The 288358-nt window shown below is 47.4% G+C and overlaps 5 protein-coding genes and 1 long non-coding RNA gene across 7 annotated transcripts in view; 2 read left to right on the forward strand and 4 right to left on the reverse strand.

The window, feature by feature from the left end:
• The window catches only part of LOC149358169 (myophilin-like), a 47798-nt gene extending 41264 nt beyond the window's left edge, over positions 1-6534 (reverse strand). Inside the window, exon 1 of the mRNA XM_089585091.1 lies at positions 6356-6534. Coding sequence (XP_089441217.1) covers positions 6356-6421 — 66 coding nt within the window. The 5' untranslated portion in view covers positions 6422-6534. The remainder of the gene's footprint in view (positions 1-6355) is intronic.
• A 16159-nt stretch (positions 6535-22693) lies between these two features.
• LOC149358170 (polycystin-1-like) lies at positions 22694-103287 on the reverse strand. The gene is made up of 45 exons (XM_089585090.1): positions 101780-103287; positions 84282-84470; positions 82862-83175; positions 80818-81013; positions 78765-78940; positions 77746-77965; positions 76382-76612; positions 75217-75426; positions 73871-74050; positions 72461-72684; positions 71514-71661; positions 69834-69928; positions 69176-69307; positions 67130-67482; positions 65755-65975; positions 64619-64803; positions 63738-63948; positions 61579-61747; positions 59932-60116; positions 59109-59378; positions 58079-58230; positions 55943-56111; positions 54665-54834; positions 53492-53614; positions 51940-52048; positions 50582-50655; positions 50325-50455; positions 49606-49732; positions 48215-48394; positions 46776-46995; positions 45724-45959; positions 44535-44759; positions 43623-43724; positions 43411-43526; positions 42404-42569; positions 41299-41577; positions 40573-40702; positions 39232-39599; positions 37437-37557; positions 35928-36166; positions 34887-35058; positions 28723-29084; positions 26561-26917; positions 25266-25457; positions 22694-24004 (listed from the first exon to the last, which is right to left on the reverse strand). The coding sequence occupies exons 1-45, from the start codon at positions 101874-101876 to the stop codon at positions 23402-23404; spliced, it is 9129 nt and encodes a 3042-aa protein (XP_089441216.1). The 5' UTR covers positions 101877-103287; the 3' UTR covers positions 22694-23401.
• Positions 103288-107207: 3920 nt separating this feature from the next.
• Positions 107208-151909, reverse strand: LOC149358171 (uncharacterized). 2 transcript variants are annotated; one of them, XR_016291932.1, is made up of 2 exons: positions 151532-151571; positions 107208-107782 (listed from the first exon to the last, which is right to left on the reverse strand). XR_016291932.1 is itself a non-coding variant. In XM_089585093.1 (2 exons), the coding sequence occupies exons 1-2, from the start codon at positions 151739-151741 to the stop codon at positions 107592-107594; spliced, it is 312 nt and encodes a 103-aa protein (XP_089441219.1). In that variant the 5' UTR covers positions 151742-151909; the 3' UTR covers positions 107208-107591. The 2 variants fall into 2 exon arrangements, 1 of the variants encoding a protein (XP_089441219.1); XM_089585093.1 differs by lacking the exon at positions 151532-151571 and adding an exon at positions 151621-151909.
• Positions 151910-155566: 3657 nt separating this feature from the next.
• On the forward strand, positions 155567-185551 carry LOC149358172 (nuclear receptor subfamily 1 group I member 3-like). Its single transcript, XM_089578042.1, has 4 exons — positions 155567-156157; positions 172947-173997; positions 177284-177440; positions 185143-185551. Exons 2-4 carry the CDS (start codon positions 172949-172951, stop codon positions 185362-185364), a joined length of 1428 nt encoding a protein of 475 aa, XP_089434168.1. The 5' UTR covers positions 155567-156157; positions 172947-172948; the 3' UTR covers positions 185365-185551.
• Positions 185552-198343: 12792 nt separating this feature from the next.
• On the forward strand, positions 198344-202590 carry LOC149358173 (uncharacterized). The gene is made up of 4 exons (XR_016291933.1): positions 198344-198951; positions 199277-199345; positions 199860-199924; positions 202455-202590. It is a non-coding gene; the product is annotated as an uncharacterized LOC149358173 (long non-coding RNA).
• A 6982-nt stretch (positions 202591-209572) lies between these two features.
• On the reverse strand, positions 209573-245843 carry LOC149358174 (uncharacterized). The gene is made up of 15 exons (XM_089578043.1): positions 245739-245843; positions 243905-243974; positions 242506-242606; positions 239035-239234; positions 234161-234408; positions 226844-227018; positions 225791-225865; positions 220888-220998; positions 216961-217014; positions 216087-216158; positions 214830-214904; positions 213479-213547; positions 212501-212600; positions 211290-211483; positions 209573-210613 (listed from the first exon to the last, which is right to left on the reverse strand). The coding sequence occupies exons 2-15, from the start codon at positions 243928-243930 to the stop codon at positions 210542-210544; spliced, it is 1572 nt and encodes a 523-aa protein (XP_089434169.1). The 5' UTR covers positions 243931-243974; positions 245739-245843; the 3' UTR covers positions 209573-210541.
• Positions 245844-288358: the final 42515 nt, after the last annotated feature.

The raw sequence follows: 288358 nt of genomic DNA on the forward strand, positions 1-288358 counted from the left end.
TGGACTTCGCCCGTGTAAAGTTACATTGGACTGACGCTTTCATCCAGGGTGCAACGTCATTTTCATATCGAAACATATGTTCCGAAGAAAGATCAGATTCCCATGATTCTGCAATCCTGGCGGCAGACATCGTTCTACCATGGCTTTAGAAATTTCGGACGATTCCAAATGGAAATGGGGGTTTGATCTTGAAGCTGCATCGATGATTACCTTAGTGATTTTTCTTCATCTACAGTTGCATTTTGCAAATCTTCATGTACTATTATAGGTTTGGTTTGGTTTACGGGGTTTAACGACCCAAAGCAACTGAGGCTATGAGGGACGTCGTAGTGGAGGGCTCCGGAAATTTCGATCTCCTGGGGCTCTTTAACGCGCACTGACATCGCACAGTGCACGGGCCTCTAGAATTTCCCCTCCATCGAAATTCGGCCGCCGCGGCCGGGACCGAACCCGCGTCTTTCGGGTCAGTAGCCGAGCGCCGTAACCACTGAGCCACCGCGGCAGACTAAAAGTGGTCAAGGAATATCCTAGGTGACGTCACCGTGGTGTCAAAGAAAGTAAAATTTCTTCCAAAGATACGGGGATTGAACCCAGCACTTTCAGACTGCAAGGCCAGCACGAAACCCAACCCGTGGCGAACAAAGGGGAACCTATAGTGTTTGCGTTGCTTGACGTCTGTGTGCTAATCGCGGCGTCCCTCATGTACTATTATAGCATGCTCTTTAAAAAGGCACATTTGTCTTGCCCTAATTTCATCGAGGAGGTTGAGCACAAGGAGTTGGGCCTGGAGTTACAGCTTGCAGGAGGATCCGGAAATGATCACTTCCAAAAAGATATTGGTTTGGTTTGGTTTATGGGGTTTAACGTCCCAAAGCGACTAAGGCTATGAGAGACGCCGTAGTGGAGGGCTCCGGAAATTTCGACCACCTGGGGTTCTTTAACGTGCACTGACATCGCACAGTACACGGGCCTCTAGAATTTCTCCTCCAAAGAAATTCAACCGCCGCAGCCGGGATCGAACCCGCGTCTTTCGGGTCAGCATCCGAGCACAATAACCACTGAGCCACCGCGGCGGGCCCAAAAAGATATTGAATACATCCCATGAGTAATGTGATATAACCCAGGTTATGCAATAGAAATCTGTGCAGGAGTAAGTTATATCTACAGTGTTGAAATGAAACTTGCAAGGGTGGAAGAGCGGGCTAGTTGGTAGTTTCCTCCGGCGTCAACAACAAGGTGCATACGCTCGGGAATGTGGTGCTGCCGGACAGAGCGTCTCGCGTTCTGAGCCTAGGCCCGAAATACGCCGTCGAGCCCAAGAAGTCGCCTCCAGAACTACTTAGCATGGTGAGGCAATTGGCAAATCGTGCTCCAGAGTGAATTTTCTAAAAAAAAATAAACAGCGCTGTATCGTCTTGTCTTTCTTCGTACTTGTCTTAGGAGTGCGCTGTATTTTGATGCAACTCGCGAAACAAAATTGGGAACAACTCAGCGACTCACTTAGGGGAACTCTAGGCACGGCCAGAACCTGGAATCTCTTAAGAGCACTAATCGATCCGACCAAAATAAAATCAGAAAACAATAAAGCCATCCACCGGTTCATCCACTCCTTCGAGGGATCAGACATCGCCCTACTGGAGAAGGCACGAGAAAAATGTTTCGGCGATCACGACCCCCCGCGATACCAAGGAACGTATCGAGGAGCCGAAAACGAGAAACTCGACCGCCCCATAACTGTGGAAGAGGTTTACGCGGCCATAAGAAACACCACCAGAAACACGGCAGCCGGAGCGGACAGAATCGACAACGCCCTAATCCGCAACCTGAGCGACGACCTCATACAAGAGCTCGTCACCTTTCTTAACAAACATTGGGAGGTGGAGACGGTTGCCGAAGATTGGAAACACGCCGAAGTAATAATGATACCTAAACCTGGTAAAAAGCTACAAATTGAAAACCTCAGGCCTATATTACTCACGTCGTGCCTTGGCAAGCTTTACGAACGGGTTGTGACTTTCAGACTGCAAAATTATATGGAAGACAACGACTGTGTACCACATACCATGTTCGGCTTCAGAGCGAAGCTCTCGACGCAAGACGTTCTCCTCCAAATACAAGAAGATGTCCTGCGAAACGTACCTCGGACGGGAGAAAATGTCATAATGGCCCTGGACATCAAGGGGGCATTCGATAACGTCAGCCATGAAGCGATCCTTACGGGCCTAGACGACCTGGATTGCGGACGCAGAATCCACGGCTTCGTCAAAGCCTTCCTGTCCGATAGAACTGCCACCATCGGCATAGGAGACCTTCGATCGGAAAAAATTCGCACTCCAAACAAAGGAACACCCCAAGGGTCAGTTATCTCACCCCTACTCTTCAACATAGCTATGATAGGCCTAGCTCGAAAACTAGAGAACATCGAAGGCATCAGGCATGCAATGTATGCTGACGATATAACAGTCTGAACAAACACGGGCTGTCTCGGAGAGAAGGAAGAAAGGCTACAGCAAGCGGCCTCTTGTGTAGAGCAATACCTCGCAGAAAGAGGACTCTCATGCTCGACCGAGAAATCGGAACTGCTGAGAGTCTGGAGAGGCAAGCAAAACCGGACCGTCCCAACCAACGAGGACCTAAAACTCAACGTCTACATAGAAGGGACGCCCATACCCGAAAAGACAACAATAAGAATTTTGGGCATGTGGGTTCAATCCAACCAGCGCAGTACTCACACTTTTATTCTACTGAAAGCAACAACGCTACAAGTCGCACGCATGATCACCCGCATCACCAACAGGCGACATGGCATGCGTGAAGAAGACACACTAAAACTAGTCAGAAGCCTAGTAGTTAGTCGAATTACGTACAGCCTACCCTACCAGTGCCTCAACAAAAATGAAATACAACAAGCGGATGCCCTGCTACGCAAAGCGTATAAGACAGCGCTCCGACTACCACGCAACACGTCTACAGAAAAACTCATGGCCCTGGGATTACAAAACACCTTTGAGGAGCTACGAGAGGCGCAGCTTGAGTCGCAAAAACTCAGGCTGTTGCAAACAACGACAGGAAGAGCGCTCCTGCAGAGGCTCGGATACCGCGAGCAGATGCGTGAAATGTCGAGGACGGCAACGATCCCCGACGAGCTTCGCAAGACCCTCAAGGTAGCGCCAATACCAAAAAACATGGATCCCAACCTCCATCGAGGCAGAAGAGAAGCGAGGGCCGAATTCATCGAGGAAACATACGCTCCTCAAGCCACGACCGTGTATACAGACGCGTCTTGGAGAGGAGGAGATACCAAAATCGCTGTGGCGGCGGTGGTCGATTCGTCTTTACGCGAAATGACCAGCGCGTCTCTCCGAGGCTGCACAGCTGCAGAGTCCGAGGAAGTAGCCGTTGCTCTAGCGGTGGCGGAGGGCTATAGAACCGGGCGGTCACTAATAATACTTACGGACTCTCAAACAGCCTGCCGAAATTACATGAATGGCAGGATAGGTCGTCACGCGCTCCGTATACTCCTCGCAGCGAGTGACAGAATTAAAAACCGGGAATAACAAAACGACAAGATCCGACACAAAATTGTGTGGGTACCGGGGCACACGGGGGTGGCAGGGAACCGAGAGGCCGACAGGATAGCTCGAGGATACATTACTTTCCGAGCTTCCGACGAGACCGCGGAACTCGCGCCAGCACCCAGGGAATACTCGGCCATACTACAAAACTATAGAGGCAGAAGAATGCGATATCCCCCACCGCACAAATCTCTCAGCAGAGAGGAAGCTGTCACTTGGAGACAATTACAAACAGGCTCTTTCCCAAACCTACATATACTAAACAAAATGCACCCTACGATATACACGAACAAATGTCCCTGGTGCGACGAAAAACCTACACTATACCACATCACATGAGCCTGCCAAAACATAGACGTGGTCCCCAAAATACAAAACCCGAGTGCGGAGCAGTGGGAGACTCTGCTGTCCAGCGACCGCTGCGAAGACCAACAAGGTCTGGTACAGCGAGCTCAACGGGCGGCAGTGGCCAGCGGAGCCCTGGACTGAGGGCAACCGACCACTGATTAGAGGCGGATGACTTCGACAGAGAAGGCTCCTGGGGGTAGAAGCAAGACGTCTCTGAAGATGCCCCCAAACCGCAGGAAAAACCATTAGTGTAAATAAAGTTTTCCCTTCCCTTCCTTCCTTCCGCAAGTGTTGAAATGAGTCACGTCACCGTTGTTCAATACAACGATTTTCGTTGGGTTTAGAAGCTGTTTGATCATTTTCTATGTTTTATCGCTGCTCTACTGTGAGTGATAAGCATTCATGTCTCCAGGTACGAGGAGGGGTTCAGGTAGTTGACTCACCAAGCCTAGCAGGTCATTAACCAAAGTACAAATATTTGGTGGCAGATAAAGAGAAACCACTGTAGTTAGACTCTTGAGTTGAACCCTTACAGCGAGTCTTCTAAAGGTGTGTTGAAGCTGAGCTCCTAGACTATGGCGCCCGAGTTTGCGATGACGGCGACACCACCACCAGCACCGCCAACGCGGTCCTTATGAAAAGGTGTGTAAAGTTGGAGTATATTGTTATTAGTGTTGTTCAACAGTGTTTCCTGAAGACACAGCAAGTGTGGGCGGCGTTCCTCAATGCAAATATCGTCATAGTTATGTCTTGCGCCGCTATAGTTCCACTGCAATGATGAAACGGCCATATTTATAAAACAGGTTTTAATCGCAAGTCTATACAGGATTCAAAAACATACCATGCTGTAAGGATTTATCAACGTCCTTACCGGGCATAGTGATTAGATTTTTTTTTTGCGACCGATCCTTCAGCAGCAAAGAGTTTATTGTGGAGTGACGACGTGACCTAGAAAAAAGCACGCGTGTTACAGTAACCGCCTTAGAGCCTGCACGCGTTGCTGCTGTCTGACAGCTGACAGATCATCACACTAAAGAGCAGCTACAGGCACACCCATCAAAGCTGGGCACCGGACGCGAAATTCGGATGTCGTCGGTAGTTCGGATTCCACCAGCGACATGTCGTTTTTTCTTCTGCTTTTACTGATGAAAAACCACAAATAAAAAAAAAATAACATCACCCATGCTTCGTGGCTTGTGTGAATGTTGGCTTCCATCACGTAAAGCATTGAAGGTGTTTTCGACAAGGCAGAGGAGAGAAGAACGAACAGCGGGGCTTTATTACAAAGCTATCCCCCTGCCCGCACAGGTCGACAAAAGATGATTACCGTTTTGAACTACGCGGCAGAAGAATTGCACGCCTGAAGCGGCACTGAGATGACAGAATCACGTGTGCAGACGATAGGGAAATAAAACACATGAAACGTTGTAAAAATCATTGGGGCATAGGCATGTGTTACCGCCAATATTGTTCAGCTGAAAAAACAGACAAAATAAAAAAGGATACGCATAACTAGGGGCGCTCCCATCACTCGGCACCGTCCATGCAGCTGTTTGCTTATCTGCGCGTGCTTTTCGAAATAAACAACAGGTTTTGGATGGGGACTGAAATAAGGAACATAGGTGCTTTGCGAATCTTCAAGAAACTGGCCGGGCAGGCATATGGCTTACTACAAAAAATTATCGAGCAGAAATTTTACCTGTTCGAGCACTTACGCATGTCAAGCAGTTAACATGCCGTCAACTGGAAACTTGCTCACGTTAACGTGCTGGTTGGAAACAAGTTATTGGCGCAAATTTCTACGCTAATAAGAAAAAGCTTGAGGCTGAAAAATTTTGACGCTATGTTCGAAGAAAGATTCTGCGTATTTCAAGGAAAAGCTAGAAATACAAAACACAAAAAAGAGCACGCGGTGCTTGTAGCTTTTAGGACTCCGCTTAAATGGTGCCTCACGTCATGTTGAATTGAATCAGGACTTGCTTAAATGTGCTGATGAAGGATCGAACTCGCGCAGCACAGCGTATCCGTGGTCCCTGTTTCACCGCTACTCGGGAGTTCCAGGCATCAGTCTGTCTAATAAACGTGAGATTAACCAGTAATATTCTTCAACCAGCAACCACCTCAACCGTTAACCAGAAACTTCAACCAGTAATTTAAACCAGTAGACACTTCAAACTGTAATTATAGTCGATGTAGCGTCGTAAGCAGTTGCGGACTTAACTGTCAACGACCATCGACGACCACAACAGCGAACCTAAGATGGCTTTGGCTTCTGTGTCTCGCGCTCTTTCTTCATCATCCAAGCACGCCAGCCGGTTGGAACCCATGTTCCTGGCCGATCATGCCACGAGACGCGTCACGACACCAGCAAAAGCACCTGCGGCCACGCGAGTCAGCTCTGGGGTGTACGAGGAAAAAACGGCCCCGCTTACCTGGTGCGGTTGCAGATCATCTTCCCACTCCTTCTGCTCGACGTCGGCCTTTTTGAGCTGTCGCATGGTTGGGATTATGGGATGAGACACTCGCTAAGCCTAACACCGCCTGCGCTTCTGCCTATCCGAGGCAGATTATCGGACGAACGACGTTGTTTCTCGTCGAGCTGTGGGTGGTTTCGCCGCTAGAGGCGCTGGCGGCAGACGACGAAGGGGCGGCCGGCGACTTGGCTGGCCGGAAATAGAACTTAGCGCAGCAGTGAAGAGCGCGAAACGGAGATAAAGAAACAGAAACAAAAGCAAGCTGAAGGGCGGAGGAATAAGGCCGCTTATTTTAAAAGTAAAGCGAAGAACAACAAGGGGGGAGAGGAGTGGGAGTCTGGGGAGGGGGCCGAAGCACACAAATAGCGCCCGTGGATAAGCGGACGCGCGCTGTCCTGTGAAACATTCGGGGCACTTTTTGATGCTGTTTTGTTTTTTTCACGCTATTTTGCCTGGGTGGTTCGCTTCGAGTTTTGACGGCGGTGAAGTTCGTGAAACATGTATCACGTCCTGGTTGAGCTGCTGCTTAGGCATCTGTTTGGGTGTAGACTTGGCACGGCTCTTATGCAGTACCGAAGGGGTCACCATTAGACGCCCTGTTAACACAACTAGGCTTTCGAAAACTCGCGCGTGGTTCGGTGCCAAGGGTCAGGGCTGCTCGCGCGAAGAGTGCAGTTTGTTGTGCCCGCCACGCTAGAACGTGGCTTTCGCAGTGAATAGCAAACGGTGACGTCAACATGATGGCAATGTCGTTCTTGCTCATCGTTTAAGTGTACCATCGAAGTGCGCCCTTTATATGATAGGAGGATTGGTATGGTTCTAACTCAATCTATTTAGGCGGAATCCCCAAGTGGGGTCGATTTCAAGAGAATAATTGCTTACTAGAAACTCTGTCATTTAGCAATAACTATTTTATTGAAATCTTCTCAACAGGAGGCTTCCAAAATGCATTGGACTGGCACCCTTCCCATTCCTTGTTGCTGATGAATTCGGCTACGCCTTGTCATCTGCTTGCCGCCCCAGTTAGTATAGTTGATAGAGGGACTGCCCCGGACAGGCGATGGTCCCGGGTTCAACCCCGGACCAGGACGAACGTTTCTTCAACTGCGAAGCTTGTCAGAAAGCCGTATAAGGGCCGTTTCACATGCTGCGACTAGAACGAAAATAGTCGGCCTAGTCGGTGACGCCGCAGTGCGATTTTCGCACAGTGCTTTCACACATAGAGTTAATATAACCAACTCTAGAGGGAAAGCTGGCCATTGAGCCCATGCATACCAGTGGGCAACGCATGAACGCCGCCATGATCCAGCGGTTTGTGTATGTTGCCAGCTGTTTAGACACTCCCTAAATCTAGACAAAGAACGGAGTTGGAACCTGGCAACGTAGACCGTGGGAAGATGGCGGTATGCAGAGTAGCTATCGACTACGCTAAACTGCTGTAAACAACGGGAAAATCGCCGCGTTTAGACCATTTCCAATTGTATGCAGTGTCGCATACAGACTGCAGTTTCATGTAGGTGGCTTGTGTGTACTGAATTGTTATTTGAAGGCAAGTACCGCGATTGTGACGCGCTTGGAGTGTATTTCGTTCGTAGAGCGCGCGGGATTTTGCATGTCCTCTGTTGCCGAGTGCAAATACAGGTCGGAAATTTGCTTTGGCCCCAAAAGGACGAACACAATTCGCAAAGGAAATGTATGCCCAAGGTAAATGGAGCAACTGCTCTGCCTGGTTTTTTTTTTTAATGTTCAGCGTTTTGTTATATTAAATGTCGAAGGTTTGTTAAACTACCGCGGGCCTCTCGCATTTTTTTTTATCCTTCGCCTTCGCCGAGCAAGACTGCGCCGTGTCTTTACTCGCGCGGGACGAGCTCATAATGGGTTTTTTTCGTACGCAGCAACGCCCAGAGCTTCATCGCGAACGACTGAAACAAGGTGGAGGCAGAAATATATGAAACAGCATGTATCGCTCGAGAAACTTTCGTTCGATGTGTAGCATTGTGCACACTAAATTGTGGGTGCTTGGTTGGTTGTTGCGGTGCTTTTGTGTTTTGTGCTTTTGCTTCTAATGTATGACACAACTTTTTTGCTGAGATTTTTTTTTATTCCTCTGTTTGGTTTAAAAACCTATTTATGAGAAGCTAGTGCCGCTAGTGCTTTATACGCACGGGATACAAAAGTGTCCTGCGATTACATGTATGCTGTCTTGTTTTCACGCCGATTTCCTGTCACTGGCTCTGTTCGGAGCGATAATGAGCTGTGTCACATGCTTGAGCTGAAGATCATTAGTGTGCCTCTTTTCCGTCTAATAAACAGTTGGTAGAGTGCGTATGTGTTGTCCTTATTCTTGTGCCGTTGTCGTTGTGGGGCCGTTCATTTCAACAGTGTTACCTTTAATTACCGCATGCATTAGTGCTGAAAAACCTAATAAAAATGCATTTAAGCACGAACACCTACATCCTTTATAAGTAGCACCAATGTGTACTCCGTCAAGCAGATTGAGGCAATGGCGTTAAGAAAGCCGAATACCGTGAAAAAGTAAACGGCAGCATGGTTGATTCACTTCGTGTCATCGGCCTTTAAAGAGAAATTCCGAGAACGGGAGATTTTCGTTCACACCCTTTGCAGTACACAGTTGTCGCGAACTGTGCATATGTACCACTTCCCACGTTTACTCACAAAATGATGCGAAATGTCCGATTCTTTTGGAGCTTTTGACATGCATCAACGCACGAAGGTGGCATCGCGGTTCACGAGAGCGCGAGTGACTCCTTGTCGTATGCAGCTCCTTGCATTAAGTGCCTTGATCCCATAGCTTAAGCAACTTGAAATGAGATTCGAAAGCAGAAGTTTAAAACCGAAACACCGAGAGCGTTTTCTCAGTTTACTCGTGAACATGTTCACAATCGTCCGATATTAAAAGAAATGACCACAATCAGTATGCTAAAGATTACAAAACGTATTTAAAACATTGAAAATACGCGTATGAGTGACATAAAATTATTTTCTCTGCCGCAGTTTTCCGAATTCAAGTTCAAACTTCGCCCATCCTTGACTTCGCGAGAAAAAACAGTGCTGGCTACATTAATGTGCTGTAAGATGGCGTCCAAGATGGCGACTTACATGCGTGGACCGCTTTGCTGGCTCAGATTTACCCCCCTGCTTTCACATGCAACGCGCACCCAGCGAATTCGGTCGGAGGGACACGCAAGGTTGCTCGATGTTCGCATAGGCAACCCGTGATTAAACGCTACAGAAACGCTGCACGGAATGTGTTGATGATGTTATGACCAGCGTGTTTTTAGATGCAAGGCAATATTTCGTATGTTTTGATTAGAATAAACAGTTTTGCTTACGCCGCGGGAACAGCTCCCACGTGACCCCACGCCGAGACCGGAGTACCACAACTCCCAGAGTGCATCGCGGCGGCGGTGGCGTAGCGCAACTGCTTGTGAAATCGGTGAAACGGCCCTAACTTTTCTTATGGCAACGCACAAGTGGATGCTAATGAGCTATTACTGCCTAACTTGGCTGAAAATGACTTCGAAAATTATATTCCAAAATAAGGGTGTATAATTGCTATTTAGTGTCAACTCAAGCGCTGTCCTATAAGTACAAAAGAAATAAATGCAGTAGAAATAAAATCATAGAAGAAAAAAGAGCTGCGGTTTGCGAACACGCCGATGAAAAGAGTGCCAGGCTGTTCCCACCTACCTACTTTGAAGGAGTTTCAGAAGGCAGCCATAGCCTGCGAAGAATTTTCTTTTTTTTTGTTTCGTTGAAAGGCTTGCATATGAGTGCGACAAGACAAGCATGAAACAAGGCCTCCTTAATTATTTCGTTTGAATTTAATTTCTGTGAGAAAAAACTGGCCGCATTCACGCAATGGAAGGATGATTATAAACAAAGAGGAAATTTCGAAACAGTGGTTTTGTTCGGGTGCAGCCGAAGGCAGTCGAGCCAGGGAATAATAGCGGCGATTCGGGTTGTCTCGTCTGCGGTGTTGTGGTTATAAATGAGGCGTATTCCTTACTAATTTTCCTACGAATGTCGATATCGCTGTATACTCCGTCTCACAAGATGTTTGCAGCACTACGAAAGGTAGAGCTCGCTCGTCCAGTCAGGATGGCGCGCACTACGTTAGTGTGTTCCTACGCGCCTGTCTGTGGCTCGATCCACCTGATGTCCAGGTGGCTCGATCCATATGAAAGAAGGCGTACTTGTAGTTAGCTTCTTTCTGCCTCTAGCAGGTGGCGCTTGATGTCTTTTTATTCTTTCATCTGTTTGTTTTTGCACAGGCAGACGCCCGTTCCAGATGCACTGGCCCCACTTTTTCTTTTTTTTCTGTCGCCACCTGTTTGTATCAGTTCCTGTGTTGTCACGTCACAGTTATTTTCAATGTTCCTGTCATGTGTATATGAATTTATTTATTCCAGCATGGTCACTATACTATTAAGCTGGGTCGAATGCAGGCCGGGGCAGCCGAATGTCGATGTTGGCGAAATGCAAAAACCCCATGCGCTGCGTGAAAGTCAACGCACAAGCGGTCAAAATTAATCCGGAGCCGTCCGCTACGGCCTCTGTCATATCTCATGAGAGACGCCGCGACAGTGCTCCGACTTTCGCGCGCACGTTAGCACGTTAATGGGGCTCATCTCATCGTCCTCATCACAACTCCATTCAACTCTGCTGTTTGTGTCGTCCTCTAGGTTGACAACAATAGGCGGTCCTATGTCAACAACATCGTCGATGACATGGTCCAGTTTCCTCATCCCATCTTCCCCACTAACAACATGCTGCACGTAATTCTTCCATTTATCAGCAGTCACCTGCATGATGCTTTTACAAACCAGAGGCTCTACGTCTTAGAGCTCAAACGTCTTGTTTTGACTGGCGACGAAGCCCTTGACATCGCTCCAAACAAGCACTATCGGGTTCAGTTTATTTATTCAAATACCCTAAAGGCCCGAGCGGGCATTACATAGGGGGGAACAACAGAAAAAATTTCCGATGAGTACAAAATTCGTTGGCCGGGAACACATTGTTAAAAAGCATCAAACACTCAAAATATAAAGGCACATGACAAAGAACACTCAGGTTTCCTTCAAAAGCAGTGCTTCAACAAGAATGCAAAAATATGAAGGTTACAGCTCGAAGTGACGTTTTAGAGCGGTTACAAACGCTTCGTAATCATTGGCAGACGCAATGGTTCCAGGGAGTAGATTCCATTGACGGATGGCGATGAGGAGAGGCGAATGAAAGAAGAGATTAGTTCTAGCAAAAATGGGTTCTACTTTCAGTTGGTGATCAATGCGTGGGAATATCCGATGAGCCGGCTTGATATGATACGAAGCAAAGGAAGAATGACTGTGATATAATTTGTAGAAAAATGACAGTATGGAAACCATTCTCCGTTTTTCGAGAAGAGGTAAATTTAGAGCTTTTTTTATTTCAGTTACACTCGCTGATCGAGAGTAGTTCTTCGATATGAACCGGGCGGCTTTATTTTGCAGGGACTCCAATTTTGTTACTAGGTATGCTTGATGGGGGTTCCAGATCAAAGAGGCGTAATCCAATTTCGAGCGAACTAATGTAGTGTGTGCTAATAGCTTTGTGCCTGGATTAGCTAAACGCAGGTTACGTCTGAGGAAGCCGAGTGTTTTGGAAGCTTTGTTAATAACTGTATCGATGTGCCTGTTCCATGAGAGGTCTGCTGCTAAATGCAAACCTAAATATTTTATGATGGGTGCCGATTCTACTCGCACATTGTTCAAAGTGTAACGACAAGGTTCGGTGCTAGATATTGTGGTAAATATAACAACTTTTGTTTTTGAGGTGTTAATCTCCATTTGCCGTTGTGTGCACCAGTCATTAATTTTGTTAAGGTCTGATTGTAGACGAGTAGAGTCGGAAGGATCAGTAATCTGTCTGTATATCACGCAATCATCTGCAAATAATCTGACCGTGGAATTTAGGTTATTACTTATATCATTAATATAAACTAAGAACAAGATAGGTCCGAGTACAGACCCTTGCGGTACTCCAGATTTAACGGGGGAGAGGGACGATGAATGCCCATTAACAAAGACTGTTTGATACCGACTGGCCAAAAAACTCTTGATCCAAGAAATAATTTTAGGATTTAAGTTCAGATTCTCAAGTTTATTTATTAGACGTATGTGTGGGACTTTATCGAATGCTTTGGCGAAATCTACGAATACGGCGTCTATTATAGAGTGAGCATGAACAGCGTGATGAAGGTCAGTGATCAGTTCAAACAGCTGTGTTTCGCAAGATCGACCGTGTAAGAAGCCGTGCTGATTGACAAAAAAGAAGTTATGCTGTACCAGATAACCCATGATGGCAGATGAGAGTATGTGCTCGAGCAACTTGCAGCTGATGTTAGTTAACGAAATGGGCCTGTAATTTGAAGGGTTAGAAGCATCGCCAGATTTAAAAACGGGAATGACACGTGCAATTTTCCAGTCCTTTGGAACACAACCTGTGTCAATGGATTGCTGAAAGATAGCAGCTAAGATGGGGCATATTGCAGGTTTTGCTATTTTCAGTAATTTAGGACATATCCCATCGAGGCCGGGTGCGGAGTTAGCGGGTAGACGGTCTATGGCAGAGGATACGCCCTCTGACGTGACAGCTATGTCGGGCATAGTTGAATGCAGCTTTGTAAATGTCAGGTCAGAAGGTAAAGGGCTCTCATCTGTGAACACTGAGCAAAAAAATTGGTTAAATTCCTCTGCTACCTCAGGGGAGGTAAGGAGCTTGCCTTGTTTAGTTATTGACACTGAGGAGTTGGAACTGTAATTTGGATTAACAACTCGCCAAAACTTTTTAGGATTGTTCTTTAACAGATGCGAAATGTCATGGTTATAAAACTTGTCTTTCGCGTCTTCAATTTCAGTTTTGCACCGTTGCGCATGTGTGCGGTATTGATTCCAATCGAGCGCAGATCCTGACACTTTATATTTCGCGAACAACCTTTTCTTTTTGTTTATACATCTTTTGACGCTCCTTGTGAACCATGTGCTTTCTGTAGATGTGGTGATGGTGACTTTGGGCACGTACTTATCTTTTAACAAAGTTAGTTTATCGCGAATAAGAGACCAGTTTTCATTGGCATCCCGTTAACTGAAAGAATGAAAAACATCGGCAGAAAATGATGATAGTTCATTGAGCAGCATATCAACATTTGCCCTGGCATAGTCAAATATAACTTTCTTTGCCTTTTCTGGTTTATTCCTGGCTACTGTGAAATCGCACTGCAAAATACTGTGGTCACTGACACCATCGAGCACGCTTACAGTTGTCTTGTCGGGTTCCGTTGTCAGAACAAGATCTAAAAGTGAATCACCACGCGTAGGTATGGAAACTAGTTGATGCAGATCAAAAAGTGAGAGCACATCCAGAAAATTCTGGCATTCACGCTTTCTTATGCCGTGAAGGGGGCTGCATGTCTGCCAATCAATATGTGGATAATTGAAATCACCTGCCAGGAATATTGGAGAGCGTGGAAATTTGTCCTGCACGTAAGTTAGATATTCATTTAGGTTTTCAGGGAATTCCTCGTGCGAATCAGGTGGGCGATAGCAGACCCCAACGGCACAAGTTACTGATGGTGATAGACGCAATGCAACCCATAAAATTTCCAGACACGATCCTGTATCAACAACATAGGCTTGCAGGCTTTTCCTTACGGCGATCAACACCCCGCCACCGCGCGAGGTAATGCGATCTTTTCTAAATAATGAAAAATGGCTGGACAAAGATAGTTCAGAATCAGCAATATCGGGAGATAACCAGGTCTCTGTGCCCAGCACAAGGTCGGCTGAGCATGCTTCAACATAAGAACACACATTATCTTGTTTTGGAAGGAGGCTGCGGAAGTTTGACACTAAAATTGACAATGCTGAATTTATGGGTTTATTTTGTAGTCAGTGGTCCTCAGTGGTTGCGTCATGTTCAGGAGTGGTCATTTCACTAGTGCCGCTTTTGGGGACAGCAGCCACTTCTTTAGAGTCGCGCTTGGGGAGGGCAATCACTTCTTTAGTGGCGGAGTTAAATGAATACAGTGTGTTATTGAGAAGGAGCTTATCAAATAAGAGCTTATACTTTTCCCCAGGATTTCTAGTATTTCGGGCGAAGTCTCTGAGCTGTTTCCGAATAAACTGCATCCTAGGCGAGAAATCTTCCTCTATCCAAACGGAAGCGGAGTCGAGATCTTTTAATTTGGATGCATTTTTGAGAATGTTTGTTTTGTCTTTGAAATTTAAGAACTTCACAATTATTGGGCGGATGCTGTCCTGCCTTTGCTCTCCTATTCTGTGGGCACGTTCGATTTCGCCAACTGAAATGCCTAAGTTTTTGGTTACAAACTTAGTCACAACTTCTTCCGTATCTTTCCATGTTTCCGTTGTTTCCTCTTTAATACCTTTGAAGATCAAGTTATTTCTACGCATTCTGTTATTGAGGTCGTCAACAACTATGCTAGACTGACGCGTTTGTGTTGTTTCTATGCTTTGCAGCCTGTCTTGGGATTCTTTGATCATCGAGCCCAAGTTGTTGACTTCCTTAGAGACGTCGCTAACTACATCCGAGTTTTCTTCAAGTTTAGATAGGCGCCGTTTGATCTCTGTGACGCCCAACTGCAAGTCTTCGACCTTTCCAAGAATTTCTTTTTGGAACTTTTCACTGGATAATGTCATTTCTCTGATAGCAGCGAGAATTTGATCACATTTGTCAGGGCCAGGATTTGTCTCAATGTCCCCAGCACAGATCAGCAGGAGCCAAATACAAGAAATGGCTAAGGTCAGCCGACCAAGAACACATACGTTTGAAGTAGCTGACCCCGGGCAAAACCATACTGTTGAAAATGATACTGTTTCTCTGTCAAGCGGCACAAGACAACCAATTTGAACAAAACAACCAATTCGAACACGGTATGTGCAAAGGTCGACACCCATCACCACAGCATTGACAGCTCAGAAAAACTCAATTGGGATTTGCAGCCAAAACAAAGGTAGTAATCTACCGAGCCTATGTATTTTCGTCCCACTCACCTACAGGAGTGAAGAACAGAAGTAGTTTGATGCAATAATTCGGCCGCAAATCCCACTCGGCAGCTGATCGTCTGTATTTTTATAGCAGATCCAGGAGGGGCGCTGCCGCGGGCAGTGATGGCGCTTGCGCTGTGGGCTCTTTATGATGGGTGGTGAAGCGATGATCTGGCGGTGATTCAGTGAACACGTGGCGGCAGGTAGCTGCCACGAACGGTCGGTAGTCAGCAGATCCGTGCACTTTGCGCGTTCGCCGGACTCGTTCCGTCACTACAGGTGTGAAGAACAGAAGTGGTTAGATGCCATAATTCGGCCGCAAATCCCCTGGCAGTGGTAGGGTGGCAAGCGCACAACGAGACGGCCAGCAGCTTCGGCGATGCAGTCCACACGGTACCGGTCCCCACCTGTGTTCACGTTGTTGGCAAGCTTCATGCGCTCGGCCTTCACCATGTCGCTACTCCACGCGACACGTTTTCCGGGCAGCCAAGTCTGTATGTCCTTTTTTGAGGCTAGTCATCCGCCGCACTTTATCCTGCTTCACAGAATGATATGGCGCGTTGCCCATCACTGTAACGCTGCCAGCTTCTTGGGGCACAACAGTTGGCCCGCCTTCAACGTCTGCGTTGTCCACTGGTAAAGCGTTCGCTCGGTCACCTGAGTGAGTTTTGCCGTCCTCTTGATGAGCGCATCCGTACTTCAACTGCCCCCGTTCTCGACGCGAAGCACTTCAAGAAGCCAACTGCGATGGCTTGCTTGGAAAAACAGCGCACTGTCGGTGTAACGGCCCACTGGCGACACAGCCGACTCGACCGGCGCCATGTTAGAAAATGGCGGCGCATCACTACCTCGCAGCAAGCCTCCGCAGAGCTGTGTTCGTACGGGCTTTGTCTGTTAATTTCACCAGTGATTGAAGCACTCTACACCATCTAAATCTACCAGTCCAAACTATGTTTTCAATTGCTGTGCTTATTGTTTGATTAATAGTCCTACACTGCTCAAATATTCGAGGGACTATTTTTTGTGTTCCTGCAGCCCTGATTGGACGAGAGGGTTCTGCCTTCCGTAGTGCTGCAAACATCTTGCGAGATTGTACCGCGTGACGCTCACGACGACGGGGCCAGAAAGAAAGGCAATGTGCACGGTCACGCGCGGCCGGATGAACGCGGCACTCCGATGCTTGTGAAGCGGCGGCGCGCTTCACAAAGGTTGGTTCCTGCCGGCTTTCCCCAGCGTGGAGATATCGGACTTAACTGATACAGAAAACATGGAACATGCACAAAGCGGCAGACTGAAGAAGAGCGTACTTTCAATTGATCATTTTGCATCGGAGGTGGCGCTTTTATATAGAGCCAGAATGACAGGAAAGAGTGGAACATGATAGAACGAAATGATTCAGCACCCGAAAAGAACACCTTCACCCCACTATCTATAATTCAGGCAATGACCCCAATCATTCCATTTCGCTATCTTCGAGGGCTATACTGAGGGTGAGCTGATGGAATTTCCTGTTCCTGCGGTCCCGATCTCGAATGCTGCGATAATTTCTCTCTCGGTTTTTGTTTCTTGCGTGACCTGGGATTGTGGTCTCGTCTAGATGAGGTTGCATTCTTTGTAATGAAGACTCTGAAAGCGAAATTACCGGTGTGTGTTATCTGGTTACACGTGCTGGCATGTTCCCTCAATCCAGTGTTGAGCGATCGGGCTTAACCTGGTATCAGTTAAGGAGGGTATCGCCGCTATGAAGTACGAACTATCCCCCGCTTTTGCCTCCTTGGTTTTACCCCTGTCACAAACATGGCAAAGGGCTCGGCGGCGTCGTTATCAGCGCGTTCGCGAAGCACCGCGAATTGTGGTGCGATTTCGCTGCTCTGGCTTTGATCACTGTTTTTATTCAGCACTGTATGCGACGTTACTAGTAGCGTTGGTTTAGTTTAGTTTACGGGGGATTTAACGTCCCAAAGCGACTCAGGCTATGAGGGACACCGTAGCGGAGGGCTCCGGATAATTTGGACCAGCTGGAGTTCTTTAACGTGCACTGACATCGCACAGCACACGGACCTCTAGAATCTGGCCTCCATCGAAATTCGACCGCTGCGGCCGGGACCGAACCCGCGTCTTTCAGGTCAGCAGCAGAGCGCCGTAACCACTGGGCCACCGCGGCGGCCACTGGTAAAGTTGGTATGTACAGCCTTTGGTCAAAATTTAGAGCCCAGGAGGGTTGCTTCTGAGACGTGTAGTCGAGCTGTTGTAGCACCCTTGGAAGGCCTAACGTTTGAGGACGATAGTTCATTCCACCCTCAAAAGATCTCGAACGCCGGCGATGCACAACGAACTAGACGGCGTGGACTGGCGAACAAACCCCCTAGGCTGTGCATATCTCTGTTTATAACTCGTGCATGCTGCTGCAGGAGAAGTAATCTTGTAAAGGCGACAGCACACCATAATAACGTTAGGAGCAAGGATAATATTTTAAGGTGTTAAAGGTTATACGTAGGCGATTGGGTACAAAGCGAACCCGCAACCATTTTCTCAGTGCGCTGCAGTTAACTGTCGTATTTGTTTCAGGTACATTAAGCATGCTTCATGTCGCAAGTGGGGTAGTTTTTTTGATGCGATATAACGAGCGAATTATGCACAATATCGCAAAACAGCTGGTATGGTTACACGTAATTTGCATTTAGATAGATCTCACCTGGAATAACAACATATCTTTTCTGAATCTCAAGCGTCACGCGTTTCTTCGGGACAGAAAGTGATTCTATGATATATGAGAAATTCTGGTATATCGACGTTACAATCTTTACGCTATCTTTACGTTACAATCTTTACGCTTTACGCTATTTTTACGCTTTCTTTGGCCGTGTGCCATTGCGCTGAAAAACTATAAGTTTAAATTAAGTATACCAACTAGTCCAAGAACAAACTCTACTGCTCGCTTGCTTCACGGCAGTCGCTATGCTAATTCGCTTCTTACGCTATCTTATCTTCACTGCAAACACCGCTGATTGTATTGCATCATCCCAAGGCCAACTCGACGTCGACTCTGCTATGCTTTGTAGCGTGTTTTCGCATGAAACACAACCAAAATAATGTAAACGGTAAGAGGCTTTTTATGCATATGCAGTGCGATGTGTGTGTTGTGACGCGCTGTGCGCACAGTTGCCCGTATAGATAGCCTGCTATAGCCCACTGGCAGCTTTTACATGCTGTGAGGAAAATACATCCATCGTTTGCTAAACTGCGCAAGCTCAGCCCTTCGTTGCCTTCGTAGTGCAGCGAAAAAAAAAGAAACTTATGTGTAATGACCAACGCGTTAAACTAGTTCGACCGCACACACAACCGACTGCCATGCATATGCAGCCAGCCTACGCTGGCATATTATAACCACGAAAAAACAGTCGTGCCTTTCGTTATTGCCGTTTTCCGCGCTCAGGACGCGTTCATACGCAGCACGCGCTGATCTTACGATGATGCTGCGCAATACGCAACGTCGCAGCACAAATAGAGCAGCGAATAAACAATGCACGAATGCACGGCAATTCCTATGCAGAAGGCAGTGCGCGGGAAAAAATTGGAACCGGAAGTAGCTGGCAGACGATTTTTACATGGTTCTTTGCGTTCACTCCGGCAACGCACTTACCTATTTTCCGCTCTAATGACGTCACTTCCAACCAGCCAATGAGAATGACCCGCTGTAACATCGGACACAACTTAAAAACGAAGCGGCTTTGTCCCCATCAAGGGGGACCCCCTTCCAGCCAATGGCGTCGGCCAATTCTCATGACTGTTAGTGTGATAAAGCAGGGAGTGTTAGATGAAGGGAGATATATAGTCCGCGTGGAATGCGGCAGCGCGCAGCAAGAAGGACGAAAGAGAGACCCGAGAACACAGGACAAGCGCTCGTCCTGTGTTCTCGTGTCTCTCGTCCTTGTTGCTTCGTGCTGCCGCATTCCACGATGATTGACCAACTAGCCCGCACGAAGATATTAACCGATAGTCCCCTCCCTGCATGTTCGGGGGTAGTCACCTCACTGCTCTGTCGCGCTACCAGGTTCATGAGAATCGGCCGACGCCATTGGCTGGAAGGGGTCCTTTACGGGGAAAAAACGGTACGTTCTTAAGTTGTATCCGACTACAGTGACATTACTTTCCTCCAGCCAAGGGACGAATTGTATGACCAACGGCACATTTTTTTATCGCGAAAGCAATACTACGGTCTAACCAATACCAGTTCTAACCACTCGTCGCGTGGTCCGTGGATCCCCCTGCTCCTCGAGGAGCCGCCGCCGCGCCTAACAGATGGTGTGACGTCAGCCTCTCCGTTGCTATGGCGACGGGTGACGTCAGCTTGCTCTCTCCATCGCAGCCAGGAGGAGCCGGTCGTGCGGCGCTCCTCGAGGAGTCTCGCCATGGAAGTCACCGACGAAGAGTCTATATCTGAATCTAGTTGCTGTACTGCTTCTGAACAGTTTAACTCTAAGGCAACAGTCAAGCAAGCTAGGCTTTCTTGGCTTACCTGGCAACCGCTAGGCTTACTTGGTAACCGCTGATCCGAGTTACTCGGGTGAGCTCGGATAAGTTCGGAAGAGCGTCGCGCCAGCTGTGCGAGAGGTTTCTCGGGAAGAGCAACATGGGTCGCACAAAACCTACGGGTGGCTGTCATAGAGACAGCCACCTGCCAGTGCAGTGGAACATCTCTTAACCGCTGCGCCACTGCGCTAGTAGGGGTATTAGAGTTACTGTTGGTAGCATATACAGTAACTCTAAGTGGTATGAGGACTCAACGCCATCTATGAATGTTAAGTAGAGAATGAAAAATTCTGCATACATGTGCAGTCACCCTCTGCTCGTATTGCGTCGTGCTCTCAAGGCGGAGCTTAATTGCCTCCTCCAGTTGAAGAATGAACACCTGCTTTCGCACGTGTTCTCGGTTTAAGTGCGTTAAACCCCCACCAATTTTTTTTCCTGATTAACGAATGAATTGACTTTCTTGAGCCCTAGCTATACTGTATAGACAGGAAAATGTTACGCAGCGAAGTAGAGAGCTGTGCTTGAAAGGGTTAAATATAGTACAACCAACGTGGCGGGCGGGAGCGGCTATCTAGGGTTTCCAATCCTTCGCCAGAGCCATATATAGTCTTTCACAGATGGTGCATGCCACGGTGGATGCTGCGGAGTAAATTAGAATTAGAAGCTGCAACATGCGGAAAAGTGTGCCCGGCAGACCACTCAAGGGAGTCTCTGACGTGACGGAGTTGTTGCGTTCGGCGTTTCTTCGATTGCACTAGCCGAAGGTGAAATGTTTATTTGTTGGTTTATGGCCGTTTAACGCCCCAGAGCGACTCAGGGTATGAGGGACGCCGTAGTGAAGGGCTCCGGATAATTTGGAACACCTGGGGTTCTTTATAACGTGCACCGGCATCGCGCAGTACACGGGCCTCTATAATTTCGCCTCCATCGAAATACCACCGCCGCGAACGTGAAAGGGGAATAGCTATCAGCGCAGCTACTGTCATGGCAGGCAGTAGTACAGAGAGATTCATTGATAATGAGCTACAGATTCAAGACGCGTGCGAACGGGTCAAAAGCTTCTCCGATCGGTGTGAAGCCGACGGCGGCTTCTCAGGACGCATTTAAGGTAAACCATCTTCACGGCAAAGCTCAAGCGGTGCTTCGCATTCTGAGCCGGAGTTCCTGTGTTCATGCAAGTATTGCGCCACATTGTGCAGGCACGACTTGAAGAGGGACCACAATAACCTTGTGCTTTTGAACAATGAACTACACCATTTATTGACAGTATGTACAGATGCGTGCAAGGAAAAGAAAGCTGAAGCTGCTAATTTCGTATGCATGTCCGCCGTACAAGTCGTTATTGTTCGAATGTAGGACATGACCTCAGATGCGGTCGCTTTATAGGAACTGCAGTGCCAGGAAAACTTCTCGGGTGTTCTACACCCAAAAAGTTAATCATTTATTAACGACAAGAACTCTTATTTTTATATTCAGAAGAGAAAGCACGGTCACAAAACGAGCTCAACGTTTTTAGATCAAACATTAGTCGCAACATGTAAAAATATTAACATCAGTGGAGGCAATGCGACTGTAACTGGAAGCATCACACTTTGCTGTTCCTATACCACACACGTTCACCGTCAATTATGCGCAGAGCAGAAAAATCAAGTTTTTCACCCCATCTGACACACCAAAAGGGCTGAAAAGGCAGAGCATATGTTCTGCACATTGCATCACAAGCTTCCTGAAAGGCAGATTGATTTAGTGAAAACTGATAAAGAAAAGGTAAACGCGCGGCAAAAGTGATTTTCGACAATAGTTGCAGTATCTCTTTAAAGCCTTTGGGGTGTAATTAAAATAACTCCGGCTTACTGAGCTCGGCTGTTCTGGTGACAATTGTTATCTTCAAAGCAGAAAAGTCGGATGGATATTGGTTTTTTGCTTTCTTGGAGCAGTAAACCACATATACAGTTTTTGCGCCAAAGCAATTATCTCGTTTACGTAACTCAACTTTTCTCTCCAGTTATTTTCAGTTTTTCTTCTGTTTCTCTCGGTTTTCATTTTAATTAAACTCTTCGTTTTATAAGCTTTTACACAAAAAAATATTTCCATTCTTTCCGTGAAACTTTGGAAACGAGAAAAAAATTCAGTTAAAGTCAGGTGACATTAACTTGTTATGTCGAAACAAGGGAATTCCGCCGAACCCGCTCCGCTCGGGTATACATGTATCTTGAGCTGTGGTGGTTGTGCAGCAAGGTCATGTTCAGCTTTGTTCTACTTATGACTACACACTACGGGCAATGCGAGACGTATTGAAAAACTACGTCTCACTCTTTCCTTTCTTTGTGCACATAAAGACAGCGAGGCTGCCTTCGTGCTGAAAACACATTCTTATCGCCTGCCGTGCGCATGAGCTGAATGCGAAAGCACATACTTGGGAACACGGAGCGCATCGTAGAATCGTTTGTTTCTAGTTTTAGGCGTGATCGTGATCCAAGTAAGTGAAGCCGTGGGACTTCAATGCCGTCAAGCGTGTATTCTGTGTGGAATGTGTCCCTCATTCTTTGACGCCGACTATAGAGGCGTTCGTCAAACGTTAACACACTGTATACCTTCCAGCGACCTCACAAGGCGGAACAGCGCAAGCTACACAGGGACAAGAAAGTAGACGAGACACACACAGCGCTGTGTGTGTATCGTCTACTTTCTTGTCCGTGTGTAGCTTGCGCTGCTCCGCCTTGTGATGAACCAACTAGACCGCGATGTGCTATTCCAGCGGCCTAGGGAGTGCGGACTCTGCTACCGTTTTTTTTTTCTTCAGAAGATTAGGATATGATAATTTTGGTCCCGAGACATGACTGAAATACCCTATGCTGCACTTCGAACTTCTGGCTATGTGCAGGAAAATGCTCAATATTGAGAGAATTCTGAAATGTTCAGAGCACAGATAAAATTTAGACACCATCTTCGCTTCAATACGGGCTTATCGTAGTATATGTTGATTGCTCTGTTACGAGTGCTAATAAACGTTCAGAAGTGTTTAACGCCTGCTGGAATGCATGCGAACATTTAACTTCTGACCCCTGCTAAAACGTGCTCGCAGTGGCTCCCAACTTTTTGGAGAGCTCCTGAAGAAAAGGGAAAGGATACGACGCTGGTCATACTCGCTAGATGGCAGCACACGTTTTAGACATATAGTCTCTACGGCACAAGATCTTCCACGGCTGCTGCTTCTGCAATTCTGTTGTTCAATATAAAGAACAAATTTTCCATTGCTGGGTTTTGGGAGAATATGCCAGCTTGTCAGCATAGCGTTTCAGTGGCAGGCGGCGGGCGGCCTGGACCGCACAACCATCGGAGAGAATTTCCGACGGCTCCGTGTTCCCGAGTAGGACCTTCCGGTGTCGCCATCTTCCGGCGTCGCTCAGAACCGTTTCTTCTTCCTGCGCCTCGGCGCCGGCTCGGCCACTTCATCCATAGGCTCGTCCGACACCTCCATCCAGTCGAGCATAGCTCCCTGGACGGGTGCTGCCGCCGCTGCGGTCGGCTCCGGCGCCTTGTACAGGGCCCTGAGCGCCCGTTTACCCGACAGGTCAAGCCGGCCATCGAAGTACGTGTCGTTGATGTAGAACAGGAGCCGGTCCACTTTTTCCGGGAAGTTTGTGATCTGGGCCTCCAGCGTTGGTGGCTTGGAGGCCTCGTCGGGTTCCAGGTCGGCGGTGGCCATGCCCAGGAAACCCTTGAACTTCTTGCCCATGTAGCTGACCATCTCGAAGTCGTTGCACTGCTTTTCGACGTCCTCCTTCACGGACTGGAAGGAGCTGATGATGAGAGTGACGAATATGTTGAGCAGGATGACGGAGGTGACCAGGGCGAACACGAAGAAGACGAACGGTCCGACCACGGGGGACGCCATGGCGATGTCGTCGAACTTGAACTGTCCCCGCGCCATGTCGAACGCCGTCTCGGCAGCCGTGACGAAAGTGGAGAACTCCGCCATCTTGGTTCCCAACAGGATGTAGAATACCTGGGAGCAAAGAGTGGGTCGTTATTAGGAATTCAGGACAATGGTCCATTTCACTTGTTCGGCCACTGCATGCCATATGACCAGAAACGCATGTCCAACATTCCTGGACAAAAATTTTGAATATTGGAAAATTGTAAGATGCTGTTACGGAAATATTAAATATAATGGTCCATTTTCCCGATATGCAGCAAGATCATTTTCAAAAGCTTTTCCATCGCTCGCATCAAGCAGTTAATACTGCCATAGAAAACCAATATGGAAGGCTTTTGGCGATAGCAAGAACCTTGAATGCAAGAAAAGGCAAGCCTGCTGAGAGGACGTCTGCGGATATATTGATTGCAATAGGGAAATATTACGATATACGTATAAAAATTACGTTCATAAACTCTTTCCCATTCAAAAGTGCTCTTAATTTTCCAGGATTGTAGGGTATGAATGACTATTTTGCCTGAAGGTTCTAAGGCCCTCTTCATCCTTGCGGTACAACGTCAGACTCTTCAGCTACGGCGCGATGTTTTAACCCTAGAAGGTGAGATGAAGTAACTATGGTCTAGAAATGTCAATTTCACACGATTGTCCTTTTTGTTTCGTCAAAAATGATATTAATCGATCGAAACCTCACTCCTTGTACATTTTGCAGCCACCCAAAAGAAGAAAAAAAAAACGATCGGAGGTGTAGATTCTTCAGGAAGAATTGTTCCTAACCTAAACGGATCTAAATTTTGGCCGGTGTCCATAGGTACACATTTTTTAAACTTTGAATGGCTTTAGAGCAAACGTCAGTAGAGGCATAGAAACGCCGCTGCTTTTGACGTGCGCGGGAGATCACTCAGGACTTAAATACTGTGGCAGAAAGGTGAGTGACGCGTATAGGTGCTCTGTCACGAGCTCTTGGTGATAATTTTTAGACAGTCTATAGACTGTCTATAGGCTTCTGTTTATAAAGTCTATAGACTCTCTATAGACAAATCTTAGAGAACAATCTATCGGCAATACAGATGTTACAGACAGTCTACAAACAATCTGTACACCCACACACATTTAGTAGACTTCTGTCTACTAAGTCTACATTTGTCTACTTTTAGTAGACAGTCTACATCCAGACTATGAATAGACAAAAATAAATATCTATAGGAAGACAATAGAGTCTATAAAAAGTCTACAGACTCTCTATAGACCATTTTTATCAGTTAATGGTTTCTTCTCAACCAGCAGCGTGACCTGCATACGAAAGCACGTTGCGCCATCTTGAGACACCAACCTGCACAAAGGCGAAGAAGACGACCCAGAAGACAACGAAGAAAGAACTCAGGTCCCTGGAGCACTGGGCCAGCGTGCTGTAGAGGATGCCGATGCGCTTGTTGAAGCGCAGCAGCTTGGTGAATTTGAGGATGCAGATGAATATCAGGAAGGACATCAAGTAGCCGAACAGCTCGTCGATAGCCGCCACCACCTGCACACAGTCACGCGCTTTGTGGTGTCAACGCGTACGCGCACGGCGTGCTTCTGTGTCAGTTGTCTGCTATAGTAGGATAGAACTTAAGTGTGCAGTGCAGCTCCGCCCACATTTAGGACCGCAGCACTGAATTTCTCCACGACAAAAAGTAATCCGTTGTTAAAACTATTCTTGTTATTATAAACAAGAGACTAACCACCAGACTAGAGTACATAAGTTCTAGAATTTTGATGCCTCTGACTTGTTTAACACACCCGATTTTTTAAAAAGCCGATTCCGTTCACTGATTGGTCAGCCGAGTAACGTAGGCCCATTGTTACCAACTGCTGTTTTTTTCTTAAATTTGTATCGTACTACAGTAACGCATACACGAGAAAACAGTCTAACGACACTGACCCACAAGCTTAGTCGATTGATTATCATGGACAGTTAGTGCCATAAGTAACCAGGCTACTCTATATCGCTTCTCATGCCATCAGGACGCATCATAATCCAAAATATACTGGTGGCACAGGTTCAAGTCATGCAAGTTGACCTCGTAACCGTCAAGGGCTGGCGACCGCTGCCTAGGCGATTAGTGGCAAACTCGATTTTTCCGCGGCTGCTGCTGCCTTGTGCTTCTGGCAAAGACGGCACGTTCGTTAAAATTCACGTTAATTTTACTGTGGACTTTTTGTGATTGCACTTCTTTCGCACTGCGAATGCGAAGCTGCCATTGCTAATGTTTCGGGGAATGCGGCCTTGTCAAGTTGTCACTACGAGAGTCTTTTCTTCTGTGCTCCATCCTATGTACGCATTGGGTGTAAATAAGCATTATTATTGTTATTATGAACTTGTGCATCTACCGTACCATAAGCGTAGCTTTTTGGGCTTGTTGGTGCATGATCACAGCGAGAGAATATAGCGCAGAGTAGGACAGGGTACAAGACTACACGAACAACACGAGCGCTACACACGAGAGTTGTTCACGTCTTCTTGTGTCCTGTCCTACTCTGCGCTATATTCTCTCACTACTGTACCATACTTAATTTGCATCAATCGCAATTCACGTTCGCAGTAATGGTGGCACAAATAGAAGAAAGACGCAACGGCGGACAGACCTGCAGCTTGACGTAGCCGTTTCCGTGGCTGCGCTCGAAGGTCTTGAGTATCTTCCTGGTGACCACCATGCGCGATATGTAGAAGAACATGGCCGAGTAGGAGAGCCCCAGGGCGACCAGTTCGGCCAGGTTCCAGTAGCTGCGGAAGTAGTCGGCCCGCAGGTTCAGGAAGCTGCGGAACTCGTGCACCGTGAAGTAGATGACGAAGCCGACGAAGACCAGCTCGCAGAGGAGCACGAACAGCCCGAACCCCTGGTGGTAACGCATCAGCCGGATGGCGTCGATGCGCACGTTGGGGATGACGCCGCCGCCCGGGTGGAACTCGGCGACGATCGTCACCACGCCGAACAGGTTCACCTGCCCGGTTCAGAGAACGCGTAAACAGTGGTCAGGAGCCAGGAGAGCCATTACTACACGCTACATGCCCTTATAAAAATGGTCTATAGACTATGGGGGGTTAACGTCCTAAATACTTCTTAGAGACTTTATTGCCCGGCTATACGAGGGGGTACCCAAAAGAAACCGGACTTATTTTTGTTTGAACTTATTTGTTCACATTTTAAGCACTGACCTTCAATCTCCTTCAAAGTATTCCCCACTTGCAATGATACGGTTGTCGAATCTTTCATTCTATTTTTTAAATCATTGTTTAAATTCATCTTTTGTGATGCTTGACAGTGCCACCCTCGTTTTTTTCTTCACCTCAGCAACATCAGCGAAACTTTCCATTCACCTTGTTTTTCATTCTAGGAAACAAAGAAAGTAGCACGGGGCAAGGTCGGGAGAGTATGAGGGTTGAGGAATAGGGATCATGCCATTTTTGGTCCAAAATTGTCGTAGAGACAGGGCTGTGTGAGCAGGGGCATTGCCATGATGGAAAAACCAGTCACCCGACCGCCACAAATCTGGCCGCTTCCACCGCATACTGTTGCCCAATCTTTTCAAAACATCCAAGTAGAAAGCCTGGCTGTCTGACCCTGCGGAACAAATTCTCAATGGACGACTCCTCTCTCGTTGAAAAAACAAATCAGCATTGTTTTGAGGTTTGGTTTCACCTGACGAGCTTTCTTGAGGCGAGGCGAATTTGAAGTTTTCCATTGGCATGATTTTTGCTTTCATTCAGGGTTCGATTCAGGAACACTTGAGTTGTCCCCGTAGCATCGTCCTTGTACGTCTTTCTTAATATTTCAAGAGTTTCCATTCAACTTTTTCCGAGCAAAAATCAGAATTTCACCGGCGCACGCTGTTCACGAAAATCAGCCATTGCAAAAACGACATTCACACAAAACAGTCGTCACTCTAAAGTTCTGCCTAAACTAGTCTGACCTCCTTCAACGACGGCACTCGGCTTACTGACTCTGGAATGTTCGTTCTATGCGCTCCTAGTGGAAAAACGCGGCACCACAGAAGCTTTGCCGACCAAAAAATTTAGTCCGGTTTCTTTTGGGTACCACCTCGTATGTATTTTTTTTTGTCTGTTCATAGTATTTAGACAAAAGTTTGGTTTATGGGTGTTTAACGTCCCAAAGCGACTCAGAGCCGCCGCGGTGTCTCAGTGGTTATGGCACTCGGTTGCTGCCACGAACGACGCGGGTTCGATCCGGGTCTCAGCGGTCGAATTTCGATGGAGGCGATATTCTAGAGGCCCGTGTGCTGAGCGATGTCAGTGCCCGTTAGAGGTCTTCAGGAGGTCGAAATTTCCGGAGCCCTTCACTACGGCGTCCCTCATGGCCTGAGTGGCTCTGGGACATTAAACCCTCCATAAACCAGTGAAAGTAGCGTTTTTGTCGTCAGAATACGGTAGTGTGCAAGTACAGGCCAACTTCAATCTGTCCTTAGTACCCCTTAATGAATGAGCCTGCTCTCTAAAACTCTACCCCGCTGAAACCACCTACTGAGAGGTTGAGGTTGTTTCAAGCTACAGGTGGGATTCCTTGGGGATTCTTCTACCATTGGTCTGCCGTAGCGACACTCAGATGTTAAATAAGGTCCACTAATCAGGCACATACCTGAGAACTGGCTGATCTACATCGCAATACCCACAATCACTTCCAGTAGTCAATAGTCAACTCCTGCTGCCACCAAACAGAGTCCTATTCTCTTACGCATGTCCTCTGCCTGGCCTGTTCCGGATTCCGGCACTACAAGCCCATATGCCCCACCTGGGCGTTGTAGACGCTGAACTCGACGAAGACGGCCCTGGTGCCTCCGTCGATCCAGTCGGCCTTCTCCAGATAGCGTAGCTTGTCGATGATCTTCTCGTTGGTGCCCCGCAGCGGCACCAGGTATCCGCCGCCCCCGTACACGTCCAGCTTGCCCCAGAAGGGCAGCCCGTTGAGCTCCTTGGCTCGCCGGTGGTGCCACTCGTCCACCACGCGGTTGCCGCTGCGGTCCTTGGGGTTGTCGTCCGCAACCACCTCCCGCCAGCCGGGCCGGTAGCTCAGCTTGTCCTCGTTCAGCAGGTTCGATTGGCCGCGGCACTCGTCCACGAGGTTCCGCATCAGCTTCTCCACCCGGCACGAGTCTGCAAAAGCCAAGTGGCTTCGCTCAGTTCGTTGCTCAGTACAAAGCGCAATACGCTGCAGAGAGAGAGAAAGATGAACCGATAGGCATGGAGGTTAACTAGGCGACGCCCAGTATGCTACCTTACACGTGGAAAGGCGAACGGAGGGAGAGAATAAAAGGGGAGAGAGGAATAGGAGACAATTTTTTCACATGTCCGTAGACGATTACTAGCAGGGTACACAGGGTACACACTAAAAGTCGATAACCTTGAACTTCACTGCGCCTTCACTGCTGTCCTCAGATGAAGGTTTAATCCAAGGGCCTAGAATCTTGGCTTGTATAAGGGGACGAGGATCGAAGCGGCGGAGCGTTGCGGCCAGGCATATCTGCGCAGCCTAAACAGATGGAACGTGTCTCTGAATAGCGCCGCTAAAGCAGTGTTCCCTGGAGATCAACGAAATGAGAGAAACTCGGTAACAAGGTTACCTTTGGATGTTTTAGTGGACGCTGGCCTCCTATGGGTACTGGTAAACTGCGGCTTATTTATACTATGCGATAAAGACGGAACATTTGTTGACATTATGAATGAAAGAGTAACTCCGCCTGCTCCTTAACGGCACCACCGCCACCATCTAGTAGTACAGTCATTTTTTTGTAGAACCTGGCGGAGGTACTGCGTTTATTAATTTACTGAAGCCAATTAACACTTATAAACGGTGATTTCAGGGGTAGTGTTTCATGCGGGCGGGGAGTTCAAAAAAAGAGAGCGACCAAAATACACGCCATCTGTCCCTTGGTGGTACTAAAAATGCTATAGGCCGGAGGAAGAAAGGAATTATAGAAACAAACGTTCCAGCACGGGCCCCTGAGCGCTGTGGTGCCACAGTAAGCGGATTACAAAGTGTCGTGTCCGGTCGCTGTGTTGAATGCAGCGAAAGACGCACACGGTACTTTTAGACTTCGTTTATTTAAAGCCGATGAGGGTGCGACCAGCGTCGACCGAGGCAGGAGCCGAACTGGCCGCCCGAAGAAAGGAGGGAGCTGAGAAGCGTCCACGGGAGGGAGTGGCTTCCCAGAACAGGAGGAGGGTGCGGGGGCGCACCGTGGGGGGGCATCTGGTGACAGCGTGCGACGAGGGGCAACTGTCGTGGTCGTTAGGAGGAGGATTGAGTGGTCGTTAGGAGGGGAATGCGAGTGGTCGTTAGGAGGAGGACGCGGGGGCGCACACACACAAAAGCAATAAGGGGACACAACACTTCCTTCCCCCTTAGAAAGTTGCCTGGTATCGTGCAGGGGGTCGGCGCTCACGCGTGGAGGCGCGCTGGCTTTGTGCGCTCGGGGGAGAAACACTTGTAGGCTGGCTGTTGTTCGCTGTGTCTCCTAGGTCTGTCCTGGGCGAAGTCTCTTCTTCCGGGAAGAGGTGCCAGGCTATGTGGGAAAATGGTGCACGTGTTCTCTCCGCTGGCGGACAGCTCTCAGACGGCGTCGTAAATCTACGCAGCTGGTTGAGATGTCGGCGTGCTACTGTGCCATGTATGTTGACGAGCCAAGAGCGCAGGCCTATGCGTCTGACAATTGTAGCTTCCTCCCAGCGTGGCTTTTTCAGAAACTGTCGGGCGAGGACGCGCTGCCCCTCATTAAGCGTGCCGCAGCGCGGAATTGCTTTTTCTTCCCGGAACGTCTCTGCCTTTGGCTCGGGGAGGATGGCTGTGAGCTGGGTTCGCATTTCACGCTCGAACATCATTTTCGAGGGGGTCTCGCCTGTTGTGCTCTGAACCGTCGTGTGCTGCTTGAAGAGAAAGCGCGCAAGGCGGCGCTGCAGCGAGCCTGTCTGATCTCTTTCAAGGGCGCGTTTTAGCTCGGCTACGTAGCGCTCGGCTTGTCCGTTTGTCGCTGGGTGGTAGGGGGCCGATGTAACTGATGAGATCCCGTTGTCGCGATAAAACTTGAGGATCTCCGCAGACACAAACGGTGTTCCGTTGTCCGACACTACCTTGCGCGGCAGGCCGAACGTTGCAAATAGTGATCGGAGGTTGTCAATGACTGCTGCCGAAGTCGTCTGTCCCATTTGCCTTATCTCAAGCCACTTTGTGTAGGCATCTACGACCACAAGGAAAGTGCAGCCCTCAATTGGTCCTGCAAAATCAATGTGCAGTGTGTGCCATGGTGTGTCTGGCTTTTCCCATTCTGGGACAGGAGCTTTCGGCGGGGCGCTCCGGCTGCTCTGGCAAGGCTTGCATTCTCGCACCACTGTTTCGATGTCGTTGTCAATGCCAGGCCACCACATGTAGCTTCTGGCACACTTTTTCATTGCAACGATGCCCCGATGTCCGGCGTGGATGAGAGACATAGCTTGTGCGCGTAGTTCTCTCGGCATCACAACTCGGGACCCAAATATGATGCAGCCGCGATGGGTGCTCAACTCTGTAGCTCGCCTGCGGTAAGCGTCGAAGTTGTCCCCTTTGAGTTTATGCACGTTGCCTTGTTGAACAGCTGTGTAAACTAGCCGGAGAGCTGCGCACTTCTGCGTAGATGCTGCAACTGTGCCTGCTGTAAGCGGAGGTTCTGGCAGTGCTTCGAACATCAGAACGTCTCCTGGTGGAAATGGTTCGTCAACAGTTGCGTCTAGTGGCAGACGGCTTAGCGCATCGGCGTTTTGATGTTTACTCCCATTGCGGTAGACCAGAGCGTAGTCGTACGCTGAGACTTTGATGCACCAACGTGTCATTCGCGGAGACAAAGTTGGTGGCATAGGCCTTTGTGGTCCCAGAATGCCCAATAGCGGTCGGTGATCGGTTATAAAGGTCACCTTCCGGCCGGCAATGTACTGGTGAAAATGTGTCGCCGCGTAGACGATGGCTAGCCCTTCTTTGTCAAGTTGCGCGTAGTTGCGTTCTGCTTGCGACAACGTACGTGAGGCGAAGGCGATGGGAGCTTCCCTTCCTTGCTCGTCAGTTTGCGATAGAACCGCGCCGACTCCGTACGGTGATGCGTCGCAAGCCAAAAGCAGAGGCTTCCTTTCGTCGTAGTGGCGGAGGACTGTACATCTTCGAATCAGGTCTTTCAGGGCATCGAATGACTGCTGATGGCGTGGCGACCATGTCCATGTCACATCTTTCCGAAGGAGTTGGTATAAGTCGTTGGCCACGGTAGCTCTTTGTTCCAAGAACCGGTCGTAGAACGTCAAGAGTCCGAGAAAAGCCTGTAGCTCCTGCTTGTTTGTTGGAGCTCGTGCTTCTGTGATCGCTCGCACTTTGTCCTCGGTAGGGTGAATGCCTTCCGCATCAATTCGGTGTCCCAGAAATTGCACCTCTGGCACCGCAAAACAGCACTTCGATTTGCTTATGCACAAATTAGCGTTTGCTAGCCTTTCGAGAACGAGCTCTAGGCGCACTGCATGCTCTTCAGTGGAAGTGCCACTGATGATGACATCGTCAAGGTAGACACAAACTCCTGGGATGCCCTGAAGCACTGTCTCCATGAATTTTTGAAATATGGCCGGGGCTGCAGCTACGCCAAAAGGCAGTCGCTTGACTTTGTACAAGCCTTTCAGTGTGTTAATTGCCAATAATTCAGCAGTTGACTCGCTCACCTTCAGCTGCTGATACGCCTGGGTGAGGTCCAATGTGCTGAAGACTCTTGCGCCACGTAGTACACTGAATACTTCTTCAGGTGTCGGTAGCGGGTAAGAGGACGCTTTAGTCGCAAGATTGACGGTGCTCCGGTAGTCTCCGCAGAGGCGTATGGTTCCGTTCTTCTTGCGAACTACGACAAGTGGTGTGGCCCATTCTGAATGCTGCGTCGGCTCGATGACACCTTGCTGCTCCAGTTTGTCCAACTCTTTTTCAACTGAATCTCGGAGAGCAAACGGCACCGGCCTGGCCTTCAGAAATTTGGGTTGCGCGTTGTCCAACAACTCCAGTGTGACCGGGGGCCCTTCGTTTCCTGGAATCTCTTCCGAGAATACTCTTTTGTATTTCTCCTGCAGTTGCTCAACCATGTTCTGGCTCGGCGTCTGGTGTATGCCGCATATCATCACGCCTAGTGGAGAAAACCAGTTTCTCCCTAGAAGGCTTGATTCTGTGCCCTTCACAACAAGCAGAGGTAGCGTATGGGTCTGGCCGTTGTAGTTAACCTGCACGTTGGCAGAGCCCAATAGTGGCAGATTCTGTCCTGACCACGTTCGCAGGTGCGTGTCGTCTTGTTGCAGGGCGGGTGCGTCAGATGGCCATGAAGTTCGGAACGTGTCCTCACTGATCAGAGTACAGGCTGCGCCGGAGTCCACCTCGAACTTAATCAGCTGGTGATGTACGCTTACTTCTGTAAAAATCTTCGGTCGCGTGCCGAGATTCATGGTGTTCAGGTCGTACAACACAGATGGTGTTGCTGATGTTGTTCCATGGAGATCAGATAGCGGCGTATTCTCTGAGGCGTTGACGCTGTGATTAGGCTGGGAAGGTGACTTTATCTTGGCAAGTCTCCGTTTCGTAATGCATGCTCTTTCGATATGCCCTCGCTTGTGGCAAAAATTACACGTGGCTGACTGGAATCGACATCCCTGGGGGTTGTGTTGGTCGTCACACCGCCAGCAGCGTTGTGCCTTTTTGACCGATTTTACGACAACAGAAGGCTTGCGCACCTGGTTGCTTGTCTGGTGTACCGGCTCGGTGTTCCGGCGAATCCCTCTCTGCTGGTGACCGGCGCTCTCCGCTCGAACGGCGATGTCGTAAGCTTTGCTGAATGTGAGGTCCTTCTCAGCGAACAGGCGCTGCTGCAGTGACTCGTCACTCAGTCCGCACACAAATCTGTCGCGTAACATCACGTCCAAGGGAAGCATGGTGGTGTTAGCAGAAGAAGCTGCGTCTCCCTCCTGCCCGGTAGCTGTTGTCGACAGCGTTCCAAAATTGCAGTCGGCAGCAAGCTTCTTGAGCGCGGCTACGTAGGCGCTCACAGTTTCTCCTCCCAGTTGATCTCGTCGTTGGAAGCGAGCCCGGCTGTAGACCTCGGATGGCCTTGGGTCGTAGTGCTTTTGCAGCGCTTTTACGATGTCGTCGTAAGACACTGCCGCTGGTGTGCTTGGCTGAATAAGGGCGCAGACAGTATCGTAGGTCTGCTCCCCGCACAGCGTCAGCAGGTTGGCCCTCTTCAAGGCTGGGTCTGTGATGTTGTTAGCTTCAAAGTAGAACTGAAGGCGTCCAACCCACGATGACCACGATGAGCCGTTGAATTCTGGTATCTGATTGGGAAACCCTCGCGTAGCCATGGCTTGTCAATAGCGTTGCGTAGCGCGGGTCGAATCCACTTTCTCGTCGCCACTGTCGTGTCCGGTCGCTGTGTTGAATGCAGCGAAAGACGCACACGGTACTTTTAGACTTCGTTTATTTAAAGCCGATGAGGGTGCGACCAGCGTCGACCGAGGCAGGAGCCGAACTGGCCGCACGAAGAAAGGAGGGAGCTGAGAAGCGTCCACGGGAGGGAGTGGCTTCCCAGAACAGGAGGAGGGTGCGGGGGCGCACCGTGGGGGGGCATCTGGTGACAGCGTGCGACGAGGGGCAACTGTCGTGGTCGTTAGGAGGAGGATTGAGTGGTCGTTAGGAGGGGAATGCGAGTGGTCGTTAGGAGGAGGACGCGGGGGCGCACACACACAAAAGCAATAAGGGGACACAACACAAAGCTAATAGCCGGACTCAGAATCGTGTACACGGCGTCAGGACGGCTTTATGGTGGGCACTGCTTCAGGCGGGCTTATTAAAAATTAGGGCACACAAAACGCGAGTTTACGTAACTATCAAGGGGACCCACACTTGGCGCGAAAACTCACTTGGCCGTGCGCGTATCTGCCTCAGGGCGGCGAAGCCCATGATGCGGTTCACCCGGTCCCCGAGGAAGCCTCGCAGTCCGAAGGGTTGGCCTCCGTTGTACCAGGGGCCGGCCTTGAGGTTGGGCACCAGCGCCTCCCGCGACCACTTCCAGAACTGCTCGGCGCTGGAGATCTGCGCAGTCGTGCATGCCGCGTGAAGCACAGAAGGCGTCGGCAACAAGCAGTCAAGTGCATAATCAAATACAGGTGAGGATGCTGTTTTGCGCGTTCACCAAAAGGCGTCGCGTCTCGACGCCGCCGGACGCTCATTGCCTCATGAGCTGAACTCTGCATCGAGCGCTATGAAGGTCAGATTGAGCGGAACTGTGTGTGTGTGTGTGTGTGTGTGTGTGTGTGTGTGTGTGTGTGTGTATAATACATGATACTCTTCCTTTTTTATATTGAAAGCTCTGTTTCACGACCAAAGCTACACATGCCGTTTCATCGCGCTGAAGAATGACTTTGAATAAATAAATATAAAATAAATATATAAATAAAATAAATATAAAGTTGTGGCGTAGCGCTTGTGATGTTTCTTCCGTTTCCTGTCCTCGCATGTACCACCACCCACATCTCATCATTGGTTATTTTTGTGCACCCGTGCAGGCGTGCTGATGCAGCGGCCCATTCCCGGTGTCGTGACATCACGAAAGCCTTGATTCAGATATTTATCGCTCAAAATCAATCGCACAACTGCTGCCACGCCACCAGTTGTGCAGCGACCTCCCTTCTTGCTTGTAAAAGATGATGACACAAATCCGCGCTTAACAGTCAACTGAGATTCCGTAAAAGGCGAGGCCGTACACTCTAAACAGAAAGGAATGAAAAGGGAGTAAAGTGTCTTCTATAGAATTCCCATATTTAAAAGGGAGTGTGCTAGAGGACTCTTCTCTCCCTTTTTACTCCCATACAGGCCTATTCGTGCTTATAGTGTACTGTGTTTGAGAGGCGACGTGAGGAAACAAGCGTGCGGAAATCCTCTTGTGTTTACTCTAAACCCACCTCCATGAACTTTCCGTTGTCGATGAACTCGTGCCTGAGGCTCTGCTGGAGGTAGTAGGCGCTGGGGTCCCTGTTTCCGTACGAGAGTACGGTGAGGATCCAGAGGAAGAACAGGTAGCTGCCGATCTCACGCAAGATGGCCGCCATCTTGAGCTCCCGCAGGCGCTCCTCTCGGACCCGGTCCAGCTCCCGGGTGTTCTGCGGCTTGTACAGACGTCGCCGCCGGTGGTTAGGGGCGTCTGCAGCAGATAGGGTAGGGGAGACACAGCAGTATTCGTAACACTTAGACACTTGTCTGACACTGACAGCTTCATTTTAACTGCTAGGTTTCGGTTTGAGTTGTCGTGGCGAAAGGAAGGCAGCCATTGTTACGTAGTAGTTTGTATTAAGGCGAAACCCTTTAATGGCTCATACTATTGTCCGTCCGTTAACAAAGCGTGTCACACGCGTTTAACTCGGGAGGAACTAAAATAGATAAAAGAAACCCAATGGTTGCTCCAGATAGAGGAGGAAAAAATGAACTTAAAGTAATCAATGAACTGTAGAGTAATTAGTTAATTAATTATGGGCAAAAATGTCGAAACTGCGTCGAAATAGCGCGGACATCGATATAGCCACGGGAACGGTGTGACGTCACATCTACCGGAAGTCGTCACGTCATAGTGAAAATTGTCACAGAATGGTGGGGAAAACGTCAGATTTGTGCGAAATTAGATGGGAAAATGTGTAATTAGGCGTAATTAACCCCTAACATCCCCGAAAGATTTATAATTTGGGTATCGATATAGCCACGGGAACGGTGTGACGGCACATCCACCGGAAGTCGTCGCGGCATAGTGTCCTCGGCATTCGCCTCTGAACACTTTAGTTGTCGAAGTGTCCTCGCAATTTTGTCCTCAGAAGTGACAGGAGTCAATCCCACTATGGAAGGTTCGCCGAGAATCGGGCAATCGCGAATTCTTGTCAAAAAAGAAAAGCTGAACGCGTAAAAAGCACGGGCCGCGCTTTGTGACGATCCTTTTCTCGATTGTTTCTATTGCCCTGGTTTCTATTGGCTCAGACGTGTGACGTCAAGACTGAGGGCTAAGCAAGTGATGCTATTCGCTGGTTGCGGTATCGAAGGCGGGACTGACCAGTGGCAAGGAGGAAACAGAAGAACTGATCACAAACGAAATCGCTAGAAAACACGGCCCTGGAATTACTTTTTTTTGTGGGGGAGACAGGTAACGCACAAAAAAAAACCTTTACGCAGGAGTGCGCCCGTTGCCAGCGGTAATGAATTAACAGTATGCGCACATCTACACGGCAAAACACTAGAAAACAACAGCAACAACAACATTAAAGACGTTGCAAAAAATGCTGAATTTCCAGTGCGCTAATTGTGCGACCACTTGCACACCGCGGTAGTTGGCGCCAGCGCGCAGAGAACTCGCGGAAGAACCATGCAATCTCGTCGACCACGCGTGGAGCTACGTCGCCATTTTGCAACGCAGGAGGTGCGCGTCTCACCGTTTTGTAGCCACTCCTCGTGTTCGAGGAGCTCGGGGTCTTCTTCGTCTTCGTCCGCCTCGTCGTCATCCTTGTCGGGAGACTTGAAGAGACTCGAGAAGATGATGGCCAGCAGGAACACCTGGGGGGACGTGCGCAGATAAGGACGCTTGCTGAGCGTTTCTCAGTTAGGAGCGTACGAAGAGTCCAATCGAAAGACTCTTCTTTGAGGACAATGCGAACTAATCTCTGAGTCGCATGTGAATCGCTTAGCGCAAACGACACTTTGGTAAGTGTTTGTGTGTGGGTTTCACTATAAGGAGGCCTGAGAAGGAACGCCGTTGCAACTTATTTGAGCCAGACAGAAATGTGCGCAACTCTCAGATAACATGACTGCAGGAAAGATGTCTACCCTTATCCATTCAGTACACACACAACGTAGGAGTGTGTGCATATGAGGGCGCTATCATCAAACTTTACACTATACCTTCCTCAAAACTTGCAACTTAAACTTCTTGGAATAGCTAACTAGCTTCACCAAGAATACTCCAAACTGTCTTATTGCCGCTCCTAGCCCAAGACAACTTTTTGTACCCAGCGAGGTGGGGGGAGGGGGGGGGGGTGTGGAAGCCCCCACTCCTTTATCTAACAGGGGTAGACACTTCGCTAGAGCACCAGACTGGGCGTTTGAAATAAATTCTTTATCGCTAATTTTAACCACACATGACACTCGTCATGCGAAAGGAATGGCGGTCCACTTTCTTTTCTTCTTGAACAAGTTTTTCGTTCAATACACTCCAACCTGTTTATGTGTTTCGATGCAGTGTGCGAAGGAGATGGTCAGGGCCTTTTAAACATAGAAAGAAAATGGTGCATTTAAATGCAACGAAGGAAAGGCTCCGACGTTGGAGGACCTTACTTTTTCTTATGAAACGTCGTCATTCCTTGATTGCGTGCCTGGATAGGCGATGCATTTTAGGATAAAAATACGCCACACATAACGATAATTGTCACGAGGACTTTTTTAGAGGCCATGCCAGTTCTTGTACCCGGGCTAGCGCAGTACAAGAAATCACAAATATTTTGGTTTCTGTTTTCCAAGTGTCCTTCTCACGATTACTGTTTTGTTAACGATACCGCTATGTAACGCCACACGGATGTCTTTTCCATTCATAACTTCTCCTTACTGGCCTCTTCTCAGTCCAAGTCGAAATAGTGGACCACTTATTGATCGAGTAAACGTTTATTGAAGAAGATGGTAACTGGAGTGCTTGTGAGTGGGCCTTCAGACCAAGATTCCGAAGGCTCCTTTCGACTTTCTGGCGATGACAAGGAGCGCTGCCTGGTTGCTCAGGCGTGTGCCGGTCAGCTTCACTTCCCGCAGTTCCCTGGGCCGCATTACGCGGCTTTAAATGGTGGGGCTTATGGGGACATGACAATGTGATATCTGTTAGGCTTGGGGTATCGCCGCATGTACCATGGACATTTGTCTTCGTAAAGTGTTGGGTGTAGGCGATGTAGGTGGGGTAGGTTGGGATAGGTGTTTGTCTGAAGACGCTGTAGAAGGCAGGAGTCTTCAGGGGAGAGGGAGGGATGAGGGAGAGGGTAGAGGCGTCTATTAAGGAGTTGGGCTTCGAGCCGGGTGGCGAAGTGAGAGGATAGGGGTATACGGCAAGAGGGCCATCGGCACCTAGAAGATATGAGTGCCTACGGGCAGGTCTTGTCGCACGCGGCCGGAGACGAGGTGAGGAAAGGTGAAGGCGAAGAAAACACACATGTCATGGCTACAGAGGTCAACAACAACCACAACACTCACCTTGATGGGCTGCGTGATGAGGACGGACATGAAGAAGGAGACGAGGAGGGAGGTGATCCACTTGCGCGTCTTCTCGTCGCCGAACTGGACGCCGTAGGCCCAGATGAAGAACACCGACACGAAGATGGAGGCCAGGCAGAGGAACCAGGCCACGTAGCGACACCACCAGGGGAACATGAACTTGCCCTTGCGGCGCGCACGGCCCCGGCGACCCTGGCGCCTCTGGTGCGCAGCGGGACGCTCCTCGAACACGTCGTTCAGCTCCGTCTCCCGGAACTCGGTCAGCTGCATCGTGGACTCGGACTTGGGGCCGCGGGTCATCGGCTTGGCCGTGGCGGCCGACGATGCGCGGCTTACAACCAGGGAGTCTGCGCGAGGCCGGAACAATGCTTTTGCTGTTCGCAGTGGTTTTACCCGTCTGCCCTTAGCCCCACAAAAAAACAAAACAAAAACATTACGTCGTCAAGCACGCTGTCTGTCGTCTATAAACACTCTGCTCATTATCTGTATTACTGGCCCCATTCCTGCACTGCTTCAGTTACCGCAACGTACCCTCCTGGGGTTCATATTAAACGTAAGACTAGCGCATAAGACGTTGACAAAAGAAACAGGACGAGCGCTAACGTTTCTTTTTCTACGTCCACGTCTTATTAAGCGCTACTCTTACGTTTGATAAGAATCACAACCAACTAGCGCAGATTTCTGCTCTGTCTACTGGGGTGTAATACAACCCCCTTTCTCTCTTTGTTCCAATGGGTGGCACCAAGATTAATCTTTAAAACAAATGCTTGGGCGAGTTGGTAAGTCATTTTACGACCCAAGACTACGGCTCTGCTCATCAAGATCTGCTCTGCTCCAACATACGATATACTTTCCAGCCAGCCTGACCGGAATCTGGTCATCCATTCTTCCTTCCACGCATTTCTAACTGACCAATAAGCGGTAGGTCCCTCTCCCTCAACTACCTCTATATATCGATGGCGCATAATTGACTCAACGAAGTTTTTCTACGTCTTTACGAGGTTTCTATTACAGTTTGTCAAGTCACTAACATTTAACTTTTTCCATGCTTGCTTGCATGAACATTGCATTTAGTCTTACTTTTAATACTTCATTTTTTGTTTATTTGAGAACCCAGCCTTAAGTCAGTCACTGCGCCTCATCTGGCATGTGCTACATTAACTGCGGCGCCCTTCGGCACCTCCACCTCTTTGCTACTGGAAAGGTGTATGCTTAGCACCTCTCCATGGCATCTCATGACGCATGCAACTGCAGGAGAGCTCTAATGACAGTCTCCCTGTCTCTGTAGATACAAGTGCACAGCTAGGTGAGTAGGCGCACCTCTCTTTTGGCGCAGCGCTTCGGTGATGCGGTTGGGTCTCTTGCGTCGCAGGCGGGACCTCCGGAAGAGCGTGATCATCAGGAACGTCGGAGGGAACACGATCAGGTTGGCCAGCACGCCGACGCCCACCTGAAGGGAAGGCGACGAAAACAGCGCTGCAGCTATTGTCGGCCACTGCGCCAGACGCTGAGAGCTAGCATCACGCGGGGCGTTTGCGAGCCCTGGTTGGTGGGGAGAAGGCGTTAGAGGCGTTGGGGGATCACGCATCGAAGGTTTGTGGAGTGCAGCCAGCACTTTACTGAGCTTATGCAAATTAGCGACATAGGCGACATAGAATAATGCATGCTTTCCAGTATCAGCTAAAAGCAGATGCCAACGATGCAATCGGACAACACGTGATACCCTATCACTTCGCTGCCTTGTGCTGAGAGGACAGTGCACACAATTCATGCTGAGTCTGAACACTACATCAGTGTTGTGCAGTGCTCCAACTCAATGATGCCTAGCCTCTATGATATCAGTTACGCTGACCTGATCATGCCTGACTTGACCAAGTAAGTGCGCTGTCGCAAGCTGCAAAGCAGCGACCTCTCGTGGTTTCTTTTTTCGTGTGTGGTCAACCATTCCATTTCAAATGCTGTATATATACACAACGGTGAGTGACTATACTCGTCTCACGGGGCCAGACTGTTGCGGCCAACTGTATCGAGGGTGCAGTAGAATACCTGTTCGGGACTGAGCGAGAAGGGCCCCACGTTGACGGCTGACGCGGACGGCTTGGAGGGCACGCGGCCGTACCACATGGCGTTCACAAGCATGGAGAGGTATAGCAGCGCCACGCAGCACGAGACCCGCTGGACGCGCGTGAAGCGGCTCTTGGGCGGCCGCATGAACACGCTGAACCAGAGGTGGCCGTCGGCCAGGTTCTTCTGGGACTTGAGCTGGAACAGGTGGTTGAACTCGGTCGCCTCGTCCTTGCCGGCAACCGGAAGCAGTCGGTCCGTCTGCACGAGCCAGGGAGGTAAAGAGGTACGCTGACTGCGAAGACCGCAGCCCCCTCACTACAGCACTGCGTTGAGCTATAGGGTAGCGTCTTGCTGATTTCTGTGAGCATTTTAGCATTGTTCCGTTTTGTCGGGAAATCTGGCGCATAGACTTTGTGCGTTGTAGCTCGTTCGTTTTGGTGTAGCCGCGCATATAGCAGCTTTGTCTATTGTACCGTGCCTTGTTCAGGATATCGTAGTGTTAGAAAAGTCGCGGCATTTCCACCATTCTAATGTTGACAGGCTTGGACTCCAGCACATTGTTGCGTTAGAATGCGCGGTGAATTTTGTTTGAGGCGTCGTGCTGCTGCAATGGCCCATTGTATACACTTCAGCACTGTTTTCTTAGCCTGCAATAAAAGGGGCTGTGTCTGCTGTTAGTAGTGGGTTATTCGTCGGGCGATACCGTGGCTCGCGGGCCCTCATAACAGAGGAGGTTCCTCCAGAGTTAGCACGTCGTTAAGCATTGGTAGACCAGAAATTTTTCTTAGGACGTTGTGTTGCTTGAAGAGAGACATTAGGTGTCAGTAAATACCCTGTAACTGTGACCGACGTTGCCTTTAAAGGCTCAGTCCTCTAGCCAACTTTTCGACAACAGGAGTTATCATTGTCGGACATAGGTTCCCCATTTAAACTTGTTCACTTTGTTTTCTGTTCTCCATCCCATGTTCCTGCCTTCTCTCTGTATTAAATGCCACTTGGTCAGATATGTGGGTTCCGATATGCCAAGCGGGGGGGGCACCTCCTATCGCAGAAGCTGCGATGTGTGAGCAGAGTATATACGTACGAGGCCGTCCTCCTTTTCGACGGCGAACCAGCGGTTGGCGATGAAGTCGTACCGGGCGTTGGTCTGCACGTCGCGCACCGATATGAAGCGCAGGTGCCAGGAGCGCATCGAGCCCTTCCCGGCGTTGTCGTGCCAGATGCGCATGTAGTTGAGTCGTCCCAGCGACCTGCATCCGCCATCACCATATACTATATGGCCACCATTACAACGTACGAGCAATGTATGATGTACCATGACATATAGGGTGAGGCAGCGTCGATTCTCTGCTGTGCTCGTCAGCCAAAAGCACACACAGCACTGATTCACGCCGGTAAAACTTGGATGACCCAAGAAAAAGCATTGATTATTAGCTCTTTTAGCCCAAGCTGACCATTCGGGGAGCAGCCACTTATAAAAATGATCTATAGACAGTCTACAGACTTCTTATAGACTCTATTGCATTCCTATAGATATTTTCTTTTGTCTATTCATAGTCTATATACTGTATATCGACAAAATTCTACTAAAAGTGTATGTCCATAATTCTATAGATTGTCTATATACTGTCAATAGCATTTTTATTGCCTATTTTTATTGACTGTTCTCTCAGATTTATCTACAGAGAATCTATAAACTTATAGACAGATGTCTATGGACAGTATATAGGCTGCATAAAATTTTTTCGAAGGGGCGGGTGTGCCGAAAGCGTATAACGAAGCCAAGAAAAGTAACTGCGGATTTACTCACGTAATACGCCCGCTAGTTTGGTTGTCAAAGCATAAATTTTTGCTAACAGATATACCCCCTCCCCCCTTTAACTATTTTTCTTCTTTTTTTCTTTTTTTTTCTGGTTGGGGTGGGGGGGTATTCGCGGATCAACTCCAAAGCGATTAACTCAGCAATAGCCGGGGTGGGAGGTGCGGCAGTAAAGCCCCACCATCCTTGATGACCGACAACGGCAATGATGGTTCAGGCGAAAATAAAACGCAGCCAACAGCGATAGGTTTCACTTTTGAAGGAGAGCTTACCGAGGCACCGTCATGACGAACGTGTCGACGGCACCTTTGCGGAATATCTTGCGCTTCTGGTCGCCGAAGGTGCGTACCTCTGTTTCATCATCGTCACCGGAGAGGATGAAGAATACCTGAGGGAGGACGTGGCAAGGAAGTTGGTTCTTTTTTGTGAACTCAAGACTGTTGGGGGTCATAGGTAAAGTTTTGTTGGAAATGCTGTTGCTTACATTTGAATCCGTGGCCGCTCCTTTCTTGTCACCCGTGAAGACGATGATTTCATAGATGTACTTGTCCTTGACGTCGTTGTCTTGCAGAGGCAATGCTCCAAGCTTTCAATGAAACGAAAAAGAGAGAATGTTGCATCTTAAGCGCCAATTCGAGCGAGCTGCGTATGAGAAATGTTCCACAGTCGGAACGAACAAGACAGATGTCGCCGCTGAGTGAACTATTTCAGTAAAGAGAACCGCTGGGCCTATTGGTTCATGGCTGACGTTGAAGGAACACTGAAAGTGGAAGGAAGACACGGGACAAGACATACTAGGAGCACAGACACCATCGTTACCATGTCTTGTCCGAGTCGTCTTTGCGCCGCGGTTCCTTCAGTGTCAACTACTTCTGTTAGTTTTATTATTTATTTAACCCATGTCCTCGAGAGACGCTGTAATGCTGAAAAGTGAGGTGGCCGTTGGGACTGGGAGTTTTACTTCATAGTTTTGTCTACGGATAGGTCAGGTCAGGACCCTCAGGTCATCAAAGATATTTACCTACCATCCACATATACTACTGCGCATCTTCGCGCTTTCTTTCCCCGGACAGCCAAGGACTGGAATCGCCTCCCCGCCGACGCAGTTCACCACACTAATGCAGCTCGCTTGAAGGCGTTAATTGAAAAAATAATCGACATGCTGTGACAACCCACCTCTCATATAGTTCCCCAACAGGGGCATTTGAGGTATTAATGAATGAATGAACGAATAAATGAATGAATGAATGAACGAATGAATGAATGAATGAATGAATGAATGAATGAATGAATGAACGAATGAATGAATGAACGAATGAATGAATGAATGAATCGTCCTGCAGCAACTGCACTCTAAGCACAAACTGTCTGTCATTCCTGAGATCGGTGTGCCCACCTTCTCGACGTCCTTCTTGTCCTCGTAGCGGGCCCAGATGAGGAGCAGCACGTAGACGAGCATCGTGACCACCACCGTCATGTAGATGGTGACGTTGTCGGCGAAGCCCGCGTTGGCGAACACGTACGAGAAGTCGATTGTGTTGGGCATCACGAAGAAGCCGCTCCCGAACGAAGTCAGGTGATTGCACTTGCACTTGGTCAGCGCGTAGTTGGCATTGGCCACCTGCGTCGTCGCCATCGCAGAGACATAATGAGCTCGTGCAAAGTGGCAGTGAATATAAAGATGTAGCGCAGTAAGTGAAGAAGTATTAACAAATCCAACGTAGACCATAGCGCATTACTCTAATTGTCTTACGCTCTTTAGTGGAGGGTTTTATTGATTTACTGGACCTTAATGCACGAGGAATTATGGAAAGGGGGGCTAAATTGAACAAATATTGAATTAAAAGATGAAATACATGAGAATGAATGGCAGAAACGCAAATTCAGTAAAATATTTAAAGTAGAATGCATACAATAAAAACACGTAAAGACTAATTGAATAAAGTGCAGGTTTACAAATAAAAATAAATAAAGTAAAATCAACGTTAAACTAAAAGTGAGAAATTATGAATACAGGGTAAACATATGGATTGGACAGGTCCCCGACAACTTTTTTGGCAATGAAGTTTAAGGTACAGAGTCGGACCACACTCTCACTTCCTACGGAACGGGACTGGTATGGTAGTTTCGTCTTCAAACATAGCATATTGGTGGTGCTCTTTATTCAAGGTACACTTCAAGCATGCTTTAAACATTAAAGAGTCGCGGAAAAAGCTTTTTTTTTTTTGCAGATAGTTGCTTGGGGCACGTCCGGTTGCCGGAAGCACCCCTAGATGGTGCCAGCTACATCTTCCACGGAACTAAGTAGCCGCGCATCGAGCAAAGCACCAGTCGGCCGTCCTGCGGCCGAACTACGGGAATGACGCAGTTACAGACAATCTACCCCTGTAGCCTTTTTTTCATTGCCAAGAAAAGCTGTTGTCGAGTGTAGTCACGATGACTAATGCTGCAAGCAGGTGGTTCCATTGCTGGCGCGTTTTTGGTGTGAACGAACCAGATGAGGCTTCGATATCATTTGGTAGCACACGCTGCAATAACGCGCGGATCTCCTAACGAGCAGAAGTGATCAATTCTGCAGTGCTTACGAAGCAGCCTTCGGCCGACCACGTCTTGCTCTTGGAGTTGAAGAAGTAGCAGCCGGAGGTGTAGATGCGCACCGAGTAGTTTGTGCTGAACTCCCGGCTGACGTCAGACAGGGTCAGGTTGACCGGGTCGTCCATGCTGAACTCGGGAACGCTGCCGTTGGGCTGAACCAGGCCCAGGTAGAAGAAGCCCGTTCGGTTGCCGACCAGTGCGTTGTCCAGGAATATGTCGTACGTGCCTGTGTCATGGGCGGTGCAGTAAGTCACTCGGCGCGGGGCTGAGACTACAGCCGCCACTCATTTTCAATATTAATTTTATGATCAGTTCCTTTTCCTTAAATTCTGCTTTAGTTGCCTGGTCTTAGAAAGGTCTTACTTTATGTAATTTATTTCCCAGTTTTATGAGAGGAGGGCCAAGCAGGAAAGCTTGCCGTGCCTACCACCCCTGCAGTGAGAGGCGGCAGCAAGGGCATCTCATTTCGTGTTCTAAGCCGTGCTTCCGTTTTCCTGTCTTGCTGTATTTACAGGGTCCCGTACAGTTCGTACAGATCATGCGGCCGCCTCGAGTTGCGCTTTATCCCGGTGTGACTAAGCGGCTCTGGGATGCAGTTAAGCCAAAGCTCCCTGTTTCAGTTCCGCCTGTAGAGGTAACCGCTGGTCCTTAAGGGTAACGGATTGGATTCTAAGAGAAGGCAAGTGTAGCAGTGGGCGGCAGAAAGTTAGGCGGGCGGATGATGTTAGGAAGTTTGCGGGAATACGGTGGCCGCAGCTGGCAAATGACATGGTTAATTGGAGATACATGGGAGAGGTCTTTGCCCTGCAGTGAGCGTAGTCAAGCTGATGATGATGTCGGCGAACGCATATGAATACGTACGCAGTCTACAGCAACCTCAAAGGACTCTCAACTAGTATTAAGGACTCCCTAGTGTGTATTTCGGTGTCATTCACTCGGAACGGTCTCGGAAAATGTGAGATCAATGTCGGAAAGACCCCGTGCGTCGAGGTCAGGTTTCGCGGCTGTCAGTAAAGAGAGAGAGAGTCTGTTGTGTGCTGACCGTTGGTGGCGCGTATGGTGGACAGGTTGACCATGAGGTCGTACGCGTTGAGCTGCGGCTTGACCCTGTGGCGGATGTAGACGAGGAACTGGGCGTTCGGGTCGAGCGGCGTGATCTCGATGTTCACGGCCGAGTCCGGCTTGGGCACCACGAACTGGTGGTAAACCATCTCCTCGTTCCACTTCACCTGGGGCGAGAACACTGTCGGCTCCGGCAGGCCCTGCGTAACACGTCAGACGTTTCCTTTCAGAAGAAATCACTCAAATTGCGCTGTGCACAGAACACCTATTGGATATAGCCCTCTGCATGATATCGCAGACTATGTACATCACCCCCAAACAGGAAGGTAAGATCTCATTTGATATTTGTAGTTCGTGACCTTGTGGTTGATCGTACTAAGGTAAAGCTTGCAGCCCGGATTGCAGATCATACGACGCTTCCACTGGCTTTGGTGTTGGTCGGAACCAACTCTGTTCCCACTTCCATTTATTGATCAATTCGCTCTCGCCCTACCATATGCTATAGCCGTCCCGGCTAGCTCAGTTGGTAGCGGTGTTTCTCTGTCCGCTGTTTTATTAGCTTTAGCTAACATATCGTAGCCAGTGTACCAGCAACAACTAGCCCAACTTGTTTAATTGTTTAGTCGTTTGAGCATCCGCCTCGCATGCGGGAGGTCCGGGGTTCGATCTCCAGCGCCGCCAGGTACCCATCGCTAATGCAAGTGGTACAAACTTATCCTGCGTGGTGCTCGGCTTCGTTAGGGTGAAATGCTTGGGTAATGGGTCACTGACCCCACCTTGAGGAATACGAAAAAACCATGTGCCATGGCGCTCTTTGGCCACAGATGCTTTTGCGCCATAACAATTCATCATCATCATCATCATTTGGTAGAACGACTGCTCCGGCGATGCGGTATTCCCGGGTTAGAACCCTGCACCAGGACGAATTTTTCCTTTACTGACTGTAGAAGCTGTTAAGCTTTCCTTTGTAGCCGTATGACTGCGCTTTGGTGGATGGCAATGAGTATAATTACTCCCTTATTACTATGTAACGCGTTTTCATGACTGAGAACATGCACCAGCAATGACTACTATTCATTTGTTTGGAATTCCCTCCCCCCTCTTTCTCCTCCTTTATGTACAATGTGTGTTTCGGTAAATGTGACTCTCTGCAGAAAATTGATGCGAAGCTTGAAACTGCGCTACACTTGCTGTCCAGCTTTTGAGCAGAGACACGTCCTCACGCAGTGCACATCTACGCCCTTACGCATGCGCAACGGTTGGCTGCTTTAACGACGAAGAAGCCTGCAGCTAGCCTAGTTGCAACAGAAATGTTGTATGGGAAGAAATACTGCGCCGTATGCGTTCTCAAGATGTAAAAAAGCCACTGTGCTCACCAGAGCTCCTATCGAGAGCGCTTTTCGCGGCTAGTGCACTTACGGTTCCGTTCTCCTTGGCTCCCTTGCGAGGCACGATGATCTCGAAGTAGTCGGTGGTGTTGCTGACGTCAACGCGGTACAGGTTCTCGTCAAGCACGACGAGCTGCAGCGTCTGTGTGTCTTCGGAGAGCACGTCCACACTGCCGCCGAAGGACTGCAGGATTGAGGGCCACGACACCGCCTGTGTGGTTCGGGCAGGGCTCATTAACACCAGTTTAGTCAAGCACACAAGGGAGCCTGAGGCAAGCCAAGACCTTTCCACAAAATTATGTTCCGAAGAGCACGGGCTTTGTAATCGCACAGGGGACGTGACTATCGGCCATGGAGAGTTCAAACTGTTCAGGCTTTGTGCACAGCTTTCGTCATCACCCTTTCGTCAGCTGGGAATCCCCAATAGTCGCACACAACTCAAGAATGCAGGTGCTTTTAATCGTCAGAGGATCCCCTTCCAGCCAACTGCCTCAGCCGATTTTCTTGAACCTGCTAGCGTGACAATGCAGGGAGTGGCAGATGAAAGGGGACAACCTCCTCCCTTCATGGTCGGGGATAGTCCTCTCCATGCATTGTAACCCCGATCCCTGCATTGTCACATTAGCAGGGTCATGAGAATTGGCCGACGCCACTGGCTGGAAGGGGGTGCTTTGATGGGGAAAAGCCGTTTCGTCCTTGAGTTGTATCTGACTACAGTATACCGATAGACCAAAACCTCTCCTGAAAGTGTGACCATCTACATCGCACCCGAGTAGGTTTTTAACCCTGTAATACCGGGCGCATCACCATTGATAAAGAGTGTAAAAATGAAGTAATTTTAATTTCTGCTCCCGCAGCTACCTACAGTTCTAACATACTTACAGATATTGCCTTTTAGCATTTTTAGCAAAGCAAGGTAAAAGTGCCAAGGATTCAGGAGGTCTGCTAAGAGATAAATAACAGGAAGTCTGCTGAGAGATGAGAGAGGTCAGATGAGAACCATTTCTTTGGCTAAAATTTAAAAGCGGCTGCAGGCTCCTGTTATCTTTTCTTGTCACATCAGACTGTCTGCAAGTTTGATATAGGAGTGAAGCACATAAATATTCACAATGTCATAAAGACTTAAGATATATGAGTGGAAATTTATATTTGATCATTTAGTGCAAGTCTTAGAAAGGCTGCCAAATTTCGTCGCCCTTCGGCAAAAAACAAAGTTCACCTCCGAACCTCCCGTCGCCGCTGGAGAAATGCAAGGAATTCCTAACTTTTACGAGACCTTTTGAATGCCTCGTCATCGCAGGGTTAACATGCCATCGCCGACGTCGTTCCCGAGACGCTGTTTAAAAACGCTGCTTCGACTGTGTCAAGACCGCAAACCATGCACCTTCATATGGCGTTGCTATAAATACAGATGCCGCGTACCATGACGCCCAGAGTCTCGTTGCCGGCGCACGTGGGCCGGCTGGCGAGCACATCGCAGATCCCGGGGAACACGTACACGGCGTCGCCGTGCTGAATGGCCCGGCCACTCAGCGCTCCGCCGCTGAACCTGTGGCATTGATTGGAGAAGACCTTCAAGGGAACTTGTACGTATACGGGCTGGATGGTTTATGATTTCAGAAGGTGTTGAAGAGCGCATTGACCGCCTCGGTTTTTGTCTGGCCAATGCGCTTTACTACCTTACAAGAAAACCTTGTGCATCTTCACCATTTTACTTATATATAAGATTGTTCTCACTCGCGAAGTAGGCCTAGCTGTGCAGGACGAGTATTGTGCAGCGGAGATAACTGATTTTCTTAACTATTAACATTCATTCAATACCCTTCGTGCCGGTACACCGTTTCTCTCTCTCCCTCACTCTTTAGAACAACGAGTCATTAAGGCAACAGTTGCTTATTTCGTTCTTTGCGACCAGCAAATCGTACATCTCTTACAAACTCCCGCGGCGAAGGAGAGTTGAACTAAATGACCTCCTCGATCGGCGTCGGTCCGCCAAAAGTCAGAAGCGATGATACGCAAGAAGGTGCCCCGCCAGTGGCCGAGGGGAGAAAAAGCTCTGCACAGTCCCTAGACCTGTATCAGACACGCCTATGCACCTGCGGGGCCCAGTGTCGGTGGAGGTTGCAGAGATGCATACTCACATGGATATGGTGAGGCCGAGCCCGCTGGGGGCGCGGAACTCGAGCGGCTTCTCGCCCACCACGATGTTCCGCAGGATGGCCAGCACAAGATCGATGGTCAGCTCCACCATGGTGCTGATCTGGCGTTCGGCCTGCATCATCCACACAAACACACTATCTCACTCATGTCCCGTGCGCGCGGTTTAGGGTGTTCATAATAGCCCCGGTTTGAGTATTCCGCGAAATCTTTGCGTGGCGCCCGGAAAAGGAGTTCTTACCTGCATTTTCTCCTTGAGGACGACCGCTCTCGCCAAGGCGACGTCCATGGGGACCGTTCCGTCGAAGAGGTTTTCTGAAAAGCCAGACGCCGTCCAGACGGATTAACTGCTTCACCCACGTGGTTTGAAAGCAACGGATCTAATCGACGGCAGTAGATAGGCCTAGCTGAAGAGCGATGAAAAGTTGACACACGATTACGATAGTCGCTCTTCCCATGCTACTTGCCACCGCAGCCAGGTGGCGTGTTATGCTATTTGCAAGCCTCTGCAGTCTTCCCATGGCAACCACCTTCCGGTTGTCCATTCCTCCACCCTCACCGTGGCAGGTGGCGTTTCGCTCTGCTACTACCTGCCAACACGCCACCTGTCACATGCCGCAGCATAACAACTGTCACTCACCGTAAAAAACCACCTTTCACATGCCGCAGCACTACACCTGTCACTCACCGTAACACACCACCTGCCACATGCCGCAGCACTACACCTGTCACTCACCGTAACACACAACCTGCCACATGCCGCAGCACTACACCTGCCACTCACCGCACCACACCACCTGCCACAGCACTACACCTGTCACTCACCGTAACACACAACCTTTCACATGCCGCAGCGCTACACCTGCCACTCACCGCACCATACCACCTGCCACAGCACTACACCTGTCACTCACCGTAACACACCACCTGTCACATGCCGCAGCACTACACCTGCCCCTCACCGCAACACACCACCTGTCACATGCCGCAGCACTGCACCTGTCGCACACCGTAACACGCCACCCGTCAGGTAGCGTGTTACGCCGACAACGCCGGCGCTGGCAGGTGGCGTATTACGCTGGTAGCAAACTCCGGTGCTGCTTGGACAACTATTTACGCCAACGGCGACGACTACGCCGACAACGCTGACGACGACGAGGAATAAAAAGCTGCGCTCTAAAATGGACTGTCGCGAAATTAAGAACGTAGGAAATGAATTGACGTTTCGGGGTCCGCACTGGTCCCTTATTCACCATGAAAGCCGAGGCCTTCGCCACACGAGGTTTGAGCCAGCCAAACAAATTGGAAATAAACTTGAAAACGGCATAATTCAAGTTTAGAATAATGTCTGAAAGGCAAATTTTTTAAAAACCCATTCTATCTTCGACCGTTTCCTTTGACATTCGTGTACCTTTTCGCGCATATGAAGTGGCGCACGGCACGTACACCCAGTCCTTAGCACCGTGTCGTTCATCTCGCTGTGTTCCGTTTTAGCGTTGGTTGGCGTCGTATCAACCGCAAAGCTGGTCAGTGGCAGTCCTGGCGCCTCCCGATCAGCTCCTATAGAAGCAGCTGAGAAAGAAGACGTGGATGGCGCACCTTTCTCGGGCTCCCCTTCCAAGGCAATTTCCGTGTCGTACTCGATGTTGACGGCCTTCGCTCTGTCCGTGGGCATCACCACGCCAGAGATGAGTTGCTGTGTCATGCGCTGAAAAAAAAAAAAAACAGAACAGGTTCATGCGAATTGACCGGTGGGCGCAGACTTATGCCTACTGCTTAAAGAATAATTATTCCTTGCGTATTTTGAGGACTAATAGTTCGCGACTCCTGTCAAACTATGTTACAATATTTTCTTTTGAAGAAGCGTAGCTTGTTGGGCCAGTTGGTGCATGGTATGTAGAAAACCAGCGAAAAAGACGCATTCACAAGGAGGAGAAGTACACAGGACAACGCTGGATTGTCCAGCGTTGTCCTGTGTACTTCTCCTCCTTGTGAATGCGTCTTTTTCGCTGGTTTTCTACATAATATTTTCTTTCTGACTAAAACATTTAACTTGTAATATATCGCAGTACTATGGTGACATTTATTTTTTGCTTCGGCTATACTGCGGAATGCTTTCATACCGACAGACCTGTTCATTATCATCAGACTGACTACGCCCACTGCAGGCCAAATGCCTCTCCCATTCCTCAGTCTTTAATCAGAGGTACCCCGCTTTGCCTAACGGTGTGTAAGCAGGGGGATTACGGCTTAAAATGATCTTCATTAGAACAGCCCACCTGGCTACAAGACAATCGGTTCCACTCTGTTATGGTTATTGCAAAAAATGAATTAGCATAACATGAAAGAAGCCAACAGCCACAGAAACCAAGGGGCACAGGGGATTTTTCAATTTTTATTTATTTATTTTGTGGTGTTGATCAATTTAGAATATTACTGAATATGTTATCGCTTAAAGCTAATTGATTAGAAAAGCAGAAGAAAAAACAACCACATGCCGCCGGTGGGATCCGAACCCACGACGTCCGAATTACGCGTCCGGTGCTCTACCTCTGAGCTACGGCGACGGCTGTCAAAAGGTGTTCTCGTATTTTGAAGTCATGGTCAGTTATTTTAGATATACAGTTCAGTTGTTTAAAAAAAATATCTTTGCTAATTCCTGACTTCTTGCAGATTCGAAATAACATTTTCAAGCGCCATTTCCTTCGGCGAGAGGTGGGCGCTTCCCATTCCGTCTCCCTTTTCATATTAGTGCAGCTCTCCTCTCGCTTGCACCGCCTCAGAACGCCTTGTACCGTCTCTCCGACTAACCCTGTCCTGTACCAGCGGCAGACATCTTATCCCCGCACACTTCCTAATATAATGCTCCATCCTGGCATTTTGCCACCCCCTGCTACGCTTTCCATTACCCCGAGGGACCATCGGTTACCATTCATTCGCGTAGCATGCCCAGCCCAATCACATTTCTTCTCCCTGATCTCTCGTTCGTTCCCTGAACCACTCCTCTTCACTGCTGGCCTGTCCTTAGTCCCACTTCTCTGTTCGTCGGCTTCGAACCGGTCGTTTCATTAAACTGTCACCAAGAGCCTGAAACTCTTGACCAAACGAGACGAGTTATCTGCGCCATATTTCATTCGTTTAAAGGACATACCGATACGATGCCTCCCATGGTGCCGACAGCGTACATGCAGAAGTCGAGCAGTTGCTGGGGTGCCTCCACCTTCAGGTTGGAGGCCAGGGACACGGTCTTCTGCAGCAGTTTGATGATCACCTCCTGCGCAGCACAGAGTGTTTGGCACAGCGCTGGTCAAAAGACTCCGCCTTGCAGTTCAACTGCACTGCAGAAAAGTTCCCTGCAGCTGTACCTGTAAGTAGCCCTTTGTCTGTGAGGAGACAATTCATCCACCTGTAAGCATGACCTTATGTTGCTTTGCTTCTTTTATGGGGGTGTAGATGGCGTCTTGTTTACTCTTCTCGTCAGACCGATAATAAGGACAAATTGAGGTTAGGCTGCGTTGGTAGGTTACTGCATTCTAACGACAAAAACGTTATAGTCTCAGCGATAACGGAGCTTTCATGGAAGGCAAAAAAAGAATGAAAAACACGTATCACCATCACGCAAATAACTTGAAAGCTTGAAAAGGCAAAGCAGCTTTTAGAGACCAGATCCCGCAGGGTAAGCTACACTGCCATTTACTTCCAAGCGGTGATCACGGAGTCCCTTTAGGTCTTGTCACAAATTTGACTTGAGTGGCGAGGAAACAAAAAGTTTGGTTTTCAAAGAGAATTTTGTCAGAAATATATTCGTCTTTCGCTGTCGAACAAACAGCCAGAAAGGGGCATAAAATTGATTTTTGACTGAGAACGAAAATTAGATAGAATTGGCACCGCCGCGGTGGCTCAGTGTTTATGGTGCTCGGCTGCTGACTCGAAAGACGCGGGTTCGACCCCGGCCGCGGCGGTTGAATTTCTTTGGAGGAGAAAATCTAGAGGCCCGTGTACTGTGCGATGTCAGTGCAAGGTAAAGAACCCCAGGTGGTCGAAATGTCCAGAGCCCTCCACTACGGCGTTCGTCATAGCCTTAGTCGCTTTGGGACGTTAAACCCCATAAACCAGTTACCTGTATAGAATTGCCCTCACTGTCCGTTTAAACTGATTTACAGAAATGACACTTCGTCCGAAAAACCTGACCTAATTACCACTGCTAATTTAATGCGGGCGTCGTTTTTATATCGCATGAACACCAAGATATACTCGAAAGCTGCGTCGGCACAGTGTTCGTGTCTTCGTGGTAAGAAACAGAGGGGAACAGCAGCATGTGTACCTTTCCTTCGTTGTCGACTCCGCTCCCGTCTCCGGCGATGGCGGTCAGGGCACTGCCCACCTGCTCCAGGCTGTTCAGCGTGTCCACGTTCATGATGGAGGACACGGAGCGAACCATCTTGGCCCGGAGCAGCGCCTGCTCCTCCAGCTCACGGTCCAGCACGTCGGGGTCTGTTGGAGTGCGGGCGGAACATTGAGACTGTGCTTTCCTGTTGTGGTTGCGCCTAATTTTTTAGAGTACTCGTGCGCTCATGCACTGCTTCGTAGACTCCTGGCATATTTGACAGAGTTTTCCCGGGCATTCACGCACAGTCTCGTTCTTTCCTAGCGTACTTGCGCCGAAATTTTGCACAGCACTCGTGCATTCAAGCGCTGCCTCGAATTTCCTGGCGCATTTGCACTGAGCTATCCAGTTCGCGGGGACACGGTGGCCGCAACTGGCAAAGGACATGGTTAATTGGAGAGACATGGGAGACGCCTTTGCCCTGCAGTGAGAGTAGTCAGGCTGATGGCGATGATGATGATGTCCAGTGCAGCCGTGCTCTCCGCTATGCTTCATAATTTTCCGGTGCACTGCACTGAATTTTTAAGAAGTCATCAACTCACGCCTTGCCTTGTACCTTCTGGCGCACTTGTACCGAATTTGCCTATGCCCTCGTGCGTTCTGACCACTTCACAATTTACTAGCTTACTTGCACAGAATTTTTCAGAGCACTCGGGTCCTCCGCACTGCCTCCTTGCGCCGAATTTGCTTGAGCACTCGTGTGCACTCACCCCGTGCCTCGTGCGCACTGACATACCTCAATGATCAGGTCTATCCCGTCCGACCTCTCCTCGAGTAGTGGCCCTCGTATCGCAAGACGACCGCTATATCTGATTCGCACGAGTTGAGTCCTAACGAGTTGATATAAACGGACACTAAACTCATACAGTGGAAAATCTGACACATCGCTGTATAGAGAGATTCCTGGAGTCGGCAAAAGCACTTTTACGATTCGTTCCTTGCCGAGTGCACTTATATTGCACGCGCAAATAAACTTTACTGTCCAGGCTAAAATGTTTCAGCGTTGCGAATAAATGCAGTTTCTGCTACGCAAGCAAAGCTGGCTTTGTCAATTCGTAAGAATCGATCGAAACGGCCACTCAAGGCGTAAATGCTGAAGACGTCATGAGCGTTGCCCCATAGGTCTCGATGCAGAAAGCCCGATTCCTCCAGGAATCTCCGTCGGGGTGCCTCGGGATAGCGAGACGCCCAGCGTGCGAGGCGGGAGGTACGCACCCGAGTAGTTGATCTCGTTCTCGAACTCGTCGGGCAGGCGCACATTCATGAGTGACGAGATGGCCTGCGACATCTGGTTCATGCGCGCCTGATCCCCGGCGGCGTCCGCGTTGTCCAGCACACGCTCGCCCAGGTAGCGCTCGAACTCCTGCTTCGTGGGCAGGTAGGTCTGCGAAGGAACCATGTCACAACGTCGATGCCTTCAACAATTGAATCCTTCGATGAAGCGCTATAAGCTCTGGTGGACTCTTGCCTCTGTCTCTCAGAGGCTGACAGACAAATCTATCACTTTAAATAAAGAAATTCAGGGGGCACATTGGCTCTATAAAGTGCTGCAAGGCGAAAGCCTTTCCTGGCGCACTGTTTGGCATTGACTGCGAGACTGTTTGTCCTGTACTAGTGCATTATTTGATCACACACTTTGACTACACATTACAACTACACACTTCGACTGCCGACTTTGACTGCTTCTTTTGCACGACTCTCTCTCTGCTTCGATGCCGAACTCATCGAAGCAGAGAGAGAGTCGTGCTAAAGAAGCAGTAAGCAGCAAATCTAATCTACATATGCACAACACAAATTCGGTATGAAAAAACTAGGTATTTGCTTTACAAATGGGCCTTTTCCGCACACGCTCAACGCAACCTCATTGTTCGGTTCACAACACAAATTCAACATGACCCGTTGAGACTGCTTTCAAGAATTTCAACACCTGAACCAAACGTTTGTAAGAAATACATAAACTTCTTCATTGTTGTACACAGTCCTTGCGCACACAGGCGAATAGTCAAAACTTTTGTGCTGCAGAATTTCATAGTGGTGGGAACACAAGGAATGTACTAATTAACCGAAACGCAGGGGACCGTCACAGATAATATTTAAGCCCCTTGCTTAAACGCATCAACTCAAGCTGCAAAACGTGTTTGTTAGATTAGCCAGTCTTGTTTGTTACGCAATGCGGTTCTCAAGGACACTACTCAGGAATAAGCACTCTCAGGCAGCATGAGGCTGCAGTCCATCGGGCTGCTATCTTGAAATGGTAACAGATTCCGGAAGAATGCCGTGAAAAAGTATTTCTCAGCCGTTTCGCTACGTCAGAGAAAGGCAGGTTACTTGGTTGTTCGAACTAGAAAGTATAATGGAACCGCGCAAAAGAAAAGAGGGACGTAGAGAGGAAACAAACAAAACAAAGAATCGTGCTGTGGTCTATTTGCTTCCTGCGGCCTTCTTTTCGTTTACGCAGTACCATTATGCATTGTATTCCATTTCGCTATTTTTATGTGAGATGAATAGCGTGAAGGTTTCTTAGCTGCTCAAGTCTGCATCAACCGTCCGTAGTGATAGCTCGTAGTAAATGCGTGTGCCGACGAAATCTGATAACAGCGCCATCTGGTATCTAGCGCGTGGGTCTAGCTCTCCGCCCTGACAGAGGTTTCGTCGGTGGTTCCCTCAAAAACTGCGCGTCCATTATGCTTCTTTCTTCGTCCGGGGGCAAGCAGCCAGGCGTGCTGCATGACGCCTTGTGAAGAGAGGCATCTTGAGCCTTCATCGCTGCTTTCGGAACCCGCTAACAAACGCACCCTTTAAGAGAGAATGTATGCTTATAGCGTGGGTCTCGGCAGCAGATGCATAATGTCCATCTCTGCGTTGATATCAAATTACGTCAGAATTAACATCTACCTCCCTCTTGCGGATGCGTGGTCTGTTTCAGAAACATGGATGAGCGATGCTTGTGCTAGCACCAACGCCGAGTGTAAAATTTATTCCCCGCAGCTTTTTATATAGTTAGCAGTGTTCTTTTGCCGACAGTATCGAAAGGTGACCTATAAAGACACGGAGTGCCTCATCACCAAAACACGAAGCAAGTGAACTCAAAGACGACCTCCATCGCCTTGGCACAAAGCTAATAAATTGAAAGAGGAGCCACTTGTTGGCGCGTTTTTTGATAACCTTGATTAGTAGTACCTTTTTGATAGCCTTTTGGATAACTTCTGATAATCTTGAACTAAAACTGCTATGCTTGAACATGGCGGGAGCAGTCTGTAGCTAAAAGGGCTTAAATTCAGGGATAAATTGGTCACATGTTGCTCGGTCAAAGGCCCCCGGCCCGTCTCGAAAGGATAAGTTTCTGCTCACGGAGATGGTGGTCATGTTGACCCTGGTGGTGGCTCCTTCCTTGTCCTTGATGTCGGCGCCGACCTGGAACTCGCCGTACGGCAGCACCAGGGTTACCTCCTTGTCCGGGCCGTACGTGAGGAAAGTGAGAGCCTCGTTGGCCATGTTGCGAACTGCGAGGTGGGTACAATGCATCACTATAAGAGGTCGGCTACTTCCAGGAGAGATGCATGGTTGTGCAAGACAGACACTAATTGCCTTCAATTTTGATTACGCGACAAGGGCGTGCGTATGCGATGCTGTTGACAGTGATTTAAGGGAGTCTTGATTGCGTGTAATATTTACAGGGCACAAGAGAAGCTATTACCGCGATAGAAACTGCCCGTGATTGTTGGATGCACCAAATATCGACGTAGTAAGAAGCAAACGTCCCGCAAGTGCGTTTCCCTGCACACGTACGTGCAAAGGTGGCTCGAAGAGAGTTACTTAATACAGATTTGAACGGCTAACACTAATTGCTGAGCCTATGTGCTTTATAGTGACTTTTTTTTTGCTTTGACACTGGAGCAGCTGATTTATGTTATTTGAGTGTATGTACTATGGAAGCGCCACATATCGCCCAACGTTTCAATTATATGGCAGTGAATAATTCAATACTTAATTGTGTGCGCAATCCTGGTGATTGCAATTAGGTTATGTGTTATAGTAGTAGCAGAAGACTTTTATTTGACTATAATTTACAGGCCGAGCATGTCGACCGCTTGGGCGACCAGAAGTCGCTGTTCTTCCTCCCCTTCAGCGCCAAGCCTATGTGTTATATGTGGGCCTGTTAGGCTGTGTGTTATATCGTCAGCTAAAAAAAAATGTCAGTGTTAGCTTCCTGGAAGATATTTACGGCGACGTGATTTGCTTCATGCATCTTCTATGGCCGCTTTATTCTTTCAGAAGAAAAAAGCGTCTGTCAAAAGCTGCTAGCCACAAACTAAGAACTTTTCGAGACATCATGAGGGGCCAAGAAGTGTTCTGCACCGACGGTTATGTAGCTGCTCACCCCAGAAGGCGAAGAATTCGATGTCCAGCCCTTCGGGGTCGGTCCATTCGGAGCAGGCGGCCTTGAACTTGTCCATGAGGGCGCGCCCTTCCTGCGGCTCGAAGGTGCAGATGCCGTTCTCCGGCGGCTTGTTGATGTGCAGGAACAGGTCGGACACGCCGCTCACGCCCCACTGGTTGGTGACCGTCAGGCGAGCCACGAAGTCGCCGAACGTCGGGTAGTACACCTTGAAGAAGTCGTCCGACAGCGCCATCTTCTGCTCGGTGGCACCTGAAGGCGAGCAGACGGGTATGAGCGTGCAATGAGACATCCGTAAGGTGCAACGCAAGATTATCATCATTATCAGGCACGCCCACTGCAGGGTAAAGGCCTCTCCCATGTCTCTCCAATTAACCCTGTCCTTCGTCAGTTGCGGCCCCCGTATCCCCGCAAACTTCTTAACCTCATCCGCCCACCTATAACTTTCTGCCGCCCCCTGCTACGCTTGCCTTCTCTTGGAATCCACTCCATTACCTTTAAGGACCGGCGGTTATCCTGCCTTCGCATTACATGCCCTGCCCGAGGCCATTTCTTTCTCTTGGTTTAAGCCACCGTTAATACTTCACCGAAAAAGCAGCACATAACCAATGAGGCGTTGTACACAAGACGACAGGGAAGAGCACAGTATCATCTCTTGCCTTACCTTCGTCAAACGCGGCCCATCCCAGCTTATTACCTTGATTCTTAAGTGTCAGCACTGGACTCTTATTCATACCCAGCATGGTCAACTCCGCGAACACGAGATTTTTCGCAATTCCAAACCAAGAGGACGTGCGTGGCTCACCGACTAGGTAGTCTCTGGCGTCCTCGAGGTAGACCTCGGTGAGGTTGTCACTGCCGTACACCTCCCAGTTGTAGACCATCTCTCCGTCGCAGTTCTCGATGCACAGTCCGATGAGGCCCACGCGCACCGGGTTGATCTTCTGGCCGATCGGATCGTTGGGGTAGCACAGCTTCTCCGTCTGGCACCTGCGCCACACGGTTCATGTTTAGCGGTAGCACTAACCACTGGGTTAATATTCTTGCTGAGGTGCTGAATGATCGGATGCCTGCACCCTAGTTGGGAAGAAATCGATAATTAACCCAGCACCTCCACCAAGATGTAACGGCCTTTATTGACTGGAGAAGACTGGTTTGAAGGCCGCGCCGCGCATCGGTTCGGTTGCTCCGACTGCTAATCACCTTCCTTTTTAAAATTAGTTTACTTTAAATTTCTCTTCCCCTTTTTTCGGACTGTGCATGACGTGCTGAATTTGATCGAACTCATCAGACTAATCCGCCGGCATGTACCATCATCACATGAAATAAACGAAGTATGCGTTTGATTATGATGAGTGTTTTTTCATTCGTTTCAATTCATTCCTTCATATTGCGCATGCTTTAGCGTGGATATGGAATGTGTGTCTTGTTCGTGAATAAACCAAGGGACCACATTTCGTAACAGTTCATTGCGTTTTCATTTCACCGGGCCGTGACGTCCGCAGTGAAGAAAGTAGCAGGCAATGAGAAACGAAAGTGACGATCATACACACAGCCCGACGCTGCATCACTGGCTCTGTATCAATGACGCTTCGATGCAGGGGGGTAGCAACACCCACTGTTTGATCAGAAGACTCATTTTGGGACACAAATGTATCGCCGACTCCCTACAATAGACAGAAAGCTTCTAAAATGTAATATAACATAAGAATTCGGTACCTGGAAGTAATATTAGACGCTCTCATGTGTCAATGACGCCAAGATTCTGATTTCAGTAAGAATAGAATAAAGTCCGTGCCCCGGCCGATATGGCGAAGATGTCACCATCCTACCAAAAGAGCTGCATTGAGGCGCCCTAGATGCAACCAGTCTGGCAACAGTCATGCGGACCATGCTCCGCCAATTTGTAACACAACCACCACACACTTTATTTGCCGAGAGGAGATTAGCGCTGGTGAAGCTCGTAAAATATGTTCTCAAATGCTTCGTCATGCTCTGTCATTGGTGAGCGTCGGCGCCGGTCCGTCAGTGCCACATGGGCATGAGGCTCGTTCATGCAAGTGGAAAGTTTCTGCCACGGCCAGCATGATGTCACCTTCCACGGGCTGCTTCACCAGGAGCAGATACCAATGCAGAGGAGCAGATAAAATAAAAATGAAATTAGTTGTTACAACTACGGTCCCAGCTGTCAACTGGCGCCTGTGAGCCTTCTTTCATAACCTTGTTTGTTCTTGCACAAAGTTTCCAAGACAACCAACTGGCCTCAAAACCTCTATATTCAAATCGGGGCTTTCATTGGCTAAGCTGTCTCCACCATTGAGCACTGTCCTCAGTGTAAATTCATTAGTTCGCGTATCACTAAGCCCGACCTTGTACTCTTCCGGTCATACGTCATCCTGTTGGAATAAGTACAACAGACAGTCTTTGGATGAGTGCAAGAGAAATGACTCACTGGACGCTGATGGACGGTGGAACTTTCTCCATGAGCACCAGTTGTATGGCTCCCCAAGATGGCGGTCGGTCAGGCTTTTCTAGCTTGGCCAGGATCTCGTACGTAACGTTAGGTTTGTAGAACACTATAGTGCTCCACTCGAGTTCTCCACCCGTGATATTGATTCGTCCTGCGCAATAGAAAGGCGTGAAACAAAGCTCCAAACTGCCTCATTTGTTCCTAATTCACGCAAAAATGCTTTCAAGTTAGTCCTCCAAGAAGCAGGCTTGAATTTAACACGAGGTTTAAGATTCGTGTCACACGGCCACTTTCAAATGCTATTGAGTTCGAAGCCTACGAGATTCTTAGTCACAATACGGCTGAAATGAGTTGTGCAGCTGCGATATGGCAAACTTGATCTCCGTCGAGAGATTCCATTGTTTCACACCGAGCTGATGTGGCGCCACCGTCACCGCTAATAATTTTGCAGGCATGGATGCGATCAGCGCAGAAGTTAAAAATGGGAAAGGTTACAAACGAGATGTTTATTCAGTAGAGTAATATTAATTGTTCTTAAAATGAATAGCGTTGTTTTGAACAAGCTGTCGTAGCACTCGCGCACTTTTGAGTAAGCAAGTGTCTAGTGTTTTTGTATGGCTGACAATATTACGCTTGATGGAGTGTTTTGTGTCCGGGCTATATTTCGTTTTTCCTGCACAATACATTATATTCTGAAATTAAATAATTTTTGAGCAATTATATTGGTCTGTTTTTTTTGTCCACTGCGCAGCTGCAAGAGCCCCAAGTCTGAGAGTGCACATCGCCGCCGCTCGAATGACTTCGAAATCTCGATGCAATTCCGCGCTGCTCTGTTGACTCGATATACCATTGAATCTATGACCGTTAGAGCTGACCGTGTATCAGCGCTTAATTGGCCGTTGAGTAGTAGACTATCAATTAGAAAGCCTTCAAAATGCCCATGTGACAGGGACATATTATGCATCTAGTGTAAATGTTGGACTTATGAAAAAAAAATTGTAAAAATCCTCCACCCATAAAAGAAGTCTCTATAATCGCCTCCTTTAAAGCAAATTACATGGACACAATTCGAACTGTGAATTTCTGATATAACTTCGAAAAAAGAAAGATTTGAAAAGGATGAGCATAACCTTATCTCCAGATGTGCTCCTTGGCTTCTCCACTCAATTGAAAGATACCACCAAATTTAGCAGCCTGAATGGAAAGATCGTCAGAAAAAGCTTCGTCTTATTGTTTTACAGCATTTACTATAGTCCCGTACAGGCATGGACCGCGAAAAATACGTGAAATCTGCTTCTCGTGCTTCGCGAAGAAAGGGCCACGATAAAAAAATCGAGTACGATGTTCAGTTGGTAGTAACCCGCACCGCTATTGTTCTTTCTTTTTTTTTTTACCACCAGCCCGAAAACGGAAGAGTGCTTCCGGGAGCTGTTTCCATTACTAATACTGATACATTTTCTCACGCAATAATGGTCTTATAAGTTTTGCCTAATACTGAGGCTTTCTCTTTCTGTTTTGTTGTAAATTTCTTTCTAGGTTTTGCGTCCTCCTGCTGTAAGGATATAAGGATGCAGGTATGCGATAAATGAACAATACAGTACATAAAAAATTGCGAGGACACTTTGGCAACAGTGTTGAGAGGCGAAAGCCGAGAACACAATGCCGTGACGACTTCCGGTGGATGTGACGTCACACTGTTCCCATGGCTATATCGATACCCAAATTATACATCTTTCGGGGATCTTAAATGTTGATTACGCTAAATTACACATTTTTACACCTAATTTGACACAAATTTGACGTTTTTCCGATCCCTCTGTGACAATTTTCACTATGCCGTGATGACTTCCGGTGGATGTGACGTCACATCGTTCCCGTGGCTATATCGACGTCCGCGCTATTTCGACACAATTTCGACATTTTTGCCCACAATTAATTAACTAATTACTCTACTGTCATCAAACTTGGTTTACAGGTTCATTTTTTCCGCCTCTATCTGAAGCAACCATTGGTTTTCCTCTATCTTTTTTAGTTTCCGAGTTAAAAGCGTGTGTCACGCTTTGTTAACGGAAGACAGTATGAGCCATTAAAGGCTTTCGCCTCAATATATGCGTTCTTCGCAGGGATCCCAGCAGACAGACCTGGTCCGGTGCCGAAGCAGCCTCCGCCGTCCTCCATGCCCTCGGTCGCCATGAACCCGGCCACGTCGAAGTCGTGTCCCTTGGCCGTGATGTTCGCCAGGTGGCGCATGCGGTGGTACAGGGGCTCCGTCACGTTGTGCTCGTCGTCCGCCAGGGTCCGGTTGATCACCTCGTTCGGGACCCGGCGGCAGAACCAGGTCACGCTGAAGTTCTGCCAACACCAACAGCACGGGGAGTTACCGTATAGAGCAGGGAGCTCTTGTTACCGAAATGTAAACGAAAGGTTGAATGGTGATCGCTTTTAGCCCTAGTAAACACGTCATCGCAGTCTAATTAGGTCATACACGAAGTTTTACGCCTTTTGCGGCACTGCTGCGGCTTGCTGAAAAAGAAACAAAAATGGCAACGTTTACGCCTGCAGCGGAAGTTGCGAACTTTAGGAATAGCTGATATGCCTCCTACGAAAAAATAGGTTATGAACAAAACCCAGTTGCGAAAGCTTCACAGACACAATTACTAGTCAGGCAGTCTAATACGGCCCGCATTTGAGGAAACGTCGTCCAAGTCAGGGTCTGAAGGAAGCGTCTGGAAAATTTTGGTGTGTCTGGAAAAATATTCTGGCCCTTCCTTGGCGCTATCACTGCTACGAGAGCACATTTCCCTGTTCCGCTTGCTTTTCGGAACATGGGTTTATCACTGTTGAAGAGACTCCAGCCAGTAGCTAGAACTTTCAATAAAGGGTCGAGCACACACTACTCATCAGGCAGGATATGAAGTCAGGGCTGTTTAAGTAATGTCTCGTTGAAAAGGCTCTACAGTCTCTTGGTTGCTGTGCGCGACAAGCAGTGCATTATTTCGTAGTCGAGGTGGCATAGATTTACCTTATCTGACGGGTCGTCCGGATTGATTGAGTAGTTGCCGGGGTTTAGCGTGAGCGTCTGTGGGAAGCCCCTGGTTATTCTGGACTGGGCTCCGTTGGACATCTGGGGCAGCAGCGGCGAGGGCTTCATTTCTATGTAAGTCTCGGCGAAGCGCTTGTGGAACATGGGCGGCTTAGCTCTCGGCGCTGCAAGAATAGAGGTCCGTCAGAAATCGTCTAGCTCTTCAGAGTCGGAGTAAGATGTCGAGAAAATTTGCTCATGACGTATAAGAAAGGCGGATTAATGACATCCTAGTCGAAATCAAGAGGAAGAAATGGGCTTGGGCAGGGTATTTAATGTGAAGGCAAGATAACCGCTGGTCCTTAAGGGTAACGGAGTGGATACCAAGAGAAGGCAAGTGTAGCAGGGGGTGGCAGGAAGTTAGGTGGGCGGATGAGATTAAGAAGTTTGCGGGGATATGGTGGCCGCAGCTGGCAAAGGCCAGGGTTAGTTGGAGAGACATGAGAAAGGCCTTTGCCCTGCAGAGGGCGTAGTCAAGCTGATGATGATGAGGATGATGCATAAGAAAGGCAAGGCATTTAAAAAGCAATACTGTTAGCCTTTACACTCATCTCGTGAGAGTCGACACGAAGGTGTTTATATTCCTTTCTTCTTGGGATAGGTCTTTATTTTTTCTTTATTTCAATACTCCCGTTGCTTTTAGGGCGTTAGACAGATGAGTAGGAACTCAAAATATTAAGAAATGTTGATTATGACCGTTCTGAATGACGCAGAATCAAAAATGGGGGCGATTGAGGCGGGGGAGTAGTTCCAGTCTGGTGCTGTTATCAGTAGAAAGGCGTTGATATGCAATTTTATGCGGCAGCTGGGTACACAAACCTTGCGACTATGATCGATACGGGAAGAGCTGTAAGAAGGTGAAAATAAAAGACCGCGATTGAAGTAGGGGTTAGAGTAACAGACGTGAGATTTCCCAGCTCAGCTCCAAATCGTGTCAATGAAGATGAAATTGTATATAGGAGATACTGGGGGTGCATGAACAGTTAACTACCATGAAATGAGTGGAGCGGGTTTGCATGATTTTAAGGAAAGAATTAAGGCCCCAAACTGCAGAGGCACATATTCACGCGACTTACCGCTCATGTTGACGTTGTAGCGCAGCTTGTACATTCCGGCTTCTAGGAAGAACTCCGGTAGAAAGATCATTGATTTGGTCCGTGAGTCCAGCATGGTGAGGTCAATCTGTCGTATCGGGTCACCGGTCTCGTTCAAAAGGAAGGCCTCCCACGCACGTGTCACGTCGATGGAGATGTTGCACTCGACGGAGGTGAATGTGTACAGCTCCACCGGGCGGAGTCTGAAGAATAACGGCAGAGATAGACGAAACATTGATACAGGAATTGCACTTCAGTGCCCCTTTCAAGTAGAGAAAGAAAGATTACGTAAACAGAAAAAAAATAATCAAGGAGCGATTGTAAGATGATGATGATGACGAATTTTAATGGCGCAAGGGCAGCTTCGGCTAAAGTACGCCAAGGAACAAGGTATTTTCTTTTCACAGGATGGTGTCAAAGACCCATTTTCCAAGCATTACACCCGAAAGATGGTTTGGTTTGGTTTATGGGGTTTAACGTCCCAAAGCGACTGAGGCTATGAGAGACGCCGTAGTGGAGGGCTCCGGAAATTTCGACCACCTGGGGTTCTTTGACGTGCACTGACATCGCACAGTACACGGGCCTCTAGAATTTCTCCTCCAAAGAAATTCCAGCCGCCGCGGCCGGGACCGAACCCGCGTCCTTTGGGTCAGCAGCCGAGCACCATAGCCACTGAGCCACCGCGGCGGCGCACCCGAAAGAAGCCGAGCACCAGGCCAAGAGAAAGCTAGCACCCATTGTATCACCAGTGGGTAGCCGACCGAACTGGTTAAGCGGATGTATACAAGAAATTCATGACACATTCCACACGTGAGAAAGAAACAAGGATTAGAATCGAGAAAGTCGGATTTCTTGTGACAGGTTGAACTTTCACATGACCATCACAGGGCAACGATTTGAGAATTCCGTTCTTCAGTCAAGAAGCAGTTAGTGCGCATGCTAGGTAATGCTCGTTCTGCCATTTTAGTACGAAAGCACTACTTAACGGGGTCAAACCCAACCCGGAACCTTGTGTGAACCCTCGGAGTAACTCGGGTAAGCTCGGGTTAGTTCGGAGGAGCGTCGCGCCAGCTGTGGCCAATAGGAGGAAGCTCGGGTAAGTTCGGAGGAGCGTCGCGCCAGCTGCAGCCAATGGGAGGAGGGTGCAGCGCCAGCTGCCGCCCAGCGGAGAAAGGGTGTAAAGATGAAAAGGAATAAATGCGGTTGCGTGCATATGTAGATGGCAGAAAAAAGAGGCTCAGAATGAATACATCCTTTCAAACGTCGCTCGGTTTAACTATGTTAACACCCAACCACTTTTTTTTTTCTTAACTGTCCTCCCATCTAAATTCTTAGCCCGCTTCCCGCTAATACGAACCTGTAGAAGACGGTGGCGTTGGCGGGGTCCAGCACCTGGTTTCTTATCTTGATGATGGGCGGCTTGCAGGGCTCGTTGTTCACCGTGAAGTTGAGTATGCTCGTCTGCTCGCTGATGTCGTTGAAGGCTATCAAGGTGAAGACGTAGTCGTAGCCCCTCTCGTATATGTTCTGCAGCCACATGGGGTTCTCGAGCTCCCCTTCCAGCTGGAACTGGTCGGGCCGGTAGCGTGTGAAGCACTGGGAGCGCGAGCCGTAGGCTCGCTTGGGCGACTCGTCGCCGTAGTCCACCACGACGCACGTGTCGGTGCCCATCAGGTCAAAGGTCACCATGAAGTTGCGGATGTGCTCGTCCTGCAAGGGGCCAATGAGTGAGACAGGGTGAAGAACACTTAGCAACTTGTACAGGTAGCTCGAATGTCCTCGTTAGGCCTCACGTACTGTCGGGGACAAAAGCTGGCTGCAGACCACACTCGTCGACATGAAAGTCTGACTCGCGTGCCGTGATGTGTGCTAGTCATAGCAGGTGATAGCTAACAAACATGGAAGCAATTGGCCCGAATCACTTGTCGCGCGAGAATCCTGTTCCCCATACTACTACATTATATTTAACAGTGGTCTTTTGCGGGATCTTTAAAAAACACACCACTTCTGAAGCCTAGGTGCTATTGAAAGTGAGAGTACTCACTGTGATCCCGTGTTAGCTTTTCAAGCACTATGCAACAAAAGGGACGCTCTGAGAAGCCTGAAAAGTTGGCTGATTTGTCGAACTTCAGATTCCTGCTCACAGTGCCCGAATAGCGCCTAAGTTTCTAGTGCATATACCGCAGTATTATTTGTACATATTTTGAAAATACGCACTCTCTCGTGCATGTACAGTATGTGTTATACTTAGAGGGAACGCGAGAAACGGTCACACCTCATCGCGAAGCCAAAAAAAAAAAAAAGGCGGAGAGAGGTCGAGGTCTAAAGCCGTTCTCCTGCTTCGCGCTGAAACTTTTCCCCGCCTTAATTAAGAGCCGGTATAATTACTTCCTGTCTCCCCTCAGAGGACCTTAGCAGAAAGCATGATGAAAACTAGTGTAAGAAGAACTGTAGGACCTACGGCTGCAGAATTATATTTTTAAGTGCAGTGAGGAGAACACGCACATATTTTAGAACTTTTACTAACGCTTACAGGACTAGATTTTGCTCGGGGCTGACAAAGATATGGGTAGGGAATATTAAGTTGGGATACAGGAACGTTTCTTATTGTTGCTTCTGCCCTAAAGTCGAAAATGTCTCATGGGTATTATCCGTTCTAGGGTAAACTGTTAAGAACAGAGAAAGTGTGTGCTTCCCACTCCCACTTATAAGCAAACAACAACTGCTCGAATGTGGATATTGCGTTTCCTTTCATATAGGCGCTGCCTTTACATTTTCAAACAGCGCTAGGCCTTGTGGTTTGCATTAGAATGTGTGCTCGCGCAGATGTAGTTGAAGGTCTTGGGTCCGCAATCGAGGGCGTTAAGCTCTTTCAAGACGGCGTCGTGAAAAACGTTGTCAAAAGCGCCTTTCAGATCAAGTGCCATAATGAGGCGCTCACCGCCTCTCGCGATGTTGCTGAGCACTTCTTCCTTAGATATGACGGAATCTGTCCCTGGTGTGGCGGAATTCCAACAACATAACATGTAACATGGGGCTGCCCTGGTCCCCCCGAACTAGACAATCATCAATCCGAGGAACAATGGGAGTCTGCCCTGCACAGCTCATTTTTGGCGACCCAGCGTAATCTGATATCGTAAGCAAGAGCAACAACGGTGGACATTGGGGTCCTGAAATAAGGACTCCACCCAAAATCTGTATTTTCTCCTCTTTATCCTACGTTTTTGTGAATAAATTTTTCTACTGCGCAGAAAGCAGCTGGGAAAAGCGAGTCACCAAAACAAACAGCGACGAAAACTTGGCGTCTGTTAATGAATAATGCCAAAGGAGCCTTTCAGGGTTTCTACAGTGGACTCTTTAATTAGTAGCGTCTTCTCTGAGCGCACTACGACGCATGCCTCACCTTGGGTGTCGTCTCGTTCATGTACACATCCAGTCCCTCGATGGGCTCCATGCTGCGGAAACTGACGACGAAAGGCTCCGTCCTGTGCTGGACGTGGTTCCAGGCGTAGACGAACACGTCGTGCTGTCCTGGCTGCACCCAGCAAAAGAAACAGGATTACAGTTATCACACGTCTCTATAGACTCGCTTTCTGATAATTAGAGAGACGTTCCTAGTGCGTTCGCCATTTTCTCACTAATTCTCCTCGGCCGTAGTGCCCAGAAAAGTCACGCTAACAAGAGGTAACGTAGAACTGTGCTAATTAATGCAGCAATAATGAATAAAAAGTGCGAAATATTTGAAAAAAAAAATTGTTTAACTTGTAATTTGTTGCTCATCGAAACTTTAATATAAAACCAGGGCAGAGTCAGACTTTTATCACCCGACAAAACATGCTGGTTTTCGGAGAGGGTGCTCGGCCACAAGCCATGTATTCAAGCGAACAGCCTGGTAGTCCACCGAGGTGCTTATCCTAACTGTGTCTGAACAACGTCGTTTTTAAGCTCGAACACGATCACACTGATCACTAGCTGCCCCTAACCGACTTTACAGCGGCGGCCGAAAATCCCCCTACGCCATTCGAAAACGCTGAGCGTGACTCTAGAGTGACGAGACTCACCACAGGGAAGTCGAGCGTGTACTTGAGCTGCTTTCCCGTTCCGTTGGCGAGAAGCTGGCCCTTGGCGGTCTCAATGATGAACATCTCGACAATGCCTGCGGACAAAGGCGCCAGTGTAATGTCAGGAAGAGCTTTGTGCCGAATGATGTCATGATCTAATAGGGACTTGTCACTTTTTTTCCCCACTGTTTCAATTTTCAAATGCCTGCAATGCCCCAAGCAGTACACTATACACCGGCCTTTACCAATACGTTTCCAATATTGGGCCAATTACATGCGCTTCTTGGAGCTAAGCCGAAAAGGGCAGGCTGCCGTCGCCGAGATAACCCTACGTCCGCACAGCCCGAACAATGTTCCGTCGCAAGTGCTGTAACTTCCGGACTATAGTCCGCACACTCTGTATAGTCCGCAAAGAAGAATTCTAAAACAAAAAAGGTCTTTTACTAGATTGTCGACACCTGGCGTATAGTCTGTGTGGCCCCCCTGCAGGAACGTGATCATCACGTTAGTCCCCAGAAGGACCAAATGGGATGCACCTTTTTTTTTTCGGCGCAGAGACTGTTTTCTTACACGCATACGCACGGATTGTTGGAAGTATCGAGGCGACGCTCCCAGCAATGCATGGATGCCTTTTGATTGGAAACATGCATTATACTCATTGCAAACACAAGTTGGTCGAACAGTATTGTTCGGAAATAAGATGCCATTAAGTGTTAGTATGCGTAAAACTACAGGCGCTGCACGATGGCAGCTCAAGCACCACAAATGTTTCAGAACAGGAAAGAAAACTAAACTAAAAAATGATAATAAACACCGTAATTAACCAGAAATGCTACGATGGACAATTTCGATGATAAAAACAAAAACACTGTACAGTCCGCAAAGCACACTGTAGCTTTCAGACGTGTATAGTCCGAGGACTGTGTGCTGGAAAATATATGTTGGAGAGGTCTGAGGTGTTTAATTTCGCTTTGGCACGGCATAAAATCTACTGTGCAAGCCAGTTACACTGCCAAGCATTACAAGCATGCGCGCCGTGGTAGTTATCGGCGCCGTAGTAGCGTGACTAATTAAAAGATTGAAATACAGACATTGCAATCTTTTGCAGTATTTAAGAACGCTTCAGTGTGGCACGTGGTGTTTACAATAAAAAAGTAGCCTCTAGCTGCCAGAGCGTTTCTTTTTTACAGCTTTTAAACTATGCTTCCCTGAAATAAACTTTACTGCGAGTTCCTCATTTGCTTTCCTTCTTTTCTTTGTCCTGTTTAGTATGAGTGTTTGCATGCAGCAAATAGCACCCCCCCCCCCTCCTCCTTTTAAATATTTCGTATGAGCTGCGCATATTGAATGTTCGAAATATGGACTCTTTCTTTACAGTATGGAAAATTTGTAGGAATCCGTACGCTTTCCATATACTTTATATATGGTTCCCCAATCTCTTTCATATGGTTTCCGCGTCCTGTGTACGATGCCGTACGGAGTCCGTATGTATTTCGAATTCTCCGTATGTTTTGTTGTGCGTATAGACTCCGCATATTCCATATGCTTTCCAAGCGAGCCGTAAAGATAACGCACGGCATTGTGGGAATTGACGTATGGAATGTTCCACCAGGAAATGGCTGCTGATTCCTAGAGTAACAACATGTATGCCAAGGAGGGTTGTTGCAGCGACGCCCTCACCCGATCCTGTCTTGACGGTGAACACGACGGGCCGCGTGGTCGGGAAAATGTCGTTGGCCGACCCGAGGCCAATCCGTAGCGGGGCGTCGTCCGTAGGCTGGAACTGCACCTTGGCCACCAGACCCGTGGTACGCGTGGCAGTCTCCACCTGCATTGTGTCCACTGCTTTTACAAGTGAGTCACAGAGAATGGTAGAAAAGCCGGGAGCGGAAAATTTTTGGGGAATTGCCTTTTCTACCTATAGCACACTGTTGTTTTATACCACGGCTTACATACGCTGGTATATGTGCAGTCTAACGCGCTTTGAAGGTAATCGCGGTTGTTATGACCGAACGGAAGCAAGGAATTTTTCCTGGTGTGATGATCTATTTATGCATCCACAGTAAAAAAGTACCATATAGGATAGATGAACCAAGCGGCTAGATATGCATATATATGTATTTAGGTCAGCTTTCTTCAAAAATTAACCGTTTTCGGGAACTTCAATATAAGTAGGTTAAGCCTGAAGTGATCACCTTAAAATCACGCCTGGCTTATAATGCTAGCAGATGGAAAGCACTCTCTACTGCGTGCGCTGTCTTTTTCGAGTCGATGAAGCATTTTCTTGGCTCCGTTTTCTTTCTTATAACCGGCACATATAGCAAAGTGCGTATTAAAAAATATTTCTAACGATTAGGAAAGCTACTGAGCTGATTAGCTGACGGCCACTACCATTATTAAGTACCTGGGCGTGGGCATGAAAGGATGTTTGTTACTGGGTCGTTGTTAGGCTTATACTTCCTATGCTTGAAACTAGTTGGCAGGAAAGGGCAAGTAAGACCTCTCACTGGTTCGAGCTATTCATTGCTCTGGGTGGCTTTTCGTGTTGACAGGTTTGGGGCTTTGCTATTTGAGTATTGCCAGTGTGGAATACAGGTACTTATCGAACATTTGGAAGTAGAGCATACCCTGGTGGTGAGGACGTAGTGCGATATGAGGTTGGAAATGTTGACAGCGACGTTGTAGTACCCCGGGCGGAGGTACACGTGGCTGAACTTTTGCGAGACCTTCTCTGCGGACTCGCTGGGCACCTTCCACTTGGTCTTCTGCCGGTCGCCGAACATGATCCGCGCCACGGCGTCCGTGGGAAGCTTCTCCGTCTTGGGGTACGTCAGGGTTAGGTAGATGGCCTCTGCGCCGAGATAGGCCATACGTGGTCACCAAAACGAAGAAAGGGTGGCACAGTTATTTATAGTTACAATTTCAGAGCAATCGTGATTAGAATCCTGGCCAATGCGCGTTGTCATGACGTCATGTTTGCCGTCACCTCATTTTTTCAATCAGCATGGCGCGCAGTCACGACGGTGAGAGCATAAACGGAGCTTTGTAGGCTAAAAGAGTTCAATAAACGAAATGCAGGTGTCGCCACCATCGGCCGCTTTCGTAGGCAAACTGCTGTAACATCAATAAACTCACTCGCCGGTCTCTGAGGCTAGGCTACGCCGCCATTCACTTCCAAACGACGATCCCTGAGTCCTTTTTTTTTTGGTCATGACGCCACGAGTTGTAATTAAATGCCAGAAAGAAAAGTTTCATCCTTAAATCCAATTTTCTCAGCAATAAATGAGCATTTTGCTTTCCGACGAACATCAACATGAACAGAAAACGCTATACAACCAATTTTTACCGAGAACGACAGTTATACGGAGTCGTCCTTAGTGTCCTGCTGCCCGCACGTAACGGTTCGAAACACTCAGCGCAGCTGCAACCTTTTTCAGTTCCGGACTCCACCTAGCCGCGAAGCTAGGTGCATTCTGCTTTCTAGTCTCCCAGCGGTGTATAAAAGCGACGGTACACTCTAAACAGAGAGGAGTAAAAAGGAGTAAACAGTTCACTCCCTTTTGTGAAAGGGTGTGTGCCAGAGGACACCTTACCCCCTTTTTACTCCCATATAGGCGTATTCGTGTTTAGAGCGTGTTGTGATGATGATGATGGTGGGTTTTAATGATCATCATTACACTCTATACATGAACACGCCTAAGGGAGTAAGCTGTCCTCTGTAGCCCACTCTTTTATAAAAGGTAATGCGCTAGAGGACAGCTTTCCCCTTTTTACTCCCATATAGGCATATTCGTGTTTAGACTGTCGTATCTGGCCCCATGGGCAGCCACATAAAAGGGAGTGGGCAATAGAGGAGTGCTTACTCTCTTTTTACTCCCATATAGGCGTATTCGTGCATAGAGTGTGTTGTTATGATGATGATGGTGGGTTTTAATGATCATCATTTCATGTAACTCTATACACGAATACGCCTGTATGGGTGCAAAAAGGGAGTATCCCCCCGCTCCGCACCGCTATATTCTGTCCAGAATACGCACCGGGCAGAATGACGGGTGAATTGGTGAACAGCTCCCAGGCCTCGGTGACGGGTCGCTGGACCGAGATGCTGCGACGGGCGATGAAGTTCCCGTGCAGGTTGGAAGAGTTCACCTGCACCACGTATGTGCCAGGTTCCTTGAAGATGTGCGTCTTCAAGAAGCGCTGTCCCGCCAGGACGCCTGCGGGGAGATGCACGCGCAGAGAAGAGGGTTCGAGAGGGTTCAGAAAAGCAGCCGCGAACTTTAATAAGAAGTTTAAAAGCGGGCACAAAGTCACGACTTTCTTTAGCCACTTTTACCGACTGAACATTTGGCAGGGGAACAGGCCGTAGATATTTCTGTCATGTTTTTCATTTCTCCTTTCTAAAAAAGATGAAAGGTATGGACTATGCAGGCGTTATTTTTCGCCCAGAAAGGTCATTTCAGAACCGGAAACATTTCCGTTGCCATTCTGGAAGTTTGTTGTGCTGTTCTATATGCCACACACGTTTGACGACAAGCCAGAAGCGCGTGACCAGTCTTAGTTTCTTTAGTATAGCTGATCTTATTTAGTTTCAAGCTCAGTATGAGCTGCAACGGACCAGATGACGCAGGAGCTCAGTAGTCCCAGCAGTGAGAGCCCTGTGGTGTTGGAAATTTATACATATAACTGTCGATGCAAATAACAAATAAAAATGAAGGTTTGCGCAAGTTTGATGCTCTCTGAGAAAGCGCTCAGATTGTATTGCAAATCAGGTTCATATTTCTTCAGTTGGCTCACAAAGGACGCGTTGCAAGTCAAATTGGGCGCCATGGTGCTGGAGATCATGAGAGGGAAATAACTAGAAGAATAAGAATGGAGTGGAGCGCATATGGCAGGTTATCTCAGATCATGAATGTCAGTATACCAGTATCCCTATGGGCACTCACCTATGGGGCAGGAACGTGGAGGCTAACGAAAAAGGTTCAGCTTAAGTTAAGGACAACGCAGCGAGCTGTGGAAGGAAAAATGGTAGGTATAATGTTAAGAGATCGGAAGCGGGCAGTGTGGGTGAGAGAAGAAACGCGGGTAATTGACATCCTGGTCGAAATCAAGAGGAAGAAGTAAGCTTGGGCAGGGCATGTAATGTGAAGGTGGGATAACCGCTGGTCCTTAAGGGTTAACGGAGTGGATTCCAAGAGAAGACAAGCGTGGCAGGGGGCGGCAGAAAGTTAGGTGGGCGGATGAGGTTAGGAAATTTGCGGGAATAGGGTGACCACAACTGGCGAAGGACAGGATTAATTGGAGGAGAAGCATTTGCCCTGGAGTGGGCGTAGTCAGGCTGATGATGATGATGATGACCACCGAGCAAGCAAGCGGAACTTACTCTTGACAACCTCCTTGGTGGTGTGGCCGTCGCCGAAATTCCACACCATGGTGACGTCACTGCCTCCAAACATGCGCGCAGTGATCTCGACCTCCGTTCCCGTGGGCACCTGGTTCCTGGACACCTCCAGGCGGAAACTGGTCAGCTTCTCCTGACTGCTCACGTCCGCCATCTTGCGAACGGTGGTGTCGTGGTGTCTGTTCTGAAGGCCTGCAAAGGCAGCGAGGACTTATTAAAAATATCTTGCTAACGACTCTAATTAGATCACATCGTCTTTGTGCAAAAGCACTACTGCACGAGGTTTGTGTGAAGCTTGACCTTGAAGGTGACCTTGGCAAAACCTAGCATAGCAACAGTCCCATGCAGAAATAAAATGAATATTGCCGCGACTGGGATTCGAGTCCGTGGCGACGCGAACGGATCAGCTTCGCTGGCCACTGCACGAGACCACTGTGCTATCGTCCCAGCCGGTCATGCCTCGTGTTAAACTGCAACATACTCTCGCGCTGTGCATTGCACGTCATCGTCCTAATCAACTTCCATCTGCGGCGTCAACAGGCTTAACCTCGATCAGAGCTTAATCTGAGTCTGATATCGTCGCCAGACGTGCCGACGAACGAGCAAAGCAAAATCGTGAGCCAACCGGACTAAAAACATGCTTTCGCACGTCTACTCGGTTTAGTTACATTCAAACCCTACCACTTTTTTTTTTCACAGTCTTCTACGGCAAAGCATTGGGCAACACATTTTGCTGAGCTACCCTAGTTTGTGGTGACCAAAATGAACCCTTGTCTTCGGTCAAGAAACCTCAAACACCAGTACACATGCATACCGGCTTTCCTTTCTATCCGCATTAGTTATTATCGTAGGAACTGTGAGATCAAAAGCTAGTTGTCTAGGCGTGACTTTGTTGGGTAGTCTTTGCGCGCTTACAGTCGACCAGTAAACTGACAGTTAGATTATAAACATGGCTTTCTACCTCCTAATGAGCTGGGTGACTAAGCTTTTAATGAAGATTCACTCGCCGTTTCATCGCCGCCCCAAGACATAAGGCTATCTGAGTACTTGCACGGCGTTTGTAAAGAACTGAATACGCGGGAATGCCAGTATGTCCGTCGCGACTGTAACATCAAGGTGCACGGGACGTAGGGAAGGCAATGCTCACTGATTCTGAACTCGTAGGCTCCGGGCTCGACGTATAGGTAGTCGTAGGTGAGGTTTACTGGTGAGGTGAGCAGAGCCCCGAGCAGGTAGCGCCGCCCCATCACCAGCAGGTCGTCGGTGCGCACGGCCTGACCCTTGAGTTGGTTCCGTCGTACCAGGTCCGAGGATTCGCCGGTGCGTGTGGCCCGGTACGCCAGCCGGCCGCCCGATGTGGTGAAGCCCAGGATGTCGCCTGTGTCGCAAAGAAGAGAGTGCCGATGCGCGTTAAGCTCAGAACTGTTAGGTGGCTCAAATTTGTATATTGCAGCGGACTTCGGGCTGGAATGGTGTACATGTACTAGTGCAGATAACTGTGGGCTGGAGTGGTGTATGCGTCCTCAACGAGTGTGAGCAGAATTCAATACCAGATTGAGTTCATTAATATCAGGCTCATATATCCATGCCTATATGAGGTCGGATGTACGCATTGGGCTCATAATAAATCAATAAAATGGAAAAGAAATAAACAAAAACTGCAACTTCGGGGATTCAAATCGCCTGGTATGAGTAACAAACATTACGCGCGCATTGGCCATGGCTAGCTTTTTTGGATAACATTTTTGAATATTGGAATATTGTAAGCTGCTGTTATGACAGTATTCAAGGTAATAGTCGATTCTTCAGACGCGTAGCAAAATTTTTCTTTTAAAGTTTTTTCATCGCTCCCGTCGGGTCAGATAGAAAACCAATTGGGGATATTTATGAAGATAGTAAAAATGTTAATAGGAAAAAAGAGATGCAAGCCTGCCGATTGGAAATCTACGGATATATATTGATTCTTATAGGGAAATATTAGAATATATGAAAAAATTGCGTTCATAAACTCTTTCCCGTTACATGAAAAATTGCGAGATATTTTTATGGAAATATTGAAGGCAATGGTCTATTCTTCTGATATGTAGCAAAATCTTTGTTTTAGAGTGCTTCCATCGATCGCATCGAACAGTTACGACTGCCATAGAAGGCCAATGGGGAACGCTTTTGACGGCAGCAAAAACGTTAATAAAAAATAAAATACAAGACTGTAGTCGGGTGATCTGGGGACATATTGATTGTTATAGTAGAATTTTACATCATATGAAAAAAAAAGCGTTCACAAACGGTGTCCCGCTCAAAAATGCTTTCGTTTAGAATTGTTGGGTACATCCTGAGCTTGCCTATCACTGTCTTCGATCGTTCTCGGATTCTCTGTGCAGTTGCACCAAGCAGACGTCACCAGTGTCAACTGCACTCGGCAGCTGAATTTTGCAGGATCTTTCCCTGACCTGCGATCCTTGGCCGCAGGTGACGCGCTCGTATAACAAGTACGAATATTCTGGGTCGTACCAGAGACGACGGGTACCGGGCTGGAGAGGCGGTGCACGAAGTAGCCCTTGTTGACCATGATGGAGATGGTCTCGACCATCTTGTAGATGGAGTAGACCTCGTTCTTGGGGCACTGGTCGTCGCGCAGGCAGTTCGCTTCCTGCGAGCACAGCGACGCCCCCTCGTGGCAGGTGACGTTGTTGGCTTCGAACGTGCAGCCCTGGCAGGTGGGACGAAGGAGCTGCGGGGAGGAGGTTAGGATTAAGTATGTCTGAAGTATTGACGTAGTTGAGCCGCTTATGAGGCGCGATTTCGCATTGAGAGCAGTGCTCTATTCTGGACTTCGCGTCGTTTCAGTTGTGTGTTATGTTGGCAATGGCTTTGAAGTACGTTTAGCTGCGACAGGTCTTCGGGCGCGAAGGCCCAAAGGGCAACAACAAAAGTACTTGACGAGGCAGAGCATTGAACACCTACTGACGTTTTTCGGAGGCAGCAAACCGATATACAGTCGAACCTCGTTATAACGAAGATGAAGGGAGCCTGGCGATTACTTCGTTATAGCCGTAGATTCGTTATAGCATATGCTGGCCGAGCTTCCAAGGAGAATCGTCATCCCTTCGTTATATACATTATTTCGCTATAGAACGTTTCGTTATAACGAGGTTCGAGAGTAGTCGAATCCCGCTACAACGAAATTCGCGGGACGCGCGGGAAACTTCGCTGTCACGAAATCGAACCAGAGCACTGACAGAGTGGACTCGATAGTTCATGAACATTAGGAACAGGCGCAGTAATCCAGGAGTAGCACGGATTACACCGCACATTTTTAAGGAGCTCCGTTTTCATTGCAAGTTGCGTATTAGCCTTAAGAGCTCGCCAATATATCGATACAAGCCATAGAAAGGTAAGAGCTCGCTAATCTATCGATCCAAGCCATATAAAGGTAAAAAAAAGGGGCACATAATGTTGGGCTTAACGGTCAAAGAGAGGAGGGGGGGGGGGTTGCGGGGTGAGTGCTGCTTAGACGGCAGCTCACCCACCAGTATGTCCATCTTTCCCGCGGTGGTGCCGTAACCGTGGATGACGTCAATCTGGGCGGACTGGACCACGCGCGCCTGCGGCAGCACGCCTGAGTCGGCTGAGTCGTCCTCGTCCACCACCACGTCCTCCGTCAGGAACTGCGGCACGGGCTCGCCCACGGGCACCGGCACCACGTCTGAGTAGGGGGGAAGTGGACGCGCCAAGAAGCATGAAGACGTCATAAAGACGTCGACCACAGTTCATGCGGATGAGCAAAAGCACTGGCTTTTGAAACAGCAATTTATTTATTGATTTATTTTCGAATGACTATAGACAGCTAAATTTTCATGATGGGTTTCAAAGCGCGACAAGACGTAGACGAAAGGAAAAGAAGACACACGACAAGCGCTTGTCGTGTGTGTTCTTTTCCTTTCGTCTCCGTCTTGTCGCGCTTTGAAACCCATCATGAATGTTTACCAACTTGCCCAACTTTCTGCCCTCCTTCAAAGCTAAATTTTGTTGCATATTTTCTTCTTTGTAGTGACTTATAAGACATTGAAATACAGGGAGCATCGCGGAATATTAGCCTCTGACCGCTAAATGATTTCTTCTCTAATGCTGTTTCGGTTTGAACAACCGAACGAAGGCTGTGACATGTAAAAAGTATTAAGGTCAAGCGAAGCACGAAGAAAACTGCAAGATAATCGCTGATACGTGATTTGTTGCCATTCCAGCTCTTGAAGCAAGCTGGCATAAGCGTTGTAGTTAATGAAAACGGCGTATCAGGGATTACATTGGTTGCTTTTTTTACTGGCACCTTTCTATACACCCCCGCCCCTCCCCGCCCCTCCCCCTCCATCTGCTCGATGCGCAATACTCGAACTGGATGAAACCTGAATGAAAACTTTTAGGATTGCTTTGGTTTATAGGATTTATCGTCTCAAAGCGACTCAGGCTGTAAGGGACGCCGTAGTGAAGGGCTCCGGATAATACCGACCACCTGGGGTTCTTTGACGTTCACTGACATCGCACAGTACATGGGTTTCTAGTATTTCGCCTCTTTGAAATGCGACCGCCGCAGCCGGGATCGAACCCGCGTCTTTTGGGTCAGCGGCTGGTCACCATAACCATAACCTGTCAGGTACTTTAATGAATACTTAAAGGGGCTGTGAAACACTGCTTGGGGGGATACCGGCCATACTTCTGGTGGATTCTTTATGTCACACAGATGCTGACTTAAAAAGAATTACAGGAATCGATGCACAGGAACGGGAGTTATTCAATGAAGAAATTTCAAAATACAAGCAAACAAAACGCTGCCCTCAACTCGATTTTGGCGGGGCTTCCCACTCCTATTTCGCTCTCCCAATGACGGCACCTGGCGCAACCAATCAAAACAGCCTGCCAGAGCACGTCGCGGAAGTTTGCACTCCATGGTTGCCTGCTCTCTGTAACTCGTTCTTGCTGAGACTGGCAGCGTCGTTTCCATGCCAGAGCCCCTGGTGGTGTTTTTTTATTTTTTTTTTGGCTTTGCAGGGCTTTCATCTAAGAGGAACAAGTTGTTTTTGTTGATGTAATATAAAACACCGACAGGTGACAAAATGTGTCTCTATATATTCCCACAATTTGGAATATATTTACTGTTTGTCCAACCATCAAGCTCGCGCCAGGTGATGTCATATCCGCTGCCATCCGCTGCTAAAACCCGCCACTGTGTGGGGACACCGTCAGAGCCATGAATTTATTTTTGGGAGGATATTAAAATATTAAAAAAATGGAATATACGCGGTATTACCGACGCTAATAGCCCCATTGTAACTCAGTGTATGCGATCAACAGGCAAAACAGTCAACTAAGATTGCGTTTCTGGGCCCCTTTAAAGAAACATAAATAAGTGTTGGCGTTTAAGGGATGCCTGCCGTAGTTTCGTTCATCCCGACCAACATTGCCACTCTACGTTGCCGAGCAGAGCATGAGTCTATGGTATTTCTATAGGTGCACATTCGTTTCTGTTGCGTGCTCATTGTCCAGATACCCTCTCGGCCCCTCAGAAAGGCATGCGCGCATACGCACCGGGCAGCTTCATCATCTGGCGCCGGGAGCCGTCGCCGGGGTCCACGTCGGCCGTCATGTCTGCCCCCGCGCTGACACTCAGGTGGCAGGTGAAGCCGGCTCCGGGCTCCACCAGTGCGGGGCAGTGCCAGTGCACGGCGTCCTCCTCCGGGGCAGTGGTCACCACCACCATGGCCTCCGCGCGGACCGTGAAGAGCTGCGAGGGCACTCTCGATCGGCCATCAAGAACTTCCAATCGTAGAACTGCACCTCTTACGTACAATATCGAATCTCTATGTGCTGTTACAGTTCGCAAAATAGATTGTCCATGCAGTGGCGCAAAGTTGTTTGATCTGTAGTATGTGCTGTTTTTCATCCTGCGGTGCTTTCTTGAAAAACAAAGTTGAATGCATTTTAATAAATTATCTCCACTCCGTTGCTTATGGCTTCAAAATTGAACAAAGTATAAACTAGTTCTCGCAAATAAGAAGCCCAACTTTAAAGCTAGTGGTTAATTAAACCGTTGCAATGCATGTAATGCAGTACAAATTGTCCACATAGCCCAATACGAATTCCATTGGGCATATTCCAGTCTAGCGGCTGCTTACATCAAAGAAGCTTATTTCTAGCTTCGACTGGCTCTTGTGGCGCCACCTAACATAAGATACCAGTGTACACCCCTGGCTGATATACGTCACACGTTATGGCACGTATACCCTTACACTAACACTAGGGGGTGCAACAGCACAGAGAAATCAGTGGTTGCTAAACCTTAGATGTGGGTCAAAGACTGTTATCATAGCTAATTATTATAGAAACAAGCAGATTATAAAAATAGAGTTCTGAAATCAATTAGCTGATGAGTGCCCACTAAAATTCTTTATTTTTTAACGGAACGGCAGCCAGAAAGAGCTCGGTAGATAGAAAGACAATGTCCACTTAATATATTCAAAAACGGGCAACGCTGAAGCACACCGGCATGAACGCCGGTCTTTATCCAGCACAGGTTGCCAGCAAAGCTTTCGGAGTGCCTTGCGTGGAAGCTGTTGTCCCAGAGGTAATTTTGTCGGATACACATTCACAAGGATATCAGTCACCGGAAAAAATTTTTTAGTGTTCGTTTTTTTAGGTAAGGAAATGGCGCAGTATCTGTCTCACATATCTTCGGCGGACACCTTAACCGCGCCGTAAGGGAAGGGATAAAGGAGGGAGAGAAAGAAGAGAGAAAGGAGGGTGGGGGGTTGCCGTACTGGATGGCTCAGGTGTAATTTCGACCGCCTGGGGATATTCAACGTGCACTGACATCGCACAGTAGCATCGCCGCTGCGGTCGGGTTCGAACCCCTGAACTCCGGCTCAGTAGCCGAGAGCCCTAACAACTGAGCCGCCGAGGAGGGTTAGTTAGTAGCCCTAAACGCAATATTAGTTTACAACTCATTCCTTCGAAATTGAACCCATGTTTGCACGTGCCAACCTTCTCATGCATTCACCATTATTTCTCGCAATCCACCTCTGGCACAAGTTACCAGAAGCCATCATTTCAACATTAAATCATGACGTTTTGTTCAGAAACCATTTTTTAAAAGTAAATTCTCACTGAACAGGGTCCATTTGTGAGTAGATCGATCACGTATTTTTGTTGCTGCTATTCTCCAGACTTTATTTGTGCGTTTATTTCATTGTGCTTCAGTATTTGCATTATACTTCTAAGTTTCGAGGGGTTATTTGCTTGCTATGCAACCGGGTATAACCCCCCCCCCCCCTCTATGTAATGCTCGGAAAAGGCATTTAGGGTGTGTGAATAAAAAAATGGAGCCTATGCATATATGCCAGCTAGCACTAGCAGGTTTATATGAAGACAAATCAGAATAGAAGCAAGGCAATGGTCCACGGAAACCTTATATAATCCTCTAATTACCTGGCGGTGAAAACAATAGATAAAATATATGATCTTCCAGGATATTCATCAGTAATGATGATTTGATTAAAAAAATCCCCCCAAAAGGCGAAATTTATTAAGGAAGATGTTGTCAGCCTGTAAGGTGAATGCGCCCGCGGCCACTTACGTCTGAGGCGCCCACGGGCGTGGCGAGGACGACTATGTTGTAGGTGCCGGGTCTCCAGTAGATGTAGCGGGGCTCGCTGGTCAGTGTGCCCCGGGTGCCGGGAAGGCCGTCGCCGAAGTTGAAGAACACGGTGGCGTTCTTCCCCGACTTGACGGCCAGGTGCAGCGTCACCTCCTCGCCCACGTTGACCACCGAGGAAGAGGGCATGACACGCAGCCCCTCCACGGGCGAGAACAGGTCCGAGTGGTAGAAACGCGTCGACAGCTGCTCGCCCTTGTCGCACGCGTCCTTCTTGGTGGCCGTCAGCCGCTCCGCTGCGCCACAGGACGTTGTTCAACACGCGCATTGTCTCTACTAACACCCAAAATCTCTTCACGCACAAATCACGTCATATACAGAGTGTTCCGTATTTATCTGTCGGGGTTGCAACAAATTATCCTGTGCAAACTACTGGTCTGTTTCTACTCAAGCACGGACCACAGGGCAGCTAATGATAGTCTGCGTTTTTCGATAAATAATTTAACATAGAAACTTGCATGGACTGCCCGCAATCGGTGAAAAACTGGAGCCGTCTACGCGCAGAATTTTCGCCAAGGCGAGCGGGATAGTCGATTTCAGAGGCTTCGCCATCTGGCGAGCTGCGAGGAAACCAATATTCCTGCTTGGATCTGTGGTAGGTCTCGCAGTACCCCAGATGGCGGAGCCTGTCTAATATGCTGTTTCGCTCACCTAGACGAAAATTCTCCGCGCAGAAGACATCAGTTTTTCGCCGATTCCGGAAATTCAGGCAAGAATTGCGATGTTTAAATTATTTATTGATAAACGCAGACTATCATAAGCTACACTATGGCCTGTGCTCAAGCCCAAACAGGCAAGTAGTTTGTGCAGGATAATTTTTTGCAACAAAGACACATAAAGCCGAACGCCCTGTACACACTGCCTTACTAGCCTAAATTTTAGTGCGAAAGCATTACTTAATACGGTCCCACCGAAAAAAATTGCGTGAAGCCTCGGAGCAACTCGGATAAGTCCGGGTTTGTTCGGAGGGACTCGGGTAAGTTCGTAGAATGGGGAAGATGAAGAACGAGAAACACGGTTGCGCGCACATGCGGATGCTAGAAAGAAGAGGCAAAAAATGAACACATGCTTTCGCATGTCTACCCGGTTTAACTACGCTAAAATACTACCACTTTTTTTTCCTGAGTTAAGATAACCGCTCTTGATGACAATGCGCCTGCAGCTCAGCTAAACTTATAATTTGGGCTAATTGGTTCATTGACTGAAAAGAGGCAAATCATCGCAACGAACAGGGACAACAGCTAGAAAAACAACACAGCTATCCCGTACTTACTGGAAAAAGACACGTGTGCTTTCGCTTGATTGCTATATACAACGATGTTTGAGGAGGTCTTGCACTCACCGAAGGGGTCGTCGGAGCAGAGACAATAGCGGTTCGACTGGATGCCCGAGTAAGGCGCCGATATGGAAGCGCACAGCCTCTGACAGTGCCCTCCGTCCATGCCCTTGGCTGGGTCGTAGCCGCCGGGAGACAGCTGGAAGTACGACGCCGAGTCCGAGCGCAGGCAGTCTCCGTTCTTGAGGGAGCCCGCTGCACGGAAGCGTCAGACGGCGATCTCATTGTTGCTACACGAGCACAGTTTAAAGGTAATGCGGAGTAAGACGCCGCGAACATGGAAGTGGTACTTTTTAATCGATGAGGAGAAACTTAAATCCCGCGAAATTTGGTGCAGCTACGGCCAGAAGTTGCACTAAGCAGATTTAGAAGATGTGTTCCACGGTACGCTTGCTTAGCCGCTGAGCGGGTGCTCAAGTGCGCATGCGCAGTACGCTCAGTCCCTATACTTTAGACAGAAAGGAGTGAAAAAGGAAGTAACCTCTCCCTTTTATAAAAGGAAGTGCTTTAGAGGGCGGCAGTCGCGACAACAGAAACGAATACTGCCGAACACGTTGAATTCTTGTTCTTCACAGCGTAGGGAGAGGGAAAACTGAAAAATCGGCCGAAAACCGCCACTACCACGAACAAATTCAATTTTTTTTTTAGCATCAACAATGATGTGACAGAACTCGTGATGCAACGGGGTGCTAGCAAAAAGCCTGTAACGGCTTGACAAAGGCTAGCACCCCGTTCACAGAGCAATACAGCAGTGGACAAAAAGTGATAGCGATATAAAGAAAAGCAATATATATATATGGCGACGGCTTTACATAATCATAAAAACACGTTAAGTGATAGGGCTAACATTGCGGGTTCATAATTGTAAGTGTTAATGTCTTGAGTAATTACACATACACTGATTGATAGATCACTTGGAGGTGTTATCAGAACAGTTAAGAGCGTGTGGTAGTGTGTACATCAGCATTTGGCGGCCATAGTTAGTACGGGTGTGAGGAATCTTCCATGTCTGACTGCTTCGTGTGCTATATGCTTTCGCAAATGGAGACAGGGTCGCAAGGTTTTCAAGGAAAGGGTCATTATTTAGATGAAAGGCATGATGACGTTTTAACAGAAGTGGTGCACAGCCGGGTCCAGATGAATCAGACAACTCCAAGTGCTATCCATGTTTTGCCTAATCCGTGATATATTACCCAGTCTCTGGGAAATAATTATGTTCAATTAACAAGAGTAAAGTACCACTAAAGCAAGAACAAAGTGGTATGACCTAAAGAGAGTTAAATTTTGATTCCCTTTTGCCAAAGCAGTTTTATTGGTCATCGCCAGACTGCGCTACTAACCGCAACGGTCCTGCCTAGTCGCACTGGTGGGAGGATTCCCCAAAAATAGTGACAATTTGCATTGCGAGTACTGCGCGCCGTCACAACGCGTGCGCGAATGGCGTCCTCATGGTGATCTGCACGTGCGCACTGACGGCTCGCGGGACGCGGTAAGCGGTAGCGGTACACGCTCCTGTTCTGTGTGCACTCGCTACGCTTATGCTAAGCTGGTCAGAGTACGCGGAGAGGATCACTGAAACGGTCTGTTAAAACTATCTCATGCGAGGACCATCATGATGCGAAGACTAAGCACTGAGTGCTCCCGTTATCCACAGAGCTTTAAGGTCCAATCTGTTGAGGTAGACGCCCCGATGTGAAGCAGGATTTGCAATTAAATGTTAATGAGAAATTACCTCCCCCTAAGAAGGTTCCCCTAAACACCGTGGACATACTCTCTCCCCACTTCGAGTTGTTAGTCAATTTGTCCCCGTTCTGCCATGTTCTAGCCGTCCTGGTTAACTGAGTTGTTAAAGCGACCCCCCCTCCCCCTCTCCCCGCTTCCGGACCAATCATCTGAAATAAACAGCTAGTGAAAGGAAAATGATAGGTGTAACGTTAAGAGATCGGAAGAGGGCGGAGTGGGTGATGGAACAAACGCGGGTTAATGACATCCTAGTTGAAATCAAGAGGAAGAAGTGGGCCTGAGCAGGGCATGTAATGCGAAGGCAAGATAACCGCTGGTCCTTAAGGGCAACGGAGTGGATTCCAAGAGAAAGCAAACGTAGCAGGGGACGGCAGAAATTTAGGTGGGCGGATGAGATTAAGAAGTTTTCGGGGATACAGTGGCGGCAACTGACAAAGGAGAGGGTTGATTGGAGAGACATGGGAGAGGCCTTTGTCCTGCAGTGGGTGTAGTCAGGCTGATGATATTATGACTCAGCACAGCAGGTTGCGGCGGCAGTACGCGCTATATACTAAAATTATACTATTCATGGCCATCTGTGGTGCTGAATAAAATCTGGTGATTGAGGCGTGTACGCTGGTGGCTTGGCTGTTAATCTTTATGCCAGTGTATGTGGCGGGATAGAGGCTCGCCCTTACTCTTCCTTTGCACTTGGGGCTTCCTTGTGTGGACTACAATCAGCTGTCTGCGAACATGCAGGGCACTTTGCGTTTGCAGCAAATCCTCTCGCTCTTATTTTGCGCGCAGCGTAAACGACATCCTCAGTCTAGCGCAGGCAGAGCCAGCGCTTCCTGTATTGTTGCAATGCCAGCCGCTTCGCGATGGGAACCTTTCGGGCGCCCCATTTCAGTTAGTTGCCGCGACGCGGAGCTAGCCACATAGAGTGGCTAAAGAGTGGCGCTTGAATCGGCTGTTTGTACCGATCTCGGAAGCTGCATGCAACGATGCAACCGCTTGCGGCTGCTTCAGTTCATCCGGGCTCCGTCGTAGGGCGCCACCAACACGCTACTCTTCCTCACGGCCCTGCAGCCGGCGCGAAGGCTAGCCGATGGGGGAGAATAGGAAAGGAGGATAGATGAGGGTCTTGATCGGTCGGGACAGCTGCTTCTGGTTGGCATTGAGGCGCCGGCAGCGATTACTGGTGCTGTGTTGCGTCACGTGGTACCATTTGACAAAGAAAATCGTACGGTACAGGCAAAATACCTGTTACGTTTAGACGAAGCCCACTGCTTAGTTGAAGAAGCGGCCTCACTAGCCGAGAAAGGCTACTTTTAAAAGAGATAAGCAGTTTTGAGCATATTCAGTTGGCACCATGTCTTCGCAAAAGGTCAGCCACACACAACGCGACCTGCGATAGGGACTAAAGCTTTGTATTTGTCCGATTTGTGGCGTTCCCATGATCTCAACTGAGCACTAATCCGTCGGATCAAGCACCCTCTTGCTCTTGCTCTATACTCCATTATTGTATTAGAAAAGATTCCCTCTCATGGAAAGAAGAGATTTTAGGCGGCGGGCAAAAATCGCCTACATGGTACTCTGTGCGGGGAAGGAAATGTGGGAGAGAAAGACGGAAGGTGAAAGGCACAGAAGATAAAATTTAAAAAGTCAAAAAGGAAGAAACCTAAATATTAAAAAAATTGGGCGTCGAATATAGGCTGAAGTGCATCAATGAGCAATTTCAGAGGATGTTACATGATGAAGTGCAATGACTTGCAAACGGGCTCAATATCGTACTATACATCTCAGCAATTATAGTGCGGTGGGTTAGGAAACGACGTGAGTTTGTACGATGAGAGTTTGAAACGACGTCAGTGGCAAACCGTCATAAACTCAACAGCAGAGTCATGTAACCCGATTCGACAAAGTGATTTGTTTTTTTTTCTTTTCGCCAGGACTATGCAAAAATAACCAATGAAAATTACGTATTATTATGGAGCGCGCAGAAATAGCATAAGCAGGTATGAATTAATTTGGTTTCAATCAAAGTCTACGTTATTTTTAGGATTTTATGACGTGAGATTATCACCGTTAGTTACCAAAATCTCGGCAGCGAGAAAGACGCCTGGCAGAGGATAGCATTGCCTTTCTATCCTCGGCCCGGCATCCTTCGCGCTGGAGTAAATGTATCTACCAAAAACAACTCGCCCAGCACTAAATTCTTGTTACTTACCGAAAGGCTTTTACATTTTTTATATGTTTTTCACTTGCGGTGTCAATACAGGACAAGAACGGTTTGCAGCTGTTTGTGAGAAATTCTTGGAGTAGGCGGGGCCTACAAGGTCTAAAACTGTAGTTCCATTATGCAGCCCATAATAGAGCACTGCACGGGCCTCCTTCTGAGGCCCATGCCCGGCCCGGGCCCGAGACCTGAAACTCGAGCCCGGCCCAGGCCCGCGGCTACAAGCCCGGGCCCGGCCCAGGCCCGCTAAATTATCGCTCTAGCGGGCCCGGCCCGGCCCGTGAATCCCGGAGTGAAGCCCAGCCCGGGCCCGGCCCGGCCCGTCTCACAGTAACGCTTGAGATATACTGCTCACTCTGAGCAAGTAGACTGCTACTACACCGTTAAGAAACTGGCCGACAAAGGTTCTGAAACCACAGTTTGGCTTGCAGAAAGTTGGTTCTTTTTAACCCAGAAGGAAGTGATAAGAGCAGAGCTCTCTAAGCCCGTCTTTTGGACAGTGATCTCGTGTAGGTCCGCAAAGATAAACTCGGAAGTTCCGAGAGCCAAATAAAAAGGGTTGCATACGCGCGTAATAGACTACTTTGCATTCCCCCATTATTTTAATCAGTTATATTTTGCCACCCGGAAGTATAAAACATTAAAGCTGCCTAGCAAGCATTGGGATTTGAAATTACTATTTGAAATTACTCATGCTTTTGCTACAGCCATAAACTCAAAAGAGCAAATAGATGTCATTGCAATAGATCTCTCCAAAGCATTCGACAGAGTGTGTCATGGCAAACTTTTACACAAATTGCATGAGATGGGTATCGATGTACAAATAATTAATTGGATTCAGGCTTACTTAAATAACAGGGAACAATTTGTACTAATAGATGAAGAACGATCATCGACTTCATCAATATCCTCTGGTGTTCCGCAAGGGTCCGTTCTGGGTCCTTTATTGTTTTTATTATATATTAATGATATTGCGAATGACATATACCCTCTCGTCGAAGCGCGCTTGTTTGCTGATGATATTGGGTTATTTTGTCGCGTAAAATGCCTGCAAGACCAGGTTCTCTTGAATGACTCCTTGAAGGTTGTGTATGATTGGTGTGTGAAATGGGACATGAGCATTAATTATGATAAGTCAACTTCTATGATTGTGTCGAACAAAAAGACTCCATTAGTGTTCCCATACATAATTAATAACAGAGAACTAAAGCGTTCTAGTAAATTAAAATATTTAGGTATCACGATTAGCCATGACTTAAACTGGAGTGATCATGTGCAAAACATTTGTGGAGCAGCTCAACGAAAACTTGGATTCCTAAGGCGGAAGCTAAAAGATGCACCATCGGATGTCAAACTACAAGCATATAAATCAATAGTAAGACCAACTCTGGAATACGCAAGCATAGTTTGGGATCCGAATCAGAAATATCTTGTAGAAAAGGTTGAACGTGTTCAAAGATTGGCAGCAAGGTTTATATTTTCGTCTTACCGAAGAACGCAGTCCGTATCAGAACTTCTATTACGAGCACAGTTACCAACATTCGCTATTCGCAGAAAAATTGGTAGACTAAAGTTTTTTTATCAGCTTTATCACAATATTTGTTAGTTAGTTATATGGGGTTTTATGGCGCATAAGCAACTATGGCTATCATGCGCCAAACACAAGGTTAGATGATGTTATGTCAAGTGTACAGAGGTTACATTATAATAGATTTAAAACATTGGCTTCCCTTAGAAACTTACAGACAAGTGAAAACTCGACAAGTGTTTGCTCGCCTAAAAGTAATGCGGGATGAAATGGAATGTGTTCATTCTAAAATACCGTAAAAAGTTTTTTCTAAGTTCTTCGAGACGCGAACAAGAAATTAAAATGTGATTTACTGTGAGCTCCTCACCACACATTTCACACAGAGGTCTGTCTTTTTTTGTTAATAAGAAGTTATGGGTGATGTGTGTGTGGCCTATGTGTAAACGACATAAAATTACTTCGATAAAACGTTCTTTATGACGGAATGATTTCCATTCTTTAAAAATAGGCTTTACAGTATGCAGCTTGTTGTTTCCTTCATTTTCCCAAGAAGCTTGCCATTTGGCTCTTAGTTTGCTATGCACTAACTTCATGTAATCCCTAGGAGGCAAATTCACATGTTTTATTTCCATGGTTCTGGCTTGTGCAGCACACGTGTCGGCTCTCTCATTATCCCTAATGCCAACGTGACTGGGAACCCAGCAGAATTTTATAACATGTTTTTGTGCTGTGCCCTTTACTATATTGTGTATGATGCTTCCAATCAGTGGCTCCGTGGAATTTTTGGAGTTTAGTGCTGTAAGGACGCTCAGTGAATCTGTATAAATGATGCTCTTTTTGATGTTTTCATTTGTTATTTTCTGTACCGCAACACAAATGGCATAACACTCCGCGGTGAAAACTGTAGCACATGAGGGCCGTCGTACTGCATTTTCATTTTTTCCTTGTATTACTGCGCTTCCTACATGAGCATGAGTTTTTGACCCGTCAGTATAAAATGCTGTGTAATTTCTGTATTTTTCTTGTAGTGCTAGATATTCTTGTATTATATGGTCGTGTGGCGTACAGGTTTTACTGAGGCGTGTTAGTGTGACGTCACACACTGTGGGGAGAGTGTACCACGTGGTACACTCTCCCAGTAGAGTGGTAGTGCTTCGTGTCTTGGGGCAATATTTTTGATTTCATTTAGTATGTTCAGAGTTTGACATTTTTCTTCGAAGCGCAAGAGCAACGGCTTAATCGCATGGGGCTTGTTGTTGAAGAGCATTCGGGATGGGAATTTCGTGACAATTGGGTAACAGAGATGTTTGGGCTGTGAAAGGATTTTTAGGATGTATGTACAAGTTAGTGCAGTTCTTCGATCTTCTAAGGAAGGTTCATTAGTTTCCACATACAGACTTGCTATTGGGGAAGTTCTGTAAGCACCGGATGACAGCCTTAAACCAAGATTGTGGACAGGATCCAGTCGTTTTATGTAGGACCGTCTTGCTGAGCCATATACTATGGACCCATAGTCTAACTTAGAGCGAATCAGAGAACGATATATATGTAACAGGGAAGCTCTATCAGACCCCCAGCGTTTTCTTGATAGTATTTTCAGCACATTGAGGGCCTGGGAAGCTTTTTTCTTTAAGCTGTTTATATGTGGCAAGAAAGTGAGTTTTTTATCGAAAGTTATCCCTAGAAATTTGTGCTCTTGTTTGAACGGTAATGGGGTTTGGTTTAAATATAGTGTGGGGCGGCCTGTAGGCCTCGTCTCAAAGAGAACAGAACCGCTACTGTTTTCTGAGGGGAAAATCTAAATCCGGTTCTATCTGCCCAGGTAGCCAGTTTATTTATTGTTATTTGTATTTGCCGCTCACAGGTAGGTATGCTGGAAGACGTGCATGCTATTTGGAGGTCGTCTACGTAAACTGAGTACATGATGGATTTTGGGATTACTTTTCCTATGGAGTTCATTTTGATGACAAATAAGGTCGTGCTGAGGATGCACCCTTGGGGTACACCAGTTTCTTGGAAAAAAGTCTTGGAGAAGGTTGCGCCTAGGCGGACTCTGAACGTGCGATTGGTCAGGAAGTCGCTCAAACAGCTCAGCATCCTGCCGCGGATACCTAGGTCCGCTAGGTCACGGAGGATACCGAACCTCCACGTGGTATCGTAAGCCTTCTCCAGGTCGAAGAAGACCCCGATACAGTGCTGGTTGTGGATGAACGCTTCCCGGACTGTGTTCTCGAAGCGGACAAGGTGATCGGTTGTGGAACATGTCTTTTTAAACCCGCATTGATGTATATCTAAAAGTTGCCGAGACTGAAGCATGAAGGTTAGTCTGATGTTTAGAATGCTTTCGAATGATTTTGCTATGCAGCTAGTGAGTGCTATTGGTCTGTAACTGGTGGGACTAGTTGGTGGTTTGCCAGGTTTTAGGAAGGGTACTATGATGGCTTCTTTCCATGCATGGGGGATTTCTCCACTCATCCATATTTTATTGAAAAATTTTAGGAGAGCCTCTATGGCAGTCTCAGAGAGGTGAGCAAGCATAGCATAATGTATATTGTCTGGGCCTGGTGCTGTCTTTTTACCGGGTGTTAGTACTGTGTTTAGTTCCTGCATTGTATTAAGCTGATTGTAGTCTTCATGTATGCATGTTCTGAAGGGAAGTTTTTGTTTTTTTACTATTGTTTTGTGCTTTTGAAATGTGTGTGTGTAGTTGGATGCGCTTGAAACTGTGGAAAAATGCTCACCCAATATGTTGGCCTGATCTTCTAACGTTGTTTGAGTACCGGGCGTTGTTAGCATTGGAAATGTAAAAGGAGTAAAATTTCCAGTGAATTATCGTACCTGCTGCCACATTTTCTTTGATGATATTGAGCTGTTTATGGAGGATATGTACTGTTGCCATGATGCCCTTTCTGCGTTGCGTCTAATGTATCGTGTTTTGGCTCTAGCCCTTTTGAAAGTGAGCAAGTTCCCTGCAGTGGGATATCTGCGAAGGTTGCCCCAAGCCTTGTTTTGCTGCTTTTTAGCTAATGTGCATTCATTTGACCACCAGACTTTATGTGTTTTTCGTGCAATTTGAGATATTTGTGGGATTGCTTCTATTGCTGCAGATGTTAAGCATGTCAAAAATTTTTCATTTATTTCTTCTATCGTAAGAGTTTCGGCATATTCTTTTTCTAGTTGGCCTTCGTTCTGAAAAGTGCCCAATCGGCGAGGTGAATTTTCCATCTCCGTGGCTTCGTAGGGAGGATGGATGTCGCTGATGTTAGCTTTAAAACCGTAGGTAAGTGATCACTTCCCCGAGGGTCGTCTAAAACATCCCAAATAAAATCATTAAAAACCGATGGTGATGCAAACGCTAAATCTAGGCAGGTCATTTTTCCAGAGCTGGGGCAGCAGTACGTTGCTTTTCCTGTGTTCATTAAACATATGCTATTTGAAAGAATAAAATCATCGATGAGCTGACCCCTGGAATCCGTATGCTCACTTCTCCAGAATGAGGAGTGTGCGTTAAAATCCCCTATTATTACATATGGCTCTGGCAACTGTTCCAGAAGTTCTACTAGGTCATGCATGGCTATTGTGTTGTGTGGTGGTATGTACATGGAGCATATTGTTATTGTTTTATGGCTAATGATGTTTACTGCGACCGCTTCTAAGTTCGTCTTTAATGACACCTCTCTTGGAGGGACATCGCTTTGCGTAATGATAGCGACACCTCCTGAGAGTCGGCTAGCTTGTACTCGGTCTTTCCGGAAAATATTATTTTTTTAAGATGTTTGTGTGCTGTGGCCCAAGGTTCGTTTCTTGCAGGCACACAGCTGTAGGTGCCATTGTTTTGAGCATATCGGTTGTGTCTGTGTAGTTTCTGTGTAGACCTCTACAGTTCCATTGTATTAGATACGCCATTGTGATAAGTTGGGGATTGGGGAAAGTTACTTATTCTCAGGAGCAGTGATTCGTGGTTTCCCTTTTTTCTCTAGGGAGTCTCGCCGCCGCTGCAGCGGTGGCGAACCAGGAGTTGTATCCATCGCCACTTTCGTGGCGCCGGATTTCTGCGGAGAATCCGCGGATGCGTGTGCTTTAGATGTCAGCGGACTTTCGCTGACATCCATCTCCTCCACGGTGGACGTGGAGGATGCTTCTTGTTTGCGATGGCCCGTGGCCTTCGCATTTGTCTTTTTTGTTGGCACCACTGAACCAGGCTCTGCTCCAGGGGCAGAGTCTCTTGGGCCAGCAGGTGCCTTCTTAGAGGGGTGGGGCGACAGGTCCAGTTCAGCAGAGCTGTTCTGGGTGTCTGTCGCCGAGGATGCCGCTGCTGAAAGTGGGGCCTGAGGGCCTCCGGCGAGGATCGCGTGGTCTTCTCGAGAAAGTTTCAGCCCTGTGAACTGTGTCACCGACTTCTGTGGTGGGGACTTGGGTGTCGACACCAGGTCCACCGGATAGACCTGTGTGCCGACAGAAACTGAAGGCGGCGGCGATCCCCGCGTCACCGCTTCAGAGTATGTCCCTTTCTGTTGGAAAGAGACGCGTTTTTTTGCCTCAGTGTAGGACAGGTTTTCTGTGGTCTTCAAAGTTATAATTTGTTTTTCTGTTTTCCAGACTGGGCACGACCTGGAGTACGCGCCATGTGCGCCATTGCAGTTGATGCATTTTGGTGTGCGTTCGCATCTTTCTTCTGTATGTGCATCTTCTGCGCATGTGATACAAGTGGGTTTGCCCCGGCAGGCCAACATGCTGTGTCCAAAGCGCTGGCACTTGAAACATCGTCTCGGATTCGGTATGTATGGGCGGACTTTACAATGGAGGTATGCGGCGTGGATGGAGTCAGGCAGAGTTGTGCTATTGAAAGTTAGTACAATATGTTTGGTCTTGATTTCAGCATTGTTTCTCCGGATGGTTATTCGTCGGGCTGCTATTACTCCCTGTTCGGCTAGTTTTTCTTCCATTTCAGCATCGGTACTCTGTAGGAGCTCATATTCAGATATGGCGCCCTTTGAGTGGTTCAGGGTGCGGTGCGGGGTTACCTGTATGCTCATTTCTCCAAGATTCTGTAGTGACATCAGTTTGGTGCTGTGTTCTTTTGTGTTTATTTCTACAAGGAGGTCTCCGGTTCGTTGCTTTTTTGCTTTGTAGTCTTTGCCTACACAAATCTTTAGGGTGTTGGCGATGACAAATGCAGATAGGTTGGCTACCGGTACATTAGTGTTTGAGTGAAGCATAAAAAACTTCGCAAACGTTTCTGGCTTCTGTGGACTCAGTTTCTTCACATCGGTGCGACCCCTTTTCGGGGGCCGATCAGATTTTTTTGCAGATTTTTCCATACGGCATGTATAAACTAAGGGTTCCTGATACTTTGTCGCCTCTGATTCACCCTTATACACAGAGGAAGGTCCCGGGACTCCCCGCCTGGTAGACAGACGAGGAGCCCATCGGCCGAGGATTGACCACTTCCTCGACCGCCACCGTTCAAGGTTTCTTCCCTCCACCTTTCAACCTATCGCCACGGTACGGATGACAGCTTCGGTATGGGGGCTAAGGGTCCGTGGTGGCGCCAAGCACCAACACCTCGTTACACAAGGTGCCCCTGCGGGATTTATCACAATATGTTCAATCTGGATTCTACCTTGTACTTGCGACCACCCGGTAGACTGTCATCGCGTACTAACCATCCCTTCGCAGTTATGTCATACATGCCAAGAGTTGATGTGTATAAGTTTTCGTTTCTGCCTAAAACAATTATAGAATGGAAGAACCTTGACCTACACGTATTCAACGAAACTTGTTCACTTGAAACTTTTGTAAAAGAGCTGGAACTGTGTTGTACTCACTGACTATACCATTCCCACCCTGTAACAGCCCGCAAGGGCTAACAGTATTTGAAAAAAAAATAACATTTTTTTAGTGAACGCGATCTCACAGGTTGAACTCATATCCGAACTGGCCGCCTTTGTATTTTGAAGACTATAAGCGTCCTAAACTGATATGTTCTTCCCGAATGCGTTTCTAATAGTGTATAAGTATGTTTTGGGATGACGAACGATCAATGGCCAATTAAGACCGGTTGAATTTTACTCTTACTGGTGGAGCAGAAGATAACTCGCGAACCACGTGATAACTTACAGGGCAAAACACTTGTCATGACAACCAGGCTGAAGAAGCGCGGAGGGATAGATGTGGTTATGAAATTAGATTTACAAACTCTCGCGAGCTTTTGTGGCTATTTCATTTACGAGACGTTCAGGTCGGCTGATCAAAAAGAAAACCAAACGCACTTTAGTTTGTGAATTTTCTCATATGAGAAAAATATAGCTATAAAATAAAAGCTATGTTTTTGGGGCTTAAGAACCCAAGGGGAATCACGCTGTGAGAGACACCGAAGCAGAGGGCTCCGGATCATGTCGACCACCTGGGTTTTTTCAACAAGCAATGACACTGCAAAGTACATGGCTGTCATGCTTGCCGCCTAAATAGAAATGCGGCCACCGAGGCTAGGAGCAAACCCTGGTTCCCCGGCTCAGTAATCAAGCGCCTTGACCACTAAGCCACCACGGCGTGGAAATAAGGAAATAAATAAGTCAATGAGTAAAGCTTAGTTCTTTTTTTTTTCTCAGCGCGTACTATAACCCATAGCTCATCCGTGTCTCTGCTCCAATGCCGCAGTTGTGCACTTCACTCTGCAAAAGTGAATAAATAGTCGAACACCAGCCGTTTCTGTACGGACCCAAACCCGACACGGGTCCGCAGCTTTAAGCCCGAGCCCGGCCCGAGCCCGCAACTTCAGGCCCAGGCCCGGACCAGGCCCGGCCCAGGCCCGGCAAAACAGATCATGTCCCGGCCCAGCCCGGCCCGCGGGCCGGGCCGGGCCGGGCCCGGGCTTTCGGGCCGGCCCGAGCCCGTGTAGTGCACTAGCCAATAATAGCCGTATCAAAGGCATGGCAGAAAAGATCTTTGTTGTTTTGCGCCAGGTACCTTGTCTACCAGTGGTTCTGAAGGGTCACGACGCTTGCCGCAAGGAAACCCTTTACCACGCCTCATGTGATCGGCTTGCGCAGCCAGACGTGCCACAATAGACGCCGGAATATCTGTGTTTTGCTGGTAGCGTTGACTGAGTATGTTTTCAACTTGATCAGCGTGTAGTATAATCAGAGGCTGAAGTTCTCGGTTTTTAGAGCCAGAGCTCTACTCCTCGGCGTATAACTCCCGACTTCGTTGTGAATGAGGCAATGACCTCCAATGCCTCACAAGGTCAAACCGAACTTAACTGCGTGGTGGCATGGCCCAAGCCATGGTAGTGTGACCGCATGATCATATGACGATAATATGACCATTGGGTACCTGGCCTGGACCCCGCACTTAACTGCGTGGTGGTACGACCTAGGCTATGACCGTTTGACCATGTGATCGTATGGCTATGACCATTGGGCACCTAACCTTGACCTTGACATTTGATTTGACACTGTGGGGACCATGCTTAATAGAGCATTCGCTCGTATAACTAGGTTCAAGCCACGTTGAACCCCAGCCATTTTTTTTAATGCGATAGTATTCAGAGCCTCACTTTAAAAAAAAGAAAGCCTCGCCTCGCCTCAGAGCCTCACCTGGTCGTCGGTCATTAAATTTGTGCATTGACTGGAGAGAAGTGACTTTACCAGACCAGAAGTGACATCATTCTCGGTAAAGACATCAGCAGCTTCTAACGCTATCATACTGTCATGTAATTAGTTTTCCGCGTGAACTTTCTTATTTCTGAAAATTCGGTGGTCGTTTTTTGGTTTTTATTTTATGCAGTTTTCGTTTCTTTTTATTGTAACAATTCCCATGGAAGAGTTACCAGTTTGTTTTCTTGTGTGTGTGATAAATGTGGTACCCCTGTGCGCTTAAAAGCCGCATATAGTTTACCTTACTTGTTAGTTAGCAAGAGCAGTTTATGCGCCGGTAATTAACGTACAAATGAGAGTGTTTAAAGCAGTGGCTAGAATATGAAATGCCAACGACATTAAAAGGTAAATAGAACCGCAATTCTGAAACTGGGTCGCGCGGAAACCCAAACAATAATGAAAGAAAACAAGCGAAAACAGGGTAAATGTGAGCAGCATACATCATTACTCGTATACGAGTACAGTTGCCTAGCAATGCAATTGAAATCAGGCTTTTGTGTCTTGTCGCTTTCATGTTTGAATAAGTTTACCTACTTGTGATAAATACAAGTGTATTTTGTGTTTGCGACACACTGCTGAATTAATCTCTGAAGGAAGGAACTGTGGAAGCAGAAAACGCTCCACAAACACAAAGTTTCAGATTTGAGACAAGAAGAAAGCCATCGTAGTTGGTGCCCAGAAGGAGCCCGATAGGCTCCGATGATGATGTCCGCATGTTGATTGCAGTGATAGAAGTGCCGTAGAGCCGTCGCGGAAGCCAAAACAAGACCCTTCATCGTCACGTGTATGCATGGTTTCTATTGCCGGATACAACTCAAGAACAAAGAGGCAGATGCCCTTCAAAAGAAGCTCTCGAGACAAAGGCGCTGACCGATTTTCATGACGCTGTGGTTAATAAGATATAGCCGTGTTCATTCCCATTTCATCTGGCACTCCTTGCGATTTCATGCTAGCAGGCCCAAGGGGATAGGTCAAGATGGGGAGGATTTGTGGAGGGGCCATTGGGTGGAGGGGCTCCTTGGAGGAGCATTCGCCGCTTCGTTCTTGAGTTGTACCCGACTGTAGTTGACATTGGCTTGTCACTGTAGCTAAGATTGTCAATCTCCTTACGTGCAGTGAGAAAACGCCTCAACCAAGTAAGGGTTCAGGCCGCCGCGGTGGCTCCGTGGTTATGGTGTTCGGCTGCTGACCAGAAGGATGCGGGTTCGATCCCGGCCGCGGCGGCTGAATTTCTTTGGAGGCGAAAATCTAGAGACCCGTGTATTGTGCGATGTCAGTGCACGTTAAAGAACCACAGGTGGTCGAAACTTCCGGAGCCCTTCACTACGGCGTCTCTCATAGCCTCAGTCGCTTTGGGACGTTAAACTCCCATAAACTAAACCAAACCAAACCAAGTAACGGTTCTGGCAAGGTAATGACAGCCTCGTAGCAGAAACGCTTCGCTAATCGACGAAACTCGACTAGATGCTGAGTCCTTTCGGTCCCTGCCCGGCGTGTGTCTAAAGTAGCGTAGCAATGCCTCAAAACGTACAATTGCACTGCTTAATCCAGCGATCCCGTTGTCTCAGCGTGCTCCTGGCTTTTGCCCATTGTACTTCTCTCTTGTGACCGATTGCAACTCGTACTCTATGCCCAGCAAGCTGTGGCGTTTATCGCAAGAATAATGACATTTTTTTTTTAAACCGAAGACTCCGACACCCATACAGCCCAGTTCGTGAGATGGACGAAGTAATATTACATTGTGTGCAAGGTTATTCAGCAGTATGCACGGTGTTTTGTGCCTACCTTCTCGCTCAACTTTTCTTTTTAGGCGCCTTTAGCTTTATCTCATTTTAGACCACAGCAAATGATCATTTCGCGCACAAGGTAGTATTTGTCAAATGTTTAGGGGAATCCCCCAAGGTGGAGTACATTTGTAATAAAGGAGTGATTACTCATTGACATCCACCCGAGCGCAGCCATACGGCTACAAAGCTGCATAGCTTTCCTCTGTAGGCGTATGGCTGCGCTTGGTTGGATGTCAATGAGTAATTACTCCCTTATTACAAGTCAGTATAGAAGAGAATGGGGGGGGGGGGGGGGGGGGGCGGGGGGGGGAGGGTTCTATTGACAACAAGAACTTCGCACTTGAAAAGTGGAGGTCGCTGTTGAGTTAGAGAATCCCACGCTTCTTGCAGATGACTGCTCAAGTAATTAGAATAAAAAGAAAAGTTGAGAACTACTGACGCCAACAAATAATTTATTTCGAACCCAACGTCTCGAGACGAGCACGGTCCGTTCTGCAGGGGGGATTGAAATGCGAGCCAGAAGTAGCAGGGAACGGCCTTAGATATTTTCCTCAACTTTTGTTTTTGTTTCCTCAAGGACTTACGTCGTAGATGTTCTCGTCAGAATAAAAACAGTAACGGCAGCGAGTGGTGCGTACAGAGCTCCGGACAAAGGAAGCATGTGCTTTGCGTGCCCGGCGTGCTGTCGGGTTGTCGCATTTTGCGGCCTTTCTAGTTCCGCGGTTGCGCTGTTTCCGAGGACGGCCATAGAAAAGCGCGTTTCAAATCAAAGCCCTTGGCGATGACTTCGGCAGACTGTGTGCTGACAACGCGTGCGAGTGTTCGCGTCCAGCCAAAAAGCAAGCTAAAAAGCTGTTGAACTGCTTGGCTTAAGCCACGCCCTTACAAAAATGGTCTATGACTGTTTGTGGTCTTCAAATATTCTATTTTGCCTTCCAAATAATATTTCCTTTTTCCTACGGCCTGTCTATGGAAAAAAAGTCTGCTATAATCTATGGCCATGAATCTACACATTTTCTATAGACTCTCTATAATATTTGTATTGCCCATAGACTGCTCTCTAGGATTTGTCTATAAAGTCTATGAACTGTCTATAGACTGTCTACAGAAATTTTTGTAAGTGCGCGATGATCAGGCGCTGGCGGAAACGAGGCGCCACCCACAGCGCTGATAGGTGGAAGTGGCGCCTTAGCCGTTGTTACTTTGCCTTGTGTTTTATATGTTTAATTTCTTAGGAAAAGGCGGGAAATAACAGAAATTTGGCGCGAAAATGAAAGAATGTATACCTGTATGGAGAACTAACGGGAGGTTGGTTTGGGTGGCCGAATGAGACGGTCGGGACGGACGGAGGTGTGGCTGAAGGAGGTCTCGCTTGGGGCAGTCTCCGGCCTGTTGCGTAGCGGCAGGCAAAGACGCCTTGCTTGGGGCGGGCTCTGGCCTGATTCTTTTGCCGCTGAAAGTCGAACTCTTAGATAGTTTGGAAAGTGTTTTCTATGCTGGTCATACCTAGCGACCCTTCGTAAGTAGTGTAAATAAATGTACGTAGTCTAAAGAAAGTCTCCTCTCTGCTTCGCAAAGTGCTGCCGGGTTAACGAACCGACGAAGAAGAAGAACAACAACATCGTAATTTAACTGCCGTCATGGCTTTTTCGTTCAGAAACCCTTCCCTGAATGAGTGCGACAGGAGAAGGTGACGTCGCTCTTCTACCTTCAATTCGTTTAGGCGACTTTTATACAGGAGTGACAGAGACACACTCTGCGAGTGGAAACCAGCCGAAATGATTCCTCTGACAAGAGCAGATCCTTGATGTGCATGACATAAGTGATGCGGAGCCAAGGAGGGCTCGGACACCACGAGAGAGAAACTAATCCGGCGAAGATCTGCCCTCTGACGAGCAGATGAGGACGAAAAGGCCGCGCTATGAACCAGGGTGCATGTTTGAATGTGCAAGGCACCCTGGCTAATCCCCCACTGGGGGTTAGGGCACTCCACAAGAGGCCAACAGCAAAAACCATGAGACGCGCTACACTGAATGCATCAAAGATGTAGGGTATAAGATTCCCCTAAGCTGCACTGACCAGACAGACCGGTGCTTGAAAGACTGGGCTCGCGAAGATGCTCTGATCCTAAAAACCACTACAAGGGACATTTCGCGCAGCACTGTAAGAAATGCCTCGGGTGCCTGCCGGTATTTGAGAATAAAGTGTTCCTAAAACAAACAAAGCCGAATCATCGAAGGCTAGTTAATCAGGAAAGCTGGAAGCACTATGTATCAGCGCAGTTTCAATCAATCTTCGAGACAGAGAGGTGGATATTTTGTTTCAGTATGCGAGGGGTTAAGGAAAAAGAAGCGTCACAGACCTGTAAATACAGCGGCGTAGGCAAAATAAACACGGTTGGAAGTTGACACTCTCCGTGCTGTATGTGCATCTTATGTGGTACTTTTGTCCTTCTTTGCACCGCATCCCATCTGTTCGCAAACATAAGCTGTGCTATGTCACAGCCGCGGTAAGCTCACACAATGCATCCTCCAACCGCTTCCTAACAATAGGAAAAAGAGGACTCTTACCATGTTGGATGATCGTCCCGAAGATGGCGATCCAAAGTAGCAGTTCCAGCCTCGAGAAGCTAGGGGCTCCGAGAGCCCCCCCTTTGGGTCCTCTCATAAAAGGGGTGATCTCTGCTCGCACTTGGTTTCTTTTGTCTTGTAGAGTTAGTGCAGCCGGAATGTCCAAGGCAAGTACTGAAGGTCCCGCTGTGTGCTCTCTATCAGATAACTACCGTCATGGCGGAGCGAAAAGAGCGTTCTTTGCGTCGGTAGCAGTGGCGGTCTTTACTCTATGCTTAGAACAAAAACACTGAAAGCCACGCCAAGCGTTCTTCAAAGCACTTTCGGCGAGAAACTTGAAACTTAGTTTACTTGACAGGCTTCTTTACAGAGTTCTGGCGTAACTTGTCTTATCTTCTGCGACAACTATTGTCTTCACAGTGCCTGATGATGAGCAGTACACGTCAAGGGTTGCGATGCCAAGTTTCCGACAGGAACAAGTTTTTCTTTGCTTGCGCAGACGGTCTAAGGGTGACCTTGACAGTCCTGTGAGCTCAGTCAGACCGTCTCAGAGTCTTCTTCTGTCAGATACGCACAGTTAGATCTATCCGTCCCTCTACACCGTTTTGTGGCGGGGTGACCCACAGGGCCGGGACACACAGCAAATCCTTCCACAGTCCCGAGCTCTGCGGTCCAACGTCGCGATACGTGTGCTCAGTGGACGACGAGTTCTTGCAGAACTGCGCTGCAGTGACACCGTGGCTAAAAGCGTGTTGCGCGCGCTCGAGCGCACTGTTGTGTCCTGGTCGCCCTGGAGACCAGAGCAACGCATGGCCAACCACGGTCGCGCCAAGGTCGGGCTGGCGTGGTGCGCTACGAATGGCGATGAGCTCAATCAACGCTTGTTGCTCGGCCAGTACACCTTCTACCGCGCTCTGTGACCCAAGAGAAACTGCATCGACATCTATGCAGCAGTGCAGCGTCCAACGGCTACCATGCGAGCAGCATGCAGCCGGTGCATGACGTCAGTCAGTGACGTCAATTGGCGAGCGTCTTGATTGGACATTGCGCATGACGTAAGCGAGTTTGTCGTTGTAAGGCGCGGAAGAACTCATTGTAGGAGCACCACAGCAAACACTTTGGATAACTTTTTTCTCGTTGTCATGAAGGAAGCCACAGTCTCCGAAAGCAAAAACAGCACAGGGGTTGTTTCTTTTCATTTTGTGGTGTCCATCAATGCGAAATTAGTAGCGTAATCACTTTTTTGCCTTTAAGTTAACTGATCAAAAAGTGCAAGAAAAAATAACCGCATGCTGCCAATGCACCGAACAAGTGACCAGCGAAACCCCAATGGCTGGCACGGAATGTGTTCGACCAACGTGGTAAAAGGGATGTTCGAAGCAAATATATCAACCTGATATTTTCGGAAACATTCTATGAAAATGCGTAATATATATGTATGAATGCGTTGGACAAATCGGCGCTGTTAAAGCGATGGACGTTCTCTCCAGTTCACACACTGAAGACATGTTAAAAGAGCCTCTTTCTTGTTATATTTTTATTTTGATGAACTAGGAAGCAGTCTGTTGTGAATGAGAATGGTGGTCACTTATCTTTTCGACTTATTGGGATTAGAGACGCTCTTGAAATACTGCAGCTACAACCAGAGTGAAAAGATCCTCTGAAAAAAAAAAAAAACTTTTTAAAGCAACAAGCGGGCTCCCGAACAAAGTTTACAAAACAAATATATATTCTATTGTGCCCAAAAACAAACCCAAAAGATAAACTGCAGGAACCATTGATGAAAGAAGGATTTTGCTGGTCGTTTGTTTTGCGTTGGGCTGCATCTGTCGTACTTTCATTATATGGCGCTACACAGCATCTTACGATCATCAACAACATGCGCACTAAACAAGATAAACTTGTTCCTGGCTGATCTACCTTCGTGCCGGCAGCCCGACTGTTCCCCGCGTCGTCGGTGCTTAGTCGCCCGACGACGACGCGATATATCACATCACGTCATACATCTCACTTTATACTAAATAATACCCTCTCATGGAACTGCTAATTTTGCAGTGAAACGCCAACTCGGAACTAAATAAGCCTTAAGCAAACATTAAACAATCACCGGGGGCACTTGAGGAATGCAACTGCGAGACGCGGGCTCGATCCCGGCCGCGGCGGACGAATTTTGATGGAGGCGAAATTCCAGAGACCCGCCGCGATGGCTCAGTGGTTAAGACGCTCGTCTACCGAGCCGGAGTGAGTACCCGGGTTCGAACCCGACGGCGGCGGCTGCGTTTCGATGCAGGCGAGACGCAAAAGGCGCCCGTGTGCTGTGCGATGTCAGTGCACGTTAAAGATCCCCAGGTGGTCGAAATTATATACGGAGACCTCCACTACGGTACCTCTTTCTTCTTTCACACCCACCTTCCTCCCTTCCCTTGCAGCGGGGTTCTGGTGTTCACCGAGATATGTGGGACAGATACTGCGCCATTTCCTTTCTACAACAACCAGTTTACCAATTTACAATTCTAAAGGCCCGTGTAATGTGCGATGTCAGTGCACGTTGAAGAACCACAGATGGTCGAAATTTCCGGAACCCTTCAATACGGTGTTCCTAAAAGCCTGGGGTCGCTTTGGGACGTTAAACCCACGTAAACCTTACTATTACCGCTTAACTCTTCGTATTTGTCTGCTTTCGCTGGCACCGTTTCCATAAATCACGAGTTTTTAACGCCTTAACTTTTCAGGCAACGCCACGTTTTCGCGTCGATGAGCCACCTAACTCTTTCTCATCAAAACGTGCATATTAGCAGAAAAAATACGTGTGATTTAATTCAGGGCTCGTTAAGGCCTACCATAAGTTGCGCACTCAACGCAATTCCGATTTGTTGCTGCGTTATCGGCACTCTGCGAAGCAATAACTTTCCCGCCGTTTACGCTTCGGGCGAGTCGCCATCGCGTAGGCAGCACTCTACTCTTCGGAATGAGCCCGCAGGGTGGTCAGCCTAGCGTGGCGGAGGGCCACCATTTAGGAATATACATTACGGGTGGTGGCCGAAGCGTAACCGGCGGCGCGGCGGGTGTGATAGCTGCCGCTCTGTTATTTTTTCGCCATTCCGGAACGCCGTACCCGTTCCCTGCGATCTCTGGCCGCTTCTTGCTTTCGCCGAATGACGCCCGCGCACGGGCCGCTGGATAACGTCACCCTCTCCGGGCGCACTGATGACGATGGTCGCGCGCGCTTCTGGCGTTAGTCGTCTTCGCCGCAAAGAACGGTGCGCGGTGTGGGGGGGAAGGGTTGCCGAAGCGCAAAGCAGGAGTCGCGACCTTCGCGCACGCAATGGAGCGAACGAACAGCGATCGGATCGAGTGAAAAGAGAACGAAGAACGTTCGTCCGCTCACCGAGCGCTGCTTGTCGTAACACCGGCGTGGTTCCGGTTGGAATGCATCCCGTTAACTTATGCCATTCGTAGTGGCACTTTAGCGTGTTGTTTAATGAAAAAACTTGCAAGGAGGGCACCACTGTGTAAGGGTAGGTTCAGAGAAAGCAGCTGTTTTCAGAAGTGGATATAGTAGTTTTTACTTGTTAGTATCATCACAGCTGGATAGTTTATTCCAAACAACTCAGAGACATATACTCCGTTTCACTCATAGCAGGCAACGCTGCGGAGGTTGCTGAAGTAGTGCGTCCGCGAAACTATATTACTCCGCCACGTATGATTCGTTCTTCTCGAAACTCCGTCATTGTTTGGACGAATACAAAGAGCGCTATAAAACGATGTAGTAGCATTGAAAATCACTGTCGAAGCTGTGAGGCGCTCAGTCTTCGGGCTCTCTGACCATAATTTTCACGGAGCGTGAGCTACTTTTTGGGCGCGGATTTAGTAGAAGCGATTCGCCCTACCAACCGCGTGTCATACCACCACGTGTACTTTTTGCTTCTCGAAATCTCGACGAGTCGCAGGACGAAAATGGGGCAAGAGGTAAAACGATGTCCATGAGGTGCCAGTCACGGCACTTAAGATTTGTCGCTGCGAAATATGTGTTCGCGTTGGATGTGTGGCGAACTACTTTTTTCACGCGGACTTAGCCTGCGCGAACAGGCGCGCTAGCTTTGGCAGCGTTGCCTGCTATGTGTGAAACGGAGTATAGAGGGTTGGCCAAAAGTTCCCAGGCCACATCTTCCTTTCTGCGACATGTCTACAGAGATATTGAGCTTCGGGCGATTAGTAGTTGCTCGGCTATATTGCTCAAAAACAGGCCATTTGGCCTGGAAACTTTTGAGTAACCCTCTATATGTTCAAGGGTTAGGAAGAAAAACCCACATAACAGTGGCTTGATGCCGCTCACCATTACTTATGTGTGTTCGGCAGCAAGGTGAACAGCAGTGACAAAATGCTACAGCAACATAAAAAAAAATCGATGAAAGAAACTCAAGGGCGAGTTCAGCAATCAAACTAAAATAAACAGTAATGGAATGTGACTAGTTCGCAACATTTAGAGATAACTTTGACGACATAAGAGTGGAGACATAAAAACAATTTAAAATCAAAGTTAGCAACGCGATCCAAAGGCAGACATTATTCAGGCGTATCGGATAAAATATTTGGGGATAAGGAGGAAGTTATTTTTCAAGTTAAGCCAAATTTGTTCAAAGCAAAAGGCTTCCAATCTCTAACGTACGCATTGCGTTCCGCTTGCACGAATTATGCACGAATTATGGCCTCCGGACGCTAACGTATTATTCGTGCATGTACCTGGAATGCAGCAGTATTTATTATGGTGTGTTAGGTGTGGCACAGTATTTTCTCGGAGGTTATAAACGTGACATGGAAAATGAACGCTGTAACGAATTTCAGTCTTGTATACGTATACATACGTTGCATACGCGCACGTTAAAGAACCGCAGGTGGTCGAAATTTCCGGAGCCCTTCACTACGGCGTCTTTCATAGCCTGAATCACTCGGGACGTTAAACCCCATAAACCATAAACTTTTATCTCACGATTTCAATTCCTGCACTTTCTGGATAGAGCCAAAATAGATCTTTTTATGGTGCCCAGAGCTAGTTACATAACTACTTCAATAAAACTTGGGTTGGTCCTAGTTGGTACATGATGTTGTGACGGTGTAGGTTGCGCAACCAAGGGACGAACCACGAAGAAAGACACAGAGACACACACTGATGAAGGTAGAAGAAGGGGAGGACACACAAAAAGAAGGGCCCACTGAACTAGAAAGGAACTTCAATAAAACTTGGGTTGGGCCTAGTTGGTACATGATGTTGGGAAGGTGTAGGTTGCGCAACCAAGGGACGAACCACGAAGAAAGACACAGAGACACACACATGTGTTAGTGCGCTTGTGTGTGTCTCTGTGTCTTGCTTCGTGGTTCGTCCCTTGGTTGCGCAACCTACACCTTCACAACATATCTACTTGTTTGTTCTAAACGGAACGCAAGGAGTAGGTACTGAGGCTAGTAAGTTGTGTTATGCTAACTGCGGCTTCAAAACTATGGTGTTTTAATCAGGCAACCAGCAACTTGCTGCCTAATATTATCTTCTGCATACATTCTACGTTATCTGACGTCGAAAAATAAAGAGAACAAAACCAGCAAGCGCACTGTTTTCTGGGCAAATGGTTGTTCGCTTTTGCTAACCGAAGAGCAGCGCATCCATGGCAGGGGAGCGTCTTGCGCCGACTGAGTCTGGAAAATATGGCTTCACTCAAGGGCAGCGCTGAGAAAGGGGTACTGCATGGAATACAGTGCTAGGTATTTAGCCCTTTAGCCCTACGGAAAAGACGGTTGAAGTGACTAAAAACAGCATTCATATCCGTCCGCTGTTCGCAGTTCCAAAGAAGCCGATGGCGCCAGGAATGCCTGAGTGCAGGAACCCGGCGGTGAGTACGGCATGTTCCCAGCATGTCCTTGGCGAATGTGCCCCGCTTCCAACTGGAGAACCTCCCACATGCCGGCAGTGCCTCGCTAGTTCCGTGCAGCGGGACAGAAGGCACCAGCCTGCGAACAAAAACGAGCCTGTTAGTAATGCAGTCCCACATTTCTGCACCGCAATAAAGCTCAGTCTTTCTGTCCTGCCAGGGCAGAAGGACATGCAGAAAAAGCTTATTTTGCCAAATAAGGTCAACAAGATAGCCCTTTTTTTTTTCTTTAGCCCAAAACAGCTACTACAGGACATACAAAAGTTGCAAACCGACAAGCGTTATTGACTGTTCATTCTTGCCATAAATCCTGTAGCAGTTTTCTCTTTCTGACGTCTGCTTTCTACTTCTTATTGCTGTTGCTTTTGCAACCTTTGCCTACACCAAACGTCTTCTCCTGCTATCTTGTACAACGGTTCACGGATCCTGTCAAGTTTCTAGCTGAACTTTTAGGTCTGGAAAGCGCCCAGCCTACATCTGGAAAATAAACAATTGAATTGAACTGAACTGAGCTGAGTTCCCGGGCTTGCGCGGCTTTGACTCTTACTGGCGACTGAAATGAAGTTTCTGTACAGAACAGGGCCTTCGAGAGGCACAGGAACGCAGCGATAGACACTTGGAAAGGCGAGCGTGCAGATGTAAGCAGAAGAAGTAGCAGCAAGTTTTGCGCAGCACTGCACGTAACTCGGGCGGCGACGATGGTATCGACCGTCGAATGACACGAGTTGCCTTTTCCACAGAAGTAAGTGGTTCTGTGAAGAAGGCGTCCGTCTGCGCAAAGCAGCAGAAGCGGCAGCGGCCATCTTCCTCGAGCCCGCCCATGTCTCGTCTGCTGCGCCTTAATCGCCGCAATTACGCGGCGCGCTGTTTTCGTCTGCCCGCCGCAGTCGTCGTCCACGACGTCTCTGGCGTCGCGTGAGCAAAGCGCGCGTCTCGCACCCGCTGACCTCGGCGCCGAGACAAGCCTCGGCTGCGAGAAGACGAAAACAAAAGGAACGGATTCTCGTCGGCGGCATCGCTTCTGTGTATAATGTGGCATTTCTCGTAGGGTGCGTCCCCGCGGGGTTCGTTGCGTTTCTTTATCGGGAACGGGCGAGGAGGATGCGGGGGGGGGGGGGGGGGGGGGGGCAGTTAGAGTGATGAGAGAGAGAGAGATCTCAGTTGCGGACATTATTTCTTGGCGCGCACCGCTTGATGTGCAACAAAGGGGGTGCGATGAGATGACGTCATTTCGAAGCCCCTTTATCCATATACAGGGTGTTTCTCTTAAGGCTTTACACAGTTTTTAAACATAGGCTTTTTTAAATTAGAAGAACGCTTTTTTTCGGCATAGCATTGTCAGCGGTGTAGTACAGCCTTTGCCAAAAGTTTGGAGCCCAGGGGGTTTGTTTCTGAGCCACACTGTGTGGTTCATAATGCATACCCAGCGCTCCAAATTTCCTGAAGGTAAGATGACTTCTGGTCCTCGCCACCTCCAATGGGTAGGGCTGCCACGAATGCTTCAGGAGTCCCACTACAAGGCTTAGAAGCAAACCCCCTGTGCTCTAAACTTTTGACAAAGACTGTACATCAGAACACAGCTATGATGCGCTAACTAGCAGGCTGGTTGACTATAATTGAATACTTTACTTTTGAGCTATTACTGTTCACCTTCTTAATTGTTCAGTGGCGTGTAGCCCACCGTAAGTAATATCCATACCAGTTTTTAGGATTTCCAAAACCCGACTACGCTAGGCTCTGTGGACCTACAAACTTTGACTATTTCGACGAGTTACGTGCATTGGAGAGGGTGCTTTGCCTGCGAGCTTCTCGACAGAGCATTTATTTTGGAGCGTTGTAGCCAAAATTTGTTGGGCCACAGCGCCGAGAAAAACGGCGTTTTCGGAATTTTAAAAACTGATATCGATATTAATTACGGTGGGCTGCATGTCTCTTACTAATTAAGAACCTAATAGTTAAAAAGTTATTAGTTTAATATTAGTTAACCAGCCTGCTATTTGCACGTCTTGGCTGTATTCTGGTGTACTACACCGCTGTAAATGCTATGCCGAAGGCTCTTCTAACTCACAAAGCCTATTGTTAAAATTTTATAAAGTCTTAGGTCAAACACCCTGTATAGATACCATATATATCAGGAAACAGAAAAGCACAGAACTTGCTCTGTTTCGTTTACTACGGCGGACGAAACTGTGGCGAGTATAAAATCCGCGCTCATTTATATTTCCTTTTGAGTTCTCCCTCCAAAGCTTGCTTCACCTGTTTCCTCAGCCTATCCTTCTCACGCAATCCTTTTCTTCTGCTGCATTCCTACGTAAGTACCACGTGATACAGGATACACCAAAGGCTTTCTTTTGCACGATCGTGTCATGGTCTAGGAAAGGTACTGTGTAGTGCCCCGCCTCACTGCCGTTTATTTTATTATTCTTTCAAACGCTACTGCAGACCGCGGTCCAAACAGGGTGGGCAGAAAGACAGAAACGATATTCATAATCGTTTTGAAAAAAAAAATCGCTGTGGCTTAGCTTGGTTAAGCCCGGTAATTGCGAAAGCAATATCCGTTCCTACGCCATGTACAGCTGGTAGTGTAGCTGGTGGTGGTGCTTGTGGTTAGACTTGTGGTGATGCATCGGTTATACAATCCAATCAAATCCAATTTAATCCCATCCAATCCAATCCATTCCATTCCAATGCAATGCAATCCAATCCAATGTAATCTACTCTAATCCAATCCAAACAAATCCAATCAAATCCAGTCCAGTCCAATCCAGTCTAATCCAATCCAATCTAATGTAATCCAATGTAATCCAATCTAATCTAATGCAATCAAGGTCAAATGAAGGTCAATGGTGGTCACCGCCGCGGCACGATGGTGGTCACCCTGGAAAGTGCAAGTAGTATTGCTTTCGCAATAAAAAGTTTGAATAACAATACAATTTAATAGCATCGAGTGGGTGGTCATATTGGAAAACTACAAATTAAGCACAGCAGGAGAGACGGGGATGAGAAACAGAACATCACAAAAAGTTGGCAAGCACATTTTCGCTTCCAAACATCTCGTCAGGTAACGAGTTCCACTTTGCTATAGTTCTGGGGAAGTATGAAATTTGTACTGGTAGGCGCGTGCAATGTAGGGAGTAAAATGCTACGTGTGCAATACAGCGAGAATTGAGCACGAGAATGGCATCCCACCTTCGCGGCACCTGCCTTAAAAACTCCTGAAGTTTCCCTATCATCGCACATTCCCGGGTGGACCAAAAATTAACAACGGTGGCTTTAACGCATCACACCTGTAGCTCAGATGAGTGAATCTGTACTGTTCAGCCCACGGCTGGACAATTGTTCAGAAAGTGCGGTATTCCGCCCTTTTGAAAATGGTTATGGACAGTCTATAGACTTCTTATAGAATCTATTGCCTTCCTGTAGATATTCCTATAGATATTTATTTTTGTCTGTTGATAGTCGGCAGGCTGTCTATAGACAAAAGTCTACTAAACGTGTATGGCCATAAATCTATAGATTGTCTGTAGACTGTACATAGCATTTGTACTGCCTATAGACTGCTCTCTGGGGTTTATCTACAGAGAGTCTATAGACTTTATAGACAGAAGTCTATGGACAGTCCATAGACTGTCTAAAAAAATTTTTGTAAGGGCGCTTACAGGAACAAACAACGGTTTCCAAATTGTGCGTTACTACCATAACGCCTGACTGAATCATTCAATTTAAAGAGATTTTTGAACTGATATACTGTCGTTGGCTTTTCACTTACGAATGTTACCACAGCTTATCGCGCAAGCCAACTGTTCATTTTTTCACTGGGTTTTATGGTTACTTATGGGGTTTTTGTAAATCTGTACTATTCATTTCTTAGAAGTCCGTGTTTTCTGTTTTTTCTTCTTCTCTTGCATGATAATCGTTGTTCTCGCTCCTCGTTCCAGTTTCCTTTTCAGAAGTGCACTAGCTTTGCGCGCGTAAAATAGTTGCTTCCAAATTTTACGCCACCAGCCATGTACAGTCTCAGTAAAAGATACGCAGCCCAAGGGGTCTGCTTCCAAGCCGTGTAGCGGGGCTCTTAAGCACATTTGGCAGCCCTAAGGTTGGGAGGGTTGAGGACTTTAATTCCTCCCGCCTTCGTGAGATTAGTGTCCCCGAGTATGCAAGCGGAGCAGCCCTGCAGGGATCAGAAGCAGACACCTTGGGCTGTATACTTTTGACAAAGACTGTACATAGGGTGATGGACCTCGTCAAGCCCTGTTCATTGCCCTTTTGTCTTCGGCTCTCAGCAACTCTAGTCACATTGGAATCAAGTTATTAATTGATTGGTTGATTGATTGATTGATTCATTCATTTATTCATTCATTACCAACAGCGCCCATGAACTGCGGCATGCGTGTGCCGAGTTACGAATTACGCTCTATTTACTTATTTATGAATACTGCAATCCCACAAGAGATTTTAGCAGGGTGGGTACATGAATACAAAAAAAGAAAGCAAAATTGCAAGTAAAAGTGTCAAAAGCTCAGGCTTTTGTAACAGTAACAGTATTAAACAACCGTTCATCGGCAATAAACAGAAAAAATAATACGTATAACATAGGTGCCAAAAGTTCAGGAAAAAAGCTCAGACATAAAAGTAACACTATTAAACGACCGCTAATCGGCGGTAAACAGAGAAAATATTACTTAGTGCAACTACTACAACCAGTCAGCAACAAAATATTTAAACGTGATGAGCAAGTACAATGAAATGATGGGCAAGTACAGCGCTCCAAATGAAAAAAAAAGATAAAAAGCTTGAATTGCTGTCTGTTTTGGCAGGGACTTGTTTTACAATCGAGCGTCCCGTGCTTTGCTTCATCGTTCGATGAGCGGTGAGCAACTTTCTTTGCTTTTCACCTGACGAAAAGAATATTACTCAGCCCTGGCGGACTTTGACTACCGAGCCAATTTTTGCATGAAACAAAGAATGGAATGCGAAGAATTAAAACGACAGTGACAAGGCGCCTCCAAGTCTGCAAGAGCAACTGCGGGCTATCACAGAACAGGCACGGCAGCGGCCGTATCGTTGTCGACACGATGTTTTTTTTTAACTACTTCGGCTACACCTAACCTGACCGGCGCAGTGTTGGCTGTAGCTGCTATTCTACGCGCTGCTCAGATAAGGCAGGTAAGGGAGACCATGAGGTGGTAATCAGGCGCGTTGGCGTTGACGTCAAGCATATTCGTTTTCAAGCTATAATTTTCTCCATGAATTCTCTATTCTTTCAGCCATCGAGCTGCATGCATCTGCAGCTAATGCAACTACAGCTCGATTATTTGCAATCTTATATCATAAGCGGAAGAGCAACGATGGTGATCGATCCCTCCTTATGCACGAACGTTGTTCGGATGATCAATATCCTTCAAGCCCGCTGCAGAAAGGGCCGGATGCCAAGATCACCAGAGCTTCGCAACGTTATAGTGAGATGCGGAATGGACAATCATTACAGCCAGAGCCAGCCAATACTTGGCCTCTGCTTTGCACGGCACAGCGTTGCCAGGAAATAAAACGAAGAGAAAGCACTCAGCCTCCCCGGAAGCCTCGGAAGCGTTCCTCTTATACTTCGCGCGCGAACCGCTGTCATCAACTCAACACCGGATGTAGCAGGCTTTTGTCCCCGCTAACATAACAGCTCCTAACTACGCTCCAAACGCTGCGCAGGAAACGAGTCGCACTCTCGAGGACTCTGATGCCAGTGTGCGAAGCGTGCGTTACGCGAGGCGCACCATTATCGCCGCTGGGTGAGGGGGAAATTAGAGGCGGTCGTCGCTTACGGCCGGCGCCCTTGAAGGAATTACGCAGCGTTAGGTAACGTGAACGCTAGCCGACGCCAGCTCTCGCGCTATACCCAAGGTCGCGAAGTGCGCGGCGCTTTAACGACAACGCCGAACACTGGCGTACGCGCCTTTCCACAACACCTCCACCCCCCCCCCCCCCCCCCCCCACCCCCCTACCGATTCGGACCAAAGACGCCGGCTTGGTACCTTCTGAAAAAGCCTGTAGAAAAACAAAACGTGAGATTGTTCTTGGCACGGAACGTTGGCGGGCTAAATTACCTCCCGACGTCTTCTGCCAAGAGACCAGTGTTAAATACGCTGATGCATAACAGGATTGCTGGGAACAGACGTGTACCGACCGGCCAGTACACCGTCCCCTGACCGAGGTTTCAAACTGCACGACAAAGGAAATTCACATCGCTGCGTATGCAAGCCTAAGGCGATGCGAGGAAGTTTACAACTGCACTCTTCGTCGTTTTTTGCATCTTCAGACTACGATAACCTGGAGCTCCAACAAGAAAAGGACTGTGGTTAACAGATCCTTGTCTTGTTCTCACTTAGGCTGGGAAAGATCGTATGCTGCGATCATGGCTTTCGGTATACTGTAACAAAGTGAAAGGTTCTGATGGAGTAGGGGCTCCGTCGGTTCGAACAAGAGGATGGGCAGGCGTTAACGAGTAACATGAATCAAGTTCTTTTATTAACTAGGGCGAGGTAAAACAGGATTGACGCTAAATAAAAAATAGTTTGGTTAATGGTTTGGTTAATGGGGTTTAACGTCCCAAAGCGACTAAGGCTATGAGAGACGTCGTAGTGAAGGGCTCCAGAAATTTCGACCACCTGGGGTTCCTTAACGTGCACTGACATCGCACAGTACACGGGCCTCTAGAATTTCTCCTCCAAAGAAATTCTAGCCGCCGCGGCCGGGATCGAACCCGCGTCTTCTGGGTCAGCAGTCGAGCACCATAACCACTGAGCCACCGCGGCGGCAAATAAAAAAAAAATAGGTATAATAAAAACTCACAGAACAGTCAGACACACCATGGGGAGCGCAACATCATCACACCCACTGGCATCATTACGCCGGTCGCTTCTCTCCTCTCGCCCTAAAAATCTTCAGCTTCCCGCTTAAATAACGCTCGAGAATCTTGGGAGCCCTTTTCTTGGCCAATAATAAAAAAAAAAACATTTAGTCGGGACCAATCACCCAGCTCGGATTTCAACTTCACCTTTAGTAAGGCGCAAACTCTGTGCATATCTCGCATGAACACAATAGGCAAAATAGCACTCAGAATATCGCTAGCAATTGAATGACCTAACTTGCAAGCCGTTTCGGCCAACGGTTTCGTGCAAAAAAGAGGTACTGAGTTGTACACCCGGCCAAATCTTCAAATGGCTAGAGGGTGGCATTGATAAATGCACTTCCTAAAAGGTTGCTTTTGGCTAAACCATTAGCATGTTCATGCTGTAATTTGACGCGTGAGGTGGAATTTGGAGGTTTTTTTTTTTTTTCACATGATATTCGTGTGGAGTACTTGCCTGCTTGGACAAAAATATTAGAAATCCGAATCGTCCGCATCTACGAAGAGCCAAAACAAGAGGCGTACGAAGCAATGGTTCTAGTCCATATGACCTCCTCCTCTGGGTAAACGACCACTCATTTCATGGCGGACAAGTCGTTTACCCAGAGTAAGCGCAAATGCGCCACCAGAATCATTGCTGCGTATTCCGCTTGTTTCGGCTCTTCGTAGTGGCAGACGATGAATATCTCTGATAACTTTGACCTAAACACGCAAGTACTCCACTCAAACATTATATGGACAAAAAGGAACCACGAAATGCCATCTCACGCGTTAGTTTACAGCATGAATATGCCAGCGGTGTAGCCGAAAAAAACCTTTTACAAGGTGCATTTAGCGATGCAACACCCGAGCCAGTTAAAGGTTTGGTCGAGTCTACCAGTGAGTCCGCAAAAAGATTTCAATCTGGTACATATCCGTACCACAGTGTTTGAAGAAGAGTTACAGAGGCAGTTGACTATAATGAGAAAGCCTCAAATGTTGAGCAATTTTTTTCAAAGAATTTTTTTTCCTGCCATGCGGCGTCCCGTTGAAACATCCGCGCTTGTAGAAACGCACAGAACACCAAGAATACAAGCTATGCTGCTGGGATAGTTGGTTTGCAGGCATTTTTGAAATATGCAGTGCTGGCAGACGAAAGTGGACACAATTGCGCTGATTGGGCAGTTGTCTTGAAGAAGTATAGACACCTATCTTTTGGGTGCATATTTTCTACTCTGTAATGATGCATTATTATTCACAGATTACCACGCGGTATTCTCCTACGACCACTAAATAAGTTATAATCAAATTTCTATCTCGTGCTGATTTCGATTTCAACAGCCGAACGACGACTGTGACGTCAAAGTGTGGTTATAGGTCACGTGAGACATAGAAAAACTGCGGTATAATCGCTGCTGCTGCGTTCATTGTCATTCCGGCTCTTGTGGAAGGCTGGCTTCAGCACTGTACCGAATTAAAACGAGGAAGCAGCGATTATATCCCAGTTTTTCCATGGCTCACAACCGCACTTTGACGTCACAGCCATCGTTCGGAAGTCCCGGCCCCGTCCCCTAGGCCTGCGTGCCAGGGGCGGGGAGCCTCCCACATCGATGGAATTAAAGTACTAATCATCATCATCATCTTTATTGGTTACTGAAACCGAAAAAGCTTGATAGAAAAATTCGACTATAAATTATTCAGCTGTCGTGGGCGTAAGCACATGCTGATTCATGCATAGCAGTGTCTTCCGCATCATTGTAGAAAAAAAAAAAAAAAACATGCCACCAAAATTAGGCGTCTATACTCCTTTTATTGCCGGTCGTCCCTCGTCTGCCAGCGCATCAAGGAAGCCTATTAACGGATGATAAAAAAAAAAAACACTACGAATGGTTTATTGTATAGTTCGGTCGTATTCAGCTTTTAAGGATATTGCACGCAGGTGCACCTTTGTAAGTTTTCCGACACTTGAACAAGTGGAAAAGGTGTGCCCTGCCATTTAAAGGGTCAGGTAAATCAGAGTCTAGTCTAGGCAATATAGACAGTCCTATAGACAGTCTGTCAGTCCTATAGACAGTCCTAAAGACAGTCCACGCCAAATTTCTGGACAAACACATTTTTGAGCGGGAAACCCTTTGTGAAAGCAATTTTTTCATATAATGTAAGATTTCGCTATAACAATCCCTAGATCCACAGATCGCCCGACGACTGCCGCATTTTTTTTTTCTATTAACGTTTTTTGTATCGCCAAAAGCGTTCCATATTGGTTTTCTATGGCAGTCTTAACTGTTCGATGCGATCCATGGAAACACTTTTGAAATAGAAATTGAAAGAACTATTTTGCTATATATCAGAAGAATGGACCATTGCATTCAATATTTTCATAAGAGTATTTTAGAACTTTCTAATTCTCGAAGTTTTCTTTCGAGAATGTTGGACATGAGACAATCTATAGATTTATGGCCGTATACTTTTCGTAGACTTGTTTCTATAGACAGTCTACAGACTATGAATTAACTAAATTAAATATCTTAGAATGAATGCGTTAAACACACTACAGAGAGTGCCATACCCGCTTTCTCTACTGAAATTATTTTCAGGAGATGCCATGCTGTCTAAAAAGGAATTTCTCTGATGCTCCACGTGTGCTTTAATTCCACCGCGTGGATCCAACTTTCCCAGTTATTTATTCGCCGTGAGGAGGTGGCGTTGAGAAAAATCCGGGTGCCGCCGCGGTGGCTCAGTGGCTATGGTACTCGGCTGCTGACCCAAAAGACGCGGGTTCGATCCCGGCCGCGGCGGCTAGAATTTCTTTGGAGGAGAAATTCTAGAGGCCCGTGTACTGTGCGATGTCAGTGCACGTTAAAGAACCCCAGGTGGTCGAAATTTCCGGAGCCCTCCACTACGGCGTCTCTCATAGCCTTAGTCGCTTTGGGACGTTAAACCCCATAAACCAAACCAAACCAAAAATCCGGGTGGATGCTGCGCTGACGCCTGCCGTCAGGGCCTGCTGGACATCGCACACCCCGCTTCTGAACTTACCTGCTTCTGCCCCGCTTCTATTACAGAGGCGACGTTAGCTCACTTTACGCTAACTTGCCCCGGACTTCGAGAGGCACGCAAGCCACACCTCGGCATTCAGGGTTACCACCCCAGCCGACCACCAAACCACGGCCGCTCGAGCGGCCGTGACCAAACACTCCAACTGGACCCATGGGCCCCAATAACGGGCCTTGCTGGCATTTGTAGCCGATACCAGCCTGCACATGTACAGTCTATGCCATAAGTAACCAGGCTGCGCGTTTTTCTTCTTAGTCGCATAATTAAGCTATTATGCCAGCCCTCAAGCTCTAAATGTCTGTATGGTAAGGAGAACTCCTGTCCTCACCTTCAAAGAACCTTTCGATCTATAGGGAAGCCGTGAGGGATCTACTATACGAATGAGAAGCAAACCATACAGCCTGGTCACTTTTGTCAACGGCTGTACATATAAGAGGGTTAAATATGCCGAAGGGCATATTTGCGCAATAAAAAAAAATATCTTAAGAAGGCAATCGAGTCTATAACAAGTCTATAGACTATCTATAGACCGTTTTCAAAAGGGATACGCCCGTTTATTTTCCCGTCCGTGGCGGGCAGAGGGAAGTGTTTCAGTTAACCGCTTCGCAGGCTCTGCCAAGTCCTCCACGTCAAGTAGCGCTGTGGACTCTCGCCGCCGGCGCAGAATCACGTCTCGCCGCTCGGCGCCTGCCCTCAAGGCTTCCTGTAAGCATCAAGCCAAGGAAGGCCGCATTCCTGCGCAGAGCTGCCGTGCGGCCCTGCGTCTTCCTCCCTGTGAATCTCTCTCGTTTCTTTCCCCTTTTAACGGGGAGGTGTGGCGTCCTGCAAAAGCAAGAAATGAAGAGATCTCAGCAAGAAGCAGGCAGTGGGACGCGGGTGCCGCCTTTTGAATGCCAGATAAGACAAAGACGCAAACGTGACCTGAAACAATGCGTGCTCTGTTTCTGAGCAAAGTTTGACGACGCATGAAGGGGGCAGGCATTTCTTATCGCGGAGTACGAAGCCTCGAATCTCCGACTGCCGTTTTTGTGTGGGGCGGGGGTGGTGGTATGACATTTTTATTCGAACATCCTTTCTATTAAGCGTTCAGTACGTCCTGGGCCAAGGCGACGAGGGCACGTTGCAGTCTCAGATCCAGGGAGGCGAGCCAGATGGGCCACGGTGGGGGTGGCGGGAAAGGATAGGCGGGGGACTGGAAGGCTGCGTGGCACTGTGTAAGGCAGTGTTCTGTGTCTGCATATGTGTGTGGACACATGTTTTAAAACTACGCGGCGCAGTAAGTGTGTTGCTGAGTGGCATGTGCGTATGGACTGATTGATGGCAGAGATGAAAGTGTTGGAGTTGAGTGGCATACCCAGGATGCGACAAGATTCGACGCGGGGGATGCGCTGTCCGGCAAGGTTGAGGGAGATGGAGGGGTTCATCGTCCGTTGATATTTACTGCATGTTATGAGTAGAAGTTCTGATTTCTCCGGAGCGGGTTGCAGGCCCGCTTGGGAGAGGTGTGAGGAAATGGTGTTAAGTGCATGTTGTAGTGTGGTTTGGACCTCTCCCGGTGAGCCAGTGGTGACCCACAAGGTGAGATCGTCTGCATAGAAGACGAAATGAAGGTTGGGAATATCGGCTAAGGCCCGGGCAAGTGGGACCATGCCTAGGTTAAAGAGGATGTGAGAGAGGACGGCACCTTGCGGAGTGCCACGAGTGAGTGGATTGGGTTAGACAGTTTGTCGAGGTAGCGGGGAGTTCGGGTTTGAGATCTCTGGCGCTTTGAAGGAGGACAACTCATGAAGTAGCATGGACGGCCTCATATTTAACGCACCGAGAAAGAGCCGATGTTTTAGAGCTCAGCTTCACCTTCACCTAGTAATACCGCTAGCGAACTCATATACACATTCTTGCGTGCTTTACATTGTACATTGTTGTCTTAATCAACTAATACTACTATCCAACTAACACCGTCGTCACACGTGCCGACGGCCCAGCAAATTAAAACAATGAGCCTACAGAGCCCCAGACACCGACAGAGCTGCGCTCAGTTTAGCAGTACGAAGAATCGCGATCATCCTTAGAATTTTTTCTGTTATGTTTATTTATGCGTGCTAGAATGGGACCAGACACCGACCAAAAAAAATAGGGTTGCAAATGTTTCGGATTTCTAAGCCTAAGGCGAGATCCACGGACTGTGACTAGAACGAAAAGTCGCTGATATCACAGCGCGATTTGCGGTGCGTGTATTCACATACAAAGCACACCCAGCGAATTTGGTTGGAGCGATTCGCAGGGTAGAATAATGTTTCGTAGGCAACATATGATTAAAAGCGACAGTAGCGCATCATAAATAGCGTTGATATATTTATAATCACGCGCACTTTTATATTCAAGGCAGTATTTTGCATCTTTTGATTTCAATAACAGGCCGCGGCAACACCTCCCATGCCACCACACGTCACATGACGTTTCGGCGCTCCCTTTGGCCAATCACAGAGCGAGCACACCGATGCTGCGATTGACTTTTAACCCTACTGAAGCCCGTCATGAGCTCTCTGCGGCTGGAACGACACTCTCTCCTGTACCAGGCCGACGAAAATCGCAGCGTCGGGAGGCGAAAATCGCATCATGTGAAATGTGCCTAAGAATGGTGAAAGGCTCTAGCAGAGAATTTTTTGTCATATTGCGCAGTTCACCATTGGTTCGGCGAATCATTCATGGATATTCTAAGAACGTTTCTATAGGTGAAGGGCGACTGAAATGAGTTTACACACAAAAATATCAAGCGTAGATTGCTTTTGCCTCAGTTCCGAATGCGGTACTTTGAACTTAGAGCCATTTGAAAACCTAAAATTTTTATCCGAGAGCTCACCATTGGGTGTTAAAACCACTTGTTTGAAATTTGCATGTTTCGAGAACGCGCAGTCTACAAAAAAAAAAAGTAAAAAGAAATGACTGCGGGGGTGGGCAGTGCTCTCATCTCCAGCTGACATCGGTTTGACGACCATGTTTGGCTGCAGCGCATAACGGGCACAGAGAAACGCAACAATCATTACCGAGTGCAGAGACGCAATTCAATTTATAATGTTTTATTTCAAAAAGTCTACGCAGGCGTTGCCGTAACATCAACAGGGCCCTTCTCTCAATCCCTCCTTTATCCCTTCCCTTACGGCACGGTTCAGGTGTCCACCGAAATACGTTACTGCACCATTCACTTTCGCCAAAACAAATTTACAATTCACCCTTAGCGATAGTACTGTACCGATGTCATGCTACCCCAAACTTGGAGAGGGCTAGTTATGAGATGCAGTACACAGGAAGTTAGCCAAATCAGGTGGTTTAGCTGAGAACATGAGATAATGAGCTAAACGGAAGAAAGTAGACAAAGGGATGGAAAGAAAACGGCAGAAAGAAAGAAAGAAAGAAAGAAAGGAAGAAATAAGGAAGGAAAGAAAGAAAGAAAGAAAGAAAGAAAGAAAAAGAAAGAAAGGAAGAAAGAAAGAAAGAGAGAAAGAAAGAAAGAAAGGAAGAAAGAAAGAAGGAAAGAAAGAAAGAAAGGTAGGTGTAGATAGGGAGAAAATGACGTTATTCCGACCGAAAGTGCTTAACATTGAGAATCCAGGACAGCACAAACATGTTTAATCTGAGAAGCGTTGATATAAAGCAAGGAAAGAGGATGAAAGACTGTCAGCAGTGGGGGAAAGGGGAAAGATATAGAAGGGGAAAATATCCTTTACTCTCAAAATGAACGGCACCATTCCAGAACTCGATCGTCAACGGCACGCTTAGGAAGCGCCGCTGAACGACTGGACGCAGAAAAGAAATGCCGGCTGTTTTGCGCTGTTTCTTAACGATGATGTCGTGGCAACTCGTTCTTGAATCCGTGAACAATCTAGGCATTGTGAGGCCCCATTCCGGAATAAGCAGGGACAAGACAGAACACAAGCGCTACTTCCACTGAACTCTTTATGGAACGCTTTATGGAGCTCTATGAAACCTCATGTGAATTGCCAACTAGCCCGAACCATCACTCTTCTGGGTACAGTGTTTGCCACGCCGCTGAGAAGGGCCCGGCTGTCTTCGAAGTGCTCATCTATTGTTTCGCGGTATTGCCACACGAGAACAAAAACAAATAGAACAGCAAAGTGGATCAAGACCGAGTGGGCGACTCCCGTGAATGGCTGTTCAGCGTCGCCGCCTTACAAAATCCCCACTGCCGCGTTCTCTCGAATGCCAAGGACGCACACACGCAGTATCATCGCCGGCACTGTGGAGGCCGCCGCCTTGCAAGCAGGGAGCGGACGTGCTCCGCATTCAAGCAAACCAAGACGGCCGCTTCTTTGACTGCGCTGCTCCCCGCCCGCTCAGTCATTCGACCGGACGCCTATACAGTTTCTACTCGCGTACCTTCCACGCGCGCGAAGGGGGGAGAGGGAAGAGCCGGTCCTCGTATCTCGGTTTCCTCATTGCTGCGTTTGCTTCGTGTTTTGCACAGTGCGCGTGTGGAGCCTTGACTTTCGCTACGCCCTCCTGCACTGCACTAAAGCGTCCAGGATGTCTTTAGGACAACGACAGTTACGCAGCTGTTCGTCCGTCCCCGTGTCGGTGATTTATTGGCAGTGACTGCAATTTTCACATCCTGGACTTCTGTGATTCACTGGTCAAGCCATCCAATGGGAGACGAGACGTTGGCCTGCAAACCCGCAGTTAGGACACGCAACTAACGACTGAAAATTTTATCTCAGTGTCTACCGCTGCCTCGCCCCCTTCTTAACGTTACCCTCGGACGTGTAGTACCTTTGCCAAAAATTACCGAGCAACGGGGTTTGTTTGTTAGGCGTATTGTGGAGCCCTCAAACGTGAGACGAGATGTTGGCCTGCAAATCCGCAATTAGGAAACGCAACAACTGAAAATTTTGACCCAATGTCTGCCATAGCCTCATCCACTTCTTAACCGTACCAATGGACACGTACCCTCTCTGCCAAAAGTAACCGAGTAACTTTGCTCCTCAGCCGTATTCTGCAGCCTTACGGCACTCCTACAGGCCAAAAGGACCCTAAAATTGAGTATAAGGGCTCTACTTTGCTTACGTACAGTTAGAGATTAATGGCTGCGATAAGTGTCCTATACACGTCTACTTGTCTTCTGTGTGTCCCGGCTCTGTTGTGCTGTTCCCCCTAAGATGAATACTTACCAACTCGCCCAAATTTTAGCTTTACTCAATGCCCCGCCGCGGTGACTCAGTGGTTACGGCGCTCGGCTGCTGACCCGGAAGACGCGGGTTCGATCCCGGCCGCGACGGCTGAATTTCGATGGAGGTGTAATTCTGGAGGCCCGTGTACTGTGCGATGTCAGTGCACGCTAAAAAACCCCATGTGGTCGAAATTTCCGGAGCCCTTCACTACGGCGTACCTCATAGCCTTAGTCGCTTTGCAACGTTAAACCCCAATAAGCCAATAAGCTAAGCCAAGCAAAATGCGTTGAACTGACAAATATGGTACTTCGTAAAACGCAAGAAAACACCCTAATTACACCTGTCTGGTGGTGGTGATGATGAAAAACTTGTATTTCATTAAAAGTAAGGCTGACTGGAGAAGCGATCCACATGAGCTGAGTCCTCAGTCCAGGACTCCAACAGCTTCTGCTATTCTGCGGGCCCGACTCCTGCCTTTCCGTTTTCCGTTCTGTCCCCTCCTGTCCAACTGCCTTGCGCCATATGTGAATACAGAGCGTTGCATGTCTCTTCTCCCCTCCTCTCGCCCTGTCCACCTTCTTCATCCCTTTCCCTTAACAGGTCCTGCGCTGTTCTGGAGTGTCTGGTCTGTCGTTGTTCTTGCCATATGCGGTGTTTATTGCTGTTGCCGTATTTAGTGTTTGTTGCTTTTGCTGTATGCGCTGTTGTCTGTTATCACATGCTGTTTGTTATTTCAAACCATATGCACTGTTTGTTGCGGTACCATGTGTGCTGTTTGATGTTTGGAGCCATACGTGTTTGTTATGTCTTACCACAGGCACTGCTGCTGTTTCCATGTGCTGTTTGTTATTTCTTGCAATATGCACTGTTTGGTGCTGGTACCATGTATGCTGTTTGTTGTTTCGGACCAAATGTGTTGTTTGTTATGCCTTGGCATACACTGCTGCTGCTGCGATGTGCTATTTGTTGTTTCTTGCCATATGCACCGTTTGTTGTTGGTACCATGCATGCTGTTTGTTTTTCAGGATCATATGGGTTGTTTGTTATCTCTTGGCATAGACGCTGCTGCTGCAATGTGCTGTTCGTTATTTTTTGCTATATGCACTGCTTGTTGCGTGTCAAATGTTTAGGGGAATCCCCCAAGGTGGAGTAGATTTGTAATAAGTGGGCAATTACTCATTGACATCTGCCCAAGCGCAGCCATACGGCTACAAAGGAAAGCTGAACAGCTTGCTGGTGCCATGTGTGTTATTTGTTTTTTTGGACCAAATGTGTTGTTTGTTATGCCTTGGCATACACTGCTGCTGCTGCAATGTGCTGTTTGTTGTTCCTTGCCATATGAACCGTTTGTTGCTGGTACTATGTATGATGTTTGTTGTTTGGACCATATGTGTTGTTGGTTATGTCTTGGCATACACTGCTGCCGCTGCCGTAATGGGCTATTTGTTGTTTCTGGCTATATGCACGCTTCTTGCTGGTACCATGCATGACGTTTGTTGTTTCGGGCCATATGAGTTGTTTATTATGTCTTGCCATTGGCGCTACTGCTGTTGCCTTGTCCTATTTGTAATTTCTTGCCATATGCATTGTTTGGTGATGTCACGAAGTGTGTTGTTTGTTGTTTTGGGGCCATACGTGTTGTTTTATGAATTGTTTATGAATTGCTATGTGCTGTTTGTTATGTCTTGCCTTAGGCCCTGCTGCTCATTCCATATGCGCTGTTTGTTGTTTTTTGCCGTATGGGCTGTTTGTTGATGTTGCCATATATGCCGTTTACTGTTTCTTACCATATGCGCTTTTCGTTGCCGTCTCTGCGGTGGCTCAGTGGTTAGAGCGCTCGGCTACTGAGCCGGAGTTCCCGGGTTCGAACCCAGCCGTGGCGGCCGCGTTTCGATGGAGGCGAAACCCAAATGCTCCTGTGCCGCCGCGGTGGCTCAGTGGTTATGGCGCTCGGCTGCTGGCCCGAAAGACGCGGGTTCGATCCCGGCCGCGGCGGCTGAATTTCGGTGAAGGCGAAATTCTAGAGGCCGGTGTACTGTGCGATGTCAGTGCACATTAAAGAACCCCAGGGGGTCTAAATTTCCGGAGCCCTTCCCTACGGCGTCCCTCATAGCCTGAGTCGCTTTAGGACGTTAAACTCCAATAAACAAACTAATCAAACCAAATGCGCCAGTGTGCTGTGCGATGTCAGTGCACGTTAAAGATCCCCAGGTGGTCGAAATTATTCCGGAGCCCTGCACTACGTCACTTCTTTCTTTTCAACTTCCACTCGCCGCCGCGGTGGCTTAGCGGTTATGGTGCTCGGCTGCTGACCCGAAAGACGCGGGTTCGATCCCGGCCGCGGCGGCTAGAATTTCTTTGGAGGAGAAATTCTAGAGGCCTGCGTACTGTGCGATGTCAGTGCACGTTAAAGAACTCCAGGTGGTCGAAATTTCCGGAGCCCTCCACTACGGCGTCTCTCATAGCCTTAGTCGCTTTGGGACGTTAAACCCCATAAACCAAACCAAACCATCAACTTCCACTCCTTCCTTTATCCCTTCTCTTATGGCGCTGTTCGGGTGTCCACCAAGATGTGAGACAGTTACTGCTTCATTTTCTTTTCTCAAAAAAACAATTTTCAGAAACTAACTGTCCCATATGCGCTGTCTGTTGTTTCTTGCTTTGCGCTGTTTGACGAGGTGACTGCCATGCACGGAGGACGTGGACGGACCGGTAGCGCGTCCAAGGCAGCCTTGTTCTGCTAATACGAAACGGACACGTTCAGTCGAGCTAAATTATCTTTAAGCATGCTACCGGCGACTTCTTTCTCATGCGTGCAATATGAAAAGTTGAAGTTCCAGCGATCACTCGGAATTTCGACTAAGACGCACGCGGACTAGATCAAAAGGCTCGATGCATGGCAGCGTAGTGGGGAGCACAGACGGCCCTATTTTCATCTGTTAAGCCGCGGTACCTGTTTCGGCTGCACTGAGCTGGAGTCATACGTACACCTATGCCTTGCGACCATGTCGACAGAGTGGCTTCATCGTAGTACCATTGCCAGCTTTTCTTCCTACATCAGCATTGGATATTGAGTAACCGTGCGGGCACAAAACCGCACAGGCTTAAAGAGACATTGAGGACCAATTAAAGTCCACCTGTACCGACAGCTTATCCCGCTTCAAGGACGAAGAGGCTGCTTGAGCTGAAAGCGAAGCTTTTATAAACCAGAAAACTAAAACACAGATGTCGCCACAAATATGTTTTCGCGAGAAAACCGCCGTGCGGCACAAGTTTTTCTCAGGCAGATCTGTGAGGCTTGGTTCCACCATCATCAACCTCCGTTCGGCGATCACTGACTCCTTTTCTGTCATGACGTCATGGGTTTGAATCGAGTGGGCAGAAAAGTTTTTAAACAGAACGTTCTAAGCAGTACACCTGTATTTAACTTCAGGAGAAAAATCTTAAAAGTTAGAAAATCCATAGAATTGATTTCCAACAAAAAAAGTTGGAAATAGTTCTCGTATCACTTTACTGCACGCTGCCATTCTTTCTTAAATTCTCAAATACGTATAGCGCTCTGTAAATGTTACCCTGTCCTGTAGACCGTGATTAAGCCATGCATGGTTACCGCACTAAACCATACCTTGTTCTTGGCAGCGCATGCAGGCAAATGTGCGATGGAATAAAACCGTACACAAGAACTAGCGCTGAGTTAAGTTCTTACTGCTGTGAACGACGTATTTGCGCTCACGGCACTGACAGTAAAGAAAACAAAGAAGAACGCGCCCTCCAACGGCATGTGATAAGCTTGACTGCCAGACATGCTACACCGGTTGCTAGTTTATGTTTTACCTTTCCATTGATTTTATTTCCTGATTGTTTTTCTGGTCATCCACGTGCACAGGAATGTTCCGTTCGTGGGAATAAAAAAAAAATGCTCCTATCGATCGTTTCTCTTCGAGCCCCCATCTCTCAACGTCCTTGTGTCTGAGCGCAGCTGCTTACGAAGTTTGCGGGGGAAACTGCTATATTTGTTAACCTACCAAACCACATTCGAGCGAAGTGAAAAGCACTGATCCAGTCGAGCAGTGCCTTGATTTGACCTTGTAATTATGTTTGTATTTTTTCGGCTTTTGCGCAAGTCGACCAATATAAGGGGCCGGTACCAGCGTTCCCTTAAGATGAAAACAGTTGACAGCGCTTAACAGCCACTATGAGAGTTGGTCAGAGGGTACCCAAATCAACAACGTAATAACGTTTCAAGGAATATAGCCGCGGCATTTACGATGTTCACTTTCTTGTGCTGCCGCTGCGGTGGCTCAGTGGTTATGGTGCTCGGCTGCTGACCCGAAAGACGCGGGTTCGATCCCGGCTGCGGCAGTTGAATTTCTTTGGAGGAGAAATTCTAGAGGCCCGTGTACTGTGCGATGTCAGTGCACGTTAAAGAACCCCAGGTGGTCGAAATTTCCGGAGCCCTCCACTACGGCGTCTCTCATAGCCTTAGTCGCTTTGGGACGTTAAACCCCATGAATCAAACCAAACCAAACTTTCTTGTGCTGATTTTAACAGTCCAAGATTCTGGTAATTGTCTGGCAACCAGCTGTAACATTCAACTTCACTGTCTGTGATTATGACCTCATCTAACGGCTCTATGCCCTTACATCGTTGTGTTCTTACTACTCTGCCTTTGTGTATTATATATTGTGTTTATTGATTAATTAGCAGTGTCTGTGGTGATGATTACTTAGTTTTAATTAGCCATTTTTCATTATTCTTAATATTTCTGACGTGTGCATCGTGTTCTCCGCGTTTTGTATTACTGTGCGTGGTATTGTATTGTGTTTTTTTTTGCGGGTGGGGGGGGGGGGGGGGGGAGGCATGAGGTTGCAGCGTCTAGTGAAATCTTCAGGTAGGTGAAAAGGAATGTTTGCCTCAGCTGCCAGACGTCATCCTCTCCTTTTGGGTCCATTTAAGTAAAAAAAAAACTTAATATTACTAAGTCTCCCAGAGTACATCCCGTAGTTTAGCAGTGATCGAGCATGCCATCTAACTCGTTCCTCTTTTTTTCGGCAAAAATAAGCCTTGGGTGTGACGGGCGTATTACATAAGAAGTTAAGTAATGCCTCCATCGCTTCCCTTCTCCTCCACATTTTTTTTTTTTTTTGTGGGCGAACCTGCCCAACTCGAACTGTGTCCGGCTTGCGCACATAACTAAGCATTTGCCACACCTGCAGTGCTTACCAATGGCACTTAGCGGCAATGCCGGTGCACAGCGAAGATCAATTAAAGCTTATCGAAGGTGTTCCCAAAGTGGGTGCACTGCAGCAGAAGCACAGCTGGAGAATGGCAAATAAGAAGAAGGCGGGATAAAAAGAAGTAGAAACGGGCCACGCTAGGACGGACGACAGCTGAAAGCCAAAGAAGTCGCTGCGCAGCGGGGGAGTGGATGGAAAAGCCTGCCTTGTCCGTTATATTCCTCGCAGGCCACAGAAGAGAGACAGGCGAGACACAGAGTATGTGCGCTGTCTGTGCACCGACCAACGCTTGAAGCAATCGCTCATTGCTGAAGACAGGAATGCTACTGGCAGAAATAGGCAGAGCTGTCTGTAGAATAAGAGTTCCTGTTGCTATGGGCCTCTCTGTACGTAGTTTTTGGACTCTGTGCTCTGTATTGCGATGACGAAATATTGAACCGTTGAGAAACATTGGGCGTGTTCTATTCTTCAGCTTAGTGTAATACAGTAGGTACTGTTACGCTTTATAAGCTTACCGTACTGCCAAAATGCGAAAGCTATAGGGCCAACGCAGTATAACCACGCCTTGAAATAAGTGCAAGGCGACGTGGTAAGAGACTGCACCATCCGTGCAGGTGCTTCGCATTCTGTGCACATGCGACAGCTTGAAACCAAACACATGTACAGGGTGATCCACGCTTATGGGGAACACGACAGCGCGTGGCAACGCTAGTGGGAGCACCACTGCATTTGAAAAGGCCGTACTTTGAACAAAAGTGACGCAGGCTAAAAGCGGCCTTCATGTAGTGCTTCGCGTCGTCTGCAGCGTTGCTGCGATGCGCGGTCACGACGGTCGCAATGGCGCTCTGAAGAAAGAGGCCACGCGTTCGCGTGTTCACTTTAAGAGTGGATGACCTTGTACGCAGGACTCATGCACTTCCCAGGCTATGTGCGGTGCGTCCGGTAAAAGGGAGATGATGTTGCTTAGTGAAAACATAATGTTGGGCTGGTTGAGGTATACATACTTCTTCAACTGTGGGGATTAGCGAATACTAAGACAGAAATAGACGGCAGGAGCGTTCGTTTAATCGTTCTTCTGTCGTCGTATTTCTGCTTGCACTGCCACATTTTGTCACAGAGATTATAGTGGCTGAACCATCGTGAAGTGTTTCAAACTTCTGAAGCCACTCGGTGGAGTCAATGCACCACTTAGGTCCTTGCTTCACTCGGGAAGTTCTCCCATATGCCAGTCACCCCCTTCGCACGTGTCTTTAAGGAGGTTGTGTCCTTTTCACCTATTTCCATCTCTAGCCTCTCTTTCCACCTCTTGCCTTTAGCCTCATATAGTTAGTTCACTTGTGGCGATACAAGCAGTTTTTGTCTCATTACGATTTGGGAAGCCGATTTTTAGTTTCTTTACAGTCACACAAGCACACCCTGATCCAGAAACGATCTAACTGAGTGGTAGATACACCCTTCATCCACGCGTTTCATTGAAATTCATCCAGGTGCTTTTTTTAGCATTTACTTCCTGCGCAGGGGCTGACTCCGCAAGATGGACCTTACCCGCAGTTCTTCTCTGGTCGGTCTGATCGCTGTCCGCGATATCTACTGGTTCTCCAATTGACGCTATTTTTGGCCCAGTGTGCCGGACAAGATGGGTATTTTTGTATATAATCCACAGTTCTTGATTGTGAATCGCTTTGACGTAAGGTGATGGTGTTGCTGTTTGCATGCAGACAGTGAACTTGGGTGACAGCAGCCGCGAAACGATGAGCTGTGCATGGCCTGCTATACGGAGGAGCCGAAAAAGCGGTCGATAGGAAGCTTGGATGGATGGCATTGGCTAGCTTTCACTGCCAGGAATCCTAATAGGGTTTTTCGTCTATCGTTAGCTGGCTTTCAAACCTACCGAAAGAAAAAAGTAGTTTATGTTTCTTCAATTACCGTGGTTATGTGTGTTAGGAAAGGCGGTAAGCATACTGCTGAATTGAGGGCTTTGAATGAGAAACTTAGCGAGGGATGGGGTTTGCAAATCCCGAAAATTGGCTAAAATTTTTTTGAAAATTGTTGTACCCACTTGTGTGCTTCGTTGTTTATGTTGTCTCGAAGTTTCAATGCTGAAATAGATTGGGGAGTACCCCAATAAAAAAATTGCCAGTGGCGTAGCTCGGCTATGCCAGGATATTCGTAGCGAAAGCCAACGCAACGACGAGGCAAGCGGTGTGACGTCATACCAAACGGCGGCGGCGGCTCTGCGGGCTCCGCGGCGAGGCGCGTGGTGTGACGTCATGCCAGATGGCGTGGCGAGCGCGCGGCGTCCGCCAGCTGCTTCGGTTGCAACGCAACGGCTCAAGGTCGGTCTCTGTGCCTCCTCGGAGCACCGCCACAACGAAATCACAAGTTCGTGGCCAATGTAGCTTTCGCTACAAAAATGCTTCTTGAACCGCGGCGGCTCGGCATTGCGGGGGAGCACTCAAACAATGTACGTTTTTCTCCGTTACGGTTTTCTGCGTAGATACTCGCCTTGCGGAACAGGTTTTTTCGCGACTCTTATCTACTTTGATCACGTTCGTTTTTGTTACATTCCGAGGACCTGAGTGCAGATCAAGGCATTCTTGTTCTTCAAATTGTTATGTTTAAAATTCCTTGTGAGAATTTTTCTTTTCACTATAAACCTGTCCGCGGACACCGCTGCACAAAGACTAAAAAACAAAATTTGTGCTTTGCAAAAGAAAAGAAATCTAAGAATATCTTGACATGTAGCATGTCATTATGAACAAAATGACCGAAATGTGGCAACCTTTTCCACACTTTCTGAACTCTCCAGCCTTTTCACATGATTCAGAGGAGATATATATATATATTAGAAAACATTTTTCTGGAGACTTAATAGTGAAATTTTGTCAGAGTAGTCAAAATATTATTTTTAATAAGCTAAAAGAATTTTATGTAAATACATCCAAGAAATAAAAAAAGAAGTGCTGAAAGCCGCGTTCCTCCTTCAGAGTAGCGTTTTTTGTTAGCGTAGGGATAGGCATGACTTGCGTTTTAATTCTATTTTGGTTGAAAGTGCTGGTGGTAAAAACGCTTGTTAAAAGTAATGGAGTTAGCCGGGAGCTCCTTTAGTCCAGGCAGCTTGAGCGGTTACTCTCATGTCCCTTCCACCGTCGGGATGTCTACCCTCCGGGAGCTCTGTGTCAAAGCCGCGCAGACCACAGTCGATATGCTACTGTGTCCACTCTTATAGATAGCGTCTATGAAGAGTGCGTATCTTTCCGTGTCGTTGGCATAAGTTTTGCGCGGGGGGCAGGTAGTAGAGATCGAACGTTTTAACAGTGGAACACTGACGTCTGCCTTCCGCCCCTTTCGGAGCACATAAGAGAAGCTTATTTGGACTCTCGATCAAAAAGGGACATCCGTCCTTCTACAAAAACAAAGATACATTGCGGCAACTGATGTCGCCCTATGCACACACACTCACAGGGAACGTAAGTGTCCAAAAACATAGTGTCCAAGAAAGTTCTAGTGGGTCCATACGCGGGGGAAGCTCGCCGGGTTGAAAACCGCGCACAAACAACGCGCAGGAAAAACGCGCACGAACACAAAGAGAAATTTATTGTGTACAAACCAAAGAAATAATTCAGTACACACATATATACACTGGGGAGCCTACTCCGAACAAAAGATCATACAGTGAGACAAATTACCCTTTTGGGGTTCCACAAAGCGCTCAATTTGGCCGATATAGAGTTAGCTTTATACCGCGCATAGCTCAAGCCCGCGTCAATATGGACAAACAAGGCCAGTCAAGCGGGACGACTGAGTGGTACCATTAGTACACAGATTGTTGACTACCTCATTGGCGTAGAATGGTCGGTGTGCATCAAACTATTCACCGCCTTACGGAGCGTAAGGCTACTAGTCGAATCAAAGCGTAGCATATCACAGCGATTCGCGCCGACGACATATGGTGCCCCATATGTCGTTCTTGAAAATTCAAACGTTCTTGAAAATTCAAACGTCCATTACGGCCAAACTAATTCACGTGGAACATTCGATGTGGAGTCAAACGATTTCCATTCTTGCGCTGTATACGTTGGCATAAAAAAAAAATAGATATCAGGATATAACGAAAAATTTGTGCCGGATGTAGTGAAGGTGGCTAATGACGCAGTGTTCGTTCGATATTGCTAACGCTCGATGCTCATACGCTGCCTCAACATTTTGCTCCTCTTTCGCTTCGGTTTTGGTGAGGTGGTGAAAAGGAAGGTGGTAGAGGAGTCACAATTGGATCGGCGCTAGTACGAGTTTCAAGTTGTCCCGTGTTCGGGGTCCGTGATGGCGGGTGGTGACTTGTTGTTGCGACTGAGAGAAGGATGGAAAGTAAACATGGACTCCCGAAAAGCATGTAATCATTACTTGGCAGGGGAGATTTCCCCCTTAGCTGCTCGTATTCTAAGACGGACTGCCACTGATCCAACACCCAAAAGAATCATTTGGGCTCCTGGCCACCAGGGCTTACGAGGTAATGAGGCAGCTGACACGGCTGCCCGAGCGCTTACTCACCGGGCTCCTCATCCCAGCTCTTCTGGCTCGGAGACTAACCAGCCGCTGCTGCGATTCAAGGAAATTATAACGCATTATAGCGACATCCACCGCCTTTTCCCGGCCCCTGCAAAGGGGCTGAGTAAGACGGAGGAGCGAACTTTTAAGGCGGCTGCAGACAGGTACTCTACTCCGTCCTGCAATCATAAAACATTACGATCCTAACACGGATGGGCGATGGCCGCATTGTGGCCAGACCTGTGATATCTTCCACATGGTGTGGGCATGTACTCAAAATGCCCACCTCCCCCCTTCCCCCACCCCTTCCAGAGAGGCATGGGAGACTTCCCTCCTCAACTGCTCCTCGCTTGAGTCCCAAAGGGCTCTGGTGAAACGGGCGAGAGACGGGGCCTCGTCATGCGGTGTCCCGGACTAGGGACGCCGACCATGTAGCGGGGCCACTCTGTGGCTCCCAAACTCTTTCACCAAATGAAAGTTTTCACCACCACCACTGGCTTGAGCCGAGCTATCACCGTTGCCACGTGCAGATAGAGGAGAGTTCAAAGATAAGAGGAAAGAAAGAAAAAGACGCTGGTCGCAACAACTGCGTCCGCCGTAGCGGACGCGGGCTGAAAAAACAGATAAGCGGCTGAAACCGCGCTCGCTCCTCGGTTGATCATGTACAGTGTTTGTCAAAAGTAACCAGGCTCCATGGTTTGCTGCTCATCCGTATAACAGAGACCTCGCGGCTTCCCTAAAGATCAGAGTTCTTTGAAGGTAAGAACAGGGGTCCTTGTTACCATACAGAAATTTAGAGCTTGAGGGCTGGCATAATAGCTTTAATATACGACGGAGAAGAAAACCGTGCAGCCTGGTTACTTTTGACAAAGACTGTACATGACTAGGTTTCACTGACTGGTAAGCATGGCGAGACAGAGGTTGGCTTTTTCATTGGCTTGTAGGGTGAGCCGAATGATGCGAATTGCTGGTCCCTGCGGTAACGGACTACGATATTAAAGGAATACTGAGAACAATTTGAAGTTTTCCTATGTCGATATATTACCGCCTTGTAATGAAACAGACGCTGCTTTGCAAACAGAAATTTTTAAAGCTATAAAAGGTAAAAAGCAGAAATGCAGGTGTCGCCCCCACTGGCCATTTTCGCAAGAAACTGCTGTGCGTCAAGATAGTGTTTTTCTAGCGTATCTCTGAGGCTAGGCTATAGCGCAACTCGCTTAAAAACGATGATCACGGAGTCCATGTACGTCTTGACAACACGAGTTAGAATGAAGTGGCGGATAATTTTTGTTCAGTCCAACTTTCTCGGCTGTAAATGCACCTTCTGTACGCAGACAAACATCGACATAACCAGAAGATCCACAGTCTCGATCTTTACTCAGAACAAAAGTTGGACGGAATTATCCTTAGTGTCCGTTTAAGTCGTTTTGCGCACGGAATAAAGCGCATGAATAGCGCACACGTCACTTGACAACTACGGACAGTTGCTTGCAAAGCTCGTTAAATCGCGTTCTCTGCCCTTTCACGTGACACGGCTCGCTACAATTTACATGAACAGCATTTTAGCAGCAGCTTTTTTTGTTCGATGTGCACCGATATCATCTTCCCGGACCCACACTGAACGGCGACCCGAAGGTGATCGCGCCGACCTACTTGGACTAAAAGGCGAGGTTGTGCAACTTGTTTTGCGAAGCCGATGGGATCTTACGTGAACTGCTGCGCCTAGAGTCAGGTAGCGTGCTGTGATTCACATCGGGACAAATCGGCAAATTTGCACAGTTCAGGAACGATGGAAGGTAGGAAGATAGGATTCTTCACAACACAAAACAAAGTGGACAAATTTGAACAAAGGGGGATCCTGGGATTCTGGTCTTCATAGTTCAGGAGAGTTGCACAGTGAAGGAAAAAAAAACAACTCTGACATCACTGCGGCGACCAGCATTGCAGCAATGCGAAAGCAAAATGTCCACATACTATATCGACGTCCGTGACTGTTCTGACGTCCATGTACTATATCGACACCCATGGCTATTGTGACGTCTAAGTATTTTTCGCGTTGAATTTATTAGTTAACCTTATCAGTCAAATGTTTCCCACGGCAACATTTTATCACACACTATCTCTATCTGTCACAATCACACTTTCACACATTTATCTTCAGAGAACGACGTAATCGTGCGGACAAAGGACACGTTTTGCGGACACATTTTGCTGACGCGACAGGGCCGTATAACGATTTCGCAATAATAATTTTAAACGATGTATTTAGAAGTCGTAAGACTTCCCCTGTGCATTCGAGCTAGCAGGTCATCGGCTGTCACAAAATCGACGCTTAAGTTGGCCCGATAGGACATGTAGCGCCTCTATAATTGCGCCTTTTTACAAGCTGCATGCCTGCTAACCCTCGATTTATTTGAGCTATTTTACTCACTATTCTAAGACCGCTAATTCTAAACAAAAAACATGATCAAGCGCTTGCTTTTGTGCTTGGCAGTGCAGAAGGCGGACAGACCTGTAATAATCGTTGAACCTTTTCAATCATCCTCTTCAGAATGGTACTTATCAGTAAAGTGATCGACTTTGCCCAATGTGGTGACCATGGGCGCCGAAGCAGAAGAGATGAGGCTTGGGCATGTTGGTAAGACATACTTAAGGGAAAATAATAGCGCACACGAGAAGACGGGACAAGCGAGGAGACACAGACCAGCGCTAACTTTCAACAGTGTTGAAAGTTAGCGCTGGTCTGTGTCTCCTCGCTTGTCCTGTTTCCTCGTGTGCGCTATTATTTTGACGAAGCAGAGCCCCTCGATCAAATATGCGCATCCGCGTAGCGAGCATTTATAGCTGCCTGCGAGCGGCCAAGTTTTAAGCCATGTAGTTTGCTCACAAAGCTAGCGTTTTCTTGAGCTATCTGGGAAGCGCCTAATCCCATCCTGGGATGCTTGGCAAATTTCTAAATTGGAGAAGTGCAACATCCTACCTGAGAAGGGTTAGTTCCAGGCATGTTTTCCGTGGAAAGAACAGCGAAGGGATGGGAGACCGGTACCGCCGCAACCACTGGGGCGGAATCCTCGTCCGTCATGCTTGCGTAGGCGTCAAGCACAGCGACCGATTGCGTCGCGTTATCTGTGCCGCTGCGGAACGATGTTGCCGCGGTGTCTTGCCGAGGCTGCCTGGGAGCCATGTTGGCGGCATCGGCGGCAGGCGTATGCGATGTATCGGGATGGTTTCCTGGGGTAGTATTCGATGCTGGAGCGTCGAAACCGTTGTCCAGAGGGGGAGAAGAACACGATGGGGGTGGCTCATCCATTATTGGGGACCTAGCCCAGAAATGCCCGGGTGGAATAGCTTTAAAAAGTCAAAGCGATGCGAACGTGCGTCTGGTCGAGACGGCTGCTTGCAGCGCCCCCTACGCAAAGCTCTTGAATAAATAAACTGTTGATCACAGCCACCACCAGCGTCAACAAGCCCACAGCGACGCGAGTTATGATGGCATGGCAGCACGACCGTCAAACCACCATCGCCACTGGCCGGGCTGCCAGTGTTACGGACCTCAGGAACATAAACACTTGAGTGCAGTGGGGTCGTGCGGGGACCCTGGGGCGTGCCCCGAATTCCTGTTTAAATAAAGTTTTCTCTCTCTCTCTCTCGCGAAAGGCACAAGGGTAGCGAAGAATGCCTTCAGATATGTGGAGGAGTTGAGGCCTATTAGAAAACGTTTCCCCTGAACAAAAAAAATCTAATGGTCTCACCGCAGTCTTTCGCACCGCCTGTGTAACTGGTAGCTCGCGATACGATTTGGTTATCGTTGTCTTCATCACCTTCCATCCGTTCGTACCGCGCTGCGAATGTTTGCGAAGGCCGCTAAGAGAAAAATTGGTTTTGAGCGAGTAAAAATTACAGTATAACGCTGAAGTCCGCTCAAGAGCGGAAATGCGAGATCCTTTCCCTGTCCTGTTTTTTTTTTCGCTCCATTTTTTGGCATTCTTTTTCTGTTTTTCTTTAATTGTCTGTTTTTATTTTTGTTTATATTGTTTTTATTTTTTATTTGTTTCAGATCACTGGGGCGATCCACATTGGAGAAATGCGAAAGCAGCACATCCACATACTATACCGACGTCCGTGGCTGCTCTGACGTCCATGTGCGATATTGACGTCAATGGCTACTTTGGCACCAGAGTGTATTTTTTCGCGTTTTTTCGTGTTTAAATAATGAACTAATTACACCTCATGTACAAAATATTTCCCATGGCAACATTTTATCCCACAATATCTCTCACAATCACACTTTCACATATTTATCTTCAGAGAAGGACGTAATCGTGCGGACAAAATTGCGGACACTTTCTGCTGATGCGACAGAGCCATATAAAGCTCTCGCATTAAAAAAAAAATGATGGGAAACTCAAGCTCCGCCTTAAGGTTCATGACTTGATAGCATTAATGAATACGTTCAGAGGCATGTGGTTATCTTTGCGTATCACTTCACAGACAGGGACACCGTCCTTTATTTCACCATCATGTAACGCTCGATGCAGCAGTATTATAGATCCGTCCCACGTAAGTACTCTGTCGCCTAGGTTCTGCCTACATGCCCATGTATGCAACGCCATCCCTAATGTGATGCCCCCTTGAGGGCCTTTGTGGTACATAATAAATAAATAAGTACACGGAGTTGGTCATTCTCTATTTCACATTCGTACATCACGGCGTGTCCTCATATAACTCCCGGCGCAGTGGTGCAGCGATTAGGCTGTGTGTCACTGCAGGTGGGTAGCTGCTTCCCACACAGCCACTGATGAAGCTCGAGAGACCCCGGGCAACCTCTCGCGACCAATAATTACCTTTCCCGCTCACGCTGTCGCTCCCTATGGAAAGCTAAGAAATTCAGGGGGGCACTTTGTTGACCTAAAGTGCGGTGAGGCGAAAGCCTTAAGCGTGGTGTTGCTGCTTTTGTCACTGAGGTGTGGTTAAGAATTTAAGCTTCGCCACTAAGAGTGAAACGCGACAGCATCTTGCAACGCTGCCAGGGAGTCCACAGAAAGCCATCGCCCGCTCGGTTCTTCGCCTTGCTCGTCGGTAAATTGGTTTTTGAGGAAAGGAAATGTATATGTCTCGTATACCTCGGTGGACACCTGAACCTCGCCGTAAGGGAAGGGAGGAATATGGGAGTGAACGAAGACACCATATTCACTAGACGCGCCTTTGTTCATTCCAAAGTTTTGAGCTGGCATGGCGGAGTGGTAGCGTGCTCGTCTCGCACTCCGGAGACCGGGATTCGATTCCCGAGCTCGTCCAAATTCCTACTCGGTTTTATTTATTTATCTGGCCTGACTAGAAAGGTTATTTAGGCTAATTGGTTAATTAAGCAATTAACTAAACTCAGTCCCACTTACTTGGAGCATCACTATACAATTTGCGCACTGTGACGTCACGACCGTTTGGACCAATTGAAAAGCGTGACATTTCTGTCGACAACCCCTGCTTACAACGATGAGGCATTAAAGGCTTCCGCCTTAATAAGTACACGGAGTTGGTCATTCTCTTTTTCACATTCGTACATCACGGCGTGTCCTCATACTACTCCCAGCGCAGTGGTGCAGCGGTTAAGCTTTGTGCCACTGCAACTGCAGGTGGGTAGCTGTTTCCCACACAGCCACCGATGAAGCTCGAGAGACCCCGGGCAACCTCTCGCGACCAATCGTTACTTTTCCTGCGCTGTCGCTCCCTATGGAAAGCTAAGAAAAGTTTCTATCATTACATACCGTTTTATGCCCTGGGACATCGCATTAAAGAAAAAGTTGCTGATGACGAAAAAACAGTGACAGTACTGCAGTGGCATGACGGCCTGTGGGGCGAGTTGGTGCAATACTGAAAATACTGCGGCGCATCGACGACACTCTCGTGTGCTTCTTGTGTTGTCCTCGTTGCGCCGCAGTATCTTCAGTAGTACACTGGTTTCAGCTCCTTTCTGTGATCACCGTTTGCGCGTTCAATTCAAAGCTCACCTAGATCGCAAGACCACACAGGTAGATGGACAGATGGATGAACGGATTTTATTGGTCTCTTGAATCGGGACGGTTGCTATAGCCATTTGTTTAATAAATTTAAGCGGCGATTCTTGTTTCTTCCTCACTTTTATTTTTTTTTAATTTCACTTTTATTCTCCTTTGTTTTGCCATAGATGTTCATTCCTCTCTATCTTCCGAACTAATCTTCATTTCTCCGACTGCTGGCGGGATTTTTTCATCTGCTTTTACGACGCCATTACTGCAGTCTTCTCCTGCTGGTGTCAATTGCTGGACCACTGAATTTGTTTTAACCATCCCTAATACCCGGAGCTACAAGAAGACTGACGATGTCCCCTATGATATACTAATGGTACATTGATGAATTCGGATGGATATTATTCGCCCTACTTTTGAATGGATGGATGGATGGATGGATGGATGGATGGATGGATGGATGGATGGATGGATGGATGGATGGATGGATGGATGGATGGATGGATGGATGGATGGATGGATGGATGGATGGATGGATGGATGGATGGATGGATGGATGGATGGATGGATGGATGGATGGATGGATGGATGGATGGATGGATGGATAGGAGCGCCCCCTTTGAAACGGGGTGTTGGCGAGCGCCACCTTGCTCCTAGAAGAAAGTGCGCATCGTTCAGAGTGCCACCTCCAAACATACACGGAGGACGTTTTCCCTTAGCCCAGCTGGTAAACGTGGCAGTTTCTGGTCACGACATACGACGACCACCGGAGTTATCTCGGGGAAAGTCCTCCACAGCGGTTATCGCTCTAAAATCAAAAGTGAATCATTTTGAGGGACAGCTTTGTAGAGGTAAAGAGCAAGGTCAGCAGACACGATAACGAGGAGTCCAGTGCCACAATTGAAGCTGGAATAAAGAATAAGGGACAATATAAGAAGAAACTACTGGCTGACTTCCGCTTCGCAGTGAGCCGGCAGGCCTCCTCTCCGCGGCGTCTATCCCCCTTTCCCCGGAGAAGGAATGCCGGCGACTGCAGCGGCAGGCCTTGGCCGACTGCCGCGCAATATGTAATATCCGCGCCTCTCGCACACTCCCGCCTCCGTAATGCCGCGGCACACTGCACGGCGGCGGCGGCGGCGTGGAGGTCGCCGATGGCGTTCGCGCCGTCCTTGCTGTGTTTTCTTTTCGCTGGCGACGGCGTCGTCGTCGCGGGGAGGCAATGCCAAGGTGGGCAGCCAAGGCTGCGGCGGCCGCTTCCGAGCCCCGCCGGCCTCCGATGCTCGGCCGACAGTCGGCCGCCTGTTCACTGCCAGCCACCGGAGGCGCGCGTGCTGAATCTTTCATATGCACCGTCTACCGGCTTATTAAAGTATCGCCAATTAGCGGCAGCTCTGCTGCTGCAAACCACTTCGACGCCGTAACAGCCCACGTCCACTTATATGCAGGACGCATGGTCCCTGCATTGCATATGGCACGTGTGTACGAGTCCTTCGATATTCTTCATACGCCCTACCCTCTAAAAAGGTATATATATATATATATATATATATATATATATAGAGAGAGAGAGAGAGGTCAGCTTACTTCCTTTTTACTCTCATATATATATATATATATATATATATATATATATATATATATATATATATATATATATATATATATATATATATATATATATATATATATATATATCTATATGAGAGTACAAGGGAGTAAGCTGACCTCTAGCGCACTTCCTTTTATAAAAGAAAGTGCGTTAGAGGAGAGTTTACTTCCTTTTTACTCCCCTCTGCTTACAATATAAAAGTGAAACATCTTACAGCGAGAGCTGTTTATAGGACGCCTCCGGCCGCCGATGACACGTAGCGCCCTCTAGGAACGCGTAGCTCTTCCTTGCAGCCAGGGGACGCACCCGTGCACTTAGGCCGTGCTTCGCGCCTTGTGCAATTTTCTTTTTCATCGGGGGGGGGGGGGGGGATGCGTGGTTGCAAGACGCCACTGAGCACTTCGAAACACCTCTTGGACGTTCTGTGTGCGTCAGTGCGGGGCTTTTCATTTATTTTATTTATTTTCACACACTGCAGTCTCTCATGAGACTATGGAAGGAGTAGAAATGCAAAAGAAAATAGTAAAAATGGACAGTACAAGGAAAAACTCGGTGACAGACTCACACTGAGGGGACATCTGGACTTTAGCTTGAATGTAAGGAATAACGAAGTAGCGAAAAGGACAGAGTAAAAAAATACAGAAAATGTTTGCGCTTGCTCTCGTTGAATTTCGCGCCTTAAGCAGCTTATCGTAAGCGCAGCGAATTTTGAAATACTATCTCTAGGTGTCCCTGTTTGTCTACTATTATGTTCTGGGCTTTCAAACAAGCGCTTACCTGTCGTTTTAAGTTCTCTGTTTTCGCTATCGATGCAAGTTGATAGTCAGCTCTTGTGCATTCTTGTCTTGTGCCTTTGTTTTTTCATTCTGTCCTTGCTTTTTCTCGTGTTAGGGCCCATAATATTCAGCGAACCCAAGCGAGAACACGTAGGAAGGTAGCATAACAATTGCCCTCGTCTGCATTTTCACGTAAGTTATTTTTTCCATGTTTTTTTTTTGTTTATGCTCTAAGTCCGCAGCATGTTTCCTTGTATTCTACGTCAGGCAGACTGGCAAATTCAAATATTCTGAAAACCAAGAATCTGCTAACCGCGCCTCTAAGCTGTGGACCTCTTCATCTACACAGCCATAGGTTCGCACGTTCTGTCTAAAACTCACGAAGGAGTAGACCAGCCTTGGGGCACTTTCCCCAGGAACCCTTGCCGCCGCTGCAGTAACCCACCATGTTTTAGGCATGCCTGGAGAGAAAATGACCGAACAGGGGCCGGAATCTGGCCTTTAATAAATTTGCGGCCTTCCTAGCTCTCCTACCAAATTCTTGTACATATATGAAGTCGGCGCTGTTGCGTACAAGTGCGCATGCACGATCTTGGCCTCTCAAGACTGAACAGGATGAGGATCATTCGTTGAAACTAGATTATTTCCTTCTTTTTTTTCAGCACACTTACATCGACGGAACTTGTAAACGATGCGCGCGAATCGAGACATTTAGTTCAGCTGCCCGGTTCTCTGGGCTATAGTTTCAGAATGTTATACAATCTTAGAGCGACAAGTGCATTCCGACAACAAGGACGTTCTTAACATGGGATTGCATCGCCGAAGTGGAGCTTAAAGGACTCGTAACGCTTGTTGTTTTGTGGAAATGAAAACAACCACGTCCGCAGAAACAGGTTCTCCGGTGGCCTTTAGTGGCATACGACCCCCTGTATATCGTTGCAGTTTGGCATCGCGCAAAGTTGCTGCTCCGACTCTGCTTCTTTCGATACTAAATTTAAGTCCTTTACTGCGATTCTGGCTTTCACCGGACAGCCAACTGCGCAAGCAAATGAAGCAGACGATCACCTTCACGACGGGACGAAGTTCTCCTTGAACTTAGCATATTTACCTTGTCGTGCTGTAGATACATGATTAGTGCGGTTCGGATGTATGAGTATGATACACTTCGGATGGTATAATGTTACAGTGCACTTTCACGACTATTTTTATTGACGACCTGTGGCATTACAGATCTCTGTAATTGTTGGTGAAATGTTTAGGTGAATCAAATGTTTAGGGAAATCAAAGCTTTAGGGGGGTCAAATGTTTAGGTTGCGAAATGTCAAAATGCTGCAAACGGCATCCAGATGTTGTCTGAGGAGTTTAGTCTTATAAGGACAGATGATATTGGGTCTAAACAAAAATATGTCCCAGCCCGCACAGGCCTATAAGCACAGGACTCAAACAGACGCAGGATAGTCGCTGTGGTGTTAGCGTTTGTCTCTCAACTCATAAATTACTAATCAGGAGCAGCAAGCTAGGCCGATTGCAAAGCTAATATTTGCAATTGCATCTCCGACCCTTTCGTCACGTCATAGGGAATTGTAACTTTATACATAAAGAGCTCCGAAATTCGCGATAGCATCGTCTGCAAAGGTGTCCTCTGGTAGCTTTGTCTGGTTTGGGAATTAGTCAAATTGACTATGAAGCTGTTTTATTTTTCGAGTACGCATAAATTTGACAAGCCACTCCAGCACACCGTACGATGAATCTAGAAATATATGAGAGTTTTTATTCATTTTCTTAGTAAATACTACTAGCTTCCCGTTACTAACTGCGGGTAGCAGCCGTTACTAACTCAATGGATCAGTAACTGTTACTAAACTTCCTGTTGCTAACTGCAGTTACTTACAGAGTAGTAACATATGTGACAACCAGTTACTACCCCAAAGTTAGTAAGCACTACTACCCTTTTTTGTGATAGTGTAGCAGTGAGTCTCTGTGGGGTGCCGCACTTCTGTGATTGGCCTTCGACGTCAGTGGCATGCATATGATGCCCCGTAACGTCTCACTGTGTTTCTCCGCCTCGCTTGCTAGCCAAGCACTTGCAAAAAAAAAAAAAAATCTTTGCATAGTGAACAGCATCTCTGCGCAGCTTCTATTCCGCAGCAGAATCCACATCTTCGGCCCGACACTAGCCAAGCGAAATGCGAAATGACCACTGCCTGGCTTTCCTGCGATGGCAGAGGCAACCTTCAAGACCAGGAGAGGAATAAGCCGGGCTAGTTGGTACATTGTTTGCATAAAAAACAGCACAGCAGACGGGACCAGGAAAAAAAGACACGAGCACAGGCGCTGACTGTCAACCGAAAGAAATTTATTGCAGCAACGGCAATATGTAGAAACCCACGCCCATTTTTTTTTCGGTTGACAGTCAGCGCCTGTGTTTGTGTCTTCTTTTCTTGGCCCCGTCTGCTGCGCCGTTTTTATGCAAAGAACCTTTGAGAAAATCGCAAATATGGTGGTGCAACTTTTCCGTCTAGGTAACTTTGAGAAACGCTCTGTTCACACATCTTTCGCGATATTAGAGCTTGCGCAATAACCGTTTCGTCTGTTTTGCTCATGCCTTGGTGACAAGTTCATTTGGTTCTGCTCAAATCGCGTATTTACCATATGCCCATTAATACGCCACCTTCCAAGTTTTACCGTTTTCGTGAATTGTCGCTTCTCTACGTCCCCCGGAACTGTGCGTTATCTCTTCTCTTTATTTTCGCAAGATGCACCGACCAGCCTTGCTTTCGGCCCGCATGTAGATGGAAGCAAATGACATATCATGCGGGTCCCAGCAGTTAAATATTCTCTTTATGCTGACTCAACGAGTACTTTCAGAGAGCATAAGCCGCAATCCTGTCTTCAGTGGTAGCAAAGAAGTTTCTATTTAATTTTTTCCGCCAAAGAAACCCGCAAGTTGCGCTCAGTTTTACATAAAAAAAAAAACTCTGAATATGACAGCCGCACTCTGCCAGAATTTCACTGTTCCTTAGCGTAGGAAATTTTCGCACGAAAAGACCATTTTCTCTAATTTTTTTCCCACGAAAATATTCAAGAAATATGAAAATAAAATTACCCTCCATTAGAAGAGGAGCCCAAGAATTTGCCTCTCGTGTTAGACTCCATAAAGGGCCATCGTTGCGAAACTCAACGAAAACATGAGTACTTATTAGCATTAAATTTAATTATAATGACTGTACACTGTCCCGATTGCACGGTACATGCGGGAACACTAGAAAGCTCTTGAAAAGAGTGGCCAAGATCCCATAGAAGTGGTCTAATACAGGCTGGTTAGCTCAAGTTGTCGGAAATGAATGTAACTGCACTATGAAAACTGGCCATTAGAGAACGAGACAAACACTTTAGCGAGACGAACGCAGTCTCTTTCTCTCATGTCTCGTCGTCATACCGCCGTTACGTTCTTCTTTTTAACGGTCAAAATATTTGAAACAACTCCGTTATTGTACACCCCGCAATCGTCTCCTTCCTAATACACGAGCGAAATTCAAGGCGTAAACAGTGCACGCGGAAAAAACGACTACTGCTGCCTTTCTTATTACACCTGGCGGGCGCCTTTCGTTTTAAATGACCTTATCTCGCAGATGCCCCCTAGTCTCGTGACCACACTATCAATTTCAGCCGCAACGCACTTGAAAGGACGCGAAGGCGCAATTTTTAGCCGAATGCCGGCGGCGAGGGAAGCAAACAGATATGTTCGGGGTGAGATCATATGTACCAAGCACCGCGGTTTGGAAGGCTTCCAAGAAAAATACCTCGCCGCCACAACTAGCACAGCCACACCTGTCTTTCCTTCTCCTCCTCACACAACCTGCTCAGGTTAGCACGAGGCCTTCCCATTGGCTGCGACTGGCACCGAAGAGTGACGCAACCCGAACGCTAACTCACTCTCATTGGTCTATGGAAGTGGCGAGGGAGTTCCTCTACGACCGGCGTTCGTCTTTGGCGATACCCTGACCCCGCCCTTGGCGTCACCCGTTTTAACTTTTGTGGCGATCAAGAAAAAAGAAAGGAAGTTTGAAAACTTCTTCATACATTTTGCACTCTCAAAGCGAAGGTGGATATTATTATCGTGATTCAGAGCTGATGCTGAGTAATGATTCGTAGAACAGCAATTACAAAGGTCAGTGCTAGCGGTCTGACGTTTACCGGAACGTGACACTCAAATGTACAACAACAACAACAAAAAAATACAGTGGCTTATCTAACCTCGTTCACGCAAAACTTGCTTTGCTTTGCGTTGTGAAGCCTCTGTACTGTTCTTAATCACCGTTATTGTAATGACTTTTCCTTTTCAGAATGTCTCATTTGCAACGTCTTTCACATTTGAGACTGTCGGTACTTTCACGCGCAACTTGCAAGGACTCTTCATCAACAATAGCAACAAAAAGGCAGGACATGTAGGGACATAGACAGCGTCTGAATAACAGCTATCTTTTCATCTTCGAAAACAAGGGTGAAAGCAGGCAGAACGTGTGTCAAGGAGGCTAAAACTTGCTGAAAAACGTCAAGCACGCATGTAAGCGCTCATGCAACAAATGTAAATGAAGAACAAAGTCAGAATTAAAAATGAGTTAGACGAACACAGTTGATGATAGCTCGGAAAGTAGTAGAGAAGATTTCTCTTTTCAGGCAAGAACAAAAAATTTCAAACTTGAAAAAATTAAGGAAAGAAATAAACTGAAAATATAAATCCGATCGATATATACAGACATAAAAACCGTAAATGAAGCCGACAAGTTGGTAATTAGATTTCTTGGTAGCAGATTTGTTTGTCAGAGTTATTTACTTGTTTCTTTAGCACTGAGAGCATCTGTAAAAAAAAAAAGAAGGCCTCAGTAGTGGGTGTGACATCAAAAATATGAACGACGATTATAGGCATGCTAAGGACAAATCCTAATGAAGCGCGCTAGCACTTCGGTTTTCACATCATTTTCGGTTTTCGTTCGAGGCTCGGTTTTAGAAGGTCAAGAAGGCTTCTGTCAAAGATCGGCGAAATCGGTGAATGGGGTCATGGAGCTGGAGCGCTAGAACTGGAGGGAACTCTTAAACTCCGCCTTAAGGATATGATTTAATAGAGTGAATGAGTCAGTGACCAAATGTTAGGGGAATCCCCCAAGGTGGTGTAGATTTGTAATAAGGGAGTAATTACTCATTGACATCCACCTGAGCGCAGCCATACGGCTACAAAGGAAAGCTAAACTGCTTTCTCAGAAACTTCGTAGTTAAAGAAAAATTCGTCCTGGTCCGGGGTGCGAACCCGGGACCACCGCTTCACTGGAGCCGTCGCTCTACCAACTGAGCTAATCGGGACGGCAAGCTTATGGTAGGACGAGAGCGAATTGATCAATGACTCGAAGTGGGAACAGTGTTGACTAAATGTTTAGCGTTCCTTTGTAGCCGTATGGCTGCGCTCAGGTGGATGTAAATGAGACTCCCTTATAAATGAGTCAATGCTCATATAAGCGGAGTTGGTAATTCTCTACTTTACATTCATAGGTCCCCGGGAATCCTCACACCACTCCTTACGCAATGCTGCAGCGCTGTGATGGCAGGTGCTGCCACAGGTGGGTCTTGTGTGGCCCAGGTTGCCCTTCCTGTGCAGCCTGTCATGACCAACCACAAATTGAACTGCCACAAGCCAAGGCGAGTCGTTTGCTCACAATCCGGTGGGTAGGTTGTGATGACGTCACAGGATCTGACCGAGGCGGCCCACCTGAAACCTGGTCCACCTGGGACAGACAGACAGACAGACAGACGGACGGACGGACGGACGGACGGACGGACGGACGGACGGACGGACGGACGGACGTACAGACAGACAGACAGACAGACAGACAGACAGACAGACAGACAGACAGACAGACAGACAGACAGACAGACAGACAGACAGACAGACAGACAGACAGACATACAGACAGACAGACAGACAGACAGACAGACAGACAGACAGACAGACAGACAGACATAGACAGACAGACAGACGGACGGACGGACGGACGGACGGACGGACGGACGGACGGACGGACAGACAGACAGACAGACAGACAGACAGACAGACAGACAGACAGACAGACAGACAGACAGACAGACAGACAGACAGACAGACAGACAGACAGACAGACAGACAGACAGACAGACAGACAGACAGACGGACGGACGGACAGACAGACAGACAGACAGACAGACAGACAGACAGACAGACAGACAGACAGACAGACAGACAGACAGACAGACAGACAGACAGACAGACAGACAGACAGACAGACAGACGGACGGACGGACGGACGGACGGACGGACAAACAGACATACAGTGGAGAAATAGGTGAGTGGCGGCTTGCAGCTAGTGCGCAAAAAAATCATGTAAACAAAAAGTAAACTTTAAAAGGTTATTAAGAAAGAAGGGAAAGCAACCACATGGCGTTAACAAGCAGCATACTTTATAGCAAGGCAGATTATCGGACTACTGACGCATGCCTGTCTTCTGTTGTGAATATTAAGAACCTCTGAGATTTCACCCGCTCCTCTGTCGCGGCACCCTTTCCAAAGTGGGCACTTTTCGAATTTGGTGGTACAGCTACATTAAGCACTTGCGTCTCCGCATCAATAAATAAAGGCTGCAGTTGTATTCCAGTCCCTGTTTCTGCCTTAGCGCTCTGTTTTAAAGCGGGCTCGCTTTCATCAACATTATTAAGCGGCGGGTCGCACTGACAGGGCGTGGCACAGTCTTGCACAGTGAATAAAACGTGTGCACCTGAGTGAGAAAAATATCAATAGTTCATGAAGTGGAAGGTCTTGTTCTCGCTTCGTTGCCGCATGACTTGACAACGCTGCTGTAGCGGAGAGGGCAGGAGGCGAGCGAAAAGATGCGGCAATGCACGCACACACCCACTAAACCATTAATATTCTACCACTCTTTCTTTGGGATAACACCTGTTCAATTGCAAAAATCTCAAATAAAAAAAATTGCAACACACTATCTGCAGCAGCCGCTTGACACTGACTGCATACCCAACAATTCTGGTCAAAAGCATTTTTGAGCCGTAAACCGTTTATGAACGCGATTTTTTCGTACAATGGAAGATTTCGCTAGAAGAATCAATATATCCGCTGTTCACTCGACGGCAGTCTTGCATTTTTTTTTCTATTAACGTTTTCGCTATTGTCGAAAGTGTTCGCCCTTGGTTGCAGTATTAAGACTTCGATGCGATCAATGGAAACACTTAAAAAATATTTAGCTACGTGTGAGAAGAATGAACCACTACCTTCAACATTTCCAAAACAGTATCTTAGAATTTTGCAATTTTCAAAATTTTTGACCGAGAATGTCGGACTTGGTTATGAAAATTAAGACAGAGCGTGCTAGAGGCGACGGTAAGTAGCAAATAAAAGTATGCAAACTGCGCCGAACAATACGAACAACAATCATCAACATCACTGATTTAACCACAGTGCACATAAAACAACAAGGACCGATAAAGAAGACACCTCGAAGAGCTGCCTACCAGTTCGTTCCGAGCAAATTCGTTACCAATCCAGCAGGCATTTCCTTCTCACAGCACTCAGTGGTGTCTACTCTGTCGGTCCTTGCTCTTTTATTGAGCGCTGCGATCAAACAGACATTTATTGATTGATTTTTGCTTTATAAAACATATGGATCATAATCAAAATTTGATGGGCCCTTGGCCAGGCTAGTTTGGGCCCATAGTCACGCACGCATGATTGCACAGTAATGAACGTGAAATTGAAACTCCAAAAGAATGTCAGTCATGACACGAAAAAGAGAAAACAAACAAAATAAGAAATTCAGCTTGTAACTACTACCTATTACTAAGAAAATGTCTTTTTAAAGAGTCTACAGAGTGTTTAGATATTTTGATCTCAAGCGGGATGTCATTCCAACCTTTAGCATCGTAGAACTGCATCAATCTCTTGCTACACGCGTGCTTAAATGTGTAAGAAACTAGCCCACCTGTTCATCCTGGTCGCCAATTTACCTAAACTTGAAATATTCCCCGAGGGTTAATTGGTTTGTTCGTAGGAGTTTGCGGGGGTACGGTGGCCGCAGCTGACAAAGGACAGGGTTAATTGGAGAGACATGGGTGAAGCCCTTGCCCTGCAGTGGGCGTAGTCAGGTTTATGATGACGACGACGATGATGGTGATGACGATGATGGAGAAAAATTCGCCCATGTTTGCTCATTACACTGTGGCTCATCAGGTAGTATTTAATGGAATGAGCAGAAGGTGGCCGAAAGTTAGGTGGGCGGATGAGATTAAGAAGTTTGCGGGGATACGGGGCCCGCGCCTGGAGAGACATGGGAGAGGTCATTGCCCTGCAGTAGGCGTAGTCAGGCAGATGATGATGATGATGATGACTTCGCGTTCTACCAGAGGAGCGGATTCCAAGGGAAGGCAAGCGTAGCAGGGGGCGGCAGAAAGTTAGGTGCCCAGAAGCGATGTAGAAGTTTGCGGGGATACGGTAGCCGCAGCTGGAGAGACATGGGAGATGCCTTTGCCTTGCAGTGGGCGCAGTCAGGGTGATGATGATGACGACGAACTAAAATAGACCAGGCATATGCAGCCTTTACACAAACACTTTCTAGGCTTCTATGCTACTTTGTGGAAACCTATATAACATTTTAGTCAATAAAAATGTGGGTAACTAGGTCGGACGAGTTACCAGTATGCGCGACGGCAAAATATTCAGTGGGCTTGCCGTTACCAGATGCGTGCAATACATCCTGCAGCAGGTCTGCTGCCAGAATTATCATCGAGACGTTCGGCTAGAGGGAAAAAGAGTCAAGGGCACGCTAAGTGCACAGGGCCGCGGACAGTGCGGCAACCTTCGTCAAGAGAGAAAGAGAGATAATTTGATGTGACAACCGCCTGCCGGTTATTGGCACGAACGGCCTGACTTGTTTCACAAGTGATGGTGCACGATCCTGCGTTGCAAGGACTCTCGCGTTCTCCGCGCGCCGTAACGTTCGAAAGTCGGCAAATGTGCCATTCGCGTTTTATTACGAACCACAAGTGGTACTTACCAGCTTTGGGGTGATCGAACTTGCAGGGCCTCAGTTCATATTTTCCATCGAGTACCGATTCTAGGCACACAGCAAACCCTTAATCAACGAAATCCTCCGCGATTTGAAGAGAAACGCCGTCCATTTGAAGCGCTTCGAACTCTCGTCTTAGCATTTGTGTGCTGGCAGAGATCACTCACCAGGGAACATTCTAAGAATGACTGCTCGGACTGGTACAAGCCATCATTGAAACACGACACAATGAAAATTTCCGTGAAGAGCCAGCCCCAAATATTTGCATCTTGCACATAGCTACTCTCTTGCTGACGTATTTTATAAGTGCTGAGAATAATAAAAAAACAACAACAAGGCAATTGGCTGATATGAAGAACAACCAATTCCTTTCTGCCCTCGGACCCGAATGTTTCACTCACAACTTTAGCAGGCCAGCTTTTAGTCAAATATATAAATCAATATCGAAACTGCCCATTTCTACAAACTATAAGAAAAAGGTCCTGGCCTCTCCTCACGTCTTATTATAATTTAAAACTTTTAAAGCATGTTTTTTTTTTCGGAACTATAATACAAGGACACTGGACATTGCGGTCATTGGTAACACCTCTACCATGCAATAAAGTTTTTTTTTTCCCCACTCCTCAACCCTAGCGGTCAAGGCACAGGTCGTCGCCGGCACCCCTAATCCAGCTGCCGCGCTCTCGTCGTTGGCTTAGCGGCGTGGAGTGACGGTCCCCCCTCCGCGCGGCCGCAGCCCGCGAATGCGCGCAGCAAAGGAACGGGTTTTTCCCCCCCGCGCGCGTCGGACCCGGCGAGCGAGCGCGGCGGCAGCCTTGGCCGTCGCCAAACCGACGCCGCCGCCGTGGCGACTTCGCGCCGCTTCCAAGGCGTCGAGGTTGCGCAAGGACACCCTCTGCCACCGAGGAGCGTGCGCTAGCGCCGCCGACGCCTGCTCCCGGCGCTCTGGCCGGAAGGAACTGCAGCATCCGTTCCTGGAGGCGCCGGCCATACCGGGACATCCGGGCCAGGACAACCGGCACACCGCGACCAGTGGTCCTCTCGAGTCCTGTGCGCAAGCCAGTGACCGCAACAGTGCGGCTCGGAAAAGTGCATCCGCTAAAGAAGCGATGATCTTCTAGTGCCCTGTGCTTAGATGACGTCTACTGTGCCTCTCTGTGCGTTCCACCAACCAGACCACTAGGATCAGTGTGTGCTGTACAGCCTGTACCCCGAGACTTGACCATATCATTTGTACGGGCTTTCCCACGAACTTGGTTTCGCCGACGGTGCCGCAGGAAGACTAACGCACGGCTTCTCATTGAAAACGTTCGACATCATCCCATAGTGTGAAGTTCGGTGCTCCTGCTAATTCTACTTGCTCCTCCTACGCTTCTGAAGACCCTGTTCGGCTTCGGCCTGCTTACGAGTGATCTAGCGTCCTGTCTTCACTTACCCGGACTCTTCGTGAAATGGTGCGCTTTTCGGAGGTGCCCTCACTACCCCCTAACCTCCCCGTGGTCAGCGGCAGCCGTTACCACTTACCGTCATGCGTCATGTGCGCAGGTGTCGCCAGCGGCAAGTGTGCATCGGCGGCAGACTGGTAATCCATGGTTGCCAGCTGGTCCCCAAGGCTGCTACTCAACAACGGTTCGCTCGAGGACATCCGGGGTCTAGTTCCCGCGCTGCCCCGGACGACTACGCATCATGATGCGGCCGTCGAAAGCGCCACGCGCGGCGGCGTCAACGCTCAGCTAGCCTCCAGCATCTACGGGTGAGAACTGGATATGCTCCTGCGTCGTGTCCTCTCAAGATCGCGACCTTAGTGCCACTCTGCCCCGGGTAACTCAAGAAAGACGACGACACCGCCCCCTCGCAGCACTGGTGTTTACTGACCCGCCCTACGCGGTGCTCGTTAACCGATCGTCGCTCCGAGCAGCCGAGTTGGGTAATTCTGCAGATGGAACCATGTTCTCGCGTAGTGCAGTGATTCAGCCTCCATTTGCCCGGGGCTCTGTGTGATCGTGTTCTCGGAAAAGCCTAGTGCGATCCGCCGCCGATTTTGACTACTCCGATTCAACCGGCGTTTTTGTGACGAGTGTGCCGTGCCTTCTGATCTCACTTGTGTGCTTTACTTCCTGCTCGGGCGCTGAAAAGCTGTCCGGTGCTCCAACTTCTTGAACGTCGGGACTCTGCCTTGATGCGCCATAGAGCGCTGGCGAGTCGCTGCGGTACATCTGCCGAAGGATTACGGAGGACTCCATAACGACCAGCGTAGGCGATCATACTATCTGCGGCTTGTACGCGAGAAGTTATTCCGAGTAACGAAGAACGATCTTGCTCTTTCACTCTGCTAGCGCGACTTTTTTTTCTTTTTACTTGGAAGGGCTACACTCCTATCTCGTAAAGTTTTCGGCTATTTCATTTAGTCCCCCTTTACGAAATATTTCCCACGCTATCAACACCATTGCTCATCGTTTCTAGATGTTTCTCGAGATAAATTGTTTGCACGCAGAGGCACTTGATTTCTCATTTTTCCCTTCAGGAATCCAGCGCCAGTGAAACAAGTTTCCACAAAGTGTACGAGGCTGGAATACATATATTTATTAGACAAGGATGGCATTTCGAAACAGCACGAATTGACAGGAGCATGATTTTGCGACTTAATCATCGTTCGTTGCAGTAATTTCAATTTTCGCTCTCCTGTTTCATGTCAAAGCGCAGATCTCACACTAAACGCTGACCGGAGTTTTCTTGGTAACAACGAAGAAGTTACAGACGTAAACTGTCGATATTACACATTCAAACCCGTCTCTTTCAGTCTAGTGTACGCTCTAGTGTAATACCCAAACCACGCTTTTGCAAATGCATGTACTGAAAGTTTAATTTGATTTAGATCACCGCTTTTCGCTCTGAATATGTTTCCTATAAACTTGTGAAAGTAAAAATTTCTTATGCGTGGCCCATCAAGGCGTTGTTATCTTGACTACAGGAGTATGAATCGAAAATTTAAAGGCAAGAGTCTCCTGTAAGGAAACTTCTTTCAGTCAAAGTATTGCTTTCGTATCCTTCTGATAAGCGATGCACTGCTGAAGCTGAGATACTGAGACTCAGCAAACGGCCTACCAAAAGCACGTACAATTTCAGAAATTTCAAAAGAAGTGCAGTAGGAAAACAGGTTTGGGGAAATTGACTTGACCACCGCGAAGCAGTTGTCATCACACGATATCGTTTGCAAATGCATGTTCCTCGTACACTTAGACCCGCGTCGCTTATCCTTCAGCGCTCGATTCAAAGGGGCAAGCTACTTAGGGGCCCGTTTTCACTCGGTCGCCGCGCGCAGCGCAATTGCAGGGAAACCGTCCTCAGGTGTCTCCAGAATAACAGGTTTCTCTCGGTGGCAGGATGGCGACACGCTACGCTGCCTCCCTCCGCAACCGTGCCTGCTCGGTGATTCCTTCTGTGATACTGTTGGTGTAATGAATGCAGTAATTTGGCTGACAGTGGTTGCCGCGACCATATTCGTGGGAGAAGAAAAAAAGCGCGACTGCAGTTTGTAACGCTTTCTTCTAACGAGTTTAAGTAAGTGGCTAACAGTGTGTGGAAAGGATAAACACATCAAATTGCATGTCCTTGTCACCAGAGGGTAGGAGAGAGAAACTGTCTTTCGCGGTGAAATTCCACGGACAAGTTTTTGAAAGTACAAAGTATGCTTGAGGAACGACACAACCGAATTTCTGATAACGACAAAAGCAGGGGAGAGTATATAATTTACTTTGCTGATTGCCCTTGAGAGCATAGCAGTTCTCCGTCCCACATAGAGCAGTAATTAAGCTTTGATTGGCGATAGAATCGCGGTGACTGGCATGATTATTCCTGCACAAAAACTTTCCGTTTTGATTTTACATGAAAAAAGAACTCTGACTTTGAAGCGGTAGATTATCACCAAGCAGTGCAAGCGAGTGCTGATAACCTCTGAAACTTTACCGATCAGTACTGATGTACTTTCTTCCACGAAACATGCGCCTTAGGCACAAACCGATTGGCGAACATATCAGACGCAGTAAAACTGCAAATAAGGGTTTCCAAAAGGCTTTGGTAGCAATATTTTGACACCAACGATTCACAGTTCTCGCTCGCGCCTTCCCCTGTTTATATCCATCGTTTTAGAATTTCAATTTTCTCGGTGGTATTGAAGGCTGCACTGGTATTTTAGGTCGAACAAGGTCTCGTCTATATCTGAATCTCCGCAAACTTTGTCGCCAAAAAAATGGGCAAAACTCGTCGCGATCAGGTGACAGTGAATTGACATCCGCGGTGAGCCGTTCTGAGGAAGGTTTTCAACTCATGTTTGTGCGGATTCACGCGTGGTCAGCTGCACATTTCATGGCCGTTATCCACCAGTCGTGTGCCGTCTGCGTGTGTTTGGTGAGAACGAGTTCTCGGAACATCTTCGTTCTGTTCCGGTCTGCGATTTCGCTCGAACCGCGTACCTGTGACAGTCAACCTGTTCCCACCACCTCTTCGCTCGACCTATACAGTCGACCTGTTCCCACCACCTCTTCGCTCGACCTGAGACACAACAACACCGCAGACTGCGTGTCAAATATGCGCCCCACTTCGTCGTGCATCCATCTTTTCTACCGATTTTCGGCCGTTCAGAGCGAATATTCCGCGGTGATCGTTTCCGGTCCAGGCCACCCGGAGCTTCCGTGATCGGCTCCGACTTCCCGTGGAGCACCCTTCCCCGCTGTTGTCTCGACAAGGCGGCGAGTCCTTGATCTCGAACTGGGCCTCGGCAGCCTTCAAGTCTCGGCGGCTGGACTAGCGGCCTTACACCGGCAGCCCCTCGAAGCGCTTGGGTAGGGCACGCTAACCCAACCACAACGTGGCGAACATCCAAGCTCGGAGAAAGCGGTCCGGTCGCTTGTGACGGTACCGCCACTCGTCATCTCTCTGACTCGACCTTCCTCTCCGACTCTCCTCAGACCGAGCTTTTGCATATAAGCCCGCTCCGGAAACTCGCACGTCTCGTGGTCGAAAGAATGTGAAAGAGCATCCGGCAAAGCCGTTAGTTTATATCAGGAGCCTCCGCGCTGACGTAGTCTGAGATATATGAATGCTTGCACTTTTCTCCCGTCCAAGCTCTGTACGTCCAAGGTAACGCTCCAGAGCTTAACCCTCTTTCAGCGCGAAGTACTCACAAAAAAAAAGAACACGCACAAGGAGCTATCAAGACAGCAAGCATACAACCATAAAGTGTCCGTTTGTGTCGCGCGTGGCCGGTGAGGCTATAGAAAACCTAGAATGAAGCGTTACCAGAAACGTGGTCTCAGTGTCACCTTAACGCGACTGCAGGTAGACTGCACCAACTTCATCATTTGTCACAGAAGCGCTTCGAAAAAAAATTACACTTAGAGCGCATTCAGAACAGCGAAATTTGACGGCCTAAATCTTTGCTTCTCGGCCTCTATCCGGAAAGATTCTCAACTGTATGCTTACGTGATGTCTGGAACTATTCGCGTTGCTCTTATCACCTTCTCGGAGTCTCGACATGAACTTTTTCTTGTAATTCCTCGAACTTCCGAGTAAAGCAAGCATGGCGGATCCAATCAAGAACAATGCCCACGACGTGGAAAGTAGCTGGAACCTGAAGTGGACGCTTTTGGATGTGTACAGTGTGCCGAATATTTCTGTTTGTGCAGTGTCCGTAGTGAGCGTGTCTTTGTGTCCCGAGTTTCAAATTTCACTCGTCGTTTAGTTCGTGACGTCACCACTAGTGGTGCTCACAGTATCCGTGATCTCATCAGTGTGTTCTGCCTCGTAACGACCTACTGTGCAAGAATGTGACAGTAGCAGCGGGTTCTTTTTTTTGCTCTGCAAGTGTGCCGTTTCAAGTGTGGACGCTGTTCTAGAAGGAACGCAGTCCACGGTGCTTCTGACTTAAGCCCCATCTACCGCGCAGTGCGGCTCTGCTCAGCGCCCGTCAAGACGTGCGACTCCTTGCGGATACGAATACAACTACCCCGGACAGAATTTGCTCCGCTGTAGCCCAATAGCGTCGCAAATATGTGACGATCAGGTAAGCGAATGGCTCACAATCACCACTACACTAAGACTCTAAGCTCTTAAATCTTGATGCTTGGCAAAATGGGTGCTTATCGGGTTTTCTTGCACAGCTTCAGTAACCTTGTAGCGGAAACAGGTTTCTGAGGAAGACGTACCGTCTGCGCCAACCTCGTGTAGAGCGTTCGAGCAGTGTGTATCCCTTACAAAAATTTCTTTAAACAGTCTATATACTGCCCATAGACCTCTGTCTGTACAGTCTGTAGACAAACCCTAGAGAACAGTCTATAGGCAATACAAATCCCATAGACAGTCTATAGACAATCTGTAGATTAATGGCCCTATACTTTTAGTAGACTTTTAACTATAGACAGTATAGACTATGAATAGACAAAAAGAAATATGTATAGGAAGGCAATAGAGTCTATAAGAAGTCTATAGACTGTCTGTAGACGAGTTTTATAAGGGATATACCACACGATCAAAATTAAAATTGCACAGTCCATGGTTTAGGGTAAAGTCAACGTGCCTACAATGCTTGTAGGTCTATCTGGCTTTACATCTGATGAATCATCGCTTCTAGAGCCAAGCCGATGCCGCGAGGTATCGCTTTTACAGCAAGCAAGTCTACCTCTCGAGCGATCTGCATAAGTGCGGCGCATGCTGTACTTCGCTAATGTAGAACGCGAGGATGCCTCTTCCTTTAGGAAATTATACTCAAGTGATAACAGTACAGGCCAGTGTATTTAGCTTCAGTTTAGGCTTGTTTACAACCTCAAGTTAGCCTACCCGAGGGGAAAATGCCGTTGTAGATAGCGTGACAGTTCATTTCTCGACGTTCTCTAATTGCTCCAGATAGTTTATCGAATCTCAGGAACCAAGTTTGTAAACAATAACTTAAGGTCATTTCCTAAAAGTAGGTCGAATTGCTGGTCTCATTAGAAGCAGCTTAGGTCATTGTGCGTATGGGTCCTTTGTGTAGTGTGAACATCCCGCGATCAGGCACTGACAAATAGCGAAAATACTTCGCAGAGAGCCGTTAATCCCCACCGCTGAACCTGCCTTTACAATGGGTCATTTGTTACGAACCTTGATTTCAACATGCAAATTCGCAAATGAACTTGCAAATGCAGGTTCGCAGGAAAGCAGCCGGCTTTTGTATTCTTCTCAACAAAAACTGCCACCGGGTCGGACGCGCCGTCTTAGACGCCTCAAAGGCCTTTAAACACCTCTGAAACGCTCTGTAAGCTATGTGAGAGGGTTAAAAATAGCTACAAGGAAAAACGCGACAGCAATACGCTAGGGTGGACACCTGGAATGCACCTTAAAGGAAGAGATAAAAGGGGTAGTAATAAAAAAATAACAATCTTAAGAAAACAGGCAGCAAAATTTCGCTTGCGCTCGCCTTTGCTGTTTCGCTAGTTAGGCAGCGTAGCCGAAGTATTTGCGTTATTCGACCGTCTTTTTTTATAGCTCGTTCCAATTCCTTATTAGCGTTTTCGACAATCTTGCGCAAGATGCCACCACAGTGCATTTCTGCATGAGGCTTCAGCGGAGCTTAGACATGATTATTTTTTTTTTCTGTCTTGTTCACATGACCACAATGCGCTCACCTGCCAGCAGAAATATCGTTTTAATGAATGTGTTGTTGTAGCCACACCGCAACTGAAGCTAAGCCTTTCAAGGCAGTGCGCAATGAAATGGACTGTCCAGTATCTAATTTGCTACATACGCGTGTGATGTGAAAATGCTTCAAATTAAAAGCCCCAACGGAGCACACCGGCTGTCATACAAACAAGAATTTTAGGTGAAAGCATCCACGTTGATCTTGACTCACTGCTTGAGATATCACAGCACGGCCATCGCATCACCACCAGTTTATTCACTAAAAGAAAAATGATTGCAGGGCGTATACGGGCGTAGCATACCCAACAATTCTGGACAAAAGCATTTTTGAGCGGGAAACCGTTCATGAAAGCAAGTTTTTCATATAATGTAGAATTTCACTATAACAATCAATATATCCGCGGATCAACCGACGGCAGTCTTGCATTTCTATTTTGCTATTAACGTTTGTTCTATCGTCAAAAGCGTTCTCCATTGGTTTTCTGTGGCAGTCTTAACTGGTCGATGCGATCGATGGAAACACCTTAAAAGAAAAATTTTGCTTCATGTCAGAAGAATGGACCATTACTTTCAATATTTCCATAACAGTATTTTCTAATTTTCCAATTTTCAAAGATTTTGTCCGAGGATGTTTGACATGTAGAGAAAAAGAAGGTCTAGATAGTAACACCGTAGCGAGACTTAGTAAGTGCACAAAATGTAAATAGAAAGCGCAGCAAAAAAGAAACGACATAAGAAATGTTCGGTATGAATATATACATTAGCGAAATTATATGCAACCAATAAAATGTGAACAGCATACTGCACGCAATTAGCACACTGAATCAAAGTAAATATGAGTAGCATACACAATTTACGAACGCGCAGCATAAACAAGAGCAATACCACATGTCGTACGGGTTTAATAAATATGAATTAGCATTGATTTGTTGCAATGAAAACCTTCTGAATAGCTCAGCCTTCTGAAACCAGACAACGTATCCGTAGTGTTAATGGACATTGACAGTGTATGCACTGTCGTGTGTGCACTGAACCCATTTAAGCTACTTGTGGAATAAGACCTCAACTGCTAAAAACGAGCTGATGCAACGAAATGTGCAGTTAGCGACGAAGTATCTTGAGAATCCTCAGCGATAACAAACATTTAATTCGGGAACAGTGAGCACATAGCCACGTATTCATTTAGGGAAAACAGAAACAAGACCTTTTCCCTTTTCGTGTTTGTGTCACCGCTGCCCGAAGGGCAGAGGAGCAATGGACGCATCGTATTCGAGTAGAACGCGCGGGCTTCAGATTTTTCTGCAAAACAAATAGCTTTCGTTCTGCCGATCAGCAAAGCGGCTATGCGCGCAAGCTCCAAGAAGACTTATCCAAAGCCACGTAAATTTCAGATTTTCCTGCAAAACAGATGGTTTGCTTACTGCCGATCAACAAAGCTCCCGTGCTTGTAAATTCCAGAAATGTTCAGTAGAGTCACTCTCCGCACCAACCTTACTGAAAAGAGGTCACGCCCTTTCCCGCGTTGAGTAAACTATGGCTCCCGCGATCTAGAAGACCGCCACACGCCTACTGATGCCATGGTGAAACAGCGAAGATGGTCGAATTTTGCGGGAACGTGAGACTTATCACGCTGAAAAAAAAAGAATTACTCCGTCTGAAAGCCTCCTTAGCGTCCTCAATTGTTTCAATTGACTCCATAGTTCAGTGCCGCAGTATTATTATCAATCCGATCTGAGAGTTCCGTAAAATGCAGACAGTAGTCATACCAACAATCGTGAACAAAAGCAGTTTTTAACAAGAAAGAGTTTATGAAAGCAATTTGTACATACATTGTAAGATTTCACTATAACAATCAATACATCAGCAGATCTCCCGTCGGCAGGCTTACATTTTTTGTTATTAACGTTTTTTCTATCGCCGAAAGCGTTCCCCATTGGCTTTCCGTCGTAGTATTCAATATGATCGATGCGAGAGATGGAAAAACATTAAAGAAAGATTTTGCAGCACATCAGAAGAATGGACCATTACCTTCAATATTTTCATAACAGTGCGTTAGAGTTTTCCAATATTCATAGTTTTTCTTCAAGAATATTTTACCATAACAGAGTAATTGACCTTTGTGCTAGTTTTGATGTCCTCCACGTATGCTAGGAAATAAATGTTATAACACATATAATACACTTCATTTTCGTTTATAATGACCGAGAAACATATCAGAATCAATTATGTATGCCAGGCAGAGAAAACAGATTCGAAGCCGGCTTACGAACGCTCGAAAAGCGCGTTCGCATAGCTCAGCATAGTGTTCCATGCCATCCGCTCACTTTTGTACCGACGGTCGACACAAAGTTCTCTGTTTCTGTTTTGAAGCAACTTGCGGCTAGTTAGGAACGTGACAGAGCCAGAAATGTTTTTCAGCGCGAGGTACAGGATTTGCTTTCTTACCGGCTGTCACGTGCAGGCGACGGCGGTAATAAACGATGGCTGGACGAACACGAACTGCTTATCTAATGAGGCTGCTGCCGCAAAACAAATGAAAAGTCAGCTGCAGTAAGGTGAGAAATGCGCTCCTCAGTCGTCGATTGGCCTCCATCGCTTCGCGTCATCGTCCAATCCGGAGCAGCAGGGATGCGTATCACAACAGTGGTAAAAATGCAAGAATTCCATATTGCAGGTGCGCATCCTGGACCGGGATGATATTGCATGGTGATCTGGATTCTTTTTTAAGGTATTTGTTATTATTAATTCAAGCAATGACAAGAAATAGATTAGTACAGTACTGTACTAAGTTTATTGGTTTATTAGGGTTTAACGTCCCAAAGGGACTCAGGCTATGAGGGATGCCGTAGTGAAGGGCTCCGGAGATTGCGACCATCTGGGGTTCTTTAACGCGCACTGACATCGCACAGTAACTGTACTAAGTGTACAGTAACTATAATAATTTATAATAGTTTACTTACATTAACACTGCGTAATTACACGGGGGATGAGAATGAAAGCAATTACTGGATTAAAAAGTCAGTTGGGATCACTGATCAAAGTGATCAACGATTCAGCCACGCTTTCGCTAAGGATTTCGTGCAATGAAACGAAGTGAATGCTTTTATTTTACCGGCCCCGCGCTGAAAAATATCTGGTAATGCTTAGTGCTTGCGGTCAATCTAAATGTAAACTGAGGAAAACTTACGTGGCATGAATATAAGCGAAGTGTTACAAAATTTGTAACGGATCCTTTACCAGTTGATTCGCAGTCCTGGCTTCACAGTCCTGCCTCAGACGTCAGGAATGCGGAGTAATGCCACATGTGGCCTTGGGTATCAAAGGCAGGGCTAGCCAGCGGCAAGAGGCGAAATAATAGCAAGCCAAAATACTTGCACCAAGGAATCATTTATGTCATCGTCATCATCATCATCAGCCTCACTAAGCCCACTGCAGGGCAAAGGCCTCTCCCTAGTCTTAATCCTGTCCCTCACCAGTTGCGGCCACCGTATTCCCGCACATTTCTTAATATCATCAGCCCACCTAACTTTCTGCCGCCCCCTGCTACGCTTGCCTTCTCTTGGAATCCACTCCGTTACCCTTAAGGACCAGCGGTTATCTTGCCTTCGCATTACATGCCCTGCCCAAGCCCACTTCTTCCTCTTGATTTCAACTAAGATGTCATTAACCCGCGTTTGTTCCCTCACCCACTCTTGCCTCTTCCTTAAAAGAAGGCTTACAAAACAAACAAAAGAAACACCTTGTAACGTGACATTGGTGATATTTCAGCGTCCCAGGATGTGCCTCGAAAAATAAAATCCGCTTTTATTCGAATCGTTCTCCCCGACAGGGCTTTGCGTGTGCACTGGGAGAGGGAGAGGCGTCAGCAGGTGTCACGTGGTAGCTTATATACTGAACAGCTTATATACTGTGGTAGCTTTATTTACCGTACTTATCACTTATAAGTATGGTAAATAAAGCTGCGTAAATGGTACATTGTGGCAGACATTTGAGACAGGTGTTTCTCAATACGAACTACAACTTCCGTTCAGACACTTTATTCCTGGCACCAATAGTTACGAAGCCATCCAAATATACTTCATTAATTAATGAAATCTTGAGAATGGAAAATTACAGCAGGCTAGGCCACGCAAGCATCAACAGCCCTCAGTAGGTTTCACGGGGATAGATCCCTCCGCCTTTTTGAAAAACTTGGTTGCTCTTAGCGGGACACCTGGTATATATAAAAGTACAGACATTGTAATAAAGCTGGAAAAGTGTTTTTGCAAGCAGAGAGAGTCACATAACAAGATATGTGCAAAGAATGTAAAACAACAGACAGTTAAAGGCAATGAAATCAATTTGAATTCACACGAAAAAAGCACATAAGAATTCTCGAGGGGGTGCGGTGTCTCAAAGTTTTTTCAGGTTGTAATTTCTTTTTATGAGCAATACACTGGTAGGCAGGCTGTTGAAACACACTGAGATATAATACTGTGGTGTACTGTGCGAAGCAGAGTTCCATACATACTGTGACTGTACTGAAACACAGAAACATACGGAACAGTAAATTGGCCGCACCAAAAGTGTTTTCGAAGAACAGTTGAACGTATCCAAACTTGGGAGAATTAATATTTTAAAGATATCGGTATCACTGCCAGTGAAAAAATCACAGCCAATGCTCTTTAAGAGTGAACCTAGAAGTTAATTCACTATGCTTTGCCAACGAATGGTACAATGATCATGAAAAGTGCTGTCATATCTAAGCACCTTATAGGCTAAAGCGTGTATAACACACGGACAGAAAAAGTCATGGAATATCTGATAGTATAAGTACAAATGACTCAGCGCGAAGCCTTTGGCGTACAAAAGGAAAGTGAGAATTTCAGCAAAGATCACTGTTGGATATTAGGCCGATGTAGTTAACTGCTGGTGTCCGTCAAATTGGTTCACAGCTGCAATGACAGCCAGTGCTCAATTATTTTTAAAGGGCTATGAAAGCATACAAGCTGTGTTTTAGATGTGTACGTATCAACATTGATGAGGTTAGACTTAAACTAGTCGACGGCATCAATCGCTGCACTCTGCAGTAACGAAACAGCACCTATAAAGTTTTTTTTTCTGCTCGCAAAAAAAGGGAGATTAGGGGAAACAAGAAAGGACATCACACTGCCTTTCTGATATCTTTCAGTGTCCACTAGCAAAACGTTCTTTTTTTTCATTATTTTTAAACGACACATATTCCTTAGAAGAGGGACGTTAGTGCAGGCCTTTGGCGACTTTTCCTCATTGTCCCTGTGCTTTGTTTACCTCCTTAATTACTGAAGTAAATCTACATCTGACCGCAATGCTACTTCCCGCCAGTATCGGCACGTACCGACTTTGCCAAAAGTAACTAAGCAACGAGATTTGTTTCTTAGTCGTGTAGTGGAGCCATTATGGTCTCCCTTAAACTCTAAATCTGTGCAAGGACAAATCTTGTCCTCACCTTTCGAGGTCTTTAGGTCTGTAGGGTGCCGTAGTGGCTCCAATTTATGGCTGTGAAGCAGATCCCGTTACCTAGTTAAACTTGGCAAAAGCGGTGCAACAGCACGCTCTATTACCCGCAATGCGCTGGCGGCAACGGCATTCTACTGTGCCCTAATTCACAGCTATCGAATACGCTGCACCAGGCTCGAGGTAACGCTGAACAGACCACTACTCCTTTAGTGTCGACCAAAGGCTTCGAGAGGCCGGAGACTGACCAGAACACCTCACTAGTTTATGGCTGGCATAAAAAGGTCTTGCTATATATCGACCGAATCAAGCGTGGTATAGCCGGTTTAAAACCGGATCGTAATTATAATTCGGCATTGAAATCCGCGTAAAATGCAACACAGCATAGCTCTGCTTTAGAGTTTTATTAGTATTCGTTTTGGTATGGTTTTATGGGGGTTTAACGTCCCAAAGCGACTCAGGCTATAATGTATGCTGTAGTGAAGAGCTCCGGAAATTTCGACCACCTGCAGTTCTTTAACGTGCACTGAATTAGTATTCGTGTATCCCACAAACTGACCACGCATCGCTGTGCCCAACCTACCCCTCATTAAATCCACCAAGTATTTTTTTTTGTTTTAAAAAAAGTTTGTTACGCTTCAAGAGCGTTTACTTGTTCTAGAGTAAAAAAAGTTCGCACTAAAAAGCCGTTACAAACGGTGAAACAGAGACCGCCCTGTTAGCATGACAGCGTACCGTTTATGACAAAAGCAACCGGGCTGCATTCTTTGCTTCTCAGTCGTATAGTGGAGCTCTTGTGGAACCTCTTATGCTACACATCCGTGCAAGGTGAAGAGAACCCTTGTCTTCAGGGAAGCCGTAAGGGCTCTGCTATACGAGTGAGAAGCAAACTGTGCAGTCTGATTACTTTAGGCATAGACTTTACATCTGTCAGTTTGTTCGAACGCGTGGTTAAAAGAGTGCACAGGCGTGTATATAAAGTCGACTCTCCGTAATTCGAACTCTAATGGGAATGAAAATTCGTTCAAATGATGCGATGTTCGGATTAAGGCCAGCTTACTTAAACAGACATGTGGTTGAATGGGTCAGGGCGTACGCTCAAACAAACCTGTCGCAAAAACAGAGCGAGTTGAAATTAACCCTCTATTGCCCTGCGTATCATCCATTTATGTTGATAAGAGTAAAAACACAAATACTTTTCATTCCTGCTTGCAGAACGATACATGAATTGCTAACGTTTCTCCTGGAATAGGCTGTCTTTAACACATTTACTAAAACAAGGTCAAAACGTAAGCTGCCAGATATGCAGACGGCATGCTGAAAGAGATATTCATGCAAATTCTAACTCCAGCAGCAGAAGAGCCTAGAATTTGTTTGATCGTAATGCTGCACAGACACAAGACTTATAGATAAGCGTTATACAGGTAGCTTATTACTTGAAATAAATTACGTCTTCTTCGAATTTCGCAATGCAACAATTATTTTTTGCAAGCTGCGACGTTCTCGGTAATCCAGTCATTTTTTTTTTTTGGTAATCAGTCACTAGAACTCTGTTTCATCTTTTTTTCTTTCAAAAAACAAGCTGTAACCAGCGGCACAAATTCGGAAACCTGAATTCGGTGGCAAACACTGGTGTAACGTGTAATTCACTTGCGCTAGAGCGACAGCTGTCGAGATGCGAGGAAGCCGTGAGCGGTAGAATGTCCGCAGATGGAAGCCCAAGCGGCCTGCATTTAACTAGCTCCGTGTTACGTGCTCAGCATTTCGCAAGTCACAACGACGGCACAACGGAATGTAATGTTTGGTTAGCTTGCGCTTTGTCCTTTCAGGGAGCAAATAGCTTTGCATATCTTCGAGGTGACGCATGAGGTATTCAGATGTTAAAGCAACACATTTTCCTAAGGTGCATATACACGAGATAATCTTCGGTGTCACTACTGATGCATTCACAAGGAAACGCCGCAAAAATGCCGTAGAAAACTTCGAGAAACAGCTGCGGGCAAAATCGCCAGCGTATGTACTGCAGCAGACTATAGATCAAGCAAGCAGCATCAGCTCTATCTCGTCCGTGTACATTTGTGCAATGCTAATGAAAGATGGGCGAAAAATAAAATAATAGTAAATGATTACTTCGTGATAATTGTTCAGTTACATCTCATGAGCTTTAACTGACCACTTAGAAATCATTTACATTTCAGGAAACTAAGTGTAATTGTAATCGACTACTTTTTTTCAATAACGTGTATGAGACTGATTCGCATGTAATGGTTTGGTTTGATTTATGGGGTTTAACGCTCCTAAGCGACTCAGGTCTCCGGTAAGGGAGCAGTATTGCAATTGGCTTTTGATGTAATTGATGCGCCTGGGTATAATGCCGAGATTAATTGCGCTTAGATATAAAAAAATTACAAAAATAAGCTGAATTTATTAATAAATCTTTAATTGTTTCAATTTTTTTCAGTCAAGTGACCATTACGAATAAAATCCGAGAAGTTAATCACTTTTGTGAGACGTTTACAATGCCTAGGCATTAAATGGACAACGAGGGCCCACTGTGTTAGCCGACCATGTTAACGCAACCGCTGTGAAATGAAATCTCAAGACATGTAGAGAAATCATCGGATTGGTAAACGCAATATTACCGTCTTCTCGGCGGCGATGTCCTGCAGGCGTCCGATCTCTATCACGCTCAATTACGATTGTTTCCGGCATCCGGGTACATGACAAAAAAATGCTCCACACATGAAAAAATTATTTTTAACAGGCTTTACGGTGTCAAAGAAGCCGTTACGCCTTCGAGTATATTAGAAAACAAGCTTTCGTTCCTTACTTTAAGCAATGTTTTTTACAACGAGGATACATTTTACAACGAGGATACATTGTTGAGGGAAGAGCAGCCAAAGAGCCAAATAAGCGGCTTGAATGGGGCTATGCACACTCGTCAGGCAGCTGCAGCTGCGAATATTTTTGCATTTCACAACAGTGAGCAAGGAATGCGACAATAGCTATAAAAGGAGTTTACATATCTGATGAGGATTGCAAAAACAGTGGCTGCGCGCGTTGGCAGTCTGAAGTTGCGAATACTTATATTACAACCTTAAAGAGATTTGAGCCTTGAAATATAAGTTGTCGGCCCCATTAGCTTTACAGCCCGGCTGTGCCCGCACTACTGGGTGCATTAAGCTCTCCGCTAATGCTGTGTTAATGAGGTGCTATGTGCCGTACCCGCCGAGAACAGCAACAAAAATGCCGCTGGCTTCGAAGTTTGGGCTGGCAAGCGCAGTGCCAGTGGAATGTAGGTCAACAGATTTATTCCTAAATTCGAGTAGGAGCTGCTTCTACGAGGACCCATTGAAACAGGCCTGTGAGAATATTACTCGTGTGGCTATATAGTGTGCCGACATCCGTATTTAGTAGAATTATATTTTTCCCGATGTGTGAACGGACGGGGCCCAATTTAGCTCCGTGCGCCCACCAGGCGCCTCCACCGTCGGCGCTGCGTTCAGCGCCACCAGTCGCCATCTTTGCGTCCAGGGTGGGACGGCATCCCGTCGCCGCAGATGATTCAACGCGAATATATGACATCTGGCGCCTGCGAGCCGCTGCTTATAGCCGCATAGTTTCAACCGGTCACAGTGGACAGGCAAGTTTCTTTCGAGGTAGAAACTTGACTAAAGGCGTTATGATTTCTGAATCCGGCCACGTCCACGACGTCAAGGAAATTTTTACTGAAGAAGGGAGTGAAGTAGCGACACCATCTGCCAGAAGCCGATCGCAAACTATAGCCGCGGAAAAAGAAACGACGAGGGTAATATTCTGAGTTATTATATAGTTTCACTCCAAATGGAACATGTAGCAAGAAAGCAGCCATTCAAAGTTGTTTCAAGACAACAACAAACGGATGGTAGATGAGAATAACTACGCAGAGAGATTATAACAAGAGCTTGCTTCTGACGACGAACCTGTTGAATCCAACTTTCTCGACATTCATGTTCTTATGTGTCGCGTCGAAAAACGGTAAAATTTCGTTCCCGGGGCGTTCCGATAATTGCTGTTGCAGCCAACAACACAGAAGTTAGCGTTACTCTTTTTAGAGTCCATAGATGTCTGAAAGAAGCTGTGCGGGGAACAGCAAGATGCTGCTCCGCAAACTGCCGCGCACGCCAAGTTCTCGTTGTCGTCCCACTCCTTATGTGCTCACGGCCGCTTGAAGCGCGCGCGTCCCTCTATGTAGCGCCAAGTTATGCACGACGGCGCTGTGTGTGTTACCTGGGCACGGCCCAGGGCTGTTTCGTCTTTTATTTAGCTTTGAGTAGAGGTTCAGATCGCGGGAGCAATGAAATAATTGGCGATGCCTAAGGAGGCATGTTCAAGTACCGTATTCAAGTGAGGACCATGCCTATCAGGACGACTGTTGGCAGCATGAGGTACTGTTCGACACAAAAATCACAACGTGGAAGTGTTGTTAATGCGTGCCTTCCTTTCATGTGAGGACTTGAAGAGTGGCGGGCGGTTGAGTATAGCTAAGCACGAAAAATTATGGGAAAGCACAGTTTTTTTGCAGGTGGACACCTCTGCCACGTACATAAAAACACGATTGAGGGGTCCACTGACCCAGGGAGCCAGTCAAGTGCATCTTCAACTTTTCCATCGTTAATGCCAGTTTACCCAATGTACGCCTGCGGCCTGTGCTCCAGTGCCGTGTATCTATAGCAATGCTGTCAACGCCAACGCGTATTGCTCTAGCGCCTTGTTTCTGCCACAACGTTGTCCACGGCAACGCATGCAGCGTACACTTCTCTGTAACTACAGCCACATAGCCCAGAGAGAAAATATTAGTTTGATAGTAGTATTAGTTAACGAAGAAGACAATGTGCAATGCACAGCGCGAAAGTGTGTTGCAATTCGGCTACGGCGACAGCCTGTAGTGCTCTCGCGCAGTGGCCTGCGAAGCTGGTTCGTTCGCGCCGCCGCGGGTTCGGATCTCCTTCGCGGATATTCATTGGATAATTTTTATGCGAAGCATATTACTAGAGGTACACTACAGCCCTTTCGCCGTGGTTACGCGCCGTGCACACCACGTGGTACAGTGACGTCACACCACGTGACATACCACGTGACACATGATGTCACGACAGAGGAAGAGGGGGGTCCACCTCGCGCCGTCGCTGTGGTTGCACGCCGTGCAGACCACGTGGTACAGTGACGACACACCACGTGACACATGACGTTACGACATATCGCCGTCACGCGCTGGGAGAGGGAGAACGATGCCATCGCACAGACACCGGAATGTCCTCGAGCGGCATTCCCGCGCATTTCGAACGCGCGTTCACACTCGGTGTAATAGAGTCTGCCCCAATCACACTAGGAAGCAAAGAAACGCCACAGGGCTCCGTCCTGTCCCCTTTCCTTTTTAACCTCTCCCTCATCAAAATTCCCCCCAAACTGGCACAAATACCAGACCTACATCACATGTTCTATGCAGATGACATCACACTTTGGGTAACCAAAGGATGCGAAGGCTACATAGAAGACACACTCCAAGCAGCAGTGGACATCATTGAGGCATGCGCATGGGAATCCGGCCTCACTTGTTCTGAGCAAAAATCTGAACTCTTCGTGATCCGTCGTAAACAAAGAGGTAGGCGTACCACGACATCCCCCCCGCAAATAAACGTCTATGTTAATGGACGATCTGTCAAATAGGTACAGACCATGAGAATACTGGGGTTGTATTTACAAACAAATGGAAAGAATACTGACACACTCACTAAGCTAAAACGCACGGTAGAAGCGACGGCGCGATTAATCCGCCGCATAGCTAACCGCGGACAAGGGGTGAGGGAAAGAGATTTATGCCGACTAGGGCAGGCCTTTGCGCTAAGCAGGATACTCTATGCCACTCCTTATCTCAAATTTTCGAAAGCAGAAAAGGACAAATTGGATAGTATGATACGGCAGGCCTATAAGGCTGCGTTAGGACTCCCACTAAATGCCTCAACTGAAAGGCTTATGAGGTTAGGTATACATAACACCTACAATGAACTGAAAGAAGCCCATTTAATGGCTCGAACAGCGCGATTAGCCAATTCCAGAACTGGCAGGAGTATTCTTACCAGGCTCGGAATTAACTTTCAACCTACGAATAACGATGCTAAAGTAGACTTACCCCGCGACTATAGGACGGCCCTACTAATCAAACCACTCCCCAAAAACATGCACCCCTTACACCATGAGTGTAGAAGACAAGCAAGAGCCAAAGCCTTACATAACAAATACAGACAGTGCGCTGGAACACTTTATGTAGATGCGGCAGAATACAAAACTACCAATGCCTTTGCAATTGTGGTTGTGAACGAGAATGGTGACCATATCGTCTCGGCGACAATCAAAACGAAATCCTCTGAAACGGCAGAAGAGGCGGCTATAGCCCTCGCCCTAGCGCATACCCAAGGGAGCATCATCTTCAGCGATTCCAAAATGGGTATCAATAATTTCGCTAAAGGGAGAATTACAAACACCTCCCTTAGAATCCTTAACGCAACCAAATTCTCACCAAATTATTCCGAATTGATATGGGTCCCAGCCCATTCGGGGAATCCGGGGAACGAGGCAGCCCACAATAAAGCCCGAGGTTTCGTCGACCGGGCAGTGGATGAGTCTGGCTCCCTGAATTTCACGAAGGACTCCATGATCACATATCATGATCTCATCTATCATTTTAAACTAGAAAGGAGAATTTTCCCCCCTCCAGACAAAAGACTTACTAAATAACAAGAGGTTACGTGGCGTCGTCTACAGACGAGATCGATACGCACCCCATCACTCCTCGCGCACATTTATCCAGATCTTTACAACCCAAACTGCAAACACTGTGGCCAACGTGCTACCTACAATCACATCCTGTGGGACTGCAAAATCGAGCCACCTCCGGGTGATCTAGTTACAGCTCTTTCTCTCGAGCGGTGGGAGACCGTGCTGGCTAGCTCTGACCCCAGAACGCAAGTTTTGGCGGTGGAGTGGGCTGACAAAGTCGTCGAGGGCTATGTACTCTCGACCACTTAACGCGACCTCTTGCCAAGCTCTTCCCGGCGAATAAAATGTTTTACAATCAAAGGTGAAACGCTTGCTCCACCGGGCAGGCGGACGCGGCTTCCGTGGCAATCCAGGCGCCCACCCAACGCGCGTCTCGGGGTTAGTCGGCGTTCCGCTGTAGCCATGCCATTGTCTTACCCCACGACGAAGGCTTCTAGTGGTTGTATTAAAATGACCAAGTATTCAACCAAGGAAAGCCATGTATTACCAAGCCTAGCCATCAATATGCTTCGCATCTGACCAGGGTTAACCAAGTTAAGCCTCAGCCATTTTTATTCATTTCCTTCACTTGGCACAAGCCCACAGACATCATTCATTCATTCATTCATTCATTCATTCATTCATTCATTCATTCATTCATTCATTCATTCATTCATTCATTCATTCATTCATTCATTCATTCATTCATTCATTTCGAAAGATTCCGAAGACTTTGGTGGCGTCTTACGACCACGCGTCTCACCCTCACAAGGATGGTCGCACAAGGCGCACGCTCCGTGCACAGAGTGGTCACCTGATCGCGGGGAAGGGCCACATATGGCCAACGGGCGCTGTACCCGTGATCAGCGGAGGCAGGTGTCTCATAAACAGCTCTAGCTGTGAAAAGGTCAATTCTCCTACTGAAGTACCCACTCAATAGTGACTCACTTCTCATTTAGATTATAAATGTTTATAGTTCTCGCGTCACTCGGTTAGTGACGCTCTGGCAAAGACAGCGCGTGTAAGTTGCTTGCTCGTTCCACCCTAAAACCATACTGTCACGAGGGCTCGCTGTGTACGCGCTCGCGATTCAATCAGGCACCGGGTGAAGGGAAAGCACGCGCGTCCGTGCGTTTGACGTGCACAGCCTCCATTTGCGGCCGATACGCCTCGCCTCCATCGCGCCCAGTATAACAGGGCTCCGGAGACGTGCTCGGCTTACCAAATTCAAGGTCATACAGCAGGGGTCTCCAGATGCTCGGCAGAACGGGAGTAATACGGAGCTGTGGAGAACGATAAAAGCCGAAGAGAAGGAAGAGTTGGGTCGGAGCACTCGTGTTTATTTCGGAACCTTTCCACCTAGCGCGATGTTTGTTTTTGTCTGTGCGCGACGGAGACATTTAAAATGAACAGCGAGACCGGCTTTTACATTTGGTTCTTATACGAGAGTCGCGGCAGTATGCTCGGATTACCACTTTTGCCACGGATCATAAACGGGTGGTTAAGGTTGTCTTTCTGTTTTAGACTAAAGCGCTTACCCTTTTCATTTTCGAACGAGCGGAGTAACACCATTATGGGAGACTGAAAATCGTGCTTCGGAAAAAAATGACACGTAAAGGGTAAACAGAGGCGTCGATCTGCACCGTACCAGTGCTGAGATGTAGCCAACAGAGAGCGATCAGGTACGAATAGCACAGTGTGATTTGGGCTTAGGTTTGTTTTGGTTTGGTTTGTGGGGTTTAACGTCCCAAAGCGACTAAGGCTATGGAGACGCCGCAGTGAAGGGCTTTGAAAATTTCGACCACCTGGGGTTTTTTAACGTGCACTGACATCGCACAGTACACGGACCTCTACAATTTCGCCTCCATCGAAAATCAACCGCCGTAGCCGGGATCGAACCCGCGTCTTTCGGGTCAGCAGCCGAGCACCATAACCACTGAGCCACCGTGGCGGCAATTTGGACTTCGCTTTCAGCAATGCTGCCACTGACAAACGATGCTGATATTCAATGAGTGACGGGCAGAGAACAGGAAACAACGAAACATTCCCACACTTTCGCTTCGATGCGCAAAATGGAGGCTGCGCAGACAGAAAAGCACCGACTTGAAAAAACAGACTTTAATCCTGTGCGAATCGTTGCTGAAGCGATATTCAGCAATGCCCAACCCCGCTCCTCCCTTCCTTCTCCATCGCTCAACCATAGCCCTCGCAAACACTCTTCTGCCTAGAAACAACGTTGGTTGCTTGATTAACTTGCCTAAGCTTCCTAATGGTGATTTAGGTCTATTACTCTCTATCATTTTGGATCTGTTGGCTTAGTTGATGCTTCTTACGTTTGTTCTTTGTTGCTCACGCTTCAAGATCATTGCTTGCCCAGCGATATACGTAGTAGTAATAATTTATTATGTGGGAATTACGTCAGGCGTAGCTGCTGTTGTAAGTTTTGTAAGGTTTAACAGAACAGAAAACTAGGTGTCTTGCATTTAGTTCAAGGTAATACGCAAGGCGCAAACTTCGCAGTTCCCTCCAGGATCTCGAGCATTCTTGGTCAAAAATTTTGAAAATTGAAAAATTGTAAGACAGAGAGTTGTATAAATAATGAAGGTAACAGTACATTCTTCTCCTACGTAGCAATATCTTTCTCTCCAAGTGTTTCCATCGATCGTGTCCAACAGTTAAGACTGGCATTGAAAGCCAATGGTGAACGCTTTTGACGATAACAAAAAACGTTAATAGAAAAAAAAATACAAGCCTGCCGTCAGGTGACCTGCGGGTATATTGATTGATACAGTGAAATCTTACATTATATGAAAAAAAAATTATGTTCATAGATTGCTTTTGTACAGAATTGCTTGCTATGGAAGAATATATGCCTGTGCTGCATGCTTACACCACCGTGCACGCAGCCATGAGCGACGCCCAGGACACCCGTCTACCGCAGCACCAGCGACCGAGCCAGAGCCAAGTGGCGACCTGCGACCCAACCACCGCCGTTGCCGCCACCACGCAGCTGGCCGAGCCGCAGCCCGCAGTCGCCACACCCGCGGCGGCTGCGAGCTCCACGACCAGCGCCTCGGAGCCCGGAGGCCACAAACCCTGGCCTCCACGAATCTGCGGCGTGTGCGGCGACCGCGCCAAGAGCTACCACTTCGGCGGCATCTCCTGCGACAGTTGCAAGGCATTCTTCCGGCGATCCGTGCAGAACGAATCTCACTTTCAGTGCCCCAACCGGGGCAACTGCCGCATTACCCTGGCATCCCGGAAGAGCTGTCAGGCCTGTCGCTTCGCCAAGTGCCTCGCCATAGGCATGGAGGCCAGCTGGGTGATGACCGAGCAGGAACGCAGGGCCCGGATGCAGCAGCGGCTACTGGCCAAGGGGGGAGACCGACCAGCGACGCAGCGCCCACGCGAGATGCCCCCATCTGCAGAGGACGTGGAGCTGCTGGAGGAAGTGGTCCATGCCTACGTAACCGGATGCGCCTGCGCTCCATTCGCTGGACACCTCCACCGGGAAGAAGAGAAGTCCAGGACTGAGTTACTGGACGTGTTCTTCACTCTAGTGCACCAGATCAGCGGATTTGCGCAGGGACTGGACGCTTTCACGCGTGTCCCCGAGTCTGACAGACACACCCTGCTGAGGACTTCGGTGCTGGAACTGTGCTTCCTACGCAGTGCAATGAACTTTGATGGCGGCGACCGGTGGCCATCGAGGTATCAGTTCGGTGACGAGGCGACCTCAGTGCCTTCAGTGCGCGCATCCGATGTTGAACGCCTGGTTCCCGTCGATCTGTGGACGCTGCACCGAAAGTTCTTGTTGGCCACGCGTCGGCTCAAGCCCGACCCGCTGACCCTGTTGCTGTTGTCGGTGATAGCCCTGTTGTGCCCGGACAGGGCGGGGCTCAGAGACTTGGAGACTGTGTCTATTCAGCAGGAGCGCTATTGTGCACTGCTTCGCAGGTAATGTTCTCATTATTTGCTACGCTTTTCGAGGCCTGTTTGGGAGAGGGGGAGAAGAAGAGGGAAGGCAGGGAGGTTAACAAGAAGGGTGCTCTGGCTGGCAACCCTGCATTGGCGGAAAGCAAGGAGGAGATGTAAAAGGATATGAGGAAAGGGAGGGATGGGGTAAGAAGCACGGACATCAGGCAAGGACATGAGTGCTAAAAAGTCAGGAGGAGGAAAACATTAAGAAGAAGGGGAGTTGTTCGAGCTTGTGGGTGGAGTCCTCAATCCAGCGCTGCACTGGCCTGAGCTGCCCTGCGGACCTGTTGTATGAGGGCCCGTTGGTCCTCCAGGTTATCGCTCGTCAATAGCACCTCCCACCACACAAATGACGCGTTTTCCGTCTGCAGATTGTTCGGTTTTGCCCCAAATCACCACGAAATGTTGAAGAGTGTAGGTAGGGCCTGGCACCTGGGACATGCATCGGTATATAATGTTGGGTCAGTTGTAGTCTATGGAGGTTTGGAAATGTGCTCGTCTATAAGATAATTTGTTGCAGAAGCACGACGTTCTCAGGAACCAAAAAAGTGCTTCGTATGAATCGAGGGCTACCGATCGCTGAGACCACAGTCCCAGGATTTTACTCTCCGCCAGAGGGTGGGGATCGAGGTGGTCTAAAGCCCAGCAGACGTGTTTTTGTGCGCTAAACAGAGGATACTTAGAAAGTAGGTGTTCTACTTCTTCATCACACATGTGTCGCAAACAGGACTAACAGCCATGACAGTGAGTATCGAGTACCAATTAGCGAAAGAATTACTGAGCCGTAGGCGACAAAAGAAAGCTGCTTCACGCGTAGTAGATTAGGCGGAAGGCGCGTTCAGAGGCAAAACAGTGCTATATAGCCCTGGCCGTCGGCCTGAAATTAGTGCTCTTCGGCGCGTACCAACTCGCCCGAGTCCGGTGCGGAAAGCCTTAATCGCCCTTGACAACCGGTTCTGTCGCAGAATAAACGCAAACGAAAGGTGAGAAAAAATAGCAGTCGCGGCGTTTTCCTCTGCGTCCGGTCCTGCCGACCTTAGCTGAAGAACTTCTTACCCTCGTTATTTTAAAGTTAGAAGTGCTCCTGCATGCATTGCTTTGTTTCGAAAATGGCATCGAGACCTGTTTTGCCGCTTGGATGTGCTTGTGATTACTTCGCAATGCATATTAGCGACGGCTGGCGCATAAAGCGTGGCCCGCATGGAGCGTTTTTCCGGGCGATTCGTCGGCGTCGACGGCACCGGAGCGTTTTTTTGCCGCCGGAGAGGACGTTTTTGCCAAATCGTCGGGTTCTGTCGAAACAGATAAAAACGTCGACGCCGCGCCGACGCCAGGAGAGGGCAGCGACAGAGGGCCAATGAGAGCCGGAACGGGCGTCACGTGACTCTGGGCGGAGCCACGCCGGTCGAGAGAGACGCGCTTGCGAGCTCTCTCTGGCACTGTAGCTTGACCACCAAAACTGCGTCGTGCTTCCCGGAAAGCATAGTTATTATCCGGAAACACGGGCGTTTGACACACCGAGGGTACCGAGTTCTAGTTCACTATAGTACCGAGGCTTGGGCTTCGGGTTTCTCGGCCGAAACGGCCGAGCAGCGTGTTGTCTCTCGGAGGAGTCGCTTTTAGCTGGCCGCGCCGTCCATCAGGGGCACGCGTAAACGGTAGCGCCATCTAGTGACAAGACGCCAAAGCACATAAACGCTGTGTTGAAGAATTTTTTTATCCGTAATTGCTGATAACTACGATGGGTGCATTGCGAGCCTTTTTTCGTTCCAAGTAGAAAAACTGCTAATAGATGAAAATGTAGCAAGTGAATAAAAGCTAGACAACTGCTTCACCAGGTGTCGTTCTTGCGAGGTAAACACAGTTAGGCCTAAGAGCTTGAAAATCGCGAAATTATCTGAAAAACAAAGGCTAGTTATCGCTTATACCTCTACGCGTGGGCGAGCTGTGCGAAGTAAAAGCGAACCGCTACCATCTGAGCGAGCTATCACGTCGAAGAATCCAGCGGTGACATGTATTTATTCCGAAGCGGGCGAGCAGGGCGCAACCATCTTGTCAACGTCGCCCGTAGCGCGCGCCGCTCGGCTGCTGACCATGCGGGAGTGAATTCGTCGACGCCGGCGCGGGCGTTGGGCGCGCGACGCGATTTCGCGGGTAAAAAACGCTCCATGCGGGCCAGGCTTAAGAATGAAACGCATCGTACTGCCTGAGCCCGATTTGTTGTTTTGCTGTTTTGTTAAATTTTGTTTGTTTTTTTATCTTAATGTTTGTTCGAAAGCAAAATGCGTACTTATTGCTGAGGAATTTAGATTTAAAAGCAACATTTCTTTTCCATCTACTCCTCGTAGATACAACTTAACAATGAAGCGGAAAATGAGTCTCAAAGGGAGCCGTCCGGCCAATGGCGTCGACTGGTTCTCGTGACGTCGCGGTTGATCTCTTCGAACCTCCAAGCGTGGTATTACAGGCAGTGGCAGATGAAAGGGGAGTATCTACGGCTCAACTGGATTAACCACGGCGTCATGAAAATCAGTCGACGCCATTGGCTGCAGGGCCTCCTTTGAGGGGCAACTTCCGCTTCTTTCTTGAGTTGTATCCGATTGCAGTGGAATCAATACTAAAAAGACTGCGGGACGATCCCACCTCTGATACCACGATTCTAAGCGAGCAGTAGAATTTACCCTCGATGATCACTTTATGCGTTTAAACTAATGAATGCTGTCACTCTAAGCAAGGGCTTCAAACAAAGGTCAAATATTTTCTGGAGGGCGAAGGTGGACCGAGGGTACAGTGTCTGAGTTTGTAGCCCACCAGCTAGGATGTGCAGTGGAGAGGTGGTTGATGGGTGGCGCTTCTGGAGGGTTGAGGCTTCAATCTTCCAGACCACAGGCAGACGTCAGCATATTCTTACTGCGACACTGGTACAGCTTTCCCAGTATAAAGACTCCTTGATCACCGCTCCGAAGTAAATGGTGGTGTAGCGCCAGGGATCCGCGGTTGAATTCCAAATCAACGCTTTTTCTTGCCAAATTTACTGCGGTACTGACAGTTGTATTCCATCTTTTTAGGCCTATTCTAGCTTACAAAACATCCGTTCGCAGTAGGAGCTTCTTTGTTATTGGAAGGGGGTAATCTATATCGATGCATGTCAACCTCAATTTTCGCTCTGCGTCTCTTCATGAATGGTTGTTCGCATAGCTGAATACACGGACCGTGTATATGCTTACACTTCTGGTGTCGCTTCTCATCACGCGTTTTTTCGCAGGTACATCGCTTGGCGAAAGATGGCGCCGGTCGAGTACGCCAAGGTGCTGATGCGGCTGCCCGACCTGCGCGAGCTCGCGGACGCGCACGCCGACTCGGACCTGATGTTCGACCCGAAGGAAGCGGCGGACGTGCAGCGACACCTCTCCAACGTCATGGTAAGTGGTCCCCCGTGCATTGCACCGCCCTCGCTCACATTGGAAGGCTCAGGAATTGACGACGTCGGCAACGTTGGATGAAAACGTCAAAAAAAAAAAAACATTCAGGTTGTCATCTAAAAAAAAAAATTCCGGCATCTCTGTTACGAAACTCTTTGATTGGCCCAGAAAGGTCACGTGACCTTGTGACGTCACGACAACTTGCCCAACGTGGCATGTGGCAACCTGCCCACCAAATTTTGAGCAACTGCCCACTGTGACGCTGCGCATGAGCATCATGGGAGCGCCTCCAGTGGCTGAGTTCGAAAGAGCCGCCCGCCGGAGTCGCGGAGCATCGCTTAACCGCTGCACTACTGCGCCAGTAGTGACATTAGGACTTCCCGCGATCGAAGAATTTAATTGAGATGGTCATGATGTCATCAGCACCACGTGACCACCAGCGGACCAGTCAAAGGGCACCGCCAAATTTGAAAATCTGAGAACTCCCAAACTTTAGGAAGTTATAATAATAATAATAATAATAAAATAATAATAATAATAATAATAATAATTTAATAATAATAATTTTTTTTGGGGGGAAGAAATGGCGCAGTACCTGTCTCACATATCTCGGTGGACACTTGAACCGCGCCGTAAAGGAAGGGAGAAAGGTGAGCGAAAGAAGAGAGAAAGAGGTGCCGCAGCGGAGGTCTCCGGAGTAATTTCGACCACCTGGGGATCTTTAACGTGCACTGTCATCGCACAGCACACGGGCGCCTTTTGTGTTTCGCCTCCATCGAAACACTGCCGCCGCGGTCGGGATTGAACCCGGGTACTCCGGCTCGGTAGCCGAGCACGCTAACCTCTGAGCCACCGCGGCGGGTTTTCGGAAGTTCGGCCACCTAAAAATGGTGTAAGGTGGATTATTGGGTCGGATAAATATAACTGTACGTGATAATTCAATGAAAGGTACTCAAACAATGCAGAAGGTGATGACTCATACATACCATATAAGGGCAATGGAACCGATCCCAAGTTTTGGAGCGAAAATCGCAAGAACAATGGACATTCTAGACACCATAGCAGACATCCTAAATTCTATAGCATTTTCTTCTCTGAAAATATATGGTTACGAACGCCCCCAAGGGCTTACCTTACTAGACGTAGGCAAAAAGGGTTGAGCGCGGGATGAAAACAAATATTGGAGAGGGGGCAGGCAGGAAGACAGGTCGTTCTCATCTTATGTCGCGCTCAACCTTCTTTTCAAAAAGCAGTGAACTAAATAACCGAACGTTTACACCTTGCTGAACTCCCAAGATTTCAACACTAGCGGTCCTTTTGCTCATAAATGCAAAAGTGTGGCAGGGAATGGCGATTACAGCATAAATTTATTTAGCCATTTATGACGATTTCTGAATCTCAACGACGATAAAACTGATCGCAGATACGCAGTCAAACACAACGAATCAAGAGCAAAGTTCGGAACTGCTGCACCGCCTGCCAGTGCAGTATTTCATTAAAACTTCCTGTTGGGCGAGTTGGTAGTTCATCTTGAATTAGTAATATTATAGCGCAAACAAAGACACGGACAAAAAAGAGAGGAAACACACACACAAGCGCTAGTGTAGCGCTTGTGTGTGTGTTTCCTCTCTTTTTTGTCCGTGTCTTTGTTTGCGCTATAATATTACTAATTCAGTGCAGTATTACAGCCTTAAGCATTTTAAGACGTTTTGCCATTTGGGTTAGTTTTTACATGAATGTATCTTTCAGCAGGCCTTCTGCATCTTTACAGTTGTGGGTTCCTACGTGGACACAGGCCACCACCCACCGCGGGTTCGAGCTTCGCGCGAGCCAAGGGCCCCGATCAGCCGTCACCACACACACACTGGGACACCGATGCGGTGCACTCAACCTCCGCTGGGAGGAGAGCGATTCGCCGCAAAGAAATAGGCCTCCAAGTTCACAAAGGAGACGTTTATTCACGTCGTCCTTCAGCAGTACACACACACTCAATCGTCACCCCGTCCCGGGGGCGCGCGAGGAGCAAGGCTCCGCTGCGCGCACGAAGCGACTCGAGCAATATGCGCCGCTAGCACGCCGCTGCAGGAGAATGTCCCCGCGGCAGTGCTGTGATCTCTCTCTCGTGTCGACCGTTGGGCCGGTTGCGAGAGAGAGTGGGCAATCAACGCAAGGTACGCCTGTCTGAGGTCGCTGGACCCCGCTGGACAGGCTCGAGCCGCTGCAGGTCAGAGGACACGTGCGGGCGAGCTCGAGTAAGCACTGGTCCGAGCGGCAAAGGCCGGCAGGGACAAACAGTAACGTACGCACCTTTCGCTGTCTCGGAGGGATCTCTCTCTGGGCCCCGCTCGGACGGTCGCGGGATGCGCGGCCGCGGCCGCCAAAACGGGTCCCGGATTCCCGCCAAAAGGCGCCAATGGCAAAGGCCCTTGGGGAGCCGGGGCGGAGCTGTGGCTAAATGACAGTGATTAGTCACCCAGCCGCCTCTCCACCGCCTGAGGCGGGAGCAAGGGAAAGAGGAGAAACAACGCGGGCGGCCGGCACAGCCGCGCAAAGGCGACGGCGGAAAGCCAGATTCCCACATCCCCCTCTCCTAAAATGCCCTCCTACCCATCGGCAAAGCACGCGGCCAAAATAAAGAGATCAATACACAAAAAAAATAAGCTACACTTCAGTTCCAAAAATAAAGAAATGAATACACACAAAAAAAAAACTAGCTACACTTCAGTTCCAGCCAGAACAACGTAAGAAAACAAAGGAAAAACAAGGCAAACAACACTTGCATACGCTTCAGTAAATCAAAACAGCTTGCAGATTATATACACGGTACACAAGAAGATGTGAATAAACTGTACAGCTATGTGACAGGTGGATGTCAGCCTCAAAGTTCGATGGCGCGGCCCAATGGGCCGGTCGGCGACTCACCGCTCGCAGACTTCAAGTTGAACGCGTTGGGAGGGCCGACGACTGATGGCGGTCTTCTTTCCGTTGATGTAGGGTGCGTTGATGACGACGGGGCCGCGGCAGAGCACTGACCTCGCGCCCTTGGACACGACATCACGTTCGGGCACAAGACAGTTAGTGCACCCCTTTCACGCCGGCTGAAACGGGCGAGGACGTTCGGCGGCGTCCAGATGTGTAACCTTGTCCACAGCGAGGGGTCCTTCTCATCCTCGCGCTCACGCAGAAGGACACAACGGCACAACTCACAGGCGTCGCCTCGGCTCATGGTTACGCGCACACACAGCCACCAAACCAAACACACGTACACAAGCACGTGCGCGGACGTCGGCGACAACGATCCCCTCATCAGAAGCGTCCAGAGGCGCCGCGGCGAGGGTCAAAGGGTGCACTTTCCGCCCCCCATCGCAACCCATCGCCCCAAACGCCCCGCCAACTTCCCGTCCATACGGGCCGCACAAAACTCGCACCGCGACACACGGCTCCTTAACGAGCCAACCACCCACAGTCGGGCCGGAAATGAGAAAAAGCGCGCTGTACAAACGACACCCATCGTTTTCTTCTTGAATATAAGAGCAAGCACGAGCTGGCTGAAGTTTGCCTATGTACAAGTCTGGTTAAAAAAACTGAACGCCAACGCAGACGCATGTTACCTATGTACATCTCGGTACGTTAGAACGAAAACAGACCAACAAGCGGGAAACGAAAGTGGCTAGAAACTGACTCAAGCAAAACAAATAAATAAATAGATAAACACACAAGGCTGGAACTGACATGCTGCCAAAACAACAAAAAAATAACACACCGTGCTTCGCCTGGGTAGGGCCTGACGAGAAAGCTCGCCAGCTAGCTGAGGCTGCGTGCCTTCGGTTGCGGAAGAGTCCGCCGTCCGGCATCAATCACGCCGGTGACCGTCGCCTCAGATTGTACCGGTGCTCCGTACGCTTGCGTTCCGCAGCACCAGTTGTGCCTTTGCGCTTGCCTTTGATACCAACGGGCACCGGCGCAAGCTCGTCAGACCGTGACGCGTAGGCCTTCAGGTCTATGAACCCCTGCTTGCTCCTGGGGAAAGGCCCCATCAAATCGCAGGTGGCCATCTGCCACGGACGCACACTGTCAATCGGTTTCATCATTCCAGGCGGCTTGCCGCCCCGTGACTTCACCGCTTGACAGACATGGCAGGAACGGCAATAGCGGAAAATGTCACGCTTCATGCCGGGCCACGTCACCGAATGACTCAGTTTCGCGAAAACTTTGGAGCCACTCAGATGACCGGCCAGTGGTTCGTCATGAGAGAATCGCAAAAGTGCGCCTCTCAGACTTTTGGGGATAACCACCTAGAACGGGTCGATGGACTCGTCATCGGTGGCTATGTACTTCAGCACGAGCCCGTCATGGTCCAGCAAATATGACTCCCCGGGGTTCGCCGCGACACACGCTGGCTTCTGCCCCCCTGCGCCCGCTACAATACAAGTAGCGTCACGGCGCTCCGTCTCCCTGAGACCGTCGCTCACCTCGCGACAAAAGGGGTCATTTTGCTGGGCTTTCAGTAGCTCTTACGGCTGAAAACGATTCCAGTCATCCCAGAGGGGAGCATGGTCTCGTCCCCACTCAGGTTTGCAGCCAAAATTTCCGTTCGCGTCGGCACCTCCGAGGCGCTCACGCAGAGCTTTGCCTCTCGTCCGCTTTGCGAAGCGCTGCTCGCCTGGTTAGCGGAATGGGTTAACCCGTTTGCGGGTTCCCCCTCCTTGCCGCCCGGCGGCTCGTCCGCTGTTTCGCCCCCTCCGCCTATAGGCGTCAAGGCGCCGCTGGCGAGTGGGGCACGGGATAGCGCGTCAGCTACCACGTTTGTGCTCCCCTTTCGACACTGCACGGAAAAGTCGTAATGCTGTATCAGGAGAGCCCAGCGCGCCAGCCGACCCGCAGGCTCGCGGAGCCGCATCAGCCAACTACGCGCACTGCACCCCTGCCTCAGTGGAGGCTTGGGTGGGCTGCACGAACGAGGGAGGCAAGGCTCCTAGTTCGATGAGCGGCGTGGTTTCCACAGGGAACCGGGCCAGCGCCTCGCCGTTCCCAGAGCAGAATTGACTGCTCGCGGGGCACGGCTGCTGCTGTTCGAAACTGCCGGTTGCGGCAGCGTGACGCGAACTGCTTTCGCACTGGGCGGAAAGCATGCACAGCTGAGGCATGTGACCAGCGGATGCACCGCAGGGTGCTTCCGATACAGCTCCAATGGGAGCCACGTGGTCAACATTTTGGGTTGTGTCACCGTAAACCCCAATGGGGGCCGCGGCCAACCACGGTGTCTAGCTATTCGAAGGAACAGCAGCCAGCGGATCAAACGACGCTACAACTCCGTAGGGAGCCGACATGTAGCTGCCGAGTGCCCCGCTGTGGGTGGTAGACACGGTGCGCAAGCGTGATCGGCAAGGCGACCTGCTCGGCTAATGTGCCATCAAAGGCGTAAGCGCCAATGACTTAGCACGTTGGGCGCCAGTTGTGGGTTCCTACGTGGACACAGGCCACCACCCACCGCGGGTTCGAGCTTCGCGCGAGCCAAGGGCCCCGATCAGCCGTCACCACACACACACTGGGACACCGATGCGGTGCACTCAACCTCCGCTGGGAGGAGAGCGATTCGCCGCAAAGAAATAGGCCTCCAAGTTCACAAAGGAGACGTTTATTCACGTCGTCCTTCAGCAGTACACACACACTCAATCGTCACCCCGTCCCGGGGGCGCGCGAGGAGCAAGGCTCCGCTGCGCGCACGAAGCGACTCGAGCAATATGCGCCGCTAGCACGCCGCTGCAGGAGAATGTCCCCGCGGCAGTGCTGTGATCTCTCTCTCGTGTCGACCGTTGGGCCGGTTGCGAGAGAGAGTGGGCAATCAACGCAAGGTACGCCTGTCTGAGGTCGCTGGACCCCGCTGGACAGGCTCGAGCCGCTGCAGGTCAGAGGACACGTGCGGGCGAGCTCGAGTAAGCACTGGTCCGAGCGGCAAAGGCCGGCAGGGACAAACAGTAACGTACGCACCTTTCGCTGTCTCGGAGGGATCTCTCTCTGGGCCCCGCTCGGACGGTCGCGGGATGCGCGGCCGCGGCCGCCAAAACGGGTCCCGGATTCCCGCCAAAAGGCGCCAATGGCAAAGGCCCTTGGGGAGCCGGGGCGGAGCTGTGGCTAAATGACAGTGATTAGTCACCCAGCCGCCTCTCCACCGCCTGAGGCGGGAGCAAGGGAAAGAGGAGAAACAACGCGGGCGGCCGGCACAGCCGCGCAAAGGCGACGGCGGAAAGCCAGATTCCCACACAGTGAATGCGTTTTACTTTACTTTGATAGATAAGTTGTAAAAGATCGATTCTTCAAATATTTTTGCAGTTCGCGTAGTTCTGCTAGCACAAGTATTCCCACTTTTACTCTTTGTATCACGCATGAAACAACGAGCATTACATGCGGTAGCAGAAGTACCTGTTCCGCATAACGCATTTCGCGTTTATCTGGACGCTTCAGTAGTTTGTAAGGAAACGGCGGGTTTGGACTGTCCATATATGTCTGTAAATCCGCTACGTATTTGTCAGGAAATAAAAACACTCACCGTTTTTTTGCAGGCACCCTGAATTCGAAGCAATACTAAAATGTGATCGCACCATGATTTCGAAACCATACTAAAATGCGATCGAGCCCTGTGCGGCCCGGAAAACTAGGCTGTTCAATAAAACACTAAGCGAGGCAAGTTGGTGCATAACTTCCGCTATTCGAGCGCAACAAAGACAGTACGCAGAAAGGGAAACGACGGGACATGCGCTTCCTGTCGTTCTCCTTTCTGCCTACTGTCTTTGTTGCACTCGAATTGTGGAAACTGGGCTGGTCCATAGTCCCATTAAGCTGCACACTGCAAAGATGCGATTGCTCGCCAGGATTCAACAAGAGGGACGTTTTATCCAAGCATGGCGTTCAGAGTAGAAATATGCGAAGAATTTTCTGTAAAAAATGAGTCCGGGTTATTACGCTATTATTTAGTTGCCTGCTAAAGGAATGTCTTGTTCTTGGAACCATAGCGGCAGATGCTTTATGACGGATGTTTATATCGTTTTTATTGGTCTCTTCAAGTTAGTATAGTAGTCTAACTTGTATGTGCATGCCCCAAGCCTACTAAAAATTCAGGAGGCACTATTGCTCTTTAAAGTGCTGCAAGGCGAAAGCCTTTCCTGGCGCACTGTTTGGCATTGACTGCTAGACTGTTTGTGCTGTACTAGTGCTTTATTTGACTGCACACTTTAACTGCACATTACAACTACACACTTTGACTGCCGACTTCCACTGCTTCTTCAGCACGACTCTCTCTCTCTCTGTTTCGATGAGTTCGGTTGTATCCATGGCTCTGTTCGCAGAAATGAGGTATGTAAGGTGGTCACCCACGGACGCTTTACGCCCCCTGTCGGAGCGGACGACAACTATTTCATTAGTTGTCGTCTGCTCCAAAAGGGGGCGTCAGGCATCCGTGGGTGTCCTCATTACTGCGAGTCCGCGCACTCTGACGTCATAACCATTTCAACCCACCGAAAAGCGTGACACGTACCTCTGCTGACAACCTTCTGTCTAAAAACGATGATACATTAAAGGCTTTCGCCTTAATAAATTTTTAGTTGCAAGTGAGAGCTTATGTCGCTTGCTTCATTTAGTTGTCCCCCTGTCTTTGGCGCTGTTTTCCATTGCCCGCTAAAGCGGCGTCACGTGTTCGTCGCAGGGGCGCACCATGGTTCCGACGCAGCGAAGCGGCTCCGACGTCAGGGGTGGCGCCGACGAAGCCCGTCAGCTTCCCGGTCCTCCTCGGTGGAGGTTCCCGGGTGACCTGCAGCCCCTGAGCGCCGCGGAATCCGCCGACGACTCGGCCGAAGAGGAGGAGTCGGCAGAGGAGTCCTCTAGTCAGAGCTCTTCGGACCGCTCGGCCGGGGCTCGCAAGAGCTGACAGCGGCTCTCCCGGCGGGCCCTTCTCTGTGCGCCTGAGTTGTTGGACTGCGCGCCACTGAACAATACCCGCCGCCTCCGGCTGCACCTTCTCGGACGGACTTTTCGCCGAAGACTGATTCAGCTTCAGCTGAAAACACGCCGATGTAAATGCAAAGGACTTTTCGAGCAAACAATACAGATGACTTTGATTATATGTGATTTGATTTCAGTGGAAGGCCAGCTAAGCCAAAGAGCGTCTAACGCTGGTGGTCTGTGCGAAGTGGGGTCCTTTATGAAAATTGTCTATAGACTGTCTATAGACTTGTTATGGATTCTATTACTTTCTTATAGATATTTCCTTTTGCCAATTGAGAGTCTACAGACTGTCTATAGAAAAAAGTGTACTAAAACTGTATGGCTATAAATACGGAGATTGTATATGACTTTAACAAGATAATATAGCGCAGAGTACGTCAGAACACAAAACGACACAAACAACACGAGCGCTACGTGTTGTTCGCGTCTTCTTGTGTCCTGTCCTACTCTCCGCTTTATTCTCTCGCTATGATCATGCAGCAACAAGCCCAAAAAGCCACGCTTTTGTATATGACTGTCTTTGGGATTTGTTTTGCCTACAGACTAGTCTATAGGACTTCTCTATAGAAGGTATATAGACTTTATAGACAGAAGTGTATGGACTGTCTATAGACTAAAGAAATTTTTGTAATGGGTCGAAGGTCCATTTTCCAAAAGTTTCATCCTTGAGAAGCCGATCGAGCCTGCAAGCCGGAGGAAGACTTGTACCTATCAAAAACAGCCCGTCACTGGGCGGCCCTGGGGACCGAACCTTGCTGCTTCCGCATAAGAAGCACTTGTTGGAACCTAGGCCACCCCTTCAGTATAACACATCAAATAAGCAACGTAGTAACGTTCACATGCAAATAAGTAGCGTTCACACGCAACGTAGTGAACGCATTACTGCGGTTGCTGGCGGGCTCCAAAGTAGGGTAAATAGCTGTGACATGGTTATTAGCACGAAAAACACCGCAGACAGCGAGAAGGCACCGATGGATGTAGCGCTAGACATCAGCATCTATTATGTTCTGAGCAGGGAACAGGTCTAAATATAAATGGCGAGTTTCTAGAAATCAAGTCAAATGTAGCACGATGTCCCAAGTAATCGGTCCAATATTCCAAATGGATAGTTTCACTCTGGCCCCTTGCAGGAACGGCCTTTGCCAGTACATTTCCAATATTGGGCCTATTACCTGTGCTTAAACACTTAAACAAAGAGTGAGGGTCCTGCGAAATTTCTGTGGAGTACGTACACGCTAAGGCACGAACTTGAGTCTGGGAACGTTTGTGCTTCTTGCTTTAACCAAACAGCCCCAGCAGCGTAAAAGGAAAAAAAAAGGGTAAAGAAAAGGACATAGCTTGACCAGGATAAGCTCTGGCTGGATACTCGGCACTGAGGAACGCAATCCAGGTATGCAAGCAAAACAAATTCTCACTTAGGAAGTAGTTACTCATTAGCGTCCACTAGGATGAGTCCGTAATGAGTAGTTACTCACTAACTGAAATCGACTTCACCAGTAGGGTTTCCCCTAAATGCACTTGAAGTACAAATTTTGTTTGAAGTGTTCCTTTGTGTTGTGCTGTGTGTTAAAGCTAACGTCACAGATAACCGTGTGCTCTAAGTTTCAACGGAAGAGATTTTTTCAGTGCCATAACCGTAGCGCTACAGATGTTAGCGGAGTTGCCTTTGCTAATGAGCATGCGCGACAGCTTCTCAAGAAGTTAAGTTATAAACAACGGAGAGTTAAGTTATAGCCAACAGCTTGGGTACCCAACCCCAGTTTTGTCGTAGTTGCAGCAACTCTCTCTGGCGGCTGTGGTTCGTCGTCCTTTGCTTAAGTTTTCCCACGGCATCAGGCTGCGGTGTGTAACTAGATTTTCTTTTTCCAGACGCGTCGGCAGCCGTGTCGACACACGTGTCGGCAGGAGTGTCGACAGACGCGTCAGCAGATTCGTCCGCCTTTCGGCGTCACTGCTTAAAAGGCTCAAGGTTCCAGCATGAATAAAGGCGCATCTAGTGAATTCATGGGCTTCATAAATAAAATAAAAGGAGTAAAGTCAAGAAAAGGAAAATAAAAATAAAGTAAACAAAAATAAAAACAAAATAAAAATAAGATGTGAAAATAAAAATAAAAACAATAAAATTAAGAAAAGGAGCAAAAAATAAAAAAACAAAATATGAAAAATAAAAAAGTAAATAAAAACAAACAGTGGCCAGGAAACGCTTTCGTCTTGCAGTGCTTTAGAGAGCCAAAGTGCCCCCTGAATATTATTCACTACAGTGCTGAAGCCAACCTTCCTCAAGAACCGAAATGTTAACGTATGTAGAAGCATCGATTATATTGCCATTCTTTAATGCCCCACGTGACCTGTAACCTCTCTTTGACGTCAGTCATCGTTCGGCTGTTGAAACCGATACCGAACAGCACGAGAAAGAAATTCGATTATAAATTACTTACCAGTTGTAGGAGGATACCGCGTGGTAATCCGCGCATAATAATGCCTTACACCTCATTACAAAGAATAAAACGCGCACCAAACAGTTAGGTGTCTATACTCATTTAAGAGGAAGGCGCCTCGAAGCATACTAGAAACGAGTTCAGGAAGATCTCAGATAAGATCAAGCAATAGATAGCTGGTCGAGATATTTGTTTTAGTTACTATTCATATATATAATTTCTCGATGACTGGAAAACAGATTCACGCAATACGTTTTGTTCAGAGAAAATATTTTAAGCACAAAAATATTCTTCGTCACGGAGTTGACTCTCAGCACATACGCGCACTGAAGTGCTTTTGCCAGCTTTGTTGTGAATAACTGTAAAAATATCACACGGAGAGGCCTCATCCACGACTCTCTTGCGCCCAGTTATTTTGAACACATAGCAAATTTTATTCTTTTTTTAATTTCGAAACTCTTCGCACCGAAAGTCTTTTTGACCACTTTGGTTATATTTACCTAAAAGAAGAAATAAGCTACAACCGCAAACGTTGAACGCTGAATTCTACATAAACGTATAATATAAAATTCACCGATATATATTTCACGAATACAAAAAAGGTATTGCAAAAACTTCAAGAACGCGCAAAATCAAGAAATCTGGATGCCGGTTAAGAAAAAATATTTTTGAATATATTTTATTTCCCTACAGGTATTTTACAGCATTCGATTATTCATAAGCATATTAAAAACATTTGTGCATCCAGTCACCCGCCAGTAAATATTCATCTCCCACCTACGAGCCTCCACCTATCACCAACCTCTATCCTTCAGATAACCCCCCCCCCCCTCCCCTCTTACTACACCCACCTGAAGCTTAAGGAGCAGCGGAACGAAAATCGATGGCGAAATACAATGCAAAGACTCAAGGGAAAGGCAATCATTCTAGAAGCGAAACGCACAACCAATACTGCTAATGTATATTTGCCGCTGCACATCATATGATTGCCTGTCCATTTCTTTCATTATTAATTTTTAGTTTGTCCAGGCAATTTTCATTAAGTGAACATGCTCATACTAACTGGAAATGTCCCCTTAAATTATTGAGGCGTGTCCTTGCGAGCTATTTGAAGTTACTTCTAAGCAAAGTTAGCAAAATCACCAATGTGAATAATAGAGGGTCCCTTTTAGAGACGCTGCATATACTACAAGCAAAATTATGAAACATGTTTTCCGCGCTTATGAATTTTCAAATAATGCACAATATCTGGACAGAGCATAAAACTTTCAAAACTGATATTTCCGTTGAATCGATATCCAATGTTCCCGTGATTCTGTGCTTTCTAGAAGTTTGCACGACAGCATTTCCTTAATTGTTAAAGATATTGGTTTATTTTATATTGCTCAGTAGATAAGTTCGTGCATAATGCGGCCTTAAACGTTTGCATTTATAGCTTATTTATTCCGTTCGATAAAAATCTCCCTACTTGGCAAAAACTTTTTGTGCGCAAAAACTATGAAATTTCAAATAAAAAAAGATTGAATTTGCAAATGGTTAAAATTAACTGAACACAATGTAGGCAGTCGTAGATCTGTTGTTAAAATTATCATTCATCTTGATGCAATGTATTTGCAATTATTCACTATCAAAGTTGGCAGCAACAGCAGTCCACGTGAGCGCGGTAGTCTATCTCTTTGTGATTAAGAACTGTTTGGGCTTCGAAACGTTTTTTTCCGGATAGCACTAATGACAGGTACCTTCGTTGCAATGATCGGGCAGCGAACTTCAAAAACATTAGACAAATCCAAGTTGCCGACTAGGCACCCATTCCATGATCTTGTCTGAAATCGCCTTACAACAGGAGTACAGGAAAGCCCACCTTCAAGTGGACTCAGTGAAAAGAAATTTAATTAAACTCCTGGAGCAGCATTTTGCAGGCCTCGATTTACACTTCGATAATAAGGAAGCGAAACACGTACAGTGATAAAGACAAAGAGCACACGCATGCTTCAATTCTCAAGTGTTTCGTGTTCAGCGTTCCTAGTTTGTGCCCGTGTGCTGTGCGATGTGCAGAGCATGTTAAAGATCCCCAGGAGGTCTAAATAATTGCCAAGTACTCCAACACGAAAACCTCTTTCTCTTTTCCTTCTTTCACTCCGTCCTTCACCCCTTCCCTCTTTGTGCAGTTCAGGTGTCCATCGAGAAGTCGGGGAGTAACTGAGTCTTTCGTTTCCCCAATACAGCTTTGCTCTAGGCTGGTTAGTGTATCACTTTACGCAAACAGGTGAGCGCGAAAATAAAATAAAGCTCAGAAAACCGGACGAACGCGAGAGCTATTAAAAACCGCTTTATATCTCCAGAAACACACATACCGAGCGTTTCACCTAACTCATTGAGAAATTTTTAGGCTTTCTTAGTTTAGAGGAGCGCTTTTTTTCTGCATAGCATTATTAGCGGCGTAGCGCACCAGAATACAGCTATGACGTGATAATTAATAGGCTGGTTAACTAATATTTAGTACTTCACACTTTAACTATTACTGTTACTAACAGTAACGGCAGTAGTGTACGATTTTGCGGAGACGTATTTAACTCCCTATTTACTGATAGAAGTGCAGCCCGTCGTAAGTAATATCCGTATCAGTTTTTTAGGATTTCGAAAATGCAGTTACCCTCGCAGCTGACGTCAAACAAATTTTGCCTACGTCACGCCAAAATACATGCCCTTTCGAAAAGCTTGCAGGCAAAGCAAACCCTCCAGCGACGTAACTCGTAGAAAAAGCCAAAATGTTTTGCTGACGGAAACTGCGTTTTCAAAATTGTAAAACCTGATATGGATATTTCTTGCGGCGGGCTACATGTCTCTCATTAAATAAGTCGACTAACTGTAGTAGTTTAAAAGTTAACAACTAATTATTAGTTTAACCAGCCTACTAGTTAGCACGTCTCAGCTATATTCTGATGCTCTACGCCACTGACATTATGCAGAATAGAGCGCCCTTCTAACTCAAAAAGCCTATTTTTAGAAACTGCAAAAGAAGCTTAGGTGAAACACCCGCTATATCTACACCATTGGCCACTCATGCGCAAACACAATCAAAAGAAAACACTTGTAACGCCTCCCCTCTCCTCCTCCTCACCCCCCCCCCCCCTCCCCCTTAAGAAAAAGATAGAAAGCTAACAAAGTCTCTGCTCAAGAAATCACACTCGGTGGCTTACAGAGAAGTTTTACCGCTCGTGGACTCTGTTGCTTTTTTTTCCTTGCGTAATGTGCTTCCAAGATCAGCCGCGGGTGTTGATTTTTACTTTCGCTGAGAATCAACAACGTCTTTAGTCACAGCACGCTGCACTGTTGCGGCGAATCGCTCGCTAATCTACCTGTCTGCCCGATGTAAATCTTTACACATGATAAAGGCAAGGCACACAACGCACAGACAGAGTAAGAGATGCAGATTGTCACGTGAATAATTTGGCAGCCATGCCTGCTATGACGTGAGTGCGGAGACAAAGCTTTGCAAGCTTATTTGGTGCAGGAAACACAAGAGAGATGGCGTGCCTGCTTGCAACTCTGCGCGAACGCAAGATAACCGCTGGTCCTTAAGAATAAAAGAGTGGATTTCAAGAGAAGGCAAGCGTAGCAGGGGGCGGCAGAAAGTTAGGTGGGCGGATGAGATCAAGAAGCTTGCGGGGATACGGTGGCCGCAGATGGCGAAGGACAGGGTTAATTGGAGAGACATATGTGTTGTGTGCGCGCGAAACCAAGCACTCGTGTTATCGCGTACTGTCTGCGCATGCTCACTGCCCGGCTATCTCTTATCGGGTAGCCCGTGCTGGCTTTAAAAGACCGCTCGCACGGGCCCACCGCGCTCAGTATGTAACCTGTTGGCTCCCTGCCAAGTAGCAGGAATAAACGTTCCTTCGATGCTACGTCTACGCCGCCCAGTTCTTGGATGCCAGACATGACATATTGGCGACGAGGATGGGATGACCGCCGTACGGAATTCGCAGTGTGAAGAACCTGGCCTCTGTGTAAAAGCTTCCCGCCACGAAGATTTCCCTGCGGTGAAATTCCTGAAACTGGCATCACGGCAGCCGAAACTTCCAAGTGAGTCATGAGTCACATCGGCCACATTGAACCTTTCGACGAGACCACGAGTGACTGGCGCTCGTACGAGGAAAGGTTGAAAGCCTATCTTTTGGTCAATGATGTTCCAGTAGCAAAGAAGGTTCCTGCTTTCCTAAGTCTCATCGGCCCGAAGACCTACGCACTGCTCAAGTCGCTGACGGCACCGGACGCACCGTCGTCACGAGAGTTTGACAGTCTTCTGAAACTCCTGAGCGATCACCTGGCGCCGCAGTCGTCCGTCATCGCAGAGCGTGCTAAATTTTACAAGCGGTCACAGCGAAGCGGTGAGTCCATTACAGAATTTGTCGCGGAACTTCGAAGGCTGGTGCAGAGTTGCGAATTTGGAAGTTTCTTGGATGAAGCGCTCCGGGACTGTTTCGTTTGCGGCCTGCTCCGCGAGGACATTCAGCGTGTGTTGTTCACGGAAGACAAGAAGCTAACCTTCCAGAAGGCCGTAGATAGAGCTCTTGCCATGGAAACTGCAACTAAAAGCGCGGCGTTCACGCATAACAGCGCATCCCCGGCGTACGAAGTGAATAAGGTTCGAGGCGAAAAGCAGTCTGTGATGTCGCCAAGCTGCTTCCGTTGCGGGTCACCCAATCATTCTAGCGAAGCATGCCCTCATATCGGCGATACATGTTATAATTGTAACCGAAAAGGGCATATTCAACGCGCCTGCAGGAAAGGAAAGAAAGCTAGGGAGGCAAAGCCCCGGAAACGTGTGAAGATGCTCACGTCCGTCCGAAACGAGTCGTCTGTCCCACTTAAATCAGTCAACGCAGACCCATTTACTGTACCCGTGAACGTTGACGGTGTCCTACTGACGATGGAGCTTGACACCGGCGCAGCCGTATCCGTCATATCATGGCGCGAATACCAGAGGCTGTTTCCACGTAAGCGACTTCAGCCAGCATCGTTAAAGCTGCGCACGTATACTGGGGCTATAGTAAAACCGAAGGGTCTGGCGAAAGTCGTCGTGCACCACAACGACCAGAGCGTGGAGCTTCCCCTGTACGTCGTGGACACTACAGGACCGGCACTCCTCGGCAGAGAATGGTTGCAAGATATTCGTCTGGATTGGAAGAACCTAGTTTTTTTCAATCACCTTGGTCTCTCTCGAGAAATGTCAAAGCACTGGCAAGAAAAGCTGGAAGCCATGCTAGAAAGCCATTCCGAACTTTTCAAAGATGAGCTAGGTACCATCACGGACGAGCAGGCCGAGCTTGTCCTTCGCGAAGGGTCACAGCCGAAGTTTGTAAAGGCAAGAAGCGTTCCCTTTGCTCTGCAAGGTGCAGTAGAAGCGGAACTTGTGAAAATGGAGAAGCTGGGCATCATAACGCCTGTTGCTACAAGCGAATACGCAACGCCCTTGGTACCGGTAGTGAAGAGGGATGGAAGCCTCCGGCTGTGTGGCGATTATAAAACCACCGTCAATCCCTGTCTGGAAGTAGACCGGTACCCGCTACCTCGGATAGATGACCTTCTAGCAGCGCTTGCAGGAGGAGAGGAATTTTCGAAGATCGACCTGAGTAGGGCCTACCAGCAGGTAGTTATGGCGGAAAGCTCCCGGAAACTACTGACGATAAACACGCATAAGGGATTGTATACTATGAACCGTCTGGCTTTCGGCATTTCGTCCGCCCCAAGCATATTTCAAAGAATTATGGACAACATGCTGAAAGGTTTGGAAGGAGTCAGTTGCTACCTTGACGACATCCTGGTCACAGGCAAGACCAAGCAAGAGCATTTCCATAACTTGGAAGCCGTCTTGTCAAGATTGCAGGAACGCGGTGTGCGCATCCGGCGCGATAAGTGCTCGTTCTTTCAACGAGAGCTCCGTTATCTGGGCCACGTCATCAACGCCGAGGGTGTTTGCGCATCGCCTGAAAAGGTATTGGCACTGCTAAATGCGCCTGCTCCAAAAGACAAGCAGCAACTGCAGTCATTCCTTGGGATGGTCAATTATTACGGCAAGTTTGTTCAGCGTCTGTCGACTTTGGCACAGCCGTTGTACAGGCTGCTAAAGCAAACAACAGAGTGGACGTGGGATGCGTCATGCCAGCTTGCTTTCACGGAGATAAAAGCAGCTATGGCTTCCCCTCCAGTTCTTGCCCATTATGATCCGAAGCGACCGCTTCAACTTGCCTGCGACGCATCTCAGTACGGCATAGGCGCAGTTCTTTCGCAGAAAATGATCAATGGATCAGTTCGACCGGTTGCCTACGCATCCCGCACATTGTCAAGTGCCGAAAAGAACTACAGTCAGATCGAGAAAGAAGCCCTTGCCCTCGTATTCGGCGTAAAGAAGTTTCACTTCTACGTCTACGGAAGGTTCTTCACGCTTGTGACTGACCATAAACCACTGCAAACAATTTTCGGCCCGAAAACAGGCATTCCCGCGATGGCAGCTGCCCGCATGCAGCGTTGGGCGCTGACGCTGTCAGCCTACAACTATGCTCTTGAATTCAAGAAATCTACCGATAATGCGGAAGCAGACTGTTTATCGCGCTTGCCGCTCGACAGCAGCGAAAAGCAATCGGCAGAAGAAAGCGAAACTTTTTATTCGCTTCGTTTGGAAACGCTGCCTGTCACAGGCCAAGACATCGCTCGTGAAACGAGGCGTGATCCTTTACTAAGCAAGGTACTGAACTTCACAAGTGCTGGCTGGCCGTCGCATGTCGCTGAGAAGGAGTTGAAACTTTTCTTCGACAAGCGTTTGGAGCTCACAGTTCATCAAGGGTGTTTAATGTACGGCATGAGAGTAGTCGTGCCTCCAAAACACCGAGCCTTCTTGCTTGAGGAACTTCATCAGGGTCATCCCGGTATCGTAAGATGCAAAGAACTCGCGAGGAGCTACGTCTGGTGGCCTGGTATCGACGCGGACCTAGAGCAACACGTGAAGAAATGTGAAGAGTGTCAACAGCAACGGAACGAACCAGCACCGGCTCCGCTTCATCCATGGTCATGGCCGACTTCGCCGTGGCAAAGAGTTCACTTGGACTTTGCTGGACCCATGAAAGACAAAATGTTCCTTGTTGCTGTGGACGCACACTCAAAATGGCCGGAAGTTTATGTCATGCAGAAGACTACGGCGTACCACACAATTCAGTGTCTCCAAGACCTCTTCTCTCGTTTTGGCGTACCCGAGACCATCGTGACCGACAATGGACCACAGTTCGTTTCCGAAGAATTCAAGAGCTTCGTCAAAGGCTTCGGTGGTCGTCATATCGTGAGTGCAGCGTACCATCCAAGCACGAATGGCCTTGCGGAGAGATTTGTACAGACAATGAAATCTGCGTTGCGGAAAGGACGACCCCAAGACTCCTTGCAGGCAACCTTACAGACGTTCCTGATGACGTACCGCAACACGCCGCATGCGACTACAAGAGAATCTCCAGCAAACCTTTTCATAGGTAGACGACTGCGCACGAGACTCGACGCAGTCAAGCCTTCTGTCGGGGGAAGAGTGGCTCAGCAACAGCTCTCCGATATGGTGCGACGCAAGGCACGTGAGCGACTTTTCAACATCAACGATGAGGTCCTCGTGAGGAATTACAGAGGTCCTGAGAAATGGGTCCCTGGCACTATCATTCAGCAGTCTGGACCCGTTTCATTCAAGGTTCGAGTTAAGACGAATCGTGGGGTGCTCATTTGGCGTCGTCATCAGGACCAGCTACTGCTCAGCATCGACAGCTCAAAGCAGAGCATCATGGAAGATTTTATTCCAGATTTCGGGGATCCTGAGAGCGCCAACGAGCCACTTCCAGCTGCGGCCCCTGCGGCAACGACCGACCCTCCAGGGGAGCGACGCTATCCACAGAGGGACCGGCGACCTCCTGACAGATATCAGCCATAGCATTAGTTGCATTGTATAATGTAGCAAAAGTACTTTGTGCTCATTAGGAGGAAGGAGATGTTGTGTGCGCGCGAAACCAAGCACTCGTGTTATCGCGTACTGTCTGCGCATGCTCACTGCCCGGCTATCTCTTATCGGGTAGCCCGTGCTGGCTTTAAAAGACCGCTCGCACGGGCCCACCGCGCTCAGTATGTAACCTGTTGGCTCCCTGCCAAGTAGCAGGAATAAACGTTCCTTCGATGCTACGTCTACGCCGCCCAGTTCTTGGATGCCAGACATGACAATATGGGAGAGGCCTTTGCCCTGCAGTGGGCGCAGTCAGGCTGCTGCTGATGATGATGAGACACCTTGAGAGTAGCATAATTCAGCTGGGCTTTGAGCGGGTAATTTTTGTAACTTATTGGTGCTTTACATCAAGGTCACTTGTATTGTTCTTAATTAGCAGACTTTTTTTTTTCAAGGAATAGGAATTTGTATTGGGTCCTGTGTTGTTCCGGAGCTCTGCGATGTTTTTTTTTCTTTTATCTGGGGTTGACCGATATTTAAATGATATGTTTACGGGGTATCCATATGAAGGAAGCCAACAATAACCTAAACCGAAAAAGCTTGGGGGTGTTTTCTATTTTTATGATTTGTGGTGTTAATCGATGAGAAATGATAATATAATCATTTTATGACTGGAATATGATTGATTTCAACATAGAGGAAAGGCTTCCTTCACATGTACGTCATAACGAGCCCCTCATTCCCTAGCCCTTGTCTGCTTACTACCCAACGGGCGGACGATAATAAACGTTTTTTTAGATACGGGACGGTATTTTAGTTCTTTTAACTTCTAACTTTTCCTACCTTGCTCGGTTTAGTAAAGTGCGCAGTAATTTTGTTGAAGAAAACTTCCACAAATATACCTGCACGCTGGATGTACCGTACTTGCGAAAGGTACCAGGCAATGAGGTTTCCTTCTCAGTCTAACGCCGCCCTTACGACCCCAGGTTTCGAAAGGTGTGGACAAGGGCTTTCTTGCCTTAAACAGGTTTACTGCTTAAGCGGTGCTATAAGTGCTTTATTACATGGCTAAGAAACAAATCTGGTTAACTGCCTGGTTACTTTTGTCTAAGACAATACTTTCTCCAGGTAAATGAAGTCTACATATATACCAAAGTTTCATCAGCGAGCTGCTATCCAACGAAGATGGTACCCGGGTGTACTTAATGAACAACAGCTACACATGAATGCGGGCAAGGCGAAGGGCGCTCTTCAGTGTGCGACATGTGCGGACGAGGTCTGTAGGTGAACAGGGTCGGCGCACACAAGGTGGTGAGGAATAGAGTGTTGTCACCTTCAGTTTTATAGCGGCAAGGCGAAATTGAAAGCCGTTTATTTTAGCAGCAATCACTTAAGTAACAATCGCATAGTAAATCCTCCCAGGTAGCACCGCACATTAAAATAATGTTATGAAATTGTTATGAATGCAGGAAATTGGCATGTTACAAAATTAACTGTTGTATTATTGTTAAAAATTAATTACCTTATAAGCTGTATGATAAACATTAGCATAACATTTTAAGTAAACTTTATTGTAATACTTGTTTCTAAATGTTATGATAATGTTAAAAATTATTAAATAACGTTATGTGTTGTATCATATACATTAGCTTAACATTTAAAGTAAGCTTATTTATTTTTTATTTATTTATTTAAATCATACTGTCAGCCTCTCAGAGGCGGTTGAAGGAAAAGTCGGAATTGAAGAACAAAAGATATACTAGCATAGAAATGGAGGAACTTAAATCAAGAATAAAGTAAAGACATTGTCGCCACGAAACAAGTCTTGAGTACAAGGGGACAGTACGCTCAAGGCAGCATTTCGTATAAAATAAGAACTGTGCACTATCGCAAACACGCAACAGAAACGGAGAAGCAAAGGAAGAGTTCATGGGCAAATATTCAAACAGCAATTCGACTAATGAAATCGCTAAAATAAACGATTCATGGCACGAAAAAAGGGGATTTAGCAGAACTTAGCCTGGATAGGAATTCGTTAAGTAACGGGCGGTTGTGTCTTTTGCTAATAAGTTCGTCCCGTTCTTAGACAGCTTGAGCGAAGAAAGAATACCTAAATGTGTCCCAATTAAATTTACATTCTAAATTCCCACTGATGAACCTGCATGCTCTTGCAAGCCTGCTGTAGCGTTTTATGGAAAGTTGCATTTGTGTGCGTTATTTGAATATTTAATTAGCATTAGGTTAAGGTTACTCCGAAGTTTATCCCAGTCAACCACGGATATCCGTGGTATATCCGAGTAAGGTCCGAATCTCCAGTGCCAGGCTGGGATGTCCATAGGGCATGCCTACGTATGTCCATATTCGGATATACGCATCGGAGATTCTGTGTATGTACGAGGGACGTTCGTTTTTGGATGGCTGGCGGACATCCGCCGGCGGATGTCCGAGGGGTATCCGTAAACATCCCTCTTGGGATGTGAGCTTACATGACATATATAATTTGTTTTCCCTCAGACGAACATTTTAAAACAAATTCTATTTTGCCAATGCCAAAATTCACACAATCAAATTTCTACCACCAACTAGTTTAATATTCAGATTGATTAAGATCACTCAACTATGGTGTTGATGTTAAAGAACCAGAATTAAACGAATCGCTTGGCTTTCTGGCGCCAGTGCTCATAATTAACGCCCTTTTATCCTGCAGCACTCCTTCGAGGTAACCGAGGCATGTAGCCATGCATGCTGCCTTCCATGAAAACAAACCCTAATAAACTCCTACCAGGGGCCGCGGCAGAGCGGTAAGCCTAAAAGTCAACCCAATCCAATCTATCAGCCAAGCCAATATTTGTGGCGCGATGGTCTCGTTGGTTTTCGTCGCGTGGTGCTCCTTTCGACCTTTACTTTTGCTGCAATGTGCGGTTTGTTCGCTCTGTGGTTGCTTGGCTGTGCTACAAATGTGTTGTGTCATCTACGCGCTCGAAAAGACGTTCGTTTGATTCTGAGGCTCTCGTGAAAAAGCTCCGGTGTCGCCTGACCCCTTGCCGAGACATGCTTTGTTGCTTTGGATGAAAGAAGCGGCCATGGTGTTAACACTTGCGAGGTAAGTAACTGTGCTTGAAAATTACTTTCAGGGTGTTGCTGTGGGATGACTAAACCGCATTAACGCAGTTGTACTCTATTGCGCTACTTGTTTGCCACGGAGTGGAAGTTGCAAGCACTATGCATTAGCTGCCGCAAACGTGTTTCTCGTGTTTGTGAAAAAAAGTTGAGACGGTGTGTAGTTGCATGGTGTGAATCTTAAGGCAATTGCGCGTAGGTTCATAATTACGATAAAACAGAATGCACGAAAAGCATAGTGCCAGGACGGTGTTAGTTTTTCAGTGCTTCGCGACTTAGTTTTTCTTACTTTTCTGTTGCCTTTGCAGTGTGGATGTGGCCCGGCTACCGAGTGTATTGGTGCCTACATTAATTATGCCAAGCCGTGGAAAGCACAGGTAGGTTGAAAATGTCATATAAAAGTTGTGCATACTTCCACAGCTTATTAATTTATTTATTAGGCTTGCCAAATGGAAGTCTCCAACCATCCACTCACTACACAGTACTTTGCACTGTGCAGTAGCATTGTTTAGGAAAGCTTAACTGTTGTGTTAAATTTGCGAGCTTCAGTCACATTTTTCACTTACTTCCCAATCACTGAGTGCAATGAGCTCTTGCAGTGCTTTGGTATAACTTTGCCAAACATGTTATGCCCACAGGGCTCAATGCTGAGCCAGATAGCAGGACCATATACGACACGCCTAGAGCCACATGTTCCTGGATTGTGACCAGACCTCTCTTCCTTACTCCTGTGCAGCTGTGGATCATCAAATATGCTGTCAGTGCCCTGATGCGTGATTCATCAGTGAACCCTGTGGGCATTGTAGTTTCGACAGAGATTGTGTTTTGCTGCATCGTTGACAACGTGCAGTATAAGGTGCTCTCTCATACTTTATTTTCTTGTCCATACAGTGTGGATGTGACTGACCTAAGCTAGCAGCTATATAGTACTTGCAGCTTACAGCAGCAACCTTCAGGTAAGTTTGAACTACAGTGCAAGTTTGACCCTGTCACATAATGGATACTTTCCTTCTGTTTGCTCTGTGCAGCGGAGGGTATCTAGCTATACTGCAGTGTACTTGTACAATAATGGATAAAAATTTGTGGTATGAGAGTTCTTTGTGAAACATTTTCTCTGTGCTGTTAGCCAGAGCAATTTAATCAAAAGCCTAGAATCAGGAGGGGACATGGATACTCGATCTTATTGAACAAATTTCAGCTGACTGCCTGGCGAGGCAATGCAAAAATAAATATTTTCGGAAAATCGACATCCAGCAAACTTTTCTCTATGAGTGTACCTTGTGCCCAACCTAAGTCATTAGCTAGCTTGCAACGATGTGGTAAGGATCCCTACTCTTGCACTTGAATTTTTTTGACCATCAGTGTGGAAGTGACTGCCTGTGGGAGTAGCTGTGGTGTCTTGCAATGTAAAAGACAAAAGAGCTACTACTGGGGCGAGTTGGAAATACATACTTGAAGGAATTGGTGAGCGCTATAGAAACACTGAAAAGGGACAAACGCACAGGACGAAGCGCTTTCTAACTACTGTTTAATCTCAGAAGAAACATGACTATATACACACATTTGACGACAAGAATGAAGGGAAAACAGGTAAAAACTATGCGCGCTTACAACAGCCGAAGATTACTGTTCTTGAGGGAGGTTAATTCTGTTCCCCCTAACATCACTGAAGGGGAGCTGACGCATTGCTTATCTGGAGCAATGTGCATTGCAAAAGCTTCGATAATTTCTTGTTCCCGTCTGTTTCTAGCCCTACCTATTACTTTGGTGTTTTTTAGCAAGGGTATGCATTTACAGTGTGCGAAATGAGGTGCCAGATTCCCGGACTTTGCAAGTTGTTCACTTGATCTTTCGTGTTCCCGGAGCCTCTTGTTAAGGCATCTTCCCGTTTGCCCTACGTAAGTTTGTTGGCAGCTGAGGGGAATGCTGTAAATGACGTTTTCGTCACACTTTACATAGGTGTTTTCGTGTTTGGTGTTGCACCCAGGTTTCTTTTTGTGGTCTTCATTCTCGTTGACCTTTTTACACATTCCAATGAGCTTATTGGGAGCTGAAGAAACCACCTGGACTCCGTACTTGTTAGCTGTCCTCCTTATTCTGTGGGAGATATTGTGAACCTACGGCATCACGGCAGGGCGTCCCTCGTAGCTCATTTTCTTAGTTTTGTGGGACCCAGTAACTTCTCTTAGTAAGCTTTCAGCAATGCCGCAAAGTAACTGCTCCGGATAACCGCTCTCCTTCAATTGGGAGACCTGTTGGTCTACGCTCTGAATTATCGAGTGGGGGCAAGATTTTCTTATAGCTGGTTTCAGGCAAGACGTAGCTACAGCTCGCTTTACAATTCTGGAATGACTGATAATTCACAGCGTAGACCAACAGGTCTCCCGATTGAAGGAGAGCGGTTACCCGTAGCAGTTACTTTGCTGTACTGCTGAAAGCTTACTAAGAGAAGTTACTGGGTCCCACAAAACTAAGAAAACGAGCTACGAGGGACGCCCTGCCGTGATGCCGTATGTTCACAATATCTCCCACAGAATAAGGAGGACAGCTAACAAGTACGGAGTCCAGGTGGTTTCTTCAGCTCCCAATAAGCTCATTTGAATGTGTAAAAAGGTCAACGAGAATGAAGACCACAAAAAGAAACCTGGGTGCAACACCAAACACGAAAACACCTATGTAAAGTGTGACGAAAACGTCATTTACAGCATTCCCCTCAGCTGCCAACAAACTTACGCAGGGCAAACGGGAAGGTGCCTTAACAAGAGGCTCCGGGAACACGAAAGATCAAGTGAACAACTTGCAAAGTCCGGTAATCTGGCACCTCATTTCGCACACTGTAAATGCATACCCTTGCTAAAAAACACCAAAGTAATAGGTAGTGCTAGAAACTGACGGGAACGAGAAATTATCGAAAATTTTGCAATGCACGTTGCTCCAGATAAGCAATGCGTCAGCTCCCCTTCAGTGATGTTAGGGGGAACAGAATTAACCTACCTCAAGAATAGTAATCTTCGGCTGTTGTAAGCTCGCATAGTTTTTACCTGTTTTTCCTTCATTCTTGTCAGCGCGTGTGTTCCTCCCTCTTCTGTGTATGATATGAAGTCAAATGTGTGTATTTAGTCATGTTTCTTCTGAGATTAAACAGTTGTCCTGTGTGTTTATCCCTTTTCCGTGTTTTTATAGCGGTCACCAATTCCTTCAAGCTTGCAATGTACACGCATTTTTCATGAACTGGTACAAAGCTTTGCAGTCGGGCATTTGTTTTTGCAGTTTTTTTGGAAAAGCAAAATATTTTGTATTGCAAGAAATATTCTCACCTCTGTTGCTTATAACTTACTAGTTGTTCAAGATGTAAACATGCTTTCGGAGCGGCAGATGACTAATTTACTTGGCACGGTGGACTTACTGCATGCAACTGAATGGTGTCTGTCAAATTCGCTTGCTTTAATGACATATTCTGAACTTAATGTTTACTGTTTTCTGCAGAATACGTCCCCGGCTTGTCTACAAATTCATCATGGTCTGTACAGTATCCTTCCTGCTGCTGTGTATGGCCGGCTTGATGAATTCCTCATGAAGACTGAAGACGGCATTTATGTCATAATAAAATCATCCCGACTGATATGCTTTGCCATTTTGGTCGATTGCTTTACAGATTCATGCAGATTACATACAGCAAGGTGTATGTCCGATTTCAGACACTCTGCGGGCTTTTAATAAGCCCAGTGGCCCTGGGAGGTGCACTGATTGGTGGTTGTAGTTCTGGCTTGCCTCATAATGGTGAAGAATGCATTACCTGCAAATATCCTCAAAAGATCCGCCGGCGGATATCCGAGATGGATATCTGTCGGCAGTCTAAATAATTATATTTGTACCTCCGTCGGAGGTCCGTGCGAGAGCCGTTGGACGTCGGCGGATCTCCCACGGATATCCGTATATCCAGTAAAGGACATACCTCGGACGTCCAGTGAATGTACACTGGTTGATTGGGATATGTAGCGTTTCAGAAACATTAGGTAAAAAAAAGGAAATTAATAACCATTTATAAACGTTCGATCACAACAAAAAGCGACATTTTTTTTTAACATTTCAATGATACTCGGGCTGTAACCACCGTGGCTGTAACGGATCATTAACATGTGTTGTACTCATTGGATAGCTGGCGTATTCGCGCTGAAATTTCGCACAGGTGGTATTTGTCTGGCAAATGAGCTTAAAAGTATGCTTATTGAGTTACTTAAATCATTCTGTCCGAATGAACCGTGAATCAGCGTATTCTGGAGTGATTCCGGACGAGAAATAACTTTTCGAACAACTTGGACACGAAACAACTGCAGACATTCAGTCGCTCTAAAACAACTGCACTAGCAGCGCCATCTCTCGACGGCGGCAGAAAAGTGAAAGTAGACGCGCCAAATAATACGAGCCCTCCGTCCCCCTTCGTTTCCCTCAGCCTGGAGATGACGCTGCCGTCACAATTACGGACAATATTTTTTTTTTTAATACGACACTCATTTTGACCTAATCAGGCAAGTGGCCCAGCCGAGCGTAGTAATAAAGAAAACAGACCACCAAAGGTCGGTTCACTAATGAGCGGCGCAACAGTTAGTATTTCACTCAGCTGCTGCTTTTCATGCAAGATACGACAAAGCTTCCAGTGAAGAAATACTGCGCTGAGTGAGCATGATCTTTTCGTTTTTTTTTCATTAACGAGATGGGATAACGTGAACCTTGAATATGCTACTAGCACTTCCATCCCATCACCACCTCGCGGCAGTTTTCTTTGGTAGCAATGCATTTCATTGCTGTGTTTCTTCGCAACAAAGCAAAAAGCTCGACTGCTCACATTGCGTCAAAGGGCCATATTAGCAAAAGGGACGGGGACAGAGGCCGAGTCGCCTCACAGACACCGCGCCCGGAGTTTCGCCTCGCACAGCGCGCCTCTTTCGGTCCGCCGCGGCCTGGCCCACCACACGCGGCGGCCTACTCCCACGGCCACGCCGGGAAGCGCCTCGATCCAGGGGTCTATCCCGTGGCGGCGAGGGGCCTCTTCACGAGGCCCGTTGGACCCCGCGCGGCTTTTTAGGGCCCCAGGGGCAAGGTGACCCCGTCCCTCCCAGGGGCAGAGGTCCGCTTGATAACCCGGCGTCTCGGGCAGCGGACCCCCCTGTACCCGCGTCAACGCGCCGGGTGAACGCGCGGCCGGGACTCGACGACGCACCGCACTTGCCGCGCGAGCGGGGAGTCGAACCCACGACCTCCCGATGCCGAGGCGGACGCTGAAACCACTAGGCCACGGCAACGGTGAGAGCTGAGCCGGTTCCTAGCCGTTGTCATATCTGAGCGCACCCCCTTCTCTCACTCCCACCACCCTCTCCAAATGCCTACCTTCTCTCTTGTTTACATGGCGTCTCGCCCACAGCGCTTACTTGGATAGCACAGCCCATCTTCTTCCACTGTAGTGCAGTCGTCTCTTTGGTAAAAAAACCAGCCCAGTGTGTGAGCTACAGTGTGACGACAACAACTTTCAAACTGTTTTATAATTCTCTCGAACGACTAGAATATGTTTTCAAGGTGTACATTCACCGCATTAAATTTCTGCTACAAGCGTTTCGGGCAGAATGTCTTCGCTGCATTTCGTGCGCCAAGTGCGACGTTTCGATGGTGCTTGCGGTGAGCACAGTTCGCTTGTGGAAGAAAGCGTGTAGAAAAACCAACGCTACACCAAGATTTGTTTCTACGTTCAATCGAGTGACGATAGCTGGGGCTCATTCTTAATTCAGCATCCGAGATTGTAAAGTACGACGAAATTAAACGTAGGCACCCGACGTACAGACCTATCGGTAACCGCTGCCTCAAACGCCGGCGTGCCGCTTTCAGCAGTTGCAATTCGCGCGCTCGCCAGCGCTCGGCCAATCGCTGCACAAATGACACCTCGAGCGCACACAGACGGCCAGTGACGCCAAGCCATTCTTGAAAGGCTGGCGGCGACGACAACGTGCCAGCGGGCAAACCGACGCAGATCGTAAAAGCAGGGCACACTCTCTTCCCGACAGTTTCCGACTTTGCTTACGCCGCTGGAACCTGTGGCGCCACCTTGTGGTAAGAACTACAACTGCTACTTGTTCAGTTTAGACCTTTGTCGCTAGTAGCGCTGAAGTCGTTTGCTCTCGATTATGGCTTTCGGACTGTCGAGTAAACCGCTGCTGTTCATGATTTCTGTGATAAATATTGTCTCGTGTCGTGACGGTGGCCCAACAAGAAGAAGACAAGGCTTCCTAACGAAACTCTTTAGCCTGACTTGCGCCCACGAACAACACAACAAATCGGTGACAGCAACAGCAAGAAACGTGCTCAGCGGTCGTCGAACGACAGATTCGCCGGGGCTTTCGGCGACACTCAGTTTAAAGCTGACAAATAATTTTAGAGCTACGGCACGTAAGGCAACCACTATAATCTCGAACAACATCGTATGAGCTGCGCATGGCTCGATCACTCGAGATAAATCTGGTTGGTTTCTCGCATCATACAGTGAATGGCCGTGTGTTGTAGTGGCTTTGAACACCAACAAACATTATGATCAGTGGCGGCATTACCCCCCTTTTTTAAGAAACATCCGCCCGACGTTTTACATAAAAATATGAAAGGTGAGAAAAATAAACGCATTAGAATTCAAAAAATAATCTGGAAGTGCAAACACGATGCGTCCGTCAACGCGCACTGATAAAGCTTGCAGACACACACGCTTTCAATATTGACTCATCAGTCCTGGTTGCAAACAATTTTCCTGCTCAAACTACTGGCCGATTTCATCTCACACGCCGACCGCGAGGTAGCATATGGAGGTCTAAGCTTGTTGATAAGTAATTTAACAGCGGAACTTCTACGTATTGTCCGGAATCGGTGAAAAACTGCAGTCGACTGCGTCAGAAACACAGTGTCTTTACGTCTTTACACCGTGGTCACAAGTTTTGCCGAGGAGAACGGAGCAGCCAATTTGAGATGATGCGCCATCTGTCGATCACTGAGGCAACCAAAGTGGGAGCGGGGGCGGGTCTTGCGGTTCGCCAGATGGCGCGAGCCCTCAAATGAAGTGAGGCGGCTTATATTTCAAAATTTGGTTGACAGTGTTTCTCAGTTTCTTAACTCATCAGACGCATCGCGAATAGGCGAGGAGCAGTTAAAGAAGCCGAGACCAGAAGACTAATACAAGCCTTCGTTCTTAGCAGAGTCAACTACACTACACCATACGTCACCCTCACAGTGAGAGAAAGAGACGACCTGGATTCTCTAATTAGACAGTCCTACAAAATTGCGCTCAACCTCCCTCGTCATACTCCAAATGAAAAACTATTACAGCTAGGAATTCATAACACCTTAGCGGAAATGATAGAAGCACACCTCACCGCACAATATGAAAGACTATCAGGCACTGAAACGGGACGTTTCATCCTAAAGAAAGCAGGAATACAATATGAAGGAATCCGTACACACACCTTGCCAATTCCAAGACACGTGCTCGAACACTTAACAGTCCCTCTTCTGCCCAAAAACATGCATCCACACTACGATACGGACAGAAGAAAGGCTAGGGCACAAAAACTTCACGAAAGATTTTCAGTTCAGAAAGACACGGCGCACGTGGACGTGGCAGAACATGCGGACAGAGACGCCTTTTCTCTGGCAGTTGTCGATCATCGAGGTTCTCCTCTTGCATCGGCGACAATAGATAAAACAAAATTTCCGGAGGAGGCCGAAGAAGCTGCCATATAAGCTTTAGCCATTACCTCCACCACTGCCAAATACATCATAAGTGACTCCAAAACAGCAATTCGAAATTTTGCAAAAGGAAGGGCCCACTCAGCAGCCATCAAAATCTTACAAAAAATCTGCAATACCCGCCAGATAACATTGATCTGGGTCCCCGCCCATTCGGACCATCCTGGAAACGAGGCGGCGCACCAATTTGCACGAGGATTCGTGGTTAACCGGGAGGTGCGCTACCCCGAGCTCAGGTCGGCCAAGGAGCGAATGACAACCTACAAAGAAATTACTACCCACTTCAAGAAAGAAAGACAGATCTTCCAAGAGCCACATAAATCCCTCAGTAAAACACAACAAGTCAGTTGGCGGCAGCTCCGAACAGACACTTTCTTTAATACGTACATGTACTCCATATGGTTCCCGGAGCAGTACAGCCCCGTCTGTTCTCTCTGTGGGCACCAAAAGGCAGACACACCGCACATCCTATACTCATGTACTCAAGACAAGCCATCGCACAGTCTGCAGCTCTCTACCCAATCTCAGTGGGAGGCCGCGCTGCTCAGCTCGGACCCGGAGGTTCAACTTCGAGTCACAGAGCGGGCCGAAGAGGTCGCCGAACGACATCGTCGGTCGGCCACCTGGCGTCCGGCCTAGAAGAGGAGCCCACCGCGGGGAGGGGAACATCACCCCAATCCGCGCCTAAGACCTCTTCTTTAATAAAGTTTACCTCCTCCTCCTTCAAATTTATCGTTCTTTACGTTCTGCCAATACCTTGGAAAGAAATAGCCCTTCTGGAACGAAATTGCCTCCCCCCCCCCCTCCCCCGCCCAAAGGTGGGCACCTAATCGTCGATTACGGGTGACAAAACGATAGCATAGCCGCTCCCCTTAGACACCTATAGTATGGCCCGCTCCCATAGACGCCCTTGCGACTGCCGACCAAAGGCTGGTGCAAGTGGCGACTGGCTGTTCTATGCTATCGCCGATTTGAACGCGATCAGCCGTGCGTGTCCGACAGTTTGGGGGCCAATAATCTTTGCCCCAGAATCCGCCACTTCACCGAGTGCAACGGCGACACAACAACTTCAGGAAAACGACTCGGCGGGCGCCTTATGCTGTTGCAGAAAAAAATGCTCCCAACTTTGCCGCTTGGCTTGAAGCATTTTGCATTCCACTTTTGTTCTAATGCACCTAAGTTCACTGAGTTCTCTGTTCTCTGCTCTCCCTGCTAGGGAATCAAGAAAATGTTTTGCACCTTTTCTATTCTATAAAGAAATCAGCCTTTCCTCTACAGAAGAACGTTTCTCTGCTAATGTCTTTATGAATGCAACAACGTTAAGGAGCCCGCGTCTCAGAAAATTGGCAGTAGCTTAGCTCAGCTAAGAAAGGATGTACGCAGCGAAAGCGATTACGTCTACTGACATTTCGGTAGCGACGCGCCGTCGTTGACGTTCAGCAGCTTGACGGCGTCTCTTCGGGTGTCTCGGCCGCCCGCTTAGCCTTTCTCACCTCGTTTTCACGCTGTGGCCCGGCCTTGTACTATGCGACGACTTCTCGCTCGGAAGACTCGATTTCTCGCAACCTGTGCTGCTGCCGTGACGAGCACGACCGCTCTCGTTCCATGGTGCGAGTCTAAGGAGCGAGCGCATATATCCCAGCTGTGCGGCGCGACTCTACTCATGCGCAGTGCGGCGGAGCGACGGCGCGCGGAGCACACCTGTGGCTCTAGCGCACCTGGTTGCCATGGTAACAGCGCATGCGCAGTAGTTGTCTTTGCCCGGCTCCGCGAAATGCTGCTTCTGCTAGCCTTGTGTAGCTTTCGCTACAAAAATCCAACAAAAATCTCCAGAGAAGCAACCTAGGTGGCAGGTGGGTCTCCTAGGTCTTGTGACCATGCGGCATCATCGCACCCTGTCCACTGTATTGTGAGCAAACTGCCCATCGCGACAGGTGGCAGTTCAGTCAATAATTGGTCGCAAGAGGTTGTTCGGGAAGAGCAACTAGTAGTACAGAGGACAAAACACATACCTAGAACAAACAAACTGCGTGTTCCGCCGCTCCCAAAGCTGCTGCGACCAAGAAGGCAAAAACTGATGATTACATTCTATGAGTTTAACGGCACATGTTTACATCCAGACCATTTTTAACCAAATCTTATTTCTAGTTATTACGTGATCAGCACGAAAGAGGCTCAGAACGTGTTCTAGACATGCGTTTTGCCCTCTGTACATACCCCATCGATGGAGGGAACCTGCCATCGCAGGACAGTGGCGCATGGCTTAACCGCTGCACCACTGCGACAGGTGGGGTATTGGGACTCCCAGGGATTTTTGAATGTAAAGTAGAAAATTACTAATTTCGAATATATGGTCATTAACTTGTTAACGTTATCACGTCATACCCTTCAGGGGAGCTTAAGTGACCCCTCCACTTTCTTTCTTCATTTGTTTTAGCTCATAATTTACCTCTTGGACTGTTACATGTATTTGTCTTTGTTACTGCATCTGTTTCATTATTTGGTTGCCAGGCAGTCATGTGTTTATCAGCCGTGTCTAAATTTGCAACTTCGACCGAATTTACGTTACTGACCACTGGTGTCGCAACGATCCTCTAACCCCCGTATTCCAGGCCATCCAGACTGCTGTCTTCAATGGATGGACTTTATGGGAAAATATAGTTTTTAACAAACAACTGGGAGTATCCAGTTTGCTCAGCCCATGCCAGGTTTAGTCAATGTCAAGGCAGAGCTTTAATATGTAATTGTAGTCAGATTACAACTTAATCACTGTATTTTATTAGTATTTTGTATTTCAACCGTAGCAATAAGGACAATGGGCATAGTATCTGCACACAGCAGTTTCTTATAATTCACCTCACAGCGAAAACATACGGTGTCTGAAGTAATACGTCTATACCTCGATGACGACACATTTCGCCACAGTCTTCAAAACTAACAATTTCGTTGCGCAAATCACGAATTATAAATTACCTGCATATCGTTGGTTGCTGTGCGGCGGTTCCTGTTGATCGCTCTTGCGCTGTTTACTGGAGTTTTCTATTCATCAATGCCTATGAAGTGAGCGCTTGAAGTACTCTTGCGTACACGGGAGCGGCTTGAGAAGAGGCTGCAAGATCTTTCTTTGATTGATGGAAACTGCAAAGCTTTCTTATCCAGCAGCGAGAAAACGAAGCCAGTCGTGGAAGTACAGCTACTTGGCAAAACATAATAGTTAAAGCCACGGCTCGTTTTTACTAACCTTGCTTGCCCCTGGAAAGTCAGGATGGTTCCAGTCAATGTATCTTGCGAAGTACCCGAAACCTCATTGACAAAAATAGTCTTAAAATAAAGAGCATGCCCTGCAAAAGGACGACAACTACGGCTTGAAGTGCAGTGTGAAATAGGCTCAGAGCGCGTCATTTACCTGCGGCAGTCGCGTGGTTTTCTCAGCTAAGTGTGGCTCTATAGAGATCGAAGTTCAGCGCCGATGCTTGCAGATTTGTGGCCCCGGCACGACGAGAGCCTCGTGATTTGAGATCTGGGCTCACTAAAGCACCGTTTATACTTGCACGCCGCAGCCCACGGCATGACCAGGTGGCGCCACTTGCTAGGGAAATTGTCGATAGCAAGCGACGAGGGCCCGAGGGTACGCCTTTTTCGGTCGTCTGCTCCACCTGTGCCGTACATCTGAGGCCTCGTCTCCCACAAGGGTCGTATGTGTGTCGCCTGTCTTTAATTGCTTAGTTGTTATCCTAACGCTCGGCCTCAGCAAGGAGGAGCCGTCGTGACGAAAGACGCCTCGCTGACGTCATTCATTCGCTCCGGATCTCTTGCTCCGTCATCCGTTGGCTCTTGTCGTCTGCCCAGGTTGGCGGCCCTCCGACCTGGAAGGAGAAACGACTTCGTCCACAGAAACAGCCAAATGGTAGGCATGAAGCTTGAGTATGGTCATGTAGTTTCTCAAAAATAACCCAGAGGGAAAAGTGGCGCTGCAGTAGTTCATCCGCCATGGAGGAATGCGCAGGAACACCGAGAAGATATGGTTTCGTATATGGCTAGGCTACTGTTAGGCAGACAACGTGGGTATACAGTCGAACCACTGCGGCGTTTCTGCAAACAAACCTGCCAGACACTTGGTGAACATTTCCATCCTAGCCTTACTTGAGCTTTCAGTTGCGTTAAATTTAATTAAGAAGTGAATTGCGCATTAATAAATAATGTATTCTCTGCATGCACACAGGAGAGCATCATGGCGTATCTTTAGATTCCGAAGCAGTATCCACGATTTCGGCCGAACACTAAGCCATGACAAACATGAAATTACATCCTCTCCGCATCCCCGCTGTGGATGAAGTGTTCTTCAAGAAAACCGCATATAAGTGGCGTCTCTTTTCTCTCTTGGTACGTTTAAGAAACTCTAAGAAGTTTATAATGTTTCTGATTAACAATCCTGTTTGGGTCATTATCTTTTAGGTCAAGTAATACAGACGCGCCCAACTTTTGTCGTCAGTGCCCCTTCAGACAATGCCACTGGCGAGCACGGATGCTGCGGACGCTCACCAGCAGTCTCCTCCATCCCTGAGACAGCTTGACGAGCAGCTCGTCGGACTCCATGACGTAGGCGAGGCTGCCCACGGGCTGCGAGGCCGACGAGCGCAGGAACGAGGCGGCGTCCCTCCATGCCACCGTCTGCCTGGCCATGGGTCCCATCTCGGGCGGCCCGGCTGCCTCGTCGCCGTAGTCGGGGTCGTCGTCTGCGCACGGAAAAAACCGCTCGGGGGCTGACCGCCTCTCATCATCATCATCATCGTCAGCCTGGCCGCGCCGTACTTATTTTATTATTATTGTTTGCGCTTACTACTGCCTTCTTCAGTACCTTAGTAGGGCGCTTACATGTACATTGAGTGCGACTTGTTTAGAGCTAGACAAGCTGAGAGTCCTTGGGCTTGGCATTCATAAGTCTGCAAAGGAATGCAACGGTTCCCCTGTGAAAAGAAGACCGCAATGAATGCGGTATACTTGAACAAACGCATAACATCTTGGGGCAGAGGAGCCTCGAAGGAGATGGCCAGACATCTTGCACTTTCAGTACATCACTCTTCGGTACTGTACCAGGGTCAGATTCTTCGGATGACCAGCCGACAGTGGGCGGCGCTGGAAACTATAAATAGGAACGCAATGCGCACCATCACGCGTATCAAACACAGAAAAAGATTGGCTCTGAATTTAAGTTATGCCCTGAACTAATCATTTGCAAGAAAAATCCTTCTAACACTAAGCACTTCCACATTCGACCATCTTTAATTGAGCACAGCTGTCTTACCAATTATATTGCAGTGGCCTGACGCAACAGATGGACCGCCTAAAGTCTGCCTGATAAAGATGTGCTGTTTTGCTTCGTTTATGGCTGGGATTAAGAACAAAAAACGGAGTATCCGCCGCAGTGGCTCAGTGGTTACGGCGCTCGGCTTCTGAGCCGAAAGACGCGGGTTCGATCCCGATTTCGATGAAGGCGAAATTCTAGAGGCCCGTGTGCTGTGTGATGTCAGTGCCGGAGCCGGAGCCCTCCGGAGCCCTCCGCTACGGCGTCCCTCATAGCCTGAGTTGCTTTGGGACGTTAAACCCCAACAAACCAAACCAAACCAAAAAACGGAGTATGACATTTGCGAGAGCCCTGATTACCTTACTTTCTAAATTATCGTCGCACAGTTGTGATGAACTGAGCTGAGCTGAGCTGAGCTGAAGCCGAGAAGGAAACAGGAGATGCGTACCCTTGTGTTCCTCGAGAATGCTCTTGGTAGCATCCACCCACGGCATGGGCAGCCCTGGTGCCCCCGGCGGTCCTGGCGGTCCGGGTGGGCCGCAGTCACCCTATACATCAGTGGCCGAAGTGCACACAGATCAGGTCTCGGGAGTTGTGAGACAATATCAGTGCGGCCGCACTGCTTACACCGTATGAAATCTTGTGCTGTGCTCAGTTCCATCATGACCCTTTAAAGATGTGTGCTTTTGTGTGGGAGTAGGCGGCAGTTAGGCATAATCCAATGCATGAGAGAAAACATCGGTGTGAACGTGAATGAAGGAAAGTAACGAAGCGACCTCCACCGAACTTTGTTAGAGAAAAAAGGCTGAATGTATAGATGAAGGTTGACTTCCGCTTCTCTTTATTCTTCAGCGTATTGTCTAGAGTACAGTTCACATAGCAAAATTCGTTCGAAGTCACTCTCTTCCTTTCCTTCGTGTCTGTTCGTCCACAGTACTGTTTTCTGTCATGAATCTCTGTAACTTGCCCATTATCTTCTTTTGTTAGTCAGATGGTTAACAGGTCGTGCACAAAATTTTAAAATGAGGCAACTTAGTGGCCAATTCTGAATTTGGAAGGGTACAGTATTTTCGTGTCACTGAATAGAATACGGCTGTGATCGGTTTGATCGCGGACAGAGTACACATGCGGATACACACGTGGATGGCGTCGTCATTTCGCTTACTTATAAGCTGCGCTTGTGAACAGCACTCGCGTTAAAAAATGCGCAAAGCTCTGAATATACATAAAGGGATACAAGTACACTGCGGACCTCAGGAACTATAGCTAACAAAAAGCAAGACCAAAATCACAGGGAAGCTAACAAAAAGTAACGCTGAAAGTATGTAAGAAGTTCAGGTGAATCAAATGAAAAGGAACAGGACATACGCGTAAACTACGACTAGTGACAACAATTACGTGCAGGTAAATTCATCAGCTGCTGTACCTTTTGACCGGGAGGGCCTCTTTCGTAGCGCGGTGGGTGAACTAAACTCTCGGCCTTCAACGCGGGTCCCTGCGAAAAAGAATTGAGCCACAAGAGCCCAAACAATCTCTGCATTCAAAGAAGAGCTGATATTGATCACCGCACGCGTGTTAATCGTATTTTAGTGCTCAATGTTGATTGAAGCTTGCATAAGCACCAACTAAATACAGCAATGTTAACAGTAAAATAGTAATAGTAATAGTAATGTTAAGGAATATAGTAATAGTAATGGAGCCCCCCTGCATGGATAAATATTAGCATGAATGTATTCTGGAATGATATCTACTCGACAAGCCGAGCCGTCGAGAGAATATTAAGCAGAAAGAAACCCCCGACATGGTAAATATTCAAGTGTAAAATTTTTAGATATTTATTTTTAATTTATCGTTGATATATGCACGCGCTAGAAGCTCACTGGTAGCACGTCACATTTGAAGTATGCAGACTCGTTTCCTTCTCTAGGTTTAGATTTCTGTGCTCCTTGTCTGCCGTGTCACTACGACGCCTTGACATTACTCCTTGGGTAACAAAAAAAAAAAAGAAAATGGAACACATCTTACACAGTCAAGCCGCCATCTTTCACCTCTGCCCAATCATAGGCCCTCAGTTGGGCGATCTGTGCCAGATCAGCCGTCGTGCCGATGATGTCTGGCGTCCATAATTAAAAACCTGAGCATAGGAGGAGCCCTAATGGCTGCTTTCAGCTGGAAGAGAAAGCACTGGTTGAATGTAACCTGCTTACTTAGCACAAGACCTACTGAACTACATACCTGCAGACATGGCAGGGTCCTATGGAGCAGCGTGCGCCAACTTTCGTTAGCTTTTTGGCCGTTGGGGCACTCGATTGGCCTGTTCGTGTGCTATGATCCTCATCATCGTTTGTCATTTTGTGCACGCTGTTTATTACATTTGTTTTGTCTTTCCCTGCTATCTTAAGATCAACAATATAAAAAGCCATAATAGCGACTTTTTTCGCTCTAGAAAAGCATAAAAACGTCTTTCTTTTTGTCCGCTTTCTTTTCGTCGTCACCACCGTGCCTTGCATAGATAAATGGATTATAATAATTACGTGGACAAACGACAAGTAACGACAAGTTTGTTTGAAGCAAAATGGTGGATGAGACCATTTATTCTTTTCAACAGGTATACTAGCGCCACGCCGCCCGTAATGTTTTTATCCTAGCGGCAAAAGGCATGAGCTAGAACATGCGCGCTGGAGCAGGGCCGTTTTGCAGGTCTGTAGTTCAGTAGGTCTTGACTTTGAAGCCAGTGGTTGTGACACACGAGATGGTGAGTAAGGAATAAATCCTACCGGTGGTCCCGGAGGACCAGGAGGGCCCGGACGACCCCTCTTCCCTCGACGACCAGGATCGCCCTTGTCGCCCTTCTGCAAAGTCGGGCGAGCACCAACTCAATGCTTGCACTCGTGATGCCGGCACCGGAAGAGGTTTGTGGCATCCTGCTCTCTATCGCGGTGTTTTACATATAAGTACGCCAGACTCCAGGATCAGTCGGATCACGCAGGCAGCGGTAGAAGAGCAAAACTTTCTCGCAGCGTTGGCCTATATAGAGGATGATGATGGTAGTTGATGATAGTTTATTGATTTTTTTTCCTGTTTACACATACAGGAAAAGGCGAAGGGAAAACTAAAGGCTTTGAGCCTGATGAGGTCTTCCCTCCGCATACTGTGTAGGCAGCCTTAGGGGAAAATTCATAAAACACATTTGTATATACCGTCAATTCATTTCTGCGTAATGCTGACTACGATACATATAAATCGCGACATCATTTCATGAACTTTTAAAAAATCAAAGCGATGTGTAGTTTTCTTCTAGTTCTGTTCTGTTCCCCGTAATGTGTTTGAGTTTCGCTTTTTGTTCTGTTTATTCCGATGTTTTTATTTTTTTTTCTTTGCGTCTTGTTGTTCCGCCACATTTCGATTGTTGCTGACTACTAGTTATTTCTCTTCTCTTGCTTCTTTTTTTGCCCTGTTACTCATGTTAAATGTTCCTTTTATGTATACAATTTGTAATTTTTACCACCCCCTATGTAATACCCTCGTGAAGAGGGCCATTAGGGGTATCTTGAAATAAATAAACAAATAAATAAATATACACTAATACATACAATAGACGTATTCCCGTAAAAGAAACTAAGAAAATAAACACGGATGCAAAACTCATCTTGACGAGCACGTGTACAGATAATGAAGGTGACAAGAAAACACACAGAAAAATGTCAGTGTTTGCAGACGCTGCACAAAAACAAAGAGCGAAAAGTCATTGGTAGCGAATTGGTGGGAAATTACCCAGAAAGTTCAATGGGCCTGTAAAGGCTTACGCTGTGAGGAAGTTCAACATTTTGTTGATTCCGCAGCAACAGTTTGTGAATTACCACCAAGTTCAAAAATTGTTATAAATGCTAGTTTCTGTTGCCAGTCTATAGAAATAAATGGAGAGGCAGCGCCTCCATAAATTCATGTCAACGGAGCCCACGAAAATCTATTATTGGCCTATTGTGATCAGGGCTAATAGGACGTGGAGACAACGATGACGTGGACGCACTCACCTCCGGGATGAAGTCCTCCCTCCTGAAGGATGCTCCCGGCTCCCCCTTCGCTCCCGGTTCACCCTTGTCTCCCTGCAGAAGCAATACCCACTCTTCCAGACTCGTTGCATGCAGGCAATGTTCTCAACTAATTGCGGCTGTTTAAGCGTTCGGCAGAGTTGCCGGCCTGGCATGGCCGACTGAAAGTGGTGGGCAGCTTACCCGAATTACCTTCACGCGGGGCCCCACCTGCCGTAGTCTTAGATTTGCTGCGAATAGTTACTGGAGCTCCAACATAACTATAATTATTGTTAATATTAATCAGACACGAACTAAAGGTCATTTTTGTTACACAGGTACCCGGTCACCAGCGAAAGGCCATAAGCTAACGCCCGGGATCAGAGGGTCTACATGTCACGACTGAATGACAAGACATTGGCAGTAGATGGTCTCAGTGCTGTCAGGCTGCCTATTTGTCCTTTTTGCTGAGTGTATCCTTAATAAAAATGGTCTATAGACTTTCTATAAACTTCTTAAAGACTCTATAGCCTTCCCATAGATACTTTCTTTTGTCTATTCATAGTTATACGCTGTCTATAGAAAAAACTCCACTGAAATTGTAAGCGTATAAATCTATAGATTGTTTATAGATTGTCTATAGGATTTGTATTGCCTATAGACTAGTCTATAGGATTTTTCTACAAAAAGTTCATTGACTTTATAGGCAGAAGCCTAGGGACAGTCTATATACACTAAAGAAATGTTTGCAAGAATATGTATGTGAACATGTGTAAACAAAGTTCGGTCGGAAGCGATCTTTTCGTCTGTCTCTCGCGTTTCTCTGTGTCGTCTGTGAAGTTGAAGCTCGATTGGCATCATGTAGAGCGCAGCTCACCTTCAGCCCGATCAATCCACGTGGGCCGCGAGGGCCTTCGTCACCTTTGTCCCCCTGGCGGAAGAGCGAGAAGGTGTAACTCCAACTGGCAACGGCGGCCATTTTATTTCGCACTTAAGCCATACATTCCGCTTTAGGAACGAAAATTGCCTGCAGGCAAGCAAACGGTTCCTGCAGAGATTGTATTGTAGATAAGAAAGCAGCCAGGCCAAAAGAGGAATACGCGCCGCCTAAAAGATTCATCGACTATCGATTGTTGCGTATGCATGCTACCAGGAACTGCTCGTACTGGCCACCGGTGCTTGGTACAAATTAGCCGCCCCGCAGGCGAAAAGGTGCTAAAAGGCCAGCTTTGCGTCATACACAGTCACGCTTCAACGCACGAGTGGTGCACGTGGAACATTGCCTTCCGCCGAATGTATTTGCATGCCCCCGAGTTAGAAAAAATTTGTCGATGTACTAAAGAAAGCTCAATCTATGGACAGCATGTTTCGGCAAGGGTTGTCGTGGATGCCTGCCGAACTGAGCGGCTTATCCGGGCGTCCCTCTCCTCAGCCAAAGACAGCGGGCAAGAAACCATGTGAACAGAAGAAAACAGGATCCGAATTGCTATTTAGTGTTAAATTGCTTTGTATTTGTGCACTAATGCCCCCCTTCTTTGCGTAATATCATATAGGGATGATTTATTGGGGCTATCTTCAACAAAAAAGTACAAATTGCGCAGCCCTGAATCGTAATTTATGCCGCAAATACATAACGGAAACGACAAGCAATGCGGTATCGCAAAAATCGCCTGTAGGACCGCAGGTACGACAGCGACCACAGCTAATCAGGATGGCGCGCGCTCCATAAATGTGCTCATCAGCACTCGTCATTGGCCTACTAGTGGCTCCATCTCCGGGCAGGAAGGAGAGTTAATATTCAGCTGCAACTTCGCAGCTTGCCGTCTCTTTAGCTTCACTTTTTTTCCATGCGGAGCGATTCCAGCACTTTGAAAGTTAACTGCTTTGCTTGTCTCGGGAGACTACACTTTTCACGCACGGTGCTGCAGACCCGACAGACTCTGCGGACGCCCATGTTTGCGAATGGCAGCGCACCGCTTCGCCGCAGGCCTCCGCTGAGCTGTGTCCATGCGGGCTTTCTCGATTAATAGCGCTCACCGTATTTGAAAACACCAGCCCGAACTGCATTGTTCATTATTGCATGAACTATTCGAAGATTGGTCTAGACTATTCAGGTATTAGAAGGACTATTTGCTGTGCTCCTGCAACCCTGACTAGACGAGAGAACTGCAGGTTCCGCATTGCTGTAAACGACTTGTGAGATGTGTGTGGGTTTATGGGGTTTAAAGGGAAAGTGCATAGGTTTTAGAAATCAACGAGCTTAAGAGGGTCGAATGTGTGAAACTTGCAGGTAAAGCATGCGAAGTCTTTTTGGGCTAGCACTTGAAATGTGAAGTAATCGTCGATTCAAATCCGGATGCCCTTCAAGCTTCTCCGCAGCGCACAACGCCAAGTGGGCGGCGCATGATGACGTCATCGAAGGTATCGGCACATTTCCAACGCACAAACGCCTGCTTTGAATTCAAAAAACCAACGCCACCACCGAAGGCAAACCCTGCCGAGAGTTGTTTGGTAGGGTCTAAAGAGTCAGGGCAGGGTGTGGCCGACGACAGCGGTAATTTGAAATCACACCTTCCGTGAAGTCACGCTGAATTTCTCTGCACTTCTATGTTGCCTTGAGGAGAAGCGCAAAATTCAATCGTTGATTATGTCACTATTTTGAGTGGTAGTGAAGAAACACTTGGCATGCTTTAGCTACGGCCTATATAGATTTGAATCCTTGAATATCGAAAAATTCTCAAAAAAAGTATTGCAGTTGCCCTCTAACATCTTAAAACGACTCAGACTGTGAGGGATGCCGTAGTGAAGGGCTCCGATAATTCAGACCACCTGGAGTTCTTTAACGTGCACTGACGTCGCACAGCGTACGGGCGTCTAGCATTTCGCCTCCATCGAAATTCGACCACCGAGGTCGGGTTCGAACACCCGTCTTTACGGTCAGCAGCCGAGCGCCATAAACACTGAGCAACCGTGGCGGCACTTCTCAGATGAAGCAGGGTTGTCTTTTTGGCAGCACAGGTAGATTTCATGACAGTCAAGCCAAGTGTCCCTCTGTGCGAGTACACATGCCCCATTTCCATGATATGCAGCAAACCGGGCGAACGTCCCGGCGAACGTCTTTCCGTCATCTTTCACGAGGCGCTCGCAGAGTTGGAAAATGGTTCTTCTACCAGCTGATGTAAATGACTTGGAAAATGCACGTTTTTAGCAAAAACACAAGAACAGAGCTAACTTTGTCCCTTGACACGAAGTTTACAAGCTGAAAGCTGGACATAAACGCGCCATGCTGCACTCGAAAGCAGTTTGCCAGCAACAAACCGCATGCTATACGAGCCAGTGCCCTCCACATGTTCCGCAGACTAACCCAAAACTACGAAAATGAACAGACATCTCTAAAAGAAAGTAAATGGGGAAGATCTTCAGAAAATTGTGAAAAAAATTAGCAGGGCGCTTTAGCTTCACCTATAAGAGTGGAACCCGACAGGTGGTGTGGTGAAAACTTTATTTACAACTGGGGAGACAGCGTATTGCAGCGCTGCCAGGGAGTCTACGGAACACCACCACCCGTTCGGCGCGACACCTTGCCCGTTAGACAGATCGAAAATTGTTTTTTTTTTCAGGAAAGGAAATAAAGCAGTAACACTCTCACTTATCTTGGTGGACACCCGAACCGCGCACGATACGATATTTTTTTCCTCAGCCCTCGATTATAGGTCGCCGGTTCGAATCCCTGCCATGAGCTATAGGCTCTACCTTAACTAGTAAGTTTATGATGCATGAAACGCTGAAGCGTATGACACTATCCGGAACATTCTGCGGCAATTTTTACGCGGCCTCCAATGATTTCCGACACGCGGTGCCGACTACTACTACTACGCCGACGGCTTTTCGACCGAACGAGCTGCATACGCTGTTGCGTAAAATGGTGCCATAAACGTTTTACTTCGAATGTATAGTGCCGCATGTGCCACCTCTCAATATAGTATCTGTCCTCGCTTCGGCGAGCACGGCTTCGGCCGCGTACGTTTTTTCAGCAGCGTCCGCTCCGGCGTACGCAGTTGTTGCTGCGACGCGCGTCTTTTCTTTCCTTTTTCTCTTTCCTCTGATCTCTTGTCTGCACGTGGCAGCGGTGGTGGCTTGGTTCGAGCCAGTAGGCAGGCCCATGCAATTTCGTTTTCATCCTTCTCTCAGTCACAACAACAACACCTCTCAATGATATAGATGGATGGATGGAAACAACTTTATTACAAAAAAAAATTTCCAGGGTGGTCAATGATATCATGTGGAGTTAGGAAGCGGGTGTTCAGAATGGTTAGGCATGGTTTTGCTCGAACGAGGCAAATAACCCGAATCGCGGAAATGGCACAAATGTGTCACCGACCGTGGCGGCCGCGTTTCGATGGAGGCGAAACGCAAGAGGCGCCCGTGTGCTGTGCGATGTCAGCGCACGTTAAAGATCCCCAGGTGGTCGAAACTATTCCCGAGACCTCCACTATGGCACCTCTTTCTCTCTTCCTTCTTTCACTCCTACCTTCCCCCCTTCCCTTACGGCGCGGTTCAGGTGTCCGCCGAGGTATGTGAGACAGGTACTGCGCCATTTCCTTTCCAAAAAAAAAACAAATTTACCAATTTACCAATTTTTACCAAATGTGTCACGAGTGCATGCTCTTCTTCTGTGGCATTTTCGGCAGCGATTCTCTCTATGCTCCGCAAACCTATCAAAGAGGTAAGTTTTCCACTTCAACGAATTGCTCAACTTCTTAGGTACGACGGGTAAAGCATGCGGTGACAGGGGAGTCCAGACCTTCAGGGCTGACTCGGCCGACCTCTTCCAGGGTTCAGTCTCAGGTACAGACTTGTCTTGGCTCCTGGCTGGCTCCGTATGTTCCACCCACGGTGAGCCAGGGGCGTCGCTCTGCACGCGGTCATAAAAGGAGAAAACAAGCATGTTATATTCATCGTGCTTAGTGAAGGTGCGTGGCGGCCAGAGACTTTTATGACTAAAACCGGTTTTGTGATGCGTTCGGCTATTGAGGGCGGTACAACGACTCCACTTCATGTCGGGACTCATTACAATTCTCGAAGGAGATATATGTATTTACATTCATCACTAAGATTATTTTTAGTTTTAATTGTACTTTAAGATGTATATCTAGATTTATATGTATTTAAATGTACAGGTATTTGGATGTAAGATGTAGATTTAGATGTATTTTAAGATTATTTTTAAAATTTAGATGTACACTGCCGGGCATCACAATTACTCTGAGAACCCTAAATTATGCAATTACCACAATTAGTGCCCACCGTCTCTCATGCTTTCACCCCACCTTTCCTCCTGATTGTACCGCCTGTGGCGTGCCCAGATCCACTCTTTTCCACCACCTTTGGGAATGTCCTTCCCCAAAGGCAGTACCCCCCATCCCCAGTACCACTCATTCTTCCAGGGAGGCTGCTTTACGGACCGCTCAGCCCGCCGGCCAGATATGGCTGGGGGATCGGGCTTTACGTGAAGCACAAGCCCGTGGACTCCTGAGCCAGTAGGGGACCACCCTGGAAGATTTTTTTTTGTAATAAAGTTATTTCCATCCATCCTAGGGCCTTAAGAGAGGTCGAATTAATTGCTGCTGCCCCTTCGGAAGTCATGATATTCCTTGTATTCCTTGCATTTGCCACTTCCTCGTATTTAGGGACAGTTGCAGTGGGTGGCCTTTTCAGAGAAGAATCGGGAGAACAAGAGGACCAGGAATAGCTGGGATGCAGACATCCCTGTCTTATATTTAAAGCCTTTGTGAAGAGTTTAGAGTCCAAGGAGGCTTCAATCTACACCCTACACGCAAATTATTTTGAATGGAAATAAGAAGTAAGTAAGCTATTCTTTAGCGCACTCCATTTAGGGTGCTGGGCATGCCGCCGAAGCCGCGGGGTAGATTTCGGTCAGTAAATATACGCAACGCTTACTCTTGGACACGCAGGCATGTTTCTCCACAAAGCATAGTAACTTTATGTGGTCGGCAATGGCAGGAGTCTTTCAAACTCGGCACCGGAGCCATTGAGGTTAGCAAATAAAGGAGACTGAAACCTTTGTTAAAATGTTCATAACTGCTACACCTTAGCATGTTTTCAAGAGGGAGAGAGAGAGAAAAACTTTAATTTAACAGGAATCCGGGGCACGCCCCAGGGTCCCCGCACGACCCCACTGCACTCAAGTGTTTATGTTCCTAAGGCTCATAACACTGGCAGCACGGCCGGTGGCGATGGTCTGCACGGCCGGGTCCTCCGAGCGCAGCAGGGTCTCCCAGTCCTCCCAGGTCTTGAGGTTCTCTAGGTCCCGCGGGGGAGGGTCCGCCGGGCAGAGGGAAAGGATGTGGAGGGAAGAAGCGAATGGTTCTGGGCATAGGGCGCAAGCAGGAGTGGGGAAGGAGGGATGATAGTGGGTTAGGGTAAGGGGCGAGGGGAGAGTATGTGTCTGTAGTCTGCGCCAGAGTGTTGCGTGTCTGTTATCTAGGGAGGGGTGGGGCGGGGGGTAGAGCTGGCGTGAGGCTCTGTATACCTGGGTCAGCTCACTGAATGAGTGCATGCGATCCTTCGTGAATCCCCGATCCGAGGCCACCTGAGCCCGGTTTAAAGAACCTCGGGCTAAAAGGTTGGCGGCCTCGTTTCCGGGATTCCCGGAGTGCGCAGGCACCCATATCAGCTCCACTTGGCGGGGCGGGGGTGCATCGGGCGAGTCCAGTATGTCAAAAGCAGGGACATGAACGCGGCCTCGAGCAAAATTTAGAATCGCAGTTTTAGAGTCAGTTAAAATATACCGGGCTTCCGTGCGGGTTATAGCAAGTGCAATGGCGGCTTCCTCTGCAGCCTCTGGGGACGTGTCTGGAGGGAGAGGTAGTGTGAGAAGGGTGGATGAAGAGGAGTCCACCGCAGCTGCTGTCGCTTCATCACCCGTGCAGGCAGCGTCCACCCATACGGCGTCCGGCTCGGGGCCGTACGCTCGATGGAGTGCCTTCGCACGGGCTCTGCGGCGCTGCTCATGGTGGGACGGGTGCATATTCCTCGGGAGCGGCCTGATGAGAAGCTCTCGGTGAAGGGATCGTGGGATGGCGAGGAGGGTTGGGTCGTTGGCCGGTATTTTGATTCCCAGGGAGTCCAGGATATACCGACCTGTGGAAGTTTTTGTGAGCCTGATGTATTGGGCCTCTCGGTGGGCCTCCACCAGTTCCCCGATCGTGTTGTGGAGGCCCAGGCCTAGTAATCTGTCTGTGGGTGTGTTGAGGGGAAGATGAAGTGCTACCTTGAATGCCTTGCGAATCGAAGCATCCAAAGCGTTTATGTCATGTTTGGATAGTTGTAAGTATGGGGTAGTGTACAGTACACGGCTGAGGACAAAGGCATGAATGAGGCGACATAGGTCGCGCTCCTTCATGCCTCTATGATGTCCCGAAACCCTGCGGATGAGGTGCGATATCGCGCCTGCAACCTGCTTGAGTTTCTTGAGGGTAGTGGTGTTTTTGCCATCGTTCTGGATGTGCAGGTCCAATACACGGAGGGTGCCAACCTCAGGTACCGGGTAACCATTCAATTCAATGGCAATGGGGGAGCGGGGACAGCGGCGGTTCTTAGGCCGGATGAGGAGCAGTTCGGACTTCTCTGGGGAGCAAGACAGTCCGATGGTCCGTGCGTAATTTTGGGTGAGGGTGGCTGCTTCCTGTAAGGTGTTCTCTATGTCGCCGTCACTGCCGTGGGTGGTCCACAGGGTGATATCGTCTGCATAAAGAGTGTGCTTGAGGTGGGGAATAGTTGCCAATTTCCGGGCGAGGGGGATGAGGGTAATGTTAAAGAGAAAGGGGGAAAGGACGGACCCTTGAGGGGTGCCGATACTCTGAAGTGTGTAGGAGGGGGAAGACAGAGGGCCGAAGTGTATCTCAGCCGTGCGGTCAGTCAGGAATGCTTGAATGTAGGCGTACGTGCGCACACCCACATTCAATGGGGATAGAGCAGTCATGATCGCCTGATGTTCAATGCGATCAAAAGCTTTGGAGAGATCCAAAGCTAAGACTGCCTTGGTGTGACCTGGAAGAAGCGGGTCAAAAAGGTCGTGTGTGAGTTGCAGCATGGCATCCTGTGCGGATAGATGAGGGCGGAATCCCACCATGCTATGCGGGTAGAGATTGTTGTCCGCCATGTGACTTGTGAGTCTCGCTAACACAACATTCTCGAGGAGCTTCCCGAGGCATGAGGTTAGCGAAATCGGGCGAAGGTTTTGAATGGTGAGTGGTTTGTTGGGTTTTGGTATAAATATTACCTTCGCGTGGCGCCATGACTGCGGGAGGTTAACCTCCCTCCAGCACTGGTTGAAGTATTTCGTAATGTGGGTGATCGATCGGTCATCCAGATTACGGAGCATGGAGTTTGTGATTTGGTCTGCACCAGGTGCGGAGTTGGCGCAGAGAATCAGTAGGGCCGCTCTGACTTCCGTCTCCGTGATGTCGGTGTCGAGTGTGGGATTTGGTTATCCTGTGTAGTGGGGTAGAGGTGTGGGGCCGCCTGGAGATGTGTACATGGTTTGAAGTGTGTCTAAAAGGGTGTCGGGATCGTCAATGTGTTCATGTGTGAGGCGTGTCACGTGGTGCTGTGCTGCTGATTTGGTGCGTGTGGGGTCAATGAGGTGTCGGAGGAGTTGCCATGCACGTTTGCTGGACAGGTTTCCGGCGATGCCGTCACATATCTGTCCCCAGTTGGATCGACAGAGCTCCTCAGAGTGCTGTTGGATTTGTGTCTGCAGCGCGGCCAGCCGCTTTTTAAGCGTTCTGTTGTGTTTGTTGCCTTTCCAGCGTTCCAGGATGCTGTGATAAGCCTCCCAGAGGTGGGCTAGGCGTGTGTCAAGGGTCGGTGTTTCGGTTGTAGTTTCAATGTGTCGCGTGTTGTGGTGAACGTCATGCTTGAGTGATTGCACCCATGCATCGATGTCTGCGATGGGAATGTCTGGGAGGGCGGTGCGTGCAGCGCGAAAGGCATCCCAGTTAATGAGTTCGTAATTTGTTCCCGTTGCGAACTGTAAGTATTCCGTAGCTAAGTCATTAGACACCTTTAGCATACCGTGTGCCGGGTTACCGTTACCGGTACCGGAGTACCGGGAGCCCGCGCGCAGCCAGTGAGCATGCGCAAATCTCCTAGACGTCGCCAGATGGCGCCACGTAGCCGGCCGCTGCGCGCGCGCCTGAAGCATCAGGACCAATCAGCGCGCGCTCAGCGGTGGTTGGCGGGCTCCCGGTACTCCGGTAAAGACAACGGTAACACGGTACATAAGATAACGGTAACACGGTACCGTGTTACCGTTATCTTTACCGGAGTACCGGGAGCCCGCCCACCACCGCTGAGCGCGCGCTGATTGGTCCCGATGCTGCAGGCGCGCGCGTAGCTGCCGGGTCCATGGCGCCATCTGGCGACGTCTAGGAGATTTGCGCATGCTCATTGGCTGCTCGCGGGCTTGCGGTACTCCAATACCGGTAACGGAAACACGGTATGCTAAAGATGTCTATAATGGGAGAAGACGAAGGGGTTTCAATGTGAGGTCATGGAGCTTTTGACCTCAAGGCAGCGTCCAACCTCTTGTTTCCTTAACGTATGCCGGAAGCTCTTTATAATCAAAGAGCGTGCACCAAAAGAACGTTTCTCCTGTACGCAAAAGCGTTTCTGTTACCTACCTGAAATCCTAGCGTGTTCTGGCACAGAGGCACGAGGACAGGTACGCTGAATAGTCGAAGCGTCTGGATGCGTCCCTGCAAAAAAAAAAAGAGAATACAAGAAAATGAGCCTTCCTCGCCAAACTTTCGAATGAATGTAGAGGCGAAGCCGGACTAACGTATTTTACGTGATGTTTCTCAAAGTGCATGTACTGAATGTTTGTGGGATGTAACTGTAGGGACAAGTTACGCTACAGGATTTCAATTTTTCCGCCAAATATTTTGAAAAAGCAGCAACATGAATGTGTGCCTTAATTTACTTTTTAGGGAGCACTCGCCCAAGACACAGCGGATGTCATTCTGTTGTCAGCGGAGCACGGTGAAAGGCCCCAGTCACTTCTAAAGATTATTAACAGACAGGATCGTGGACGTTCAGCGAAGACAGCGCACCACGTGACACTCCTATGAGTGACCTTGAGAGTGCTGCGCCCCAATCGGACTCGGCGCAGGGCACTCACGGTCACTTAACGGAGTGACGTTTGCGTCACGTGGTAGACCGTACGCACGGACCGTCGGCTATCTGGTCCGCTCTTGTGAACCCACCTTTTAGATGATCATTTCGCCTCCTGTTCAGAAACGAACTGCTGAAGCTACGCGCTGGACAACAAAATGGTGCAAATGCAACCCGTTACATCACGTGAACACCCTCTATTGCCTGTTCCCTTGCGCACGCGCTTCTGCCTCGCGGTCAGTTTATTTATTGCAAAGCTTTTCTTCCGAATGAACCACTTGAAAATTGGCGTCAGTCCCGTTCACTTCTTTTCGTGCTCGCCTTGTGTCGCGCTCTTTTTGCCAACAGCAATGGAGCATGTATCAAAATGATGTGCCTCACTTTTCTGCCTCGTGCTGAGGCAGTATACCCGCCGGTGGCAGAGAGACAATTATTGCGGAAGGTGAGATTACAGAGAGTTACAGTGTGTACGGTAGACATTAGGTGGCCTGAAAGTGCTGAAGCCCCGCCAGGGGTAAGAAGGCCCAAGCGAAAACTACGCGTCGGGCTCGCGGACCACTCACCAGAAAAGCTCCTCCGAGGATGGGTCCTGCCTGCGCCAGGTATAAGGTGGAGGCGTGGTCGAAGACCAGTTCCTTGGGGATGCGGGTCACGTGCTGGGCCAGTCGGACATCCTGCAGCGTGCTGCAGTTGAGCAGCTCCAGACGAAGCTCGTTGCCTGTCGCCGTCAGGCTCAGCCTGCACGCACACAAAGAGTGCCCACAAATCTCATTATAAGGACATTCCGTTCGGAGATATCACGTCCAAGTTTATCACACAGCCAAATGTGAAAAAAAAAATTGGCAGTGGCTTAGCACGGATATGCCAGGATATACGTACCGAAAGCTAAGGCATAGCTTGGTTAGGCCTGATTAATCTAGACTGCAAGTTCAGCTTAGTCTGGTTGTCTAGCTATGTTGTTTCAATCCTCCGACATGCTACCAGGCATGCGACACAGGTGGCGAAGCGAGCGGAGGTGAGCGCAACCTCCGAGGCAAGCGGTGTGACGCCATACCCAAAGGCGGCGGCGGCGGCTCCGCGGCGAGGCGCGCGGTGTGACGTCATGCCAGATGGTGCGGCGAGCGCGCGGCGTTCGCCGGCATCGGCGGCTGCTAGGCAACGGCTCAAGGTCGGTCTCTGTGCCTCTTCGGAGCACCGCCACGCCGAAATCTCAAGTTCGTGGCCAATGTAGCTTTCGCTACAACATTGACAACGTCTGCGCTATGCTGCGTAAGTCACGATATTAATCGAGAGCAAATGCAAACGTCGTCTATTTTTTAAATATCTGCTTTTTTAAATATCCCTCCTTCGTTTACGGTGTGATCAAGTGGGTGGTGTCCGCCCACTGGATCGCACAGCAGCGTGGCTGTCCCGTGCTCTCTGCCCGCCCGTTGTTCCCAGTCAGGCGCTTGTTCAGTCAGGCGCGTTGTTCCCAGTCAGGTGCACGTGACAGGGGCGCCGATGTATGACGCGTGCTCGTAGGCGTGGCTAGCGCCTTTTCTAACCGCGCGGCTTCATTTTAGTTTGGGCGTAGTACCGAAATTTCTAGCTCTGCAACGGCGACGAAAATGGCATTTTCGATTAAAACTGTTAAGGGTATTATTACCTTGGACCACAACCTATCTCTTAATAAATAAGGTGCCTAACAGTAATAGTTAAAAAGTTTACCATTTAGTATTGATTAAGCAGCCTGCTAATTAACACATCTCAAGCTGTATTCTGACGCACAACACCACTGGAATCGCTATGCCAAAAAAAGAAAACTCTCTTCTAAACCAAAAAGCCTATTTTTAAAACTACTGACAGCCATAGGTGGAACACCCTCTATAGATCTCGCTGTAGAAATGAAATCTTCAAAGCTTGGCGCAACTGGGAAAAGCAGGGACGTGACAAAGTTCATGATCGTTATCAGCTGCACTGTATCCACTGCAAGGTTGACTGTCTACAGTCACCCTCAGCTGAAGTAGCCAGGGTCACTTCATATCGAGGCGCATTTTCTCACTTCGTCACTCTTTATAGTTGCCTGCCTCCGCTTGGCAAAGTTTCCCTAGCTGGTGTGTCATATACGTTCGTCTAATGAATCACTAGTCACTGGTTCGACGCAATGCGTGCCGTGTGCAAATCTGGTTGGTTGGTTTATGGGGTTTAACGTCCCAAAGCGACTAAGGCTATGAGAGACGCCGTAGTGGAGGGCTCCGGAAATTTCGACCACCTGGGGTTCTTTAACGTGCACTGACATCGCACAGTACACGGGCCTCGAATTTCTCCTCCAAAGAAATTCAGCCGCCGCGGCCGGAATCTTGTGTGCAAATCTGCCGCTCTCTTTATCTGAGCCAAAGCACCGCGGGCCTTTCCTGCTTTTAACTCCTGCTCTCTTTGTCTCTTAAAGTTACGCCTGCGGTTCCCCTTACTATCAACTTACTACTTCCCCTTACTTACTATCCCCTTACTGGCCTGCTCTGTACGCTTGCATATGATTTAGCCTGTCTTGCTATGAAAGTGTTGCTGCTGTCCGGTGACGTTGAGACGAACCCCGGACCCGATAATGACCAACTCGTACGCCAACTGCAACAGATTTCAGAAGATATCAGGGAAATTAAGGATGGGCGCTTAGCTTCCATCGACGCGAAGTTGGAACGACTAGCTGCTCTGGACAGCAAATTATCAGAGTGTGTTAACGAAGTTACTAACCTGCAGAAGGTAGTCACTTTCCTCGAATCAAGACTGGAGGACCTAGAAAATCGTTCTAGACGCTCGAATTTGATAGTATACGGTGTCCGAGAAAACCCAGAAGAAAATACCGAATCACTCGATAAGCTAATGAATGAAAAATTGTCAAGAAAATTCTTAAAATTGATCCAGTTGCCATTGAAAGGATACACAGGTTAGGTCGGCCAGTCAAAGATAAAACCAGGCCGATAATACTTAAACTACTGGACTACCGCGACAAAGTAAATGTGTTAAGAAATTGTCGTAAGTTGAAGGGTTCTAATTACTCGATAGGCGAGGACTTCTCGGTACGTGTGAGGGAAGTAAGAAAAAAGTTGTGGAACTGGGCGAAAGAGAATAAGGAAGAGGGAGACAAGGTGTCATTAACGTATGACAAACTACGCCTAAATGGGCAATTATATCGCTGGGATAACACAAAAGGTTGTCCAGTACACATGGAACTTGTAACTGACAATACTGACAGCCGAAAAAACATGCTAGACGACCAAGGCCAACTTGAAACTGACATCATTGAAAGCCAAAAAAACATGCAAGAAAAACAAGGCGAGGGACCCGCATTACGCCCACGACGGCCGCAACATCCTCGCAGATAAGTTTTGCAAACGTTAACGCCCGCAGCATCCTGAACAAATCTGACTCACTCGAAGCGTTACTTCTTGGTATCGAGCCAGACTTTGTGGCTATAACAGAAACTTGGTTAACGGCTGATATCCTGGACACCGAGATTACACCTCCGAATTACGTAATTATTCGCAAGGACAGGCCAACACGTGGCGGAGGAGTGGCTATTCTAATAAAAAAGCACATTCCCTTCTCTATTCTGCCAGAAGTTCAGGATGCAGAGGCAATCTTTTGCAAGATGAAGCTTGGCTCGCACTTTATCACAGTCGGGTGTGTTTATCGTAGCCCTTCATTTGACCATTCCGCTATGACTTCATTGTATAACTATATGCAGCGTCACACGCTAGGTTCAAGACTTATCTTACTAGGAGACTTTAATCTTCCAGATATAGAATGGCAAACTTTGCAGTTTAATTCCCCTAGCTCTGATATTATTAGATATTATGCTCCAGTTCAATCTTTACCAAATAGTAAGCGAACCTACACGTGTACAGGGAACAACGTCTAATATACTTGACCTTATATTTTTAAGTGATCACTTTTCAGTACACACAGCAGAACTCGAAATCATTGATGGTATATCAGACCACAAGCTAGTTCTATGCGCTATCCCTACATGTAACAAAGATGCTCCTCCAAGTTCGAAAATTACATACCTCGACTACAATAATGCTCAAGATTCTGACATAATCGATCACCTGACTGATGAATTCTCGGCATTTGAAGAAATGTATGAGAAGCCCTCCACACATATTGAATCTTTATGGTCCATGTTCAAAGATACCGTATTCTTCTGCATCCGTAACTACGTACCAACTAAAACAAAAAGAACTAGGAAACATAACCCTTGGATAACACGCGATGTGATTCATGCCAAACGCAAAGTAAAACGGCTGAGAAAATCGTTGAAGACAAAAAGCAAACCTCGAACGAATGGTCGCCTTGCCAAGGCTATTAGTGATTTAAAATCAAAGATTAAGTCAGCAAAAACCACTTATTTCTCGAAAACACTGCCCAATTTTCTAAAAAGCTCTCCCTTAAAATTTTGGAATTTTCTAAAGCCTAATAAAGGACGTAAGAACCCTAATTCCCAAGAACAAGATATAAATTATGCTAATTCTATGAATAATTACTTCAAATCCGTTTTTACTGTTGATGATGGTGTTATCCCCCCTTTAAGTACTGTATATAGAACACCTTTGACACCGACAAGTATAAGCGAAAGAGGTGTGTTAAATCTTTTACTTAACTTCGACGCAAAAAAAAGCGCCTGGCCCTGACAACATACCTAACATATTCCTCAAACGATATGCCGAATGGATCGCTAAGTACTTATACTTACTATTTAACAAATCATTATCGACTTCCACTCTACCGAAAGAATGGAAAATCGCCAAGGTTATCCCTGTTCACAAATCTGGAAACAAGAACGAACCCTCTAACTTCAGACCCATATCGTTAACCTGCACAATATGTAAACTTCTTGAGCACATCATTACTAAGCATATAACCACATTCCTTGAAGAAGAACGCATTCTATCCCCCTTCCAGCATGGTTTTAGAAGTGGCTTATCAACAGTGACTCAGCTCCTGGAACTAGTACATGATCTGTCTTTGAGCATTGACAACCAAAAACAGGTAGATATGATTTTTTTCGACTTTTCGAAAGCATTCGACCGCGTTTCACACAAAAAATTAATAAAAAAATTGGAATGCACACTTGGTAACAGCCCCATTGTTAACTGGATTGGGGACTACCTCTCTGGTCGCTCCCAATACGTTGTGATTAACCACCAGCCTTCCTCATTAGAACGTGTAACATCAGGAGTACCTCAGGGTTGCGTCTTAGCTCCAGTTTTATTCTTAATCTTTATCAACGATCTGCCCTCATATGTCAATGTTAATATTAAACTCTTTGCTGATGACTGTATAATTTACCGCGAAATTAACACACCAGATGACCACATGGCCCTAAACCTCGCTGCAGAAGCCGTATCTAGGTGGTGTAAAGACTGGCAGATGGCCCTTAACATTAATAAGTCCGCTCTCCTCACAATAACCAGAAAAAAAACATTAGTCGTCCTACACTTACGTTGTCAACAACGCCCCCCTCACTCGAGTTAACAGCTATAAATACCTCGGTATAATAATATCCCATGATCTCAGATGGGATTCACATATCACCTATGTCACATCAGCCGCCGTTAAAAGACTCCTGTTCCTCAAAAGGCATCTTCAACAAGCTCCTCCTCCAACAAAACTAATTGCATACAACGCTTTCGTACGATCGGTACTCGAATATGCGAACGTTGCATGGTTTCCGCATACTAAATATCTCATAGGAAAATTAGAAGCAATCCAAAGAAAGGCAGTAAGATTTATGTTTAATAAATACAGGCCTACTGACTCACCCACCGAACTACTCAAGACAGCCGGCATTCTCACTCTGGAAAATAGAGCTAAACTTGCACGACTAAAAATACTTTACCAGTTACTCCATAACCAGCTTAACCTTGATAAAACTAGGTACCTTATGGCCCCAGAGACAAGACCTACACGTCACAGACATTCAGAAACATTAAAAGAGCACACATTTCGTACTGTCTGCCTGAAATACTCCTTTTTTCGACTCACAATAAGAGAATGGAACACCCTTGACCACTCTATTACCCGCAGCACATCACTAGATATCTTCACTCAGTCAGTAGAAAATTATCTTCACTCGTAAACACACTTGAATTCTGAACCTTTGTTGAAAACTTCCCTTTTTGCCTTGCTATTTTTCTTACCAGTGCTTGTTCGTTTCTAATGTCATATATATCCCATGTATTGATTATGTTGTCTTGTCTTGAACTAACTGTACAATCCGACGATCCTATTGCTGTTCCCGTGACTTTTATGTATTGAACCTTAATTAAGTGCGACACTGTAGTCGTTTATATTGTCCTTCAATCCTTCTTCTTGTTCACTCTTTGTGTCCATTATTCATGACGTTGTTGTAGTTTTTACTTTGATGTGCCTTGTTCAGCGCCCTTCCTGTTAAAATCCCCAGTGGATTGACAGTATCTCTAAATAAATAAATAAACCCCAGTAAAGTCGCTTCGCTTTGAGGCACCAGGGTCTTAGTCGCTGCTATTTGCAGAAATAATGGTGATGATAAGGTTTTATCTTTCATGCAATAACACCTACTTACGCTTTCTTGTGCTAAGCAGGGTGGTGGTTATGAAATCAGCATTTGCTTTTATTTATGCTGTGAACGCTTCCTCCAAAACACCATAAGTGGGACAAATATCGTGAGCAAGCTAAAAACTCAATGCGCTCAAAACATGCATTGCCTCCAAGAAAAGAAATGTTGGCAGCGGAGGTCGTTGGCGCCGCGGTGTTCGCATTTCTTTTTATCGCACGTGTACATAGCGAATGCGGGGGTTAATCAACGACTCATCACGAAAGAGAAATGTGGGATGCAGAGAAATCGCGATGAACAACCAGCCTTGTTGCGTGGGGTGCACGCGTGCTACCATGCAGTATACGAGTATACAGGGTGTTTCACCTAAGAGTTTACACAATTCTTGAAAATAGGCATTTTGAGTTAGAAGAGCACTCTTTTTCGCAGAACATTCTCAGGGCTGTAGTACACCAGAATACAGCCAACACGTGCTAACTAGCAGGCTGATTAACTAATATTGGGTGAATTTTCTCACTATTTGTGTTAGGCTCCTTCATTATTGACATGACAAAATATCCATATCAGTATTTCGAAAACGCGGTTGCCCTCGGCGCTGTGGCCCAACATATTTTGGCTATTTTGACGAGTTACGTGCACTGGAGTGGTTTCTTTGCCTGCAAGCGCAGGTATTTTGGCGCGATGAAGCCAAAATTCGCTGGGCACAGCGCCGAGGGTAACCGCTTTTTTGAAATTCTAGTAAATAATATGAATTTTACCTACGCTGTCCTATGCGCTTCTCAACAATTAAGAAGACTAACCGTAGCAGTTATAAAGTTAATTATCAGTGTTAGTTAGCCAGCCTGCTAGTTAGCACGTCTTAGCTGTTACTGATCTATTTCACCGCTGACAATATTGTGCCGAAAAAATTAGCTTTGGTGCAGCTCTGGTTAAACCTGGAGTGACGCGAGAGCTGGAATGGAGAGGGAGCTGGAATGATTCCCTCTCCCCTCTCCACGCCCCACCCCCTCCCCCCCACTCGGCATGGCACATGCGCACAGCTGATGCAGCTCGACTTCGGTGTCCCCGGCGCGCCGCGCCGCCGGCAGCAGCAGCTGCTCCGCACCACGTGACCAACCACGTGACCAACGGCGCCGCCACGGAGCTCAAGGGGTGCCACGCTGAAGGCTCGAAGAGCTGGCGTAGTGTAGCTCTCGCTACAAAAACATTCTTCTAACTCAGAAAACCTATTTTAAAAAATTGCTCAAAGTCTTAAGTGAAACACCCTGCATAAGACCTTCCGTTATCGCCTGCGGACTGCACCCACCTGATCCATCCGTGCGGCCCGGTGGCCTGCTTGGGAAGCCGGAAGGTGGCCAGCCGCTGCGATCCCAGGTGCATGGACACGTCCGTGTAGTACAGGGTCACGTAGGACGCGTCGCGAGACACCGACAGTCCGAGCTGCACCAGCGTCTCCGATGGGTTGACCACGGCGAACAGGAACTGCTCATCCTGGGCGTCTTCTCGGCCCACTCCCGAAGCGGAGGCGGAGGCGTGAGAGGGCCTGAATACCGCCTGCGACGCGCAGTACGCTCTTGAGGGCGTTTCCTTCTGCTGAGGGCACGGGGCATGCCAGCTGGGCGAAGACATGTGTATTGGGTAAAGAAAGAAAGGAAGAATGAAAGGAGTAATAAATGAAAGAATGAAAGAGGGTGAACAAATGTCAGAAAGAAAGAAAGAACGGAAGGAAGAAAGGAAGAAATAAATGAATAAAGAAAGAAAGGAAGAAATAAATGAATAAAGAAAGAAAGAATGAAAGAAAGAAAGAGAGAAAGAAAGGAAGAGAAAAAGAAAAAAGAAAGAGAAAGGAAGGAAAAGAACGGAAGACATAAAAAAGGGAGAAATTGGTTTATTGAGCTTTAACGTCCCAAAGCGACTCAGGCTATAAGGGACGCCGTAGTGAAGGGCTCCGGAAATTTCGACCGCCTGGGGCTCTTTAACGTGCACTGACATCGCACAGTAACAAGGGCCTCTCAGAATATCGCCTCCATCGAAATTCGACCGCCGCGGCCGTGATCCAACCCGCGTCTTTCGGGTCAGAGGCCGAGTGCCATAACCACTGAGCCACCACGGCGGCAAAAAAGTAAAAAAAAATAAAAATGAAGAAGAAGTAAAGAAAGGAGTAAACGAACAATGAATGAATGAATGAATGAATGAAATGTGCATTGAATGAATTTTTTACTACAAAAAAAAATGCTAAAATTAACATGAGCGCTAAGTGAACGAGCGAAGAACAACAAAATGCAACTGAGTCTGGTTCGTGACTTTAGTTATTCCGATCAGGAAGGCAGCACCAGCAACTGTCCTGCCCCACCAAACTCGGCGTATGACGGATGGCACGAAAAGCTCTATGAACCCGGCCTGGAAGCGCGTGTGAAACCTGCGAGGAAATTGCCAAGTGGCCGGATGTCGCAACATGACTCAAACGTCAATCGGACATGTAAGTACACGTAGCGAATCAAGGCTTCCCTGAAAAAGAAAATAGCGGTAGTCAGTCGGGAACTGAACCCTTCAAGAGTCAGACATGATACCCGTCGGCTACGCAGGCACGTTCGTACGGCTTGGTAAAAGCGAGGCTTTTTACAGGGTGTTTCACCTAAGACTTTACATAATTTTTAAAAATAGGCTGTCTGAGTTAGAAGAGCGCATTTTTCGGCATAGTATTGCCAGCGGTGTTGTACATTAGAATACAGCCATGATGTTATAACTAAAAGGCTGGCTAACTAATATTGAACAGGTACCTTTTTAGATACCACTGTTAGGCTCCTTAATTAATGAGAGGCTATAGCCCTCCGTATGTAATACCCATATCAGTTTTTAGAATTTCAAAAATGCTGTTACCCTCGGCGCGGTGGCCCAACAAAAATTGGCTGCATCGCGCCAAAATACATGCTCTTTCGAGAAGCTTGCAGGCAAAGCAACTTCTCCAGTGCGCGTAACTCGTCGAAATAGACGATATTTGTGAGGCACAGCGCTGGGGCTAACCGCATTTCCGAATTTCGAAGAACCAATATGGACATTACTTGCGGTGGGCTACACGCCTCTTATTAATTATGGAGCTTAACAGTAATAGTTAAAAGCGAACTGCTCAGTATTAGTTAACCATCCAGCTAGTTAGCTCGTCTCAGTTTTATTCTGATGTACTACACCGCTGACAATAATATACCGAAAAAAAGTGGAAGTTGAAGTTGAAGTTTATTTCCTTTCTTACAAAGGAGGAACCGAGACTAAAAGCTGCGGCAACAGCTTCACAAAAGGTCCCGGCTCCTTTAAATAACTCACAGCACAGGAGGAATACGACTCTTACATAGTATTACATGATATTACAAAATAAAGGCAACAATGTTTATACAGCATTCCACAAATTTACATATTATGATACCTATTTGAAAGTAACATATAAACAAAGCGAATTACATTTGTTACTGCAGAAAATGTAAATAATTGAGTGATTTATATCCTGCATGTGCACATAGACATGTGCCTACAGGTGCACATATACTATATATATTCGATGAAGTGAGCAAAAGAAATATGGATAGCAGAATGAAGAAAATAACGGCGCAAGCAATGAATCCAAAAATACGTAATACCGAAGTCTCAAAGATAGAGGAGGAGGAAGAACATTTATTTCCGCCGAATATGGCGCGGCAGCCACCTCCGGGTCTGCACGCAGGCGTCCGGGGAGGCAGTCTGTCGCACCGCGGCCGGAGGACATCCGATCCCGTCTAGGAGAAGAGGTGTTCAGCCTCGGCCGCCAGGCGGACGGCGAAGCGCTGAGTTTTTTCGTCGGAGCTTCTCAGCGTGGTCTCCCATTCATCGCTAGTTTTAACCGCGTGGTGCCCTGGGGCACGAACGCATCTCCAAATTATGTGATATAATGTTGCCACGTGGCCGCAAAATTTACAAATTTCGGTTTCTGCACCGTCCCTCTTCCGCCCTCTGGCACCCGTCCAACTCCTACACAGGGGCGAGAAGAAATTTCGAGCTTGGAGTCTTCTCCAATCGAACGACTCCTTTTTACTCAGGGATTTATCCGGTGGCGGACATATCCTCCGGTCTTTCTTTAGATTTTCGGTTACATCCCTGAACGTACCAATACTTTCTTTGCTTTTAGATGATGTTGTGGAGGCGTCCGCAGCACCCCGAGGTAATGAGGAGCGGGCGAGCATGTGGGCAGCCTAGTTGCCGGCGAGACCAGCGTGTGCTGGGGTCCAGATTATAGTCACGCTTTCGGCGAGAGACGACTCGTTCAGAATTTTGGCAGCACGATTGCTGACTCTACCCTTGCTAAAATTCCTAACCGCCGCTTTGCTATCGCTGACGACATGTTTCACGCCTGGTCGTGCAATGGCAATGGCTATTGCAATCTCCTCCGCCTCTACCGGCGGTAGATCTCGGTTTCTTTCGATTCCTATGGTGATCCCGGTGTCTAATAGGGCGACTGAGGTTACGTCGCCTTCTTTCCCGATCGCTGCATCGGTGTAGGCGACCGATCCCGGCGGGAGTTTGTCCAAATTGTTAGCGAGGTGCTTAGCTCTGCTTTTCCTCCTCCCCTCGTCGTGTACGGGGTGCATGTTCTTCGGTATGGGCGAGACGTATAGATGCTTTCTGATTTCGCGATCTATGCTTTCTTTGACACTTTCGCCTTCCCCGGGCGCTAATAGGTTTACCCAGTCGAGGATTTGTCTACCTGCAGTCGATCCTGCGAGTCGCTCTCTCTGGGATATGCGGTCCGCCTCAGCCAGCTCTTTCCACTCATTATGCAACCCCATTTTCTCTGAATGTCGTTAGAAGTAGTTATGGGGAGCCCCAGAGCGCACTTCGTGGGTCTCTTAATTATGGTGTTTGTTTCCCGTTCTTCGCTCTTGTTGATATTTAGGAATGGAGTCGCGTAGCAGGTTCTGCTCGTGACAAAAGCTTGTACGAGTCTGAGTCTACTAGCCTCTGTGAGGCCACTCCTTCTGTTGGACGTCTTCTTAAAAACTCTGACTACGAGCTACGCCTGGTCCTTTAATTTCTTAATCAGGCTTTTGTTACTACCCCTGCGGTTGATAATGATACCTAATATTCTAATTTCATCTACTTTCGGGACCTTCCCGTTGACTTTAATTTTGATATCTGGAGTTATCTTCCCGCTACTGCTGGCCATTACCAGGAGCTCCGATTTTTCTGGCGAACAGCATAGACCTACGTCCTCTGCGTGTTTGCTGATTATATCTGCGGCTTCTTGGAGCCTGGATGTGATGTACTAGTCGTTCCCTTTGCAGATCCAGACGGTCACATCGTCCGCGTAGATGCCTAGTTTTAAGTCATCGAGATGCCCAAGCTTACGGGGGAGCTTCCTCATTATGATGTTAAAAAGGAAGGGTGAGAGCACAGCCCCCTGCGGAGTGCCTCTATTGCCCAGCGGGAACTCTCCCGATGTTAAGCCCTGAAAGCTGATGATCGCCGTCCTGTCTCGCAGGAATGATCTAATGTAGTTGTAGGTTCTTTCGCCTACTCCTAGCTCAGCTAGCCCGTCGAGAATGGCGTCGTGGCTGACGTTGTCGAAAGCTTTCTTGAGATCTAAGCCTAGAATGGCTTTCGTATTTTTTTTCCTGAAGTCGCTGACTACATCGTTATGTAGTCTGAGCATGGTATCTTGCGTACAGAGGCCGTGCCTGAATCTGACCAATTCAGCCGGCCACGCATCATTCTCTTCGGTTTATGTGGTTAGCCTCCTCTGAATTACTTTTTGAAGTTTTCCCGCAGTAAACCCTAATTATGAGTTTCGGCTTAGAGGTTATATCAAAATTGTCCTGGCTTAATCTGTCTAGGAGAACTGGGAGGTTATGACATAAGGATTGAAGCGTTCTCACAACTCAAAAAGTCTATTCTTAAAAAGTATGTAAAATCTTAGGTGAAACTCTATGTATATATGTCCTGCGGTATTTCACATAATATGTAAGCAGTGTACGTGTTTTGCGTATGCAAGTAGCCGCACCAGAGAAGGCGGAGTCTGACTGTCGCCCAAATTTTTTAGCTCTTCGTCTCCTTCAATCTAAGCATCAACTTGCGCGCAGCATGTTTTACACAGGAAACTCCCAATCTGCAAGGAGAGGGGAAAAAAAGAGGAAGAGGAGGAGGGGGGTGACGCACGTGCAGGGCGAAGTCCTTGAAGAGTGCAGCGGGAAGCACCAGGCGGTAGGGAAATCGAACGTCCGCCCGCGGCCCGAACTCTAGCGCCAGCGAGGGCCCGGACTCTGGGTCCCCGGCGGCGAAGCGCACTGTGTCCGTAGACACGGTGTCGACCCCGGGCCGCACGCGCCGCAGGAGGTCCACCTCCGCCGCGGGGTAGCCTGCGTGTGAGAGGGATATAACTCGATGGCTTCTGACACAGTCTTATTCACTAAGCCACATGCATGCAGGGTTCAGAAGGGCAGCGGACCGGGCTAGTTGGTGCAGTTTTGACATTGGAGTTTTGAGACATTGACATTGGAGTTTTGAGTTTTGACATTGGAGTTTTGAGTTGGAAGTAGCGCTCGTTCCTGTCTGTTCCCTCTGCGTCCTTGTTGTTTTAGCGCTTCGAAAAATGTCATAGTATACAGGGTGATTTGTTTTAACATCCACAAATTGTTATTTTCAAAAACTGTGAGAAATACAATGGTGCGGTCTGTTGAGCTTGATTGTGCAGCTAGGCAGACATTATGTACCTTGATAAGAGCTCATTTTTACAACAATTAGCCAACTTGCAGGAAAACACTACAGCCCGTCAGACACGTAACACTGAGCCCTGGAAAGTAAGAACTTACAAAACAACCTACGGTTTACAGACACTACAGAACAACTTGCCCCGGTTACTAAACAGATTACATCAAGAACACTTACACCTTGAAGATATGATATTCAAAGCCCTTCGAAAGCATTTTAAAACATTGTAGGCTGTTTTATTTCCTTTTCAGCCGCCCAAGTTTCTCTATTCCGATATTTCCCAATTGAGTGTCTTTTTAGTTTCCATCTTCTCTTGTTCCAAATGACAATGTGTGTTTTATTCGTTCTTTTTTTTTTTTGCTTGCCTCACCATCACTGTATATGTATTGTTATTATTTCTGCTGGGTAACTGAAACTTCATTTGTGATTGTTCCTTTGGTCGACTGCCCCGTCACTGTGCATCTCTTCTTAGTTTTCTATTGCATCAGAAAAATTGTAATTTTGGAATTTGCGCCTCTTCCCCAATTCCACAATATTCATGTCTGTTACATTTACTTTAGGAAAGATAATTTACGATTGTGAACATGTATTGTATTTTTTTTCCTCTTGTAAGAACAAAAAATGCCGCTGTGATGCTGTTTACTGTAGGGGGGCCTGCGGCTCTATCACGCTGTCTTAGATGACAGCTTTTACTGCCGGCCTCCAGTGTCGTGTATCGTTTATATGACACAAATAAAAGGATTATTATTATTATTATATGGATCAATAATTAGATGAATAATTACCTTAAATTAAGTAATAAACTTTTTATTTTCGATTTACAGGGGCAGAATCATGATGAGAAATTGATGCCCGTCAACATCTAAGGAGAGTCCTGTTCTTAAATTTTCTGTATCGGCAATGTGGTTTGCAATATCGAGCGTCAGGAATGAGCATTTGAAAGCTCGTTGAGTTGGCTTCCCCGCATCACTTAATTATAAAATGGAGGCACTGTGCGCAGCATCGTCGCTCAAAATCAAGTTAACTTCTTCTATATCACCAAGTACACCAACTGCGGCTGCATTTAATGCATAAGAAGTGCGAGAGACACCATTTTATAAATATCCAATGCAGAAAAGACAACACATCGATCTTTCAAATGCGTATTTTTCACGCTAGGTATTTCGAACCGCATTGATAAAGTTTTCAAATGCATATTTTTGACATTAGGTATTTGGAACCCCACTTCAGGTTAAGAAAACTTATTAACACAGCTTTCCTTCGACATTGACGGCCGTCAATTTCGCAATACAACCTTGCCCCCTGAAATCAAAGAATAAAAAGGTCGTTAGTTAAGTTTAATTTTTCATTAAATTACTAATTAATATAATGTTATAAGAAATAACATGTCCACTTGCAATTATATAAAAAAATTCAAAGTTCACCTTCACCTACACAGTCACATTTCTTGCGACATAAACAGTATAACTCTGTTTGCATCGCTCTAACGACAAAGGGGCTTCCTTCACTGATAACAGAGCCTCTGTAAGCCACAAAAGGTCAGGAAATGAAAACATGAAATGCATGTGTTGCACCGTCACTAGCCGATTTCGCGAGCAAGCTGCGGCGCTTCGACACAGTTAAGATTGGATCCCACAGACTAGAATAAACCGCCATTTACATTTCACCAGTGATCACTAAGTCCTTTTTGGTGTCGACGTCACAAGTTTGAATTGAATGGCGGAAAATTTTCGATATAATTTTCTCATGAATAAATGCGTCTTTGGCGGCAGTATAAACATGAACATACCCAAAAAATTTATAAAATAATTTTTTCAAGGAGAATAAAAATGTAATTAAGTGGTACACAGTGTCCCTTTAATATACATAAGGATAAAGTGAAAAAAATTCAGGGGGGCACTTTGTTGACCTAAAGTGCGGTGAGGTGAAAGCCTTAAGCGCGGTGTTGCTGCTTGTGTCACTGATGTGTGGTTAAGATGTTAAACTTCTCCTCTAAGAGTGGAACGCGACAGCGTCTTGGAACGCTGCCAAGGAGTCCACAGAACGCCATCGCCGTTCGGTTCTACGCCTTGCTCGTCGGTAAACTAGTTTTTGAGGAAAGGAAATGTATCTGTCTCGCATATCTCGGTGGACACCTGAACTTTGCCGCAAGGGAAGGGAGGAATATGGGAGTGAACGAAGACACCGTATTCACTAGACGCGCCTTTGTTCATTCCAAACCATCGAGCTGTCATGACGGAGTGGTTAGCGTACTCGTCTCGCACTCCGGAGACCCTGTTTCGATTCCCCAACTCGACAAATTTCCTATTCGGTTTTATTTATTTATCTGGCCTGATTAGAAAGGTTAATTAGGCTAATTGACTAATTAAGCAATTAACTAAACTCAGTCCCACTTACTCGGAGCATCGCTATACGACCCCTTTAATTGGTTGCACGGTTACAAGCCGAAGTACAATTGGCCCCGTTTGAAATTTGTGCTCTGTGACGTCACCACCATCTAGAGCAATTGAAACAAGGTAAGCGAAGCTACGACGGCCACCAAAGGTCTCGCTTCGGCTGTTGGAGTGTTGCTTCGCAACAAAAAAAAATGGCCTGGCTTAGCGTATGGTTAAGCCTATGATGCGAAGCATACCGCCGGCGGAGGCTGCACGTCCGCAAGCGAGCGCCCGAGTTGAGCCCCAGCTTTCACAGCTGTTGTGACGTCAGCGCCCCTAGCGGAAGGAGCGGGAGTTAGGCCGCCGGTGGAGGCTGCGCGTCCGCAAGCGAGCGCACGAGTTGAGCCCCAGCTTTCACAGCTGTTGTGACGTCATATCACGTGGTGCGCCGATGTAGGTCATGTGGTAGCTACGCGGCCGCGCGCGGCGCAGCAAGGAAGAGCTCGGTTGTGCGGCTAGTATGCTTCGCATAAAAGGCACTCACCAACGGCAGCCGAGATGTCACGCAGGGGAAAAGGCAGGGTACGCTTCGATTTCTGCGGAGACGCCAAGCCGACGGCCACCGTGCAGAGAAGCAGCACGTATCTGTAAGTGCAGAGAGAGAAAACAGGGCAGCCTCTCCCAGGGTAACCGCTCTTTCGAAATTCTAAAAACTGATACGAATATCACTTACGGTGGGCTACACGCCTCTCAATAGTTAAGGAAACTAGCAGCAACAGTTAAAAAGTCAAGCATTCAATCTTAGTTAACCATCCTGCTAGTTAGCCTGCCTTAGCTGTATTCCGATGTACTACACCGCTGGCAATGCTATGCCGAAAAAAAGCCCTCTTATAACTCAAAAACCCTATTTTTAAAAATTGCTCAAAGCTTTAGGCGAAACTCCCTGTATATAAGCCGTGTCCACGGTAAAATATGGGGAATGGGATTGCCAACGATAATCGCTCGATGACTTCCCGTTCGAGCTGCGTCGTATAGCGTCTCCTACAAACACTAACTGCGGCTTTGCCACATAACTTACATGCTTTCCGTTGAAATTTGGTTGATTTATGCGCGACTCTAGGTACTTATACACTAACCCTAATGTCCAGGAAAGCTGGGCACGCTTCCTTGTCACCGGACGGAATGATCGGTCGTAAGACGCCGGAAAAAGCTTCGAAACGATTCTCGGATGGTCTGTGTGCGTCTGCGTGTAGGGGTCATTGGCAGTCTTAAAGAAAGACGGGTTAGCAGTCTTACTGAAGGCGGACAGCCGGACCATACGGTGAAGGATGGGATTAAAGAAGGTGAGAAGCTTGAAAAAATTGGAGGGGGCACTTAAGCTTAGCCTTAAGGATATGACGCGATGGCTTAATGGGCTAATTCTCATACATGCAGAAGGTGATCTTCTACTTTACATTTATAGGTCCCTGTTAGTCCTCATACCCCTCCTGGAGCAGTGGTGGCCCGGTTAAGCGATGCGCCACTGCCTCTGCGATGGCAGGTGCTCCCAGAGGTGGGCCTTGTGCGACACAGGTTGCTTTTCCCGAGCGACCAATCGGTAATTTAACTGCCACCTGCCACGGTGGGCAGTTTTATCACTGCCTGGTATGCAAGTTGTGATGACGTCACAAGGTCACGTGACCTATGTGGCCCTCCTGCCTCCTATGTTGCTTTCTGGACACCATCTGACAGAGCCATGCTCGTGACTTTTTGCTCACAACGCCGACGCCGAAGGCGATAGCTCCGATGCCGGATTTTCTGAACAGCGGGACCTTTAACACTATCACGCGAAAAGAAGACAGGCATCACTCTTGCTCTAGCTGAGCTTCTTGAGTAATTCAGCATAGCGGAAGCGTTGTCGATTTTCAGAGTGCGCTTAATTGCGGACACAGCTTCAGGCTTACCTGCAAAAATTGGATGGGCTCCGCATAATCGGCCTGAAGCGCTGACTGTCAAGCGGTCTTGCTTTATGATCTGCGCAATAAAAAGGGAAATGTGATTGAAAAAAAAGAAAGGTGATAGAACTTTCACGCTTTTCGTCTTATCCGGTGCGAAGAAAATAGAACGACACTGCTGCACCGGATAACGATGCAGCGTTAGCCATTGCATTGCTTCCTTTCGAGAAGCTCGATATGTTATCATATCATGTGAAGAGTCATGCGCTACTTTTCCTGTTTTTTTTTTGTTGTTGTACATGCGTTTTGACAAAACACTCCCCATTCGACGCAGAGATACGGTTTGTAAAATGGCTGGCGTGCATGCCTGCGTCAGCTCCCGTGACGCTCGGAATTCTGGCTTACACGCAGGATTGTTTCATGCGAATTGCATTAGAAATGATAAGAGCACAGGTTAACAACTTCCTATCCATGCGACGGCTGTGAACCATGCACCACGGCGCATGCGTGGAGGAGAACTTTGCGCACGTCTGAAAGCGTGCGCAAAGGTGTCTCGTACTCCGACCCGCGATCGTATGTCCGGTAAAAAAATATCAAAATGGAACTAGGAAAGAGGATTACAGGAAATTGCAAAAGCCTGCGCAGGACATTTCCTTTCAGCTCCTCACGGACCACACACTGAACCAGTTGAGAGCGCTTAACTTTGCGTCCGAAACAGTCCGTTCTGCAAACATACTGTACTTTGGAAAATGAATTTGTACAATTTAGATTACTTCAAGCAAAGGGCTGCGTTTAGCTGGTTCCTGTATGCACTGTGATTTTGGCCGATGCTTACTTTCCAGTCAACCCATGGTCGAACTCTTGGGTTTATGTAAACGCTAAACGTATTTATACCAAATCAGGGCATGGTAGGAAAGAAGTTTGAGCATGCCATATTACTTGCAGCCAGTTTTTTTTTTCTGTAGGAATGACTGCACGCTGGCCGTACAGGTAAAAGCGCATAATTACGGTTTCGTTTGGTTTGATTTATGGGGTCTGACGTCTCAAAGCGACTTAGGCTATGGTGGACTCCGTAGTGGAGGGCTCCGGAAGTTTCGACCACCTGGGGTTCTTTAACGTGCACTGACATCGCACAGTACACGGGCCTCTAGAATTTCTCCTCCATCGAAATTCGACCACCGCGGCCGGGATCGAACCAGCGTCTTTCGGGTCAGCAGCCGAGCGCCTTAACCATTGAGCCACCGTGGCGGCTGCGCATAATTACGTACGCATTTCTGTTTTGCTTGCGCCACTATAAGCATGGTGTTCATTTCTCAATCTCGTAGGAGTTTAATTTGTAATGGCAAGAAATTGAGATCTCTTTCTGCTTGGACATATCTCACAGGTAGTTCAGGTTGGAACTACTTCGTCAGCGACGCTGAAAATAAGGGAACTGCAACGCTGTCAGACGGCGAAGAGATGCAAATGGCCGAGGCAACGATGTCGAGAAACCGATTATTAGTAGTACATAAAAAGTGCACAGGGGACGGCATCACGGCTCCATGTCTTGCAAAAGTTTCTGAAGGAACATGAAGTGCAGATCAGGGAGAATCAGTACGGTTACAAACAGGGCTAGGTGTTATATCATGCTTATTTCCATAGGATGCACTATGAAGTTCTCTAAACTGATGGTGCACAGGACAAGAAATGCACACATGTGCAGTATCCGGTTAGTTCGAGTCCTGACTACAAAATACAGCCAAACTAAAGAAGGAGCAGTGATTAGAGCATAGTCTTTAGCACGAACAATTAAAAAGTGGTCACGACGCTAGCCGAGCGGCACACAACACACCCGCGCACTCACCTCTTTCAGTCGGCGTATAAGCTCTGTGGAGCTCCTTCGAAGAGCGGGCGACCGGCAGCGCGGCTGGCACAGAGGCGCACGCACGAGCTTCCCCCAAACAGCGCCGGTGCCCGGCGGCAGACGAGACCGGCGCCTCCCAGACGCGACTGCCCGTCGGCGCATGCGCAGAAGAGGAGACGGTCCGCTCCCGCTCCTCCCCTCCGCTCCCCTCCCGCGGCCCGAAAAACCGTCCCGCGTCGGGAAGGAGAAAGGTCCCGACGCGAGGTCGTCCGGTGCTCCCCATCGGACCCTCCATCATGCACCAGTTCCGAGACACCGCATCGACTTTGGACCGTCTACGTAGCATTTTTGTTTTTTCAGTATGAAGCGGACGCTCGCGCTACCTATTTTAAAAGAGCTGGCAAACATTGCTCCCAATTTTCAGCCGTTTTTAACAATATCCTGAGCATTATAGTTTATCCGTGGGCACAAAGTTAACGCCGCCGTCCGAAAACACAGCTTTGGTTGGTTTTTGGCATACTACTAAAAAAAAAATTGAGCTGGTCGACGAGCTTTGCAGAAGGCACTTCAAGCTCACGGATAATTCTAAGAAGAAAAAGAAGCGGCTTCCTAGACGCCGAAAATGCTCGTTCGATTGGGGCCTCCTCGATACTCACCCCCCCCCCCCCCTCCCCCCTAGCCTGGGCCGCACCCCTCATTTCATGGGCTGTGGGAAGGGTGCGTTAACTCTTTATTATTAATATATATTTTTCCTTTTGCGTGTGAACTGGTTTGTTGATTTTGGAGTTTATCCGTAAGAGTGCTGGACAACGCCTCATTTGTTTGAAGACACCGGCCATGCCTGTTTCATTTTTTTTTTTCATTCAATAATTCGGGAAAGCATTACATCTCTTACATCAGGGCATCAAACTCGGCTTTATGTAAACCCAGTCGGATTTCTTCAAACTATCCAACAGAACAATTTTAGCACCTAAGTCGTCACAGGCATAGAAAATGATTATGTATCTGTGCACTGTTTAACTGGCGACCCATGAGCTTCAGTTAAACCGTTGCTGTGGATCAGTGACTTCTAGCCTGCTGGTGGTATTGGCGTTAAAGCTCTGGTCGGATTAGTCTTAAATTAATAACGTCGGCATTAGCTTCGGCTGTGTCCCATAGTTTGAACGGAAAATCTACTACTACTACCAAAGACTGGCAGTGTTATCTGATATCTACAAAGGTATTTTGACTTTAGGCCTGTTGCCTGAAACACATTTCTGCATCTATTAGGCTCATGAAACAGCCTGAGCAAGAATGGCCAATCAGCGCACTGTTGTGTAGAGCGGTCGAATTTGGAAATGAGAGGCACTTATCAAAGTGCGCTAGTCAGTAAACTGCAAGTGCTCTGTAGCTAACCAGCTGCTTGACCGTATACGGCTTCAACTTGCAAGCAAAAGGGGCTCTGGATTGTTGCTTCCTCTCTTGATTTTAACACCTGATGTTAAAATATAATTCCACCAATCCTGTTCACGTGCCCAACATTGTCGGACAAAATTTTTGAAAATTCAAAAATTGTAAGACACTCATGGAAATATTGAAGCTAATGGACTATTATTCTGATATTCAGCAAAACCTTGCTTTTAAAGTGTTTCCATTGATCGCATCGGACAGTCAAGACTGCCATAGAATACCAATGGGGGACGCTTTTGACGATAACAAAAACGCTAATAGAAAAAAAATTACAAGACTGCCGTCGGGTGATCTGCGGATGTATCGATTGTTATAATGAAATCTTACATTGTATGAAAAAAATTGCGTTCCTAAACGGCTTCCCGCTCAAAAACGCTTTTGTCCAGAATTGTTGGGTATTATCCCACCACCTTTGTCTTACGTAATTCGGATCGATAAGTTGAACCGAACCTTCTTGTCAGGTGCCTTCTCATTCCAAGGAGTTCACCATTCATTGAACGACATTCCTTCAGTTCTGCAAACATGCGAAACAAATTATAGTGGGCAACTGTTCTCATTATCGAAAATCTGACCATAGAATGTCCGCTACACGCGTACATTTTCTAAGTTATATTTAATTCTCGGAGGACGGTGGGAGACTCACCCTTCGCCGCACCATAAAAGAGGTCTACCTCGAGCTCCGCCTCGACAAACGCCTTTACCCTCCCCCTCATCCATCACTCACAGTGCCGGAGGCTGGCCTTCTTCAGCACATTCAAATGAATGCAATCATCACCCCGTCTCGCCTCTTTCTCTATCGCTATCGATCGGACCCTTCCTGTCCCAACTGCCCCTGTATCTATGCGGACCTGGCCCATTGCCTCTTCTATTGCCCGGCTGCTCAGCAGTCGGGTTCCTTCCCCCCACCCTCTCTATCCATCACCACCTGGCTCGACTGGCTTGGCGCTGAAGGGGAGGAAGAACAGCGACTTCTGGTCGCCCAGGCGGTCGATATGCATGCTCGGCCTGTAAATTTTGGCCGAATAAACGTCTTCTACTACTACTACTATTTAATTCTTATATTATAAAAGATTTTTTCTAGATTCAGTTGTGTCAATTAAGCGTTCTTTTTGTTGACGGTGGATTCAAATTCAACAAACTAATGCAATCAAATTCGATTCAACTTATTGTCACGACAATTACAAACATCGCAACGAATTTGAAACGCTAGCAAATGAACCCAAATGGGCAAAAGGCACTCTTGAATGCCAACAAGGGCTTAATAATGAAGCTCAGTTTAGATCATGGCGTGAGCGCAGTACATCGCAAGCGAAACTAGCACGCCGCCACACTGGCGCGCGGGCTCTGACCGGAAGTGCCCCGGCGCCCACCCATTTGTCATCTGCTTTCTGCACGAACATCCCCGAGACAGCTCCCGCCAACAAGTTTGAACGTTTCATGTTTTATACATTTCAAACATTCGTCTGCATTCAAAGCACGAACGAGCGCTCAAGATTTAGGGGTGCTCAGAAAAGATGCCACTCGGAACGGCATTGAATACAAAAAGAAAGAGAGAAAAATAACCCATAAACTGACTGGCGTTTTTATTCGTTTTTGCTTTGAATTGTTTTCTCAGTGACCCGACCTAATGGTTAAGTCGATAAGTTATTTCTGACATCCAACTCAACGCTAACTCAAGAACGCGCAATGCTATTGGACGCAAGTTATTCGTTATTGCCTAGATGGCCGTCTAGGCCGGTCGACATAGCATTACGAATATCCAGAGCAAACGGCCTTGCTACAAGACGTCAGGGAAATACATGGAGCACCCTCTTTGTCTTGTCAGCCCAAATTGGAAAATTTCACAGAAAGAAGGTCACACACACAAAAAAACTGGAACCTCGACAAAAGCTGGCGAAAAATTTCATTCTCAGAACAGGGCGTCGTTAGTCGCTGTAATTGTAGTGAGAGGCTAAGGAGAATGCTTTCGAGAAGAGTTGTTATATTTGTTGTGGCTATTGTTTCTTAAGTATTCCCCGTACATAGCTGCCGGCGCCCTGCCATATCATTGCCGCGGAAGACCAGTAGTTGGCAGTATTGTCGCTATACGCAGTACTAGATCGCTCTTGAAATATCACTATCGCGCTCAACGGCTTTTAGGTGCCTGGCACAGCTCGTGAAATTTTGAAGCATTCTCTGGAAATTTTATCGTGATTGTTAAATGTAGTGCGGGCAAGAAACGACGCTTTTCTTGTCCTGAGGACTGTCCATTGATAATGTAGATTAAATTAATGCCGGTCTTCGAGAAAAGAAAATGGCGCCGTAACTGTCGCACGTTTACATACGTGGACACCTCAACCGCGCCGTAATCGAAGGGACAAATGAGGGAGTGAAAGAAGAAAGGAAGAAAGAGGCATCGTAGTGGAGGACTCCAGAATAATTTCGACCAGCTAGGGATATCTGCAACGTGCATTGACATCGAACAGCACACGGGCGCCTTCTGCGTTGTTTCGCCTCCATTGAAACGCGGCCGTCGTGGCCGGGTTCAAATCCCTGTACTACAGCTCAGTGGCCGAGGGCCCTGCTCAGTCTGAGCGACTATCTGTAGGACTCCAGGCTGAATTGCTTTGCACCGGAGGGCGCACGTTCATCCATGCTCGGTTTACCGCTGAAGCATTCGTTTGCTTGTTTATATAACAATTGTCCCCTGCATGCAATAATATAGATGAATGTGAACAAGAAGCACGCTATTACGACGTCTTGGCAAAAGACAAACCGGTGTTGGGCTCTGATGACCCGCATAAAGCAGATATTTCAAGGAATTAGTAGAAGGCATTGACCAGCTTTCAGGTAAAGAAAATCAACACAACCACGCAAGATACAAGGACAAATTTTTTGCATACGTTAAAAAGAAACAAGATGTTAGAAAGGTTCCTTGCAGATAAGCGTATACATTAAGCGAGCGTGGGCACGTTCGCCTGCACTTTTTGCTTTTATATACACATTAGTTATACAGACCAACCAGGAGAACAACATTCGAAAAACAACAAAAACAATCAATTCGCAACTTAACGCTGTTCGGTAACATAAAGGGAACGGAAGTCTCACAACTTCCACTTGCCATAGAAGATATAGGACAAAACACTTCCGTTAAAAGCAATCACATCACAAGCCTGCGTGATGCGTTTCCTCTCGTTATCTGGTGCCTGTATATCGCGCCGATGCAGCTTTTCAATATGCTAATGTTTGTGTGGTTTAACGTCCCGAAGCGACTGATGCTTCGTAAGGGACGCTGTAGTGAAGGGCTCCGGAAGTTTCGACCACCTGGGGTTCCTTAACGTGCACTGGCATCGCACAGTACACGGGCCTCTTGAATTTCGCCTTCTCTGAAATGCGATCCCGCGGCCGGGATCGAACCCGCGTCCTTCTGGTCAGCAGCAGTGCACCATAACCACTGAGCTAACGCGGTGTCCAAAAACTGGCGCAAGCATGAGGGGCAATGAGTAGGTTTGGTTTATTGGGGTTTAACGTCCCAAAGCAACTCAGGCTATGAGGGACGCCGTAGTGAAGGGCTCCGGAAATTTCGACCACCTGGGGTTCTTTAACGCACACTGATATCGCACAGTATACGGGTTTTCTAGAATTTCGCCTCCAAGGCGTGACGTGACGACGCAAAACAACGATAAAAACTCATGAACAGGACGCAGGAAACGAGTAATTTCTTGCACTAGCCCAATAACTACAAAAAGAAACAGCCGCAGATGTGAAAATACAAACAGGCGGGCAAATTTATGTGCTAATCAACAGAGAGTAAAAAAAAAACAGAGTGGAATGAACGAATTTGAAATACATACAAAAAAAGTGGTTTGGAAGCACTGCTTATGTTTAACCTAGCTAGTTACTAGCAGACAAAAATTTTTCTAACTGTTCTGCAAAGTTCTTTGATTGCAAATGCCTCTACAGAGATGGAATTCCATTCATTCATAGTACGCGGGGAAAAAAAAAACTATTCATGTGGGATTTTGTTTCAGAATATAAAGGCGTACTTGAAGGCTTTGCGTAATGAGGCAGCTGAATATGGATCCCCAACAGGCCTACAACAACACCTTGCTAACCTAAAAGAGGTCTGCCGTCTTTCTGGCGAGACGGAAATAGAAACAAAAGCGCTACGACCGGGGCGAACTCGGCTGCTTCCGGATCAGTGACCGCCCCCAACAAAGTGCGCGACCCATAGCACCCGGTGTGGCCCCGCAGGTTAGAAGCGGCAGTGAGAGCGCTGGCCGCATTAACCCCGCTTATGCAAGTCCATCGCGTGCCACAGCGAATCGAGCCTGTAGGTTGTGCATTTGACCCACGTATCGTTCTGTACTCGGTCGAACCTTTAGTATAAAAATAGTCTGCAGACTTTTTATAGACTGTATAGCATTCCTAGAGATATTTCTTGCGAGGGTAGATGATCGGGCTAGTTGGTAATACCTGGCAGCTAAAAAAATACCTGCAGGATACGAAGAAAAGACGGACACCACAGATATTTCTTTTTGCCTATTCACAGTTTATAGAGCGTCAATAAATGAAATCGACTTAAAGGTTTGGTTTATTGGGGTTTAACGTCCCAGAGCGACTCAGGCTATGAGGGACGTCGTAGTGAAGGGCTCCGGAAACTTCGACCACCTGGGATTCTTTAACTTGCACTGACATCGCACAGCACACGGGCCTCTAGAATTTCGCCTCCATCGAAATTCAGCCGCCGCGGCCGGGATCGAACCCGTGTGTTTCGGGCCAGCAGCCGAGCGCCGTAACCACTGAGGCACCGCGGCAGGGCTATTCACAGTTTATAGAGTGTCAATAGATGAAATTGAGTTAAAGTGTTAGACTATAAATCTGGAAGGTGTATGTAGACAGTATATGTAGGCAACTGTCTACTGAAGGTCTGAAGGTAATGAAGGTGAATAGACGCAGATTAATTGATTGCCTATAAGGAAAAGTCTACCGTACCGACAGGGGTGGGTGATATATCTACAGGACGACTATATGAAGAAAAGTCTATTGAGCATCTCTTAAACCAATTTGTACTGACTGTCAAGAGACGGATGTCAAGAAAAGCGTAAGGTCATAAATCAATAGATTTTCTATGGACTGCCTATATACGATTTGTCAATACACAGTTCAGATTTTGTGGGCAGAAGTAAGGGAAGGGAACTTAACGTAGTGCCGATTCATAATATTGCCGCGTATCATTGTAGTGCCCGTTCGTTCGCGGAAGGCAGCAGGAAAGGGGTGTTATCATTTTTGTTCGTGACGCGAGAAGCGACCAGTCTAATCTCGATTGATCGCAGCCATGAAAGGCTGCATCTAGGTTTTTCCAGATTACTGTAGATGATCTTGTCCTGCTATCTGGAAGTTTCCTTGCCGGCTTTAAATTGAGCGATGCCGCGAGCAGCGAACATTCGTAGTTCGACGACCGACGAGCACGTTTGTTGCTTACGCCGCCGCCGAGTGATTCAGTTATTTTGCGGGCGCAAGTCAGCCCAAATAAAGAGCTTCGTTTCCAAGACTGGCTGGTGTCTTCCTGACCACTGTACTGCCGTCACTACAACGTGACATCTGGTGGAGGAGCTGGGTAGCCTTCCAGGTACCGGACAACCCCTGCAAGTCGTGACGCCAGCCCTTTGAGTTATTCGCCGGAAGACCTGACTCCAGTCTACCACGCAGCCTCTGGAGCCTCCAGCCATGACTTACACCGCAGCAGTGCGCCGTCCTGTACCTCGACGACGGGACCCAAGCCTCTATCACCCTTAGCCAGCTGCGCTGGAGCGCCGCCCTCCCGACCCAACTCGCCCGTCCTACGAGCGTCGTACACGGCCGAGGAAATGCGTCGAGTGGAGAACACCTGACCAGCGCCACCCACAATGCTTCCACTGCGGAGAAGCCGGTCACATTCTCCGGTACTGCCCATACAGGAGAATGGGCATCCGAGGGTTCCCTTACGACGCCGCACGACCCCGACCCGGCCAGCGACCAGCCGAAATCGAGGATTTTTTGCGTCGGGAAGGATACTCATCGCCGAGCCGCCTATCGCGTTCTCCATCGCCATCGTCACCGCGCTAAGTATCTCCTAGCCGAGGCTACGCAATGCGTCGACGCTTCCCCAGCCTCCGAAGATTAAACTGAATAAAGCAGCCTCTGGAGGAGAGGTTGCTTCTGAGCGCAACAACTAAGATACTCCATCGACGAAAACAGAAGACCATGCCCCCTACGACGACGACGACCCCTACGACGACGACGACGACCCCTACGACGACGACGACCCCTACGACGACGACGACCCCTACGAAGACGGCGACCCCTACGAAGACGGCGACCCCTACGAAGACGGCGACCCCTACGAAGACGGCGACCCCTACGAAGACGGCGACCCCTACGAAGACGGCGACCCCTACGAAGACGGCGACCCCTACGAAGACGGCGACCCCTACGAAGACGGCGACCCCTACGAAGACGGCGACCCCTACGAAGACGGCGACCCCTACGAAGACGGCGACCCCTACGAAGACGGCGACCCCTACGAAGACGGCGACCCCTACGAAGACGGCGACCCCTACGAAGACGACGACCCCTACGAAGACGACGACCCCTACGAAGACGACGATCCCTACGAAGACGACGATCCCTACGAAGACGACGATCCCTACGAAGACGACGATCCCTACGAAGACGACGATCCCTACGACGACTACTGCGACGACTACTACGACGACAACACCGACGACAACACCGACGACAACACCGACGACAACACCGACGACAACACCGACGACAACACCGACGACAACACCGACGACAACACCGACGACAACACCGACGACAACACCGACGACAACACCGACGACAACACCGACGACAACACCGACGACAACACCGACGACAACACCGACGACAACACCGACGACAACACCGACGACAACACCGACGACAACACCGACGACAACACCGACGACAACACCGACGACAACACCGACGACAACACCGACGACAACACCGACGACAACACCGACGACAACACCGACGACAACACCGACGACAACACCGACGACAACACCGACGACAACACCGACGACAACACCGACGACAACACCGACGACAACACCGACGACAACACCGACGACAACACCGACGACAACACCGACGACAACACCGACGACAACACCGACGACAACACCGACGACAACACCGACGACAACACCGACGACAACGCCGACGACAACACCGACGACAACACCGACGACAACGCCGACGACAACGCCGACGACAACGACGACACGGCCAGACTTGAAGCTTTTACCGCTGCCCTTACACCTTATTAGGAACGCTAAAGAACTAAGTTCTCGAAGCATTCACCGTGTTTAATTTCGTTTTAAAGCATCGAGACGATGCTTCTTTGGAAGAGGGGTAATGCCGCGTATCATTGTAGTGCCCGTTCGTTCGCGGAAGGCAGCAGGAAAGGGGTGTTATCATTTTTGTTCGTGACGCGAGAAGCGACCAGTCTAATCTCGATTGATCGCAGCCATGAAAGGCTGCATCTAGGTTTTTCCAGATTACTGTAGATGATCTTGTCCTGCTATCTGGAAGTTTCCTTGCCGGCTTTAAATTGAGCGATGCCGCGAGCAGCGAACATTCGTAGTTCGACGACCGACGAGCACGTTTGTTGCTTACGCCGCCGCCGAGTGATTCAGTTATTTTGCGGGCGCAAGTCAGCCCAAATAAAGAGCTTCGTTTCCAAGACTGGCTGGTGTCTTCCTGACCACTGTACTGCCGTCACTACAACGTGACAATATGGATGAGTGCAGCTGTGAGCTGTTTATTAGTGTGCATGATGTGTTGGAGCATGTGCTTTCAAGTCTTACGCAGCTGCCTAAGATTTCTGCTGTCGCCGGCATGCATTAGACATTGACAAAAACTGGTTCGTGGGACAGGTCGAAGCTGTCATGCGGTGAGGAGGAGAAGCCCTCCAAACCCATTCCCTTGTCGGAGGTCAAAGTCTCATGCGAGGTCACAGCAATTCGTCTCACGCCTAGTTCGTCGCCATAGTGTGCTCAAAGCGGCTTAGACGATGTGCTCGGAACGCACCGATAGAATTGTACATATTGTGCCCGGTGTTTCGTGTGAAAAAGCGCTAACACTATTCACTGCGAACAGCGCTTGCTCCTCATTCGCGTTTTAGGGCGAACGCCTTGACTATTATAGTGAAATCTTACATTAAATGAAAAAAAAAAATGCGCTTATACACGGTTCTCCATGAAAAAATTCTTTTGTCCAAAATTGCTGGTTATGCATTTATTTTTGTTTTTTCGCAGAATGCGCTAATAATGTGGAACGGGCCGATCATAGATTACTGCATTGAACTTGGATTCAATTACAAGCCCACTGGCCAAACCAGTATTTCAATCACAGATGCTCGGCGCTAAGCCGGCACCAGACCCAATCAGGGATGTTCCCTACCGAAACCGAAAGTTCCCTCAGTTGGACCCGAAATTTCCTATTTCAGGCCTATTCTCCCTGCATGATGGAAGCAAACAGTCACCGAAACCAAGGAGCATAGGGTACGTTTTTTTGTTTCTCTCTTAATTTTACTTCCGAATTTCGCGTCCGGTGCTCTACCAACTGGGCTACGGCGACGGCGACGGCTTTCCAATCTTCATCTTTCGTGGGTATTTATGTATAATGTAATCGAACCTTGAGTGTGTTCAGCAGCGCCACCCTCGTACATAGCGGCGAACGTAGTACGTACTGTACTACCGCGAGTGCGACTTCGGAACGTGATTGAAAGGTAAAGGCGGAGGCTGTGGCAGAACACTGTTATGCTATCTATGACGTCAAGACTACCAGACTCAGGCCGCCGTTAGATATTGATTAGGCAATAGAAGCGAAAAGAGGAGCCTTGCAGCAGCTTGAAAACCTCTGCAAATTTGGAAAACGTGAAACAATTTCTGTTATTAAAGTTCCCTTAAAGGGGCACTGAAGAGGAATCTGAACTCGTCTTTTTGGCGCGGGAACTCGATCTACACATTCCTAGCGTTCTTAGAAACTTCGAATTATTGCCCTGTGCGTCAGATTCCCCTAATTTAAATCGGATTAACATCCGGCTCCCACTTTTTTTTTATTCACCGCAAATGGTTGGTGGAGTCGACCAACGCATGGAGTGCCTTTCAGGCAGTCGCGTGGAAGTTTTGCTTTCGCTTTTATTTTGTTTCTTTAGGTTTCCGTGAATAAACAGATCTAGTCAGAAACTACATGGCTGTATATTAGACCCACGGAAATAAAAATACGCGTGGACTCTTTGCTTTCGCCGATCACTACGTATCACTCCGCAGATGGCCGAGCGGCAAGCCGCCACGGGACTGGCTGAAAGGTTGGTCGACTCCTCCCACCATCTGCGGGGAATTCAAGAAAAAAAAAAGGCGGGAGTAGGGACGTTTAATCGGATTGAAATTAGGGAAATCAGCCGCACAGGACAATTATTCGCAGTTTCTAAGAACGCTCGGAACGTGTAGATCGAGTTCCAGAGGGTAAAAGTACGAGTTTAAATTCCTCTTCAGTGCACGTTTAAAGGGCATAAAAATTTTTTCGCCCAGTTTGATTCTTCAAATTTCGCTAAAAAGTGAAAATATCTTTATAAGAACATCACTGATAGCAGCCTGTACACACGCGACGCATCTTTCAAAATAGCTCAGTGGTCGGCAGATGCGATAAACCGCGCACTTTGCAAGCCTCGGAGATAGTGGCTTAGCAAATTTCTCTTGCCGGTATCGAGCTACAAGAGTGGAGTTCCAGGAGCTCGCGTGCGCCATTCATCGAGAGCGCGGAATGGCGTGCGCGGCATTAGGGGGGCCCGTGTTCGGATACCACGCTGTGTAGAAGAGCGGTGCTTACTGAGCGCGATGAGTTTCATTACAGAAAGACTACAGCACGCAAGATGGGACGAAGGATGAAGTCGAGACATATTGCTCAACAGTTGCTCGAGAGACTCATATCTGAATAAATGCCAAAGCAATCTGAAGCCCTGAATAAGTGCGTGATGATGGCTTGCACCTGTCCTCATCACGCAGACAGGTCAAATGCGATGAGATTTTTTTTTCTAGCCTAGCAACTACTGCATGGAGCGTCCTTACACCTGCAGCTGCTTTTAAAGCGAGTTAGGCAGTTTAAAAAGTATTTCATATTTAGGGCGGTGGTCGAATTTTGATGAAGCCGAAATTCTAGAGTCCCATGTACTGTGCGATGGCAGTGGACGTTAAAGAGCCCTCAGTAGTAGTAATTCTCCGGAACCCTTCACTACGGCGTCCCTCATCACAGGTCGGCACACTCACTCATAAGTGCACTCATATCGCCTCACTCACACTCACACTCACGTCTGTGAGTGTGAATGAGTGGTCGTGAGTGTGAGGGGACGTGAGTGTGAGTGTGAGTCCGAGTGAGTGGATGTGAGTGTGGGTGGTCACGAGCGTGAGTGCGAGTGAGTGGTTGTGAGTGTGAGTGTGAGTGGACATGAGTGTGAGTGTGAATGAGTGAGTGGACATGAGTGTGAGTGTTAATGAGTGGACGTGAGTGTGAAGGGCCGTGAGTGTGAGATTGATTGAGCCACCTCTCATGGTGCCGAGGTATGTCCTTCATTGCCTAAGTCGCTTTGGTACGTTAAACCCCCATAAACTAAACCAAACCTATTTCTGGTGATGGCTAGTGATTGGTTTCCTCAGACTATAATTTCCGTTTACTCCAAATTGTAGGAGTTATTATAGTCGTCAAGTCCGCGTTTAGAGTCTTCAATTGTCGAATACGGTAGCAACACTTTGTTATACAAAATGAAAGAATGAAAGAAGTTGAATGCGTTGGACGATGCATTCAACTTGTACAAAAGTACCGTTTTACTCTTTCTAACTTATGTGCTACGTTAATTTTCCGTGCTTGCCACATCTTGTGCGTCCGTCGCTATAACACCGTACATTACTGGCACGGTAGCCGAAAAGGGGCAATTACGAACATTGTACCAAGCCGGAAATGGTCCTTCCTTGCATGTCGCCTGTCTTAATGTCATGCTTTAGAACCGAGGCCGAGTGGTGCGCTTTGTCATTTTAGTGCCTGGCGTTGCATGTCACGCTGTCCCCCAGTGGCAGTCGTCGGCGACAACGACTTTCTTTTTTTTTCTTTCGTTCGAGTGACAGCGCAGCAACGACTTGATAGAGCAGTTTTATAAAAGGGCCGACAACGCTTTCCAACGGGGCGCCGTTGCTTCTCTGTGGTGAGGCGCCTCCTTCTCCTCCTCTTTTCTTTATACTCGAGGAGAGCCGCTTCGAAACAACTGAACCCCTCTCCCACTTTCTCTCTCTCCCACACTTCCCCCACTCGGCGCACGCCAGCGTCGCTTTAGTCCCCGCAAACGAGACGAATCAATACACCGGGCAGCGCCGCGTCTCGTGGAAAACGAGCAACACAAATAAAAAGATCCATGGCTCTCGCTTGACGAGAACACCTTCAAAAAACAAAGAGGAGAAGAAATACAGCGGAGTCGATAGGAGCCTTTTAGTTTCGCGTGGCGCCGCTAGGCGCCGTTACTGGACTAGTGCATCTAGGAAGCGTGAGGGAGTAAGCACAACTCAATACGCTACGGGAAGAAGAAAGAAGGACCAGTTTTATCTTGGTGCAACTTGCAACACCTAACCACACGAAGGCGAAGAGGAAATTTAATTCTAAACATTAACATTTTGTGGCATGTTGCTATACCCGCATACACACATATATAGAACGTATTTGATAATGCATGCATGTGAAATATGCAAAAAATAAAATATGTATGCGAAATAAATGAGTGCGCTAGCTCCCGCAAAGAAGACGGCTTCTATGAAATATTCAGACGTTGAAAGATAAAATCAACCCGTGACCTGCTAAACAGCGGCAGATAAACGAACGCGTGCAAGAAAGGAGTTCCGCACATATATAATCTCACGATCTCACGACCAAACGCATCAACATGGGGACGACGTTGAAATAGTGGCGGTCTTCAATTTTATAGCTGATTACTTCATTTCTGTCAAAGGCGTCGCAGCTGTTCCCACAAAAGCACAAAAGACAGCCTGATCGTCATCATCATAATCATCATCATCGTCACCATCGACATCATCATCAGCTTGACTACGCCCACTGCAGGACAAAGTTCTCTACCATGTCTCTCAATTAACCTTGTCATTTGCCAGCTGCGGTGACCGTATCCCCGCAAAGTTAACCTCACCCCCCCCACCTAACTTTCTGCCTCCCCCTGCTACGTTTGCCTTCACTTGGAATCCACTCCGTTACCCTTAAGGACCAGCGGTTATCTTGCCTTCGCATTACATGCCCTGCCCAAGCCCATTTCTTCCACTTGATTTTGACTAGGACGTCATAAACCTGCGCTTGTTCCCTCACCCGCTCTGCCTGTCGCTTTTACTTTGCAACGCCCTGAATAACGATATGCTCTATGCTTCCATTTTTGATGGAGTGGCCAGCAACGTCTGTGGCATAATAATTTTTCAGCACTGCACTATATGTTTCCGGCCTTTATTGCATGGACGTTTCGAGCGCTTCAAGCGAAAACTGCGAGCCTCCTTTTAAGAGTTTCGCGGAACGAAAAATGGCTGAAAAAAACCTCGTGTTTACGTGACTTGCAAGTAAACCTTGCATACTATCCAGCGTTTTAGGACAACAGCTATCAAGGCCAAGTTTCCCGTTTCTGCCGCGTCGGCATTGTTAGCGTTGTAGGCAAAACGCGTCGCCAGATTAGGTGGTAAGAATGCAGGGGTGCCACAAGTGACGTCACGATAAATGTTAAATGAGTCACGATAAATGTTCCGCAGGCAGTGAGGTAACGCATGACATCATTGAAACGCACCATGCTGACTGTTCAGAACGCAGTGAATTCAAGAGTGACAGCATATTGATGTCCAAGGTACGCTGCCTGAAAAGACAAATAATAATAAATAAACAACATTATCTGACCACTGCAAAGAGCTGTCCTGAATCTTGCCTTACACAGTAGCGACCGGTCTGTGCGAGAAATCCAAGAAACTACCGCAAGGGCAGGGGTTGTTTTTCGCACGAAGGGCATGCATTTTGATAGTGTGAGGGGAATTTCATTCAGAATGTTGAGATTCAGAAAAGTATGTCTGCAAATGTCTCCAGTGAACCGACTGTCCTTATTGAGCCTTGGGTGAGGTCTTGGGTATTGCATACTGGCTCCCCGGAAATGTGCCAGGATTTCGAAGTACGTTTAAGGGACCGGCGTGGGTTCCCGATCGCCATTTGCAGCTAGGATGGTGTTGGCTCGAGTAATATCATCGGCTACTTGGTTACCCTGTGTCCATGTAACGTCTCTTGAGACTCTTGATGCGTCTCTTGAGACTCATATTGCCTCAATATGTTTAAGGTTCTGCGCTAGAGTTTTCCTTTTGTGAAGTTGCAGCATTCCGTTTGGGCCATTTGCACTTCGTACACGCTAGATGTGACATTTTCTGAAGCGAGAAAAATGTGACATCGTGTTTGCACAAAGCGTGGTGCTTGCTGGGAATAAAAATGATGGGTGCTAAAACCCATGCTAAGTGCATATACGTGAAGAGCTCAAAAATAAACTCAAGTTGCGTAAATCCACGGTTGCGCCGGCCAGAACGGCATTTCTACTCTTGCTCAGTTTTATGAGGAGGCATAAAATACATACTGTTGTGACGCTCAACGCGCACTATGCGAAAGCCTCTTGTTATGGGTCGCCAAAGCTGCAGACAACTAAAGTTAACTTTGATCACATCAGCAAAGTACTTCATCTAAACTTGGCATTGAAAAACAGCCTACAGGGATGTTTTATCTAAAGTGCAACGCACACGAAATGGACAAATGCATGCGCACGTACTTTTAAAAAGAAAATGGCTTTGGTATGAGACACACTCTGAAACGAAAACTTTTCCTGAGTTGAGGTTCTGTTTGAAAATGTTCTAGATTAAACCACAAAAGGGACGTCAAAGCAGAAGTAAAAATGTAGTTTCCTTACTTTTGCTCAAAGAAAAGAAAGCACAACTCCTTATGCCGCTTTTTCTTTTCGACGACGACATTTCAAGACACGAGCAAACTTAATTTTCTCTGGACTTTCATAAGGAGTTCGTAAATATTTCTTAAAGTGTCTCGTGGTCTCACGCTGCATGACTTCGGAATAAGCGGACATAATGCGCATCCATTAAGCATGCGTGCAAGCAACGCTTCTACAGCTTGCTTCTGTTGATGCATTCACGGAATGCAATTCTGCAACTACTTCTGCTCTGGTAATAAATTACAACTTAATTCCAGCTGGCTCAAAACAAATCGCCACTTGTCAACGCATCACTAAGAGTGAGCTCAGGCTCACTGAGTATGAGAGTACGAGAGCAAATACAAGAAATCTCCACCCAAGCTCGCTAATACCTCTGCTGAGCGAGAAAAGTTTATCATTCATTCATTCATTCATTCATTCATTCATTCATTCATTCATTCATTCATTCATTCATTCATTCATTCATTCATTCATTCCACCTGAGCGCAGCGCAAAGCGCGCGCTCAAGCCAGTCACTGCGGGCGCGCCACCTGAAGGGAAGGTAGCGGGAACCACAGCCTTTCAATAATTTCAGCTGCGAAACTCTGGGCCGAAATCCACGCACCTGCTCCGGTCACTTCTCAAAATATAGCTGATAGAGGCGCCACCTACTGCACAGAGAAAAAGTAACGGTTGCCGGATGCAGCCCTTTTGATTAAAGCAGCAGTTCTCTTTTGTAGGCAAAGGTGGCGCCACAATCTTTGCATTACTCGTGTTTGGAGTGTTTTCTGATTTCGACTTTGAGCAGAACTTTGAAGCTGGTGCAATCTGAGGGCTCTGAGAGAGGTCCGCTCATGACGTCACGGACCCCGGGGAGGGGGAGAGGGGGGGGAAGCTTAGAAGCGTCGGCAGCGTCGCGCGGGGCGGGCGGGTGTGAAGCGAGGCCGCTGAAAGGCGCACGGAGCCGCGCGGTGCTCCCCGCGCTGGGCCGCGTCAGTGGTGCAGTGTGTGTGACCCGATTGGCACGACGGCCGATCAGGAGGAGGACGCAGCGGACAAGAGCCCGGACCACGTCGCCGCCTCGGCCTCGCCACGGCCGCCGCGACGCCAACACCACAAAGCTGACCGCCGCCTCTGCGAAAGGTGAGCGCCGCGCTCCGGTTCTGACCGCGGCCAGAGCGCCGAGGATGGCTGAGACTGCAACCCCAAGGGCAAGGACGCACGGATTACCAATGCTAGCAGTGCGATACTTATCAGCGCAGCGTTTACACAGTGAATATTGTGGCAGTGCACAAGCTGGTACTAAACTTTTATAAAGAAGAGAACTGGGCAAGGGAGTGCTTGTTGCATAGCTCCTGCACAGCTTCTGCAAGACAGCTAGTGCTAAAAACAGTTGACAGTGTTCACGCTTGTCACGTAAATAGCGAAATTCGGCGATAGCAACTTTGCTTTCCTCTTAAGTAGTAAAAACGTCCATGAGGACATTCACCTGTGTAGCTTGGGCAGAGTTACGCGACGACTCTCATGCCTCGAGCTGCACTGTGAATCGAGTGTGACGCCGTACCGCGCCAGATTCAAAGCTAATACTAATAGCTAACGGCGCAAAGCATAAACGTCAAAATAAAGGGTTTTTTACAGGATAGAACACCAGTTACCATGCCGGTGCTTCATAGCAAACACCAACTAGCTTAACTCTCACTAACGCTGGGTTCTATTAATACTCAATTTGCTTTTCCTCTTTGTGTCTTTTACTCTTGTCGCCACGCCGGTATAGCTTTTTCGTCGCACGGTGCATGACGGTCAAACAATCCGGAAAGGAAAAAAAAAAGGGTGCACGGCGCCTGTGAAGGCTGCTCTACCAGGTAAAACGTGTGCTTGCAAGAAAGCGCACTTGCGAAAGATCTAGATAAGAGGCAGTGATCGCAGTCTCGCGTCCTGATTGTTGCTCTAAACACCCTGCTTTTCTCGCCTTGCAACAAAGGCGGACCACTGAAGAAAGCTGCATACAAACTTATTCTCGTCATTTTGATGATTACATTAGAAGATTACATTTTAATTATAATCTTGGGAATTAAAACAGTAGTAGTGCGGCGTCCGTAGTTTCTTCTGGTTTGCATGTATAGTAGAAGTACTGCGCAGAAATCGGGCAAGACCCAGTTTTGTGCTACAGACATTAGGTACTTGTTTGCAGCGTACAGATTATATGAAAAGTTGAATCTTGATGTGGGCTAGTTGTTGCATGTTGTTTTGGAATAAGATTTGCACCTTCGTGCGTTTGTTACTGCCAAAAAAGTGCGAGGCGGGACAGTTATTTGAAATGAATAAAATAATTAGACTCTTTCCAGTCGTGCCGCTGGCCTCACTTAGGTACCTAAAATTGTTTGCGCCCAAGTGTATCGATTGCTTGGACCTAGCCATGGTCTGCAGTATGTACATAAATAAATAAATAAAATAAAAATAAATGCTACAGGGATAAAATGTTACTGCTGGCCGAAAAAAAAAAGCACCTAAGAAATTGACCAGGAAAAGAACAAGTCCGCAGCAGGCATGCATGAAAGCATTCGCCAGTACCGTCAAGGGTAGCATGAGAAGAGATGCAGTCGCTCTCAGGTCTACCACAGTAGGCAACTGCAAGAAATCCATTAGGGCAAGATAAGTGGACCCTTATTTCGTGGGCGTACTGAATGCATTTCCATGCGCTGCATAGTAATGGACTTCGCACAGATCACAAAACAAGAGAGAAGCACGTTTAAGCGCACATCCTTCCTCCTTATTTGTAGGCTATTTGAGGCGAGTTGCTAAGCAGCGCGCGGCAATGCATTTATACGCAACCAACTAAAGTGAACCCAAGCACTTCCCAGACGCATCGCGACACAGACGAACACCATGTTTATCGCTGCTTTTTTCAGTATTTTGTTGACAGCACCCTGTAGCTGTGACATTCAGGGGATCTGATGGGAGTCCGTGTGCCAGATCCCTTGCTGCATTATATATTCCACTATATCTTCCACTGCACTTCCCGCTTGAAGTTCCGCTGAACCATCAAAAAGCGAGCTTTTTTGCAAACACAAAAATTATGTGGCAGAGCACCCTTCGCAGGCGAACGCGCGGTGGTTAGTGCGCTTCCTTTTTCGCTTCCTCAAAACTCCGATAGGCGAGGGTGGTTTAGATGTGCACGTAGTTCTAAACCACCCATGCCCAGTTTCTTTCCCACTTTCCGTGTCGAAGCTGCCCTGCCGGAGGGTCGATAGAGATAAGTGTATCAGGGACCTCATAAAGGAGTAAGCTAAGATCAGACACGTCAAAGCAATATTGACCTCAATGCGTAACTTGCTGTCGCGTTAGCGGCATGTGGCTTGTTGCCACAATTCACAGGAAACGAAGCCGTGTGCTTTGTCGCCTGCACCTGTTATATTCGTCCTTGCTGACTACATTAATGCGAACGTTAGATGAACTACCCCGCTCCTTCATTTTCAGCATCAGAAGCAATAAACGACACATTAATTGTCTAGGAATAAGGCATCTCTATCATACTCCCTTATAAAATTTGTTAAAAGCAAGTAGTCGCACAGTTGACCACGTCATTTTATAATGGCCGCCGCGGTGGCTCAGTGGTTATGGTGCTCGGCTGCTGACCCGAAAGACGCGGGTTCGATCTCGGCCGCGGCGGTTGAATTTCTTTGGAGGAGAAATGCTAGAGGCCCGTGTACTGTGCGATGTCAGTGCACGTTAAAGAACCCCAGGTGGTCGAAACTTCCGGAGCCCTCCACTACGGCGTCTCTCATAGCCTTAGTCGCTCCGGGACGTTAAACCCCATAAACCAACCAACCATTTTATAATGCTTTGATGCCCCTCCCTTTCCCGCCCCTGGCAAGAGAAATGTGCCTTTCCTCACCACATCTCCGCGCGCATATGAATCGCGAGTAATGCGTCCTTGGAGGGGACCCCTTCTATGTGAGGAACAGTTAAACTTGTGAGAACGGTATAACCAACGATAAAAAAAGAATACCCAATGGCCTTCGAGTTCATAGTTTTCTAGCGCGACGGCACAAGGCCAAAGAACGGAAGAAGAAGGAAGATGCACAGCATTGACTGGCAAGTGCTTTATTTACCGACGCACCGGCAGCTTAAATGCCCTCAGACCAGCGGAGGTGCACTCCGTACAAGGAAGAAAAAAAGAAACGCATCACAACTTCATCCCAAAAGCCGCGAAAGAAGCGTCTTTTATGCTTCATATAATACAATTCAAGTATTAATAACACATTGTCAACCAGCATTTTTGATATAATGCGCCTGTATCTTTTCACATTTGGTTTGCAGGCTGCTTCTGCTAAGAACGCTCACTCGGAAATTTTTGGTGCACAATCGTTGCAAGTAGTGCAGTGCTCGAGAAGTTTGGCACTTTCCCCATTCTACAGATCTCTTGCGCGCTCCCTGAAGCCGGTCGTTGACGCAACGCCCTGCCTGTCCGATATACGAATTGCCACACGTCAAGGGGATTTCGTACACCACGCCAGTGAAGCATTCCATAAAACTGTTCCCGTGTCTCTTTCTACAGCCTGTTTTTTTTTTGTTGTTCTGAAAGGCTAAGCGCCGGCCCAATTGCCCAAGCTTCCGAAGGGCTGAAAAGACGAACAGCATATTGTGCTAGTTCACCACGTATTTGAGGCTTCAGGAGGTTCTATGCATGTAAGACACCCCTTCAAACTTTACTTTATCCTCCGGTAGGCACATTGCCTTCTTGTCAGCTCCGGGTTTCATCTTATTCGGGAGCGTTTCTGCCATACAGCCACAACAATCGACCCGGAGAAGCCGGCAGCCTCAAGCCTAGCAAATTGATTCCAGAAACTATTTTACATATTATGCACACACGATTTTCGGAGTGCACATTCCAACCAGAGTTCAGCGATCACCGTCTTAACTATATTTGAATGAGATGAATTATACGACAGAAGTTCTTTTTGTGCCCTGGATCAGTACGCCCAGCATACGCACTTATTCATGAACCTGACGTTTAAATATAAGAACTGCAGGAAGGCTTCAACCGGGAGCTCGTAGGTGAAAGTAAGCCCATTACTATGCATTTAAAAGTCATCGGTACACTTATTAATGTATCCTCATTTGAATGGCGCAATTATTGTTTCAAAAAATGAAAAAGTCCTCCACGTAAACAAACACTTTTGGAAGGTAGTCAGTCTTAGATTGCTTAAAAATATCTTGTAAATTACAATCGATGTTACCAAAAAAAGATGTTACACAAAAATAGGACAACACAAAATTAAATGCATATGCCCTTCTTTTGCAGATAAAATTCCCCTCCAAAGGAGATATAAGTACAAAAAGATCAAATTCTAAAAGCGCTAAAAACTGTTTGCACATCGTTCGCGAAGCATTCTGGAAGGAAAAAGGACCGTTATCATCAATATATTATTTTACAGCAGCAAACAGTTCTTGATGTGGAACAGAACAGGAAAGCTCGACAACGTCGACCAAAAAGGCCTAACTTAAGTCCTGGTTGTCCTTGGAGCCGCCGTATTTTTCAGCCCCTCAGAAGCTTGGCCAGTTGGGCCAGTGCATCACCGATGAGAACAAAAAACCTGGCTGTAAAAAGACGCATGGGAACCGTTTTGTGAAATGCGACACTGGTCTGGCGTACGAAATTTCCCTGACGTGTGGCAATTCGTACATCGGGCAGACACAGCGTTGCGTCAACGACCGGCTCAGGGAGCACGCAAGAGATCTAGAGACTGGTGAAGGGGTAAATGTTCTGTGCACAGGAGTACATTCAAGGATTGTACACCGAGATTTTAAAGCTTGAAGATTCTTAGCAGAAACAGATTGCGAAGCACAAGTGAAACAATAGAGGCGTATTATATCAACAAAAGCTGGTTCACAATGTGTTAGCGATACTCTTCTGAAACCCTATGGTACCCGCCACGGTGGCTGAGTGGGTGGTTGTGGCGCTCTGCTGTTGATCCGAGAAGACACGCGAAATTCGATGGAGGCGAAATTCTAGAGGCCCATGTACTGTGCGATGCCAGTGCTCGTTAAAGAACCCTAGGTGGTCGCAATTTCCGGAGCCCTTCTCTACGGCGTCCCTCGTAGCCTGAGTCGTTTTTGGACGTTAAACCCGCATAAACCACACCAAATCGAAACCTTATGGCGATTCAATATGCCGCTTCTGCAAATGTTGTGACTTAAGGAAGTTAAGAAACCGTTCAGACTGTTTCTAGAAAAGTTTCTTTGCCCTAAAATTAGAAATTTTAGCGGAAGTATTGTTTGTCATGTCATTTGCTCAACTGTGCGATGAATATTTGAAGAAGTTTTATTCAATTTGCCTTTAAGATCCCTAAGAAGTAGCGTTGGTCACCACAAAGACGACAGTTCGATTCTCACCTGTTTGGCTTCATTTATGTGTCAACTAAAAGCAAGAAGCCAAAAAAAGAAAGTCCCGTGTTTTGATGGATCCAGTACCCTCTGAATACATCCTGTTATCTATCCATCACGTCCACTCATACGGTACGTCACCTTTCTTCTCCCTTCGGCATGGACTCCAACTGAATTCCCTCATTGGATCATTGGTATAACATGTCTCAAAACCCGCTACGCATTCCTATCTAAAGCCCCAAGATACTGAAATGTGTTGTGGTTTTCAACCGAACGTCTGCTGACTACAAGGGCATTTTTATACAGGGTACTTGCAGAGTCATTTACGTAAACAAATTCCTGACTCCTCCGGAAAACTTAATTCTTCATGAGAGGCCCACACTTAATACCAGTGACCGATATATTACGCACCTTAATTTCTGTAGTCCTTCTGTCGAACCCCTGCATCATCGCAACCTGGTCGACTCACTGACCTGCTTATGTGACAGACACGGAAGCTTTGCAACAGCGTTCGATAAGACGAAGATAAACTGGTGTTTGCCGCGCAAAAATACACAGCTGTATCGATCTCTCATTCCTTGTCTGTTACCGGCTATTCTAGTCTGAACTCGCGGTGGCGTCTCTGGCACACAGGACGGCTCTGCCCACGCATTATTGACCGGCATTGTCATTAGCAGGCCCGGCAAAAAGCGATCATCGCTTAACGATGAGCACGCATGACGGAAGACGGAGGATAACTGACTTTCTTGTGGGCACATGATCGAGCACGCTATCTCACATCACCACGTGAACCAGACGCACCCTTTTTTGCATCATGTGACAGGAAATCTTTATTGTGCAGTGTCATAGCTTGATTCCGCGATATACGTGTCATGCAAACATGAAAAGCCAGCTTTGACTTAAAAAATTTACACCGCAGAAGCCTTGGTCTTCTCATAATGTCTAGACGAACGGACTGGTCGCTAATAATAAAATGTCGATACGTCGAATGTGGCATCACTTGTCTCATTTCATTTTTACGAGCGACATCACTTTAGTCTCCTGAGTAATTAGACAGCAAGAGTTATTAAGCGTGTATCAAGCGATTAATTTTATCTCTACCTATTCTTATAATTACTGCAGTCAAATAATATTGTGCGTGTGTTTATACTGAGCGTGCCATGTAGATGCTGAATGTTCAAATCAGAAATATTCGCGCTGGGCAACAACGACAAAATGCGAAGGTCTACTTAATGATCCACTAAGTTATTAGACAGTTTCAGTACAGCGTTAGCGTGATAGTAAATCCAGGGGAAATTATGATACCGCGCCGCAAGCAACCTATCGCCCCATGAAGTTTTAGTACAGGGCTCCGAAAGTAATAAACGCGATCTGCTTTACATAGAGGTGAAAGGCAATTCTAAAATGGTTGATACCGCCGCTAATCTGTCAAAGCAGTATGTATCGGAGTCTTTGAATTTACAGCCAATTAATAGAGCAGCGCTCATTTCTACCAGCAAAATGCCTAAACAACACACCGGCGATTAAAATTATGTGAAAAAAGAAGCATAAACATGAGGGTGCTATCCAGTTAAGGAAATGTTAAGCACAAACTGCTCGAGCAAAAGAACTTTCAGTCAAATCATTTGTAATAATCAAAATATTATTGTAAATTCCTTAAAAATTGCCATATAAAATTATATAAACACGTACACACAGTGACAAAGTTCGAAAACAAAAATTCTGTTGCGTTCTGAGCAGTTGCAGACGGTTATAGTGCAGCTGGAGTCGCCATTATGGTCATGCCAGAATCGAAAGTGTATCTAAAAGACTGGGCTGAGATACAGCTTGCACTTTGTTGTCGGATCAACGTCAGTCATAGCGAGAGACAACACCAGTAGTTACCGGTAAACGAGCCGACCAGAACCGGATCAACAGCTAATTCGGCTGAAGCCGGTTGCTTTCGCTTGGAAAGACGCCACTATGTTTCCACGCTAAGTGCGCAAAAGACGCAACGTTAGCTGCTGAAAATTGCGTGCGCACGCCAACGCTATTTCCCCGTTAGAGTTCTGCGCATGAGCAACCTGGACACATTATTCGGCTTCCACGTATTCACGTAAATTCCGCTTACTACTAACAACAACTTCCTTTTCTCTGTAAACCGAAGAAGACATAAACACTAAAAAGAAAAAAAAATGATTTGTAAACGCGACCAGAAAACATGGTTTATATCAAGAAACTCGAGACTGGGAACAAAACCGCGAATGGCTGAGAATTTAGCTGAAAGAATTGAGTACACAGCGTAAAGTAAGCAGAAGCTGTCTCAAGTTCTGTTTCCATGAACAAACTTATGAGGCCTCCTTCGTGCTTGACAGTAATTAGTTTGGCATTGATGAAGGATTAAAATTAGCCACAAATTTGCCATAATTAGTTTTGGATTTTTGACAACAAGTTGTTTGGGGCGAAGTGATTGAGCTAAAACAAGGAAAGAACGACTGGGAGAGAGCTAAGGTATATGTTTGTGCATGTCTAAGGAAAGATAGCGCTATAGGTTTAATTATATTGAAATCATCCACAGCCCATCATTAAGAGTTGCCTAAATTTTGGAGCGTTCAAGTCACGCTGGAAGGTATCCAAAGGTATGACAGTGTAGAGAACACTGTCCTGTCGTCCCGTAGTGTTCTTGCCCGGCATCCGGTAGTAGCGACACCTGTATTTAATTTCTGCACGTTTTCTAACTTATGAGGATCCATTTTAAGTGAAATTAGGGTCTTTTTCATTCAAATGCTGTACTCTTTTGATGCAGCCAACTTCAAATTGTCCCCAGTATCCCTATAATGTCCCTAACAGGCACCTGGCCAATGAGAGACGCTGTTGCGGAGAGCTCCAGATTATTTTCTGCCAGCGCGAGTTTCTTAACGTGAAGTGAGATTGCACAGGATACGTGCAGATTTGCAAACTTTCCTCTTCTTCTCCGTGACGTGCAGCACAGCACCCGAACGGCTTAGTGATTGCTCATCAGCGGCTGGTGGCTGCACGTCGCCACGAGAGTGTGGATCTATTTCGCGCCTTTCCGGAATGCCGCGAAGAATGTGGGAGCAAACGTGACTTTGAAAAAGCTTTTGCAACTCCACTGTGAACTTATGAACTTAATAATCTTAACCTTCTCATCTATACGAGCCTCCTTTGATGTCTCGTATTTACGCTATACTAAAATTTTTCCATTCGCTTGCAGCTTGTCAGTAGCATCGCGGAGTCCTCATTCATTCATTCATTCATTCATTCATTCATTCATTCATTCATTCATTCATTCATTCATTCATTCATTCATTCATTCATTCATTCATTCATTCATTCATTCATTCATTCATTCTCTATACCTTGTGTTTCACGCATGATAGCCTTAGATGCCTATGTGCCATTAAACCCAACACAACTGATTGGTTCATTAATTAATTAATTCAGTCAGTCAGTCAGTCATTCACGAAATTTTCAGAGACAAGGATGGCCTGAAGGCTAAGGACTCGGGGGGGGGGGGGGGGGGGGGGGGGAATGGGAGGGTAATTAGAATAAATTTGAGCCCTCGTATGGAGCCCGCTTGCATGGAGGGTCAATTAAGAATCACATGCAAGTTCACATGGTTACACAAAACAGAGCTCGTCTTAGAGGAGAAAATGTGCAATTTTAGTTAGGTGAGAGCTAGGCCTCGCGATAAAGTGGGCTTAATCCGCTGGCACCCGAAGAAGCTCCACAGACTCTGCATGAAGACGAGCACTTCAGGAGAGATGGGGAGGCTGCGGAGAATACTGGGACGTAACGGTCGAGTCACACAAGTATAGAATAGGCTGCGCATCTCCTGTCAACCCTGGACGTTTGGGACAGTGCGCTTTTTCACACTATTCGGAGTTGAAGCGCGTCAGTAGAGTTAACTGCTTGGCTCGTTAGCAGGTAATCATGAAACCCGGCTAATTAACAAGACGAGGCATAGGAAACTAAAAGAGAGCAAGACAACGAACGCAACCGAAACACAACTAGCATCCTAGAAACTGACGCGTCCCGAACGCTCTAAAAGTCCACGCGCAACTGAAACCAGCTCAATATCTGGAACGGAATTTAGAAACTCGATGCCCACTGAAATCTCATTGTTCGCCCCTGACAATCCCTCCTGTAAAGCTGCAGCCATAGCCTCTGAGCCACGATCGCCGCGTTGCTTTCTTCATATTTCGCCACTAAATGCTCACTAAAGGGCTAGGTAGCGCTGGAGGCGAAAACAATAAACCAATCGAGGCCGCCGAAGAATTCGCGTCACCAGGTACAGTTCCAGGAATCCGCGAAAGATGTCGCCATGTGTATTTAGTTCTAAAACAATGTTTTGGTTCATCAAAGCCCTGGTTTCGGTAAAAATGTTATATCCGCAATGAGGTGACGCCATCCTATCATCGTAGCTTAACTTACCAGTCTCCTTTAGTGATCGCTTAAAACAGATGCTCTCAAAATTTAGTATATAAACTCTCGCACTGCATTTTCCCGGAATGTGCTCGTATGGTTTAACACCTTGTAGTTCACATCAACTTTCAGAGGGAAAGCACTACTTCACGAGGTCAAACCGGCTCACCGAGTTTATAAGCTTGACATTGAGGGTCATCTTGGACAAACCATAAATACATAAAAGAAACATAGCCACGACTGAGATTCGATCCCGCGGCCTCGCGAACAGATAACCATCGCTGGCCACTGCACGAGAGCATTATGCTATTTTTTTTTCTTTCACGGTATTTATTCTACATGGTTATGTACAGAAAGGAGAGTGTGTAGCATAGCATAGCATACACACTATGATATCGCCGCAGCCGATAACCACTCGTGTTAAACTGTTGTTGTAGTTGTCCTCAATACAATGGCGCGTACCCACTGCTGGGGATTGGCCAAGACACAGGCGGCGAATGACAGGTACTCAAAACTGCTCAAAAAATTATGACAAAAAATGACAGGTGCTCAAAAAATATAATGGTAATATTGATAATAATAATAATTAGAAAATAAATCAAAGGAATTCAGATTTGTAAATTGAAATAAACTAAAGAAATACTGTGAGATCGGTGACTGACAGAGGGAACGGGGCTAAACGTTCCACGTTTAGGATAGCTTTCGTTGCAGAGAAATATTGATCATGAGAAAGAGCTTAGGACGGCAGCCGCTTAGTGTCTGAAAGGAAAATTTGAATGACAGTGCTGTGCATTGTACATCGTCGTCTTTATCGACTAATACCGCTATCGAACTAATACACACACTCTCGCGCTGTGCATTGTACACCGTCGTCTTCATCAAGCAATGCTACTATCCAACTAATATCGTCGCCAGACGTACCGACGACCCAGTAGAGCAGAACCATCAGCCAACCAGGCTAAACACATGCTTTCACATGTCTACTCGGCTTAACTATGTTAAACCCCCCCCCCCCCCCCCCCCCCCCCCCGCATTTTGTGGCACAAAGCAGAACTGCGAGTGAGTTACCTATATATTTTTTTCATAAGCGCTTTCCACGCTCCTTTTGCCATCCTATAGAAGCCTATTTACTTTGAATTGAGTCTTGGCATGACCAGGACGGAGACAACCGACTCTTCACGTGCAAATATGGCCCCTATAACTGGTCGTCGCCACTGAGACACCATTAACTAGACCATTAAAAAGGTCCATCGACACTGCAGGCGGCAAAAATTTGATACAGCCCCCACTTCTCTTCGGTTGGCTTCCGGCTTCCGGCCTATGGTGAAGTAGGGACCCGTGAAGAAGAGGAATTCGCCGCCCTCGCGTTAACGCCTTGAGAAAAGACAAACGAACCCCTGCGCGTTAACATTTAATGGCGGCTTGACGTCGTAGACAGTGGTCGCTACGCGGGAAGCTCGGGAACAGCCCGTGGCTCCCGATCGAAGCGCCATGTTTCTTTCAGACCACTGAAATTCTTAGCATGCCAACGAAGCGCCGTCCGCTCCCCCGGGCTCATAAAATATGGAGCTTTCATTGTGGGCACTCTTTCCTCTGTGCTTCGGAGGTTTTCGTGTTAAATGTGAGCGTGGAAAATGCAGGAACTCGTAGGTGAAGCAGAGCGACCAGGGAGAGTCGTATTCTGGGAATGTGCGTTTTCGAAAGGTTGACATTAAATACTAATAGCCAGGCACTCAAAAGGAACGGTGTTTCTTTGAAGATGAACTAAATGCTTTAAAACCAAGGCACGTTTCCTGTGATTAACACTGTGAGGAGGATTATTGGAGGCCGCCTCGTGGTCCATAGACACGTTTTTCTGACATAGTGTACTTCTCTGGTCGAAATTAAATCCGCACCTTCCTCTGCAGCGTCTCACAGAGCCCATGAGCATCGCTGGGACATTAAACACCACATACCATACCATACCATACCATACCATACCATACCATACCATACCATACCATACCATACCATACCATGCCATGCCATGCCATACCATACCATACCATACCACACCATACCATACCATGCCATACCATATCGTACCGTACCGTACCAAACCGTACCATACCATACCATGCAATACCATACCATACCGTACCATACCGTACCATACCGTACCATACCGTACCATACCGTACCATACCATACCATACCATACCATACCATACCCGTGGACTGTGCGATGTCAGTGCACGTTAAAAAACCCCAGGTGGAAGAAATTTTCGGAGCCCTTCACTGCGGCGTCCTCAGTTGCTTTCGGACGTTAAACCCCCGTAAACCCATAACATACCACACCATACCGTACCGTACCATAACATATTATGCAATAAGGGAGTAATTACTCATTGGCATCCACCCGAGCGTAGCCATACGGCTACAAAGGAAAGCTATACAGCTTTCTCAGAAACTTCGTACTTAAAGAAAAATTCGTCCTAGTCCGGGGTTCAGACCCCGGACCAGGACGAATTTTTCTTTAAGTACGAAGTCGTGCAGTAGCGTACCGCACCGCACTATACCATACTGTGGCATGTTATATACGCCATACCTTGGAATACCACAACATACCATACCATACAATACCAATTGCCACTTATTAATGAACATTTTATCTATAGTAAATAAATGAAAAGCCTAAATTGAAAATGTGTGAACAATCACAAAAGTAAATGAATATTGGCCTAATGTGTTTTGAGTGGAATTTTTCGAAGGGAAGCAAATTTGCAATAAGGAACTAATTACTCATTCATATCCACCAAAGGTGAGCCTTACGGCTACGAAGAAAAACTGTGCAGCTTTCACAGAAGCTTCGCTGGCATTTCTGTCTGGCCGTTTGCCTCGTTTTTTTATTACATACCAACAAAATAAATGAAACAAAAACGTGTGCAGGACGAATGCAGGCTCGCAAAAATCGGCGGTCTGAGGCGCTATTTTCTTTTTTCCGGCCACCACTCGCTGTCCCTTCTTTTGGGAGCTACGAAGCAAGTGACAAAAATCCCAACTGCCGGCATCAAATGAAACCCGGGTGAGGCAGTACAAGCGGAACAGGAAAAGAAGTTTCCATTGAATTAATAATGGGAAAAGAAGTTTCCATGGTATTAAGATTGGATATTATAGCATAATTTTCACTGCGATGGCTCGAATACATCTACGTAGAAATGTTAATTGATCCCTTCTGCACTTTTTCCTCATCGCTAATATTTTTCAGCTTATATTTTTACGTCGCAGTTGTACTGGTTGGTTTATGGTTTATGGGGTTTAACGTCCCAAAGCGACTAAGGCTATGAGAGACGCCGTAGTGGAGGGCTCCGGAAATTTCGACCACCTGGGGTTCTTTAACGTGCACTGACATCGCACAGTACACGGGCCTCTGGAATTTCTCCTCCAAAGAAATTCCAGCCGCCGCGGCCGGGATCGAATCCGCGTCTATTGGGGCAGCAGCCGAGCACCATAACCGCTGAGCCAGCGCGGCGGCACAGTTGTACTATTCGCGTTTCATTCGGCGCTGATTGTACGCTCAGGCAAAGCCATTTTGTTTCACAAGGACTGACTGGACGAATTTTATATGGATTAGAAGTTTCTAAATGCCCGCCTAAAATGACTTCTATGCCTGGAAGCTGGTTTGGACGAAGCTCCGGTCCAGAAAGTTCAAAATGAACCTTTTGGAAATAATAATTTTACGCCCAACAACGAAGTCTGCAACTCAAAATGGCATACTTGCAATCTAAGACGCCTACAGTCGAACATTCAATTTACTCCACCTTAGTCCCTACCCACCTTTACACCCTGATTCCTACCTAAAACGCATTAGCACTCTTCAGCTGGCGCAGCTTCTCTGAAGAGTACTAAAGCGGTGGATACCTTGGGCACTCTTGGGGGTTGGCGTGACTGGTTTAAAAGCGGAGCAAAAACTCACAAGACGCTTATCACTCTGTAACGCGAGATTCCGCGACGCCTGTTGGCGGTGGTGATGAATATAATATTGCTCATTCATTATTATTATTTTTTATTTTTTCTTTATTTATTCTCAGAAACAGTACACAAACAGTTCGTTGGACCCATAGCCTTTACGGCTAGTGAGGGGTCCAAATACAAAACCAGCACAGCATTACTGCAGACCGTGTAAATAAAAAACTTCAAGATTAACACAGACAATTCAATTCATTCCTACATTTCCATGGAAATTAAATAGTGTTTTAAAGATGCCGGAAAGTTATTTTTTTCTTTAACTTCATTTGAAATTTCATTCCACACATAGGCTCCGCTTTATTCTAGGAGTCTCCGGCCGTACATATAACAAGATGGTAAATTAAATAGATTGTTAGTCGCAGCTCTTGTTTGTTTCATTGGTAATCTAAATAGTCTAAGGGGCAGGGAGTTGTTAGATTTTACTACATCGTTTACCATTTCAGCTATCTTTAGTTTATATGCCAATGATAGGGGTAAGATACGAAGCTGCTGAAAGAGTGGCCTACTGGGGTATTTACCATTTGAAGGCGAGAAACAGGATCTAGGTATGCTTTATATGTACCACCCCATGCTTCCAGGCAATAAGATAATTGACTGTGCACAAAGGCGAAATACAGAATGCGTAAAATTGAAAGACCAAAGCAGTCACTGGCCTTTAGTAAAACATGACAACCATAGGCCAATTTGGAGCAAATATTATTAATTTGTTCTTTCCAGTGCATATCATACGCGAACAGGACACCAAGATACTTGTATTGGGGGACCCTCAGCAGATTCGTGTTGTCGATAGTTAGAGATATACCGGGTGTTTCAGCGAACACTTTCAAAAATTCTCATGAGTAGAATTTTCTTGGTAAAGATATGGCTTTTGCAGCATAGTATTACCAATGTTGGCGGACGCCAGAAAACCAGGGAATCATATTGGGTAGTAAACTGGTTCACTAATTTTTAATAATTAACTTTTTAACTATTACAGTTAGGCGCCTAGTTGCAATTAGATATTTGTAGCCGGTCGTTAGTAATAGCCATGTCAGTTTTTAGAATTTCGAAAACGCAGTTACCCTCACCGCTGTGGCTCGACAAAGTTTGGCTGCATCGGGCGACAAATACATGCGCTATCGAAAGCATGCAGGCAAAGCATCCCCTCCAGTGCACGTAACTAGTCGAAAAAGCCAAATTTTGTCGAGCCACAGCGCCGAGGATAATCGCATTTTCGAAATTCTAAAAAACTGATATGGCTATTACTAACTACCAGCTACAAATATCTAATTGCATCTAAGTGCCTAGCTGTATTAATTAAAAAATTAATTATTAAAAATTAGTGAACCAATTTACTATAACTAATACGATTGACCGGTTCTCTGGTGTCCGCCAACATTGGTAATACTATGCTGCGAAAGCCATATCTTTATCAAGAAAATTCTACTTATGAGAATTTTTGAAAGTGTTCGCTGAAACACTCGGTAAGTTCGTAGTTCATGTTCTTTCTGCGCGAGTGAAACACGGTGTACATTATTTTCTCAGTATTAAGGATTAGCCGATTACTTTTAAACCACTGCGAAACTCCGCGGTAGAGAGGGCATGAAAGGGTGTGAGGTAGGGCGAGAAGAAGCCCATCAAACTCGAGTTCTCAGAGAAAATGAATTCTGTGGCTCTTTCTGGTTATGTGAAGTTTGACCTGCACCAAAATATGGAACAACTCTGGATATAATGGCGTTCAAAAATTTTGCCTCCACTGAATTCCAAGTTGTGACGTCAATCCCGAAAAGGGCTCCATGATTACCGTTTCGAAATGTATGGTGGTGTAGCCTTGCCTCACGGATCCCAAGCTGCAAAACCTGTCCTGCTGCACCGTAATCGGCTTTCGAAAACAGCCGGTGAGAGCCACACCTGCGTTTTATTTTCGGACCTCTTCTATCATATAAAATCTCCGGTTTCATAGACCGTTGTCTGTACTGTTAAACCTGCTGTCAAAACGGTGGGGCAGTGTTTTCTGCTTTAACTTATGTTGTTGGCAATGCAGCTGTCACAGCAAAAAAAAAAAAAAAGAAAGTAACGAGACGGCGAACGCCACCGTGAATGGAAATGCGGATAGGAAAGTAACAGAAATAAAAAAAAAAGGAGATCTGTCGCAAAAATGAGGCGTATATTTTTTTTTTTCAGAGTAAAGTAAAGCCAGAAACCAAAACTAAGTGAAATTATAGACACTAATGGAAAGTGAATCCATACGTCTTTGCTTTGGAAAAACTATATACGATAACAAATGGGGCCCATAAAGCCTAAAAATATGCGCGGAAATCCTATTTAAAATAAAAAAAAATGACCCGGATTCTGCCTATGTGCGGGCAAAAATACGCCTGATACACTCCTGGGAGCCTTCTTTGTATGCTTAAGCCTAATGGCTTGGAAAGATTCGAGCGTGGTTTCATTTATTCCTTTCGCAACGCTACTTTACGATCGACTGCGTCGGATATGAAGAGATCGCTGGAAGACCAGAGCCAAGCAGACGACGATAACGAAGGGACCGTTAGCCCTGCCACCGATGAAGCACAGATTGGCCTCTGCTACTTGGTACTGACTTTATTATACTTCCATTATTACTAGCGAAATGACAAGAGGAGACACGGAACGACAGGATTAGAGGTTGTCCTATCGTTTTGTGTTCTTTCGTCGTCGACCATTTCGATACTAATCTTTAATTTAGGATGAAACTATGTAGTGGGATAAATTTTAGATCCAATATATTCAAGCTAGATTACTTTTCCGCTGGGGAAACGGGAACACAAGAAAAGAAGGTTGTCAATTGAGCGTTTGTGACAGAAGCTGGTTATTCACATTTACTTGCTTGTGTTGGTGAAGCCCCGCAAGGCCCCTGATAGCACACAAAGCATGTTGTAACTGTTTTAAGGCGGAAACCTTTAATGCCTCATCATTATAAGCAGGAGTTTTATTTTTTTTTATTTATTTCATACTGCAGATCATCTTACAGATCCAAGCAGAACAAGATAACACAGATACACGGGTAACAAGTAAAATAAAAAGAAATAACAAGTAAAATAGAAAGAAAAACTAAAAATAAAAATAAAAAAGGCATGCAGGATGACTATGCGCTTACATTTTATCATGTCAGAGAATTCCACTCACTGATGGTACGCGGGAAAAAGGAAAATTTAAAAGTGTCAGTTCTAGCAAAAGACGGGGTAAGTGAACCGGGATGATGGTGACGTGTGATGCGTGTAGCTAAAAACGATAAATAGGGTGCAGGATCAAGAGCCAGTTTGTTATTTATGAGCAAGGAAAGAAATTCTCGTCGAATATTTTTTCTTCTTACCTCAAGAGGTTGGATACGGTTAGATTTCATTAGCTCAGACGGAGAATCAAAAGGTGAAAATTTAGAATAAATAAATCTTATGGCTTTTCTTTGGATTCTTTCAATTTTCTTAATATTAGTATTAGTATAAGGATCCCACACCACGCATGCATATTCGAGCTTAGGCCTGATTAGTGAGTTAAACGCGAGAAGTTTAACCTGAGGGGGAGCTTTGGAAAGTTTATTTCTTAAAAAATAGAGTTTGCGAAAGGCGGACGAACAGATATTTTCCACATGTGAATTCCAGGACAGATTGTTAGTTAATGTTACACCCAGGTATTTAAAACTGGAAACTTCCTTTAGTGGTGTTTGTCCGAGATGGTACCTGTGCTCAAAAATATTTTTTTTACGTGTCACGCGAAGGAAGTTAGTTTTTTCTTTGTTTAAAGCCATATCCCATTTCTGGCACCAGGTAAGGATGTTAGTTAGAGAAGTGTTTAGGTCAATCTGGTTATTTGAACATGTAATATCTCTGTACAGCAAGCAGTCATCCGCAAACAATCGAATCTGAACGCCCGGAACAGTTGTGTCGACGATGTCATTAATATATAGTAAGAACAATAAAGGCCCAAGTACGCTCCCCTGAGGCACTCCAGAAGTGACTGAAAGAGCGACAGAAATGTCACGCTTTTCAATTGTTCGATATGGTCGTGACGTCACAGTGCGCGAATTTCAAACGGGGCCAATTGTACTTTAGCTAGTAACCATGCAACCAATTAAGGGTTGGTATAGTGATGCTGCAAGTAAAATAAACAAATAAATAAAACCGAGTAGGAAATCGGTCGAGTTGGGGAATCGAACCAGGGTCTCCGGAGTGCGAGACAAGCACGCTTAACAATCCGCCATGCCAGCTTTTTAAGCATACAATGCTTTTAGCTCCCGTTGTCGGCAGTGTGGTGACGTCACGCCGAGACCGAGAGCCATCATCCGGGCACTGAAATCCACTCATCCGGGCTCTGAATTCCAGTCATCCGGGCACTGAAATCCACTCATTCGGGCTCTGAATTCCAGTCATCCGGGCTCTGAAACGAGAACATCCGGGCACCGTACGAGACTTAACGGGATTTAACGAGACTCTCTAAGCCCTCCTACGCGACCGGCATGCAAGCGCCGGTTGGTCTCCAAATGATACAAAAAATAACTGCTGCCAGTGCCTTCTCAATGTTTATCAAGATATCAGTGGAGCTGTGGGTTTGATAATGCACGGAATTATAATTTCCGATTTCTAATAACGCGTGCAAAAAGCACATAAATGCCACGTTACACTTCGTTGCCATACGTGATCCGGGGGAGAAGCGCTGCGTTCAAAGGGCAAGGCATCGCGCCGAACGGGTGGTGGCGTTCCTCCCTTCCTGTACGGTGCGGTTCGGGTGTCCACCGAGATGACATTAGGCCCGTAAACATTTCATGCTTACTCTACTCTCGTTTACGGGAGAGGCAGAGATTTTTTTTTTGTCTTTATTTTCTGTTTTGACAGATTACAACACATACAAACATATGTTCTGCGCTACACTCTCAAACATCAAGAGCGGACATGTGTTTCATTCACCTGAGAAAATCAAAACTGTTTCCAGGAATTCAACTCTCCTATCAACTCGCCATGCAAGCTTGATGGTGTGGAATAAACAAAGGCGCGTCTAGTGAATACGGTGTCTTCGTTCGTTCGTTTGGTCTCTTTCTTGATGTCAGGAAGGCATTTAATACTGTTCACCATGATATTCTCTGTGAAAAGTTGTTTTGCTATGGTTTTCGTGGTCCTTTTCAAATGTTACTAAGAAATTATGTGTCTCAGCGATCTCAAATGGTGGAACTTGGACCTGTGCAAAGCAGAATTATAGACTTATATAGTGGTGTTCCCCAGGGATTCATCTTATCACCCCTCTTATTTAATCTCTATGTTAATGACCTCCCCAGCATTATAACTTCATCACAGATTTATCAGTATGCAGATGACACCCTCCTCATCTCATCTAATACAGATTTTTCTTGCGCACTCCGCCAACTTCAACAGGACGCTACTAATCTATATGATTGGTTTCAATGTAACCTGATTGATATAAACCCCCAAAAAACTCATCTAGTGTGCTTTAGAAATGCACACAAGCCAATCCCGAAAAACGCTGCTGTTTTTTTGCACAGCTCCAGTTGCACTGCATGTTCTTGCTACCCCATTACATGTGTTCCGTCCGTGAAATACCTTGGCATTTACTTTGACAGTGATTTATCCTGGAACACGCACATGGCACACCTCAGTAAGAAGCTTAGAGGCGTCGCATGCTTGCTCTATACTCTAAGGGCCTACCTGCCATTTGCCATAAGACGTTTAATTGCACAGTCTTTGGGGTATTCTCTGCTGATATATGGCATGTGCTGTTTCTTCAAATGTTCTGGAACATGGAAAAATAGGATAAACCGTATTCTCAAGAATATGGCTAAGAGTGTCATCTATTCAATACCCCATAAACAGCAAAGTGTATTCCTTTCTTCAGGTCTGCCTTCCTTTGACATTGTGTTCAAACAAATCACTGTACTCAGATATTTCTGGAACTCTGAATTTCGGTTCCACAACGTTAAACCAATCCCATTAAGAAAAGTTTCTCGATATATTGTCCCTGCAGTGCGAACTCATTTTGGTATGTCTATGAGGTCATATTATATCCCATGTATATTCAATGAGATGCCTGATAATGTTTTCAACTTGAACACTCGCAGACAGTTACGTGATGCTATTGCCGAGCTTGAACAGCTCTAGTGCATATGTTTTAATGTACACAAAACAAAGAATTGATTTGGTAACAGAGGTTGTTGCTGCTGCCGGACGGCGCCCTACAAGCCCAATTGAGGCTTTGGCGCGTCCGCGTCTTGTATTGTTTCTTTGGTGTGAATAAAGTATTTATTATTATTATTATTATTAATCCCATCTTCCTTCCTTCGCTGACGGAAAAATTAACAAAAATATTAGAAAAGAAAAAGAAATCGAGAAAGAAAAAAATTAACTGAAAAAGAATAAAATTGAACAAATAAAAAATTAAAAATAACAAAAAATAAATAAATAAGCGCAAACCAGTGCGCAAGGAAAGGCTTTCGCCTTGCAGCACTTTAGAGAGCCAAACTGCCCCCTGAATTTTTCGGCTCAGTTCATAGAGTAACCATTTATGCCATATTTTCATAAACACTGCTTTAATTAATACTCTAGAAATAATTTGGAAAGAAAACAGGTCAAGTCAATAGTCTCATATGAAAAAGCGTCAAATTCAAATATCCTAAGTTTACATGCTGATATTGACCAGATTATTTGCACACCTTTTCAGGACATGGTGGTCTAGAGTTGATCTGCATACATGTAAAGCATCTCACATAACAGTTTTGATGAAACTTTGATGACGTACGACACAGCGCTGTGTCGTCCGTCTCCTTGTTTTTTGTGCTCGTCTTCGTTCACGCTGTTTATCCAAGGTGCTTAACCAACTAGCCAGCCAAAACGTGTTAACGCATATCTGGCTCCTGACGAGTCCAGCTCGTCAGGTTATGCCAGGTTGAAGACAAACAGGTCTCATCCAAGGCACTCATTAGTACGAAAACTCTATTTAACGCGGTCCCAACTATTAATCTTGTATGAAGCCTCGGAGTAACACCTGACGAGCATAACCTGACGAGTCCAGCTCGTCAGGTTATGCCAGGTTGAAGACAAACAGGTCTCGTCCAAGGCACTCATTAGTACGAAAACTCTATTTAACACGGTCCCAACTATTAATCTTGTATGAAGCCTCGGAGTAACACAAGTCAGCTCGGGTAAGTTCGGAGGAGCGTCGCGCAAGCTGCAGCCAATGGGAGGAGGACGTCGCGCCAGCTGCCGCCGAATGGAGAGAGGGTGTGAAGATGGGGAGAGAGAAACGCGCTTGCGTGCGCATGCAGATCCTAGAAAGAAGAGGCGAAGAACTAACACATGCTTTCGCAAGTCTACTCGGTTTAACTGCGTTAAAATCGTAGGCCTTCACTTTTTTTAATTTGGCGACACATTGCAGCACAGTTACTAAATGACCAATTTGCCGCGGTGGCTCAGTGGTTACGGCTCTCGGCTGCTGACCCGAAAGACGCGGGTTCCATCCCGGCCGCGGTGGTCGAATTTCGGTGGAGGCGAAATCCTAGAGGCCCGTGTACTGTGCGATGTCAGTGCACGTTAAAGAACCCCAGGTGGTCGAAATTTCCGGAGCCCTTCACTACGGCGTCCCTCATAGAATGAGTCGCTTTGGGACGCTAAACCGCCATGACCCATAACCGAATTTGGTAGAATTTTCGAAAAGGAAAAAAAAAATTACCGACGATTACGTTACTTCCTAATGCGAAATTTGAGCGCAGCAAATAAGCTGTTTCACCTTTTCGATAGATTGAGGCAAAGAAATCGAGCAACACATGTATGCGCTATCACAGAATTTTTTTTTTATTTTTCACACGTATTCCTTTAACAAAGACTCACTAACAGTTCTTGACAGTCATGAAGGAAGCTTTGTGGTCGGAGAAATAGACTGATATATGTTCGACTTGGTACACCAATGCTTGATTCTCAAAGACGAGATCTATACAAGTGCCTCGCGAGGTTGTCACAGCCGTGGGACGCGTTACGAGCGAGAGGAACGGGATGTTCTCCCGCATAAGTGTTAGGAAATTGCTGTTTGTCTTTATGTCAACATTAAAGTCCCCCACTACTAACATCGGTGTGGATCGATGGACGGTTAATGCGAGTTGCAGGAAGTGCACGACGTCTTTCGTGAGTGCGGTAGGGGCGAAGTAGGCAGCTACTACCAGCAAGCCGTTGGGCAACTTTGCGGCGCACAGTTCGCCAACTTCATGTGACGTGCCAAACATTTCGACTGGTATTGCAGAGAGACCTGTGCGCAAGTAGATAGCGACTCCCGCCGCTCTGTTGTGGTCTCTGCGAGCACCACAGCAGTATAGGAAATCTACGATTTCGAGAGGCTCTTCGGGATCCATCCAGGTTTCAGCAAAGCAAAGTACAGAGGAATGGCGCAGAATGTGATCGTGGTGTACGTCCTTGGCATGTGCGGCAAGGGAGCGTACGTTAAGAATGTGGTTGTGAATGATGAATCAAGTGCTGCCAGCGAATGACGCGTCCATTGGCTGTCTGCGTGTGTTACTGATGTGTGGTTAACATGTTAAGCTTCGCCTGTAAGAGTGGAACGCGACAGCGTCTTGCAACGCTGCCAGGGAGTCCACAGAACGCCATCGCCAATTTGGCTGTACGCCTTGCTGGACGGTAAATTTATTTTTTGAGGAAAGGAAATGTATCTCTCTCGCATATCTGGGTGGACACCTGCACCTCGCCGTAAGGGAAAGGGGGAAGATGGGAGTGAACGAAGACGCCGTATTAGCTAGACGCATCTTTGTTCATTCCAAACCATTCAGCTGGCATTACGGAGTGGCTAGCGTGCTCGTATCGCACTCCGGAGACCCTGGTTCGATTCCCCAACTCGACCAATTTCGTTCTCGGTTTTATTGATTTATGCGGTGTAACTAGAAAGGTTAATTAGGCTATTTCATATTTATATTCTTGTATTTCTATCCATCGTGTTCTGTCATTAACCTGTCAATTGTTGGAACTGTCTAGGATGTTCGACAAAACGTATATGAAACGAGCAACGTCTTAGTGGGGAAGTGCGTGGTGGTGGAGGGAACGCGGCTTCGTACTTATCTGTTTTTGTCAGCAGCGTCTCCTTCCGCGGACGCTGTTGTCGCTGCGGCGCGCGTCTTTCTTTTCTTTTCTTCTGACCTCTTCATTCTCCTCTATATTAATTAGGGTAATTGATTAATTAAGCAATTAACTAAACTCAGTCCAACTTAGTTGCAGCATCACTATACGATCCCTTTGATTGGTTGCATGGTTACTAGCCAAAGTACAATTGGCCCCATTTGAAATTCGCGCACTGTGACGTTACGAGCATTTCGACCAATTGAAAAGCGTGACATTGGGGGCGGAGCTGGTTACGAGGCCGACGACGACGCGAAACCCAGGAACGGACGCCAAAGAGCTGAACTCTAAAATGTCTTTTAGGGGGTTAAAGCCGAGTAACCTTCGATTTTTGTTACCAATACCAAATCACGCCCGTTGCGTAATGAGAACGCATCTCGGCGGCCGCACCCTGGCCTGTCAAGTGCGCCTGCGTGAGGCGCCGGAGCCCTTGAGTCGCCCTTTCTGGAGATGGTCCCCGTGGCGTTGGCCGCCATCGCCGAGCAGTGTCCTCCCCCTCTCCCCCGCAGGCTGGAATGAGGAGGCCCCGCGTCGATGATGCGCCGAGTGCGTGACAGCCAAGCGTGCCCTTTAAGCGAGGCGGCGGCACCTGAATAATAGCGGCCTTGCCGCAGCCGCGCCGCCCGCGAGCGGCCCTTTGTCTTGGGACGCGCGCTGCAGCGAGCTCCGCCTTGTACGACAGCCGTCCCTGTTTCTTCCCCTCTGCTTCCCTATCTGACGCCGGGAAAGAGGGAGTGGATGGCGAGCGTTCTGGGAGAGAAGGACATACGCGGCGGCGCTTACGGGCACAACAGCAGGATCAAAGCGTGCTCCGCTGCAGCTCACACAACAGACGCCAAGGAAAGGAGAGCTGGTTAGGCAACGGGAGGGGAACACCCTCACGTTGGAGGGAAAAAGCGAAGGAGTATAGGGAACCATGCTCCAGATTTATACCCCTTTCATGCAGGGCTCGTTATCTCGATCAGAAGCAAATATTTGGCCGCTTAAATATTATATTCTGGCCTCAAGAAACCATATGACTAATTTCCCAATGGTGAAACCAAGAGGTTAATTTTTTTAAGCTTGTACGGAATTTAGCACAGGTTGGAATGCATCGAAATACTAGAAATAGATAGGTGAACACCCTAGGGATCATGGAATCACTTTTTTGTTTGGAAAATGCTTGTGACAATAGAAAAAGAGAGAAAATAGTATTGTTGGTAAAATCTGTCGGCATGAAAATGACAGAGGACACGCTTTGTGTCCTTGACTACTGTTATGATTGATTGTGGTTTGGTTTTGTGGGGTTTAACATCCCAAAGTAACTTCATGGTGCATGCCGTAGGGAAGGGCTCCTGTTAGCTTCGCTCACCTGGGTTTCTTTAACATGCGCGGTCATCGAACAGTACACGAGTCTCTAGCATTTCACCCCAACGAAATGCGACCGACGCGGCAGGGATCGAACCCCCGTCTTTCGAGCCAGCGAGTGAGCACCGTAACCACTGAGACACCGCAACAATGGCAATCACTGATTTGTGGAATATTATTTACTGCTTTGAGTAGCTTTCATAAAAAAAAAAAAACAGCACGCTATTTTCGACATGCAAGACACTGATATCACATGAAGAAAATAAATCATTGCTAGTTCTGGCGCACTGAGCTACAGCTGTGAGTACACATGTACGTAGTTCTGTACATAACGCCTAAAAGTTAAATTTAACAAATGTTCACGCGAATTTTTCCCTGCAGATAAAGGCTTGCGGCGGAATCGAACCTCTTAATAGAAGAGGAGGAAAAGGCGGATGAAATTCATGTCCACACTTTATAGATAATTTAATGCATAAATTTGTAGATTTTTTTAGATGATTCTCAGCACATTAAGGCACCCTGCTATGTCTGAAATCCAGATGCAGTTCTTCTTTGCGCAAACAATGTCTTAGTGATAAGTGTCAGCAGAAGATGTAGTATCAGCTGGGAGAGGCTGTTTCGCTCAGCTTATGAATAATTTCTGAACAATATAGCGCTACCAGTGCAGTATGCCCTGCTGCGCTCATGATGTGCTCTGAATTTTTTAAAGCTACTGCTAAGTGACCATGTCTTGTTTTCATTGTTTCTTTGTGGCCGTTATATTTTGTGGCTGTTGCGGCCGTTACACTTTGTTGCACTCCGCTCGCACAAACTATTTCTTTCCAACTATATCATCCATGTGGAATCGTTTGAGAGAAGATTTAGCTCTCCCCGACGATTTAGGGTATTTTCAGAGAAACTTTAGTGTCTGCTTTCCTTGGTCACGACTTGTGTTCCTTTCTATTTTTAGTGCGAGATCAGTGCTCTCTTTCGGTTTTTGTTGTTAGCTTTTTGTTGTTTTTGTTGGTTTTCTTTCCTCTAGTTTCCTCCAAGTTTTACCACGCAGGCGCACAATTGCCATAATTAGCACTATCATCAGCAAAACGGAGCCACATGTCTAGCTGCAATGTGTGACTGCATCTCCATTCATGAGTTAAGTTTATTGTACTTATTGTTTTACTTCCTTCGACAATTCTCGCAGAGTCATGAGGGTATTTGAAATAAATAAAGGAAATGAATATTGTAGTAAGCCCCTTACCCTTACGTAAGGATCGGCTCGGCAGCGTACGTTCTAAAACATGCCAGAAGCCATCAACACATCGCTCTATGGGGATGTTGATGGTTGCCGACAAAGCGCTGTGCGCAGGTAGGACTTCACTCCCAGAATGCATTGCTCTAGCATTGCTACCCTCACAAGTAGAAGGAAAAGGCCTGAACTTCATGCTACCTTAGAGCCTATACAATGACTATACGATGTCTGTTAGAAAAGTATCCGACTTTATTTTTTTTTTTGCGAGCACCTGTTGGATATGAAACAAGTGCGCTTACAGCAGCCGACCTTGAACCCTCGTGCGCATGCTAGAATTTTTTCCCGCCTGCCGATAGCGTCAGTCGCTGGGAAGCAGCGTTTGAGTGAGGCAGTGCGCAGTGCTCTCGTCGGTTTTTTGTTGCAAGGAAAATGGCGGAGCGAGAGGAGCAGCGCTACTACCTCAAATTTTGCCAGAAACTTGGCGATAGCCAAGTGGAAACCATTCGAAATGTTCACACGGCTTTCGGTGATGATGCTATGAGCAGCACACAGATTAAGCAGTGGTGCAACTGGTTTA

The sequence above is a fragment of the Amblyomma mixtum genome, chromosome 3 (genome assembly GCF_055824585.1).
Source record: "Amblyomma mixtum isolate Tamu chromosome 3, ASM5582458v1, whole genome shotgun sequence".
Lineage (NCBI taxonomy): Eukaryota > Metazoa > Arthropoda > Arachnida > Ixodida > Ixodidae > Amblyomma > Amblyomma mixtum.

Bases quoted from the DNA above. Each gene is read 5' to 3' on its own strand.
- LOC149358174 (XM_089578043.1), bottom strand. From the start codon at position 243,930: ATGCGGAGCCCATCCAATTTTTGCAG. The intron at 225,866-226,843 runs GTGAGTGGTCCG...TTTTTTTTGCAG, and splicing joins TCCTCGGAGGAGCTTTTCTG to GGACGCATCCAGACGCTTCG. The intron at 212,601-213,478 runs GTACAGCAGCTG...ACTGATGTATAG, and splicing joins GAGGCCCTCCCGGTCAAAAG to GGTGACTGCGGCCCACCCGG.
- LOC149358172 (XM_089578042.1), top strand. From the start codon at position 172,949: ATGAGCGACGCCCAGGACACCCGTCTACCGCAGCACCAGCGACCGAGC. The intron at 173,998-177,283 runs GTAATGTTCTCA...GTTTTTTCGCAG, and splicing joins TATTGTGCACTGCTTCGCAG to GTACATCGCTTGGCGAAAGA. The intron at 177,441-185,142 runs GTAAGTGGTCCC...TGTTCGTCGCAG, and splicing joins GACACCTCTCCAACGTCATG to GGGCGCACCATGGTTCCGAC.
- LOC149358170 (XM_089585090.1), bottom strand. From the start codon at position 101,876: ATGAGAGGACCCAAAGGGGGGGCTCTCGGAGCCCCTAGCTTCTCGAGG. The intron at 69,929-71,513 runs GTGAGGGCGTCG...CTTTGTCCGCAG, and splicing joins CACCGTCAAGACAGGATCGG to GCATTGTCGAGATGTTCATC. The intron at 54,835-55,942 runs GTGCGTACCTCC...GCACTCCAACAG, and splicing joins GAACGAGATCAACTACTCGG to ACCCCGACGTGCTGGACCGT.
- LOC149358171 (XM_089585093.1), bottom strand. From the start codon at position 151,741: ATGTCCTCGAGCGAACCGTTGTTGAGTAGCAGCCTTGGGGACCAGCTG. The intron at 107,783-151,620 runs GTAAGTGGTAAC...TTTTGTTCGCAG, and splicing joins TGCGCACATGACGCATGACG to GCTGGTGCCTTCTGTCCCGC.